At 49.2% G+C, this 286739-nt stretch overlaps 4 protein-coding genes, 1 long non-coding RNA gene and 1 pseudogene across 9 annotated transcripts; 1 reads left to right on the forward strand and 5 right to left on the reverse strand.

Moving 5' to 3' along the window:
• Nucleotides 1–8624: 8624 nt before the first annotated feature.
• SDHA (succinate dehydrogenase complex flavoprotein subunit A) lies at nt 8625–46017 on the reverse strand. Its single transcript, XM_031003503.3, has 15 exons — nt 45830–46017; nt 40659–40745; nt 39706–39867; nt 38661–38804; nt 38176–38340; nt 35886–36034; nt 33107–33231; nt 30452–30620; nt 28760–28955; nt 27496–27667; nt 23648–23766; nt 13051–13162; nt 12686–12816; nt 10736–10849; nt 8625–8971 (listed from the first exon to the last, which is right to left on the reverse strand). Exons 1-15 carry the CDS (start codon nt 45890–45892, stop codon nt 8885–8887), a joined length of 1995 nt encoding a protein of 664 aa, XP_030859363.1. The 5' UTR covers nt 45893–46017; the 3' UTR covers nt 8625–8884.
• Nucleotides 46018–46030: 13 nt separating this feature from the next.
• CCDC127 (coiled-coil domain containing 127) lies at nt 46031–59560 on the forward strand. 2 transcript variants are annotated; one of them, XR_008673305.2, is made up of 4 exons: nt 46031–46153; nt 47384–47514; nt 55035–57560; nt 57610–59560. XR_008673305.2 is itself a non-coding variant. In XM_004059104.4 (3 exons), exons 2-3 carry the CDS (start codon nt 47394–47396, stop codon nt 55694–55696), a joined length of 783 nt encoding a protein of 260 aa, XP_004059152.1. In that variant the 5' UTR covers nt 46031–46153; nt 47384–47393; the 3' UTR covers nt 55697–59560. The 2 variants fall into 2 exon arrangements, 1 of the variants encoding a protein (XP_004059152.1); XM_004059104.4 differs by having other exon boundaries at nt 55035–59560.
• A 4377-nt stretch (nt 59561–63937) lies between these two features.
• LRRC14B (leucine rich repeat containing 14B) lies at nt 63938–69531 on the reverse strand. Its single transcript, XM_004059103.5, has 2 exons — nt 68283–69531; nt 63938–65968 (listed from the first exon to the last, which is right to left on the reverse strand). Exons 1-2 carry the CDS (start codon nt 69179–69181, stop codon nt 65323–65325), a joined length of 1545 nt encoding a protein of 514 aa, XP_004059151.1. The 5' UTR covers nt 69182–69531; the 3' UTR covers nt 63938–65322.
• A 4402-nt stretch (nt 69532–73933) lies between these two features.
• PLEKHG4B (pleckstrin homology and RhoGEF domain containing G4B) lies at nt 73934–168035 on the reverse strand. 4 transcript variants are annotated; one of them, XM_055367952.2, is made up of 20 exons: nt 167384–168035; nt 146922–147119; nt 118637–119747; nt 115981–116190; nt 115734–115857; nt 114314–114407; nt 107621–107707; nt 104219–104335; nt 103767–103865; nt 102999–103138; nt 102297–102435; nt 97195–97356; nt 95527–96353; nt 91415–91667; nt 89874–89963; nt 89562–89792; nt 87939–88109; nt 86901–87081; nt 79229–79390; nt 73934–78900 (listed from the first exon to the last, which is right to left on the reverse strand). In XM_055367952.2, exons 1-20 carry the CDS (start codon nt 167426–167428, stop codon nt 78581–78583), a joined length of 4761 nt encoding a protein of 1586 aa, XP_055223927.2. In that variant the 5' UTR covers nt 167429–168035; the 3' UTR covers nt 73934–78580. The 4 variants fall into 4 exon arrangements, with proteins under 4 accessions (XP_055223927.2, XP_018868812.2, XP_055223926.2 ...); XM_019013267.3 differs by having other exon boundaries at nt 91415–91664; nt 118637–119870; nt 167384–168034; XM_055367951.2 differs by having other exon boundaries at nt 118637–119870; nt 167384–168034.
• A 31251-nt stretch (nt 168036–199286) lies between these two features.
• Nucleotides 199287–204380, reverse strand: LOC129528149 (transcription factor Spi-C-like; annotated as a pseudogene).
• Nucleotides 204381–231666: 27286 nt separating this feature from the next.
• On the reverse strand, nt 231667–246098 carry LOC134757643 (uncharacterized). Its single transcript, XR_010131865.1, has 4 exons — nt 245972–246098; nt 244642–244745; nt 243854–243997; nt 231667–231975 (listed from the first exon to the last, which is right to left on the reverse strand). It is a non-coding gene; the product is annotated as an uncharacterized lncRNA (long non-coding RNA).
• Nucleotides 246099–286739: the final 40641 nt, after the last annotated feature.

A 286739-nucleotide genomic window follows, 5' to 3' on the forward strand; every position in this document is an offset into this window, starting at 1 on the left:
GTACCACAGCCATCATCACCCATGGCACCCAGGAGTGCTCCGTGATGCTTTCCCTTTAGTTCTAGGGGTAGAAAATGCCTTCATTCAAGAGAGGACACACTTAATGAATGCAACCAGCTAGAATCCACCCTTTTAATATTTAAATATAATCTACCCTTATAATATTTAAATATGTGGCTTTGTTTAATCCTCCCCATGCCAAGGCACCATATCCACATTTTACTGAAGAGAAAACTAGAGTTGAGAGAAGGTAACTTGCCTAAAGCCAAGCAGGCAGTAAGAGGAGATTCAAGCCCAGATCCTTTTGTGCTTTTTCTGCGTCATCTCAGGGGCAGCAAGGCTGACTCTTGAAAGGGAGGTTAATTACTATGAAATTAAGGTTTAAAGAAAAAACACCCTGGCCAGGCACGGTGGCTCACAGCTGTAATTCCAGCACTTTGGGAGGCTGAGGCGGGTGGATCAAGACCATCCTGGCTAACATGGTGAAACCCCGTCTCTACTAAAAATACAAAAAATTAGCCGGATGTGGTGGCAGGTGCCTGTAATCCCAGCTACTTGGGAGGCTGAGGCAGGAGAATGGCGTGAACCCGGGAGGCGGAGCTTGCAGTGAGCCGAGATTGCACCAGGCACTCCAGCCTGGGCAACAGAGTGAGAATCCGTCTCAAAAAAAAAAAAGAAAGAAAGAAAGAAAAAATACCCTGCGTGCATACTCATATGAATGTACAAATGGATGAGTCTAGAACAAGAGATACTAGCCTGTTACATACACAAACTATGCAGCTGCAGTCCCTGCTTCTTCCACAACCCTGACCTCTAAGAAAGCTCTAGCTCTGAATCCTGTCAGTACCTGGGGCTGTGCTGCTCGGGACAACATTGTCTTCACAAGTCCTCTCCACATTCTCAGAGGTGGGGGTATTGCCATTGATGGGGGATGCTGCCTGAGTCCTGTCACCAGGGGACAAAGCTACGGCGGAGACCACCATCTGCCAACAAAAAGAGAGATCATCTCCCACCCCTGGTTCTGCTGACCCAGTCACTGGAAGCATCGAGGCACCACTATGTCCTCACCTGCCTCGGATTCAATTTCCTCCTAGCCAGGTCTGTTCTAAGCTTTCCAGAAGTTGAGAAATTAACTGAAAGATAACACTTTCCTCCCTGCATTAAGGTTCATCACATAATGTATCCAAATACTGGGTCAGTCTTTCCTTTGGTCTCGTTTCTCTCAGCTAATTTGAAAATGCCTTTTCTGTTTTCCTTAGAATTTTTCTAAATGTTTCTGGGCACTTGTGTTCCTGAGGCTTTCCATAGTGCACCCGCTTGTGCATCTGATGTCTTTGGCACATATAGGCCCTCAACAAGTATTTGTTAAATGAACAAGTATTTGTTAAATGAACAGATAACCATCCTGTCCTTTGTGTGAACAAGCATATGCAAGTGTACATTGTATCTGTACATGTATCCAACAGCATCCATCTGAAGCCACTTTGTTCACTTATTTTCTCAGGATGACTGATGGCTGCATCACGACATTTGCACAGAGAATCTTTTCTTCTCCGGTCACTTTTCCTTTTTCCAGATTCCCGCCATAGAATTCCAGGGACAGAGCCAACCATGCCTGGCACCCCCTCCTGTCTTGGGACAATGATACTTTCTCCCGTGACTCCCATCTTCCTTCCAACATTCTTCTGCTAGAATTCAGTAAGGAAGACAATGACACCACTTTTAATTTTTTCCCCTTTTTTGCTTTTCTACCAAATACTGCTTTTAACACAGGCTTTTCACTGAGTAGTGGACAATCTATCAACTAGGTGCTATTCAGTGTGAGGGGCATTTGCAAAGGTCTGCATCAGTGCTGGCTGATGGAATTTTCTAGTGATAGCATCGTTCTGTAGCTGCACTGTCCAGTGCAGAGGCTACTTGCCACTGTGACTACTGCTCAGGATGGTGCAGGTCTGAATATCTTAGACACAGCGGCCACCGTGTCTACTGCACGGAACTGCGTGGGTCTGAATATCTTACACGCAGAGGCCACTGTGTCTACTGCACGGGACTGCGCGGGTCTGAATATCTTACAGGCAGCGGCCACTGTGTCTACTGCACGGGACGGCGCGGGTCTGAATATCTTAGACACAGCTCACCTTTGATCCGTGTTAGGAATTATCCACATCTCCTCTCTGGGCAATATTCTACTTTCTTTTTATATTGACCCAATTATTTTACTTCTTTGGTGTGTCCTTTCTCCTAACACACATGGGTTCACTTTAAAACCTTGAAACCCACATTTACAAAACATTTTCAATAGGAAACATCGTTCCATGACTCATATAGTACTCCATGGAGTATATAAACATTTACATTTCCAGACCACCCACTGCCCAGTGGTTTTCTTGGTCTCAGTACTCATGAAAATGGTCTGAAGGTTTGTTTTGTTTTCCTAAGCAGTAGACACACACACAACACTGCCTGTCAGTTATTTCTTGGAAACTAAATCAGCCCTTCTGTTGCCATCCTATCATGCTTCATGGGTGCCTGTGCTAGTTTTTAATTCTTTGTCCTAACACTTAAATGTTTGCTCAAACGCCCATATTAATACTTCCTCTTAGTTTACAAAAGGATTTACTTTCTTACTGGTTGGGATGAAGCTGCCTGAGGTTGCCACCTGTTACTTTTCCTTCATTTATTGGACCAAGTCATCCCATTACATGTCAGCCATGGAGGTTTTCAAACTGTGGTCCCTGGACATGTTAGAAATGCAAATTCTCAGGCCGAACCAGGACTGAATCGGAAGATCTGGGGTAGGGTCCCTCCAGGACTGAATCGGAAGGTCCGGGGTGGGGCTCCCCCAGGACTGAATCGGAAGATCTGGGGTAGGGTCCCCCCAGGACTGAATCGGAAGGTCTGGGGTAGGGTCCCTCCAGGTGATCCTGTTACACAGGTTAGAGAACCACAGCATTAGGGGTGGCAATTTGACAACTCTTTTTTTTTTTTTTTGAGACAGAATCTCGCTCTTGTTGCCCAGGCTGGAGTGCAATGGCACACTCTTGGCTCACTGCAACCTCCGCCTCCTGGGTTCAAGCAACTCTCCTGCCTCAGCCTCCTGAGTAACTGGGATTACATGCACCCACCATCATGCCTGGCTAATGTTTTGTATTTTTAGAGATGGGGTTTCACTATGTTGGCCAGGCTGGGACAATTCTTAAACTGTCATTCTTTACTCACTTATTTGCAGGAATTCTTCTGTAAAGAACTTTTCCTAATCAACAAGGTTTCCCTGATTGCAATTTGTAGACAGAAGGTGGGATAATCGCTGATCTTCCCTCAAGTGTCCACTCCCAGTGTTAGGAGTTAGTGCCCTAGGTACCTCCAAGAGTGACCAATTACATGTGTTTGTTTGGTTGGTTTTGGCTTTGAAACCATCACTATGAATTCATGGTTTTCATGTATTAGAGACCAAGTCTAGGTGCTTCATGTGCCTACTGCTCCTGGGGCAGAGTTAGGAAATGTGTCTATGTGAAAGGAACAACAGAGTTCATGCTTATATTTCTATTTCAAATTTAGTATATGGTTTTACACCTTTTTCTCAGAAAAATCTTTTTTTATTTTTTGAGATGGAGTTTTGTTCCTGTTGCCCAGGCTAGAGTGCAGTGGCACAATCTAGGCTCACTGCAACCTCCGCCTCCTGGTTCAAGCGATTCTCCTGCCTCAGCCTCCTGAATAGCTGGGATTACAGGCAACTGCCACCATGGCCAGCTAATTTTTGAATTTTAGTAGAGATGGGGTTTCACCATGTTGGCAAGGCTGGTCTTAAACTCCTGGCCTCAGGTGATCTGCCCACGTCGGCCTCCCAAAGTGCTGGGATTACAGGTGTGAGCCACCGCACCTGGCCAGAAAAATCTTAGTTTTAGCGTTAACATAATTAGTTATAGTTTTAACTCCCACCCCAGATCATTTCAAAGGCTTAATACCAATAAGACAAGTAACAAGGAGATGATTGATTGAAATTTAGGATTTCAGTGGCTCTATTTGTCTTTAAACTATGGCTCACTAAATCTGCATACTTGAAGTGCTGCGTTCTGGCGATGCTCTGATGACACATGAAGTAATAGGCTGTGTGACTGTCACCAGCCTGATGTGCAGTTGGGCTGCAGAACCCTGTGATGCTGCCCAGCCCAGCCAGCCCCAGGTCACTCCTCAGACTCAAACTTGATTCTGACACCACCAGCACCCGGGACGCTGCCTAGGGGCTTTCTCTGGTGGCAGGAGCACGTCCTGGATTAGGCCGGGTGTGCCCAGAATTGACCATCCTGACCCTGTGGAGCATGGGCTGGTGAAGGAATGCACCAGCTCCCACAATGAGCACGGGCCCAGCTGCCCACGTGGGACCCGGCTCCCAGACACCCCGTGCCCTCGCCTCTTTCCTGTCTCACCTCCCGCTTCCCTTCAGCTGCTGCTCAGGGCCACCTTCCAAATTTTGGTCTCAGGGTTGGCGCCTGCAGAACGCAATCCAAGGAATTTAGATTCATTCATTTCAAATACTATTCTTTCAATTTTAGGGACTATCTTAAAACTTAGTTTGGTAATATGTAAAACACTTATAATTTCAAAGTCCAGATATTACTTCAGAGTCTATTTCAGTCTCACTTCCACCACTGACCCCTGTCCTCCACAGCAACCACTTTAGTTTATCTTTGTACTGTTTTAAGAAAAAGCAAATATATATTTGCATTATATGATATGTACTCTGCCCCTTATCAATAGGTCTTCCTCATTCCTCCTTCTGGTATTGAGTTCCCCACTGTACGAATTAACGTTCCCAATCCCCTACTGATGGACATTTTGATTGTTTCCAGTTTTACAAATGCCACAGTGAAGAACTTGGTTGCAAACATATTTAGGCGTGAAAAGAACTCTGTGAGTAAAGTCCTTTCATTTTTTTGCCAGAGTTTTTTATGAGGCAGAGTCTAGAATTGCTGAGTCAAAGGGCAAATGCCACATACTTTTGTTAGATGCTGCCAAATCCTCTTCCATGAGGCTGCAATGTTCTGCATTCCACAGTGACGTATGAGAGTCCTTGTATCCCACCGCTTCATAAACAAAGCATGATGGCAAACCTGCACATTTACCAATCACACAGGTGAGAAATTTTATCCTAGTTTCACCTTTGTTTTTGGTTCACATTTTTATGACCAGCTTTTTTGTGGTGTAATGCACAGAAGGTAATGAACACACTCTACCCACAAGCTTCTTCCTGTGCCTTTGGAATCTGCTTCTGCCAGTCTGCAGGCAACCACGGATCTGCTTTCCGTCACGTAGGAGGCATTCTCGACACCCTCTGTACACAGCATGAGCTTTATTTGGCTTCTCTTACGCAGCGTAGTGACTTTCGGATTTATTCAAGCTGCTGCGTGTGCCAATAGTCCACTCCTTCCTAGTGCTGAGGCCCCCATCACATGAGCACAACTGTTTCCTGTGTGTGATGTGGTGTTCTCTGGCTGTGCACTGCCAAAAAAGACATCATTAAAAAAAAATCTAAATATAATGTAAACCCTGCCTTGTCTTAGGAAAAGTTTTTCTGGCAGTGGCTCACACCTATAATCCCAATACTCTGGGAGGCTGAGGCAGGAGGACTGCTTGAGCCCAGGAGTTTGAGACCAGCCTGGGCAAGATGGTGAAACCCTGTCTCTGTAAAAAATATAAAAATTAGCCAGGCATGGTGGCTCACGCCTGTAGTCTCAGCTCCTTGGGAGGCTGAGGTGGGAGGATTGCTGGAGCCCGGGAGGTGGAGGTTGCAGTGAGCCGAGATCACAGCACTGCACTCCAGCCTGGGCAGCATGGCAAGACTCTGTCTCTACCAAGAAAAAAACAAAAAATTAATATAAGGAAAAACAAAAGGTTTTTCTTACCAAAAATACACTTTAAGGAACAAATTTATCATATTAAGTTGGTGCAAAAGTAATCGTGGCTTTTACCATTGAAAGTAATGGCAAAAACTGCAATTACTTTTGCACCAACCTAATATTACTTTCTAATGACAAACTTGGAAATAATTGTCATTGTTCTCTAAAAAGAACAGTCTAAAAATAAAGCAGCAGCCCATTTACTTCTATGCCAGTTCTTTTAGTATTTGGTTATTTAAACTGGTGGTCCCTAACCTTGTTGGCACCAGGGACTGGTTTCATGGAAGACACTTTTTCCACGGACAAGTGTGGGGATAGTGGGGATGGTTTGGACATGAAACGGTTCCACCTCAGATCAGCAGCATTAGATTTTCATAAGCGGCGCATAACCTAGATCCTTTGCATGCACAGTTCACAACAGGGTTCCACTCCTATGAGAATCTAATGCCACCACTGATCTGACAGGAGGCGGAGCTCGCCCAGTAATGCTCTGACAGGAGGCGGAGCTCACACAGTAATGCTCTGACAGGAGGCGGAGCTCACACAGTAATGATCTGACAGGAGGCGGAGCTCACAGTAATGCTCTGACAGGGGGCGGAGCTCACACGGTAATGCTCTCGCAGGGGGTGGAGCTCACCCAGTAATGCTCTGGCAGGGGGCGGAGCTCACAGTAATGCTCTAACAGGGGGCGAAGCTCACACGGTAATGCTCTGGCAGGGGGCGGAGCTCACACGGTAATGCTCTGACAGGGGGCGGAGCTCACACAGTAATACTCTGGCAGGAGGCGGAGCTCACACAGTAATGCTCTGGCCAGGGGTGGAGCTCACCCAGTCAATGCTCTGGCAGGGGGTGGAGCTCACACAGTAATGCTCTGGTAGGGGGTGGAGCTCACACAGTAATGCTCTGGCAGGGGGCGGAGCTCACACAGTAATGCTCTGGTAGGGGGCGGAGCTCACACAGTAATGCTCTGGCAGGAGGCGGAGCCCACAGAGTAATGCTGTGACAGGAGGCGGAGCTCACACAGTAATGCTCTGGGGGGAGGCGGAGCTCACACAGTAATGCTCTGGCGGGGGGTGGAGCTCACACAGTAATGCTCTGGCGGGAGGTGGAGCTCACACAGTAATGCTCTGGCAGGGGGTGGAGCTCACACAGTAATGCTCTGGCAGGGGGTGGAGCTCACCCAGTAATGCTCTGGCAGGGGGCGGAGCTCACAAGGTAATGCTCTGGCAGGGGGCAGAGCTCACACGGTAATGCTCTCGCAGGGGGTGGAGCTCACCCGGTAATACTCTGGCAGGGGGCGGAGCTCACACAGTAATGCTCTGGCAGGGGGCGGAGCTCACACGGTAATGCTCTCGCAGGGGGTGGAGCTCACCCAGTAATGCTCTGGCAGGGGGCGGAGCTCACACAGTAATGCTCTGACAGGGGGCGGAGCTCACACAGTAATGCTCTGGCCAGGGGTGGAGCTCACCCAGTAATGCTCTGGCAGGGGGCGGAGCTCACACAGTAATGCTCTGACAGGGGGCGGAGCTCACACTGTAATGCTCTGGCCAGGGGTGGAGCTCACCCAGTCAATGCTCTGGCAGGGGGCGGAGCTCACACAGTAATGCTCTGGTAGGGGGCGGAGCTCACACAGTAATGCTCTGGCAGGAGGCGGAGCTCACACAGTAATGCTGTGACGGGAGGCGGAGCTCACACAGTAATGCTCTGGGGGGAGGCGGAGCTCACACAGTAATGCTCTGGCGGGGGGTGGAGCTCACAGTAATGCTCTGGCAGGGGGTGGAGCTCACACAGTAATGCTCTGGCAGGGGGTGGAGCTCACACAGTAATACTCTGGCAGGGGGTGGAGCTCACACAGTAATTCTCTGGCAGGGGGTGGAGCTCACACAGTAATGCTCTGGCAGGGGGTGGAGCTCACACAGTAATGCTCTGGCAGGGGGTGGAGCTCACACAGTAATGCTCTGGCAGGGGGTGGAGCTCACACAGTAATGCTCTGGCAGGGGGTGGAGCTCACAGTAATGCTCTGGCAGGGGTGGAGCTCACACAGTAATACTCTGGCAGGGGGTGGAGCTCACTCAGTAGCTTCACTGGCCCACTGCTCACCTCCTACTGTGCGACCTGGTTCCTAACAGGCCATGGACTGCTAACAACCTGTGGCCTGGGAATTGGGGACCCCTGATTTGAATAATTGAGGACACACCTAGTAAACCGTCTGCCAAGAAAAAGGAGGAAATGTTAGTTTTCTCCATTCGCTCTCAGGCACCAACATTAATTTGAACTTAGAAATAAACTACAACAAAGCCAGGCATGGTGGTTCACACCTATAATTCCAGCACCTTGGGAGGCCAAGGAGGGAGGATCACTTGAGCCCAGGAGTCTGAGACCAGCCTAGGCAACACAGTGAGACCCTGTCCCTACAATTACAAAATAAATGAGCTGGGCGTGGTGGTGCACACCTGTAGCCCCAACTACTCAGAAGGCTGAGTCAGGAAGATCACCTGAGCTGCCCAGGAGTTTGAGGCTGCAGTGAGCTGTGATTGTACCACTGCACCAATCCTGTCTCAAAAAAAAAAAAAAAAAAAAAAAAAGAAAAAGAAAAAAGAAACTATAACAAAATATCTGGATTTTGATGTAACACAATACAAAGATTACATTTGATTTTTAGGTCAACAAATATGACTAAAGTCACAACAGTAAAATATTTCAAATGGATTTGGAAATAAAAGAAAGTTTGTTCATTTATATTTTATTTAAAAGCTGTGCCCAGTTTTATCATCTCACAAGAATGAAGCAAGGGACAAAAGTAAGTGCCACGCTCCCTGGCCACTGGGTTCCTGGCAAGCTCCCAGCCTGGGTGCCAATCTCCCTTCAATGTACTTCTTCTTCCCCGGAGTGCAGAAGCGTATGAAGACAGTTATGACATGGACACGTGCAGGAGCTATTATATGTAATTACAAAAGCTGATTCTGTCATCACTGCATCTTGTCTCATCAGTAGGAACGAATGGCTGGGGGGACGGTGGCACAGTCAGCCTCGTTCAAAGTTTTGTCGATTACGGGTCTATATCCCAGGGTGACCTTGAAAAGAAGAGTCAGTGGTAAGTTAAGCACAAAAATGTACAAAAAGCCATCTCTTGTGTTCCTTTTGAAAAATTTTAACTATAAAAGTAGATTTATGGCATGTGAACTTTAAGATTCTCAGTGCTTTACAAAAATGCTCCCGTCATGAGAAGCGGGAGAACCCTCGTCTATACCAAGACACTTTATGTTTAAACCATCTACTTTCAGTTTTTCTACTTCAAAGTTTAGTATTTATATAGGTTGAACATCCCTAATCCAAAAATCTCAAATTCTCTAAAATCTGAAACTTCCTGAGCAGCAGCATGACATTCAAAAGAAATGTGCTATGGAGTCAGATCTTCCGATTAGGGATGCTCAGACAGTAAGTGTAATGCAAATATTCCAAAGTCTGAACAAGCCTGAAATCCAAAATGCTTCTGGTCCCAAGGGTTTCAGAGAAGGAATACTCAAGCTGTGTATTAAATATGCACACACAGGAAAAGGTAGGCAGGCACATATACAAAGAAATTTAAACCATAATGGGTCGTCTCTGGTTAGTGAGCTCTTATTTCAATCTCTTTGTACTTTCTAAAATGAGTATGTATTTCTTGAAAAATCACTGAAACTGGCTGGGCCTGTTGGTTCATGCCTGTTGGGAGGCCAAGACAGGTGGATCACTTGAGCTCAGGAGTTCAAGACTAGCCTGGGCAATGTGGAGAAACCCCGTCTCTACAAAACATATGAAAATTAGCCAGGCATGCTGGCATGTGCCCGGGAGGCTGAGGTGGGAGGATCACCTGAGTCCGAGGGAGGTTGAGGCTGCAGTGAGACGAGATCAAGCCAACACATTTCAGCCTGGGCAACAGAGATGAGACTCTATCTCAGAAAAACAAAAACAAAACAAAAAACCCGAACCCGGAAACATTAAAAATAGACTTGTGCTAAGCGAGTGAAGTGTGATTTCTATACACTATCAGGAAATGGCCTTCATGATAAATCCTGAAAATGACCTACTGCCTGAATCACAGACACACTAGATGATAGTGAGAGTTCAAAGGTAACTTCCACAGACACAGCTAAGTGATTATATGACTCTTACAAGCTATGAAAAGTTTAAGGGTAAAAGCTTTCTATCTTCATTATTTCTGAATCTTAATGCCCAGCGGAAATGCCACACGGGTGAACTGTGCTTGTGTGGAACAAGGCTGCAACTCCCTACCACACCCTTGGCTGGCTGTTCCCAGGACGCGGCTCACCCCAACCCCACCTCCATTTCTGCCCTTCTCTGCTTGCTCAGTGCCCAGGGGATGCTAAAGGCTGCACCACATCCCCTCAGCTCCCCTGCAGACGCTTCCAGTTGGCCCAGCCCATGGGAGGAGAGGGGAGGTGTCTCTTCTGGGCTCCCTTGACGTGGGACTGGTTTCTGGTAATGGCTGTGTGTCCCCATCCCACAGATGCTTTCTCGCTACGTCCACAATCATCATCTCCTCCCCTGCCACCAGGCCCTGGACACTTGCTCCTGCCCAGTGACTTCCATCTGGCCCACACCACGGAGCAACCCTTCCTTAAGGCTCCTCTGAACCACCTGCAGGCACTGGATTCTGTTTCCAGCCCGAAGCCCGACTGCTGTCGGAGTGCCTTTTTCAGCGGTGCCTCAAATCTGTCGGGAGTTGATTTAAATCTGGCCTGCTCCTCCCCGTTCACCATCAGCAAGGCCAGCCCGCAGGCCTGGGCGGGGCCGTGTGGGTGCTGGGCTGTGGTGAGAACGAGCTCCACACTGACCTTCCCAGTGCCAACGTCCACATAGGACAGGGTGTGCTTCCTCCAGTGCTCCTCAAAGGGCTTCTTCTGTTGCCCCTGGATGGGCTTGGAGTAATCGTACTCATCAATCCGCACCTGAGGCCAGAAACACCATCACATTTCTTATTACTCTAACAGAGCAATACAGAAAAAACACAGCAAACATTAACATGATCTAAGAGACAGATGCCCTAGAACTCATTCCATTTCCACTTCAGCCCAGGAGATTGGCACCATCAACATGTTCAGAACCCACGGAGGCCACATGGCTGGCCAGGGGGTGTGCAACCAGCAGTGAGTCCACAGTAATCCATGTCCGCATGTTCCCTTAAGCATCCTTTATGTACCTAAGAGTTTATCAAATATTTTGTCTTTTTGCTCCATGTGCTGGGAGACTACCTCAATCTTTTCTTTCAGCCTGTTTTTATTTAAAAAAAAATTTTTTTTTTGAGACAGGGTCTGGCTATGTCACCTGGGCTGGAGTGCAGTGGTGTGATCACAACTCGCCGGAGCCTTGACTTCCCAGGCTCAATCAATCCTCCTGCCTCAGCCTCCTGTGCTACCACCACGCCTGGCTCATTTTGTATGTTTCTGTAGAGACACGTTATGCCATGTTGCCCAGGCTGGTCTAGAACTCTGGGGCTCAAGTGATCAGCCTGCCTCAGCCTCCCAAATGCTTGGATTACAGGTGTGAGGCACTGCACCTGGCTTCTATTCTAATTAAAACTGACTGTGACCAACTAAATTTATGCACTGGCCAGGCACAGTGGCTCATGCCTGTAACCCTAGCACTTTGGGAGGCTGAGGTGGGTGGTTCACTTGAGGTCAGGAGTTCGAGACCAGCCCGGCCAATATGGTGAAACCCCATCTCTACTGAAAATACAAAATTAGGCATGGTGGCATGTGTCTGTAATCCCAGCTGCCTGGGAGGCTGAGGCAGGAGAATCACTTGAACCTGGGAGGCAGAGGTTGCAGTGAGCTGAGATTGCGCCACTGCACTCCAGCCTGGGGGACAGTGAGATTCCATCTCAAAAAAATAAAAATAAAAATAATAAATTTACTATTATTCTGTATTCTGGCAAACACAGATTCATATACTTTGCAGGAAACTCTTAATATGTACAAGGAGACAAGAGCAAGTTCTGAGCAGTGATCACAGCCATCAGCATATTCTAGTGGAGAGTAAATCAGTAAAAATTTCATGGTGAATAAAAATCACTTTCCCATTCACCATGTTCAGCTGACTGGAAAGGCTGCCACTAGCTGCCTACACACGTTCCTGAACCAGCCTGTGTGCCTGCCTTGTGGAGCCTTTGTCCTTTTGCTGATGTGGTTTATCCTGAACTTGCATTTGCACCCCAAGCTTCCCTTTCTGTTGTTTTTTGCTATCATATGTGAAAAATTCTTACCAGGCAGAATCCAACACATGTGCTCTGCACAAAAATCAGTTCATCTGAAGAACAAGTGACCACAGGGCAGGCTCTATAATCAAACCACAGGGCAGGCTCTATGATACCTTTTCCAAACCACAGGGCAGGTCTGAAACGGTGGCTTACTCGTTAATAAACTGGCATTTCCTCCACAGGGCAGGCTTGAAATGGTGGCTTACTCGTTATTTAATAAACTGGCATTTACTTCCTGGTCATGCCACTCTAGCTGCACTTCTAACCTTGGCCTTCTAACAGCAAAGCACATTGGCTTGGAGATGCCACTGCTGGCATCAGTGGATGCCGACCCAAAGCAAGGAAAAGGTCACAGTGATCCAGAAGATGGCGAGAACCCAGGGAACAAAGTTACCAGGGGGAAAAAGGGATTTTTTGGATTTACTTTTGGGGCAACGAAATAAAATGCAGAGAAAATGCAGGGGTGGGGCTGAGTCCCACCAGGCGGGAGGAAAAGGCAGGTGCAGGTGGGCGTGGTGAGAAGGCCCACCTTGTAGTCTTCCCTGGCGTGCGCGCCCCGTGACTCCTTCCGCGCCTCTGCTCCGTAGATGGTCTGCAGCGCACACAGCATCAGGTTCTGCAGCTCCAGGGTCTCCACCAGGTCCGTGTTCCAGACCATTCCTGGGGACACAGAAAGTTCCATCAGGGTCAGGCGGGACCCAGTCACATGGGCCCTCCGAGCTGTCAGCCTGGGCCTGCTAGTCCATGGAGTCACTGGTTGTGGCTTTATAGCTGTGGGCCAGGACCCATCCAGACAGCAAGCACGGAACTAAGTCAGCACTGACGGGACAGACACCAGCCCACCCTGCAGAAGGAAGGGCCCAACAGTGTGCACAGAGCCCTCTGTCTGCTCACCCCGGTCGAACGTCTTCAGGTGCTTTAGGTCTCCATAGAGCTTGCTGATTTTCCCACAACCTTCTTGCAACACGCTTCCCACACGGAACACGGCAGCATGATTTTGCATTGACTGTGGCACAAAATATTATTTGTAAATTTTTAATCCATAGAAGCAGCCATACTAAGAACTGCTTAACTTTTAGACCTGTTGTTTTGCATTTCACTTAAAAGTTACATAAATTAAACAGAAAAATTAGGAAATTCAGACTATGAGTTTATTACTCCAAACTTAAAAATGAAGTTTTGACTAACGCTTCTGAATAAATGTTTCTATTACATACACATCTCAGACCCACACACATCCTTTCCAGCGGGATACAGCCAGGGTCCAGGACTCCAAGCAGACTGCCTGTGAGGCACCATGTTCCATACAGCTCCACGGCCAACCAGGCAGCGCTGCCTCCCCACACCCCTGGCGGGACTCCTGACGCGGGGTCTGGTGGTGAACGTGACACAAGCCAGCAGCCCTGTGGTGATACACACTAGGAGGAGCTGAGCAGAGCCCTGCTGATGGTGGGGTTGGAGCCGCAGGTCTTCAAGGAGAGGGAGGGGCGTGGGTGGCTGGGGCCCTTGGCCCATCTGGCTACTGTCTTCTGCCTATCTTGTAGAAGCTCCTTGTACACTGAGTTCCTTCACAGTTTTACTGTGATGAGACATGTGCTATGCAGCGGACCTGGAGTTTACTGTAGGTATGCTGGGAACTAGGCATCAGCTTTTGCTTCCTGTGGGACAGACAGGCACCACCTCAGTGATCCCTCCTCCTCCTTGCTTCTCCCTCTAACTGTGCTCTGCTCCACTGACCCTAATTGTCTCTTCCTCTACCAATGCACCTTCATGGTTTAATTTGGACATTTCATCCGATTTTCCTTAGACTCATTCATAATCGTAACACTGTAATGCACATCAACCTACTGGTTTTTCAGGAAGAACAAATGAAAAACATTGCATCTCAGAATCTAGTATCACATTCTTTCATGTCCATTAGCAGCCACATGTTTTCATATCCTTTTTTTTTTGTATTTCTGGTTACATTATTTCAGGGCATTTTTAATTTTTTGTTTAAAATATGAATGAGGTATTTACTGATGTCTGAGCAGATTACTGCTGGCACATTGCAAAGCTACTGATTTTTAGATACAAATCTCTTATCCAGACACCTTACTACATTCTTGTTTTGTTTCTGTTAGTTTTTCAGTTTATTCCCTGGGAATTGTTTGGAAATTCTATCTGTAAATAATGGCAATTGTATCTATTCCTTTTCAATATTTACTGCCGAGACCAACTCGGTTGTGGAGACCCTAACCCAGCGGTGCTGGAGGAATTAAAGACACACACACAGAAATACAGCATGTGAAGTGGGAAATCAGGGGTCTCACAGCCTTCAGAGCTGAGAGCCTGGAACAGAGATTTACCCACATGTTCATTGACAGCAAGCCAGTGATAAGACTTACTAAAAGTATTCCTTATGGGAAACAAAGGGACAGGCTCTGGCTAGTTATCTGCAGCAGGAGCATGTCCTTAAGGCACAGATGGCTCATGCTATTGTTTGTGGTTTAAGAATGCCTTAAACGGTTTTCCACCCTGGGTGGGCCAGGTGTCCCTTGCCCTCATTCCAGTAAATCGACAACCTTCCAGCGTGGGCATCATGCCCATCAAGAGCATGTCAGAGTGCTACAGAGATTTTGTTTATGGCCAGTTTTGGGGACATTTATGGCCACATTGGGGGCCCTGTTCCCAACGTGTCCCCTTTATTTGTTTTGCAAAGCGATAAAAGCAAAGGCAGCTTTGTTATGGTGAGCTACTTCTTGCAGAGTCAGGATCCACATCTGCAGACTATACAAAGACAACACAGATTAAAAGCACAATCTTCACTGAAATCACAGAGCTTCCAAGTGTTTTTATCCATTTTAATGGGTTACCAGCTGCTAATCTGTCTGCAGCTCCTTCAAGCACTCCAGTTCCTGGCATTAAGGTCAGGTGTGCCGGGATGCTTCAAATATCTGTTCTTTCAATTTTGCAATATCCAAAGACAAGTTTGTACGGTGTCCTTCTAGATGCTTTTTTATTCTTTCCCAAATGTTGATCTTATTAAGAGCTATTAACAGTTTCCACAAATCCTTATGTTTAGCTCCTACAAAGGGCCATACCATTTGAGGTTGAGGTGCCACTACACCGCCATGGTTCCAGATAATAGGAACTCTTGCCATATTTCTTATCATTTCTACCATCTGACCATTTTGTTCAGACCAGCTGAACATAGTGTGGCCGTGGCACGCAGACAGAGAGGTGCAATTCAAGCTAAACATCCCCGTAGGGGATCAATCAATAATGATTCCATAGGAATCGTTGCCAGCACCCCTGCCTGTTCTGCAATGCAATCTTCCCAAACATGTATGTTCATTTTCTCTGACTGGGTCCAATCCTGTTTACAGATAGGTTTTTGAGGGCGGTATGCCTCAATTATAGGAGCAGATTTATCATGGTAAATACCGAGATCAGAAAGCATGTGTAACTGCATCATAGAGTGATTACATCCAGGCATTCTTGCCAGCCAAGATTGATAAATATGCCCAATAAGTATAACTGTTCTCTGTGTCAGCCCTTGTTGAAGGAATGCTCATGGCAATGGTGATCACTGCTATCACAGCTACCATTAAATTACTCATTGTGACTGGTTGTCCTGCTTTCCTCAGGTTTTCTTCCGCCATCTGTGACAGCTTCTTGATCTGACCTCAGGTGGGTGGCTGTGTTCGACGGGTGTTGCTCGTGACAGTTGGGGTCCTCCTCAGCATCAGTCTTGACATGGCTGCAACTGGGGGGTCCTCGGGATCCTCCCAGAATCTCTTCCTCAGTGTCAGCTCATAAGGTTTCAGGTGTCTTGATGGTTCGGTCCTGGAGAAACATAAGCATAACCTCTACCCCAAGTTATTATTTTACCTATTTCCCAACTTTCTGTTATCAGGTCTCTCCACCAAACCAGTTGTTCTGCTTCTGTCTTTGCAGCTGGTTTCTGTAGATGCTGTTCAGCTGCTGATAAGATCTGGCCTTTAGGCAGGCTCAAAAAATTTAAAGTTAATAATGCGATTCAATTGCATATGGGGTGTCCTGTAGTCCCTGTTTTCCCCCTTTTGCTTTTGCAGCTGCTGTTTCAGGGAAAGATTCATTCTTTCCACTATGGTTTGTCCTTGAGAATTATATGGGATACCAGTAATGTGTTTAATATTCCGTATAGAGAAAAATGTAGCTAGAGCTTGGCTAGTATAGCCTGGGGCATTATCTGTTTTAATAGAAGCTAGAATGCCAATTACCACAAAACACTGCAAAAGGCGACGTTTAACGTAGGCAGAAGACTCTCCTGATTGGCATGTAGCCCAAAGTGGAAAGGTGTCCACACATGCATGTACATAAGCTAGTCTCCCAAACAAGGGAACATGTGTGACATCCATTTCCCAAAGAGAATTAGGTTCCAATCTTCGAGGATTAACTCCTCCTGTAAAAGATGAGGAATGTACCATTTGGCAAGTTGGGCATCGCTGGATAATAGCTTTAGCTTCTTTCCGGGTACTGCTGTATCTGCGTTTGAGACCAGAGGCATTAACACGGGTTAAATTGTGAAAGTGTCCAGCATTAGATACTGCAGTAGCAATTAGGCGATCAGCCATTTGATTCTCTGCAGTCAAAGGTCCTGGAAGAGGTGTATGAGCCCTAATGTGAGTGATGTAAAAAGGGTACATTCTACTCCTAACTGCTGTTTGCAATTGGATAAATAAAGTCATCAGTTGTTCATCTGTATGAAATAATAACTCAGCATTTTCAATTAATTGTGTGGAATGAACCATGTATGAAGAATCAGAAATCACATTAATAGGCATATTAAAAGCAGTCAATACCTCAATTACAGCTACAAGCTCCGCTTTTTGAGCTGAAGCACAGGGTGTCTGAAAACTTTACCTTTCGAGCCAGAGTAAGAAGCTTTACCATTACTAGACCCGTCTGTAAAAACATTCTCTGCACCTTCAATTGGTTTAGTTATTTTAGGGAGAATACAATTAGTTAATTTCAAAAATTGAAACAGTTTCATTTTAGGAAAATGATTATCAAGAATACCCACAAAGTCAGCTAAATGGGTTTTCCAAGTAAGACTATTTAAAAAAATCTTGCTGTATTTGTGCCTTTGTGAGAGGGACAATTTTTTCAGGATCATATCCATGTAATTTAACAATCCGAGTTCTCCCATTTCCTATCATAGTAGCAATTTGATCCAAATAAGGAGTTAGAGTCCATGAATTAGTATGTGGAAGAAAAAGCCATTCTACAAGATCTTGCTCTTGAACAGTAACACCAGTAGCTGAATGTGGAGTTGGAAAAATTAGCAAATCTAGAGCCTTCTCTAGAGTCCATGAATTAGTATGTGAAAGAAAAAGCCATTCTACAAAATCTTGCTCTTGAACAATAACACCAGTAGGTGAATGTGGAGTTGGAAAAATTAGCAAATCTAGAGCCTTCTCTGGAACTATTCTATTTACTTGGGCTTTATGGCATTGCTTTTCGATCAGCTGCAGCTCGAGTCTTCTCTGGATCTATTCTATTGATTTGAGCTTTACGGCCTTGCTTTTCGATCAGCTGCAGTTCGAGTCTTCTCTGGATCGATTCTATTGATTTGGGCTTTACGGCCTTGCGTTTTGATCAGCTGCAGCTCGAGTCTTCTCTGGATCGATTCTATTTACTTGGGCTTTATGGCCTTGCTTTTCGATCAGCTGCAGCTTGAGTCTTCTCTGCATCGATTCTGTTTATTTGGGCTTTATGGCCTTGCTTTTCGATCGGCTGCAGCTCGAGTCTTTTCTGGATCTGTTCCATTTATTTGGGCTTTATGGCCTTGCTTTTTGATCAGCTGCAGCTCGAGTCTTCTCTGGATCTGTTCTATTTATTTGGGCTTTATGGACTTGCTTTTTGATCAGCTGAGGCGCTCCCTTAGTTTCTTTTGTTAATTGCTGAGGGCTAGTGAGACCAGGATCTCCTCTAAGGATAGAAAATAGATTACTCATGGCATAGGTAGGAAGCCAAGGGCTAGTGAGACTAGGATCTCCTCTAAGGATAGAAAATAGATTACTCATGGCATAGGTAGGAATGCCTAGAGCAGGTTGTATCCAGTTAATGTCCCTAGTAATTTTTGAAAGTCTCATTTAATGTTTTCAATTGATCCCTACGTATGGCTTTCTGTGGCACAATGGTAGTGTCATTTACTAAGGTTCCCAAGTAGGAGTAAGGAGTAGTAATCTGAATTTTGTCAGGAGCTATAATTTAACCAGCACCAGAAATTGAATTTTGCAAGTGATCATAACACTGGAGTAATATTTCTTGAGTAGGGGCAGCACAAAGTATATCATTCATATAATGAATAATGTAACACAGTGAAAATGTTTTACGAGGAGGTTCAATTGCTTGCCCTACACAAGTCTGGCAAATCGTTGGACTGTTTAACATGCCTTGTCGCAACACTTTCCAATGAAAACGCTTAGCAGGCTGCAGGTTTACTGCAGGAATTGTAAATGCAAACCGTTCAGTCTTGCTCAGCTAAGGGGATAGTAAAGAAACAGTCTTTTAAATCTATGACTATTAAAGGCCAATTTTTTGGAATCATAGCAGGAGAAGGCAATCCTGGCTGTAATGTCCCCGTAGGTTGTATAACTGAATTAATGGCTCTTAAGTCAGTTAACATTCTCCATTTACCTGATTTTTTCTTAATTACGAAAACTGAAGAATTACAAGGGGAAAATGTTGGAGCTATGTGTCCCTTTTCTAATTGTTCATTAACTAAGTCCTCTAAAGCCTCCAGTTTCTCTTTACTCAGCGGCCATTGTTCTAGCCAGATTGGCTTATATGTTAACCATTTTAAAGGTATAGGTTCTGGAAGCTTAACAATGGCCGCCATCAAAAATAATATCCTAAACCTTGGCAGGAACTTTTGTCTTTCCACTTGAAGCAGTTCTTTCAAACCCTGCAAATTTTTTCCTAGTCCCAAACCAGGGACATACCCCATTTCATGCATATGTTGACTTTGAGGGCTATGTAATTGCTCTGGAATTAGAACTTGTGCTCCCCATCATTGTAATAAATCTCTTCCCCATAAATTTATAGGTACAGAAATTATCATTGAATAGTCCCAGGTTGTCCATTGGGCCCTTCACAATGGAAATATAACTACTTTGATATACTTCAGGGGCTTTACCAACTCCAATTATGTTAAATTGAGCAGGTTGAATTGGCCACGCGGATGGCCAGTGCTGTAGAGAAATGATTGAAACGTCTGCTCCTGCATCTACCAAACCTTTAAATTTCTTTCCCTGAATAGTTATTTCACAGGTAGGACGTTTACCAGTAATTTGATTCACCCAATAAGCTGCTTTGCTTTGTATATTTGTACTTCCAAATCCTCCTGTTCGTTTAGTTTCACTTTTCCCCATTTCCACATATGGCACAATCAGGAGCTGTGCTATATGCTCTCCTGGCTCTGCTTTCCAGGGAACAGAAGTAGATATAACAATCTGAATTTCCCCATTGTAATCTGAATCAATGACTCCTCTATGTCTTTGTACCCTTTTTAAATTTAAACTAGACCTGCCTAGGAGTAATCCTATCGTCCCTGCTTGCAAGGGTCCACAGACTCCTGTTGGGACCTTTTGCGGGGGTTCTCCAAGCAGAAGTCTCACAGCTACTGTGCAGCATAAATCTACTGCAGCTCTACCGGCTGTGGCGGGGAACACACATTGTACAGGGGTGAGGGAATGGCCTGAGCCAGAAATGCCCCGGTTTGGAACGGGACCCAGGACGGGCCCCTCATGGCATCTCCCAAAATTGGGTTCCCATCTTTATCAAACTTAGAGTGACACTGATTATCCCAAAGTTTTCCTTTTTTACATTTTGGACATATTTCAGGCTCAGCAGTTTTCTTTCTTCCCCCATCTGGCGGCCTCACTCGCTGATTTTTTCTACGTTCTTGTTTAGTATGACCATGCTTCCCACAGTTAAAACAAGCTCCAGGGAACAAATGATTTCCTTTATCCACTCTCAGTCCCGCCATTGCCTGTACCAACAAAGTAGCTTTATGCATATTACCTCCGATACCGTCACAGGCCTTGATATAATCAACTAAGTGTGCTTTCCCTCTAATAGGTCGCAGAGCAGCCTGGCAATCGGGATTAGCATTGTCGAAAGCTGATAACTGCAGCACTATACCCTGAGCAGCCAAATCTGCGATCACCTTTTTAAGAGACTCCTGTAACCGAGCTATAAAATCTGTGTACGTTTCTTTTGGTCCCTGTTTTACTGCACTAAAGGAAGGGTATTGTTCTCCACCTGAAGTGATTTTTTCCCGAGCTCTAATGCACACTCCTCTAAGCTGTTCTATGGCATCATCCTGCACGACCACTTGTGCATCTAAACCAGCCCAGCCGCCGACCCCCAAAAGCTGGTCTGCAGTTATATTAATTTGAGGTTGGGCCTGGGCGCTGCAAGTAGGCCGAATGGAAGCTACAACTGCCCACCAAGTTTTAAATTGTAAGAACTGAGCAGGAGTTAAACAAGCTCAAGTAAGAGCGTCCAAGTCAGTAGGAATCATCCGACTGGAAACAACAACATTCTTTAACAGTCCCATTACAAAATGAGAACCTGGTCCATATTGATTGATAGCCTGTTTAAACTCCTTAAGTAATTTAAAGGGAAAAGGCTCAAATGTAGCTGTAATATTTCCCTGTTGATCTGTGGGGTGTATTCTAATAGGGAACTGCCAAGCCTCTAAATCACCCTCTCATCTAGCTTGCTGAATTCCTACCTGAATAGAACTGAGAGGGGTCGCTCAAGGTGCTGCTCGGACAGTCACTGGAGCAACTACTTTTCACCCACTGTCCTCTGGAAATGAAAGATCTGGAGGGTCAGGCCACTCTTTTTCTTCAAAATAAGGAGGGGGTGCAGAAGGGTAGGGATGAACCTCTCCCTCCTTTGCCGCTTTAGCTTTAGTTGGCAAACAAACCTGCTCTGTAATTTCTTCTGTTACTTTGTTATACTCTCCTTCCCCCTTATTATTAGCGTGAAAAGGTTCCAAGGTGGAACGAACCAGAGCCCACACGTGTCCCATTGTTACCCTGATGCTTCCGAGCTCCCCTTCTTACTCACCACGGGGACTGTGTAAGAGTACTCAGGTGTCCCCCAGCTTAGAACCAGAGCCCACACGTGTCCCATTGTTACCCTGATGCTTCCGAGCTCCCCTTCTTACTCACCATGGGGACTGCGTAAGAGTACTCGGTGTCCTCCAGCTTAGTTCCAAGTTTTCTGTCGCTCCGGTGACCCTTCGACCTGGATTCGAGCCCCCATATATGGGCACCATTTGCCGAGACCAGCTCGGTCATGGAGACCCTAACCCAGTGGCGCTAGAGGAATTAAAGACACACACACACAGAAATATAGCGTGTGGAGTGGGAAATCAGGGGTCTCACAGCCTTCAGAGTTGAGAGCCTTGAACAGAGATTTACCCACATATTTATTGAGAGCAAGCCAGTCATAAGATTTACTAAAAGTATTCCTTACGGGAAACAAAGGGATGGGCTCTGGCTAGTTATCTGCAGCAGGAACATGTCCTTAAGGCACAGATCGCTCATGCTATTGTTTGTGGTTTAAGAATGCCTTAAGCGGTTTTCCACCCTGGGTGGGCCAGGTGTCCCTTGCCCTCATTCTGGTAAACCAACAGCCTTCTAGCATGGGCGTCATGGCCATCAAGAGCACGTCACAGTGCTGCAGAGACTTTGTTTATGGTCAGTTTTGGGCCACATTTGGGGGCCTGTTCCCAAAAATTTACCTCATTTCTTTTTTTTGCTTCTTACTATTAATAGCCAGAGTCAGCAGAAAAATCCCTTCCCCAACGGAACGCATTTCCACGAGCAGAGGAAGCTCTGTTTGTTCAGTGCTGACTCCAGCATCTCATGGAGCCTGGGATACAGCAGGCACCAAGACACACCATGTTTGGTGGGAATGCTTCTAGTATTCTCACTTTAAACTATCTCATGGATTTGCCATTTCTATATCCGAAGGCATGTTCCCATTCTCTAATGCAATGGTTCCTTCTTTCCCAGCTGGCCTCCAACCCTACAATAGTACTGTAGGGCATCACTCAGCCTTCTGTGCCTTAGTCACGCTGTTCTTCTCACCATTCCACAAAGCCTCCCTGAAGCCCAGCTTCACTTGAAGACTGAAGGGCACAGGCCTCTGAAAATGTCAGCCGGGAACCTGTTCTCCTGTGTCTAACACCAAATAGGTGTTAGACACCTATTTCAGAATAGGACTAAAGCAATGGACTTTTTAGAAAATACACAGAAATTCTTGCAAATAGTAGGCAAGAGATCTCATTCATGGACAAGAATCCTTGTTATTAGAGGAATTCAGTTTCTTAGACTGACCATGTATCAGGTTCTCCACGGCCCCATGGCTAATGGCTGCCATACTGGATGGCAAACACTCGGAACATTTCCATCATCACAGATGGTCCTACTGGACCGACTCCCAGCAGCACAGGCCACAGATCAGTTTCCACCTGCCGCCCACTCTCCCTCTCTTCCGAGTATATTTAGGGCCAGCAACAGGTCCAGCTTAAAGACATTTCCGAGCTGCTGGAAGCCAGGCATGATGACATGATCAATATCCGGGCCTGAGATGTAAGCACCAGTGTTGTGTTGAACTCCAGGAAACCTGCTAAGAGAAAGCTGCCCTGCTGGGGACTGAGCTTCTCTGGCGGTCCTGCAGTTCCCTCTCCTCCACGCTGTGACTCATCCATGACAGCCAGCAATGGTCAGGTCATGGAGGTCACACCCAAGCACACACGAGTGAACCACAGAAGGCTGTCCTGGATGCTAAGCAGTCACTAATTCTGCCCTAGTCTGCTGACCTTCTATGTGGAAAAGAAGTGCACCTCTGTATAGTTCAGGCCTCCTGGTCTCTTTCATATTCTTGATACAGTGAGGAGTACGTCCTACCGCTGTTTACCTCCAGATACTGGTGCAGCCTTGTGTATTTATCGCAGCACTAGTCACAACAGCAAAGTCATGGAATCAACCTAAGTGCCCATCAACGGATGACCGGATGAAGAAAATGTGGTACCGTGAAATACTACTCGGCCATAAAAAAAGAACGCAATCATGTCTTCTGCAGCCACACGGATGGAACAGGAGGTCACTATCCTAAGTGAAGTGACTCAGAAGGTCAAGTGTCACACATTCTCACTTGGAAGTGGAAGCTGAACGGTGAGTACACATGGACACATGGAGTGGAGTAGCAGAGACTGGGAGCTCCAAAAAGCGGGAGGGTTGGGGCTGAACAATTACCTACTGGGTACAACACACACGACTTGGGTGACGGGTACATGAAAAGCCCAGACTCCACCACCTCCCAGTACATCCACACAAAACTGCACCTGCATCCCCCTAGATCTAGTTTTAAAAAAACAAAACCAGTGCAGGGCCAGGTATGCAGCCCTCCTGCTCACTCCAGAGCGAGTCCAGGCTCTTACCTTCTGCATGCTGAGTCGCAGTTCCGATGTTCTTATGCTTCCATCAGCAAATCTCAATTTGTCAAGATTCATGACAGATTCTTCCCCAGCGTTTGGTTTAATTGGAGGGACTTTATCTCCTAAAACAAAAAAAAAAGCTAGAATTTAACTTTTGAAAACCGTTTTAAAAAACCAAATGGATTTAGAATGACACACAAACATGTAGCACAGCCACTCAAGGAGCTTGGAAACTGTGTAAGTCTCCTGAGCTAACACACTGCCAGCCCACCCTACAGCTGAGGCCATCTGTTGAGTTGGGGCTAATTTTAAAGAACATAAAGGCAAAATTGTTGGCACACAGTAGATATCCATTAAGTGATCTTAGAGTGAATAAACTAGAAATCATCTCTAAAATTAAAAAATTAAATGTAGGCCGGGTGCGGTGGCTCACGCCTGTAATCCCAGCACTTTACGAGGCCAAGGTAGGTGGATCACTTGAGGTCAGGAATTCAAGAGCAGCCTGGCCAACGTGGCAAAACCTCATTTCTACTAAAAACACAAAAATTATCTGGGTATGGTGGCACGCGTCTATAATCCCAGCTACTTGGGAGGCTGAGGCATGAGAACTGCTTGAACCCTAAAGGTGGAGGTTGCAGTGAGCCGAGATCGCGCCACTGCACTCCAGCCTGGGCAACAGAGTGAGACCCTGTCTTAAAAAAAAAAAAATTAAATGTATACAAATTTATATATATTAAGTGTATATAAATGTCACTCCACTAAGGGAAAAAAGAGACACCTTCCAGATGGTGGTCCCAAGGGGCTGGCCACCCTTCACATCAGCGGGGGGAAGGTGGCTGCTGTGTGCTTGAAAGTCACCTGTTGATTTGGACTCTTATGTGCTCTCACCTATACTTCAAGATTAGCAATTTTTTTTTTTTTTGAGATGGAATTTTGCTCTGTAGCCCAGGTTGGAGTGCAGTCAGTGGCACCATCTCGGCTCACTGCAACCTCCATCTCCTGGTTCAAGCAATCCTCCTGCCTCAGCCTCCAGAGTAGCTGGGACTACAGGAGTATGCCACCATACCTGGCTAATTTTTGTATTTTCAGTAGAGATGGGTTTCACCACGTTGGCCAGTCTCGAACTCCTGACCTCAGGTGAGCCACCTGCCTTGGCTTCCCAAAGTGCTGGGATCACATGTGTGAGCCACTGCGCACAGCCAAGATTTGCAACTCTTGTGTTTCTATGATGTCTTGAAAAAAGTTTTAAAGTTTTTTTTTATAACATTATATATATTTTCTTCAACAGGTAATACATGCAGGAGGTAGGATGTATGAAATGCAGGAGTCAAACAGGCCCCACCCCGCCCACCACCTCTCCACAGGACCAAGCTGTGGATCTCTTGAGGGTAATGCTTCTAGGCTCGCTGGTGTTTCTTTTCCTTCTGATAATAATGCTTTAAAAATTGATCATTCAGTAAAATTGACTTTTTTCTTTAGGTGGACAGTTCTACAATTTACTTTTTCTTTTTTTTGAGACAGTGTCTCCTCCCTCTCTTGCCCAGGCTGGAGTGCAGTGGTGTGATCTCGGCTCACTGCAACCTCTGCCTTCCAGGCTCCAGCAATCCTCCAACCTCAGCCTCCCAAGTAGCTGGGACTACATAGGTGTGAGCCACCATGCACAGCTAATTTTTGTATTTTTGGTAGAGATGGGGTTTCACCACGTTGCCCAAGCTGGTCTCAAACTCCTGAGCTCAAGCAATCTGCCTGCCTCGGCCTCCCAAAGCGGTGGGATTACAGGTGTGAGCCACCGCACCCAGCCTCAGTTCTACCAATTTTAACACATGCATAGGTGCATGTACCCACTTCGGGAGGCTGAGACAGGAGGAACACTTGAGGCCAGGAGTTCAAGCCCATCCTGGGCAACACAGGGAGACCCTGTCCCTACAAAACATTTTTAAAAATTAGCCAGGTGTGGTGGCGTGCACCTGATCGTACCACTGCACTCCAGCCTGGGCGACAGAGGGAGATTATCTCTAAAAAAAAAAAAAAATATGTGTATATATATGTATTTTTTTTTGCGGGGGGTTTGGGGGAGAATAGTGACGCTACAAGCATTTTTTCTTTCCTTTTCATTTTTAAAAATTAAAGCATAAAGATACAGTAAAATAAACTCATCATTTTTAGTGTAGGGTTTTTCAAATTTTGACACACACAGAGCTGTGTCTGTAAGTCTCGGCACAATCAGGAAACAGCCTCTGGCAACCAGCAATCCCTTGTCTTCCCTAGGTGTGCCTTTTCCAGAATGTCGTATCAACAGGACCACAGGTGTGCAGCCTCTTGAGTGACCTCACAGCATTCTGCCTGAGATGCCGCATGCGTGAGCGGTTTCTCAGATGTAAAGTATAGGGTATTCTCACAAAATGTTCTTTTCTGCATTTTCAAAGAAAGAGCACCTCAAAATTTCTACACTGCTCTGAGAGAAGTGGTATCAGTCCTCACTGTGACAAAGTGCAGGGCTACGGAGTGAGACAAGCACTACCTGTGGCGTCAGGAACGATGCACCTGAACTCCGCCTTCACCGATGATCAGCAACGGCTGGGGATGAGACGCCAGCTCTGCGTGTGCTGGCCTCCTGAGCGGTGGTCAGATCCAGAGACAGAGTGTCTGAAGTAAGCTACCCTTTTAATACTATCTGTACCTTTCTAACTACAGATATAAAAGGGGGCACGTTTATAAGTTACGGCAGTGCTAGTTTTTATTTCACTTGAATCCATATAAAAAGCACCTGTTTTATAAAAACAGCAGAAATGATGCTAACAGTTACCACCAGAGAAAGGTAACGGGAAGAACATGGGCCTGGGGTCCCACCATCCTTGCCACACAAACATCCACCAGTGCCTCATCCACCTCACACTGTTCTGAGCACACGAGACTGCATAACCACCGTGAAGATCTCTGGAGGTGGGAGCGATGCTAACTGCCCCGTTCTTAGTGCACGTAAGACTCACACTCCCACATGTGGTATTTCCTTTCCTGCACATTATTTGACGCTATCATGAAAAGAAAACCAGCAAGTGAAATCCAATCTGTCCGTAAAGGGTGGGAATCCTGTTCACTGTAAGTCATCCCTTCTCCTCTAATAGAGGCTAGCTGTACTTTGTTTTTAGAATGGCCTAAATTACTTTTCTAAGTACCAAGAAGTCACATATTCATTCATGCCAACTATTTAAAATATTTCATTGCAAATCAGTGATTTTTATCAGGCAAGTAAAAATAACAACTTCCTAATAGTGCTTTTTCTAAGCAGAACATAATGACTGCAAAATAATTTTTTAAAAAAACGTAACCCCAAAAATGTCACCTTAACTGTTAAGATCCCCAACCAGCCTCTATCTAGTCTCAACATTACCACCATATAATTTCTGGATTTCTCAGTTTAATCACTTCTGGGGGAAAAACCCAGACTACCTCTATATGATCACTAAGCAAATTTCCAGTAACAAGTCAAGGCTTTGTAACCTGGCTGGGTGCAGTGGCTCATGCCTGTAATCCCGATACTTTGGGAAGCTGAGGCAGGACTGTTTGAGTCTAGGAGTTCAAGACCAGCCTGGGCAATATTGTGAGACCCTGTCTCTACAAAATACATTTTTTTTAAAATTAGCCAGGTGTGGTGGTGCACATCTGTAGTCCCAGCTACTTGGGACTCTGAAGGTTGAGGTGTTGAGGACTGCTTGAGCCCGGGAGGTTGAGGCTGCTATGACTGTGCCACTGCACTCCAGCCTGGGCTGACCCTTTCTCAAAAAAAAGAAAAAAGACTTTCTACTTCCTGCACCTTCTCAAATAGTCTGGCTCCTGAAGAAAACACTTACCAGGCCTGCACGACTCTGCGATGCTCAGGGCACATGCCCGACCAAAGACAACCAGGTCCAAGAGCGAGTTTGCCCCGAGGCGGTTGGCACCATGTACCGAGGCACAGGCGGCCTCCCCACAGGCGTACAGGCCGGGCACAATCTGATCCTGGCCATTCACGTGCCTCAGGACCTGTGGAAAGGAAGATTTCAGGTGAAATGTCAAGGTGCCCATGCCTCCACCAGCCCACCTTCCCCAACAGGGTGTCTGTGCTGCAGGTCAGAGAAAGAGAGGGAAGTAGGCCAGGCGTGGTGGCTCACACCTGTAATCTTAGCACTTTGGGAGGCTGAGGCGGGTGATCACCTGAGGTCAGGGGTTCAAGTCCTGTCTGGCTAACATGGTGAAACCCCATCTCTACTAAAAATACAAAAATTAGCGGGGCATAATTGCGGGTGCCTGTAATCCCAGCTACTAGGGAGGCTGAGGCGGAAAAATCACTTGAACTTGGGAGGCAGAGGTTGCAGTGAGCCAAGATCACACCACTGCTCTCCAGCCGAAGCAACAGAGTGAGACTGCATCTCCAAGAAAAAAAAAGAGAGGGAAGTAAAGACCGCATCTAAGAGGGAAGTAAGGACCATAGCTACTCTTCTTCAGAGGGAAGCTTCCGAAGGTATCCCCCAGTTTCCCCTCTGCCCCTGAGCACCTGCTGTTACAAGCAGGTCAGAGGACCTCCAATGTCAGCATCTGCGACTGTCCCCCGTGTCCCATGTTCCCGGGGCCCTCACCACCTGTGCTCCGGCTCAGACCCAGGAGCACGGCAGGTGGAGAAACATCAGCAGGGGAGACTGATGTTCCAGACTGTTCTACCCCGTTCACCTCTTTGTCTACGCAGGGAGAGCAACAGCTTCCACCCACCTCGCCCAACAAGGAGCCTAAGTGACTGACAAGCTCTGTGTGAACCACAAACCACTCAAAGGAATGAATTATAAAGATCCCTCGATGTGTAAGATCATTATAAATAACACAAGATCATATAGGAAAGTAATTACAAAATGGAAAAAGCTGCAAATGATGTATCTATAACAGTTTGCTAAGGAGGAATAAATTATTAAGCCCCCTCCATCCTCCAGTAATAGAAATTTAAAGTGTGATCTAGAAAACAATACAGTACTTTCTTGAAGGAAAGATCTGTCTTTTCCTGTAAGATCTAAAGAGACAACTGCGAGGTGGGCCCCGTCGTCCCAGCCTTCTTTCCAGCTGTGGGGGAGGAGCCAGCACCATCACCTGCCCCTTGTAGTTGGTGGGAATGCCGCCCATGTTATAATGCACGGTGGGGAGGACAGGGATCGGCTCCTTCGTGACGTCCACGCCAGCGAAGATCATGGCTGTCTCTGAAATGCCAGGCAGGCGCGTGGCCAGCTGCTCTGGAGGTAGGTGGTGCAGCTGCAGGTAGACGTGATCTTTCTCAGGGCCACAGCCTCTGGTAAGACAGAACACCATCACATACGGCAGAGAACAGCAACGGCAGGAGACCTGAGAATACGTCATCTTGGAAGTGTGTGAGTTTCAACATGTTTCGATACTGAGGAAAATTTCCCCTCATGTATGGTCACCCTCTCATCAAATCTTCTCTAAGCATCTACTGTGTGCCAGGGACAATCCCAGGTGCTGGGACACAGCTGAGAACCAGAACAAAAACTCTGCCCTCACTAAACTCACGCTCGTCTCAGGGATCACAGCCTGCTGCGGCTGTCCTTGGTAAAAGCATTAGGCCTCTACGTCAAATACAGTCGTCCCTGCGTATCCTTGGCAGGTGGGGTCCAGGACCCCCACGGATACCAAAATCCGTGGATGCTCAAGTCCCTAATATCAAATGGGAGAGTATTTGCATATAACCTATGCACATCCTCCTCTATACTTTAAATCATCCTCATTTAAAGTTTTACATTTAAGTTTTACAGCAACTCCAGGATTACTCATAGTACCTAATATAATGTAAATGCTACGTAAATAGCTGTTACACTGTATTGTTAAGGGAACAATGACAAGGAAAAAAAGTCTGCATATTTGTAAGGATGCAATTTTATTTTCAATACATAGTTGGTTGAAACCACACATGTGGAACCGATGGGTACGGAGGGCCACCATATTCCAAAAAACCATTTGATTTCTCTGTTTTGTTTTTTGTTTTTGTTTTTTTTTTGAGACAAGAGTGTTGCTCTGTCGCCCAGGCTGGGGTGCAGTGGTGTGATCTCAGCTCACTGCAAGCTCCGCCTCCCGGGTTCACACCATTCTCCTGCCTCAGCCTCCCGAGTAGCTGGGACTACAGGCACTTCCCACCATGCCCGGCTAATTTTTTGTATTTTTAGTTGAGACGGGGTTTCACCGTGTTAGCCAGGATGGTCTCGATCTCCTGACCTCCTGATCCGCCCGCTTCAGCCTCCCAAAGTGCTGGGATTACAGGCGTGAGCCACCGCGCCCCGCCTGACTTCTCTGTTTTTTTAAATTTAAAAATGTAAAACCTCTAAAGGCCATACCAGCAGATATTTAGCAAGCGTCATTACATTAAAGAATAGGGTCAGGCAATGAAAGAGCTGCAAATTGTTTTACTGAAAGCCAAATAACCCACACACTTTGAAAGCTGCCAAAAAACATCTGTGGGTATCAGACACAACACCCAAGGCTCACGTGCCGACTTCAGGTTGGGTGTGTGTCTCTCTCTCCCATACTCCATCACGTACTCACACACACTAAGAGAAACTCTGTTCCACAGATTTGAGAAAGAAACTGGCTAAAATTTTCAAAATGTAGGTCTTTAGAAAAATATCACAGACTAACAGACGCCTACCGGCAGCTAAGAGAGGTGGCTGTGCACATGGGCCTGCACACGAAGGTGAGGGCGAGCAGTGCTAACTCACAGAAGCAACCCCGGCCCGTGTGCCCGCTCAGACAGTGCTGGTGGTAAATCACACGCACCTTCCTTCTCGGATCTCCAGAGTCATCGACCGAGACACCACATCTCTAGACGCCAGGTCCTTCGCGACAGGGGCGTATCGCTCCATAAACCTTTCGCCTTGACTGTTAATGAGAATGCCTCCCTCTCCACGACATCCTTCCGTAATGAGACAACCAGCACCATATATGCCTGCAAAAAACCACACATATTTATTACCTAACAACTGCTAGGTCTCTATTTCAAATGCATTATTTTTTTCAAGATATTTTTTGGGGGAAAGAGGAAAAAGATAAGCAGAAGGCATTATATGCAAAACTGCACAGCAAGACAGTTAAGATACAGTAGAAAGTCTGGATAACAAAAAGCACTGACAAGGCTGACAGCTGCAGCAGAGGCTGGGGCAGAGCGGCGTCCCCAGTGAGGAGAAAGGCCGGCCCACAGACCTCTGGCCAATATTCTGATTACAGCCCAGTGTACATTGGATGCCTCAAATTTTGTTTTAATTTTTGAACATTCTTTTGCACTATGATACTGTGGTGACCAGTTAAGAATACTAGCTTGAAGAATTCATATCTAAATTATCCAAACAGTGGCAAGGACAGTAATAATGATTATTTTAGATAATATTTACACTGCACTTGCTATGGGCAGTTCTAGCTGCTTTCCACATATTAACTCCTTTAAGTCTTACAACAGCTCTGGGTAGTATGACCCCCTTTCTCAGTGACAAGCAAATTAACGCTTGGTAACATCCAGTCATGCAGCTGAGGACAGAGCTCAAACCCAAACCTGGGCAGTCCGGCGGTCTGTGCTCCAAACAGCGGCTCTGTGACTCCTCAGTGCGATGAGAAACAGGGCGTGCCAAGCTCTCGAATTTTAACAAAGGAGATCAAAAACCCTAAACTAAATGTATTTCGAAAGCTACAATTTTTATTAGTATACAAAAAGGGCAATCTTGCTTTCAAAAAAAGAATGTGATTCTTGCATCTCACCTGCCTTTTGATTTTCTAAGTTTCAATGCTCTTTTTTCAGTGGTTACTTCTCACATATTGAAGACAAAGCATGAGAAGTGGAGCTCCAAGCAACTTACAGAGGGAATTCAGGGGCTCAGTGACATTTTACTGATTAAAAACAGTAATACAAAATCCAACAGGCCGGGTGCAGTGGCTCATGGCTATAATGCCAGCACCCTGAGGGGCCGAGGCAGGAGGATCGCCTAAGCCCTGGAGTTTGAGACCAGCCTGGGCAAAACGGTGACATCCTGTCTCTACCAAAAACGAAAAAACCCTCAAAACTTATCTGGGCATGGTAACACATGCCTGTAGTCCCAGCTGTTTGGCAGGCTGAGGTGGAAGGATCGTTTGAGCCTGGGAGACAAAGGCTGCAGTGAGTCAAGATTGCTCCACTGCACTCCAGCCTGAGCAACAGAGCAAGACCCCATCTCTAAACAAATAAAAAAAAAAAACCTACAACAAATTCATTTCTTATTTTCATCCCTTCCAGGGATCAGAAAGCTGACACTGACAGAGAAAGAGAAGACACAGGTCTGGTTCTTTGGCACCACTTCAGGGGTCTCCATCGTCCACAGGTCAGAAAAGCAACCCAGAAAAGTCCAGGACGAGTCACCTCAAACAAGAGGCAGATGTGTGTGTCTCTCTCTCTGACTCATTTTGAAGAACCTCCTCCAAACTCAAGACTTCAACTGTCATTTCTGAGTTAATGTCTCCAAATTGCACGTTCGTAACCTCAACCGTCAGACGTCCCCAAGACGAGCTCATCTTCCCCACGACAAGCTCCCTCAGTGGTCACGTGGGCTGAGCCCAACGCCCAACGTCACATGGGGTTCTGTCATGGCTGTGTCCTAACTTTACATCCCATTGTCACGGAAGCTCCGTGTTCTCCTACAAAGCTGAAGTCTGCCTGTGCTGCTTCTTGGTTCCATGGCATTCTCCCAGCTCTCAGAATGTTCACTCAGTAAACCCTGATGGAGACCCTACCATGTGCTGGGCATGGAGCACCACAGCTAATGAGAAGACCTGCCTGCCCGAGGAGCTGACGACCCTGTTGCGAAGAGGGACACTGAGCAATCCCTGCTTTACTTTTTTTTTTTTTTTTTGAGACAGAGTCTTACTCTGTTGCCCAGGCTGGAGTGCAGTGGCGCGACCTCAGCTCACTGCAACCTCTGCCTCCCAGGTTCAAGCATTCCTCCCACCTCAGCCTCCCAAGTACCTGGGATTACAGGTACACGCCATCACGCCCAGCTGATTTTTGTATTTTTAGTAGAGACGAGGTGTCACCATGTTGGTCAGGCTGGTCTCGAACTCCTGACCTCAGGTGATCCGCCCGCCTTGGCCTCCTAAAGTGCTGGGATTACAGGAGTGAGCCACTGTGCTCGGCCTCAATCCCTGCTTTACTGCTGGCTTAAGTATCACCAAGGCAGGGTTCAGGGCTCTTGAGAAATGCATAAGATGGTGGCCCAAACTGCCTTAGGGGAAGGGGAGTGTGGGAAAAGTCTCCTTAAGTAAATGACATTGAAGTTAGGACCTGAGAGCTGAGGAAGCTGATCTTCAAAACCATGTTATTACATAAAACTATGGAAGAGCAATGAGCAGGCATCACATGCTTACAAGACACACACGAGCCAAACGCCTGCCGGGCAAGACGTCCTGCCCTACCTGTGGGGTGGAACTGAACAAACTCTAGGTCCTGGCAAGGAAGGCCTGCCCTGGTGATCATGGCCGTGCCGTCGCCAGTGCTGGTGTGGGCAGACGTGCAGCTGAAGTAGGTGCGCCCGTAGCCTCTGGAAACAACAGAGAGCAGTGACTGCACACAGCGGCCCACATCTGGACCTCCTATCTGGTGAGATCACAGAATGGACAAGGCAGCCCCCAGCACTGTCTTCTCAGTGCTGTGCACACACAACCCTCTACTCACACACACTCCACACACATCACTAGGGGCCACGCCAGTGGTACTGCTACTCTGCACAGGTAGGATAGAAGCCTGGGATCAGAGAAAGGACTTCCATTTGTATTTTATTTTATTTATTTATTTTGAGATAGGATCTAACTCTGTTGCCCAGGCTGGAGTACAGTGGTGTGATCTCGGCTCACAGCAACCTCCAGCTCCCAGGTTCAAGTGATTCTTCCATCTCAGCCTCCCGAGTAGCTGGGATTACAGTGTGCACCACCACGCCCAGTTAATTTTTGTATTTTTAGTAGAGACGGGGTTTCACCATGTTGGCCAGGCTGGTCTCGAACTCCTGACCTCAAGTGATCCTCCCACTTCGGCCTCCCAAAGTGCTGGGATTACAGGCATGAGCCACTGCGCACCTGGCCCTATTTGTATTTTAGCTTTGTGCTGTTCAAAAGGTTTCCCCAATAAGCATATACTACTTTTATAATGAAAATTTTAAAATTTTTATGGATTTTTTCTCCCCCAGATTTACTGAGGTATGATTGATGAATTAAAAAAAAAACTGTATATATTTATGGTGTACAGCGTGATGATTTGATATATTTTGTGAAATGATGACACAATCAAGTTAATACACATCACCTCATACAATTATCCTTTTTTTGGAGATACAGACGCCTAATGTCTACTATCTTCGCAAATTTCAAGTTATAATATTAATGATAGCCACCATGCTGTATAATATTAACTCTAGCCGCCATGCTGTATAATGTTAACTCTAGCCACCATGCTGTATAATGTTAACTCTGGGCACCATGCTGTATAATGTTAACTCTAGCCACCATGCTGTATATTAACTCTGGCCACCATGCTGTATAATGTTAACTCTAGCCACCATGCTGTATATTAACTCTGGCCACCATGCTGTATAATGTTAACTCTGGCCACCATGCTGTATAATGTTAACTCTAGCCACCATGCTGTATAATGTTAACTATAGCCACCATGCTGTATATTAACTCTGGCCACCATGCTGTATAATGTTAACTCTAGCCACCATGCTGTATAATGTTAACTATAGCCACCATGCTGTATATTAACTCTGGCCACCATGCTGTATAATGTTAACTCTGGCCACCATGCTGTATAATGTTAACTCTGGCCACCATGCTGTATAATGTTAACTATAGCCACCATGTTGTATATTAGACCTTCAGAACTTCACCTTGTAACGGGAAGTTACACCTTTAATCAGCATCGCCACAGTCTGCATTCCCCCAGCCCCTGGCAACCACTGTCCTACTCTGTTTCTGTGAGTTGTGACTGTTTTAGATCCACGTATGAGTGACATGCAGTATCTGTCTTTCTGTGCCTGGCTCGTTTCACTTAACATAATGACTTTGGGTTCATCCACGTTGTCACACACGACAGGATTTCCTTCGTTTTCATAGCTGAATAATATTCAGTTGTGTATACACACCACATTGTCATTAAACACCAACACATATTTAGGTTGTTTCCATATCTCAGGTATTGTGACTAATGCTGCAATGAACATAGGGTCCAGGTGTCTCTTTGAGCTTCTGATTTCATGCCCTTTGGATATACACCCAGAAATGAGGTTGCTGGAGCACATGGTAGTCCTGTGAATTTTGAGGAACCTCCAGAGTTCTCCGTAATAGTTGTACTAATTTACATTCCCACCAACAGCACACAGGGTTCCCTTTTCTCCACATCCTCACCAACACTTGCTCTCTTTTGTCCTCTTGGTAACAGTCATTCTAACTGGAGCAAGATGAGATGATATCTCATTGGGGTTTTAATTTGCATTTCTCTGGTGCTTAGTGACGTTGAGCATTTTTTCATACATCAGTTGGCCATTTGTATGTCTTCTCTAGAAAAACATCTATTCAAGTCCTTTGCCCATTTTTAGTAGGGTTGTTTTTTAGTAGGGTTTAGTAGGTTGTTTTTAGTAGGGTTTTTTTTTTGCTGTTTTAGATAGTAAGATATTATTACACATACGGTTTGGAAAATATTTTTTCCCAACCTGTAGTTTTGCTGATTTTTTGTTTGGCTGTACTGACACTTTTTAACTTTTAAAATGGTTAAAGTAACTGACAGTGTATAAAATTAAACTTACTTATTTTCATTATGTGGAGAAGAAGGACTTATCCACCCGAGGAATCAGTATCAATACAGTACCCACTAAAACAAGAAAGATTTTGCCAGAAAACCCCATGTGACTCTTTGGGCCACAGTTCCCGCATCTAAAATTGGGAGAGGTAAGCTGTGAACCTGATGGCAGCCACTACCGTCTACTGAGGACCATGCTTTCTCACCCTGAGGCAGGTGCTCCTGTCCTCACCCTTTACAGGTGAGGAACCACAGCTGGGAAAGGCCATCACCGTCACACGGTTATATCAAGGCCTGTGTCTAAACCGTTATTCTACAATGCCTCTATTTTCATTAAAATAAAGAAACTCTAAATGAAATTTATTCATTTTTATAAACAAAATAAAGTAGAAATGAGATTCCTACCCTGTGGCAACAACAGTGTTCTTTGCTCTTATGCGATGGATGGACCCGTCCTCTATGCACAGTGCGATGACACCACGGCACTCCCCGTTCTCCATCAGGAGATCCAAGGCAAAATACTCCACAAAATAGCTGGTATCATATCGCAGAGACTAAAAGAAAGGAAAAAAAAGGGCAAGAAGTGTTAAGCCAAACTTTAAGGTTTTAAGGTGGTATCTGCTCATGTGAACAGGTGAAAGAACTTGATCCAAATGGACCAGGTAAATCCAAGGAGATCAGCAACAGTGTCAGTGACACTGTCAGAGCCCGAGAGGCATTCCACGCCGAGCAGTACAGACAAGGCAGGTGTGCTAGAGAACGCAGCAGCAACACCTCCTATGTTGGTGACACATTTCCTACTTCTACACAACCCGAAGAGGCACTCCACACTGTCTGGTGGCCGCATGCAGCTCCACTCGGAGTCTGGTGCCAGAGTGAGGTCCGCAGACCATGCAGTCACAGCCCAGATGGGAGCTACTGGCAACACATAACCACTTAATTAATTAAAATAAATCAAAACGTTCAGCTCTTCAGCTACACCAGCCACATTAGCAACAGCCCCATGTGGCTGGCAGCTACCAAAGCGGACGGTTGCAGACAAGCAGATTCTGGCGCCACAGAAAGGTAGGCACCGGACAGCGCTGCCCGCCTGGACCTGCTGTTCCCTCAGCCAGTGCAAGTCGCTCTCGTAAGCCTGGGCCAGCTCCCCACATGACAGCTCCTGCTCCGGACGGAGCCGCTGTCTCCTCCCACCACACACTTGTCAATGCACTCAGCCACAGAGAAGTCACTGGTGTTCTAACAACCTGCAAATTAATGATCCGTCCCCATGCATCAGAAAACAACAAAGTTCAGAATATTGATTACTCTGAATCAATACCGTTCAGAATATTATTTGGCCATGCCAAAGTTGACCCTGATTACCCAGTAACTATTGTCACCTCAAGTCTTTTTTCAGTGTTAACAGTTAATATTAAAACAATCCATGGCTGGGTGCAGTGGCTCACGCCTGCAATCCCAGCACTTTGGGAGGCCAAGGCAGGTGGACTGCCTGAGCTCAGGAGTTCGGGACCAGCCTGGGCAACATGGGAAACCCTGTCTCTACTAAAATACAAAAAATTAGCCAGGCATGGCAGCGTGCGCCTGTAGTCCCAGCTACTCGGGAGGCTGAGGCAGGAGAATCACTTGAATCCAGGAGGTGGAAGTAGCAGTGAGCTGAGATCGTGCTACTGCACTCCAGCCTGGGTGACAGAGTGAGACTCCGTCTCAAAAACAAAACAAAACAAACAAAACCAATCCATTCAGGAACTCAGAGGTGGTAAAAGAGACTTAAAATACTTGTTCTTTTTCTTTCTTTTTTTTTTTTTTTTTTGAGATGGAGTCTCGTTCTGTTGCCCAGGCTGGAGTGCAGGGGTGCGATCTCGGCTCACTCCAAGTTCCACCTCCTGGGTTCACGCCACTCTCCTGCCTCAGCCTCCCAAGCAGCTGGGACTACAGGTGCCTGCCACCATGCCTGGCTAATTTTTTTGTATTTTTAGTAGAGACGGGGTTTCACAGTGTTAGGCAAGATGGCCTCAAACTCCTGACCTTGTGATCTGCCCGCCTCGGCCTCACAAAGTGCTGGGATTACAGGCGTGAGCCACCGCACCCAGCCTGTTCTTTTTCTTTTTTTGAGACAGGGTCTCCTGTTGCCCAGGCTGGAGTGCAGTGGTACGAACATGGCTCACTGTAGCCTCAACCTCCCGGTCTCAAGTGATCCAGGAGCCTCAGCCTCCTGAGTAACTGGGATTACAAGCATGTACCACCATGCCCAGCTAATTTTTAAACTTTTTGTAGAGACAGGGTCTCGCTATGTTGTCCAGGCTGGTCTCAAACTTCTGGTCTCAAGTGATCCTCCTGCCTTGGCCTCCTAAAGTGCTGGGATTACAGACCTGAGCCACTGTGCCTGGCCTGCTTGCTCTGTTCTTGTATGTTGAGTGTCACATATCCCAAGTTAAAACCTGGTATATAAGATTATCAATTCAACTTTCCGACATAGATGCAAGAAGTCATGCACTGCCTTAGGGACAGCTCCTCAAGGCACACGTCTGGTCCTGTCACATCCACAGTCGCTGCATGCGCCCCACGCCGCTGTTCTCTGTTGCTTTTTACGCAATCTCTGGCTGACTCACTGGGCACGCTAACCCATTCCCCGCTGTCACCATAAGCCCCAGCACTACGTGTCCTGTCTCAGGTGGACGGGGGGCGGCCTTACCCTTCCATATAAGGTGTGCAATAGCGAGTGGCCAGTCCGATCAGCCACACAGCAGCACCGATGGGCCTGCCCGCCCTTTCCAAACTTGAGGCTCTGTCCACCAAATGCACGCTGATAAATCTTCCCATCTTCAGTTCTGCTAAACGGCATGCCATAATTTTCTAGCTGTGAAAGATAAAAACAAACAAAAACCTTAATACCTTAAAGGAGTCAAGATATTCACAGCTAATCTACACTAAACAAGTTTAACACAAATCTGCAAACCCAAAGTAACCTATTTTATAAAAATGTCAACACTTCATCAAAGAGAAGTTTTCTTGTTACATATAATGCATAGTTCATAATGGAAAAAGACTCTTCTTATGAGCTTTGCTCATCACCATTCTTTCGGCTTCCACATCCGCCTCAATTGCTTACATTTTTTTCCAGGACTCTTTTGTACTAGAAACAGACCACGAGAACACCCAGAGCCTCCCGCCCATCACCTCGACCACGGCGGCGGGGGCCTGCTCCGTCATGTAGTGGATGGCATCCTGGTCCCCCAGCCAGTCGGAGCCCTTCACGGTGTCGTAGAAATGCCACCTCCAGTTGTCCTCCTCCATGTTCCCCAGAGCAGCATTGATTCCTCCCTGGAAACACCAACCACTCCTTACAAGCCACAAACAGGAGCCCCAACTTTGTCTTCCAGGCCCAAATCCACCCGCTGGGGGATTCAGAGAAAGCCAACTACTCACACAGTGACTCCCAGTGAGGGCTGATCTCAGCAGAGGAGCAGCGAGACCCGACAGATTCCAGATCACAACCCCTCCCCGACTCGCCCAGTGATTCCATCCCTTAGCCTCAGTCTCCTCATCTGTGTGGTGGAGACACAGGGAACTCCAGGAAGGGCTGACTGGAGCAGTGAGTGAAAGGCTACCTGTAATATGCTTATAACCTAACCTATCTGGCACAGAAAAGGTACTCAACAAATCTTTCCACATAATTTTATTAACAAATCTTCCCAATGGCATTTACGGGCATGTGTTAAAGACTAGAAGTGCTTCCTGCCAAGTAATAAACTCCACATTCAGAGTTGCACTCCCCTGTACCCCGGCTTCCTTTGGCTGTGTGTGCCCACCACCATCTTACCCCTCAGAGAGTCCCAGAAAACAGAAGCACAGGGACAAATGAAACCCTTGCCCTTTTCTTCCCCAACCTAAATTCTGATTCCTCCTCTTTAGGTGATCTCCTTTTCTTAAGGTGTTGGGGTGGCGGGGGTGGGTGGGGAGGGTAGTAGGCAAGATGGTCAGAGAAAACCCAAGTGTGACTGGAGTCTGAATTAGGAGTGACAACAAGTCTCCCGCCCTTCAAAGTCCCCAGGGAAGAGGCTCCAGGGAGATACCCCTGAGAGGGTGAGCTGAGTGAGTAAGGCACAGCAAGAGGCCATGTGGCTGGAGCAGGGGGAGGAGGCAGGGGGCTGCCCAGGTAGAAAGTGCGAGGCTGCACGGGACCTGCACGGTGTGGGAGCACAGTGGGGCACCTTTCTCTTACCTGCGCTGCAACAGTGTGTGACCTGGTAGGAAACAGCTTGGTAACACATGCTGTATTAAACCCTGCTTCAGAAAGGCCAAATGCAGCTCGCAAGCCTGCCCCTCCAGCGCCTACCACCACTGCATCAAATTCATGATCCACTACTGGATACTGAGCAGAAATCTGGAAGAGAAAAATTCACCTGTCAATCACATGTTCCACTATGCCAAACATGAAGACTCTTGTGACAGTGAAAGAGCTTGACAAAGATAAAAGGAGCAACTCCTGGGCACACAGGGCCTCCATCCTGTCCTGGGGCTGAGCCCTGAACAGTTCGGGGAGAGGTGGGCACATTCGCACCTGGAGAAGGGACTGACAATCAGATTCTATGAATGGTAGAGGGTCTATCCCATGGGATCAGACTGAGGACCACAACTCTACTTCAGGGCCATGCCTATGCTAATGCCTGAGAAGGTGCCAAGGAGTATTCAGTCGCTATTGTGGGCTTATAAGAAAACAACTTCTCAGCAAGTTTCAGTTTTTCAACAGAGAATAGGCACACTAAATACAAAGCAACCCACACCCGAGGGGCCCCACCGTCCTATTTTCAGTAGGATTTTATCATCTATCACAGCAGATACTGTTCACTGGCCCCACCGTCCTATTTTCAGTAGGAATTTTATCATCTATCACAGCAGACACTGTTCATTTTATTTTAATTTATTGCTCTACTTGATCTAAATTTAAATCTAGTTTATAGATACATAAGAGATACAAGTAAAAATGTAAACATCTATGTTTATATTTGTACTTGCAATTAAGTATTATTACAATGAAAATAATTTCAGCATGTACTGGATACCTATGAGAAATTTTTCCCTTATGTCTATGACTCATATGAAAACCAACTGGTATAGATCCTTACCCCCAAGCCAAAAAAATCATTTATAATGGAACAAAAAGCATGAACTTACGGAATCTGAAACTTTAGCAGATGCCCTCTTGTTCCCATCAACAGTGAACTGAAAACCTCGGGTTCCTGTTTGCAACACTGTTGGCCACTGGAGACACAGAAGACACAGATCCAGAGGGTTAGTGTCCTGAAGGAACAAATGCTGTGGGGGATAGTAATTTCCCCTTGCAAACTGTTCACCTTCTTATGTACCCAGGTGCTCCTGTGCATCCAGAGAGCTCAGCTGGGACCCTCTACTTAACCCTGAAGGCAGCCCAAGGGGCAAGGAACGACTGAGCCCCCAGGTCCTCGTTTCCACCCTGACTTGGCACTCTAGAAAACCAGGATGAAGCTTGTTTCCAAACAGGATACTCACTGACTGAGATACGAAATGAAAAAGGCACACTTCCTCTGTGAAGTCTTAATGTATGCTACTCAGTGGAGAAGGGGAAAGAAATGTATATTGTATTACTGTATGTGGTATTTTGCAAATAATGAAGCATTTTAACTGGCTCCATCATAGCCCCTTCCACATTACAGTTCCAATTGTCCAGGAGGGCTTGTGGTGAGTTCAAAAGGCACTGGACACTGAATCAGGAGATCTGTATCCTGGAACAGTAAAGGCTGACAGCCCAGACGGACGAGGTGTCATCCCTTCATCACACAGGAGGATGTCGGATGCACACTCTCCCCTGCCTGGCTGCTGCTGGCTTTTTCCTGGCCAACATCTACAACTTGACACATCTTGCTGCTTAAATTTTCCATCTTAGAAACCTTTACCCAAGAAAACTGGTTTTGGTGTTTAGTTTTTAGCGGCTCTGTGTGAGAGAGGTGACACTGTCCATATGCTAAGGTTGGCCAGCCATTTAGGGGATACGTTTTCCATTCTGCTGGCTACATTTGAGAAGACCACTGAATAGTCTCAGAAATATCATAAAGAATAGTTTTAGGGGCTGGGCACGGTGGCTTATGCCTGTAATCCCAGCATTTTGGGAGGCCAAGGTGGCTGGATCACCTGAAGTCAGGAGTTCAAGACCAGTCTGGCCAACATGGCAAAACCCCATCTCTACTAACAATTAGCTGGTCGTCGTGTCGGGCACCTGTAATCCCAGCTACTTGGGAGGCTGAGGCAGGAGAATCGCTTGAACCCAGGAGGCAGAGGCTGCAGTGAGCCTAGACTGTGCCACTGCACTCCGGCCTCGGCAACAGAGCGAGACAACGTCTCCAAAAAAAGAAAAGAAAAGAAAAGAAAAAAAAAGCTTTAGGAAATAAATGCAATCAGAAGAGGGGATGTGAGGGACGTCTTCAGGTATTTAGAAATACTTGCAATTCACAAATTACTTATTATGTGGGATAAAAAATTATTCTTCATTTCTCCAATTTCTAGTCTCTGTTTTTATTGGTATAAGCTAATTCAGCTTTTTTCTTTTTTCAGAAAATGAATGAGAAAGAACAAATATTCTTCTACCTTAGTATAATTTTTTGCATGGTAAAATCATATTTTAAGAAAGAAGTCTTTGAAATAATTTTAATACAAATGTTCTTGAAAATGTTGTAAAGTGCCCTATTAACATAGTAATAGCACCAATAAGAACAGTATATTATACCAAATGTAAGTAGAAACAGTGAGATCACTCAATGTTTATTTGTTCTTTCTAGGATGTTGATGTGGAAGACCCACTGTCCACCCCCCACCACACACACACACAGCGGGCTTAAAAGGGGCAGCTACTATAACACAATCTTCAACAAATTATCACACCATCCCCCTGGCAAAAAGGACACTAACCCTCTGAATCTAAATCTAATCTGGGGCAGATTTTTGAATTTGGAAAGCCCAACTTTAAGCCAATTTCAGTCTTTAGATAAAACTCAAAACTAGTTTTGACACAAAACTAGTCTTTTGTTTGTGCCAATTATTAATTTTTTTAGGAGAAACTATCAAACATTTCCTCTAAGAAAAAAAATGGGGAACATATAACTAAAAGGAATACTTAGACCTTGCTTAACAATACAGAATTTCAGATGACTGAATTAGGAGGTGGAGGGGAAAAGTAAGAAGTGCAGAGACTTTAATATCCGAAACCTAGCAAAGTAAGGGGTCCTCATCTAATAAAACGCACCTATAAATCATGAGCAAGAAACTAATCTGCATGTACAACCTACACAATTACAAAAGCAGCCAAAGAAGAACCTAAAAACGCACGACTGTATCAGGAAGAAGCGGAAGCAGGGTAGCTTAAGTGAACTAAATCCCCTCTCTAGGCAAGAAGTCTAAAACTGATAAAAATGCACCTGCATATCCGCTAAAGAAACAGAGGTATTACAAATGCCAGGAGTCAGTATCAGAAACAGGAATTGCTTTCATGGAAAATGAACTGGGTGAGGGAGGGTATACTCACTGATTCTTTTACAACTGCGTGTAATTATTCTCACTAGAATTTTAGTGTTTATTATTTTAAAAACAGGGATACTTAAAATACAGTTCGGCCGGGCGTGGTGGCTCACACCTGTAATACCAGCCCTTTGGGAGACCGAGGCGGGCGGATCACGAGGTCAGGAGATGGAGACCATTCTGGCTAACATGGTGAAACCCCGTCTCTATTAAAAATACAAAAAAATTAGCCGGGCATGATGGCAGGTGCCTGTAGTCCCAGCTACTCAGGAGGCTGAGGCAGGAGAATGGCGTGAACCCGGGAGGCAGAGCTTGCAGTGAGCCGAGATTGCGCCACTGCACTCCAGCCTGGGGGACAGAGTGAGACTCTGTCTCAAAAAAAAAAAAAAAAAAAAAAAAAATTCAGTTCACACATGGTTACTGTGCATAGGCTGTGAGCCCTGGTTCTCAAGAGCATCACCAAAGGTTTCAAACATTACCCACAGAATCCTCACTAACCCCACGGAAAGACGGAAGCTCAGAGAGGATTCAAGTCGGCCGGCCTGGCTCTGGATCCTGGACTTGCCCCCTATCTAAAGACCCTTGGGAAAAATCTCTGAGACTCCCAACTAATATTAATATCGAGGTTTCATATCAAAAACAAGTCACAATTTTTCAAATAAATCAGGAAAAACATCATGAAGAATGCAGAATGGAATGCCATTGTTGTTACAATTATCCCAAGAAGCAAAGCAAAAGTTTACTACTATAAATGGCCTAAATAATGTATTTCTAGAACACCATTAAACATATTCAGAACAATCCATTCAAAGAAAAGAAATCAATTTGTCCTAGAACAATATATTGGATGTTCATGTTAAGGGATTTGAAAAACTTCACCTAAAGTAAGCAGTTAACCCAGTAACTATTGAAGTTTCTTTGTTTTCTTTTTCCTCTGATTAAACTGCTTTCGAACAGTTTGCAAGCTGTGTCAGTGCACTGGCCCATAAAAAGAAACCAAAAGCAAAATAAGCCTGATAAGTTCGTTACTTGAAAGCAGTTGTAAATACAGAATGATCGAAACACCACAGAACTGGCCAAAATGAGATTAAAAAATTCTCTCTGGACTTTACTGAAATTATCCTCAGCATCTATTTTTCAAGCACATTTCTCAGTTGGCTACCACGAATTTTTCTTTTTTCTGCTAATTTTTTGATTATGCTGTTCCTTTGTAAACTCCAATTCTTCAGGAAAAAAAGCCTATCTGAAATGCCGATAAATATGCTGCTTGCAGGCGGAATTTCTGTAGGAAAAGCTAACTTCATCAAGATAAAAAGACTTTTACAAAACCCAAGACTAAATTTTGGTTCAATTTTGCTATCTTGCCATCCTGTCTGAGGTGCCTCCGCCGCCGGCAGGGTCTTAGTCTGCAGAAGGAACACCGGGCACCATCTGGGTTAAGGACAAAGGCACTAGCTCTAGCTTTTCTGCAATCACAAGCTCCCATTTCCCCTGAAAAGCCCCACTGACCATGGGCTTTCCTTCCTGCTTGTGGACGCCCTCCTAGCAGCTCTTAAAAGCCCAAGATGCGGCAGGGGTCTCTGCTCAGTCAGCACCAACCACAGCAACACACTAGAACGTTTACATGCTTTCTGATGTTGACAGGATGGCTGTATGACTAATCCTCACATTTAACTCAACGAGATTTTTAATAACTATCTCAAAAAGGAGAAAATTGCACAATTACAGGCATAATTCAAATCAATATTGCTGAATGCCTTGGTTCCTATTGAGATTTTTACTCTGCAATTTAAAATTACTTTGTAATTAAGGAGGTGGGTGGGTAAGTTCATTTAAAAGAACCAAACAACTAAACCTATCCCATTTAGCTTGATTAAATAAAATCCTAGAAGGCCGATTCTTAAGATGCAATCGTACAGGGCACATTCAGACAAACTCAGAGAGCAAGGGCTCAGGGAAGTATAACCCTGACCACCATCCTGGACTAAGCCGAGCCCGGCCCTCGAGGCACTCAGCGCACAGGCAAGCACAGGTCCCGGCGTCCTCGCCCGGTCAGTGCGCTGAGCTCTCCGCCTGAGTTTTAAAAAACTGGCACAGCTGCTTTTAAACACTGGCACATTTTTGGTGGCATAAGGACCACCAAACACGACCCAAAGTAGAAGCCCTTAACTTACAAGGTCTCGAAGTGGACACGCACAGATTTGCGCTTTCTGGAAAGGCGAACTGCAAGCCCAAGCTCGGGCGCGCCACGCTTCCCACCGGACGCCCACCGGGCTGAGCCCGGCCACTCCTCGCACCCACCCGGGCGGTTTCACCGCCCCGCCGGCCCCACCCACGGGCTGCGGGCTGCCCCTCAGGACAACCCGCACAGACGGCGGCAGAGGCCCAGCCCAGCCAGAGCGGCCACCGGCCGCTATCCGCCCGGGTGACCTTGGGCAGACACGACTCCTCACCGAGTCCACCTGCCAGGCACTGAGGCGAGGGGCTACCTCAGCCCGCGCGGTCCCCGGACCCCAGGCCCGGACCAAGGCGGCGGAGGGGACGCCCAGCAAGCCCGCGGGGTTGTGACCTTCACCGGGACGCGGACTACCTACTAAGGACCGCGCTCCCCGGGCCCCCGAGTCCGCCCCGCGGCTTCCCCTCGCACCGGCCCAGGGCTCTCTTAGCCCCTTCCCGATCCCGGGACAGAGGGCGCGGGGACCCGGCGCCCGCTCCGCTCGGACCCGCTGGGGACCGTCCCGCTCCTACCGCCGCCTCGGCCCCCGCCTGCCCTGCCCCGGTCCGCGGCACGGACTCACCGCCTTGGCCAGCGCCAGGCGCCGAGCGGTCAGCAGCCGCGACAGGCCCCGGACCCCCGACATGTCTCCTGTTGCCGCCGCGCAGTCCCGCCAGTCCCTGCGCAGACTGCGCCTGCGCACCACACCGGGGTCGAGCTGGCGGGGGAGGGGGGATACCGCGCCTGCGCACGCCGGGGTCGAGCGGGGCTGCAGTGGGGGACATCGCGCCTGCGCACCATGCCACGCCCGGGGCGGGGGCTGAGTGGGGGCGCCGCGCCTGCGCAAAGCGGACCCGCGGACTGTGGCGTTAGGGGGAACACTGAGGTCCCGCGCTCCCCGACCGAGGTAGAGCGGGCCCTGTTCCGGGGAGGTGTTGGGCTCCAACATTTTTAAAGCCCCGTGGGTGGTTCTCCGGGATCGCCCAGACCGAAGGGCCAGAACGTCGAGACCGCAGGGAATGGGGTCGGAGGGGGGCGCTCGTCCGCGGAGGTGGGCGGGAGCGGCCCGGGGCCTCCGGCCTCTTGTTTATTATACATCCCTTGATTAACTAAACTATTTTGTAATCGTGTGTGTTTGTGGAGGTCACATGTAAACAAACTTAAAGTGACTCTACTTTGTGAAAACGTGCAACCTCGTGTAGGTACTCAATTAGTAAATTCTTATTAACGTTAGCCCCCAGCCTAGTTATGGAGGGTGCATGCTGAGCCCGAAGCAGAGAGCTCTGTAATCTCCGCATTCATCACCACCACGAGGAGGCCTGAGAAGCTTCTAGCACTGTTTGCACCTTCCCCACATCACCCCTCCCTGCCTTCCTCACAGTCTTCCTTCTGATTGGAAGACCCTTTCCTTCTTTCTCTTCCTGTCAAAATGCTGCTCAGTCTTCAAACCCTGGCTCATATGAAAATGTCCCGTGTGAGCCCACTTTATCGAGTTGATTCTGTATCTTCGATACAACTGTATGAGGGTTCTCCAGAGACACAACCAATAGAAGGGAGACATGTGAGGAATTGGTTTAAAGGTTCAATTGCTAATCTCATCCAAAAACACCCTTACAGACACGCGCAGAAATAATGCTTAACCACGTATCTGAGCACCTCATGGTGCCGTCAAGTTGACATACAAAATTAACCATCGCGGCAGCCATACATTTAAACATATTTGTACCAGAGAACTTACCTGATTCTACCTGCACTTCAGATGCTTAAGACATGTCTGTTTTCTCCACTTTCCCCAGCCAGATTGTGAGTCGCTTTCACCTAAGGTCTTGTTTTTTTTTTCCTTTTTTTTTTTTTTTTTTTTTTTTTTGAGACGGAGTCTCGTTCTGTCACCAGGCTGGAGTGCAGTGGCGCGACCTCGACTCACTGCAACCTCCACCTCCCAGGTTCAAGCGATTCTCCTGCCTCAGCCTCCTGAGTAGCTGGGACTGCAGGTGCGCGCCACCACGCCCGGCCCTGGTCTAGTTTTTTTCTTCTTTGAATCCCGTAGGGCCTCAGTGCTCTGCAGCAAGCACATAGTTAAAACTGAAGAAAAATTTCTTGAATAAAAGTAGTTAACGTTTTTATTCTTTACTTCAAGGTATATCTCCATGAATAACCTAAATGATCCCCCAAATTGGAATATCCGGCCTAATTCCAGGGCGGATGGTGGTGATGGAAGCAGGTGGAATTATGCCCTGTTGGTTCCAATGCTGGGATTGGCTGCTTTTCGTAAGTCATGGTTTTCTTAAAATTCGTGTTTTCCAGGCTGAGAGTGTGGAGCCCCGGTGAGGGAGGCAGCATGGTGTGGGAGCCTGAAGGCCGTGACTTTGGGACCTGCCAGGGACAGCCGAGTTTTATCCCCTGCAGTGAACCGTGGGCAAATCACTTAACCTCTGAGCCTCAGTCTTCCTGTTCACAGGAGATAGATAATCATACTTAACCTCAGCACATTGCAAGGATTAAGTCAGCCAAGGCGTTTAGAAGCATTTTGTGTGGGGTGGGTTTTAATAACTTAGTTCCCTCTCAAGGCTTTGCTGCTCTCAAGTCGGGGAGGAGGTTCCTTATTTCAGGTGCCCTCATAAGGACTGCTGGGGGAACAAAACGGGTGTAAAGGAAACCAGTGGGCTGGGCGTGGTGGCTCACACCTGTAACCCCAGCACTCTGCAAGGCCCAGGTGGGCAGATCGAGTGACCAGCCTGAGCAACACAGCAAAACCCCATCTCTACAAAAAATACAAAAATTAGCGAGTCGTGGCGGTGCACACCTGTAGTCCCAGCTACTCAGGAGGCTGAGGTGGGAAGATCAGTGGAGCCTGGGAGGTCGAGGCTGCAGTGAGTGGAGATGGCACCACTTGCCCTCCAGCCTGAGCAACAGGGTTAAAAAAAAAAAAAAAAAGAAAACCAGTTTTGGAAAACCAGTGATGTTTAATGTTTAGGAAATCAGTCTTTGGGAGACTTCATCCATGAAATCTCTGCTTGGCCTGGCCAGAAATTCTCTCTAGTTTAGATTGACTTGGCACCACTTTGGGGACCTGCCGGTCATATGCAGACTTACATCCCCACCACACAATCAATTCACTGATGCAGAGGAGTGAGTTTTGTGTTTCTTCACATTCCATGGTTCTGGGCTGGCACTTAGGAACATGAGAAACTGAATAATTGAATGGAAGAAAGGCAAAACTGCCCTCTAGTTGTAGCGATACATTTTGTGTAGTGGCTTTTTATCTGCTTCGATGTCTCAGGTCAGAAGTTTTGCTGTAGAGGAAGAGGAGGCTGGTAAGAGCAGGTGGTTTTTATGATTCAGTGATCTGCGCAGTGCTTGCTTCTTGGTGAAAGACAGGGCAGGTCCACATCCAATCCTAAGGGGCTGCCATGTAAAAAGCTCATCCGCCTGCAGGCTTGGGAAAAAAACCCTTAACACTTGGAGAGGCTACTGCTGCCTGTGGCTAGGGTGAGTGGATTGGAAGCCTTAAAATTACTCTGACTAATGTAATAATTAATTGGCTTTGAGGCTGGGAGAGGCCCTGAAGTGACTCATTTTCCATTTGTTTTTCAGACTCATCTCCAGCTTTTATAGCCTTTCACGATAACTTTCACTTCTGAAATTCTTACCTTCCCTTCTTGGACTTTTGAAATGATGCTTTCTGTCCCTGAAAAGGGTTGAAGAATATTTTTTCTTCCTGGTTTTTTGCTGAGGTAGTGTGGTCAGAGATAACTGTTAACTTGGTGTTCTTGTAAGGATTCTCCAAAGGTGTGTTATGAGGTGTTTGAGGTTCTATTGCACATAAGAGCGTTAACCAGCCCCTAGTGTAGTCTAGAAGAAGAGGCAGACGTATGAATACTTGATAAGCGCTATTGATTGATTGATTGACGAGAGGCTAGTTTTATCCTGATCAGTCGCCTCATTTATTAGTGTTTTTTTTTGTTTTTTTTTTTTTTTTGAGACAGAGTCTTGCCCTGTCGCAAGGCTGGAGTGCAGTGGCGCGATCTCGGCTTGCTGCAACCTCTGACTCCCCGGTTCAAGTGATTCTTCTGCCTCAGCCTCCCGAGTAGCTGGGATTACAGGCACCCCTCACCATGTCCAGCTAATTTTTGTATTTTTAGTAGAGACGGGGTTTCACCATGTTGGCCAGGATGGTCTCGATCTCCTGACCTCATGATCTGCCCGCCTCGGCCTCCCAAAGTGCTGGGATTACAGGTGTGAGCCACCATGCCCAGCCCATTTACTAGATTTTTACTTAACATAACATAGAAATGTGTGTAATTGTGCTTGCCTGAAAGAGCAGTCCCTGGAGAAATTCTTACCCTGAGTAGCTCCCGGGGGAGAATATTCAGTATTTCAGCGCTCCAGCGGGCTTCTCTCTCTTCACACCTCCTCTGTCATTCTGCTTCCCCCCTTTTCTCTCGGTCTTCCTGATTGCCCTTTCCCCGTCTCTCTCTCCGTGCTTTTCCCATCTCTCCGTGCTTTCTCCCCTCTAGCGTTCCTGTACCTCCTGTTTCCTCCCCTGACCCAGAAAACATAGTTTTAGAGCTGAAAGGGACTGGTTGAGTTCACTGGGCCCAACTCAGTTTCTTTTAATTAAACATTTTATTTTGGGGTCATGTAAATCACATGCAGTTGTCATCAGTAATGCAGAGAGCCCATGTACCCTCTACCCAGCTTTCCCCAGTGGAAGCATCTGCAAAATGATAGTGCAGTGTCACAGCCAAGACATCTGCCAGGATGCAGTCAAGATACCCCAATCCCTGGGGCCTCACGTGCTGCCCTGTGTACCGCCCCTCCCTCCACAGCCCCCGGCAGCTACTGATCTGTTCTTCATCTCCAGAACTTTGTCATTTCAAGAATGTTATGTAAATGGAATCAAACAGTATATAACCTTTCGGGCTGACTTTTTTCATTCAGCATAACCCCCTGAGGTCCGTGCAGATTGTTGCTGTATCAGTAGTTCATGGACAGTTTCATTGCTGAGTCGTGTTTTATGACACGGACGCACCACAGTGTATTTAACCACTGAAAGACATCTGGGTCCTTTCCGGTTTTCAGCTGTTGTGAATAAAGCTCTCATAAACATTCTTGTGTAGGTTTTTGTGTCGATGTAAGTTTTCATTTCTCTCGGATAAAGGGCCAGAAGTGAAATTACTGGGTTTTATGGAGATTGCACGTTTAGTTTTTTAAGAAAGGGCTGAAATGTTTCCCGAGTTGCTGCACCGTTTTAGGTTCTCACCAGCAATGCAGAGCCGATCGGTTTCTCCACCTGGTCAGTATTTGGTGTTTCACTGCTGTCCCGTCTGCCCCATCCTGATGGGTGTGTGGTGCCGTCTCCCTGTGGCTGCAGTGTGCGATGTCGAGCATCAGCGTGCTCACACTGCTGTCCCGTCTGCCCCATCCTGATGGGTGTGTGGTGCCGTCTCCCTGTGGCTCTCCTGTGCAGTGTTGAGCATCTTTTCTCATCATGGCTCGAGGGTGTGATGTCGAGCGCCTCTTCACGTGCTCATTGCCATCAGCGTGTCCTCCTGATGAAATGAGTATTCTTGCCTTTCAGCCATTTCCTAATAGGACTGTTTGTTTTTTAATGTTGAGTTTTGAGAGTTGTTAATATGTCTTAGATTCTAGTCCTTAGTTGCATATGTGGCTTGCAAGTATCCTCTCCCAGTCTGTAGCCTGTCTTTTCATTCTCTTCATGGGGGCATTTGCAGTGTAAAACTTGTAATTTTGATGAAGGGCAGCTTATCATCGTTTCCTTTTATGAACCATGCTTTTTGTGGAAAGTCTAAGAATTCTGCCTAGCTCTAGATCCTGAAGGTTTTTTCTTCCTAAAGTTTTAGTTTTACATTTTACATTTAAGCCCTTACCCATCTGAGTTAATTTTGTTAATAAGGAGTAAGACTTTAGTTGTATTTCTTCTTTCCAGCCTGTTTGCCTTTGATTTCTTGTCTTGCCTTCCGGCACTAGCTGGAGCTTCTGGGACTCTGTTGGACGGTCCCTGACCTGACAGAGAACACACTCAGCCTCTCCCAGCTAAGTACAGTGTCAGCTGCAGGTTTTCCGTAGATGCTGTTTATCACGTCAAGGAAGCTCCCCTGTATTCCTGTTTTTCATGAATAGGTGTTGAATTTGGTCCATTTTTTTTGGTTTAAATTGATGGAATCGTGATTTTTCTTCATCAGCTTAGTAATGTGTTAGATTGCCTTGATTTTTGAATATTGAACCCGTCTTTTGTCTCTGGAGCAATCCCCACGTGGCCGTGCTGTAGAATTAGTTTTATGTATTGTGGAATGATGTTTGTGACCAGGCTGCAAAGGATTGTTTCTGTGTTTGTGGGGGAGTCCTGTGTGTTGTGGAATGATGTGTGTGGCCAGGCTGCGAAGGGTTGTTTCTGTGTTTGTGGGGGAGTCCTATGTGTTGTGGAATGATGTGTGTGGCCAGGCTGCGAAGGATTGTTTCTGTGTTTGTGGGGGAGTCCTGTGTGTTGTGGAATGATGTTTGTGGGGCAGCCCTATGTGTTGTGGAATGATGTGTGTGACCAGGCTGCAAAGGATTGTTTCTGTGTTTGTGGGGGAGTCCTGATTCCGTCATTCCAGTTTTTCTTCGAGTTGTTCTGTTTTTCAGTTCCAGAATTTTCATTTGGTTCTTCTTTACGTCTTCTGTTTATTTTCTTAGACTCTCTGTCATGGCAGCTGCTCTAAAGTCCTTGTCAGATGATACTGCCATCTCTCATCCAGGTATTGGCATCTGTTGATCATCTTTGTTCATTTAGTGTGACCCGTCCTGGCCCTTGGTACTAGGAGTGATTTTCTGTTTGAACCTGGGCATTTGGGGCATTACGTGATGAAACACTGGTTTTTATTTAAACCTTCGGTCTTAGCTGGCTTTCTCGAATGGCGCCCTGGCAGGGGAAGGGCCACGCAGCCTCCTTACTGCCAGGTGGGGATGGAAGTCCAGGCTCCCCACTCAGCCTCTGGCCCCCATGGGCCCCCGAGGAAAGGATGGGAGTTCCAGCCCCCTGGCCTGTACTGGTGCCCCCTGGCTGGGAAGGCCTCAGCACTGCTCCCCATGTGGCTCCCCCCGACCCCACCCTGTGTTTGCTGCTGGGTGGGAGTGGGAGCCTCAGCTCCATCCAGCCTTTGCCCATGTGGGTGGGGGTGGGGCTGCAGTTTTTTCTGTGTTATTTGGCTGATGTAGAGTGATTACTGTCGGAACGTTTTCTCTCTTGCCAGGCCTCTATCGTGGTCCTTTGGGCAGAGACAGCAGGCTTTGTTGGAGTTTCTTTTTTTGTCTGCGCCCGTTGAGATTTCCAATTGACTGTCTTCAGCTCCAAGTATGGGATCTATGAGGCAAAATGAAAATCTAGAGGACTTGCCCCCGTGTTGTTCCTGGGGTCCCAAGGACCCAAGCCAGTCTGCCTTCTCTCCATCTTTCAGAGTCATCTTGTTTTACAGATGATGTCCAGGATTTTTAGTTTACTTAGAAGAAGAATAGGGAGGACGTCTACTCCGTCTTCCCAGAGGCAGGAGTCTCACCGGAAACTGAGGCTTTGAAAAGTTGTGTGTGCCCAAAGTCTGTCAGGTCAGACTCGGAATTCAGGTTTTCCTGACACCCAGCCTGTCCTGCCACACTTTCCTCTGCAAAGCTGCCTGTAGCCTCCCCTGCCTGGCTCCCCGTCCAGCCAAAAACTTCCCAGTAACCACAGCCTGTATGGTGGGGTCTGACGTTTAACCGTGTGCGTCATTGTCTGTGTTAGTTTTCCAGTGGTTTGATGTGTCAATGATGTGACTCGACTGAGATCGTCCCCAGATTGTATCAGGGAGCAGCTCCCTGTCTCCTCTTGATTCGGCGCCACCCCTCGCAGACCCATCCCTCCCAGCCCCACCTCCAGCCCTCCACGCCTCCAGCCCCCCACGCCTCCTGGATGCTCTTAAGTCACATTAATTCCTTTGACTCCTCGTGGCTGCAGAACATATCCCGTGCTCCTTGTCCGGGTCTCCTGGGGGCCCCTCTCATTTGGCACCTGTGACTTTCCAGAGGCAGCTCCAGCTTGTCCTTGACATAAGCCCCATCCCCAGGCACATCTGGCTCCTGGAAGCTCTCACTCTCCGATGCTCTCGCCTGCCTTGCTCGTTTAATTTCGGGTGACTTTTCCTTGCAGCTTCTGCTCAGCCTTCAGCCTTCTAGACTTTGTTCATTCACCTTTTTAGGAAGCTGTTCTTGACTTCACCAAAACCAGACGAGCCTTCCCTTCTCTCTCCTCACATACCTTTGCAAACCCCTCAGTGCTATCAAGTGACGTTGTAACAGCTTCTTTCCTGGTCAGGCCTCTGCCTGTGAGCTCTCGTCAAAGGGAGGAGATAAAGGTGACGTGAGTTTGAGTTGTCATCTGAAGTAGGACTAGCAGCTATTTTTGGTTGTGAAAGGATGAGTTTGGTTTTGTGCTTAGGCAGTGAAGTGTCAACAGCATATCCAAGGGGGACTGGCTTTCAGGCTAATGGAAATCTTGCTGTTATGGAATTGCTCCCACAAAGGTCATTCATGACCCGGGAGAAAAACAAAGGTGACCATTAATGACCTGGAAGAAAAAGGTGACCTTAATGACCCGGGAGAAAATAATTGAATGCCAAGGACACCACCTGGGTTGGGGGAGGCAGCAGAAGGAGGAAGAGAACCATTAAAGTTGATAGAAACTCCAGTGGTTCTAGAAGGGGCTGCAGACGAGGGAGTCCCACAGTTAGTAGGGGAGGGGTTACAGGATAGAAGCGCACGAGGGAACCCAGACTGCTGCTCTCAGTGGCTTTTGGGGCCTTGGGCTTTGAAAATTTGCCAAACAATCCTGTTTTCCAGAAGACTCAACTCCGTGCTGCTTTTAGAATGTACAAGCAGAACACGTCGCTGTTTGGAAAAACTAAGACTTAGCATGTAGTTGCTCCAACATGTATGATATTATTGAGCAGTAGCATTAGTTCAGAATGTGGATGGAACTGTTATCACACTGTCTTTTTTTATTGTTGAAACACATCCAACTCTTACTTGTGGGATGGACAAAGGGTTGGTGGCTCCATCCGGAGCCAGGTGCCTGCTGGCCAGCAGGCTGTGTGAGTCATCAGGTCTTAGAGGCGCTGGATTTCTCTGCAGCGCAGGCCAGCCCTGCTGCTCCTTGGTGTGGGGGGCAGAGCCGGGCAGTGCCCTCTCCAGCCTCCCAGCAATCCCCGTCCCGTTTTCGTGAGATTCCAGCAGTCTCCAGTTTGAGGAAAGAGGCCCACTGTGTCTTGAGGCTGAACTTCTTAACCCACTTTATTTTTATGTGTCCTTATCAGAACATAAGCAGTGTCTCAAACTCAGGCCGTTTACTAGTCGCCACCGGGCAAAGCTAAATACAACTTTTATAAGAACCTGGCCAACGGTAGTTGAAGTCGACCCAAACATTTTAAACTTTGCCAATTGTACTAGAGCCAGAGCAGGCAAATGGTGGTGGGTTTGTGAGGAGGAGAAAAGCAGTGGTAGATCTTCTTAGCAACAAACAGTTAGAAGACGGAAAGGGTTAGGGTTAGGGTCTTTTGCTCACCCAGGCCTTACCTGGTTTTCAGATAAGAACTTGGCCTGTTACACATTTTCACATAGAAGTGATCTTCTTGGTACAGCCGAGGTCTTAAGCTTTTACTGAAACACTATCCTTAGCTGCCTTATGATTTAAGTGAGGATTATAGAACTTCAGCCCGAACTTTTTCATTATGTGTATTTTTCTTCATTCATGTCAGGTTGGATTTGGTCTAGGGAGTCCCAGAAAGAAGTAGAAAAAGAGAGAGAAGCCTACCGTCGGAGAACTGCTGCTTTTCAACAGGATCTGGAAGCCAAGTACCACGCCATGATCTCAGAAAATCGGCGTGCTGTCGCTCAGTTGTCCTTGGAACTCGAAAAGGAACAAAACAGAACTGCTAGTTACAGAGAAGCCCTTATCTCTCAGGGACGCAAGTTGGTAGAAGAAAAGAAGCTTCTGGAACAGGAACGGGCCCAGGTGATGCAAGAAAAAAGACAGGTGCAGCCTTTGAGAAGTACGTATTTGAGCTGCCTGCAAAGGGAGGAAAACTGGCAAAGGAGAGCCAGGCTTTTGCTGAAAGAATTTGAAGCTGTTCTCACAGAAAGACAGAATATCTACTGCAGTCTGTTTCTTCCTCGCAGCAAGCGGCTGGAGATAGAGAAGAGCTTACTGGTGCGAGCGTCTGTCGACCCCGTCGCCGCTGACCTAGAGATGGCAGCCGGTCTCACCGACATATTTCAGCACGATACATACTGTGGTGATGTCTGGAACACCAACAAACGTCAGAATGGCAGACTCATGTGGCTCTATCTCAAATACTGGGAACTTGTTGTCGAACTGAAGAAGTTTAAGAGAGTAGAGGAAGCCATACTAGAAAAGTAAGACAAGAGTGAAATCAAACTGCTTCTAGTGACTCGAGGCCAGGCAGTCATGCGCCTTCTGGGTCTCCGGCGTCTTCCGTTCCCGTGCTGCCCGTGTCATGGCCACACTGTCACCCTTCAGCAGCGACCTCCACTCCTGCCACCCTCTGAGCAGAAGTGCACCGAAGCCTCAGAGACAGAGGGTCCCCTCCCGATGCTCTGCCGCTGTTGGGGATATGGTTTCTTGAAGCATTTTTAGGCTGCCAGTATTGTATTAAACAGAACAGTGTAACCTCGTATTTTAGCTCCAGGGTAAAAATGGTTTTTTAAAAAGTCAAATACAATACTGGTCCTTACCACAAGTAATTTTCTGTCTGTTTCATCACTCCCTAAATACCTTCTCCTCAAATTATTTTTCTCTGTCACCAGATTATATTAAGAATTTGTCAGATAATGTGTAGAACTGCATAACAGGTAATAGAAAGTAGTAATATTATATTATCAAGGGTTTATATTTTAAAGATCTCTCTCACTCCATAAAGGGGAAATACCAAGTGTTTCTTGTATCCAGTTGTTACCTAATGTGTGTTTGTTGTATGCAGTTGTTACCTAATGTGTGTTTGTTGTATGCAGTTGTTACCTAATGTGTGTTTGTTATATCCAGTTGTTACCTAATGTGTGTTTGGAATTTGGCTTGTGTCTGTATTCAGCAAGCAGATACTTATTAGCAATGATATATACTCAAAATACTTGCCATTTATGAGTAATAATGCCACTTTTTATTTGTGTAATTCTTCACTCTTTACAAAATATTTTTATATGTATTATCTCATTGTTTACCACAGCCAACAAGGTAGACGACAGGCACTTATCACCCCGTGTCACACATAGCTACTGGGAATTGAGCCTGTATACCTGTTCACTCATGGAATCCTCAGTCGAATCCTGTGAAGTGAGTATTACTGTTACTCTTTGCGGAGGTGCCCCAAGGCCAGCCCCCAGGTGCGTGACCTGCTGGGAGATCTCACAGGACTCAGCACAGAGCAGAATCAGCAAAGGGAGAGGGTGTGTGGGTGGCGCTCAGAGGAGCCACGTGTGGACACCCCAGGATCCACTCCCTGGAATCATACAGGACACACCTAACTGTTAAGAATAAGCTCACTGGAGACTCAGCACCCGGGGCTTTTGCTAAGGGCTGGTCATGTGGTACCCCCTGCCTGGCCTGTGTGGGAATTCCCGACTTGTCCAGAAGGAGGGTGGGTTTGGTGTGGTCTGTGCCGTGAGCACGAGTACTGTGGCCACAGAGCCACTCATAGGAGTTAATGGTGCTGGGAAGTCTCCCAGAATCCGAGTTCCCAGATGTCAGGCAAGGGCCAGCCTTGCACACAGGCCCTGGTAGGACACAGCCTTGGGCCTGCTGTGTGAATTTGTCACCACGCACCTCGCTTTACGGAGATGTGGAAGAGCTAACCTGCCTGAGGTCACGCAGGTAGTAGTGTTGGAGCCAGTCTGAGCCCAGGCACCTTTTCTCCAGAACCGCGAGTAACCTGTGTGCAGTGATTTGATAGTGTGCGGCCAGGCAGGAGCGGGAGCAGGTTGTCCATCTGCTTTCAAGGGCCGTGTTCTCCCCTCCTGCCCGTCTGTACGGGGATAGGAGAAACTGTTAAAAATCCTAAGCTTATAGAGCCCACGTGGCAGTATGAGAGCCACTATGCATGGAGTGCATGTTCCACCCTGAGCTGTACACGCTTTACACGCATGCGTTGTTTGAAATCCTTGGAACCCCTTGAGTGCGGCGGAGGCGGGCTCAGAGCCAACATGCACTGCCTGCAACAGACACGGGCCCCCTGCCACGCTCTGCTCTCGGCACCCACGCCCTGCTAAGGGTGCTCGGATGCTTCACCCAGGCAGGAGTGCAGTGGTGTGATCGCTAAGGGTGCTCAGATGCTTCTCTTCTTCAGTGGCTGCTAGCGTGCCTCTCTGCTCTACCACCATCGCTTTATCTGAGAAAAAGTCACTTTTATTTTCATTTTTTATTTTTTTGAGAGGGAATCTCTGTCACCCAGGCAGGAGTGCAGTGGTGTGATCTCAGCTCACTACAGCCTCCGCCTCCTGGGTTCAAGCGATTCTCCTGCCTCAGCCTCCTGGGTAGCTGGGATTACAGGCGTGCACTACCACACCCAGCTAATTTTTGTTTTGTTAGTAGAGACGGGGTTTCACCATGTTGGCCAGGCTGGTCTCGAACTCCTGACCTCAGGTGATCTGCCGCCCCCGCCTTGGCCTCCCACAGTGCTGGGATTACAGGTGTGGGCCACGGCACCCGGCCCCTAAAAAGTCATTTTTTCGGTAAATCTGGACGAAACTCTTCCTCTGGTTTGTACTTCCTGATGCGTCAGACCCCTGCCTAAAGAGCGGTGTGGGCTCCATTCCTGCGGCAGTCCGGTCTGCTGGGTGTCCCTGTGTGAACCACTCCGCGTTTGTCTTTAAATGAAGAAAACACAGTCAGCTGCTTTGTAGGTGAATGATTTTCGAGGCAAATTGTTAATCCTCATCCTGTTTCTAATGTCCAGTGTGCTGTCAGCCTAGCTTCCTTCTATAGTGAGATAGATATGTTCAGAGCCTTCAAGCTGGTGTCGACACTGACCCGCTGACCCGGTCCTGCAGAGTTAGGAAGACGAGCATTTTTTTTTGAGACAGTCTCATTCTGTCGCCAGGCGGGAGTGCAGTGGCACAATCTCGCCTCACTGCAAGCTCTGCCTCCCGGGTTCGAGTAATTTGCCTGCCTCAGCCTCCCGAGTAGCTGGGACTACAGGTGCCTGCCACCATGCCTGGCTAATTTTTGTATGTTTAGTAGAGACAGGGTTTCACCATGTTGGCCAGGATGGCCTCAAACTTCTGATCTCAGGTGATCCACCTGCCTCAGCCTCCCAAAGTGCTGGGATTAGGGGCGTGAGCCGCCGTGCCTGGCCGGAAGATGCTCTTTCCACAGGGTTGATATTAGGTCATGTTTGTGTGGCGTGGCTGCCTTCCATCAGCAAGTTTGAGTGTTGATGTGAGGCCACCCTCTTTTGAAATGGATTGTGGTCGGTTTGGAATAGTTACACAGTGCTGTGCCATTTGGTAACTCCACACATGTACCGAAAGGTGAGCCCACAGTGGAATGCTCCTCAACCAAAGTGGTTTAAAGTTGCAAAGAAGGGTAATTGTGCTGGTTGGTGTGTGTGCTGAATTTGTAGCGACATCAGAGTCAAGCATTATTTGTCCTGCTGCTTTCTTGGAGGTCACAGTAACTATAAAACCGTGAGCCAGCAAGGCAGAGAGGACCCTTTGGGTTAAGGAGTGGAGCTCTGGGAGATCCTAGGTTTTGGAAGCAGGTCCAGTTTCCTTGGGGAGAGGAGGGCTTGCTGCAGGGCGGAGGAGGGGCAGCCACTGTAATCCTTGTCTGGAGTGAACACTGTATATGAGGTTGCAGTGGCTTAAAAAGGAAGGACTTTTGCGGGGAGGCGTTGAGATTGTACTTTCTAATTTCGCTTGCTTCAGACTTGACTTTGGAATGGAGTTCGAAGGCATCACAATTGACCTGGACATTCCAAAAACAAAACTGAAGAGGCAGCATTTCTCTTCCGTAGTCCAGTCAGCTCATTTGGTAGATGTGCTTTTTCCTCCTTTGTTACCATTCATCCATAAAGATATATAATTTGCATATATATTTCATATGCGTGCATATGTGTGTGTATGTGTGAACTGGCAGGTGTTGATTTCATAAGGACAAAATTGTTCTGCAAACCTTGCACCAATTATGGGGTGTTTCAGCGGAAAAACTTCACCAAATGATCTGTGTGTTCGTTCAAAGAAAAGTTATGTCTAATTAAAATGTGTAACGGACTATTTCTGTGTTGGATTGTTTAAAAAGTGATTGCTTCATAGTGTACTAAGATCATCTCTTTAAGCAGAAGGGAGAAAACAGCTTTCTAGTTACTTTCACATATTAGGTTTGCTACATAAAAGCAAGTCTGAAGACTACACCTGTGACATTGCAGAGACCAAACTGCAATGTATGCAGCCATGAGTGGCAGCTGCTTCCTCCTCGAGGTGTCTTGTTCCAGCATGAGGACAGCCCGTACGATGTTGGGAGGAGCCAGGGTGTTTGGGGGGGCAGCTGCCCTAGACACTGGCTGGCTGTGATGGGGGGCAGCCTGCTGTGTAGACACTGGCTGGCTGTGATGGGGGCAGCCTGCTGTGTAGACACTGGCTGGCTGTGATGGGGGCAGCCTGCTGTGTAGACGCTGGCTAGCTCTGATGGGGGCAGCCTGCTGTGTAGACGCTGGCTGGCTGTGATGGGGGCAGCCTGCTGTGTAGAAAGTGCTGGGCTTGCTCCGTCTGCCTTGACTTGTGTGAGTAACTGCGCTGGGTTTTATAGGTTGAGGCTGAAAAGGCTCCTCTTTTTATGCTGGGTTTGACAAAACAGTTGCTGCATTTCTCTATTAATTTAGGATTCTGTTTGCAAGCAGCAGAGATGGATTCGTGCTAGCCTAGAAAGTTAAAGAGGGATTTAAGGCTGTCTCGTGAAACTTCAGGTCAAGAATGGAGAACACAGGTTAGATGTCAGAGAAGAACCAGAAAGACAAATAAGGGACTCTCAGGGGCCTCGGAGTACTTGTCACTGTGTGTCATATCTCTGCATAGCCGCGCCAATCCCCAAACCAGCTTCTCTGGCCACACGGTGGGACAGGGCGGTTCCCACAGCTCCTGAGCCTACCCCCTGCCTGGCCTGCTCCAGTGGGCGGCCGAGTTAGGGAAGCGCTGGGCTCCACCATACCGCCGTGTTCTAAAGGAGTGGGAACAGTGAAGATCAGGGTTGCAGAGCCTGTGGCCTTTGCTAGCTTCATGGGAAATCTTGAAAAGAGAAAACGAAGGGCTTCAGTAAGCCACCCATGGACAGCAGGCATGCGGTGGAAGGCGGAGGGCTTCTGTGGCAGCTTCGCAGGTCTCTCATCTGCTGCGGACCCCCTGACAGGCTGAGGGTCTCGCTGTCGGGTAGCGGGACCAGATGAGCCTGAATGTGGCTCTGCGGCTCACAGGACAAGTGTACCTTGAGAGCTGCTGCCGCCGCCTGGATGTTTGCTGGGTGAGCTCCAGATTCACGGGAGCCCTTTGTGCCAGCATGGCCACCCCAACCCCATGGGGAAAGCAGATCTCCCTCACCTGGGAATCTGGCAGAGACCTCAGGCAGTGCCCCATCTTTCATGACCTGCCTGGTCCAGGTAGAGGAGTCAAGTCCTGCTCCAGGAGCAGGTGCAGGGCCTGGCCTGGGTGCCGAGAGTGGGGTGAGGAGGGAGGAGTAACGAAGAAAGGCAGATGGGCAGAAAGTGCCACATTGGGGCACTCAGGTGGCTCTGTTTAATATTCCAGCAGGGACACTGAGACCGAGCCCATCCCTGCTGGGAGAGCTTCTCAAAGCTGGTTGGTGGCTGACAGGCAGGGAGTGGGGTGCTGGGGCCTCCTCGGGAGGTGGGGGTGCTGGGGCCCTGCTCTTGACAGCACTGTGCCATAGCTCCGAGGTGGCTGCTCCCCATGGGCCAGGGCTGGTGGTGCCAGAAAATGGGATCTGGGCTGAGGGGCTCTGGGCTGGCAGAGGTGGGGCGGGGGGTGACTGGCAGGCATCAAGATGGGGGGGGGACAAGCACGGTGCCCCCACCCATGGGGCCGTGTGGGGCTGATGGATAGTGGGACTCCAGCATGCAGCAGATGATGGAGCCTTGCTCAACTCAGAAGAGGAAGAGCAGGAGAGCGCTGGTGGACGAGAGCAACCCTGATGTTCCAGGGCCCTTGGCCACGTCCACCACACAGAGGGGCCACGTCCACACAGAGGGGCCACGTCCACCACACAGAGGGGCCACGTCCACCACACAGGGGCCACTGGGCCTGCGCATATCTCCTTGGCCTGCGAGGGTATCATCATTTCCTGACCTGTGGAACAAGTCATTAAGCCAGGAAGAACTTGAGTTGGAGCCCCTAAAACGGCCCCCACTCCTTGCCAGGATGGTGGACAGGAAGCAGTGCCATGTTCTGAAGGAGCTGCACCAGCCCATGCTGCTGTGGAAGACCCAAGGGAGGCAAAGACGGTGGCTCCAGATGGCGGCCCCCATTGGGACCCTGCTCACTTCACCCACTGGCCCTGGAAAGCCGGGGTGGGCCCGGGCAGGTGAACCCTGAGGCTCCGTCAGGAGCAGCCCCAGCTACAGCCGCCATGGATGTTTGCTGGGTTGGATCAACACTCTCACCTGCTGAATGGTTTTGCCTGATTCCCACTAGCTTGCCTTGTGTGGGAGGCCGTGTTTTCTGCGGTAGAGAAGTGCTCTCCATAAAAACCCAGCAGGCGTGCTCCTGGGCCCGGCAGACGCCGGATGTGCGGCCACAGACGCCATGCGACCCAGGACTGGAGTCACGAGATTGGGCGAGGACAAAGACCCAGCGAATGGTGAACGGCCATGCAGGATGGGGCCAATCAGTTCAGTGGGAGCAAGTGCGAGACCTGCACAGGACGGGCGAGGGAGGTGTTGGTCCCCAGCCTCTGCTGGCCTTATGAGAATGGGCTGTTCTTTGGGAAGCCCCTGGGCGTCTGTGGAGCTGGAGATGTTGGGAGCTTGTGCCCTCAGCACCGCCCACTGACACCAGTGGGCTCCTGTGTGCCCCGCCCAATCCCAGGCCTCAGGACACCCAGCACCCTGGGCCCTTCTCCACTGCCACAGGCCTTAAGGTTGGTCATCATGCCGCCTAGCGGCTGAGTCTTACAATAAAAATTCAGACACAAAGCAGTGGCAGCCACTCTGTGCTTTAGAGTTAGAAGTAAGTCATTAAAAATGTTGGCCCAGCACCTTCCCTGCCTGTTTCCAAAAGCTGGCCGCAATATCAAGTTCATGTCCCTGGACGAGGCTCCACTAAGGCACTGCCTGCAGTGTGCAGAGAGCACTTAGGTGGTTGCAGAGCAGGCAGAGACGAATGTGGGGAGTGGAAGTCACCATATCTGCCCACTCGGCAGGAGGCCGTCCATTCCTGAGACGCCCCCGGGAGGCAGGCTCCTGTATGGCACTCGTGCTGGGTACCCAACCCCTACAACCCAGGCAAACCCCTACCCTGGGCAGAGAAGGGCCTGGACACACCAGGGGCAGAAGGAGAAAGGGGATGGAGACAAACCTGGGTGGGGGTGACCTGGGGGCAGCTGGGGTGGGGACACACTCCGGGAGGGGGTGACACGGGGCAGCAGGGGTGGGGGCACACCTGGAGTGGGGTGACATGGGGGCCCCTGGGGTGGGGACACACTCCGGGAGGGGGTGATACGGGGCAGCGGTGTAGGGAAAAGAAAGAGAGATCAGACTGTCACTGTGTCTATGTAGAAAGGGAAGACATAAGAGACTCCATTTTGAAAAAGACCTGTACTTTGAATAATTGCTTTGCTGAGATGTTGTTAATGTGTAGCTTTGCCGCAGCCACTTTGACCCAACATGGAGCTCACAAAAACATGTGTTGTATGAAATCAAGGTTTAAGGGATCTAGGGCTGTGCAGGACGTGCCTTGTTAACAAAATGTTTACAAACAGTATGCTCAGTAAAAGTCATCGCTATTCTCTAGTCTCAATAAACCAGAGGCACAATGCACTGCACAAAGCCGCAGGGACCTCTGCCCTGGAAAGCGGGGTGTTGTCCAAGGTTTCTCCCCATGTGGTAGTCTGAAATATGGCCTCGTGGGATGAGAAAGACCTGACCGTCCCCCAGCCCGACACCCGTAAAGGGTCTGTGCTGACATGGGTTAGTAAAAGACGAAAGCCTCTTGCAGTTGAGAGAGAGAAGTCCACTGTCTCCTGCTTGCCCCTGGGAACTGAACGTCTCGGTGTAAAACCCGATTGTACATTTGTTCAACTCTGAGACAGGAGAAAAGCTGCCTTGTGGCAGGAGGCGAGACATGTTTGCAGTAATGCTGCCTTGTTATTCTTTACTCCACTGAGGTGTTTGGGTGGAGAGAAACATAAATCTGGCCTACGTGCACATCCAGGCATAGTACCTTCCCTTGAACTTAATTATGACATAGATTCTTTTGCTCACATGTTTTTGCTGACCTTCTCCTTATTATCACCCTGCTCTCCTACTATATTCCTTTTTGCTGAAATAATGAAAATAATAATAAAAACTGAGGGAACTCAGAGGCCAGTGCCAGTGCAGGTCCTTGGTATGCTGAGCGCTGGTCCCCTGGGCCCACTATTGTTTCTCTATACTTTGTCTGTTTGTCTTACTTTTTTCTCAGTCTCTCGTCCCACCCAACTAGAAATACCCATAGGTGTGGAGGGGCAGGCCACCCCTTCACAGCGGGGGTAGGGACACACCTGGAGTGGGGTGACATGGGGGCCCCTGGGGTGGGGACACACTCCGGGAGGGGGTGACACAGGGCAGCAGGGGTGGGGGCACACCTGGGGAGGGGGTGACACGGGGGCCCCTGGGGTGGGGACACACTCGGGGTGACATGGGGGCCCCTGGGGTGGAGACACACCCATGGTGGGCGCTGTCATGGGGTGTGACTTTTGAGTGGAGCCATGGACACACAGTGACTCAGATCCCTGGTTTTGGGTCTGAGAACGACTTAACCACACCAAGTACTCACCTGTCTGAACTGCACTGAAAGACGCATTTTATTTGCATGTAGTTATTCTAGTGCTCAGCCATTTCTTTGCACAAAGTCACTCTTGGTGGACACCAAGTCCAAATGTGTCTTAGGTGGTTGTCAGCTTCTCCAGGGGCTGGTCAGGTGCTAGACCTTCAATTAAACACCCAGAATAGCTCCCGTCAGTCTAAGCCTCAAGCCCCGCAGGACACAGTGAATGTTGGTGAGAAACAGTGGAGCGGTCGGGCAAAGGCCTCCCCACAGCGCTGACCGCCCTGGTCCAGGCGGCTCTTCAGCGGACGCCTGTGCTCACCCACTCGGATGCCCCTCACGGTTCTGGGGGCTACACTAAGTGAGAAGAAAAGCCGCCACTAACAGCAACCAAAAGCCCCGCGTTCCCTGCACGCCCACCTCATCCCATAAGCGGCAGGTCCAGACAGCGGGTTGTGACCAGCAGTGGGTGGGAGCCTCCTGCTGGAGGAAGCAGGGTCCGGTTTGCTGTTCACTTTTCGCCTCTTTTTCTCAGTTGTTTTTCATGGGCTGCTTATTTTGTGCAGTTTCTGTGATGTGTTCTCTCTTCCCCTCCCCCTCCCTGCTGTGGAGCCCAGTCACATTTGCCCCCTGAAGCTTCATCTTGCGCCCAGTGCCCAGATGCGCCGAGGCCAGGTCGGCCACTCCTCACACCTCCTGGGCTTCTCTGCTCTTTGCCATGTGGTGTCTGCCCCCGCTGACCCTCAGTCACTGTCTCTTGGTGGCTTCCCCCGCCTCCAGAACCTTGCCGTGCTGCCACTAAAGGGCACCGCATGGCACCTCTCCTGGAAGGCTTCCTCTTCTACAGCGCTTAACAGGCTCGCCTACAATTTTCACTAAGAACTGCTTTTGGTGGTGGTGGTGGTGGGGATGAATGCCGGGCCCAAGCCTCAGATCCAGGACTAAAGCCCGGGGCACCTGCAGGCTGAAATGCAAGACCTGTCACTGGTGCGAGTGGAGGAACTACTCTATTTGTTTGAGTGCTCTGGAGAAGTTTTCTAGAGCAGTTTTGAAAGCTTGCAGCAAGAAAGCGCCAAGCTCATTGCTTGTTTCTTGAATGTCTGGGTCGAAACTTCCAAAGAGAGGTGTGGAGACCTGGATGTCCTCTCGATCGGCCCGCAGCAGCACGGCACGCAGCTCCTCGGCGATCTCGTCGTATTTCTGCTGGTCGAACTTGGACATGGCCAGCTCGTCCTGGGGGTAGGCGGCACCCTCGGGGTAGCAGTCCTTGGGCACCGGGAACTCAATGCAGCGCAGCTCGGGGAGCTCACAGAGTGCGGTGAAGAGGCGCCGGAGGGCGCGGGCCGACAGCGGGTTCCCAAGGAACTTGAGCTGGCGCAGCCGGTGGCAGGGGCTCAGGCCCAGGATCAGCATGCCAACGTGGCTGTCTACGATGCCACACTCCTCCAGTGTCAGGATCCTCAGCGTCCGGGAAGCCTGGCTGAGCAGCCTGAAGAAGGTCGAGGGGTACAGGCTGACCAGATTGTGTCCACTGAGGTCCAGCACCTCCAGGTGGGCAGCGTGGGCACAGTCTGCCAAGAAGGCCATGTCGGTGTGGTTCAGGGCACAGTTGGCCAGGTCCAGCACTCGCAGCGGGGTCTGTAGGGGGCTGCAGGACACGGGGGAAAGAGCACAGGTGAGAGGAGGGTCCCAGGAAGGAGCCGAGGGCTCAGGCGAATGGGAACAACCCATTTGTCCATCATGGGGTCAACACACAGTCACGTCCAACCACCGCCTAATTTCATACAGCCTATGAGCTAGGAGTGGTTGTTATATTTATATAATAGTTTGTGAAACGTGAAAAGTTACATGATATTCAAACTCGGTGTCCATAAATAACATTTTACCAGAGCACAACCATGTGCATTCGCTTAGTGTTGGCCATGACTGCCGGCCGCCACGTGGTGAAGTCAGCTATACCCAGAGGTCTGGCTTTTGTCCTCAGCACCTAAATGGTAAGTTTGTTTTGTCAACAGCTGCTTTTGTGTTGTCTGAGAAAAGTGATGCATGTGGCCATGAGAACGTCCACTCAGAAAGTGGACGGGGTGGAGCAGTGAGACCACAGGACAGAATGTCTGCTCAGAAAGCAGACGGTGGGAGGCAGTGAGACCACAGAACAGAATGTCTGCTCAGAAAGCAGACGGCGGGGGGCAGTGAGACCACAGGACAGAATGTCTGCTCAGAAAGCAGACGGCGGGGGGCAGTGAGACCACAGGACAGTGCCGCTCCACTCTGACAAAGATGAATCCCACATGGTTTCAGAGCTGGGAAGGGCCATGGAGGCTTCCAGTACAGTCTTTGACTCACCTGGGAACCCTAAAGACCCCCCAACTTGCCCCACATCCCATATTCTGACTTGGTTGGTGTAGGGCAGCCTAGCTCTAATACAGGGGCAGTTGGAGTGAGACCTACTCTGGTCCTGAGCTCTCTAAGGGAGATCTCCAGAGCAGAACTGCATCGGGACATGGCCTCACTGTCCTCGCTGAGCCGGGGGACACAGCTGGGGTCTGCCCCATCCCCACCTTCTCCTTAGGAGGCTGCCTCACTCTCCACCCACCTGCACCTGCACCCACCTGCATGTCCCGCCCAGGACATGTCCCTCCCCACCCAGGACTGGGACCACTGCCAGGTGCCCCTGTACCACCTGAGAAACCACCGCCAGGCACGCCCCCTGCCCGAGGTCCCACTGCAGGGCACCTCTATCCCTCAGGACCCACCGCAGGGCACCCCCATCCCTCAGGACCCACCGCCAGGCATCCCCCACCAGGATCTACTGCCTGGTGCCACCCCAGGACCCACAGCCAGCCACCCCCCACCCCAGGACTCACCACCAGGTGCCCCCACTTCAGGACCCACCACCAGGCACCCCCACCACTGCCAGGCACTTCCCCCCAAAACCCACTGCCAAGCGCCCTACCAGGACCCACCGCCAGGCACCCCCCAGCACCTGAGGACCCACCTCTAGGTGCTTCTCCAGTACCTACCAGGCACCCCTTCCCCCTAGACCCACTGCCAGGTCCCACCCCCAGGACCCAAAACTGGGTGCCCCCCGGACCCACCGCTAGGTTGCCCCACCAGGACCCATCACCCGGTGACCCTAATACCCACCGCCAGCTGCCCCTCCTTCAGGACCCACCACCAGGCTCCCTCCCAGCACCCATTGCCAGGCACCCCGTTCCCCAGGACCTATCACTGGGCACCCCCTTGGACCCACCGCTAGGCACTCCCCCTCCAGGATCCACTGCTGGGCACCCTCCTTGGACCCACCGCCGGGCATCCCCCTCACCACTGCCTGAGGCTGCCTTGGCCTGGCCCCTTCCTAGCTGCTGCCTTCTCTGCCTCCTTCACGCAGATCTGCTGAGAGGATCCTGCATGAGCCTCCTGTCCCACCGTGGGGAGGTCCATGCAGCATGGAGCCCAGGCCTCCCTCGAGGGAGACTGAGAGGATCCCGCCCTGTCAGGCCTTCGGATGAGATGGCACCCTTGGCCAACAGCAGCCCTGAGCCAAAGGCACCGACAGGCTCAGATTTCTGAGCTGAAATCGTGTTTGCTGTTTGAAGCCCCCAAGTGTTGGGGTGACTCGTTCATCAACAATAGACAACTCCCCACACCATGTAGGCACTTCTGTTTCGTCTGTTTGGTAATTTCCGTATTCTCTTTTTTTAACTGGCATTCTCTCCACATCCCTAAGTCACACACGGCAGCCCGCTTCTTTCCTGGTGGCTCTGACTTTCGGTGCTCTTGCCCCTTGGCGGGGCCGCTGTCCTGTGGCTGTGGCCACTGTCCTGTGACTGTGGCCACACCCGGAGTGAGAGGCTGGAGGCCGTGTAGCCTCATGGCCTTGGACGTGAGCAGGCCCCTGGACTATCTCTCCTTGCCTCTGCAGCCACCAGCCCGCCCTCAGTCCCCTCCCCAAGACTCACCCAAGCAGCGTCGGGATCTTCCCGGTCAGCGTGGAGAAGGCCACACTGAGCTCAGTGAGCTGCGCCATCTTGCTGAGCTCCCGGGCGATGGAGGCGAGGAGGGGGTGCTCGCCGTCGGGAGTGGAGGCGTAGGTGGGGGGTGCATCAAAGGCTTTGGTGGGCAGGGTGAGCGAGGCCAGCCGGGGGAAGCCCACCTGAGCCAGAAGCTGCTGCACGTGGCCCGCATGCAGCCGCACGTTGTGCACCACCTCCAGCTTGCGCAGGGCACCCGGGCCAGCCAGACGCAGCACGTGCAGGAGCTGGCTGGGGCTCAGGCTGTCCGCCCGGAACGAGGGGCAGTGCACCCGCAGAGGGGCCGGGCCCGCTGGCCTCAGAGCCTGCACCACCGCCTCGAAGTTGCCCTCAGTGACGAAGAGGTCGGCGAGGACCTCGACGGGGCGCCCGGCTGCGAGGGGCTCTGCCTGCAGCTCACAGCAGGTCCTGGCCAGCAGCTGGGTGCGGCCCCACCTGCCCAGCGCCCTCCCGCATGGGCACCGCTGCACCTGCACATCTCGGATGCCCGTGAGGTCAGCCACCCGCAGCCGCCGGCGGCTCCGGTCCTGCAGCACGTGGTCCGCGAGGCCGCGCACCAGCGCCTCCAGGCAGGCCCTGCAGGTTCTGTCGCGCAGGTCCTGGGGGTGGTCGGCACTAGGACCCAGCAGCGCTCCCAGCCGGAACTCCTCCAGGGGCCAGCGCCCCAGCACCGCGCGCGTCACCTCCGCCTGCTCCAGCAGGTAGCTGGCTTTGAACAGGAGTGGGTAGAGGTTGTGGGCCACGCTGTCCAGGCTCTGCCGGGCCACCTGGGGGTGGGACACCAGAGCTTCTGCAGAAATGAAGCGGAGTGACCTCATTGTGTCCATGGCCCGAGACAGGACCGCTCCCCACGACTTTCCCCAAGGCGTGTGCCCTTCACGCCTATCTTTAGCTGCAGCAGCTGTGAGCAGCCTGCCCTGGGGGCCCTGCCACTGGGCCTTGTGATCATCTGACTGCTATTTTGGTCCTGGGACGCCTGCGTCTGCCCGGCCTCGGGGCACCCAGCCGTTGGGAGTTGCTTGGCTCAGGCACCCAGCCGACACAGAAGGGCAGCCCGTGCCCATGGCAGGGCTGGGCAGAGAAGCCTGTGCTCCATGCTGCAGAAAGCCAGTCTTGGCAGGCGTTCGTGCTGGCGGCCGGTGAGGCCAGCGGGCAGGTCCTGTTTACCATCCAAGCGGGGCTACTGCCCAGCTCTGGGCACCTCCCCCGCCAGTCAACGGGGCAGAGAACAGGCCAGGCCCCTGCGCCTCACTCGGTAACCAGTTCCCTTTCCACAGTGGCCTCTGGGGCCGCTCCCACACTTCGCCTCGCATCTGGGGTGAGACGAGTGGCCAGGAATGGAGCTGCTGTTTTGCCCCTTCCCTGTGCCTTTCCTTCTCCCCAAGGACCCGGCGGGGGTGGCTTCCCTACTTTCCATGGGAGAGAGTGGCTGGGAGAGGTGGAGCCTCCCTGATGGCCTTGGATGAGCCCCCAGCTCTCTCTGAGCTGCAGTGTCGTGTCTGCAACCCTGCCGCCTGTGCGGCAGGGAAAGCTGCAGGGAATGGGATACACCTGTGTTGTGGGGCGGTGCCTGATGGTTCACTCCCAGCACTGACCGTGTTGGACAGCTGATGGGTGCTGCACTCACCTCTCCCCGTGACACTGCCACTCAGGGCAGGGTCAGCACACATCGCTGCACACATCACTGCACACATCACTACAGGGCACCACGTGTCCATGGGCTTTGGAGGGTCATGGCCATGAGACAGAGGCTGAGGGAGACTGAGAGAAGTGAGTGACAGAGACTGAGACAGAGACAGAGGGACAGAAACTAAGAGGGAGAGAGACAGAGACTGAGGGAGAGAGAAAGGGAAACAGAGACAGACTGAGAGAGAGACAGAAAGGGAGAGACAGAGACTAAGAGAGAGAGAGACTGATAGGCAGAGACAGAGACTGAGAAAGACAGACAGGGGGAGACAGAAAGAGAAACAGCAGTGGGAGGGGGAAGGCTGCTGAGCAAGCTTGGAGGGTGCTGGTCATGGGTGCCCCACCAGCCTCCCTGTCTGACCCTCCCCAGTTTGTTCCCTGAGCCTGAGCAATGCCTCTCCCCGGGAGGCAACCCATGCAGAAGGGACTGTGCTCCGTTTTGGGGCCCAGGCACTGTCCAGAAGGCGGAGGTGTGTGTCAAGAGGTGGGTGGGCCCCGACCCCACCCTTCAGGGGTGGCTGCCCTCGGCCAGCCGATGTGGGCCCCCAGGCTCCCCTCATGAGGTGCACAAGAGGTTTCCCCAGACACACGGCCCCTTTCCAGGACCAGATAAGAGATCTCGAAGGACACAGTAGAAAAACATGTTCCATTGATTTTTATGATTAAAATTTTTAACAATTCAGTATTGATACAAAGTAAACACTTTACAACAGTGGCAGGTAACGCCATTTCCCAGACACCTTTTGGATTCTGAAAAGTGGTTTCCAGAACCTTCCTTTACCTACTCGGGCTCTGTGTGGCCCAACACCCTGCTGTCACTGCGGGGCCCCTGGGTCTCGGAGGCTGGAGACCATGGCTGGAGACCATGGCTGGGAAGGTCGGCCAAGGTCTGGGCCCCTGCAGCCTCCCTCTCTCTTACTGTTTTCCCTTCTTTTGGAGAGGGGTGGTCCTCTTGGGGTTCCCATTCCAGCAGGACCACTCAGCACAGGTTGGGTCAGATTCAGGCTCAGCTCTGGCGCCGCCGTCCCAACCTGGGGCCACGGCTCTGGGCTCCTTACAGGAAATGCCATGACAAACGGGCGTTCTTTCTCAGACCTAACTCAAGTGCTGTCCTGCTAACTACATGGGACCTGCTGAAACCGAAATGAACCGAGATTCCAGTTCTGTGCAGAGACGGCCGGACCTGCGTTGGGGACATGCCTGGACCACCCAGCCCACTGGCCTTCACTGGTCTGAAAGGTTGTGAGGTACACTGGTCCTAGAATGGCTCACCACGGCTCTGAGACACTGTGAGCCCGGCCATGGGCGGTGGACACGGGGTGAGGGGGTCTGGTGTTCCCACCCTGGGTCACCCCATGACCTTTGGAGGGCAGGACAGTTCCAGGCTGCAGGAGCATGGGGGTCTGCAGCTGGCAGGCATTGCTGAGTCCCTGCTGGACCAGGGGTAGAGGAACCATCCAGGAGGAAAGCAAAAGAGGCCAGGCCTAGGGGGCAGGGCCCATTATGGGCGACCGCAGGCCCCGAACGGCAATGCTGACCACTGGTGTGCACAGCCCCTGCCTGAGACCTTCATTTCCAGGCCCGTGCACAAGTCTGGCTCTCGAGGACTGACCTCCATCCCAGCTGTCAGAAGAAAAACCGCTGTTACTCACGTCGCACGGGCCTCTCCCTAGGACCCGCTGGCCCCTCAAAGCTGTGACAGCACAGACGTGGCCTGGCACCCAGCAAGGCCTGACACCTGATACACACGGTGGGGCCAGGCCGGACGGAGAGCGTTGCTGAGCCCTGCCTCCGGTTCCAAAGCTCGGGAGGCTCCTCTGCGAGACCACCTTGTGGTGCAGAGTGGATCTGCAGCTTGAGGGGAGCTCCAGGTCCCAGCCAGACGGGGCGTGGACTCGGCGGCAGCTCCACCCAGCTGGTGTCATGGGCGTTCTGTGGGCAACAGGGTTTGGACCCTGAAAGTGCCAGTTCTGTCTGCTGCTCTGATCCGGAACAAGAGCGTCTGTCTCGTAGCAGCTACACGTGTGACACAAAAGCTCTCATTTCACACGCGGTGTGGAAAACATTCTCTATGTCACAGGCACACAGAACCCACATTCACCCATCGTTTTGTAATTAAATCTTGGACCTACGCCCCAGGTGGTCAGTTCGGGCTCAGCCAAGGTGCTGATCCCCCAGGGATGGTGGGAGCAGCCTGGACCCTGGCCGTTTTCTTCTCCTGGGTCTCAGGGTGGGTCAGCATCTCCCTGCAGGGTTGGTCCTCTGTGAGCCCCCCCAGGACATCAGGCAGGTGTGAAAACTCTGACACAGCACGCAGCCTGGGAAGCATGAGTAACAAAGCCCCCACGTGGGTGACCTTGGGAGAGGCGTGTCCCCAGGACAGAGCCTTGTCTGAACGGGAGGCTGGAGCTTTCTCCTCATGGGGGCTGCTGAAGGCCCAGGGCAGGCACGCCAGCGCCGCCAGCCCCAGGACCTCTGGTTGGCAGCAGAATCCGTCCTCTGGCAGTGGCCCTGAGGGCTTGTGTTTCCTGTGGTCAGAGCACCTGGCAGGGGGCTCCTGAAAGCAGGGCGGGGGCAAAGGGGGGCCAGGGATGCCTGGATCCTGGGGGAGCTGCTCCTGACAAAGGAATGCTCGAGGGAACCCGGGGAGGTGGGGTGGCCTCCTGCTGCCCTCTGACCTGACAGGCGGACCTCCTGGGAAGACGACCACCCTGGGGCCAAGGGTCCCCTGCCTCCATGTGACCCTGCCAGCCCTCTGGGTGCACTTGGTTACCAGGATGTTGAGGCTTGAGACCTTTGGGAGCTACAGGCGGGCCGGGGAGTGAGGCTGCCCAGCAGATGCTTGATGGGGGTGGGGCCAGGCGAGCTGTTGCTTCAGAAGCATCTAGAACAAGGCGGTGAGCTGGTCAGGCAGCCTGGTGGTGGCGGCAGGCCAGGCGATGTGAGCTCCCCTTGGCTACTTTAGGGTCAGCCAAGGAAAGGTCTTTCCTTATGTAAGGAGCATTTTGCCTGTCAGAAAACCAGCCTGAGGCCTGAGGCTTGGGGGTTTTGTTCTGACCACAGGGAAGAAACTGCTGGCTGGAATGGTGTTGGCATGAGGGGTCTGGGGACGTGGACTCTCCAGGGCGTGCCGTGCTCCATCTAAGTCTCTCAGGTTCTCAGGGCTCCCTCAAAACCCAAACCTCCACTGCTGCTGCCATCCAGGAGGGGCCCGGGCATCTCCCCAGAACCGGGGATGGACGCAGGCCCAGCTAAGCCACAGCCCTCATGACACCTGGCAAAAGAAGTGGTCTCTCTGGAAGGTGATGGGGATGCGGCGCCCGTCTGATCAGCCTCTCCTGAGTCGCCTCCCTGCTGTCCTCAAGGGGATGACATCTGTACCTGCCCAGTTGTGTCTGGGGCAGATGCTGGCACCCCTTCCTCACCTCTGAATGTAAAAACACTCTTGCTGGGCACTGGGGAGCCTTGTAGACTCATCCACGAATGGGGTCAATCTGAAGGCCGGCACCCTGGGGCCGTGGGAGGGTCCTGGGGAGGGCTAGAGCTCACTGCGGGAGCCCCAACCTTGTCCAGGCACAGTCCCAGGATGGCTCCTCCCAGGGCTTGGTTTAGAAACCACCTCGCTGACCACCAGCCCTGAGCATTCAGGATGGTGGGGCCACACACCCTTCCTGGGGGTCCCAGTACTGAGGTGGGGGAGGAAATCACACACCTTCCCAGCTCCCAGTGCTGAGGCATGGACGGGGGGGCAGGAATCCCCACACCGTCCCTGGGGGTCCCAGTGCTGAGGCATGGACGGGGGGGCAGGAATCCCCACACCGTCCCTGGGGGTCCCAGTGCTGAGGCATGGACGGGGGGGCAGGAATCCCCACACCGTCCCTGGGGGTCCCAGTGCTGAGGCATGGACGGGGGGGCAGGAATCCCCACACCATCTCTGGGGGGTCCCAGTGCTGAGCCGTGGACGGAGGGGTGGGCGGGCAGGGAGGATCCACACCCTCCCTGGGGGGGGGGTCCCAGTGCTGAGGCGTGGGTGGGAGCGGTGGAGCTCACCACCCAGGATTGCTCAGGCAGCTTGGAAGGAGGCACTGGTGGTCGAGGCGAGGGGGCCGCTGTGGGGCTGTGGCCGCAAACCCTTCCTGGGCAGGGCTGGGGAGGCATCAGGAAGTGACTCTGGGAGATGCTGGGCCAGGCCAGGGCTCCAGGGCTGTCCCTCCACGTGCTTGGCGATGACTCCGGGCTAGCGTCACTGCGGATGGGGATGCATCGGGGCTGTCTCCCATGTCCCCTGTGGGCCCCTCAGCTCCCAGCACCCCCAGTGCTGGGCGGAAGTGGCCTCACGTGGCGGGGCGAGTGACCCTGAGGGACACAGTGGCCGCCTCTCCCACTTCTCAGCACCTGCTTCAGCTCATGGGCCCGGAACCCTGGAGAAATGAGAACACGTGTTCTCCATCTAAATGAAACCTTCGTGTCTGCTGGTGAAGCCCATGAGGCCTGATTCAGACAGAAGCATTACTCTGCCTGGAAACAGGTGTTTCCTAACCCTGCCTTCTGGAAATCAGAGCCAAATCCCAGTGTGGACAGAAGGCCAGAGTGAGAGGTGCCCAGGGCCAGCTGGTGTGGACGTAACTCGGCGGGCCTCTTCTGCCAGCAGGAAGCCTGTTTCACACCAGGGCTGGCTCCAGGACAGTTTGGACGTGCACAAGAAACTCAAAAAACAGAAAATGAGGCCAAAGAGCCCCATGGGTTAAATAAAAAGCAGGAGCAAGATGGCCTCCCAGGGCTGGGCACCTCCTTCCCCACAGACACCTCAGCCCTGCAGGGTAGCCTTTGCATCTGCCCAGACCAAGTCGCAGGCTGAGGGGTCCCGGCCGTGGGGATGCATCCCACAGCCCGATGGGTTGCGGGGCTCCCGTGGGGCTGGTGTGGCTCCATTTCCACATCCCGGCTCCATGCTGTCAGGAGAGAGACCCAGGCTGGTGTGGCTCCATTCCCACATCCCGGCTCCATGCTGTCAGGAGAGAGAGACCCAGGCTGGTGTGGCTCCATTCCCACATCCAGGCTCCATGCTGTCAGGAGAGAGAGACCCATCTTTTGACTGGAGGCTTGTGCCAGCCCAGATGGAAGGCACCAAGGTCCTGGGAGGCCCAAGGACGTGTTCAGGATGGCGCAGTCACTCCTGCTGGCCCTGCTGGCCTGGGCATATCCCCAGCCTTGCTCCCCACTGGGTTGGCCACAGGCATAAGCTGTGCCCCTGCACCTGGCCCTGCCCCCTGCACACCTGGACCCCCAGCAGCCTCCTCTTCCACAGGCGTAGATGCCTTCTGATTTGAAGCAACACGCTTGAAGTGGCTTTCACGGGGGCAGTGGCATTTGGGTTCCTGAGGGCACCTGTCCCAGGCAGTGCCAGAGTGTGGCTAGAGCCTGGGCGGCCTCTGGGGCTGTGTGATGGTGGCTGTCCATATTCAGGATGCAGAGGTAACGACTTCTGTGGGCACAGCCCCTGCCTCCCAGGGGAAGTGCTGTGTGCATGATTGTACTTTAAAAAAATACTGCTTTGTTGGGATTTAAGCGACATACGATCCACTGCACATCTTTAAAGCATGCAGTTTGACAACTCTGGACATAGAACAGACCCGTGAAGTTACTCATGTGGTCACCAATTCAGAGAGCAGGCCTGTCTGTGGCTTGCCGGCATCCTGCGCCCCGCTCGTGTTTGCCGTGATGGCCGGTGGCTGCTTCAGTCTCTCTCCACTTGTTTTCTGTGTCGCCCCCAAGTCCATTCTTCCCTTTCCCTCTTTCTCTACGTATTTTTGGACTGGACTTTTAAAAATTCCATTTTATCTCCTCTGTTGGTCTATTAGCTGTAATTCTTTGTTAGTGGGTGTTTCAAGGGTTTATAAGTACATCTTTAGCTTACCACAATCTACCTTCAAGTGATACACCTCACTTCACGTATCACATCCAACGTCTCCCAGCCATCACGCTGCTGTGGTCACACAGTTCACCTATGCGTATAGTACAAACCGCAGATACGTTAATACTTTTGTTTAAACAGTCAGTTAACTTTTATTTATTTTTAATAGAGATGCGGTCTTGCCATGTTTCCCAGGATGACCCCCAATTCCTGGGCTCAAGTGATCCTCTGGCCTCAGCCTCCCAAAGTGCTGGGATTAGAGACATGAGCCACCGCACCCGGCCAAGCCACTCATCTTTTAACCCATTTCCCGTTTAGAAAAAAAAAAGTGCAGCTCACTGCCGGCACTCATTTCTTGGGGCAAACGGGAGACGGGCTAAAGGGATTTAAATAACGAGGAAAATCTTGAATGGTGCACATGCTCTTCATTTTTCTTTTCCCTGAAGCACATCATTTAACATTTCTTGTAGTGCAGGTCTGCTGGGGATGAAACTGTTAGTTTCTGCGTGTATGAAAATGTCTTTATGTCACCATTGCTTCGGAAAGATTTTGTCAGGTACAGAATGTGAATTTGGCAGTTTTCTCCTTAGCACATTCCACTGCCTCTCACCCATGCTGCTCCTGAGGAGTCAGCCATCCTCATCAGCTTTGTGCCTCCCAACAGAACATGCCCTTGTCCTCTGACTGGTTTTAGGATTTTCTGTTTATCACTGGTTATATGCAATTTGATTATGATGTGCACTCATATCTCTTGTGTTTGGAGTTCACTGGGTCTATGGACTCCAGACTTATACCAGTGGCCCCCAGGTTCTCAGGCCTTTGGCCTCTGAGAATTACACCACTGGCTTCCCTGGCTCTGAGGCTTTAGGACTCGGACTGGGCACACTAGCAGCTTCCTTGGGTCTCCAGCTTGTGGATGGCCTATTGTGGGGCTCTTGACCTGCCAAAATTGTGTTAGCCAATGCCCCTAAGGCCCCTCTCATCTGTCTGTCAGTCTATCTATCATCTATCTATCTATCTATCTATCTATCTATCTATCTATCTATCTATCTATCTGTCTGTATATATATCTAGCTATCTCCTATTGGTTCTGTCTCTCTGGAGGCCCAACAAATGCAAATAGTTTCCACTGATGTGTCTTCAAGGTGCCTCATGGTCTCTTCTGTGAAATCCAATCTGTTACCCCATCCAGGATAGTTTTCACTGTCAATATTGTAGTTTCTCACCCTGTAAGGTTGGTCTGGGTCTTCTGAATCTCTTCCATTAAGTCATTTCTTAACCTTTTTTTTGAGACAGAGTCTTGCTCTGTTGCCCAGGCTGGAGTGCAGTGGCGTGATCTCAGCTCACTGCAAACTCCGCCTCCCGGGTTCACGCCATTCTCCTGCCTCAGCCTCCCAAGTAGCTGGGACTACAGGCGGCCAACACCATGCCCGGCTAATTTTTTTGTATTTTTAGTAGACGGGGTTTCACCATGTTAGCCAGGATGGTCTTGATCTCCTGACCTCGTGATCCGCCTGCCTCGGCCTCCCAAAGTGCTGGGATTATAGGTTCTTAACTTTAACTTTATGGACGCCTGGGCTGCAATTTCAGCCACAGTTTGAATTCTGTGATTCTAGCACAGACGCCGGCTCTGGGTGGTTGGCTTTGCCAGGTGACTCTCCTTGGAGTGTTTGCCCTTGGCTGCTCCTCTGCACGCCTGGCACTCCGAGGTCAGGCACTGTGAGTTTACCTTGCAGGGTGCGGACACTTTGGTAACCCCTAGATCATCTGGAGCTTTGTTCTGGGATAGAGGGAATTATCTGGGAATGGTCTGATCATTTTAGGTCTTCGTTTTATGATTTTGTAGGTGAGTCAGGAGCAGGGCTCAGTCTAGGGCTAATTATCCCCACTCCTGAGGCAAGATTTTCTGAGAACTCTACCTAATGCTCACAGACTGGGAGTTTTCCTAGTCTGGCTGGTGGGAGTGGGTCCTGTCCCCAGCCCACATGAGTACCAGGAATTGATCTTTGGTCTTTCAAAGGTTGCTCCCAGCCTTGGTAGCCTCCCTGTTTGAGTGTGCGAATGGGTAGCACCCCACTAGGTGCTGGAGGGGCTGATCTGGTGAGTCTTTCCCCATGCAGGCATCTCTCTCTGGCACTCTGACCTGCCAACTCCTGCTGACTTGGTCTCTTCAACTCATGGAGGCTGCTGGGCTCTTCCTGGGCCCCTCCCTGCACTGAGGCCTGCAAACTCTCAAGGCGGAGGGAGGTCTGAGGCCATCACCGGGCTCACCTCCCGTTTTCCTGTCTCAGGGATCGTGGTCCTTTGTTGCCAAATGTCTTGTGTCTTGACATCTTTCGTTTCATGTTTAGCCTTTTTTTGTTTTGTTTTAGGTCTGTTTCCTATGCTGTTGTCTTGGGTGGAAGTGGAAGGTTTGTTTTTTAAATAAGACAAAATTATAAATTTGTTTGAAAATGTTAGGGAATGTCTAAAATCCTGGGAAATACCTGGACACCTGCTGTGCTATTCCCTCTGGATCGTTCCAGCCACGCGATGGGCACCGCCACCCCCAGAGTCATCAGGCCTGGCGTGCTGCTCCCTATGTATCATTCTAGCCACATGACGGGCACTGCCACCCTGACAGTCATCAGGCCTGGCGTGTGCGGCTCAGCAGCACAGCAGGAGCCCCCTCACGCACTGCAGCCTGGATGCCCGTCTCCAGTTCTGGCTCTGGCTCCTCTTCCTTGACGCAGGCTCTGATGTCAGATGACCAGGGGCTGTGGGCAGGGCTCCATAGGCCCAGGTGGGCTGGGCTGGAGGACACAAGCAGGCCCAGCGACCCCAGGATGGAGGAGGACTGGCTGCTAGAAGAGGAGGTGCTGCTGTCTGAGATGGTGGAGTGTGGTCGCTTGAAGGGGGCGGCACGGTCAGAGGAGGACACCGCTGTGGACCCTCTCATTTGTGACTCTGGAAAGGGACAGAAAGCACGTCGGGCTGGCTTCCGCTCCAGAAGTGCAGCCCAGGTTCGGGAATGGGATCAGAGCCGTCCGAAAGGCCGACCAGGCTTTGCCACTGCAGTCATGCCCATCCAACCCACCATGTTGGCCACTGGCCCAGTGCCCTCTGCAGGACGAGTGAGGGCGGGGCCGAGGCCACCGTACCCGTGCCCTTGACGACAGGCCTGGTGCACTCTGTGGGCGAGTGAGGGTGGGGCCGACGCCACCGTACCCATGCCCTTGATGACAGGCCCAGTGCCCTCTGCAGGGTGAGTGAGGGCGGGACCGAGCCACCGTACCTGTGCCCTTGATGATGCTGTCGGGGACCCGGTCGCTCATCACTGCACATTTGGGAGCCCGGTTGCTTATCACTGCACAGTCAGGGGCCCGGTCTCTGGGCTTGACATCCATGAATGGCTGGTTGCCTATCCCCATGGACGCCATTTCTTGGATTCTGAGTTCTAAGACAGAAGAAAGTATGACAGTTTCCAAAGCAACTCGGGGGCTAATGCCACCCCAAAGACGCCCGGTACCCCTAATGCCCTCAGCCCAAACCAGGAGGGTGTACAGGGTATACCCACCCTGCCCCACGAGGGGCATGGGGGGCCAGGGTACTGAGGCTTCCCGTTCCGGTTTTCAGCACCAAAGAGATCTCTCCCAGGGAGCCCAAGGCAGTAACCAAGGAAAAGGAAGCCATGAGGCCTTGGAAACGGCGTGTCCAACCTGGGGGTGAGGAAGGGTTCCTGTCAGCTGGTAAGCAAGGGAGGGCCACACAGCAGGTCCCAATTAGAGCAGGGCTCAGAGGCCTGGGAGCCGTGTCCATGGGAAAGACAAAACAACAGGTTTCTAGGAGTTTGAATATTGAGAGGAGAGCTAAGCATAAGGTGAAAGTTTGGGAATGAACTTATTCTTGGTCAAATTAAGCAAAGAAAAAAGATATTAATTGTAAGGAAAATGTATGAGGATAGAAAACATAATTGCATGTATGTAGTCCTAATGCCTATGCTGAAGAATATTATCGTAAGAATTGTTTTCCAGAGGTCTTGGGAGAACGGGAAGAAGTGCAGTGTGTGTGTGCTACAGTCACAGAGTTACTGATCATCTTCACCAGTAGTAACGTGCAAAGCTGGTTTACCAAGAGCGAGTGTCCCCTCTTGCAGGGAAAGGGCTGAGTGTGGCTGCCCGCGACACAGGGCTTGGAGTTGGGCAGTGAACAGGACATTGCTCTTCCCCTAACTCCGAAGCACTATTTTAGGGTTAGAGCTGTGCACGTGGACGCGGGACAGCTTCCTCCTCTGGCTGCAGTGGGTTTGCTCGTGTACCTTACATCCAAGCCCACGGCCAAGAACAACCAGAAAAGCTGGACACACTTTTTGAAGGTTTTTTGGAGGTGACAAGGCAATCTAGCCTCAAAGGGCCAATGTCCTGGGCAGATGTGGAGCTCACAGGCCACTGGACACTTGACACCTTTCTGCCCCTCAGGGCACTGCTGGTGGCCGATGAGCAGAGAGCTCATCTTGGAGCTTGGAGGCTGAGAGCTTCTGAAAAAGCATAGGGTGGGGAGATAAAATCTGGAATTCAAGGACCACTGGGAGGAAGGGCCTGGGAAACTCCCGGACATTCAGTGGGGACCTGAAAAGGGAGCATGGACTTTGCCAGGAGTGGGACAAACGGAAGCTGGATCAGCTGCCCAAAGGTCTGAGGCGGACTTCATGCAGTCCCTCCCCGGAGTGCGTTCAGATGAACCACCCCTGCTCTTCCCACAAAAATAAATCCTTTGGAGATGAAGACACCAGCCCAGGCCTCAAATGATCCTTACACATTTCCTACATCATATCTACTACTTAATAAAAAAATTATCAGGCACACCCGGAGAAAGGACAAAATGAGGAAAGGCTGAGGAAAACCCCAGATAATTAAACATCCACGAGATAAAGGTTTGGACGTCTCAGACAAGCCGTGGAGGTAACCAGGATTAATGTGGCAGGAAGTAGATCACAGGATAGAGAGTCTCAAAAGGAAACCGAAATCCATCAAATAAAAGGAATCAAACACAAACCTACATATCAAAAATAAACCAATAATGAAATAAGTGAGTTTAATAGCAAAGCAGATCAATGAACTTTAAGATGAGTGGAAAACACACAGAAGCAGGGAAGACGTGATCGAAACACAGAAATCACACGAGAAACATAGGAACATGTAAAAAGGTCATACGTGTAATCGGGAGTTCCAGGTGGAGTGCAGAGAGTGGAGCAGGAGAAGTGATCAAATGTTCCAGAACTAACCCCACGCTCGGACACAGGCAAGGACCACCATGCTTGGCCGTCAGAGCATAGCTGGCCTGGGGGCAGCCAGAGAGCTCTCATTCATGGCGGTGGCTGCCCAGGTCTCTCTGCCTGGGGGGTGTTCCCCACCTTCCTGTGGATGGGACAGAAGCATCAGGTGGTTCACACACCAGGAGGAGCCTCAACAATGAGGGACAGGAGTTGGCAGAAAAACACCCAGGTCCTTCAGTATGTGGGGGTCCCTCAGCATGTGGGACAGTGCCTCAGTGTGCCTGTCTTCCAGAGGGTGTGTGCAAGGACCTGCCCATCAGTCACCCTCCATGGCCTTCCCCTCCTCTCTCACTCCCCTGTTCTCACCAAATAGGTAGAAAAGAAAGAGTAAGATACTCGATTTATACCCAAATTACATTAAATGTAAACACACTACTCCAATTTAAAGACAAGGTTAGTCAAACTAGATAAAAAGATAAAAGTGAAATCAAACATACGCCTTTTACAAGAGATGTATCTCAAATATAAGAACACCAAAAGTTCCAAGTAAGAAGATGGAGAAGTATGTGTCGTGTAAACACTAACTTTGCAAAAGGAAACTGGAATAGCTATATTAATAGGAAGCACAGTTGGCCTTCTGTATCTGTGGGTTCCATATCCACAGGTTCCACCAAGGATCAAAAATATTTGAACAAAAAGCAATTAACAATAAAAGTTAAAAATACAAATAAAAAACCAATATAACAGCTATTTATAAGCATTTTCATTGTATTATGGATTATAAGTAATCTACAGATGATTTAAAGTATATAGGAGCATGTGTGTAGGTTCTATGCAACTACTGTTCCATTTCATATCAGCGACTTGAACAACTGCAGATTTGGGTATCCGTGGGGGAGTCCTGGACCGCATCCCCATGGACATAGAGGGACAACTGTAGATCTAAGGCAAAAGGCACTGCTAAAAATAAAGAGATGCATTTCATTATGATCAAAGAGGCTCTGTTTCTAGGAAGATACAGCAATTCTATATTACTATGCACCTACTAATTTAGCTTCAAAACATAGGAAGCAAAAATTGACAGAGCAAAAAGAAAAATAGACAAATTCAAATTTACAACATCATGGAAGATTTTCACATAATTTTCCTAGTAAGTGATAAGCAGCCAAAAAGCCAATAAGGATATAAAAAATCTGAAAAACACAATTTTCAAAACATGATCAGAACTCTGCAATAACAACTACAAAGCACACTTTCTCTTCATGTGCACATGGAAAATTTACCAAAATGCTAGGATATACATTTCAAATAATCGAAGCTGTTACAGGTAGTTAGACAGGCATGAGCGGGGCAGGAGAGGCTCCCCCACCCATCGGGAATGTCGGGTGATGGCTTGGCATATTTGCACTGTCTCTCTAAAAGTGGTACCTTGGGAGCCAGTGCCAGGGAGAGGGTGTTTCCTGATGGTCCACACCTGCTGCACTAAAGTGTTAATTGAAGGCAGGTGCCAGGAGAAGCAACTTTGTGCATTAAGAGACAAAATGGTAGAATGTGACCTTTAGGGGGAACCCCACCAGAAAAGGGAAGAAAGCCTCAGATGGGGATGCATACAACTTCCTAAGCACACAGGGCATCCTCACGTTCCCCCAACAGAAAAGGGAAGAAAGCCTCAGATGGGGATGCATACAACTTCCTAAGCACACAGGGCATCCTCACGTCCCCCCCACAGAAAAGGGAGGAAAGCCTCAGATGGGGATGCCTGCAACTTCCTAAGCGCACACGGTGCATCCTCACGTCCCCCCACAGACAAGGGAAGAAAGCCTCAGATGGGGATGCCTACAACTTCCTAAGCACACACGGTGCATCCTCACGTCCCCCCACAGACAAGGGAAGAAAGCCTCAGATGGGGATGCCTGCAACTTCCTAAGCGCACACGGTGCATCCTCACGTCCCCCCACAGACAAGGGAAGAAAGCCTCAGATGGGGATGCCTGCAACTTCCTAAGCACACACGGTGCATCCTCACGTCCCAAGGGAAAGGTGTGCACTGTGCACACGGGCAGCCCAGCCTAAGGGGAGAATCATGGGAAAGGGGCCGGCCCAGAAAGTCTTAGGATCAAGGATAAATGGGGCACTCGATCTCGGTGCCCGCTTGGGTCTCTTCCAAGTGTGCTTTCGTTTCTTTCCCGCTCTAAAAGCCTTTTTAAATAAACTTCCACTCCTGCTCTGAAACTTGCCTGGGTCTCTTTTTCTGCCTTACATCCCTCAGTCAAATTCTTTCTTCGGAGGAGGTAAGAACTGAGGTTGCTGCAGACCTGTACAGATTTGCCGCCGGTCACTCGGATACCTTCCACAGACAACAAACTCTAGTGTATATTATTTGACCAAAGTGGTCTCAAACTCAAAACTGGTATCACAAAGTTAACTAGAAAATCTTGGAAATTAGGTAATACATTTCTAATAACCCATGATGAGTCCAAGAAGAAATTAAAGTGGAAGTTAGAAAATATACTGAACTGACTGTGAACAGACACATGACATATACAGACTTGTGGGATGCAGCTAAAGCCAGGCTTAGGGGAAAGCCTGCAGTCCTAAATACGGCACAAAAACTAGAACAAAACAGAGGCTCAAATCAATGACCTAAGCATCCACCTCAAGAAATTAGGTAGAAAGGAAAAGCAAATGAAACACTGAAAAAGGTAGACACAAGAAAATAACAAAGAGTAGAAATTAAATAGAAAATAAGTGTGTAGATAATCAATTAAACCAAAATTCTGTTTTCTGAGAAGACTAATTTGGCAAATCCCTGGCAAAACTGGAGAAGTCAAGAGGCCTTAAGTGACCAATGAGGCAATGGGGAGGGGGTGCCAGGTCCTAGACACACCTGAAAAGCATTAGGCTCCGCTTTCCAGGTGACCCAGCTGTACCTGCAGAGGTTGGTCAGCTCTGTGGCCCAGGCCCCACAGCCCCAGGCCCAGGCAGAGTCCTGTGTGCCTACCCTGTGCTCAGCTGCCCACCTGACCCTGTTTGAGGAAGGCTGTGAAACTAAATAATTTGAACTCAACGCTGTGGGAACTGTAAGTTATTCTGAACCCTGAGAGGAACCCAGCAATGCCGAGTCTCTGAGCATCAGCTGCACCTTCTGCTTTTTCTGGTAAATGGTCAGCGATGACCGGGAAGCACCAGAGATAAGAATCTCTCAGAACAAGCCTCCGCCTCCTCACAGAATGTTAAAGCAATCTTCCTTGGAATGCAGCAACCTGTACTAATCAAGTTGCTGTCAAGTTGGCTGCAACCGTTTCTGTCTCTGTAAGTGAAGCCTCAGCTTCCCCACTTGGGAGCACAGACCCCGTCCCTTTGGAGGCTGCATTCTGGGGTGGCCATTCTCATGCTTTGCGCTTGAATCAACTTAGTTCTATTTTCTGAATCTGATTATTCAAGGCTGGCAGGGCCTACTTCCTGCAGGCTCCAGGTGCTTGGAACACAGGAGGGGTTGAAATGGACAGATCGACCCCAGGGAGACTTTGTGCACTACAGTCAGGCAGACCCCAAACAGGAAGCAGGACCGTGGGTTACAAAGGAAGGAAAAAGGCCAGGAAGGCTCTTCAGGATGGTGGCATCGCGGAGGTGAGGCCTCTGGCCAAGTAACTGCTGTTGGGGGCTGCACAGGGGTGAAGCCCACGGGGGTGTGGAGTAGCCAGGAAGCTGGGGGCCAGAGGGGGAGCCTGTGGCGACGCCATGGGGCCCCCTGTGCCTGACAGAGCTGGCTCCGGAGTGTTTCAGGGGCCGGTGGGGAGGTGGTGGCTTCACCTGGAGGGGGTCAGGGCTCAGGCGGGGTGCAGCCGTGCAGGAGCCCTGGTCGTGTCTGCCTGGAGGGGTCAGGGCTCAGGCGGGGTGCAGCCGTGCAGGAGCCCTGGTCGTGTCTGCCTGGAGGGGTCAGGGCTCAGGCGGGGTGCAGCCGTGCAGGAGCCCTGGTCGTGTCTGCCTGGAGGGGTCAGGGCTCAGGCGGGGTGCAGCCGTGCAGGAGCCCTGGTCGTGTCTGCCTGGAGGGGTCAGGGCTCAGGCGGGGTGCAGCCGTGCAGGAGCCCTGGTCGTGTCTGCCTGGAGGGGTCAGGGCTCAGGCGGGGTGCAGCCGTGCAGGAGCCCTGGTCGTGTCTGTAGCTTGGGTGCCTGGGTTTTAGGTCTGAGAGGCCAGAGCTGCCGGGGTGGGCTTGTAGGGTAGAGAGGGACAGCTGGGTTTACAGTGGCTTTGGCTATTAGTGAGGTGCTGGGGCAGGACCTGCAGTTGGAGCTCAGTGTGGGAGAAGGTCTGGGGTGGGGGGTGGTTGCTGGGAAGGTGGTGTTCGCAGCCGCCAGGCTGGAGGAATAAGCACAGAGAGTCACCCTCAGTGAAGAAGTCGGTGGGGGGAGCAAACGAGGGTGGACATTGAGGGAGGAGGCCTGGGGAAGGGGATCCTAGGGTGGGGAATGAGTGCTCTGGGGAGGGCCCTCTCACCTGCAGGAAGACTGAGGGCTGACCATGAGCTCAGCCTCCCAGGGCCACGGGGGCCAGACCAGCAGGGCAGGGGCAGGAAGTCAACCAGAGGGTTAAACATGGAACCAGACCTGCGGGGGACTCTCGGGTGGCCGCAGTGCCTTATGCTCGCTTGTGGACATGAGAGACACGTGTGTGAGTGCTGTCGGGGCCAATCCAAGAACTTTCTTGTCAAGTGCTGACCGAGGAGCCCCCAGGTGCCCCAGACCGGGTGGGCCTCTTGGGTGCCCATGAGGAAGAAAATGGACAGTCCGGCTACTGGAGGCTCCTCAGAGTGATTAGGCCCTTAGAGAGACTGACTTTGGAGATCGAGTCACGGAGCTCAGCCCCTTCATTTCTGACCTTTTGTTAGAGATTTCCTTGCCTCCTTGCCTCCCTGTTCCTGGCTCAGACCAGAGAGCCATGAGCCAGAAGACCCTTGGCTATTCTGTCCCTAACGTGGAATGCGAAATATACCCCTCACCCTTACCAAAAAAGAAACGCTGACTGCAGCCAACCAAACTGCTATAACTGTGCACCAACCCTGTATAGAAAATGATGTGATCCTGTTGTTTCCCCAGACCGTGCCTATACAAATGGCCCTTAAACCTCCCCACTTTGGGGCAATGACCCCATCCCTTTGAAGTCTGTGTCCTCCCAGTTGGCCATCCTCAGACTTTGTGCTCAAGTGAACTCAATATTTAATCATACCGCCTGAATCTCAGCATTAAGGTTGATAGCCCAGCTCCCAACCCACGCCTCCACCCCAGCCCCACTCCTAGCCTTGGCCCCTGACCCCTGGACTCAGTCTCTAGCCTCCACCCCAGCCCCACTCCTAGCCTTGGCCCCCAGCCCCTGGACTCAGTCTCCAGTCCCCACCCCAGCCCCACTCCTAGCCTTGGCCCCCGGCCCCTGGACTCAGTCTCCAGCCCCCACCCCGGCCCTACTGGCCCCCCGGCCCCTGGATTCAGTCTCCAGCCCCCACCCCAGCCCCAGCCCCCATTCCCCAGCCCCTGGACTCAGTCCCCGACCACAGCTCCAGCCCCAGCTCTAGCCCTGGTCCCCAGCCCCCTGGCCCCTGGACTCAGCCCCTGGCTCTCACCCCAGTCCCAGCCCCGACCCCCACCCCTAGCTGTGCCCCTGAGCCTGGCAGGCCCTGCGGCCCCCATCTTCCCACCTCTGCTCTTTAGTGCCTGCCGCCACAGGATCCTCCCTATGACATCGGTCCATGCACTCTTGACCTCTGCCGAGCTTGCTTGGAGAATGTAGGTGTCCTGAGATTTCCGCCGCCTGCGAAACCAAATCTCAAACCTCAAGCCACTGTCCCCGACGTTCTCTGTCATCCCGATCTCGGCCGTCTGCAGTCAGCAAACACCCGTTGCAGCACCATCAGGAACACAGATCTCTGAACAACTGGCTACCCAAATTCCTCAGTGCTGGAGGTCACTTCACCCAGACACCAAATGACAAATGTGTGGGATGGGTCAGGGTGAGCGAGACCACACTGCTCACGAGTGTGTGAGGCTGCTTGTGACCGTGCCAGGGAGAGTGCCTGTGTGCAGGATAGCTGTCCGTGTGTGCGAGGCTGCTCGTGAGTGACTGCTTGTGAGCGTGCAAAGGAGAGTGTACAGGACTGTCCCTGTGTGCAATGCTGCTCATGGGTGTGTGAGGCTGCTTATGAGTGTGCAAGGGAGAGTGCTTGAATGTGAAGGAGATTGCACACTGTCCATGAGTGTGCAAGGCTATGCACGAGTCTGTGAGGCTGCTTGTGTCTGAGCCCATGCACCCTCATGGCCTCTGTCAAGAAGGGAGAGACCTCCCCTCCCTCAGCACAGCCGAGTCACAAGCGGGAACCTGCCCACCGTGGCGCATCAGCAAAGCCCTCCCTGTGCACCTCCGAGAGCCAGGGGAAGGTCTGTCCCTGTGTTCACCTCTGCACAGGATCCAAAATGCAGTTACTGACTGAGTAGGCACTTGTTTCTCAGCCCCTGGACTGGACATGGGACTGGAGAAGACACACTTCTCCTTGCAGCTTTTGGAAGGCTAACGTTTTCAAGAATTTACCCAAGAACCGCAGAAAACAAACATCGCGGTGCGGCTCCTCCCAGCTTCACTCCCTCCCAGTTCCTCTGCTCGCCTCAGGTGAGACAAGGGTCCGAGACCCCCTTGGAGGGCCTGGCTCGGCCTGCACCCGATCGGACCGGGCGGGCGCTACCTTGAAGGACTGCTTGTACAGGTAGACGTCGTGGCTGCCCTCCACCTTCTGGGTCTTGCTAAACAGGATGAGGTCTTCAAAGAGGAACACATGCCTCAGATACTTCTTCCTCCCGCAGCAAACGATAAACTCATCCCGGCATCTCAGCTGCCCCTGTTCCTTCAAATTCACCTGCAGAGGAACACACAGGTGGATTTCATCCAAGAAAATCCGGCATCTGTGGTGGCACAAGTCACTGTCTCCGTCTAAATGTGTTAGCTTCGTGACAAGACAGAACAGCAGCCAAACTGCCATAAAATCTGGCAAATCCGCCTTAATGTTAGCTGTTAAAGGTTTCAAAGAGCATCAGGATAGAAACTGCAGCATCACATCTAAAAGCTCAGGAACTCACCCAGTTCCCCCCAACCCTCCTGTTTGACTCTCTGGGCCCACACACAGGGGAGGAGCCCTGCTCAGGGGGTGAGCGTCCCACACCCACACCCCGGCCCCTGTTCCCAGGTCATATGTGCAGAGATCCCAGGGTAAACCTTGTTGCGATTTATGGAACTTTCTACTTCAAAGCCCTTGCGTCCATTTTGATGGAACCCCCTGCTGAGGTGGTGCTAGAGTCCCCCTCACTAAATAGCCCCTGGGAATCCGACAGCCCCTCCCTCGTCCCCACAGAAATCCCTTCAAGCTGGGTCAGGGGAGACAGCAGCCCCCAGAGATGGAGCCGCCATGCCCACCAGGCTGTCCCTCCCCTAGTGGAATTTACCCGCATGACAGGCACGGTTGGCAGAGCCTCTCCCATGACCTCCATCCCACGGACGCCCCTGGGGCTCCTTGGCTGAGGATGCTGGGACAGCCTGAGGCGCCTTCACACAAGTGACCAGGAAGACTGACTATACCACTTCCCAGAAGCAGCCCCAATTCCATCGGTGTTGGGGGCCCGAGATGGGCCTGCCTTTTCCAGCTCATGTGGGGTCCCACCCTCCACGGCCCTGCTCTGCCATTGGGGTGTCACCCATCCCAGGCCACAGTGGAGCCAGCGCCCCCACGCACCGGCCATTTCTCAGCTCACCCGTGGCCTTTTGGGCATCTGGGGTTTGGGGCAGCCAGGGCAGCCTTCACTACACTGAGCTGCACAACCCCCGTAGAGGGGCCTGATAAGACCCATGCGGCCGGTCGCGGGCAGCAGCATATGGGTGAGCTGCCGCAGGCCCGTATGAACGAGCCAAGGTCAGCCCCACGCCTTGGCCCTAGTGCCTTCTCACAGAGGGCTGGGGTGCAGCGCCCACGTCCACCTGTTTTAAATACAGCCCAGGTAAGCAGACTTCCAGTTATTCAGAGCCAGCCTGCTTTGCATGTCCTGTAGAACGGCAGCCAACATCTGCCAGCCATTGTCAAACCCCGGGGCTCCAGGGGCCTCGAGCCTGGCTGCTCCCTGACATTGCCCAGACAGGTAAGACCCTCCTCCCGGTGGCCCCCGCTGCGGCCTTCAGAAGGCTGTGCTTTGAGGGACTTCTCTGGGGCAAATCTGCCAGCACATCACCAAGAAAACTGTGCTGCTGGGGCCAAGACTTTCTCACCAGCAGCCTCAAATTCCCCCAGCTTGCCTGAGCTGCCAGCGTCTGGGGCACTTACGTCACAGCCGCGGATGGCGTCCATGGCCAGCAGGTCATTGCCGTGACGCAGCTGGAAGCAGACCACGACCTCGGCGGCTCGGAGCTCGCCCAGCTCCTGCCCCTGGGCCAGGCCACAGCTGGCCTCCTTGAGCAGGTCCTGGAGTAGCAGTGCGTACTTGGCCACGCGCTGCACGGGCCGCAGCAGGTAGGAGGCCAGGTCCATCTTGTCACCCAGCTCCCGCTGCTTGTCCTGCAAGGGCCGGGTGAGAGGGTCAGCTCCGGCCTGGCTGAGGGCCGGGCAGGCTGTGGGGGGCGGGCCGAGGGGGATGACCTTGAAGAAGGCGTTGCCGTGGCTGCTGAGCAGGGCATCCGACTGCGGCTTGTTTTTGCTGTAGATCACGTACATCCCAAACTGCTCTTCCTGGAAAAGCGGAGGCGACTGCTTGGCTGTGGGAGTGACAGGCCCAGAGACGGCAGGCTCCTGCAGCCCGGGTCAGACTTGGAACTGCTCCCATCCCAAGACCCCCCAGGTGCAGTCTGTACCATGATCAGGTGAAAGGGAGACTCGGCCCTTCATTAAAGACTATCAGAGTATCCCCAACACGGGGGCTCCAGGGGTGACCAGTTTACCAGCTTCAGCCTCAATGCTGAGAATTCTGTAATTTGTCTTTAAAACACAGACTCCAGGGGGTTGAGGGGGGAAGAGGATGCAGCTGGCAGTGGGCCTGGGAGGGCGTGGGGGGCATTGGAATGATTTGGTCCATGGCCAAGAGCTAAAGCTGTCAAGACATTTAAAATTGCCACAATCACGGTCAATATGAATCTTCACTTTATGTCTAAAAGCACCTTTTAAGAAAACGCTGAGGCCAGGCACGGTGGCTCACACCTGTAATCCCAGCACTTTGGGAGGCTGAAGTGGGCGGATCAGGATGTTGGGAGTTCGAGACCAGCCTGGCCAGCATGGTGAAACCCCGTCTCTACTAAAAATACAAAAATTAGCCGGGCGTGGTGGCGGCGCCTGTAGTCCCAGCTACTCAAGAGGCTGAGGCAGGAGAATCACTTGAACTCGGGAGGCGGAGTCTGCTGTGAGCTGTGATTGTGCCACTGCACTCCAGTCTGGGCAACAGAGCGAGACTTCATCTCAAAGAAAAAAAAAAAAGGAAACACTGAAAAGATGTAACATGCGCTTCTTTTGTCCACGGCTGTTTTCGTTGTGAAAATCTGTGCTCAGTGGTCTGGGACACACATCCCATCTGCCCACAGCACTCAGTGAACACCTGTTGAAAGCCTGTCAGTTTCTTTCCAGAGTAAATTAAAAACTTTATTAAAGACTCTCAAACAGAGAGATTCCACATTCATCACTGAGAAGCAACTTATGAGGAGAGACCACTGGGTCTGTACATTCAACGTGCTTCCAGTTGAAAGCCTCACAGGGAATTCTCAGAACGGGACAGGCTGGTCCCTCTGGCAGGTAATGGGGCACCCAGGGGCAGGGGGCGTGTGAAGAGGTGAGGCCTGGCCTCTCCCTGGAAGGTGATTCTGGGAACTGCTTCTGGCCTATCAGCTGGAAGTGGTAAAGGAGAAGGGCTGCTGGCAGAACGGGTGTGATGGTGTCCGTGAGCCTCTGCCTCCAGGGGCAGCAGGGACACAGTCGGTCACACCACGCGCAAAGCACCGGGCACTGGAGACCCACAGGTTATCCGTGTGGGGCATCTGTTTTTCGGCTGGTCTTAATATCCTGTCAGGACCAGCTCCTAGATCTGGACTGAAGCTATTCCAACCGCCTGACACGTGGGCCCTGTAGGCCCCGCCTCTCTGACACCAGCTTCACGCACCACGTTGCCCGGCGCCCATGCCATGGCTTGCACTTACGTGTCTCAGGAAACTGCGGCCCACGGCCAAGGGGCAGTGCCGGCAGCGCTCCAGCTCCCGGAGGAAGTGCTGCTGGTGGAAGTCGTGGAGCTTCTCCAAGTTGCCGAAAATAACGTGGTGCTTCCCTCGAAGGCCCTGGGGCAAGTCCATTCTTTCCATTTCTGGAAAATAGTTGTCAATGACGTATCCTAAGCAGCGAACGTACTCCCTCTCTGTGGCGATCATCTCGGCCATGATGTGCCTCAGTCGGCTGCTGGAAGACACAGAGATCCCGGGGGGCACACGGCCCCCCACGGACACTTTATTAAAAGCAATTCATGCCTGAGACAGAAACACATGAAAACCCGGAGGGATGAGCAGGGTCACATGTGGACTGGAGGCACATGGGCACATGTGGGATGCACGATAAAAAAGCTTCCAGCCAGGCGTGGGGGCTCATGCCTGTAATCCCAGGACTTTGGGAGGCTGAGGCAGGTAGATCACGAGGTCAAGAGATCGAGACCAGCCTGGCCAACATGGTGAAACCTCGTCTCTACTCAAAATACAAAAATTAGCTGGGGGTAGTGGCGGGCACCTATAGTCCCAGCCACTTGGGAAGCTGAGGCAGGAGAATCACTTGAACCTGGGAGGCGGATGCTGCAGTGAGGCGAGATCACGCCACTGCACTCCAGCCTGGTGACAGAGTGAGACTCCGTCTCAAAAAAAAAAAAAAAAGAAGAATCTTCCAGTCTACTGCACGTCCTCAGCAAGGAGCGACTCACCTGCACCTCCACTCATTCTCTCCCTGTTACCTGGAGCTGCTCTCTTGATACACAGTAACTTGAAAAGATAAGGACTATATTTCAAAAAGAAACTTGTCAGGTGAAACATTTCCACATTATTGATCATGGCCTTTTCAGAGGAAAGATCCCTTTGGAAACCAAGACAGACAGATTCCCAGGCTTCCTAACTGAAACTCTGAACGTAAGGTTTCTCGTTCCCAGCTGGTTTCATTCTAGCGGCGAGATGACTCAAACACTTCCAGCAGCGACGCTTCTGCTAAGGAAGGCTGTGGTGGAAATTTCGTGAGAAAACGGCTTTCGGATCCTTGCCCACTGCTGACTGACCAGGAGGTTTTCTCGAGGGTCAGCTTCCATGGTAGTTACTCCTGACCCAAGGGGCTCAGCACGTTAAGGAGCAGCTTCAGGGGGACTCGGGGGCTGCAGTGGCCGGAGAGCAAGGCCGGGGGTGCAGGACGGCCCAGAGGTGGACAACAGCAGGCTAGGCCCCAGGGATGGCCCTCCACGGAACCCTCAGCCCCACCCTTGGCTGGGGTCTCCCTGCCTTGAATGAGGGTCCTGAGGAGGGGGCTGCCAAGCAGGGTTTGTAGGAGCACTGTTCCCGTGAGGGGTGAGCCTCTGAAGCACTTCTGAGTCTTTGAAGAGCCCTTCCTGACAACACACACATCTGCAGGAGATGTGGGCTCCTCTGTGGCTGCCCGAAGTCTCACTACCTCCGTATCCCCAGGGCAGGGCAGGACCCAGAGGATCCACTCGTGTTGCCCTGAGAGAGTGGAGAGGTGGGCTGGCCAGTGTGGTCAGCTTGGCCAGATGGTACCTCCCGTGCAAAACTGCGATGCTGTGATCACAGAGGCCCAAACTGGGCTTCCCAAATCAGGTGGTATTTTTAAAATTTTTTATTACCATTAAAAAACATGCTAAGCATCCAAAAGTACTTTTACACCATAAACAAATGCAGGACGCTTAGGCTGGTGGCTCGGTTTCATGAGCTGGCTGGAGTGGGGCCACCTGGTCACTCTCAGCAACTGAGCAGTGGCCAGCATGTGAGCCTGGAGGGCAGGGCCCACACTCCGGCAGCATGAATGCCAAAGCCTGGCCTGGGCGGCAGGACTCCCTGGGAGAAGGTTCTCTGGGTTCTGCTGGGGTGGGATCTGGGCGTGTCCCACAGCTCTGCACCTCAGACAGCACCATCCACTGCACTTTCAAAGGAGATTTCCCAGGGCCATGGTGACCCGGGGGCCCTGCCCTAATGAACAGTGAGGTGCGTTGCTTTTCTCCTCTACTTGATGGCATCTTACCCCCAACCTCCTTAAATAACTCGATCCTAATGATACCAATGGCAGTTGGCAGATTTTTTTTCTACCATTATTTGTATTTACTTGTTTTTTAAGTTGGAAAAACTAAAAAGCAGCTAATGATGGGAAAAGCACAGCTGTGGGCAGAAATGCTGCTGAACGCACATGCCATTCACAGCAGAGCTGCAGAACTTGTCCCCTTCACTCCTGCATAACAGATTTGACAGATTCTCACTGTTTCTGAGAACACAGCACCTCCTGGCTGGTCAGGAACTGGCCCTCACAGCACTGGCGGGAAGGCCGAGGCCCAATATCACGACCCACACAAAAGCCTCCTCAGTAAATATCCAGAAACAAAATCAGAACGAGGACAGTCTTAATTTGGTCTTGATCAAAGTAAATGGACAATGTACTCACTAGGAAGCAAAGGCTGGAAATCACACAGGGGTCGGCAGGAGTCCCCCCTTCCTGTGTTCTGCTGCCCCCCAAACCTGAAACATGGGCTCAGTGGAGACAGAAACATCAGTGCAGCCACTTGCTGAGACTCAGGGACAGCGCTTGGCATTCCTCTTACAGATTCGGAAGGGCTCAGCTGGCAGATACACCCTGGATCACTCACACCAGTGGTAAAAACCAGAACTTAATGTTCTACCTGGAGCTTTGCCTTTAACAAGGTAAACACTGAGGTTTGGCAACCTAAAGGTGTGTTTCAGAAGACTGTTCTGGGGCCTTCTCCGTTCAGATTAAACCTATCATCAGGGTGTGAGGAGGAAACCCCTTCTATGGAGCTTAAGGCAGAGGCCTCCAACCCCCAGGGCCACCGACTGGTACCCATCTGTGGCCTATTAGGAACCAGGCCGCCCAGCAGGAGGTGAGTGGCAGGCGAGGGAGTGTTACCACCTGAGCTCCGCCTCCTGCCAGAGCATTACTGTGTGAGCTCCGCCCCGTCAGAGCATTACTGTGTGAGCTCCGCCCTGTCACAGCATTACTGGGAGCCCCGCCCCCTGTCACAGCATTGCTGGGTGAACTCCGCCCCCAGTCACATCATTACTGTGTGAGCTCCGTCTCCTGTCAGATCAGTGGCAGCATTAGAGTCTCGGAGAAGCACGAACACTACTGCACATGTGAGGGATCTAGGTTTCGTGCTCCTTATGAGAATCTAACTAATGCCTGGTGAGCTGAAGTGGAGCAGTTTCATCCCAAAACCATACCCCAACCCCTGCGGTCTGTGGAAAAATTGTCTTCCATGAATCCTGTCCCTGGTGGCAAAAAGGTTGGGGATTGCTGGCCCAAGACACAGAAGCCAACCAAATGAGCAAAGCATCTCACGAAATTCTCCACCTCTAGAGCCCTCACGACCAGTACCACATGGGTGGAAGATGGAGGTTCAGACGGCATCCGGCCTAGGCAGGGGCCGAGTGCGCCCACCCTTACCAATGAGTGAGGGGCCGAGTGCGCCCACCCTTACCAATGAGTGAGGGGCCGAGTGCGCCCACCCTTACCAATGAGTGAGGGGCCCAGTGCGCCCACCCTTACCAATGAGTGAGGGGCCGAGTGCGCCCACCCTTACCAATGAGTGGACGCATCCTTTGCAGCCTCGACAAGTGAGAAGGGGCCTCTTCAGTGGGGCAATGGACGCATGGGTGTGCCTTCTAACCCCTAACACTTAGAGACTTTTTAAAAGTTATTTTTAAGGTAACTCTTCTTGGTATCGGGGGTTGATCTGCTGCTTGTAATTTTCTGTAAGTGGGCTGAAAATAACTAGAGTTGGTCACACAGTTACTTAACCGTCAGAGTGAGTGTGTGCAGGTTACCACATACCATCCAGGCAGTTTTCAGTGGTCCCTTCTGGACATGGGGGCAGGTAACTCATATCTAGTTTAAAATTGTGTTTCTTCTTGGACCGGACAGGTGGACCCAGAGGGATGTCTGTGGATTTACTTTCTACTTTGCAGAAGAGAGTTTACTGCCTAAATGGCTTTGGGTTTCTAGATCCCCAAGGACTGCTAGGATGAGAGGAGGGGGACGTCCACCTCACCTGCCCACCTGCTGCCTCCCATCCTCCTCAGCAGGGTGGAGCCCCGAGGGGGAGGACAGACTCTGGCTCCGAGTGACCAGGGGGCTCCTGGCACGCTGCCGCAGCGGGAGCTTCTTCTCTGTGGCTACAGTGCTGGTTACCTCCAGGCCCTTGCTGAAGACACTAGTATGGTCTGGCTGGCAGGAGTCCCTGGGGCCACTGTCGGGCTGAGGTATCTCGAAACTTTGCGTTTTCTTTATCATTTTCTTCTGGGGATGTTTCCTGGGGCGGCTGGCCAGGGTCTGGGTGGGCTCAGAGGAACAGGCAGAGCTGTCCTCCAGGTGGGCCGTGGTGGCCCCTGCCCCTGGAAGGCCCCTGAGGAGGGACAGTGGGTCCCATGGAGCACACAGCCCTGGGCCCAGGGGCTCCCCATCCTGTCCACACAGAAGCGCTCGTCCAGGGAGGCCGGACAGTGGTTGGGCAGGTTCCCAGGCACCACCCTCACTGTCCGTGCTGGGGACTGAGGGTGGCTTATGGTGCCTCCTCATGGCCTCCTGGGCATGCTCATGCTTTGGGGGCCTCTGGGCAAGTTGCGGTAAGCTGGGGTCTGGGGCAGCCTCAGAAAGGGCCTCTTCCAGACGGAGCCGGGTCTGGGGGTACTGCAGCCACAGGTCTTGCTGTGATGCCCACGGTTTCCCCAGGGCACGAGGCTTCAGCACTGCCACACCTGCGCCGGGGAAGGCCTCTGCAGCCACCGAGGTAGCCTCCTGGTGACAGCTCCTCAAACACTCAGCCACGGGTGAGGAGGGACAAGCCTCCGGGTCCAGGGGCCCCATCCAGCTGCTCACCTGTGGGACAAGGAGGGCTCTGCTCAGTGCAGTGGAGGAGGGGCTGCCCTGGAGCCAGCTCAGGCCCTGCTGTTCCCTAGGTCAGCCTAGTCAGGGACCAGGGGACCAGAAAGCAGAGCGAGAGGCAGTCCCGCCACCCAGTGGGGGCTGTGGCCAGGTTCAACGGAAGGGCAGGTGGGCTGTGTCTGACCCCATGGGGTCTGTTCGCCATGCCAGAGGGCACCATGGGGGATGTCCTAGGACCACGTGAAGACATTGTGTAGATCAGTTATGCCACATCCTGTGAGCTGAGAGAGGCGTGATGGGGCAGACGGCTCTACCCTGCTCTGGCCAGCCCGTGACCCCTCAAATGCTGTCCTGACAGGTGAGCTCCAAGGCCTCTGGCCTGGGCTTCTAATGGCAGGCAGTCCCCGGCGCGGGGGAGCTCGCAGGCCTGCGGTCCGGGGCGCGGGGGAGCTCGCAGGCCTGCGGTCCGGGGCGCGGGGGAGCTCGCAGGCGTGCGGTCCGGGGCGCGGGGGAGCTCGCAGGCGAGCAGTCTGCTGCAGCACTTGTTTCGGGTTTTGGACAATCAGTGGAATTTTCTAACTGAGCCAGTAAACACACAGAGAAATGTGTGTGTTCGTTTGGCTGGTCTGTTTGGTACAATATCAAATGCTTCGCAGGTCGGCTCAGAGCCTTCTCCAGAGAGCCGTGGGCGCAGTGGCCAGGGGGGCTCCATCGCAGGTGCCCGGCCTCTGTCCCACAGCCTGGCCCACTCCAGCTTGTGAGGGGAGGCACTTGCTAGATGTCCACAGCCTAAGGAGCTGGGATCCCTGGGACGCACACCCACTGGGTCTCTTACCGTCTCGCACAACTCGGATGAGCGGGTCCACCTGGCCAGCTCTCCCTCCCTGCACTCAGCCTGGCTGACCACGGCGCTCAGGCCCCTTCTGAAATCCTGGACCATTTCCTCTGTACGTTGCGGGTTCTCCTTCGCCAGCTGTAGTCCTTTCTGGCAGGATTGCTGTACCCAAGGAACAAAGCATCAGTACAAGCCCGGTGCTTCCACGTTCGTGTCTCCAGGTGTGGGCTGGGTCTGCGTGTAGCCACTGACACCAAGGCTCGGACGGCCCACAGTGCTGCCTGCTGCTGCCTCTCATTCTCGAGAGCAGGCACCAAAGGGCCGAGGAATTTCTCTAGTTCTTTTCCGAACTATGATTTGATCTACACAGGGGAAGAACATTTTATATTTAAACATGCGAAGAAGTCACACTCTAGGATTTAGCAGGACCGAGGGAGGGATGCGTCTTGGTCATGTCCTGAGTACACGCTGCACAGGGCTGACAGCCTGGCTGCGTAACCACCCGTGAATGAGCACGACTGATGAGAGGTGGCGCGGGCCTCTGAGGCTCAAGCTCCAAACCATTTTCATTGTTTGGAAAAGGACGTTAAAATCATTGAATAGATCCAGGACTTTCCATTTTGAAACTGGTTAATATGGTAAGCATATTCCAGAAATATTCTTCAGGCCAGTGGCTGCTTGGCCCCTTGAGGCTGCCTGGGAAAGATGGGGGAGCCCCTGGCTGAGCCCTGCTGGATGGAGCGCCCGTGGCTACGTGCCCTGGTGACAAGACCGAGGTTCTTATTTCGAAGGCATTTACTGCGGATTCAGTGGAAATGTCAGAGGCAAGCCCTTCATGTTGTCATCAAACAGCAACACCAGGGGCGACTAGGGCTCAGATGCCCAGAGATGAGAGGCCTGTCGTGAAGAAGAGAGCAGCTGGCTGGATCCATGACCCTCAGAAGGTACCCAATGACCCCAGACATGCAGCAGAGGAGAGACAGACCAGCACATAAGCTGTCTGTAAACAGAGCCAGACTCAAGAAGAAAATCACAGCATCTTGATTCTTAGGAGCACGGGCAGAGTCTTGGAACTGCCAGGCAAGGGGCAGGTGCGGCTTCGGCTGAGCAGAGTGGGGGTGGCGCAGAGCTGGAGCCTGGCCTCCAACTTTGTGGAAAAATTGGCTGTCATTGGTTTCAAGATTTAAATACAAAAATTCAAGTCATAAAGGTTCTATGATGAAATACACTAATAATTTTATAACTTAAGGTAGAAAGGGCTGTTTAAAAGATAAGCAAAGCTAGAGGGCAAATGACAAACTAGGAAAACAAGCAGAACATGAAGGATCCATATAACATAGACAGAAGTGATGATCAACCCTAGAAAAACTAAAGCATGAACAAGTAATTCACTACAGAAATAAAAATAATAATAAATGTGTGAAGAGAATGTCCAGCTGTCACATAGAAAATCTGAGGGCAGGCCGGGCGCGGTGGCTCACGCCTGTAATCCCAGCACTTTGGGAGGCCGAGGCGGGCGGATCATGAGGTCAGGAGATCGAGACCATCCTGGCTAACATGGTGAAACCCCGTCTCTACTAAAAATACAAAAAATTAGCCGGGCGTGGTGGCGGGCGCCTGTAGTCCCAGCTGCTCGGGAGGCTGAGGCAGGAGAATGGTGTGAACCTGGGAGGCAGAGCTTGCAGTGAGCTGAGATTGCGCCACTGCACTCCATCCTGGGCGACAGAGCCAGACTCCGTCTCAAAAAAAAAAAAAAAAAAAAGAAAATCTGAGGGCACACTGTTTAGGGGCTCCATTTCCCCACGGGGCAGCCGGCGGGAGGCAGGCGCGGCTGGAGTGCCACGGCTTATGCGTGGAAACCTCCAAAAACGAATGGTCTGACCCCAGCCATCCGAGCCTAGGAATGTATCCAGAGTCAACACCCACAGGCTGTGAAGGAAGCAGAGACACGGAGATGTCCAACATGGGGAGTTTCTAACAGCAGAGAGGGGAGGAGCCCAGGGCCTTCAGTGTGGGAGCCGTGTGAACACGGCTCGGGGACTGAGCTTGCAGCGCACGCCCACACACAGGGTGCCGAGGCCGCCACACGCGGCATCCCTTGTGTAAAAATCTATTTGTTTCTAATTTTCCCACAGCGTGCATGCACTTTTTAGGTTAAATATACAGAGAAAGACGTGCACCTATACATAGCAGGATCGCCTGTCCGGTCACAACGTGGAGTTTCTGGGTGAAGACTGCAGAGTGAGACGTGTCCTCTTGAGACACCACTAAAGCCCTGCAAGCATCTTCCAAGGAGTAACACTCAGCACGGTGGGCAGAGAGCAGCCAAGGCACAAACCTGGAGGCTGGGAAGGAAGCGGGAGTGGCAGGGCCTGAGGAGAGCAGAGGCCAAGTCCCGAGACTCCACAGGACAGGGTGAGGGAGTGTCAGAGGGAAGGAGCTGGGCACCCTGCTCCACAGGGCCCGGGGTCTGTTCCCTGGCAGGTGAACACTGAGCTACGGCCAGGCTCTCCTTTCAGGCCGGGATTAGAGGAAAAGAATCAGACCGCCAGGGAGAAAATGCTAAAGATGCGTGGGCCACAGGCTTCCTAACCAGGGGTCGCCAGGAAAGCCTCTGGCGCCAGAACAAACCCGCAGAAGCCACAGACTGTGCAGACTCATCATGATTAGTATGGAGAGGGGACCGTTCAGAAAATAAGCCCATGGAGTTAAAAAGCAAGAGCAGAAACAAAAAACTCAATGATAGAGTTAGAGGGTAAAGCTGAGAAAAATCTACCTTACAAGGACAGCACACAGCCAGGGGTGGGGAAAATTGAGGCAACAGGACAGAAAACTCCAGAACCAGATGGAAGTGTGGAGCTGTGGGAAATGCGAGCGCCACGAAGGATGTCACAGAATTCCCAGAACAGAGGGGCGCAGTGCAGACACAAAGAGCACACCTGCCCTCGGTGCACCTGGGCGACCCTCAGGCACACCTGCCCTCAGTGCACCTGGGCGACCCTCAGGCCCACCTGGGCCACCCTCAGGCACACCTGCTCTCAGTGCACCTGGGTGACCCTCGGGCACACCTGCCCTCAGCGCACCTGGGCAACCCTCAGATTCCAGAGCCTCGAGGACGACAGGAAAGTCTGTGGCTTCCACCGAGAAGCAGGGCACAGGCGGAAGGCTGGGAGTGGGATGGAAGCTAAGCACAGGCGCAGGGCCTTCCAGCTGGCGAAGGGAAACTAAAGTGACTGCTGGCCATGAAGGTGGAGTAGAGATGCTTTTAGATACCACGGCCTCAAAAATGCTCACCCCAAGATCCCTTTCTCTGGGAAGTCCTGGAAGTTATTCTGCATAAAACGCCAAAGTAAATGAAAAAAGAGGAAGACTTGGATACAGGAAATAGGAGACCACAGGACGGGGCAGAGTGGGGAGGGAGATGGAGGAGACCCCAGGAAGAGCCGAGGGAGGAGGGGAGATGGGGGAGACACCCCAGGAAGGAGTAGAACGAGGAAGGGAAGACGAAGGAGACCCCCCAGGACAGGCAGAAGGAGGAAGGGGAGATGGGGGAGATCCCCCAGGATGGGCAGAGGGAGGAGGGGAGATGGGGGAGACCCCCCCAGGACGGAGTAGAACGAGGAGGGGAAGATGAAGGAGACTCCCAGGACGGGCAGAGGGAGGAGAGGAGAAGGAGGAGACCCCCAGGACGGGCAGAGGGAGGAGAGGAGAAGGAGGAGACCCCCAGGATGGGCAGAGGGAGGACAGGAGATGGAGAAGACCCCCAGGATGGGCAGGGGGAGGAGGGGAAGATGGGGGAGACCCCCAGGATGGGCAGAGGGAGGAGGGGAGATGGAGCCAGGATAGAGCAGAGGGAGGAGGGGAGATGGAGGAGACCCCCAGGACAGAGGGCACAGACTGGAGACAACCCGGACTGGCTGGTGGCTGCAGCTTGGCCTGGACTCCACTTGCCTGGTGTGGGGTTCCTGCTCCTGCCCCAGGGATTGGACCAGCTGGGCCCCTGGCCAATATTTGGGAGCTGGGGTCAGTCGTGGGGAGGCCAGGAGCGTGCACAGTGCCTCTCGTCCCTGCTGCACGTCTTTGTCTGGAGGCCCCCGTGAGGGCACGCGCATGGACCTGAAGGCCGGGGGAGCTTTGCCAGCAGACAGGAGGGCTGGGGATGCCTCCACCCCACTGCTGCCTCTCCATGCTGCTGGCTCTTTCACCCGCACATTCATCGCAGCAATAGTTGTTGATAAAATAATAAGGATTTATATAAAAATGTGCAAGTTTTGAAGAGTTTATATGTGAGAAAAGAAACTTTTTATCTGAGTGTGCACCCCTTAAACTGTCAGGCCCAGAGGGGCATCAAAATGAGGCAGCAGCATCATCTGTGCCCCTGAGCTAAGCAATCATTTCGCTGGTGCCCCCCGAGCTAAGCAATCATTTCAGAGCCACTGCTATATGGACACCAGATTCTGCAGTGTCCACCAAGGGCCATCAATAACCCCAGCCACACCACACACTGTGCACAACTCACACCCTGTAGTCCAGCAGCGTGTGGCCAACCCCCACCAATGCCATTTCTGTGACCCAGAGAATTCATGAAAAGCCACTTCCGTCATCACCCCCTCCCGATTCGTCCTCTTTTCTTTAAAACCCTGAGCCTCTCCCTGGGCTCCAGAGCCACTTCTTGAGGTCATCTGGAGGTGTTTCCCAGGCTGCCGTCCTCAGCCTTGGCCCAGACTCTCTCTACCTGTGTCGGTTTCACCTCGGCTTCTCAGTCACCGTGTACGCATGCACATGGAGAAAGCGTCCAGAAGATACACCCAGCTATTCACACCGGTAGCATCAGAAGGCACAGTGTGAAATTATTTTTCTCCCTGGCCTCCTCTGGATTAAACAAATTTTTTTTCTCCACTGATCCAGTATCTCTCATGTAAAAAATAAAATTTATTTCTTTTTACACAAGCAGCAAGGCATGCCCTATCCTGACATAATTTCATTCCAAATGGAAATCAGGTCAAGGCCCTAAAGACACAGTGTGAAGGTGAGAGGGTTGCCTTGGCCAGCCTGGCCTGGAGGGGATGCTGACCGGGCCGCCTTCCTCCTGCAGCTCTGACCTGGTCATTCCCTTCCAGGAGTGACGCCAGCTCCCGGAGGTGCTCCAGCTGCTGGAGACGATTGTTTGAGGTGAGGACCAGCCTGTGCACCTCCTCATCCACTCGGTCGTACAGGCTTGTGGCGGCCTCCAGGGTGTCCCTGAGGAAGAGAAGGCAGTCCTCAGGCTTCCAGGCGGCCCCTTGAGGAATCTGCTCTTGGTGACAACCCCATATAAAAACCCTGCTCTTTCCATTCCCTCATGCCACAAGGCAACGGGAGCCCCAGGAGGAGGCCCACAGCCGAGGCGGGACACACATGTGCTGCATGCGTTCTGCCAACATCCTGGCCGGCCTGGGTTGCAGGTGCCTGGAGGGGACCCAGGTGGGGCAGCTTAGGCGGGACTGGCTATGTGCAGCTGAGATGGACAGGGACTGCTGGGGGTTGGCACAGCTCCCCAGGCAGCACTGGTCAAGAATGAGCTCATTCTGATGCACTCTGACCACCTCCTGCCGAGCGTCCCCAGAAGCTGGCTCCTTGATCTTTGGAGCCTGTAAATGTGGAAAAGCTCTGACCCAGGCAAAGCGTGGCTGTCAGAATGGAGGTCTGGACCAAGCACAGAGGGGGCTCTCCTTGGAGCACAGTGCTACGCCTCCTGGCTGCAAACTCCCCCGAGCAGCTCCCTCGATGGGCCAGGGCCCAGCATGACCCCTGTGAGCGCTCACCGGCTGTCTTCTGTGCCAAGCTCTTCTCTCCTCAGCCGCGCCAGGACGGTGCCCCCCTCCAGCCTGAGAGACACAAGCAGTGGGTCTTCCAGGACAAGCTTCATCATCGTCTCATGCTGGTCAATTAACTCGGCGACTTCCTGCACGGGGTGGGGAGGAATACGCCTTTAACTCCCTCCTCCAAGGGGCAGGTCCTCCCAAGTGTGACAGTGGCAGGAATGTCCTGTTTCCATAAATCAAGCTGCAGGCCTGGTGGCATGACAGTGCCCACTCCTCAAGCTGATGGTCCGGACTGTCCCAGGGAGGGTGGGCCCCAGGATAAGATCCCTGGGAGGGAGAAGAAGGGGGCTCAAAGCTCAGCTGTAGGAGGTGAACCTGCCATTTAGACCAGGGACAGACATGCAGACCTCACTCACAGACTCTGGGCCCCTAGACCTGGCGGCTGGGCTGTCAAGAGCCCTGTGGCCAGTTCGCCTCTGTGTCTTGTTGGAATGACTCGTTCCGAGCAGCAGTTGCCGCTCACACCTGTTGCATACCATCAAATGCTGTGGCACGGTTTTCCTTCTGGGTAGGGTGGGATGTTTTTGGTGACAAAGGGGAGGAAATGGCCTTTTCTGAATTAAGAGGGATCTACAAATGAAAAAGGATTTGAAAATCTCTGCTACAGATGATAGTGAACCAAATATTTATTTTCAAGTTTGGCTAAACCTTTATGCCCCCACCTACCTGTCACATGAAATGAACTTACCTGCAAGTCTGAGGACTCACCTGGGCTGTTCTTGGGGTTCTGTGGGTGTTCAGGGAGCAGAATGAATTCTGTAGGAAAATGATGGCTTCTTCGCAGTTTGCAGCGAAGTGTTCCAGCCTCTGTTGTGAGTTGAGAGGCAGGAGATTATAAGGACACAGTCTGTTAAATGCTAAAGTAAGCAGCTGTGAGTTCCAGTTTCTGCATTTAAACCGATCTCGGGTTGGGAAGCTTCCATATGTGAAGATCCCTGAGATCTACAGACACTTCCGGGGCAGCAGTGCCCTTCCCACCCGGGCTCGGCATTTTCAGATGCACCACGGCGTGGTTGTGTAGACACGAAGACCTGAACGGCGACTGTAACAAGCATCAGATCAGGGACGGTGATGCCCTTTTCAAATTCGAGTAAAAACATCCACATAACAGAAAGTCCCCAGAGACTGTCGCATGTGCAGCAGCTGCAGGCTGAACCTACCTGACGGAAGCAGATCCAGTCACCATGGCTGTAGGGAAAGGAGCCGTCGAGGTCTGCGGTCAGCTGGCAGCTGTCAACAAATTTGTGCACGGCCTTCAGGGAGCTCACGACCTCACACTGCCAAGAAGAGGCACTCGTTGGTCATGGCTCCAGATGCATCTCTTGGGGGCAAACACTGTAAATGGCTCATTCCTGGGTTCAGAGGATGGAGAGGCGGGCTCAAGGAGTATCGCCCCTGCTTTGCTGGAAGCACTGATAACAGCACGGGTCTGGGTGCAGTAATGAAAGTGAGAAGATGGGAAAGAAGGGAGCTAAGAGAAATGAAGGAAAGGCCTCAGTGAAGAAAAACCAAAAAAAAAAAAAAAAAAAAAGGGGAGAAAGAGGAGGAAGGAAAAGGGAAAGAATGAGCCAAGGCTGTTCTCCTTCTGGTGTGGCAGAGGTGGCCCTTCTCAGATAAAACCCACAAACTCTGGACAAAATATAAGGAGAGTTTCCTGAAAGCCCTGGCAGCCGAGCCAAGTCAGGCTCATTGTTGGGGCACCTGATGCATGCGGGGCCGACAGGGGCGAGTTCCCACGGTGGCTCCGTCCTCAGGGCCGCTGCCCGCGTGTGGGAGTGGCTGAGCTCCAACAGAAAACAGGCATCCTTTTGACAGCAGGTGGCTTTGTAAAAAAAAAGAAAAAGAAAAAGAAAAAGAAAGGAAAGGGGCTGGGCGCGGTGGCTCATGCCTGTAATCCAAGCACTTTGGGAGGCCGAGGCAGGCGGATAATGAGGTCAGGAGATCGAGGGTATCCTGGCCAACACGGTAAAACCCCGTCTCTACTAAAAATGCAAAAATTAGCTGGGCATGGTGGCGTGCACCTGTGGTCCCAGCTACTCAGGAGGCTGAGGCAGGAGAACTGCTTGAACCCAGGAGGTGGAGGTTGCTGTGGGCCGAGATCATGCCACTGCACTCCAGCCTGGCGACATAGAACGAGACTCTGTCTCAAAAAAAAAAATAAAGGAAACGAGAGGGGCATCTGGCCGGCGTGGTGGCTGACACCTGTGATCCCAGCACTTTGGGAGGCCAAGGCAGGTGGATCACTTGAGCCCAAGAGTTCAAGACCAGCCTGTGCAATAGGACAAAACCCCCATCTGTACAAAACAAAATACAAAAATTAGTGGAGCGTGCTAGCGCATACCTGTAGATCCAGCTACTGAGGAGGCTGAGGTGTGAGGATCACCTAAGCCTGGGGAGGTCAAGGCTGCAAGCAGCCGTGATCACACCACTGCACTCCAGTCTCAGCAATACAGCTTGATCTTGTCTCAAAAAATAAAAACATAAATAAAATATAAAAACAATAAGAAAATGGGCATCTTTCTCGCCTGAAGAAAGAAGAAACAGAGGATGGGGTGGGGTGGCCACACCACTGGAAAGTGAAAGTGGATTCCCAGAAGGGGGCAGCTGTGGAAGAAGCCCCGCGGTGTGTAAACTCTGCCCAGGTCTCTGGCTGACCCTGAACCGTGCATACATGGGGGAAGACTCAGAATTAAACTGAACCCACTGTGGGTGACACAGAGCTTCCGGTTGGAGTCTAACCACGTTACATGCACACTAGAACAACACGGTGAGTCTATACCAGAATCCAGTCTCCCCAGCAGAATATTCACAATGTCCAGGATTATGTGACACATCAAGAATCAGAAAATGGGACCTATTCTCCAGGGAAAGACAATCAGCAGAGGCCAACCCAGAGATGACCCAGATGTTGGAATTATTAGACAAGGACTTCAAAGCAGCCATTAAAACTGTGCTCAATGAGGTAAAGGAAAAACGCTCGCAATTTATGAAAGGAGAGGAAAACTCAGGAGAGATGTAGAAAATATATTTTAAAACCCATTGGAAATCTTATAGCTGAAAAATACAATATTTGAACTAAAACATTCACTGGGTGAATGTATTAGTCTGTTTTCACACTGCTGTAAAGATACTACCTGAGACTGGGTAATTTATAAAGGAAAGAGGTTTAATTGACTCACAGTTTTGCATGGCTGGGGAGGCCTTAGGAAACTTACAATCATGGCAGAAGGCAAAGGAGAAGCAAGACACTTCTTACATGGTACAGGCAAGAGACAGAGTAAGGAAGGGCCACACTTTAAAACCATCAGCTGTCATGAGAACTCACTCACTATCAGAAGAACAGCATCTGCCCCCATGATCTGGTCACCTCCCACCAGGTCTCTCCCTCCACATGTGGGGATTAAAATTTGAGAGGAGATTTGTGTGGGGACACAGAGCCAAGCCACATTAGTGAGTTTAACAGCTGAAGAGGTGACAGAGTAAAGAGCCAGTGACCCTAAGGACAGGATCAATGGGAACAACCTGATATGAAGACTAGAGAGGAAAAAAGTTAAAAAAGACAGATTCTTAGAGATCTGCGGGACAACACTGGTATATGCAACTGAAGTACTAGAAAGAGAGAGAGAATAAAGCAGGAAAAAAGTTTTTAAGAACTAGGCCAGGTACTGTGGCTCAGGCCTACAATCCCAGAGCTTTGGGAGGCCAAGGTGGGAGGACTGCCTAAGGCCGGGACTTCGATTCCAGCCTAGGCAACATAGCAAGACCCTGTCTCTTAAAAAAAAAAAAGTAGCTTGGCATGGGGGTGCACACCTTCAGTCCCAGTTACTCAGGAGGCTGAGGTGGGAGAATCTCTTGAGCCCAGGAGTTTGAGATTACAGTAAGCTCTGATTGCACAACCACACTCCAGCCTGGGTGACAGAGCTAGATGCTGTCTCAGGAAAGGAAAAAAAGAAAGAAAGAAAGAAAGAATGGCTGAAAAGGTCCTAAATGTGGTGATAGACATGAATTCACAAATTTAACAGTTCAAGCCTAAACTGGATAATGAAGAAAACCAAGCCCGTTCACACTGCAATTTGCTCAAAAGAAACGAAGTACCTTGGAAACAGCCAAAGGAAAATTAACACACTTCATAGAGACGAACAATGATCTGAACTGTGATGAACTTTTCTTCTAAAATTATGGAGGCCAGAAGGCAACAGAGCAGTATCTTTAAAGTGCTGAGGGGAAAAGCAGAACTCCTCTCAAACCAGAATTCTAGATGTAACAAAAATACCCTTTCAGAATGAGGCCAAATGAAGATGTTTTCAGATAAAAGAGGAAGATACAAAGAAAGAGAAGGAAAGAAACCATATGGGGTGGAGAAGAAAGGTCACATTTTTAAGTTTTTCATGGCATACTCTGCAGGACTCCTGCAAGAACTTACGGGGTAGGAAGTAGGTTTCCAGGCTCCCACATGGATGCAATTAGAACTTATCTAAATTCCTTCATGTGTTTCATCTCATCTAGGTGCCTTAATGTTTAATTTTATCCATCACTCAGGATCCCACAGTCTAAACCATTACCTGAATTATTGCATCCTTGTCAGGCCTAAATGCAGATTCTTTATCTACCAACAGCAAGATACTATGAATTATAGGAGATGTGTTGTTCTGAAATAAATAAGAAATAAATATTACTGATTAGCTTTCTAATTTTTAACTTCATTAATAGAATTGCCCAATTTTGAGTGGTACTACTTCTGTCATAGTTTCCCAGAGTGCCTACAGTGCATAAAACATAGTTGACTTTGCCCTGAAATGTAAATTATTTGTCCTTATGAATTTTTAATGTAATCAGGTTTATCGAGGTATAATTTACATACAATAAAATTCACCCTTTTTAGTGAATAGTTCTATAAGTTTTGACGAAAGCATAGTCATGTAACCATCACCACCATCAAGACAAAGAACTGTTAAGCAACCCCAAAATTCTCTTGTGCCTCTTCGTAGCCAAGCCCTCTCCTATGCCCAGCCCCTGGCAACCACTGACCTGCTTTCGTCTCCACCGACTTGCCTTTTCTAGACATAAAGAGACTCAGGCAGGAGTGGCCTCTCTCACTTAGCATTGTGCATTAGGAACTCGTCCCTGTTGTGGAGATCAACGGTTTGTTCCTCTGTTTTGCTGAGCAGTATTCCATGGTATGCCTCACCACAATCTGTTCATCCATTCACCAGCTGAAGGATAACTCGGTTGTTTCCAGTTTTTGGCAATCATGGGTAAAGTCACTATAAATATTGTGTGAACACAAGTTTTCATTTCTCTTGGATAAATATCTAGGAGTGGGATTTCTGGCTCATGTGATAAGTAAGTATTTTCCAGAGTGGCTGTACCACTTTGCATTTCCATCAGCAATACCAAGCATTTGTTACTGTCAAGCTTTGTTACTGTTTTTGTGTGTTTCATTTTGGTTTTCAGTTGCATTTCCCCAGTGATTAATGACGTTGGGCATATTTTTATGTGCTTATTTGCCATCTGTATATCATCTTCAGTGAAGAGTACTCAAATCCTGTCCCGTATTTTATTGGGTTGTTTTCTTATTACTGAGTTTTGAGACCGTATATATTCTATATACAAGTCCTTTATCAGATGTGCATTTTCAATTGTTTCATTGTGGTGAAACACTATCATCATCATTTTTGAGTGTACAGTTCAGCAGTCTTAGGTACATTCATAACGTAGTGCAGCCACCACCACCATTCGTCTCCATAACTCTTTTCATCTTGTAAGAGCAAAACCCTGCACCCGTAAAAGAAAAACTCTCCATTACCCCCTGCTCCTGGCGCCAGGCAACCATAATTCTACTTTCTGTCTCTGGGATCTGGGCTACTCTGAGTACTCATAGAAGTGGAATGTTTGTCTTTTTGTGATTGGCTTATTTCACTCAGCATGTTCTCAAGATTCATACATGCTGTGGCATATGTCAGAATTTCTTTCCTTTTTAAGGCTGGATAATATTCCATCGTAAAGATAGGCCACATTTTGCTTATCCATTCATCTGTTGATGGGCACTAAGGTTGCTTCTGTGTTTTAGCTTGCTTCTGTGTTTTAGCTGTTATGGATAATGCTGCTATGAACACAGCTGTATAAATTTCTGAAACTCTGCTTTCAATTTCTTGGGTATATACCCAGACACAGTACTGCTGGATCATATGGTAATCCTATATTTACTTTTTTGAGGAACTGCCAAATTGTTTTCCACAATGAGTCACTATTTACTGTTCCCATCAACTGTGCACAAGGGTTCCAGTTTCTCCGTATCTTTGCCAACACTTGTTGTTTTTTTACAATAGCCACCCTAATGGATGGGGAAGTGGTATTTAATTGAGGTTTTGATTTGAATTTCTCTAATCATTAATGACATTGAGCATCTTTTCATGTGCTCATTAGCCACATATATATCTTCTTTGGAGAAATGTCTATTCAAGTCTTTTGTTCATTTTTGAATTGGGCAGTTTGGTTTTTGTTGTTGTTGAATTTTAGGAGTTCTCTATATATTCTGGATATTAACCTCCTATCAGATACATAATTTGCCAAAATTTCCCCCCATTCTGTGGGCTGCCTTTTTACTCTGTTGATAGCGTCTTCTTATTTACTTTTTTTGAGACGGGGTCTCTCTCTGTCATCCATACTGGAGTGCAGTGGCATGATCATGGCTCACTGCAGCCTTGACCTCCTGGGCTCAAGCGATCCTCCCACCTCAGACCCTTAAGTAGCTAGGACTACAAACATGCACCACCATGCTCAGCTAATTTTTTTTTTTTCATAGAGACAGAGTCTTACTATATTGCCCAGGCTGGTCCTGAACTCCCGGGCTCAAGCAATACTCCTGCCTCAGCCTCCCAAAGTGCTGGGATTACAGGAATGAGCTACCACATCTGTCTGGTAGTGTCTTTTGATGCACATTTTTTAATTTTTGAAAAGTCTGATTTGTCTACTTTTTCTTTTGTTGCTGGTGCCTCTGATGTTATATCTAATAAATCATTGCCAAATCCAATGTTAGAAAGCTTTTGCCCTATGTTGTCTTCTAAACGTTTTATAGTTTTAGGTCTTACAATTAGGTTTTTGATCCATTTGAGTTAATTTTTTATATGGTGTTTAGGTAAGAATCTAAGTTCATTCTTTTGCATGTGAATATCTAGTTTTTTAAGCACCATTTGTTAAAAAAGACTGTCCTTTCTCTATTGAATGGTCTTGGTACCCTTTTCAAAAATCATTTATGTATATGATTGTTAGTTTCATGGCTTTCTATTCTATTCCATTGTTCTATATGTCTGTTTTTATGCCAGTGCCATACTTTTTTGATTACTGTTGCTTTGTTAAGTTTTGAAATCAGGAACTGTGAGTCCTCCAGCTTTGTTTTTATTTTTTACAATTGTTTTGGCTATTTGGAGTCCTTTGAGATTCCCTATGAATTTCAGGATAGGTTTTCCTATTTCGGCAAGAAACAACAGTTTAATTTTGATAGGGATTGCACTGAATCTATACATCACTTTGTGTAGTATTGATATTTCAATACAATATTAAGTCTTCCAATCCTTGAACATGAGATATCTTTCTATTTATGTTTTCTTTAATTTCTTTCAGTTGTCTTGTAGTTTTCAGTGAAAAAGTCTTTCACTTCTTTGGTTAATTCCTAAGTACTTTATTCTTTTTGATGCTATTGTAAATGAACTGTTTTCTTAATTTCCTTTTCAGATTGCTCACTGTTAGCATATAGAAGTGTGACTGATATTTGTGTGTTGACTTTGCATCCTGCTACTTTGCTGAATTAACTTATTGATTCTGTTTTTTTTTTTTGTGGAACTGTTAGGGTTTTCTGCATATAAGATCACATCATCTGGGAATAGAGATAATTTTACTTCTTCCTTTCCAGTCTGGATGCCTCTTCTCCCCCACCCCCCACTTTTTCTTGTCCAATTGCTCTAGCTAGAACTTCCAGTAATATGTTGAATAGAAGTGGGCATTATTGCCTTGTCCCTGATTTTAGATGAGACGATTTCAGTTTTTTTGCCATTGAGTATATTTGCTGTAGATTTTTCATATAACTTTTATTATGTTGAGGTAGTTTCCTTCTATTTCTAGTATATTGAGTGCTTTCATCATGAAAGATGTTGAATTTTGTCAAATGCTTTTTTTTTTGGCATCAATTGAGATGATCATGTGTTTTTCCCCCTTCATTCTGTTTACACTGATCAGTTTTCATGTGTCGAACCATCCTTGCATTCCAGGAACAAACTGTACTTGGTCAGGTTGTATAATCCTTTCAACCTGCTACTGAATTTGATTTGCTAGTATTTTGTTGATGATTTTGGCATCAACCTTCATAAGGGATATTGCTCTACAGTTTTCTTTACTTTTAGTGTCTTTGGCTGGCTTTAGTACCAGGGTAATGCTGGCATCATAGAATGAGTTAGGATGCATTTCCTACATGAATTTCTTTTGAAAAAGTCAATAAGGAACTTACATGCTTGTAAAAAGTTTTATGGAAACTGAGTTTTGGCACTTCACACTGTACCTACCTTGTGTTAGAGAAGCTAACTGAGCTTTAGAGCAACGCACTGTGAACCTTTTTTGGTGAACACTAACAATAAGCATATGTATTCTTTTTTCCACCCTGACGTCACTACCTTAGGTTTGCTCAGCAGGTGTGGGCTCTTCCAGATTCCTCTTGTGCCCAGGTAACCTCTGGTCAGCTCTGTTTCCTCCCCTAGCATCTGTTCCTTGACTGTCATTTCTTTGTCTAGGTGAAGCACAGACCACTGCCCAGGTGCCCAACCAGGGACAGCTCATGCTCATGCTGTGGTGCAGGGCCTCATGTTCCTTTCTTGGAGGCCTTGAGAATCTCTCAGAACCTCTCTGATCAGTGCCTCCCCTGGCTCCAGGCCTCCCTGAGGCTTTCCTGACAGTGTCTGTGCACTGGGGACTCCTGTCTAGCCTAGCTGGTGCAACCCAACTCATGGCACTTCTTCTCTGGACCTCGGCCTGTGCTCTCTCCTCCCGGTGACTCCTTCCTGACCTCAGGGAGTCACCTCAGCCCCTTGTCCAGCCCAAGGTCCCTGTCACTTGCTCCCAGGCCAGCCAATTTCTGCTGGCCCAGCCACCCTGTCAGGCAGTTCTGGAGGATGCCACTGCAGGGCTCAATGTGAGTGGATCCCACTCTGTAAGGGGGGTAATGACTGAGCCTGTCTCCTCCAAGTCTCAGGTAGGACACTGAGATTTTCTAAGAAGAGCCACGTACTGTGAAAGTAAGAAGAAACCACAGGCGGGACTGACAGCGAGGAGGGGGACAAGAGGCAGGTTCACTCTAAGGCAAGGGGAGGCAGGCTCGATGCAAGGGGGAAAGTGTGGGGGAGAGAAGTGGTGGCAGCAGGGTGGAGAGAGAGGAGGGAGGACTGTGGGGTCAGGGGAGAGGAAGGGAGGGCCGCAGGGTGAGGGGAGAGAAGGGAGGACTGTGGGGGAGGAGAGGAGGGGGGAGATGAGGGAGGACTCCAGAGTTAGGGAAGAGGAAGGAGAACTGCAGGGTTGGGGGAGAGGAGGGAGGACTCTGGGGGAGGAGAGGAGGGAGGACTGCAGGGGAAAGAGGAGGGAGGACTTTAGGTTGGGGAAGAGGAAGGAGGGCCACAGTGGGGACAGGAGGGAGGATTGTGTGGAGGGGAGGAGAGAGGATTGCAGGGGTGAAGAGGAGGGATGGCTGCAGGGTTAGGGAAGAGGAGGGAGAACCATAGTGGGGAGAGGAGGGAGGGCTACAGCTTGTGAGAGAGGAGGAACCACCGTAGGGGTGGAGAGGAGGGAGGACCATGGAGGAGGAGAGGATGGAGGACCATGGGGGGGAGGAGGGAGGGTCACAGGGTGTGGGAGAGGAGGGAGGGGGGCAGGGTGGGAGAAGAGGAACGACTGTGGGGGTGGAAAGGAGGGAGGACAGTGGAGGGGGAGAAAAAGAAGTATCATGGAAAGGAAGAGGAGGGAGGGCTGCAGAATGGGGGAGAGGAGGGAGGACCACAGGTTGGGAGAGAGGAGGGAGGACTGCAAGTAGGGAGAGGAGGGAGGACTCCAAGTGGGGAGAGGAGTGAGGACCATGGAGGGGGAGAGGAGGGAGGACCATGGAAGGGGAGTGGAAGGAGGACTCCATGGTGGGGTGAGCTCTGCCAGTGCTGTCCCTGACTGACGTCTTTCCTGGCACAACCTGCCACCTGGTGTCCCTAAACTTGAGATTCCTCAGTGAGTATAGGAGCCTCTGCCTCCGTCTTCAGCAGGGACAGCAAGGGCAAAATGGGTTTAGCTTCATGGAGTGCAGGTGGGGCATGGGAGAGGGCACCCTGGGTCTGTCCCCGTCCCCTCCCTGTCCCTGTCCCTGGACCCCCCGTCCCTGGTCTCTCCCCATCTCTGAGCTTCCATCTGCCCCTGCTCAGGCAGCAGCATCTTCCCATCCCCAGTGCTTCCCATCTCTGGATGTTACTTATGGTTCAGTGCAGGGCCCCTAGGCCACACACAGTGGCTCATGCCTGTGAGCCCAGCACTCTGGGAGGCTGAGGTGGGTGCGCTTGAGTCCAGGAGTTCAAGACCAGCCTAGGTAATGTGGCGAAACCCCATCTCTAGTAAACATATAAAAAATTAGCCGGGCATGGTGGCATGCGCCTGTAGTCCTAGCTACTCTGGAGGCTGAGGCAGTAGCATGGCTTGAGCCTGGGAATTCGAAGCTGCAGGGTCCTGTGGCAATGGCATTGACCCTGTCTGGGGCTGCCAGGTTCGTCCCCACCCTGGTTCGTCCTTGCAGTGAGCTATGGCTGCCCCTTCCTGCCTCTGTCCTTTGTCTGAAGGGTGATGCTGTGCCCTCCATCCTGACAGGGGCATAGCGGGGGCAGCTGCACTGGGCAGGGATGGGGCTGCGCTGCCTTCCTGGGACAGGTGCCCACCACCCGGGCCTGGCTGGCTTTGCATTTTAGGTTTGCAGTTGCCCTTAGCATGAAGCTTCCCCAAGTCCCCAGCGGATGGGCCAAGCCCACCTTCCCCAGTGTCTGTGCCTGGCCCCGGAGAGCAAGAGCTGGACTCACTGGGAAGACCCCAAGAAGGAGGTGGCTCTGCACAGGGGCCCCCATCTCGAATCTTCACACTAAGCCTGTGGACTGGCTACTCCAGAACCACGATGCGGGCAGCCCCAGCAACACACGGCCCTACGATGCTCTGCACACCCAAGGGACATGACAACCTTGCCGTACCTGCAATCCTGAGAGGGCCTGGGAGACGGCAGGGGCAGCTGGACTCCTGCGTGCATCCACCAGGACAACCAGCCCCAGGTCCCGGACCTCCTTCCTGGGGAAGGAAAGACAGCCCATCTTAACCACTGAAGGTTAAATCTCTTACAAGAACAAGTTTCTCCACCTCTGAGGCTAGTTGTTACTGGTTTCCTTTCAGCTCTAGAAGTTAGGGGTTCTCTATACACATCAACCTTCCACTTCCCGAAGGTGCAGGCCTATCGGCTGGAGGCACTGACGTTGTTCCTCTCGTGGAACCTGCTACTGATGTCAGACAGTGTCTCTGGGCACATGGGGCTGGTGCGACTTTCCCCTAAACACCCACCAATGCTCCTGGATGGACGAAATGGGCCCTGCTCCATCAAGGGAGCAAGGACTTCAGGGCCTTCTTGCCCTCATTTATTTGGGCTTTAACGTAAGCACAGAAGGTGATTCTGATGGGATGTGGATGGCCTGTTCCCAAGATGGAAGCTTGAGATCAGTCAGGAGGGTCCTTACTTATCCAGAGCCAAGCTAAGACTGTTAGAACATCTTTTAAAACTAAAAATACCATCATGTGGTTTTGAAAACTCCAATTTAAAAGCTTTGTCTCTGTGATTGTGATTAGAAACTTCAGTTCAAAATTTAATAGGAGAGAATGGTAGGTGGGGTGAGTTGATATATTCATTTTACAAAATTTTAGTGTTCGGCTGGTCTGAAGGTAGTGAGTTATCTCATTTGATTGTTCACACATATTACAGATCAAACACCTTATTCTATTCTTTCCCCCTTCTCACTACTACACTTGACTAGTCTTAAAAAATATATAGCCTGGCGAGGCTGAGGCGAGAGGAGGATCGCTTTAGCCCAGGAGACTGAGGCTACAGTGAGCTGTGATTGCACCACTGTGTTCTAGCCTGGGCGACAGAGCAAGACCCTGTCTCAAAAAAAAAAAAAAAATTTGTGTGTGTGTGTTCTTTGAGAAACTTCTTTAGCTCTAACTCTAGGATTAACTGACATTCTAATTAAGTTGTGTATCTGGACACTGATCTTACAGCACTCTTGTGAGCCAAGGATATAAGAGAACCCTGACTCAAAGCCGGCAGAAGCTGCACATCACATGGATGGCTGAATCCTGGTCCAAAGAGTGAGTGTGCCCTGTCTGCCCCACAGCCAGGTGTGTTTAATTGTGGGTGTCACTGGGAAGGATGTGTACAGAAGGCAAGAAATGGTGTGTAGAAATCAAGGCTGGAAGCACATGGGTGCTGACTGCTCTGAAAGATGAGGTTAGGAGAGGCAGAGTCTGGCCATGGAAGCTGGCACCTCCCCGTGCCCCCCACTTTGCCACACACATGCAGCTGGGGTCCCATGGGTCTGCAGGGTGGGGCCTTGCCCCCCATCCCACCTGGGGATGCTATGGAAGTACAGCAGCAGGCGGGTCAGCTCAGCACAGGACGAGTGTTCCCTGGTCCAGAGCAGGCTCCTGGTGCGGACCTGCACCACTGCTCTGCCATGACGGTCTCGGGTCCCTGCAGAGACAGAGACAGGGCAGCTGCCAAGGGCTTCACTCCTACAAGGTGGTGAGCTGGGTCTGTGCTGTCGGCTTAGATGTCAGATCCGCCCTGACAGGAGAGCCTGGCATGTGCTCTCACCTGGGAGGGTGACGATCCCGGACTGCAGCAGCTCCTGACTGACGTCTAGCACCTGCTTGGGCACCTGGCTGGGGAAGTCTCCTGTGCCGGGTGGCCACCCTTCTTGCGCTGGGTGTGGCTGCCGGGCAGGCACATCAGAAGGCCCGCTGGGGTTGTGGCAATGGAGGCTGCCGCCGTCTGTGCTGACACAGGCTGAGGATGCAAGAACGTCTGGACAAAGGAAAGAGGCCGTGTCAAAGATGAAGGTTTTCCTGCGCGTCGAAAGCAGCTGCTATGCTCAGCTTGCTATGAACCATGGGACAAAAACATGCATGAAAGTAGGGGGTTCCATGAAAACCTGTCCCAGTTCACATGGGAAGTGAAAGCATGTCCCACTGCACAGGGCATGCGGCGTCATCACGGACACGCGGTGTCATCACGGAGACGGAGTCTCCAGCTCACAGACATGCTCACTACCTGCAGACGCCTCAGGAGAAACAAGTCATCTCATCCCTACTCATCTGCTCAAAGTGCAGCATGCGTGACTGCATGTGGTGTGTGATTGCACGTGCATGTGTGGTATGTGTAACTCTGGCACGTGTGATTGTGTGAGGCATGTGACTGGTGTGTTACTGTGTTTGTGTGATTGTGTGTGTGGTATGTGAAACTCCGGAGTGTGATTGTGTGAGACATGTGACTGCGTGTGGTGTGTGACTGTGTGGGTAAATCTGGAGAGTGTGATCACGTGAGGCATATGACTGTGTGTGTGGTATTTGGAACTCTGGAGTGTGATTGTGGGAGGCATGTGTCTGCGTGTGGTGTGACTGTGTGTGTGATATGTGTAACTCTGGAGCATGTGATCGTGTGAAGCATGTGACTGGTGTATGACTGTGTGCGCGTGTATCGTGTGAGGCACGTCACTGTGTGTTGTGTGATTCTTTGTGCATGTGTGTCGTATGTGGAACTCGAGCATGTGATCATGTGAGGCATGTGACTGTGTGTGGTTGTTATGGCGTGTGTGTGACCGCAAGGGGTGCTGCAAGATTGTGTGTGTCTTTTCTGCCCAGTACAACAGGGAAGAAAATCAATACAAGGGAAAGGTGAGGGGCTGGAAACCACGGGGAGGGGTTAGGACTTCTTCTCACTTTAGCTGAATTGCAGTGAGGCGACAGAATACTCTCAGGAAGTGTTACCCCCAAGTGAGTACTTCTGTTACAAAGCTCTTTCTGCGGTAGGTCCCGTGTGTGTGCGGCACTCTCTGGGACCTGTCAGAAGTTCCAGGCACAGCAGCCTAACTTTGAAGGCGAAAGGCTCTCGTGAGGTGGCTGGAATGGGCTGGGCCACACTTCTGTTTCCAAGGGCTGTGGTGCCATTGCCTCCGAGCGCCTGGTCAGGCCAGGCGGGTAGGAGGGGTTGGCAGGCCAGGCGTGGCTGTCTCCAGGCACCTCGGGGGGGGGGCGCCCACGGAGAGGAGGGCTCAGCCCGTCACTTTCCTGAGGTTGGGTGGCCCTACTTGCTGGAGCCTACATCAGTATGTTCACATTTTTTCCTTCTTTCCAAAATCATTGGTTGTGTTACTCACAGGATATTTCTTTACTCAAAAAAAAAAAAAAAAAAAAAAATTGAAATATTTAAGAAATATGTTGTCATTATTTTCTTACTTTATATCCTGCAAACTTAGTCTTTTAAATCATCACATTTTCTCTCCTAACCCTTGGAAACTGTGAATGTGGCCTCCAGTTGGAAACTGAGTCTACGGATCTGGATGTGAGGTCGTCCTGGGTTTAGAGGGGCCCCGAATCCAGCGATGGGTGCCCAAGAGCAAGGAGAGGGAGATTCGAGTCAGAGAAGCACTGGGGAGGAGGCCACGGAGGACGGTCAGGGGGCTGCAGCCACAGCCCGGGACACCTGGAGCCCCAGAAGCTGGAAGAGGCGGGATGGGTGCCCCCGGTCCTCGGAGGGGAACACACTCTGCCCACAGCTTGATGTTGGACTTGTGGTCTCCAGAACGTGAGCGCCAATATGAACGTGGAGACAGGCTTCTTGTGGATCAAGTGACCAAACAAAACTGTGACAGGGTGGGAGGGGGACAGTGCAGGGGGAGGTTGTGGGGTGTGCAGGGAAGGGGGTGGGGTGTGCAGGGGAGGGGATGGGGGTGTGCAGGGGAGGAGGTGGGGGTGTGTGGGGAGGGGGCGGGGGTGTGTGGGGAGGAGTAGGGGTGTGCAGGGGAGGGGGTCGGGTGTGCAGGGGAGGGGGTGGGGTGTGCAGGGGAGATTGTGGGGTGTGCAGGGGAGGGGGTGAGGGTGTGCAGGGAAGGGGTGGGGTGTGCAGGGGAGGTTGTGGGTGTGCAGGGGAGGGGGTGGGGGTGTGCAGGGGAGGGGGTGAGGGTGTGCAGGAGAGGGGGTGAGGGTGTGCAGGGGAGGGGGTGGGGTGTGCAGCGGAAGGGGTGGGGGTGTGCGGGGGTGGGGGTGGGGGTGTACAGGGGAGGTTGTGGGGTGTGCAGGGGAGATTGTGGGGTGTGCAGGGGAGGGGGTGGGGGTGTGCAGGGGAGGGGGTGGGGGTGTGCAGGGGAGGGGGTGGGGTGTGCAGGGAAGGGGGTGGGGGTGTGCAGGGAAGGGGTGGGGGTGTGCAGGGGAGGTTGTGGGGGTGCGCGGGGGAGGGCGTGGGGAGCATTTACCTTCCTCTTTGGTGCAGCCGGGACCCTCTACTGGGACACAGTTTGGGGTCCCCACAGCTTGTCCTCCTAGGTGGCCCCCAGGCCTGGAACCTGCTGAGTGGTGGGAGGTATGGCAGGCTGCAGCCTGGGCCCCTCCGGAGCTTCTGGGTGCCCTTTCCCAGGACCGAGACCTCCTGGGAGGGGTCCGCCCTGCAGCTCCTGGACCTGTCCGGCTGGGTGTGTGCCTCTCCTTCTCTAGACTTGGGGTCTGTTGGGGGTCTCCCCGGGGGCCGGAGGTTTCCTCCTGGGTCCCACTGGCTGCTGCCCCAGTCCCCAGGTCCCTGCTGGCTCCAGCCAGGGAGCTGCAGGCCAGGTCCCCGAGGGCCTCCTCAGAGCTGCCCAGGGGCATGGGGTTCCGCAAGGCCTCCATGTACGACTCCCTGAACCAGCGTCTAGGCTGCACACAAGTGGGGTCCCCCGGCGGCCGCCTCCTGCTGCTCGGGATGCCCAGGTCTGTGTGGAAGGTGAGGGCCTTGGGTCTGTCCTCCTGGTCCATGGGGTCTGGTCTCTCCCCCGACCCCCCACAGTTCTCAGGGGGCATCCGTGGGCCCTGCTCTGAGGGGCTGACCTTTTCGAAGTCCCTGTCTGAGCTTCCAGACAGGGTCCTGGGGCTTCCCAGCTCGGCTCTTTCTGGATAAGGAAGGTGCCTGAGCTGGTCGCTGCCCGTACGCCCTCGGCGGCAGGGTGAGGTCAGGGTGTCGGGGCAAGAGGTGCTTCCCTGGAAATGGGGGCCTGCTGTGGCTTGGGTGGGGACTGGGGCCTCTGAGGGGCTGCTGGGCAGCCGCTCAGGACCTGTGCAGCTGGAGTAGCTCTGCAGGATGGCTCCAGGGCTGGGGACAAAGACAGGGTCAGTGACGTCGCTCCATGGGGCTCGGTGGACGGCCAAGCCTGAGGTCAGCAAGCAGGTTTGCAGGGGGACATGGCGCCGCTCCCGGTTCACCCACTCCAGGAATGCCCCCGTGAAGACACAGCCATACATGGCCTCAGGGATGGTGACTTCCTCTGTGCCTCTTCCCAGCCGGGACAGGCATTTCAAGACCAGTCTAGCTGACTGCTTCCCTGCCGACGTGACCTGCAGGTAGAAGTCCCCGGGCTGGAGCCTGACTCCGTGCAGGGACGCCAGCTGCACCACCACCTTCTCATGGGTGCACAGCGGCCAGCCTGGGTGCAGGAAGACCAGACCCCTGTACCTGGCCTGAGACAAGAAGGAAGGAGGTTAGTGGTGGGCACGGCCATGGCCTGGGCCCCTCCGTGCCCTGGGTCTCCACCCTTCAGTGGAAGGTCAGTGACTTGAGCTCCCACAAGGAAGGGGTCTCACGGGGGCTGGGGTGTCCTGTCCCTTGGAACATAAAGCAGGTCATTAGGACTAGAAAACACGGGCTTCTCTTTGGTTCAGGGGTCAGTTAAAAAAGCAATTGTATAGCTCTTCCTGGAGGCTGGGGGTAGGTGGGCAGGACAGGGGAGAGGAGGCCGCTCGAGGGCCACAGCCCACCAGGTGCTCCGAAGGGTGAGTTGTCCCTCAGAGTGGTCCCAGCCTGGGCAAGGGGCCGGGCGTCCACACTTGCCCCTGCCAGCCCTGGTCAGGGCCACCCTATGGGGGGGGCTCCTTCCTCTGCACTCCCGGTGCTCCCCGTGGCTCCCGGCTGCTGCAGGCGCTACCTCGGCCTCCTCAGCGAGGGGTGAGGGTGCCAGGATGCTGGTGAATTTCACTTCAGTATTTTCTCTGTTCCCTTTAAATAGTTGAGATCCCACTCCACTTACAAATTGTGTACTTTAACTATTTTCACCCAATGTGATTTCATTAGCATTTCCTGTGCTATTAGAAACTGCACACAGATCACTTAACTGTTGAGTGTTTATTTTCCCCAAATGTTGCTCTGACAAACTAAAATACAGTAAACATCTTGGGGCCTAGAGCCCCGCCTGGGTTTCAGTTGCTTCTGCAGAATCTTACACCAAGTTCAAGTTCAACCCACCCACCAATCATGTTTTGCACTGGTAACAAACATGCCTTAGGTGTTGGTGCCTTTTCTCAAGCATGAGGCCCATTCTCAGCTCAGCTTTACTATGCTGGCCTCAGGGACTCAGATGGAAGTCACAACCCCAGCTTTCCAGAATGGCAATAAAAATGCGCTGAAAACTTAAAAGGGCATTTGCCACTGAAAGAGACACATATACAGATGGTGAAAGGTTATTCTCAAAAGCCTTTTTCTGATCATTTTCATCTTACTGGGCTTGAACTCTTGGAATGTAAAATCGAGTATAAGCATCCTAGGTGGCTGAGGGAAGTGAAAACAAGTTCCTCAACTTTTATTAGAATTTAAGCTCGAACTTCACGCAAGGGGAGGCATATACTGAACAGGAGGCATAAAACGGAACTATCATTGATATGGCAAATTTGACTTAAAGAATGTAAAGTTACACCCTCATTTCAGAAAATAACCTGAACAGATGAAAGTAATGTAATGCAGAAAACTAGAAAATATTCATCTATTTCAGAGGGAAGAAATTAGCTGCCGGTGGGGGGCGGGTCCCAGGGTCTTCTGTGGGCCACTGGCAAATCCAAGTGGTCATTTAATCGTCTGATGTCAGGGTGGGCCCTGGAGCTGCTCCACTCCAGACCCACAGTCCATGCAGACATTGGCCCACCCAGTTTTCAGAAACGTCTGCGCGTGTTCCTCACACCGGTGAGCAAGCCGTTCAAGAAGCGGCTCCTTGACACCCTCCCCAGACGCTGCGAGGCAGCCTGAGGAGCTGTGTCCTGGGCTGGATGCCTGGTGGGGCCACCTCCATCCCCTCCACAGGTTTCACCCCAGAAGAGACAGGTACCTGCCAGTCCATAAGGGCCTCCCCGAGCCTGGCCCCCCGAGTCCGTCCCCGATCCTATTGCCCAGCACAGCCATATTGGTGCCCAGGGCATGTTCCTCTGAAGTGGTGATTTGACGTAAAATGCACAAGTGACTGTTGAAAAAATCGTTGTGACTTGTCCTTGTAATTGCACCACCAGACTTTTTCCAGAAAACAGAAATGGGAGGGTGTTGGAGCCTTTCATGCCTTTTGCCCTCCCACAGGGGTCTACAGGTCTCTACATATCAAATATTTGATGAGACAAAACCTATTTCCAAACCCTATTTCCAATATGCATAGGGTTTCTTCACTGTAGAAGGGAACTGGTCCGGGTTAAGGCAGTGGCACAGCCCAGAGCAGGAGGGAAGTCAGAGACTGTGGGGAGGAGGGTGTGTGTGTGTGTGTGTGTGTGTGTGTGTGTAAACAGATATAATGTGAAGTTCACCAGCATAACTATGTTTACAGGGTACAGTTCAGTGGCATTAAGAACATTCACACGGTTATGTAACCATCACCACCATCTCCAGAACTTTCCATCTTCCCAAACTGAAACGGTGAACCCATTAAACACCAGCTCACCACTCCCCTGCCCCTGAGCCCCTGGTACCCACCATTGCACTTCCTGTCTTGACGAATTTGACTACTTCATACAAGCAGAATCATCCAACCTTTGTCCTTCCAGTACTGGCTCCTATCCATTGGCACAGTATCCTCAAGGTCTATCCATGCCACATGTGGCACGTGTTGGAACTGCACTCCTTCTGAGGGTTGCATAGTATTCCATTGCGTGTACATACTATATTTTGTTATCCATTCATCCATCCACAGGGTTGCATAATATTCCATTATGTGTATAGACTACATTTTGTTCATCCATCCATGAACACTGGGGTTGTTTCCACCTTTTGTCTGCTGTGAATAATGCTGCTATCAACACGGGTATACAAATATCTATTTAAATCCCTGATTTCAATTCTTTTGGGTAGGTGCCCAGAAGTGGAACTGCTGGATCATAGGGTGATTCTGTGTTCACTCTTTTGAAGAACTGTTTCCACAGCAGCTGCACCATTTTACGTCATCACCAACCACGCACGAGGACCCCAATTTCTCCACACCGTTGCAAGCACTTGTTTCCCAGTGGTGTTTTTCCTTTAATAGCAGCTATCACAATGGGTGGGAGATGGTATCTAATTGAGGTTTTGATTTCTGTTTCCCTCCTGATTAATGATGTTGAGCATCTCTTCATGTGCTTATTGGCACTTGTATATTTTCTTTGGAGAAATACCTGTTCAGTCTTCTATCCATTTTTGATTTGCGTTATTTTTGTTGTTGAGCTTTTGGAGTTTTTCATTCATTCTGGATATTAATCCCTTATGAGATACACAATGTGCAAATATTTCCCTCATTTTGAGGGCTGCTTTTATACTGTATCAATAAGGCCCTTTTTATGCATTAGTACCCTTTTAAAACATTGGATGAAGCCTATTTTTTCACTTTTGATGGTTGTGCTTTTGGTGTCATATCTAAAAAACCTTTGCCAAATTGGATGTCATGAAGCTTTTCGTCTATGTTTTATTCTAAGAGTTTTATAATTTTAGTTTTGACATTTAGGTCTTTGATCCATTTTGAGTGAGTTTTTGTAAATGGGGTTTAGGTAAGGGTCCTACTTCATTCTTTTGCATGTGGATATCCAGTTTTCTAAGCACCATTGATTGAAAAGACTGTCTTTTCCCCAGTGAATAGTCTTGGCACCCCTGTAGAACATCACTTAGCCATATACGTGAGGGTTTATTACTGGGCTCTCTATTCCACTCCACTGGTCTGTGTGTCTGGTTTTATGCCAGTGTCACACTGCTTTGATTACTGTAGTTTTGTACTAAGTTTTAAAATCAGGAAGTGTGAGTCCTCCAACTTTTTAGCTCTTCTTCAAGATTGTTTTGGCTATTTGGGGGTCTCCTGAGATTCCACTTGAGTTTTAAGATGGGCTTTTCTATTTCTGCAAAAAACACCATTGAGACTTTAATAGGATTGACCTGAATCTGTACATCACTTTGGGTAGTACTGACATATATATATATATATATGTCATATGTGTGTGTGTATATATATATATACACACACACATATATATACATATATATATATATAATTTTTTTTTTTTTTTTGAGATGGAGTCTCGCTTTGTTGCCCAGGCTGGAGTGCAGTGACGTAATCTTGGCTCACCGCAAGCTCTGCCTCCAGGGTTCATGCCATTCTCCTGCCTCAGCCTCCCCAGTAGCTGGGCCTACAGGTACCTGCCACCACGCCAGACTAATTTTTTTGGATTTTCAGTAGAGACAGGGTTTCACTGTGTTAGCCAGGATGGTCTTGATCTGCTGACCTCATGATCTGCCACCTCGGCCTCCCAAAGTACTGGGATTGCAGGCGTGAGCCACCATACTCGGCCCTTTTTACAATATTGTCTTCCAATCCATGAACATGAGATGTGTTTACAATTATTTACATCTTCTTTAATTTCTTTCAGCAATGTTTTGTATTTTCAGTGAACAAGTCTTTTACCTTTTTAGTTAAATTTATTCCTAGGTATTTCATTCTTTTTAATACTATTATAAATCAAACTGTTTTCTTTTTTTTTTTTGAGATGGAGTCTCGCTCCGTCGCCCAGGCTGGAGTGCAGTGGTGTGATCTCGGCTCACTGCAAGCTCCACCTCCTGGGTTCACGCCATTCTCCTGCCTCAGCCTCCCAGTAGCTGGGACTACAGGCGCCGGCCACCATGCCCAGCTAAGTTTTTGTAGCTTTAGTAGAGATGGGGTTTCACCATGTTAGCCAGGATGGTCTCGATCTCCTGACCTGGTGATCCGCCTGCCTTGGCCTCCCAAAGTGCTGGGATTACAGGCGTGAGCCACCGCGCCCGGCCACAAATTGTTATCTTAATCTTTGGGTTGCTCATTGTTAGTGTATAGAAATGCAACTGATTTTTGTGTGTTGATTTTGTATCCTCCAACTTTGATGAATTATTATTTCTAACAGGTTTTACTTTTCTTTTCTTTTCTTTTTTTTTTTTTTGAGACAGAGTCTCACTCTGTTGCCCAGGCTGGAGTGCAGTGGCACGATCTCAGCTGACTGCCACCTCCGCCTCCCAGGGTCGAGTGATTCTCATGTCTCAGCCATCCGAGTAGCTCAGATTACAGGCACATGCCACCATACCCGGCTAATTTTTGTATTTTTAGTAGAGAGAAGGTTTCACCATGTCGGCTAGGCTGGTCTTGAACTCCTGACCTCAAGTGATCCACCTGCCTCAGCCTCCCAAAATGCTGGGATCACAGGCATGACCCACCATGCCTGGCCTTCATTTTTTAAAATTTCAATAGGTGTTTCGGAGAACAGGTGGTGTTTAGTTACATGAATAAGTTCTTTAGTGGTGATTTCTGAGATTTTGGCGCATCCATCACAGTGGAGGGTGCACCCAGTGTGTAGTCTTTTATCGCTCACCTGCCTCCCACCCTTTCCCATGAATCCCCAAAGTCTATTGTATTATTCTTATGCCTTTGCATTCTCATAGCTTAGCTGCCACTTATGAATGAGAACATACAATGTCTGGTTTTCCATTCTTGGTTATTTCACTTAAAATAATGGTCTCTACTTCCATCCAGGTTGCTGCAAATGCCATTACTTTGTTCATTTTTATGGCTGAGTAGTATTCCATCACATATATATATATATATTCTATCATATATATATTCTATCTATATATATTCCATCATATATATAGTCCATCTCATATATATATTCCATCATATATAGTCCATCTCATATATATATTCCATCATATATATATATTCCATCATATATATATATTCCATCATATATATATTCCATCATATACATATATATTCCATCATATACATATATATTCCATCATATATATATATTCCATCATATATATATATTCCATCATATATATATTCCATCATATATATATATTCCATCATATATATATTCCATCATATATATATATTCCATCATATATATATTCCATCATATATATATTCCATCATATATATATTCCATCATATATATATATTCCATCATATATATATTCCATCATATATATATATTCCATCATATATATATATATTCCATCATATATATATATATATCACATTTTCTTTATCCACTCGTTGATTGGTGGGCATTTGAGCTGGGTTCATATTTTTGCAGTTGGAAATTGTAGTGCTATAAACATGTGTGTGCAAGTGTCTTTTTTTGTATAATGACTTCTTTTACTCTGGGTAGATACCCAAGAGTAGGATTTGCTGGATTAAATGGTAGATCTACTTTTAGTTCTTTAAGGAATCTCCACACTGTTTTCCATGGTGGTTGTATTAGTTTACATTCCCACCAACTGTAAAAGTGTTCCCTCTTTACCACATCCATGCCAACATCTATTTTTTTTTATTTTTTCATTATGGCCATTCCTGCATGAGTAAGGTGGTATCACATTGTGGTTCTGATGTGCATTTCCCTGATAATTAGTGATGTTGAACATTTTTCATATATTTGTTGGTCATCTGTATATCTTCTTTTGAGAATTGTCTATTCATGTCCTTAGCCCACTTTTTGATGGGATTTTTTTTTCTTGCTGATTTGTTTGAGTTTCTTGTAAATTCTGGATATTAGTCAGATGAGAAAAAAATAAAGGGCATCCAAATCAGTACAGAGGAAGTCGAACTGTCGTTTTTGGTTGATGATATGGTCATATACCTAGAAAACTCTAAAGATTCCTCCAAAAAGCTCCATGAACTGGCAAATGAATTCGGCAAAGTTTCAGGATACAAAATTAATGTACACAAATCAGTAGCTCTACTACACACTAACAATGACAAAGCTGAGAATCGAATTAAGAACTCAACCCCTTTTATAATAGCTGCAAAAAATTAAAATAATTAGGAATATACCTAACCAAGGAGGTGAAAGACCTCTACAAGGAAAACTAGAAAATACCGCTGAAAGAAATCACAGATGACACAAACAAATGGAAACACATCCCATGTTCACGAATGGGTAGAATCAATACTGTGAAATGACCAAACTGCCAAAAGCAATTTACAAATTCAATGCAATTCCCATCAAAATACCACCATCATTACTGACAGAAGTAGAAAAAACAATCCTACATTCATATGGAACCAAAAAAGACCCCACAAAGCCAAAGCAAGACTAAGCAAAAAGAACAAATCTGGAGGCATCACATCACCCGACTTCAAACTATAAGGCCAGAGTCACCAAAACAGCATGGTGCTGGTATAAAAATAGGTGTATAAACCAATGGAACAGAATAGAGAACCCAGAAATACACCCAAATATTTACAGCCAACTGATCTTCCTCAAAGCAAACAAAAACATAAAGTGGGGAAAGGACACCCTATTCAACAGATGGTGCTGGGATAATTGGCTAGCCACATGTAGAAGAATAAAACCGGATCCTCATCTCTCACCTTATACAAAAATCAACTCAAGATGGATTAAAGACTTAAATCTAAGACCAGAAATCATAAACATTCTAAAAGATAATATCAGAAAAAACCCTTTTAGACATTGGCTTAGGCAAAAACTTCATGACCAAGAACCCAAAAGCAAATGCAACAAAAACAAAGATAAATAGATGGGACTTTATTAAAGTAAAAAGCCTCTGCACAACAAAAGAAATAATCAGCAAACGGATGACCCACAGAGTGGGAGAAAATCTTTGCAATCTATACATCCAACAAAGGACTAACAGCTAAAGTTTTTATAAAATCTTTTGGGTTTTCCACATACAAGATCATGTCATCTACAAATGGATAATTTTGCTTCTTACTTTCCAGTTTTGATGCCTTTCGCTTTTTTTTTTCCTTGCGTAACTCCTCTAGGAAGAACTTCAAATACCATGTTGAACAGAAGTGGTGAAAGTGCGTATCCTTGTCTTGTTCCTGGTATCAGAGGAAAAGCTTTCAGTCTCCCACCGAGGACAATATTGTTTGTGGGTTTTACATATATGGTTTTTATTATGTTGAGATAGTTACCTTTTATTCCTAGGGTATTTTGTTTTTATCATGAAAGAGTATTAATTTTGTCAAGTGCTTTTTTCTGCATCAATTGAGATGATCAGAAGAAGCTTCTTCCATTTATGCAGCCAACAGACACATGAAACTATGCTCATCATCACTGGTCATCAGAGAAATGCAAATCAAAACCACAATGAGATACCATCTCACACCAGTTAGAATGGCAATCATTAAAAAGTCAGGAAACAACAGGTGCTGGAGAAGATGTGGAGAAATAGGAACACTTCTACACTGTTGGTGGGAGTGTAAATTAGTTCAACCATTGTGGAAGACAGTGTGGCAATTCCTCAAGGATCTAGAACTACAAATACCATTTGACCCAGTGATCCCATTACTGGGTATATACTCAAAGGATTATAAATCATGCTACTATAAAGACACATGCACACGTATGTTTACTGTGGCACTATTCACAACAGCAAATACTTGGAACCAACCCAAATGTCTGTCAATGATAGACTGGATTAAGAAAATGTGGCACATATACACCATAGAATACTATGTAGCCATAAAAAAAGCATGAGTTCATGTCCTTTGCAGGGATATGGATGAAGCTGGAAACCATCATTCTCAGCAAACTATCACAAAGACAGAAAACCAAACACCGCATGTTCCCTGTCATAGGTGGGAATTGAACAATGAGAACACTTGGACACAGGGTGGAGAACATCACACACCAGGGCCTGCCGGGGGCTGGGGTTCTGGGGGAGGGATAGCATTAGGAGAAATACTTAATGTAAATGATGAGTTGATGGGTGCAGCAAACTAACATGGCACATGTATACCTATGTAACAAACCTGCACGTTGTGCACATGTACCCTAGAATTTAAAGTAAAAAAAAAAAAAAAAAAAAAAAAAAAGGAAGCAGCTTCTTCAAGGGGAACTTGCAGAGGGATGGGGCATCAGCTGTGATTTCATAATAATGTACATGACACGAACAGCTGAACTATGACAAGACTATTCCAAGTGGAATGTACATCAAGGCTTTGAAAAGGAAACAAATAGAGAAAGAACACCACTCTTCTTTGCCTCAATACAATTCACAATTCTGTGATTCTCCTTGGCCAAACTAGCCATGGTTTAGATTGTAAATCTTTTGGCTACCCTGGGATTGCTACCAAATTAGACCAGATGCTATAAATCTTGTAGTCATGTTCTGAATAGTTCCAGTCCTGAGAAAGCTGCAGATCACACAGGGTAAATCTTTCTCTCATTTTGACGTCTTCTCTAAGCGGTGCACTCAAGTTGTTTCAACACAGTGTCAAGGAGAGTGTCAGAACCAGAGTTTTCTTATTTAAAATGAGGGCACTCGACTTCACTGTTTAAGTGCTGCAGCTCAGCTGCTAAAAATAAGCAGAGTCCCGCTTTATAATGAGCTTTCACAAAGCTGTCCAGGAGCCTGAAATTCCTGAGACAATTAACAGGTTTTGATCATAACAAAGGCATATCACGCCATGAATGTCAATATTCCTAAAAGTTCAGCTTCATTCCGGGCAATGGGACAGGTGACCTCCCAGGGCATGAGGGGGCGTTAAGGGATGAGCTTCCCTCTACTGTGGTATGAAACAAATTTACACTCCTTTTTTGGCTTAATATTAGTTATTACCATTTCCTTATGTATTTTTTAAATGCTAAATTGTAACATCTCTTCTGTAAATTATCTCTTCAAGTCTGCCAATTTTTCTATTGGCTCTTAGTGTTTCACTTATTTTTATAAGCCCTCAGCAAAGACAATGTAAAGAATAGCTTTTATTTTGTGTGTTTTTTCTGCTGATGTTTTTGGATTGTCAATTTTCTAGATGTTTCTGCCATCAATTTCCTTCTCTTTGTGGTGTCACTCTTTGCTTCAGCCAAGTAAGTCTGTCTTTTTCTGATGAGAAAGCATGTTCCTTTCTCTCTCTCTCTCTCACTCTCTTCATATTCACTCTGACTCATCTGGATTTAATGTGGTCTTGGGTGGGAAAACCCACACAGACATTTTCCTGAGTGACCTATGAGCATGTGTGACTCTTAAGCACATTCTGGGTGAAGCCTGTCCTCTTGCCCACTGATTTTACTGCCTACTTTGCAACATTCTAAGTTGTACATTCCTTTGATGCCTCCAGCTGTGAGTGGTCAGGACTGGCAATTAGCTTGCTAAGGAAGGCAATGACAAAAAAAAAAAAGGTCATACATACCCTAAATATTTTATTTTAGCTTTAAATACATTAATGCACATTCACCCACCACAATCTTGATGGGGGCTAGGGAAGGCTTATTTCCTCTTTGGGAGCTCTCCCTCAGTCCTAGGGAATACTTCGTAGCTCTCATTGACCCTTGTTGATGAAGAAAGCCAAGCTCTATGAAATATTTAAAGAGGCTTACTCTGAGCAAAACGTAAGTGACCACCACCTGGGGTACACCCTCAAGAGATCCTGAGAATGTGTGCCTGAGTTGGTCTAGTTACAGTTTGGTTTTATACATTTTAGGGAGATTGAAGTTACAGGCAAAGACATACATCAATACATGTAAGGTATATACTGGATTCGCCCAGAAAGGCAGGACATCTCAAATTTGGAGGGCAGGGGTGATGGACTCAGAATTTTTCTGATTGGCAGTTGGTTGGAAGAGGTAAGCTCTGCCTAAAGAACTGACGTCAGCAGAAAGAAACACTCCAGTTAAGATAAAGGGGGATAAAGCCAAGGTTCTTGTTCTGTAGATGAAGCTTCTAAGCAGCAGGCTTCAGTGAGAATGATGCCAAATGTCTCCTTTTGTACCTTAAAAGGTGTCAGACTCTTGGTTAAACCCCTCTCCTGGGTCAGGAGAAGACCTAGAAAGGGAAGGAGATTCTCTACAGAATGCAAATGTCCCCCACAAGAGACAATTTTGCAAGGCTGCTTCAGAATATGGCAAAGAAATCTATTTTGGAGTAAAATAATTTCATTTCCTCAGGGCCTGTTGTCATGTGACGCCACAGGTTCAGATTTGGTATCTTATTGCTACAGAATCTGTTTCGTCCGTCTTTTGGTCTCTATTTTAATACTAATGCTGGTCAGTTGTGCCTAAACTCCAAAGGCCTGTCCGACCCCTCCCTGTCACGGCCTGAACTCGTTCTTCCAGTTTCTTTGGGATCTCCTTGGCCAAGGGAGAGGGGTCTGTTCAGTTGGTGGGGGACTTAGAATTTCATTTCTGGTTTACACCCTTTATGGTTGATCCTGTTACTAGATAACAGCTCTCCGTATGAAGCAGTCCTGATTAAATTTCTGTGTGGTTTCTGTCTTCCGATAAGACCCTGATGAGTACAGGAGGCCCCAAACATTATCTGCTGAATCAAAGAGCTCTACCATCTTTCTTGGGTTAACCACACCTATACGGTTTTGTCTTACAGTATCTTGAAAGTGCAGTAAGAATTTAAAACCCTTAAGGAAGAAATACGAATGTAGAACTTGTCTAGATTTTTTTTTTTCCCCAAAATATCCCAGTTGTGAGGAGGATTCTGGGAAGATGGTGGAGTAGGAGGCACCAGCAGTCTGTCTCCCCATCTGGACAACACCTGCACTGGCAGAATCTGTCTGCCATAACTATTTTGGAATTCTGGAGTCTACCAAAAGCATGAAGGGCAAATTGTGGTTGATTGTGGTCAATTTCAGCTCTTGGCCCCGCCGGCAGCCCCACCTCCAGCCCCGCAGGCAGCTGTGCCTGTGTTCCTGGAGCGGCTTGCAAGAACCAAAGTGGCCAAAAAACCCCAAGAAACAAAAAAGAAAACCCCTGTCATCCAAATACAGTGGATCAGTGCTGAGGACTAAGCTCTGATTTTTTTAATCTTGCCTAAATGCCTATCTGAGGGGTCTGGGGAGTTCATGCCCTACAAACCATAAATTCTCATCATGTGGTTTTTATTTAGCCCTACAGATCATGACTTTCCAATCTGACTCTGGCATAACATCATGTGACAAAGAAGAAAGTTAAAATATTTTACCGCAAAATACATTTCTTTGCCATATTTTGAAATGGCCCTGCAAAGCTGTCCTTGGTGGGGGAAAATTTGTATCTGTAAAGACTCTCTATTAACATAGCTAGATCTTTTTCTTCCGGGCCCTCCCAATCCTGAAGAGATTAACTAAAATCTAGTACCTTTTAAAGGTCTGAATAGGAAACATTCGTCATCTATTGTCCCTAAGGGCAGCCACCATAAAATTCAAAAGAAACTTTGTCTCCACAATCTTTTATCTTTACCTGAACACTCCCTTTCTATTGATCCCAGGTCTTTAGAAGAACTCAACCAATTGTCAGCCAGAAAATGTTTAAATTCACCAAATCCCCTAGTTGTCCTGCCTTTCTGGACCAAACCAATATATTTCTTAAATTTATTTGATTGATGTCTCAATATCCCTAAAATGTATAAAACCAAGCTGTACCCTGACCACCTCAGGCACATGTTCCCAGGACCTCCTGAGGGCTGTATCAGGGGCCATAGTCACTCATGTTTGGCTCAGAATAAATCCCTTCAAACATTTTACAGAGTTTGACTCTTTTCGTTAACAGTGCTCTAATCACTGTGGCTGGTGACCACAGAGGTGCAGACAAAGAGGTGCAAGTTCAATACTGTTGCACCTTTCTCACTGTTCGGCCGCCACCTACCACTGCCACTGAAGTGACTTCCAGGGGATTTAAAGAGGTGGTGCCCTTTTGCCACCCCTTTCATTTTTTTTGTCTTTTCCCCTTTTGTGAGCCAGACATTAAACACTAGGACATTTTAAAAAAATGTATACAAGGAAAATTAGAAAATGACCATGTATGCTCAAAGAAAGGACCAGGCTCAGAAGGAACTGAAATGACCTTACGGTTACACCTCAGGCTGGGCCTTGGCACAGAGGCAGCCTATAATAATAATAATAAAAACCAACAATAAGCAGAAACAATGATATAGGAGTTAAGAAGAAATTAGGCAGATAGTGAGGGAAAGAAAGTCTGTAGTAACGTTTCCTTTTAATGAAAATCAGCCCCCAAATCATTTTCTTTTCTAACAAAGAGCAGCCTTTAAAATCGAGCTGCAGACATAGACAAGCAAGCTGGAAGCTCATACAGGTGAATGCTGGCAGTTGCGCCAATAAGAAAAGGCTACCTGGGACTAGGCATGTTCAAAATGGCAGCTCTGTCTTCCCTTCTTTTGCCAGCCACGTGTATAGTAAGGAGCAGGCAAGATGGCGCTGGCCAAGTGGAAAGGACATTTGCATAAGATTAGGGTGGGGTGGCCAGCCTCCCCGACCCACACACTATGTAAATGTCACACCTGGTCCAACCAATCTGTGGGCCCCATGTAAATGGGATACCACCTCCTCAAGCCTGCCTATAAAATCTGGTGCTCTCTGCCACAGGCCAGATTTCCCTTTTGGGCACCCCTCTCTGTCTTGAGAGTAAGAGCTCTTCTCCTTTCTCTTTCTTTTGCCTATTAAACCTCCACTCCTAAACTCACTCCTCATGTGTGTCCATGTCCTTAATCTTCTTGGTGTGAGATGATGAACCCTGGGTATTTACCCCAGAAAACAGTGCCGCTTCAACAACATAAAAAGCAAACCCCAAGGGAGGGGGAAAGTCTGCTTTGCAGAGTTGTCACATAATTAGATTCAAATGTCCAATTTTCAACAAAATGTCATGAGGCCTTCAAAGAAACAGGAAAGTATGTTCCATTCAATGGAAAAAATAATTAGAAACTGTCCCTGGAAAAGACTTGATAGTAGACCTACTAGGAAAAGACTTTTTAAAACAACAGTCTTAAAGATGCTCAAAAAACTAAAGAAAGATGTGAAGAAAATAAAGTGATGTATGAAAAAGTGAAAATATCAACAAAGATATTAAAAATCATAAAAAGAAGCCAAACAAATTCTGGAGCTGAAAAGTATAATAACTGAAATGAAAAATTCACTAAAGGGGTTCAAAGGTGGATTTGAGCAGGCAGAAGAAAGAAAAGTGAACAAAGCCTAAAAGACCTGTGGGATACCATCAAGCAGCCAGCATATGTAAAATGGGAGTTCCAGAAGGAGAGTAAAAAGGCATAGAATATTTGAAGAAATAATGTGTGAAAACTTCCCAAATTTGAGGAAAGACATCAATACAAACATCCAAGAAGCCTGATAAGCTCCAAGTAAGAGGAACTCAAAGAGACCCACACCAAAACACATTATAATCCAACTTTTTAATGACAAAGACAAAGAATCCTGAAAGCAGCAAGAGAGAAGTGACTCATCACATACAAGAATCCCTAATAAGATTGTAGTCATATTTTGCATCAGAATCTTTCAAGTCCAGAAGGCAGTGGGACAAAACATTCAAAATGATAAAAGAAAAAAATCCTGTTGACAAGGACTCTTATATCTAGCAAAACTATGCTTCAAAAGTGAGAGTGAAATTAAGACATTCCCAGATAAACAAAAGCTGGGGGGATTTGTTACCACTAGACCCACCCTGCAGAAACAACGGAGTCCAGCAGGGTGAACTCAAAGGACATTAGACAGTAACTTGAAGGACTATGAAGAAATAAAGATTTCAAAACAGGTAAATATATGCAAATTATGAAAGCTAGTATTACTGTAACAATGGCTTGTAACTGCCTTTTTGTTTTCTACATGATTTAAGACATTAATATATTTATAAGAATTATTAGTTCATGTTTAACTAATACTTCATACTACTAGTAATAATTAGTAATACTTCATACTAATAAAGTATAAAGATGTAATTTTCTGACATCAGCAACCAAAAGGGGTGAGACAGAGCTGTAAAGGAACAGAATTTTTTTATGTTATTAATGTTAAGCTTGTATAAATTCAAATTAGTGTTATAACTTTAGGATAATAAGTGTAATCCCCATGGTAATCAAAAGGAAAATAGCTATAGAATGTACACAAAAGGAAACAAGGAAAGAATTTAAGCCTTTTACTACAAAAAATCAACTAAACACTGAAGAAGACAGTAATGCAGGAAATAGACAAAAAAGCTATACAGCACATACACAGAAAACAAATGGACAAATGACAGGAGCCCCTGTTTATCAGTAACTACTTTAAACATAAATGTGTTACCCAATCAAGAGACAGAAACTGGCAAAATTGATTTTTTTTTAAGTCTCGCTCTGTCACTCAGGCTGGAGTTGAGTGGTGTGATCTCAGCTCACTGCAACCTCTGCCTCCTGGGTTCAAGTGATTCTCGTGCCTCAGCCTCCCAAGTAGCTGGGATTACAGTCACACACCACCACACCCAGCTAATTTTTGTATTTTTAGTAGAGACAGGGTTTCACCATGTTGGCCAGGCTGGTCTCAAACTCCTGACCTCAGGTGATCCACCCACCTTGGCCTCCCAAACTGCTGGGATTACAGGTGTGAGCCACCACACCCAGCCTGCAAAATGGATTTTTGAAAAAATCCCACATGATCCAACTATATGGTGTCCACAAAAGACTCACTTGAGATTCAAAGACATGAACAGATCCAAACTGAAAAGATGGAAAAATATATCCACACAAATAGTAACCAAGAGACAGCAGGAATGACTATACTAATATCAGATAAAATAGACATTAAATCATAAAATGTTACAAGATACCATGAAGAACCTTATATATTAAGAAAAGGTTAAATATAGCAAGAAGATATAACAATTATAGACATTTACAGACCAAATGACAGACCATCAAAATGTATGCAGCAAAAACTAACAGAATTGAAGACAGACACAGACAGCTCTACAATAATTGCTGGAGACTTCAATACCTCACTGTTTCACTGTCAATGGACAGAAGAACCAGACAGAAGATGTATTTTTAAAAATGGAGGACTTTAACAATACCATAAATCAACTCCATCTAACAGACATATGCAGAACACTCTAGCCAGCAGTGTCATTATTCTGCCTTCATGTTTGAAAGGTATTTTTGCTGGACATACACATGCTTCTCAAGTGCACACGTGAGACAACTTCCAGGGTAGAACATATGTTAGGCCACAAATTAAGTCTCGGTAAACTTAAAAAGATAGATATCATACAAATTATCTTCGCCGATCACAAAGGGATGAAGTTAGAAGTCAATAACAGAAATAAGACTGAAAAATTCACAAAATTGTGGAAATTAATCAACAATGGATCAAAAAGGAAATCACAAGAAAAATGAGAAGATGTTTGAAATGAAATGAAAACAAAAACACAACATATTACAACTTACAGGAGGCAGCAAAAGCAGTGTTAAGAGGGAAATTTATAGCTATAAATGCTTACATTTTTAAAAAGTAAAGATCGCAAATCAACAACTTAACTTTACAACTTAAGGAACTAGAAAAAGAAAAAAAAACTAAACCCAAAGCTAGCAGATGAAAGGAAACAATAAAGATTAGAACAGAGATACATGAAAGAATAGAAAAACGAGAGACAAAATGGATGAAACCAACAATTGGTTCTTTGGAAAGATAAAAAAAGTTGACAAACCTTTAGCTAAGTGGACTGAAAAAAGAAGATTCATGTTACTAAAATCAGATTAAAGAGGGGATATTACTTACTACTGATTCTACAGAAATAAAAAGGATTATGAAAAATTATTATTAGCTGTACATCAATAAATTGGATAATCTAGATTAATTCCTAGAGACACAAAGCCTACCAAGATTAAATCAGGAAGAAATTTAAAATGTGCATATACCTATGACTGCTAAGTAGATTGAATCAGTAATTTAAAAATCTTTTAACAAAGAAAAGCCTGGAACTCATGGTTGCATGGTGAATTTTACCAAACATTTAAAGAAGAATACCACCCCTTCTCTAATTTTTCCAAAAAATTAAAGAGGAGGGAATACTTCCTAACTCATTCTAAGAAGCATTACCAAGATATCAGACAAAAGAAAAATATAGACCAATATCCCTTATGGACATTGTAATCTTTTCTATCCATGGATTATTTAGAAGTACATAATTTCCAAGTATTTTGTGAGTTTCTAGTTATCTCTTTTATGTTACTGAGCTTTGGTTTAATAACACTGTAGTCAGAAAAAAAAAAAAACTCTGATCTCTGTCCTTAGAAAATTATTGATACTTTGAAAAAAATCATCTACAGTATGTAGTTTATTTTGTGAAGTGGTTCAATGTGACCTTCAAAAGAATGTGTATTCTGCATTTGTTGTGTGCAATGTTCTATAAATGTCAAATAGGTCAAGTTTATTATTAACGCTGTTCAGGTTTTTGATATTCTTAACGATTTTTTTTCCAATTGTTCTATGAATTGCTGAGAGGAGAGGGTAAAAAATCTACATTTACTGCTGACAATTGTTTGGTTTTATGTATTTTGAAGCTCTATTATTAGGCACTGTGTTGATAAATTGAGCCTTTTGTTGCTACAAATTGTCCCTATTTGTCTCTGGTGATACTCATTGTCTTGAAATCTTACTTATCTGATATTAATCCACCACATACTTTTTTACGCTTAGTGGTATTTTCCCATTCTTTTAGGTTCCATTTTTGTGTGTCTTTGTATTTAAAGGGCATTTTGGCCAGGTGCAGTGGCTCATGTCTGTAATCCCAGCACTTTGGGAGGCCGAGGCAGGTGGATCACCTGATGTCAGGAGATCTGACCAGCCTGGTCAACATGGTGAAACCCCATCTCTACTAAAAATACAAAAAATTAGCTGGGCGTGGTGGTGGATGCCTGTAATCCCAGCTATTCGGGAGGCTGAGGCAGGAGAATTGCTTGAACCTGGGAGGCAGAGGTTGCAGGGAGCTAAGATCGCACCACCGCACTCCAGCCCAGGCAACAGTGCAAGACTCCATCTAAAAATAAATAAATAAATAAATAAAAATAAAGGGCATTTTATACAACGAACGTTTAGTTGCTCTTGCCTTTTTTTGAGTCTGTCCATTTCTGCCTTTTACATGGAGTGTTTGGTTTACATTTAAAATAATTATTGGTATGGTTGAATCAAATCTATCATCTTGTTATATAATTTCTATTTGTCCAATCTATTCTTTGTTCTTTTGTTCTTCCTTTCATCCTCTATTTTTTGGATTCCATTTTATCTCTTGAATATTTAGTTGATCTCTTTGTGTTATTTTTGATCTCAAGATTACAATATGCATCTTTAACTCACTACAGCCTAACTTCAATTAATATTTTAAAATTCGAAACAATGTAATAACCTTTCAGTAGTATAATTTCATTTACTTTCCCCAACACTTTGTGCTTTTGTTGTCATATATTTTACTTTTACATTGATTAAAAACCCCATGATACACTGATCTAAGTAGTTAATAATCTTTTTTTTTTTTTTTTTTTTTTTTTTTTTTTTTTTTTTTTTTTGAGGCAGAGTCTCGGTCTGTCGCCCAGGCTGGAGTGCAGTGGCGCGATCTCGGCTCACTGCAAGCTCCGCCTCCTGGGTTCACGCCATTCTCCTGCCTCAGCCTCCCGAGTAGCTGGGACTACAGGCGCCCGCCACCACGCCCGGCTAATTTTTAGTATTTTTAGTAGAGACGGGGTTTCACCGTGTTAGCCAGGATGGTCTCGATCTCCTGACCTCGTGATCCACCCGCCTCGGCCTCCCAAAGTGCTGGGATTACAGGCGTGAGCCACCGCGCCCGGCCGTTAATAATCTTTTAAAGACATTCATATTTACTCACGTATTTAGCCTTTCTTGTACCCTTCACCTATCTAGTATCATTTCCCTTCAACCTAAAGACCACCCTTTGGCATTTCTTTTATTGCACCTCTGCTGGTCTACTCTTTTATTAACCTAAAACTGTCATTATTTTGCCTTCATGCTTGAAAGATATTTTTGCTGGATGTAGACATTTATTTTTGATGGATATAGAATTCTTTTCTTTCAACATTTAAAAGATGTTTTTCCATTGTCTTCTGAAGCCCAGTGCTTCTGAGGAAGTCATTGGTCATTCTTACTGTTCCCTGATGCATGCAGTTTGCCTCCTTCCTCTGTCAGGTGATGATGAGCTTCCTGGATCCAGGTGTTTCTGGTTTTAAACAAATTGAAAAAAATTCTAACAATACTTCTTTATTTGTCCTGCCCTTTTCTCACTTTCCTCCCCTTCTGTGAATGCAATTATACACATTTCGACTGCTTGATAATGACACCAGTTACTGAGGTTTTGTTCATTCTTTCCTCATTCTCCTTTCTCTCTGTGCTTCCATTTGGATGACTTTCTTTGGCAAGTCTTCAAATTCATGTATCCTTTCTTTGTTGTGTCCAATCTGCATTAATCCCATTCACTAAGCATTTTAATTACAGATCTTGTATTTTTTAGTTTGGAGATTTCCATTTTCTTTCTTTTTTCTTTTTTAGACGGAGTCTCACTCTGTCACCCAGGCTGGAGTGCAGTGGCGCGATCTCTGCTCACTGCAAGCTCCGCCTCCCGGGTTCACGCCATTCTCCTGCCTCAGCCTCCCGAGTAGCTGGGACTACAGGCACCCGCCACCATGACTGGCTAATTTTTTTGTATTTTTAGTAGAGATGGGGTTTCACCGTGTTAGCCAAGATGGTCTTGATCTCCTGACCTTGTGATCCGCCTGCCTCAGCCTCCCAAAGTGCTGGGATTACAGGCGTGAGCCACCACACCTGGCCCATTTTCTTCTTTTAAAATACTTTCCAAATCTGAAACTCTTCACCTCTTCATCTACTTCATCTGCCATATTACTTATAGGTTATTTAATATATTTATTATAGTTTTTAAGAAGTCTCTGATAATTCCAACACCTGGGTGGTCTGTTTCTATTGAGAATTTTGCTGTTATTTATGAACTGATAAAATCTGGTACCTTTGCAAATCACCAATTCTTAAATTTTATCTCAGAGATTTTGTCTAATGCAGGCATGTTTCCTTTCAAGAGGAAATGTTCTTTCTTCTGTTAGGCAGTTAGGTGAGGGGCTTATCAGTGTAATGCATTTGGAAACAGAGCCAATTTGGGGCAGGGTTGTGGCTTTAATTCCTCTATGAAAGCCTTGGAATTAAAGCTACAAGAGTGCAATGAGATCTCTCTCCACCTTTCAGCCCAGCCTCAGACTTCACTGGCCACCAGGACCTTCTTATCAGATTTTAATTGGGTGGAGTTTGGTTTTAAGGTTGATTAATTTCAGCCTATCTCTAGTTTCAAATCCTTTGATGGTGAGTCCATCTCTCTCTCTCCAGGGGGAGCCTGGAATAAGAACTGAGAGATGTTGAAACTGTGGGACTGAAATTTTAAGACTGTTAGACGACGAGATTTTGAGACCATGAGACTGTAAGAGTTGGAGATTACAACTCTTTGGAACTGTATGACTATAATTTAGCTTTTGAGGCAGGGTCTTGCTATGTTGCCCAGGCCAGGTGCAGTGGTACTATCAGAGCTCACTGCAGCCTCGATCTCCCAGGCTCAAGTAATCCTCTTACCTCGGCCTCCCAAGTAGCTGGGACCACAGGCATGCACCACCCACCATGATTGGTTAAGTTTTAGAAAAATTCTTGTAGAGCTGTGCTCTCACATGTTGCCCAGGATGCTACTGAACTCCTGGGCTCAAGCGATTCTCCCCCTCAGCCTTGCAAAGTGCTGGGATTACAGGCGTGATAATGCCAGTGCACCCAGCCCATGTGACTATGAGATTCTGAGATTTCTTTTTGCTTTCTAGTCCCACCCTTCCATTTCCACTTACTCAGCAAAATTCCCTATAAGAGAATTATTTGGTAGAGAAGATCCACCTGCATTCAAGGCTCCTTCAGATTCTAATCTGTCAGCCCAGAGGTTTCCTAAATTTTGCTGATTTCTCCTTGTCTCAGCAAAGAAGGTCCTTCTCTAGTGGGCTTGCTCCCCTCTCCATCCTCCTCCAGCCTCAGTGACTGGCCCCAGGCATGACAGTGGCTTCTGTTACTTACTCATTTAGGACGGCACTGTCTCTCCACAGTTTGGTCCTTTTAGGTGTCTTCCATATCCATACCTCTTGGGTGGCTTTGAAGGACGATGCAATTGTGTAGGCTTCTCTAGGGGTTTCTTATTGTTTTGGTGGTAAAGGTCTTCATGTTCCTCCACATTGTAACTGGACACATCTGTTCTTTGGCTCTAAATATTTTGACAATTTCCTTGGTGGTTTTGTCATCCTTTATTTAGCAGTACATTAACCCATTTATGCTGGAGGTTGTAAATTTTTTGTGTGTGAAAAATCAGACCTTGGCGATGACATTCAGCAGTAGGATATAAATAACTCCCACAAGCTTAGTGTTCCAATAATGGAACAGTAGACATAAATGGGTAAAAACATTTTCCAAATATAAGGGTTTCTTGTTGTTGTTTTCTAGTTTTATTGCACTGTGGCCTTTAGATATAAATTCTTTGGTATTTGTTGACACTTTACGGACAATGGTCAATCCTAGTAAGCTACATGTACACTTAAGAAGGCTGGGCATGGTGGCGCACACCTGTAATCCCAGTGGTTTGGGAGGCTGAGGCAGGAGGATCACTTAAGCCCAGGAGTTTGAGACCAGCCTGGGAAACATAGTGAAAGCCCATCTCTACAAAAAATTTTAAAAATAAAATAATTAGCCAGGTGTGGTGGCACACACCTGTAGTCCTAGCTAGTTCGGAAGCTGAGGTGGGAGGATCGCTTGAGCCCAGGAGGTCAAGGCTGCAGTGAGCCATGATCGCGCCACTGCACTCCAGCCTGGGTGACAGAGTGAGACCCTGTCTCACAAAAAAAAGAGGAGGAGGAGGAGAAGAATGTGGGCTCTCCAATATCCTCTAATCATATATATATATAATATATGACAACAAAAGCACAAAGTGTTGGGGAGCAAATGAAATTATACTACTGAGAGGTACTATTACCCTAGATCTGGGCAAAGTACATTGTAAACCTCTGGAAAGGATTCACCATTCTGGATGCTATTATGAACATTTAAGATTCATGAGAGGAAGTCAAAATACCAACATGAAGGGGAGTTTAGAAGAGGTTGACTCCAACCCTCATGAACTTTAAAATATTAATTGAAGTTAGGCTGTAGTGAGTTAAAGATGCATATTGTAATCTTGAGAGCAAAAATAACACAAAGAGATCATACACCCTTGAGATAAATGTTTCTAAATGGACAAGAATTTTATCAGATTTTGGTTATCTTTGGAAAGTGATCCATGCGTACTTGGGAAGGATATGGATTCTAAAGTTGCTGGGCTCAGCACTCTACGTACGCCCCATAAGGGAAGAGAGTCAGTGTGTTTAATGTGTATCCCAAGCAGTGTGTGGTCTGCTTACCCCGTCTGCTTTTGAGAGAGGTGAAATCTCCTACGGTAATTCTGGATTTCTCCTGGCAATTCTGTCCGTTTATATTTCACACATTTTTGGACCATGTTATTAGGGGTTCACAGATTATGTCTTCCTGGCTTTCTGTTACTAGTATTATTACTGAATGATCTTCTTTAGACCCAACAATGCACTTTGCCTTTTATGATATTTAGTTTGTTATGAACATTGCTACACCAGTAATCCTTTGAATGTTGCTGGTCTATTATTTTTTGGACTCGTGTCACAGACATTGTGCTTTTTACTTCCCATGGCTTTATTCTGTTAACTCCCTCCTCCTTTTCTGATTTCTATTTGATTGATTTCATTTATTTTATTCTAATTCCCAGCTCACTTCTGTCTCTCTTTTATGGAAATATCCTGTTTCTATATTTTTCTGATTACTTTTCCCTAAACGTTTTTTGTTCCTTTTGAGACAGTCTCACTCTGTTGCCCAGGATGGAGTGCAGTGGCACAATCTTAGCTCACTGCAACTTCTATCTCCTGGGTTCAAGAGATTCTCCTGCCTCAGCCTCCTGAGTAGCTGGGACTACAGGCACCTGCCACCATGCCTGGCTAACTTTTGTGTTTTTAGTAGAGATGCGGTTTTGCCATGTTGGCCAGGCTGGTCTCGAATTCCTGACCTCAGGTGATCCACCCTCCTCGGCCTCCCAAAGTGCTGGGATTACAGGTGTGAGCCACCACACCGGGCCCTTTTCTCTAAACCTCTCCAGACACATTTCTGGATATGTGTCTTCTCCATCACATTTCTCAAACTGTGATGAAACAAAGTGACAACTTGATAAGTGATCAAGCATGTCATTTATTGGCTGAGGGTTGGGGGACAGGCAACAGTAATCACTGAAGTCTTAGCTTCACATGACCATTTATCTCAATATTAATATTATTAATAATGATTTCCCAACCACATATTTTGACAACAGTGGATAAATGAATAAAAACAGAATTGAATTTATATCAACTGTTTATATTCATCTATTCATAGCAGTCAAGGTAAATGCATTTTTCTCCTGTTATAGAGATGAACAAATTTTATTTTTTTCAAAAGCAAAAATTAATATAAAATCAAGTAGACTGTCCCTAAGTTTTGTGTTGTGCTTATTAAGTACTAGTAAATATGCATCCATATTAAAGTACCATAATTCACATGACGTTTCCAGAAGACAAGCAATTTCGTAGGTTGGGAGAGGGATGGTTTTTGATTAAAATGAGAGGAAAAAGAAACTTCACAGAAAGAAGGTGAAACAGGCAGGCCTTTGAAAGCAGCCAGGCGTTTTCAGACGCAGCGAAAGCAGCGGGGCTCCAGCAGGCACCTCTCTGTTTCTTCCCCACATCAGTCAACATCCTTGCAATATGCAAAAGGTACATCCTCACAAAGGAAAACGTCTTCTGAACAGATCACCCCACATAAGGAATCAAATCTAGGCTGTGCCTGGCCCCTCCCCTAGCCCTGTCATTCTAACCAAAAGACATTCAACGAGTCTAACAAACCAAAGTGGCCCAGTGGTAGTTTCAAAACAACGCCCTAATTCAACTTCAGCGGAGTGCTAAGTGGTGCTGGTTAAGAAAGGCTGTGCTTTTTAGGACCTAGCCAGGTGCCTTCCAGCAGTTCGCTGCAACACACCCACAACCCGGCTATCACCACAGTTTTACCCCGGCCTCAAGAACAACCTACAGCATAAATATCCCAAGAAACAGACTAAATATACAATAAATTCATTAAGCGGGACTTATCTGTATGTACAGACATGTCTTGTTTTACTGTGTTCCAGCTGATTGAACTCTGCAGATAATGCATTTTTCACGTACTGAAGATTTGTGGCAACCCTGTGTCTCTGTGTCACATTTTGGTAATTCTCACAATATTTCAAACTCCCTCATTATTACTATATCTGTTATGATGATCTATAATCAGAGTCCTTTGATGTTACTATTGTAATTGTTTTGGTGTGCCATGAACCATGCCAATATAAGACAGCAAACTTAATCAATAAACATTGTGTGTGTTCCGAAGTCTGCTCCACTGACTTGGCCATTCCTCCATCTCTCTCCCTTTCCTTGGGCCTCCCTATTCCCTAAGACACAATAATATTGAAATTAGGCTAAGTAACAACCCTGCAATGGCATCTAAGCATTCAAGTCAAAGGAAGAGTTGGACATCTCTCACATTAAATCAAAAGCTAAAAATGATTAAGTTTTGTGAGAAAGGCATGCTGAATGCCCCAGCCAGGCCAAAAGCTAGGCCTCCTGCACCTAGAAGTCAGCTAAGCTGTAAACACTAAAGAAAAGCTACTGAAGGAAATTAAAAGTCCACTCTAAGGAACACACAAATGATATGAAAGAGAAACAGCCTTATTGCTGATATGGAGAAAGTCTTTGTGGTCTGGATAGAAGAGCAAACCCTAGATACAACATTCCCTTAAGCCAAAGCCTAACCCAGATGAAGCCCCTAACTTTCTTCAGTTCTATGAAGGCTGAGAGAGGTGAGGAAGCTGCAGAAGAAAAGCTTGAAGCTAACAGAGGTGAGTTCATGAGGTTTAAGGAATGAAGCCATCTCCTTAACATAAAAACGCAAGGTGAAGCAGCAGGTGCTGATGGAGAAGCTGCAGCAAGTAATCCAGAAGATCTGGCTAAGACCATTGATGAAGGTGGCTGTGCTTAACAACAGATTTTCAATGTAGACAAAACAGCCTTCTATTGGAAGAAGATGCTGTCTAGGACTTTCCTAGCTAGAGAGGCAAAGTCAATGCCTGCCTTCAAAGCTTCAAAGGACAGGCTGACTCTCTTGTTAGGAGCTGGTGCAGCTGGGGACTTTCAGTTGAAGCTGATGCTTATGGACCATTCTGAACCTCCCAGGGCCCCTAAGAATCATGCTCAGTCTACTTGGCCTTGCTCTATAAATAGAACAACAAAGCCTGGATGACAGCACGTCTGTTTACAGCATGGTTTACTCGATATTTTAAGCCCACTGTTGAGACCCACTGCTCAGAAAAAAAGATGCCTTTCAAAATATTACTGCTCACCGACAGTACATGTGGTCACCCAAGAGCTCTGATGAAGATGTACAAGCAGATAAATGTTTCCATCTGTGGTAACACAAAATCCATTCTGCAGCCTATGGCTCAAGAGTAATTTTGACTTTCAAGTCTTTTTAAGAAATACATCTTGTAAGACTATAGCTGCCACAGAGAGTGATTCCTCTGATGGATCTCGGCAAAGCACATTGTAAACCTCTGGAAAGGATTCACCATTCTGGATGCTATTATGAATATTTAAGATTCATGAGAGGAGGTCAAAATATCAACATGAAGGGGGAGTTTAGAAGAGGTTGATTCCAACCCTCATGGATGACATTCAGGGGTTCAAGCCTCCCATGGAGGAAGGAACTGCAGATGTGGCGAAAATACCAAGAGAACTAGGATTAGAAGTGGAGCCTGAAGATGTAACTGAACTGCTGCAATCTCAGGATAAAACTTGAATGGATGAGGAATTGCTTCTTATGGATGAGCAAAGAACATGGTTTATTAAGATGGAATCTGTTGGGAGGCTGGGGTGGGTGGATCACCTGAGGTCAGGAGTTTAAGACCAGCCTGGCCAACATGGTGAAACCCACCTCTACCAAAAACACAAAAATCAGCCAGGCATGGTGGTGCGTGCCTGTAATCCCAGCTACTCAGGAGGCTGAGGCAGGAGAATTGCTTGAACCTGGGTGGCGGAGGTCGCAGTGAGCTGAGATTGCACCACTGTACTCCAGCCTGCGTGACAGAGCAAGACTCCATCTCGAAAAAACAAACAAACACCAGAAGATGGAATCTGCTCCTGATGAAGATGCTGTGAACACTGTTGAAATGACAACAAAGGATTTCGAGTATTCCATAAACTCAGTTGATAAACAGAAGGATGGGAGAGGATCGACTCCAATTCTGAAAGAAGTTCTATGGTGGGTAAAATGCTGTCAAACAGTATTGCCTGTTGGAGTAATCGTTCGTAAAAGGAAGAGTCAATGTGGAAAACTTCATTGTGGTCTCATTTTAAGAAGCTGCCACAGCCACCCCAACCTTCCACAACCACTTCCATGATCAGTCAGCAGCCATCAACACTAAGGCAAGACCTTCCACCAATAAAGAGATTATGACTCACCAAAGGCTCAGATAATCATTAGCATTTTTAATTAATATTGTAAAATTAAGGTATGTATGCTGTTTTTAGACCTAATGCTACTGCACACTTAGACTATAGTGTAAACATAACTTGTATATGTGCTGGGAAACCAAAAACTTCGTGTGTCTGGCATTAGCGTGGTATCGGCCTTACTTTGCTGGTCTGGAACTGAGACCACAATCCCTTCCAGGTGGGCCTGCACAGTGACTGCTGCAGTGACCTAGCTCTGAGGTGCTCACTACAATCCTTTCCAGGTGGGCCTGCATCGTGACTGCTGCAGTGACTTAGCTCTGGGTGCTCACTACAATCCCTTCCACGTGGGCCTGCACAGTGACTGCTCCAGTGACCTAGCTCTGAGGTGCTCACTACAATCCTTTCCAGGTGGGCCTGCATCGTGACTGCTGCACTGACTTAGCTCTGAGGTTCTCACTACTACCCCTTCCAGGTGGGCCTTCATTGTTACTGCTGCAGTAACTTAGCTCTGAAGTGCTCAGTACAGTCCCTTCCAGGTGGGCCGGCATTGTGACTGCTGTAGTAACTTAGTTCTGAGATGCCTGCTCTGAAGAATGACTTATTTACTTCCTTCAAAGAGTGCAGTGCAAGTTTATTGGGGGTGGGGGACAAAGAGGGCTCCACACTCCTGGGAAGCCTGAGAAATCCTTGTTGCTGGGACATGCAGCCTTGTTTGACCCTTCATTTGGGATGAGGGTGGGAGGAGCCAGAAGCCAGAGGAAAGAACTGAGCCAGTGCCCTGATGGGCCCAATTCCTGCCCTGCCCAGGGAAAGGGCAGGTTCCTCCAGGTTGGCCACGGTCTCAGAGCTACAGGGGAGGTACTCACACAGGCTTCCTGCTGCAGGTGCTGCAGGGCCTTCTTGGCTGGGAGGAGGAAGCTGGTGAGGCAGTGCAGCCCGTCCCCACCGTGGCACCTCTCGGCCACGCTGAACAGCTGCCAGAGCACCGTGGCTGCCGTGGCTTCAAACGGTGGGTACAAGGCAGAGAGCGTCCTCTGGATACAGGCATCAAGAGATTCCAGATCCTGAAATGAAAGAGAGAATTCAGAAACTTTAGGGACATAACTCAAGACAGGTGCACACCACAGTCCAAGGCTGGCACTGAAGGATCCACACAGAAGTCCCTTGTCCTGTGTCTGGCATGATGTGAGTTAACTGAGAAAGACAAAATGTGCAGGTGAATCCATGGTGCAGGGCAAGCTCCTGGTGGTTCTCCTCGTGCTGTCACACAGAAGAGGGGCAGGTGCATTAGGCAGACCCGTGGCCCTGTCCTGGGGCAGGGGCTCTATATACCACCTCTATAAATGTGGGCTGCCATTCCTATAACACTCGCACTGAGGCACAACCAAGCCTAGATTTAGGGTAAGTTTCATCCCCTGCACCTGAACAGCATAGGGTCTTTGGGGTGGGGCTGTGAGTCCTGCAGGAGCTGCTCCTCCCGGCTCTCCTGGGTTTGTACAGGGAGGAGGGGACAACCACTTGTGGGGAGGACAGAGCTGGCCCACGCGCCACTTTGTTCTCAGAAAACAAGCTCATCCACAGCAAATACATTTTAATTGTGTCGATGATTTTGTTTTCATTTAAACAGTACTGATGGTGAAAACCTTAGGGTGCCCTCCCCAAGGTTGCTGAATTGTGCCCATTTGGCACCCTAAAAACAGGATCATTGGCCACTGATTTCTGCTTGGCATTTTGGTGCAACATGCTTTTATGAAGAGGCAATGATTCTTGTTTAAAAATTTGTAATGCTGTTTTTAGAGTAACAATCCCTGAGGAAATACCACAAGGCTCACGTGTGTAGAAAAGAACTGCAAGGCAGTGAAAGCCAAAGAAGCTAAAAATTGTGAAGTCAGTTTTTATAATGGCACAACAGTTACATGAGAAACACCTTTGAATAGCTAATCACTCAGATAATTTCCTAAGGAAATTGAAAATAAAACAGGGACTCCTCTGGCCTGCAGTGGGAGAAGGGTCTGTCTTGTCAGCTGGGCCTGTGACTGGAGGTACCTGTAGCAGAGCTCAGCTTCTGGAAACCGCGTGACTCAGGGAAGCTCAGGGCTGGGTTCCTGAGTCCTGTGTCCCACAGTAGAGCCTCCTGCCGGCCCTGCCACCCCATGGGTCAGCTCCCTTCCCTGCACACACTGGCTCATTCTCACCCACCCGACACGGCCACTCACTTGTTGACAGGAATGATCTAAATACAGTCTGAGTTCATGCAGAAATGCTATGTGATCTAATTTCCAAAAACTCAAATCACACCTGAGCCACACAGCAAACACATAGTCCATGAGAATGAGTGGGCCCGTCTCAGGCCAGGGTCACACAGTCCATGAGAATGAGTGGGCCTGTCTCAGGCCGGGGACAGAATCACCCACATCGGGCACCAGGATGGCTGTGCTTTGGGATTTGGGGCAAATGCTCAATTGACACAGGAGAAATGGGCAGGAAGGAAGAGGAACACGATCCAGGAGAGGCATCTCGAATGGCCTGTTCTGCAGGAGCTGAAATGCCGACACTGGGCCATCCCCGGAAGAGGCCTGTTCTGCAGGAGCTCAAATGCCAACACTGGACCATCCCCGGGAGAGATGTGTTCTGCAGGAGATGAAATGCCGACACTGGGCCATCCCCAGGAGAGGCCTGTTCCGCAGGAGATGAAATGCCAACACTGGGCCATCCCCGGGAGAGGCCTGTTCTGCAGGAGCTCAAATGCCAACACTGGACCATCCCCGGAAGAGGCCTGTTCTGCAGGAGCTGAAATGCCGACACTGGGCCATCCCCAGGAGAGGCCTGTTCCGCAGGAGATGAAATGCCAACACTGGGCCATCCCCGGGAGAGGCCTGTTCTGCAGGAGCTGAAATGCCAACACTGGGCCATCCCCGGGAGAGACGTATTCTGCAGGAGATGAAATGCCGACACTGGGCCATCCCCGGAAGAGGCCTGTTCTGCAGGAGATGAAATGCCAACACTGGGCCATCCCCGGGAGAGGCCTGTTCTGCAGGAGCTGAAATGCCAACACTGGGCCATCCCCGGGAGAGACGTATTCTGCAGGAGATGAAATGCCGACACTGGGCCATCCCCGGGAGAGACGTATTCTGCAGGAGATGAAATGCCGACACTGGGCCGTCCCCGGGAGAGACGTATTCTGCAGGAGATGAAATGCCAACACTGGGCCGTCCCCGGGAGAGGCCTGTGCTGCAGGAGATGAAATGCCAACACTGGGCCATCCCCGGGAGAGGCCTGTTCTGCAGGAGCTGAAATGCCAACACTGGGCCATCCCCGGGAGAGACGTATTCTGCAGGAGATGAAATGCCGACACTGGGCCGTCCCCGGGAGAGACGTCCTCCTACTTCTCTGATTCCCAAATCCAGGCCCATTCCTCCCCCACCCTCAAGACCAGATGTGGTCAGCAACCCAGAGCTCTGTCCAGGGCCACCTTCTCCAGGGCCACCGTCTCAACTGCCCGACATAAGGAAGGAGATGGCTGGTGCACTGCGCTGTCAAGCCCTGGCCCTACCTCTGCCTGATTCCATGGTGACTGGGGCAGGCCCCATGCTCCACTCAGTGGGTCCCACCTGCACCACCTCCCCAGGATGGCTCCCACTGGGGCCACTCAGGGCCTGGGCCAGGCCAGAGCTGCCCCAGGGAAGCTGCCTGCAGACCGAGAATCGGGTAGGTTGAGGTGCTGAGTAACCCAAGTGAGCCATGAACCAGGTTTATTCATAGCAGCCTTCGATGGCTCCTGAGTCCTGTGTCCTTTGAGGGCGGAGTGTGTGCTGTCTCCTGGCCTGATGTGTCTGCAGCACCCCGATTCTGGGGAGCACCTTTGGGGGTGCCACTAGGTGACTGCTCGTGATGAGGGAGCTGCAGTGTGTGTGCAGGACTCTGAAGGAGTGTAAGCCTGGCCAGGCGCAGCGTATGGACAGAGGAACCCCTGCCAGCTGTGTCCAGGCCTCAGGGCCAGGAGAGGGAGCAGACACAGGGCAGGGGACCTGCAAGCACAGGTCCACCAGCTCAGCCCAATTTCTTGTCTTTGTAGAACTCAGGATTCTTGTTTCTGCCAAATGTACAAACGTGTGCTGACTTCAAACCCGAGGGCCTTTCAGTTTACGAGATCATGAGCCTCACTGAGGGACAGACGGTGCGGGTGTCTGCACATGTGTTGCAGATAGTGTGGATGTGTGCACGTTTGTTGCACAGTGGCTGGTGTGTGCACACGTGTTGCATTTTGTATGTGTGCACGTGTGTTGCAGATTGTATGGCTGTGTGCACGTGTGTTGCAGAGTGGCCAGTGTGTGCACACGTGTTGTAGATTGTGTGGCTGTGTGCACGTGTGTTGCAGAGTGGCAGTGTGTGCACGTGTTGCAGATTGTGTGGATGTGTGCACGTGTGTTGCAGATTGTGTGGGTGTGTGCACGTGTGTTGCAGAGTGGCCAGTGTGTGCACACGTGTTGTAGATTGTGTGGATGTGTGCACGTGTGTTGCAGAGTGGCCAGTGTGTGCACATGTGTTGCAGATTGTGTGGATGTGTGCACGTGTGTTGCAGATTGTGTGGGTGTGTGCACGTGTGTTGCAGATTGTGTGGATGTGTGCATGTATGTTGCAGAGTGGCCGGTGTGTGCATGTGTTGCAGACTGTGGGTGCGTGCACGTGTGTTGCAGATTATGTGGGTGTGTGCATGTGTGTTGCAGATTGTGTGGATGTGTGCATGTGTGTTGCAGAGTGGCCAGTGTGTGCCTGTGTTGCCGATTGTATGGATGTGTGCATGTGTGCTGCAGAGTGGCCAGTGTGTACACGTGTTGCAGACTGTGTGGATGTGTGCACGTGTGTTGCAGACTGTGTGGGTGCGTGCACGTGTGTTGCAGATTGTGTGTGTGTGTGCATGTGTGTTGCAGATTGTGTGGGTGTGTGCACGTGTCTTGCAGATTGGGTGTGTGCACGTGTTACAGATTTTGTGGGTGTGTGCATGTGTGTTGCAGAGCAACCGGTGTGTGCACGTGTGTTGCAGATTGGGTGTGTGCACATGTGTTGCAGATTGTGTGGATGTGTGCATGTGTGTTGCAGAGCAACCAGTGTGTGCACGTGTGCTGCAGAGCAGCTGGTACAGTTCCGGTGCCCGCCAGTCCCTTGGCACTTCGCTGAGCTTTGCCCTGAACTCTGTGCAATCACTTAGCCAATGGGGCGGTGGCGGTAGAGCAGGAATGGAAGACGGTGTCCGAAAACCCATTTTAAAGCTTCACTCTTCAATGAAGGATTTATTTTCCCAATTAACTTTAAAATTTTATTGAAACGAGGGTAACATTTAAAAGTTAAGATGCTTGTTTCTCACCCAATCTGCACTCCCTGGCTCGCAGCTCCACGCCCACAGGGGACACAGCCCAGCTCAGCCCAGCTTCTGTGTCACCCGTGGGTTAGCGTGTCCCTCTGGCACCAACACATGGTGATACCCACAATGCTGTAGCCCAGGGTGTGGCACCTGGAGGCGGGTATGGGAGGTACTTTTAATTCACTGCTGTGGCCTTTGCCTCTGGCCGGATTTTTTTTTTTTTTTTTTTTTTGGAGACAGAGTCTTGCCCTGTCACCCAGGCTGGAGTGCAGTGGTGTGATCTAGGCTTACTGCAACCTCCACCTCCCGGGTTCAAGTGATTCTCCTCTCTCAGCCTTCCGAGTAGCTGGGACTACAGGTGTGTATCACCACTAACCGCACCTGGCTAATTTTGCTATTTTCAGTAGAGATGGGGTTTCACCATGTTGGCCAGGCTGGTCTCAAACTCCTGACCTCCTGATCTCCCCGCAAAAAGCAGGACATCTGTGGGCAGCAGACGCTCGTGACTCCTTCAAGCAGGGCCCTGGGGACAGCGGGGGCACCCACACTGCCCCTGCTCTGCCCCAGTTCCCATCAATGGCCACTTTCTTAGCACAGCAGGGTGGTGAATGAGAAGGCCAGGGTGAAACCCACACCCCCAGGAGGCTCGCTCTGGGCTGCCACCTGGTCACAGCCACTCAGGCCCATCAGGACCCAGTGATGGCTCCTGGCGTCTGGCCCAGGTACCCGTGCCCATCTCTGGTTTCCTGTCTGTGCAGTCAGAAACCACCATTGAATCAAAACCTGTCTAGGAAGCCTCGTCCCAAACAGGGCTTGGTGTGCAGGTCGGTCTGTCTACACCCAGCCATCTGCACCCAGTCTGTCTACACCAGCCCTGCTTTCCACTCAGGCTTCTGTGTATTTTGGATTCTTGACCCTCTCTGCTGGAGATGCTGAAGACGCTTCTAAGGCTAAAAGTTCCGCTGGCCCAAAGTTGGTACAACAGGGTGCCAGGAAGGAAGGATGGCAAGGGGGAAGGAAGGGAGCATGCCTTGCCTCTCTGGGTTTCTGTTCTACATTCTTTGAAGAGTTCAGCAATCACCAAAAGCCACATCATCCCTGGTTCCTAATGCACTGACTTTATCACCTGAGTAGATTTAGAAAGATTCCCAGGTCCTGGTGAAAAGCTTCACCCAGCAAATGTCTTACTCCCCTGAAATGGTTTTCCGATTCCCATAACCAACCCAATCCACAAGGGAAGCCCATTGGAGATACAGGCCCTGGTGGCAGGGGATGGCTGAGTACTCCAGAGTCTGGGGTCAAGCTGGTAGTCTCTGTTTCGAGGCCTCTTCTCTTCTAATTCCCTGAGCCTATGTGGTTACTGTGCCAGAAAGGTGCTGCTCCACTCCACCACACTCTAATTCCTATATCCCTGAATCCCAGGTATACACACCTGGCACACCTGGACCCAAGCTGGTGCCCCAGCCCCACCCGGATCACTGGATTGGGAGCTACTGGGCCAGGTGGTGATGCTAGCTGCTCTCTGATGAGCCCCACCGAGGTCCAGCCAGAGCTCCTGGCCACACCAGGGCAAGTGCAGAGAAAGCCTTGGCTCAGTTCCCCTCCTCACTGACACATGCCTACCAAGCCCTGGCCCAGGGCAACCCCTGTCCTCCAGGGACTCACAGTTCAGGGTGAGGCCAGACCCAGGGCGGGGATGGGCAGGTGGGATACCAGAGTGAGCCCTCAGCGGTGCCCGGAGTCTAGGCCAGCTTCCTGGAAGAAGGGGCATCTGAGCAGGGCCTGAGGGTAAGAAGGTCTCGCTGCATGAGCAGATGGGTAAGGGAGCACCCAAGACTCTCCCAGGTGAACCTTCAGGCCTGGCAGCCCCTTCTTCCTCCTAGGAAGGCCAGGGCTGTCCAGCCTTGTTGGAGGCCTCAGGGGCAACGCCGCGCGACTTACAATGGCAGGACAGGGTGGAGCCAGGGCCTGGGTGCCCCGGATGGGGCCCAGAGCAGAGGAGAGCAGTGGATCCCAGAAGGGCCAAGCATGGGGTCTCTGGGGTCCAGGGTCCCTGACAGCAAACATCAAGTAGGCCCTGTCCAGTGAGCCCCAGGGGCTGTGCCTGATGGGTACATGTGGTCGCCTCAGCAGGGCTGGCACCCTCCTCCAGCAGGCAGAGATGGGCAGGACCTGGAGCAGCTTTACAGTTGGCTGAGCATTAATAATGAGCCATTATGCCTAACCCTAAAGCCCGAGAGAGGTGGGTCTACATCCACAAGTCCTGCTGGGGCAGCCCCTGAAGCTGCACATTCCAGCCTCTTCCCATGTCTGCACTGAGCAGGCCTTGCCAGGAAAAGAATCGGATAAGAACTGCATCCTGCATATGAGTCTCCACATGTGGGCACACATACAGTACCTACACACCTGCGCACGTGCACACACACGTTCATACACGAGAACTGTGCCCTGCACCTCATCTCTCACCACACACACGTGCACACACACACACAGAAGCTGCACATGGCACCTCAATATCCCTGTGGGCACCAATGTGCACACACACACAGGAGCTGCACATGGCACCTCGGTATCCCTGTGGACACAAACATGCACACACACACACACTCCAGGAGCTGCACACGGCACCTCAATATCCCTGTAGACACAAACGTGCACATACTCACAGAAGCTGTACGCGGCACCTCGGTCTCCCTGTGGGCACACACGTGCACACAGAACTCAGAAACTGCAGCTACACTCCTCCTGTCCCTGCCTGTGCAGCCACCCTGGGCTCCGGCTCTTACGTCAACACCTACATCTGCTCTCAGCCCTCACCCTGCTGCAGGGGGAGCCACTCGTGAATTCAGCAATGCACGGAGCTTGCACAGTGGGGTCCTGACAAAAACCTCTAACTTAAATTTGTTTCAGGTTTTGAAATGTGAGCACGCTGTGGACAATTACAAAGTGCAGTTCTACATGTTCATTAAATCGGCCACCAAGGACTGTTGGCAGATTTTTCTGCCAAACTAAGAACAAAATACCTTGAAATAAATAAACATGCAAGTATTTTAATATAACTCTGCATTTAGGAAGGTAATTTCTATCATGAAATCTAAACAGTAAAATTTTAATCCGAGGACTGGAACCTTCTTCTGCAAAACAAAAGGCTGGATGGGGGAGCTGTCAGGCCCCCGGAGACAGACCCCAACCTGCCCAGATGCCTTTCCTGGAGCAGCAGTACTCGTGCTTTCCTCAAGGAACTGAAAATAACTAGGAGGAGAACCACAATATGCTATGCCCAGTTCTTTCACACTCAAAACAAGGGCCCTCAGAATTTTTACAGTGGTGAAGGCCCTCAACAAAAAGTGTGCAAGACTGATGTTAACCACAATCAGTCCTGAGCTGGGTTCTTTATGCTGAATATGACCTTAGCTGGAAGGAAGGGTTTGTTCATTCCAAACCATGGCTAGGCAGAAAAGATTACACCAATCTAAAAGAAAATTTCCTATAGTCTTAATTATACCAAATCTAACTTTTCTACCATTGCGTCCAATTAGGGAAATTGCTGCCTTCCATCAATACCTGGTCCCACGACAGAGCAGGACAGAGAGGCGGCGGGTGCGTGCTCGGCTCCTGGGCCCCCCCAACTTCTACAGCTGCCGTATGTTACAGTTCTGCAGGAGAGCACTTGATAACAACCATTCTTTCCTGCTTACGTCGTCTTGAAAACCATTAGGTAGAAAAAAAAAAGTCCCCAAAATGTGTCGGCCTAATTAGATGTACAGCTTCTCAGGTCTCAAAGGGAAAAATGCATTCTTGTTCCTCCAAGGGTCTGCTGGCTTTGCTGCTAGCAGCACGGCTGAATGAAACCAGAACAAACCAACTTCAAAAGAAAAGCGAATTCCCTTTTGTCTGAGGCCAGCTGCTTTGCCAGGTCTGTCTGGGATCCTGTTTTAAACAGCACACCCGGCCTCCCCAAACCACTGCCATGCATGTTTCCAAAGAGAAATAACTAATTCTGGATGATACCATTGACAAGATGATTGAAACTAATTTTTCTAAATTGTAGATCTGACAGCAGATTCCACGTAAATCATCAATATGGTTTCTTTCGAACACCTTCAGATTCCATTTAACAATATAAATAGGAGTAGGTACAAAAGTGGTAAGTGGAGCTATACTGTGTATTTGCATAACTGGATTTGAAATTTCACCTAACACCCTTCCAAAGCAGCTTCTGAGCAGGACCCCCAGCCACAGCTGTGAATCCACAGCCGTGACGGGAATCAGCCTCATGGAGAAGTCTTCAAGACAGTAGCATGAGAGCCCAGAACAGCCCTCACCCGCTGTGCACTGTTTTTCCACCTTCAGGACGGGAACACCAGAACCCAGAACAGCCCTCACCCGCTGTGCACTGTTTTTCCACCTTCAGGACGGGAACACCAGAACCAGAACAGCCCTCACCCACTGTGCACTGTTTTTCCACCTTCAGGACAGGAACACGAGAACCCAGAACACCCCTCACCCGCTGTGGAGTGTTTCTCCACCTTCAGGACGGGAACACCAGAACCCAGAACAGCCCTCACCCACTGTGCAGTGTTTCTCCACCATGGAGGGAGCTGGCACCTTGTTCTGATTTGATTTGAAGTCTTACAGCAGGAAGGTTGTAATTTATGGTGTTAGTGAAAAACCACAGATATGATTTAAATTACGCATGATTGTTGTGCTTTTCCTAAAGCATCTTTCACCTTTTAATCTGAGTTGAGCGGCAATGGTGGTTGAAATGCAGCTCAAAGGATGTCAAACAACTTATCAGAGACTCTGCCTGAGGCGAGGCAAGGCTGCCATGGGGCCTTGTTCACCAGAAAAATGATTATCATAATTACCTTGTATACTGTACGGTGATTAATACAGCCCTCTTCCTCTTTTCAAAATTGTGTAAAAAAAATCAGCTTTATTATCTATTGCGATGAAGAAAATTATTTTAATACCACTTTAAATTGGGTTACTGGTTGTCAATTAATATTGGAACATTTATACCCCTTTATAATAATTTTCTTCCTTGAAGGATCCGTATTTTAGAAATGTTTATTATATGCTGGATATGGTGGACACTGCATGTTAAGAGCTGGATTTTGTCGTCTTAAGAGTGTTGAGTTTTTTCTGGCAATTAAGTTACTGGCATATGCACATCTGTGAGTGAATCAGTGCTGGGACTGGGCTGAGGTTGTTTAGGAATCAGTGCTGGGACTAGGCTGTGGTTTGGTAAAATAAGCCAGGCACAGAAACACAAACTTCTAAGTTTTCACTCATACGCGGGAGCTAAAAAATGGATCTCATGAAGGTAGAGAGTAGACTAGTGGTTACCAGAGGCTGGGAAAGAAAGGAAGACAGGAAAGAAGTTAGTTAAGAGGTACAAAAATACAGTCAGATAGAAGGATTACGTTCTAGTAGGTCTACAACACAGTAGGCAAATTACAGTTAATAACTTGTTGTATAGATTACTGTATATAGCTAGAAGAGAATCATTATGTTCCCAACACAAAAGAAAAATGTTTGAGGTGATGAATATCCCAACTACCCTGATCTGATCACAGCACTTTGTATACATGTATCAAAATATCACATGTACCCCAAAATATGTACAACTACTACACATCAATTTTTAAGAAGAAATAGAAAAGGATCTGGCAGGAATTCTGCAAAGTGGCAGTATATCCAGAAAATGGCAGTATATCCAGAGTTGAGGGTGGGGCAATGTACACAGCTGTGTAAAGACAAATGCAGGGAAAACTGGGGAAACCGCTGCGTGCGGTGCATTCTCTGATCATTGCTGGGTTGAATCCCCTCTTCTCCCAGAGTGGGGGTCGCTATACTCCCTCCTCAATTGCTCAGCGTTTGAATCCAAGCAGAAAGAAAAAAAAAATGAGCCCTGAAAAATGTGTCAGCCCATGAACAAAGATGGGAAAGGAAAAATGAGAATAAAGCACCCGGGAAAACCCACTCACAACAGCACTGAACTTCACAGGATGCACCTGGTGGGAGCGATGGGACCTGGGTGGGAACATCTGACTTCACACACAGCAAGTGTTGTCTGTCCCCACCCCATGCACTGGCTGCAAGTTCACAAGGTTGAAGACAGACAACACTGCAGCCATCCCAGGGCAAGGCTCCTGTCCTGGGCCAGGGAAGGATCGGGCCCAGGGAGGGAACAGAGCGGTAACTCTGCAATGGAGGGGTGCAAACTTCCTGATGCCTCACCCGGAGCCTCAGCCAGATGTGCTAGCAAGAAGCCTCTACCAGATTTGCTTACCATAACCACCTGCTCCAAGACCCAAGGGTCAGACACAGCCAGCATCAGCCTCAGCAGAAAAAAGCCACGTGTCACACAGATGTCGCCCAGGCAGGGCCCCAAATCCGTGAGCACCCTAGGAGTTCCAACGGGGCCCAAGCCATTGGTGGAGTGTTAGTGCTAGTGTTAGTGTTGGTGCTGTCTGTATTAGTCTGTTCTCACACTGCTATAAAGAGATACTCGAGACTAGGTAATTTATAAAGAAAAGATGTTTAATTGGCTCAGCGTTCTGCAGGCCCTACAGGAAGCATGGCAGCCTCTGCCTCTGGGGAGGCCTCAGGGAGTTTGGACTCATGGAAGAAGGCAAAAGGGAGCCCGTGTCTTACAGGCGGGAGCACGGGCAGAGACGGGGCAGGTGCCACACACTTCTAACCCATTTGCCCTGAGAATACTCACCCACAGCACTGGCGGTTACAGTGTTTACCCTGAGATAACTTTCGCACCAAAATATCTTGCTTTTATTATTATTTTTATTTACATTGCTCTAGTAGGTCAACTTTGGAAACAAAAGACATCATTCTATTTATAGCATTCTGGTTTTGGTAGCGGTATTTCCATTTACAAAATATAGTCAAATCATAAAAAAAAGCTTAATTATACTCATAACAATAATAAAATGACAGAAACTGATGTGAGTTCTAGTATATGTCAGGCACTACTAGAGGGTTTTATATGGATTAATCTCACAACAGTCTTTCCCCACTACTTTTTCCAGGGCTTTATATGTATTAACCTCACAACAGTCTGTCCCTACAGACTTTTTCCAGGGTTTTATATGGATTAACCTCACAACAGTCTCTCCCCTACAGACTTTTTCCAGGGCTTTATATGGATTAACCTCACAACAGTCTCTCCCCTACAGACCTTCTCCAGGGTTTTATATGGATTTACCTCACAACAGTCTCTCCCTACAGACTTTTTCCAGGGTTTTGTATGGATTAACCTCACAACAGTCTGTCCCTACAGACTTTTTCCAGGGCTTTGTATGGATTTACCTCACAACAGTCTCTCCCCTACAGACTTTTTCCGGGGTTTTATATGGATTAACCTCACAACAGTCTCTCCCTACAGACTTTTTCCAGGGCTTTATATCGATTAACCTCACAACAGTCTCTCCCTACAGACTTTTTCCCGGGTTTTATATGGATTAACCTCACAACAGTCTCTCCCTACAGACTTTTTCCAGGGTTTTATATGGATTAACCTCACAACAGTCTCTCCCTACAGACTTTTTCCAGGGTTTTATATGGATTAACCTCACAACAGTCTCTCCCTACAGACTTTTTCCAGGGCTTTATATGGGTTAACCTCACAACAGTCTCTCCCTACAGACTTTTTCCAGGGCTTTATATGGATTAACCTCACAACAGTCTTTCCCCTACAGACTTTTTTCCAGTTACCTACATTTTGAAGTCTTATGCATTAGTTTTACTAACTTCTGCAGACTTTCTAGTAATTTTAAATTTTGGCCTTTGGCACAAACTTGTTTCTCAAAGAGGTCATTTCTTATTTCAAAATTTACATTTTTAAGATATATTTTCATATAACATAATGAGATTTAAGAGCAGAGTCAAAAAATTAGTTCTAAATCTTCCACAAAACACTAGTAAACCAAATCTAACAGCATATTAAAAGGATTATTCACTGTGACCAAGTGGCAATTATTCCTGGAACGCAAGCGTTCCTCAACGTAAGAAAACCAATCAATGTAATACACCACATTAACAGAACAAAGGAAAAAGCTCCGATGATCATCTCAAGTGACACAGAACAGGCATCTGACAAACTCCAACATCCTTCCATGATAACAGACCCAGAAAACCAAGAATAGAAACTTCCTCCATATGATAAAAGGTATTTATGAAAAACACACAGCTAATATACTCAATGGTGAAAAACTCAAAGTTTTCCCCAAGATCAAGAACAAAATAGGGATGCCTGCTTTCTACACCTCTATGCAACATTGTCCTGAAAGTTTTAGTCTGAGTAATCAAACAAGAAAAAGAAATAAAAGGCATCCAAATTGGAAAGGAAGAAGGAAAACCATTTCTGTGTTCAGATGACACAATCCTCAATATAAAACATCCACAAAAAGCTAGATGGCTAATAAATAAATTCTGTCAAGTTGCAGGGTACAAGAACAACACACAAAAATTAGTTATGTTTCTATACACCAGCAATGAATACTTTGAAAAGGAAATTAAGAAAATGATTCCATTCACAATAGCATCTAAAAGAATTAAATACCTAGGAATAAATTTAAACGTAAAGGTAAAAGACTTGCTTGCTGAAAACTACAAAACATTGCTGAAGAAATTAAAGAAAACACAAGTAAATGGAAGACATTGTGTGTTCAGGAATTGGGAGGCTTAACATGTAAGACGTCCACACTACCTAAAGTGATCTATAAATTCAGTGCAATCCCTATCAAAACTGCAACGGTCTTTCTTGCAGAAATGAAAAAGATGATCCTCAAATTCGCATAGAATTGCAAGGACCCCAAAATCGCAAATATATACATTTTTCTTTTTTTTTTTGAGACAGACTCTTGCACTGTCGCCTGGGCTAGAGGGCAATGGCGTGATCTCGGCTCACTGCAACCTCCGCCTCCCAGATTCATGCAATTCTCCTGCCTCAGCCTCCCGAGTAGCTGGGATTACCGGTGCACAGCACCACACCCAGCTAATTTTTTGTATTTTTAGTAGAGATGGGGTTTCACTATGTTGGCCAGGCTGGTCTCAAACTCCTGACCTCATGATCCACCCGCCTCAGCCTCCCAAAGTGCTGGGATTACAAGCATGAGACACCCACCACACCCGGTCCCCAAAAAATTTTTTTTGAAAAAAAAAAAAAAAAGGAAGAATCAAGTTGGAATACTCAGACTTCCTGATTTCAAAACTTATTATAAAGCTACAGTAATCGGCCGGGCGGGGTGGCTCACGCCTGTAATCCCAGCACTTTGGGAGGCTGAGGCGGGTGGATCATGAGGGTCAGGAGATCGAGACCATCCTGGCTAACACGGTGAAACCCCTTCTCTACTAAAACTAACACACACACACACAAATTACCCAGGCATGGTGGCACATGCCTGTAGTCCCAGCTACTTGGGAGGCTGAGCCAGGAGAATCGCTTGAACCTGGGAGGCAGAATTTGCAGTGAGCCAAGATCGTGCCACTGCACTCCAGCCTGGCGACAGAGTGAGACTCCATCTCAAAAAAAAAAAAAAAAAAAAAAAAAAAAAAAAAGCTACAGTAAACAACCTGGTACTGACAAAAGAAGAATTGACATTGAGGGTATAGAACTGAGGTCTGGAAACAAACCCAGGGTTCAAAGACCCTGGCTGAAAATGGGGAAAAAATAATTCATTCAACGAATGAATGCTGACACAACTGAATAGCCACATACAGAAGAATGAAGTTAGAACCCTACCCCACACCACATACAAAAGTTAACTAAAAATGGATCAGCAACCTAAACACAAGACCTAAAACCATAAAATTCTTAGAAGAAAACATTGGGGTAAACCTTCATGCCTTTGCATGTGGCAATGGATTCTTAAATATGTCACTGAAAGCATGAGCAACAAAAGAAAATATAGATAAACTGAATAATAATAGATAATGGATCAAAAGATATATAGATATAATGAAAATTAAAACTACACTGAGATAATGGTTCAGACCTACCAGGATGGCCATAATAATAATGTAAAAAATATAAAAGAACAAGTGTTGGTGCGGATGTGGGGAAATTGCACCTGTGCACTTGCTGGTGGGAATGGAAATGGTGCAGCTGCTGTGGAGCGAGTCTGGTGGTCTGTCAAAAAGTTACACAGAACTGTGACAGAATCTTGAAATTCCACTCTGAGGTATATCTGCAAGAGAAATGCAAATATACATACACACAAAACTTGTAAACACATGTTCACAGCAGCACTATCCACAAAAGCCAAAAGAAAAAGTCCAAATGTCCATCAACAGATGAATGGACAAGCTGTGGTCTATCCACACAGCGGAGAGTTATACAGCCATGAAAAGATATGAAATACTGACACATGCTGCAACAGATGAGGTTCACAAACGTCGTGCTAAGTGAAAGAAATCAGACACACAACCCTACATATTGTGCGATTCCGTTGATATGAAATGTCCGGAATAGATAAATCCATAGAGACAGAAAGCAGATGAGTTGCCTGGGGCTGGGGAGGATGGAATGTGGACAAACAGCTTGATAGGTAAGGGGTTTTTACTTCGGAATGACGAAAATGATCTGGAGCCTGAATGGCAGGTAAGGGGTTTTGACTTTGGAATGAGGAAAACGATCTGGAGCCTGAATGACAGGTAAGGGGTTTTGACTTTGGAATGAGGAAAATCATCTGGAGCCTGAATGACAGGTAAGGGGTTTGACTTTGGAATAAGGAAAATGGTCTGGAGCTAGAAAGAGGTGGTGGTTGCCTAACATTGTGAATGTACTGACCGCCACTGAACTGTTTACTTTAAAATGGTTGATTTTACGTTATGTAAATTTCACTTTGCTAAATTCTTTTCATAATGTTAGTCCTAGTACCTTGTGGAAATTGTGCTAATTTTTTTTTCTCATTTGTTGGAACTGTTGCTCTCCTTGTATTTATTACTCCCACCCTAGCTGTAATCTTTCCCAAACAACCCCCTTCCCTATGCTTTTCTTTTCAAATACTGTCTTTTAGGGAGAAGGTATCTTTGTCTTGGAGGCATGAGTGGTCACTGTGATTCTCTGGGTTGCTGCCATGGAATGCTCCAGCCTCCAGACACATGAATATTCACTCCTACGCCCAATGTGGTCCTACATGCTGACTAAATGCTTGTTCCAGTGAGGTCTTCTTTAATCTTTCTCAACAATCCATAAAGAAAACTCAGGAACCCTTGAACTCAGAAGGGTTCACTGCCTAATAATTTGGGCACTTCTACAAAACACTTCTTTAAAATATTACATGATTGTTTTGCTAAAATCCTACATATTATAGTTGTAATTCCTATTTCTTGGTGATATCTTTGAGTATAAACAACTTGAAAATAATTTCATTGAATATTTTTCCCTAAGAAATTTGACAAAAAATTGGAACTCATTCTTTTTTCCTTACTTCTAGAAAAATCTCCATCTCTCTCATTTCAGAATCATAGAATGATAGCTAACATTTATTGAGCAATTCCTGTGCTGCACACACTGCAAAGCACACTGCAAAGCTATTATCACTCAAGACTAAAGATGATTAAGGTGAGGACCAGGGCCTTCCCCTCCCTCTCACTGGGAAAACCAAAAGTTGACCTGGGCCACTGTGTGTGCACAGCCTGAATCCCAAACCACTGTAACACCACCACCCACACCAAATGTCCTTTGTCTCAGTCTATTATACCAAGAGTTAGGGATCAAGAGCTTTCAGAAACTCATTCCAATCCCCCGATGTCCCAGTGAATGCAGGGAAGTATGTCACTACCTGAAGGCAAGTGAGAACTTCAGGGAAAAGTTTCCACCAAACTATACCTCCTGCACTAGACCTTGAGGAGTGGGGTCATCACCACCAGCAGACACTGAAGAGGTGGGTGGTCTCCTCCAATGGACACTAGAGAGGTGGGTCATCCCCCTCCAGCAGACACCAGAGGGGTTGGTGGTCCCCTCCACTAGACACTAGAAGGGTTGGTGGTCCCCTCCATTGGACACTAGAGGTGGGTCATCCCCTCCACTAGACACTGGAGAGGAGGGTCATTTTTATTCTTGACAGTCTCAGGAATGATGTTCAGGTGGCAAGCCCGGAAGGAGAGTCCCACAGGGCAGGCTCTGCCCATCTGCGTAGCCACCAAAGGCAAATCCGTCTTAGGATAAGGCTGGGAAGGGAGGGAATCTGGGCTTTACCAGAGGAGGGACAGATTGCTGAGCACTACAGAAGACGGGGAATGAAGCAACTGGCAGTGCTGCCCGGGGAAACGAGATCTGGCAAGAGACAGGGCATGGCGAAGTCGGCTCTGATCATCGTATGCAGACCCTCCCCAGGGCTGGAGGGGCTTTGGGCTGATGATGAAGGCAGGGTGACCCAGAAAGCCCTCTCTAGGTGAGGCGTACCAGAGTTGAGGGGCACAGGGTGGATGTGGGCGGGCACAGGGTGGATGTCGGCAGGCTCAGCTTCTCCAGGGTACGCATATTCTTGTTACCTGGCTGACTGTAGCGACTCCAGTGCAGAACCCATGTCCAGGCTGTGTCAGCCTCAGAAAGGTAAGCAGTTTTAACATGTAAAAGAAATTCAAATTCACCACAAAGTATCTCTTTTGCACAACGTGATTTTCTGTCAGGGGAAATTTTGTAAGATCAATCTAAAAAAATTCAAAAGCTTTGTCTTTGAGAACCTGGGCCCAGGTGTGAACTGTGGCCCAGAAAAGTGTCCCAGACATCACAACGACATAGGCAGCTTTCAATTTAGGAACATTCTGTTAAAGGACAGTAACATAAGTGAAGAGTGCAACTGTGTTTCCTTGTTAAAAGCTTGTGTACATCTCTTTTCAAGTTTGACTCTAGGGTACTCGGAGAGGTAGGTGGGGCACAGATGATTCCTGCAAACAATGAACAGACTGAAGCTCAGAGAGGCTGGGCTACTGGCCCGAAGGACAACAGCTCATGGAGGGTGGATGTGCTGGTTTCCAAGATTCCAGGCCTGTTCTTTGGACAAAAGATCCGGGTCTGGAGCCTGTTACCCACTTCACAGACACCTCCCCGAGAGCCCCCCATAAGGTAAAGGGAAATGTTGGGTGCCTTCTGCTTACCAGAGTCCAGATTCCCAGGCCCAGGACCAACATCTTCAGGATGGAACCTGCCACCTCTCAACCCCCTCCAGCCCCGCCACCCACTCATTCCAGCCTACCCCTCTTCACTCTCCCCCTGCCCAGATTCCCAGGCCCAGAACCAACACCTTCAGGATGGAACCTGCTACCTCTCAACCCCCTCCACCTGCCACCCACTCATTCCAGCCTACTGCTCTTCACTCTCCCCCTGCCCAGATTCCCAGGCCCAGGACCAACACCTTCAGGATGGAACCTGCCACCTCTCAACCCCCTCCAGCCCTGCCACCCACTCATCCCAGCCTACCCCTCTTCACTCTCCCCCTGCTCAGAAGCACGTTGGGGTCTCGGGTCAGACAAAGTCTGAGGCTCTGTCTTCAACAGCATGGTGGAAGAAGGGAGCCCCTCACCACACATGTGGCACCTGAGGTCTTGGCTGGACCCAACAGCACTGGCCTGTCCACAGGGAGCACCTGCCCTGCCAGGTGTGGGGCGACCCAGGTGGGGAACAGAACCGCTGCCCCAGGGCACAGAAGCACTGATGCTGTATCAGCCAGGAGAGGCACCAAAATTTCAGGGCCCTTCAGGGGAGAAGGAGAACCAGGGCCTTCAGTTTGGCTCAAACCTAGCTTTGCTGCTTCTTGGCAGTGAGATGCTGGGCAGGTGTTGAAGCCTCAATTTCCACTATCTATAGAATGAGTAGTCCCACCTTGGAGGTCTGAGGTGAGGGTTAGGAGGCTCTAGATGGCCTGACTTTTGTTCAAACGCAAAGAGAGGACAAACTCATTCTGTTTGGAAGGAGGGAGGCAGTGGTGTCTGAGCTGGACTCAAATGATTTCCCACAAAAATCTCTGAGATCTGGGGATCTGGGGCCTCCTGTGTTTGGTTGGATGATACAACCTGTGAATACAGGTCTCAGGGAGCCTTGGGGCAAATTACTTCCTCAGCCCAGCATTTCTGGGCTACTTTACAAGTAACGAAGAATTCCTGTGAGACCACCGGCCAGCTTGAGAGCTAGCCAGTGCCACAGATCCCACAAAGGCGATTTCAGACTAGACCCACCCCCCAGAAAGGCCAGCAGCGCCCCTCTACCAGGATAAAAGATGAGAAGGCTCCGGCTAACACAGGGGACCTGACACCCTGGCCTACCGGCTGCCTGCGGGGTCAAGCCTGTGTGCTCCCAGCCCAGGCCACACCTGCATTCGCACACCGGATGCCGCACAGTGAAATAAAAAACTGGTATCTCCTCAGAAGCAGGAATATGAACCCACTTCTCGGTGGGGGGGTCACCAAGCACTGCTGCCCAGTGGGTTGTGATCCCATAGGGAATGGAAATGCTGAATATATCACAGAATCTCGGAAACGGCGGCCTCCTCAAGATCTCCGAAGTTCCTTCTGACCCAGAGAGCCTGGAATTTTGTGAATTCGAGGCAGGCTCAGGGAAATTGAAAGCTAAAACTCACCTTTGTCCACATTACACGAAGATTTACAGTAAATCTCTTCGGGAAACTGAGAAACCTACCTTCCCAGGAATCTTGATTCAGGACCCACCCAGCTGCCTAAGGCTCAGCCAAAAGTATCAATTATGCACCGTTTCAATGACATTTAACTTAATTTTTTAATTATATGTTTCAATTCTTAATTAGACACCTAGACGTACCAACTAAACTTTTTAGGCAAAAATGCTGTTGGGTAACAGGAGTAGAGTGTAATTACCTCACCTCAACCACTCTTTAGTTTCACACGAAACAGGGAAAGGCAAACCCAATATACTTTTTGCAACTCACATGAAAAACCTGAAAACAGCTTTATCACTCTTTCACCAAAGCTGAAATAACTGTCTTGTTTTACTAGCAAATGTTTCTTACTTAAATCAACTAGCACTCCAACACAAAAGTCAATCTTGGTATTTTTAAGTAAAAATTCTCTTTGTTCCGGGCCACCACAGATCACTGTTCTGTCCCACCGGTTTGAGCTAAAGAGTAACTTAGCAACTCTCAGTTTTGGCGATGAGATTTCAGACTCCCCTCCCCTGGCTCCCCTTCAGGCACCGAGAGTGCAAATCTGTCCAGAAAGCGTTATTTCTTCTCCCGAGTATTCATGAGGTTACAAGGAAAAGGGTGCCTGAAGAAGCTCCCTCCCGTTCCCGCAGCAGCTGCCGGCAGGTCCCAGGACCCACGCCAGGACCCCCAGCACGTCTGGGTACCGGCGCCCCCTCCCACCCCAGTCCCCGCGCCCGCCCGCCTTGATGCTCGCGCCTTCACCCCGCCCCTACCCTGGCGCCCCCACCCCGCCCCTATTCCGGCGCCCCCACCCCGCCCCTACCCCCGCGCCCCCACCCCGCCCCTACCCTCGCGCCCCCACCCCGCCCCTATTCCGGCGCCCCCACCCCGCCCCTATTCCGGCGCCCCCACCCCGCCCCTACCCCCGCGCCCCCACCCCGCCCCTATTCCGGCGCCCCCACCCCGCCCCTACCCCCGCGCCCCCACCCCGCCCCTATTCCGGCGCCCCCACCCCGCCCCTACCCCCGCGCCCCCACCCCGCCCCTATTCCGGCGCCCCCACCCCGCCCCTACCCCGGCGCCCCCACCCCGCCCCTACCCCCGCGCCCCCACCCCGCCCCTATTCCGGCGCCCCCACCCCGCCCCTACCCCCGCGCCCCCACCCCGCCCCTACCCCCGCGCCCCCACCCCGCCCCTACCCCCGCGCCCCCACCCCGCCCCTACCCCGGCGCCCCCACCCCGCCCCTACCCCGGCGCCCCCACCCACCCCTACTCCGGCGCCAGCTTGCGCCCCTACCCGCCCCGGTCCCCGTGCCCCCTCTTACCCGGGCGCCCGGGCCGCCCCCGCCGTCTGCTGTGCTGAAACCCATGCTGGCCCCGGGTCTCCCGAACTCCGACGCTTTCCCCGAACTCTGCCTGGTCCCGCTGTGCACTGGGCCGAGGCCGCCTTCGCCGCGCGCGTTCCTGGGGCCCCGCCCGATCCGGGCGAGAGAGGGGCGGGGCCGGGGTCTCCCCAAGGAGGCTCCGAGGGTCCGGCCTGGGCGGGGCGTCTCCCCTGGACCCGGCTGCGCAGCTCCCGCCTAGCCCCGGACGCGCCCACCTGGGCGGCTCCTCCCCGAGCGCGGGCGGCAGTGGCTTCTGCTTTTGTTCTCTCGGAGCCCGGAGCTCGGGGACCTGCCATTTTGTGGATGCCACGCTGCACCCGGACGGGCCCCTGGTTTCCATAACGTAGAGGCACAAATCTGAATGCTCCAGGGCAGAGGATCTGATCCCTGAGTTCTGCCAGTGTACCCGGACGGGACCCCGATTTCCCCTGGTCTAGGCGGACCAGCTCCAGATTTCTGCAGGTGTGGACGGCCCAGGCCCTCTCCTCCATCCAGGGGCCGCTGTGGGAACTACGTGCCACCCCGCGCCTGGCTTGGATAATGAAGGGCTTCAGCGAGGGCCCCAAATTCCATCACCCTCCTCCCCCCAACTCAGGGTGCCTCGGGGTGTCTGGTGCTCTGGAACACGCTTTGCCCAAAGGTGCAATTTTAATGCCTTGATCTACAAAGAGCCTCCCAAAACAAAGTCCCTCTCCCGCCCGTTAGTCCAGGGTGCTCTGGGCACCAGCTTCCTGCTGGGAATTCAGCTAGGGAGTGTCTCATAAGGTCCACTCCGTCCAGGAGGGCCTCACAGGGACCCCACCTCAACCTGTCCCCTCAACTTATCCCTCACCCCTACCCTGGCACCACCCCAAAAACTGCGGCACAGATGTGCTAATGTACAGATAATGCTCCGTTTTGTCACAGGTTACAGAGTGGATGAAGGTCAGGGACACAGCTGGGAGCCTCCCTCCTATGCAGCAGGCAGTCTCCCTGGGATCTCCGTCGAGGCCTCCTTGAGTCTCTGTCTACTCCTTCCTAGAATCCCTGTCCACACCTCCCTGGGATCCCCTCGAGGCCTCCCTCCCTTGAGTTTCTGTCTACTCCTCCCTGGAATCCCTGGCTGTGCCCCGCCTTGATCCTCCATCTACACCTGTGTTCTCACTGTTCCCTCTCCTGCTTACTTGCTCTGCTTCCTAGAACCTCCAGCCCCATCCCTGAGCCCAGGCAGGGAGCTGACCTGTTCCTGCCCTCTGTGCTGGGCATCTGGGTGTCCCTCTGTGCTGGCCCCTACCTGAGGCCCCCAACACCCCTGCCACACCCTCCTCCCAGCCCGTCCCCGTGACAGTACTGCCCACGGTGCTGTCCAGGATGGGAGCCACCTTTCTAAGCCTGTGTGGCCCCACAGCTCCTGCCAGAGCAGGACCCAAGAATGCTGGCATGCCTCCAGAATAAACGGCTTCATCCCTGTTCAGCACCTCCAGGACGGTCAGCAGTGACCCAGTGGCGCCTGGTCAGGGTGCAGCCCGGAATCTCACTCTTACTGGAGACTTTGGGGCCCGTGGTAGGAGCTCAGCCCTGCCACACCTCCACTATACAGAAAGAAAGTGGGACGGTGTGGGGCCTTCTCAGCCCAGGAGTCCTTTGTGAGCTTCTCCAGCCCCAGTTTCTACAGATCTGGTTCCTTCTTTGCCATGGATCCGTGGAATTAGGGATGTTTTCTAGGGGGTTTTTCCAAAACATGGACTATTAACATAGCTTGGTTTATTCAAAAAGTACTTACTGATCAACTACTACTGGTCAGTCACAGCACAGCCCCCATCTTTGGGAAGCTGACATTCCAGTGGAGGGAAATAAACCAGTGGACAGAACACAAATCCGGTCAAGGAAGGCCTCTCTGATGGGGCAGGCTGAGCAGACACTGAGAGGAAGCTACCTGGGACTTCTAGGCAAAGGAGCCACCTGTGCAAAGGCCCTATGGGGGGGGGGGCAGATCTGGTGAGCTCACAAACACAGCGAAAGTGGGGACACTCAGAAGGGATGGAGTTAGAAAGGAAGCGACCTGTTCTGACTTACATTTCAGAGAGCTCAGCAGGCGGAGGCAGGAGATCAGGAAGTGGATGCCTGATCTTGGTGAAAGTGATGAGGCTGGGTTCCAGGGGAGTGACAGAGGTCGTGGGAAATGGTCAACGCAGGATCTGTAAAGGCAGAGGGGGCAGGACTGCTGAAAATCTGGCTGCGGAGACAGAACCCAAAGAGCACAGAGGCAGACACTGAATTAGTGACCCTGCCACCGCCCCCCCCCCCGCCCCCGCTGGTGTGCCCTCCAGTGTGCAGAAGCTGGAGGCCATAATGCCACGCTCCGGGATCCCTTGCAGCTGGTGTGCAGATGTGCCCGGTTTTGCCAGGAGATGCACCACATGAGATGTGGAAGGAACACAGGAATCGGGCTGGACACAGCAGATGGGTGTTGAGGTGTTTGGTTCTTCTGGGTCCTGTCCCTGGCATTGTTGGTGCTGAGCAGCAGGGGACGGGAAGCGGGGTTTCCCTAACACAGTCCTACAGCGTGGCTGGGCGTTTCTCCAGGGTTGTGGTTGTTTCTTGCTGTTCTGGTTTCCTGACTCTCCCATGGATGCTATGATCTACCCAATGGCTTCACACATATCCTCACTGCTTAAATTAGCTATAGCAGATTCTGCTGTCTGCAGTCAAGAGTCAGCACCAACACAGCAATTCAAGGATTTGGGGCCTGACCAGCAGGTGGAAGGTGTTTCCACTGACTGAGATGGGAGAGACTGGAGAAGCATGTCTGGGGGGAAATGCCATATTAAGATTGAGATGCCTATTGAACATACTGAGTGGACTGACTGCTGTATGAGTTTGGTGCTTGGAGTAGCGGTTGGGTTAGAGATGTGGTTCTAGAACCATCTACCACACAGTTGTGTCTAGACAGGTGGAACTAAGTGTGTGGACAGAGGGGAGGAGGAACCAGGACTGGGCCAGGAAATGTGTCCATGCTTAGAAGTCACAAGAGTAGATAGATCTCTTTCACAAACTCTTTTTAAAAACTGGAATGGAGGGAACACTTCCTAACATATGGTAGGAGGCCAGCCCTTCTCAGATACCAAAGCCAGATGAAGACATTGCGAGTAAAGAAAACTACACACCAATATCCCTTATGACTACAGATGCAAAAAACCTCAAAAAAAAGTCAGGGAATAGTATGTTAAAAGGACTATTCACCATGACCGAGTGGGATTTATCCCAATAACACAGGGGTGGTTCAATATAAGAAAATCAGTCAATGTCATGCACTGCAGTAGCAGAACAAAGGGAGAAAACCCACACGATCATCTCAATCGATGCAGAAAGGGCTTCTGAAAATGCAATACCCTTTCAGAAAAAAAGTTCTTGGAAAACAAGGATGGGAGAAAATTCCTCAAGTAATACAAAGTATTTATGAAAAACCCATAGCTAACATCATACTCAATGGCAAGACTGAACATTTTCCCCAAGATCAGGAAGAAGACAAGTGCCCACTGCTGCCATGTCCACTCAACACTCTGCTGCAAGTTCCAGCGACAGCAACAGAGACAACCAACAAAAATATAAATAAATGAAAGACTTTCAAATTGAAAAGGATGAGGTAAAACTCTATTCACAGGTAACATGTTCCTATATAGAGAAAATTCCAAAGAATACACAAAAAGCTACTAGAGCTAATACAAAAATTCAACAGTTACAGGGTACAAGATTAACATGTGAAAATCGGTATTTGTATTTCTATACAACAGCAATGAACAATATGAAAAGGAAATTAAGAAAGCAATTCTATTTACAATAGCATCCAAAAGAATTAAATACCTAGAAATAAGTTTAACCAAGGAGGTGAAAGATTTGTATGCTAAAAACTACAAAATATTGAGGAAGAAGTTCAAGAAACAAATATATGGAAAGCCAATGTCATGTTCATAGATAGACAACATTGCTAGGATGTAAATACTCATCAAAATGATCTACAGATTCAATGCAATCTCTGTCAACATTGCAATGGCTTTTTTTGCAGAAATGAAAAAGCAGGTCCCCAAGTTCACGTGGAATTGCAAGGGGCCCCAAATAGCAAAAACAATCTTGGAAAAAGAATAACAAAATTAGAAGACTCATACATACTTCCTGAATTTGAAATTTACCCCAAAGCTACAGTAATTAAAACAGTACAGTACTACCATCAGGACAGACCAACAGAATAGAAAAGAGAGCCTGGAAATAAATGCTTAACATAGACAGTCAAATGATTTTTGGCAAGGATGCCAAGAACATTCACTGTGTAAAGGACAGTCTTTTCATCAAATGGCACTGGGAAAACTGGATATCCATATGCAGAAGAATGAAGTTAAAGCTCACCTTACACCTGTAAAAAATTAACTCAAAATGAATCAAAGACCTAAACTTAAGAGCTAAAACTATAAAACTCTCAAAGAAAACACTGAAGTAAATCTTCATGGCATTGGATTTGGCAACAATTTCATGGATATTAAAGCAAAAGCATTGGAAATGAAGTTAGATAATGAGTTTCATCAAAATAAGACCTTTTTTTACATTGAAGCACACTCTCAAGAAAGCAAAAAGACAATCTGCCAAGTGGAGAAAATATCTGCAAATCACATATCTGATAAGGGCCTAATTTCCAGAATATATGAAGAACTAAAACTCAACAACAAAACAACCCAATTTAAAAATGGGCAAGTAAGTTGAATAGACATTTCTGCAAAGAAGATAGACAAATGAAATGATGCTCAACATTAGTTATTACAGAACTACAAATCAAAGCCATAATGATACTACTTCATGCCTACTAGAATGGCTCTAATAATATACTTTTTTCATGCAAAGTGAGTGTTGGCTAGGATGTGGAGAAGTTGGTACCCACAGGTTAGGGGGAATGTAAGATTGTGTAGCCACTGCAGAAAAGGCTGGTGGTGCCTCAAAGAGTGAAACATAGATGTACCATAGGACCCAGGCATTCCACTCCTAGTTGGCAGATCCGAAAGAACTGAAAGTAGGGACTTGAACAGATATCTGTACACCAACATTCATGGCATTAATCACTACTGCCAAAAGATAGAAACAAACCAAGTGTCCATGCAGACATGAAAGGACCGATACTGTATGATCCCACTTCTATAAGGGAACTTGAACAGGCAGATTCATAAGGAGAAAATGTAGACATTAGCACAGCCTGAGGAAGAGAGAAATGGGGAGTTCTCACCCGGGTACAGAGTTGATGTCTGGGATAGGGAAAGTGTTGGGTATAGATAGTGACGATAGTTATACAAATTGTGAACATATTTAAATGCCACTAGAAGCTACACTCAACAAATGGTTAGAATTGTAATTATTGCATATACTCTACCACAATACAAAATAATAGCAGTACTATAACCACTCAATCATGAATTATAACTGATTATAAAAAATAATGTGTTATTATGACAGATTTCTAGATAAAAACTTTTGGTTGCAAAAGTCCAAAATATGGATGAACCAACAAAGGCTGTTGCAAAGGAGCAGCCAGTGAGGTAGGAAGAAAGGTTTCATGTCCCAGGTCCAAGGAAGAAAGTGTTTTAAAAGGGGGAAAATGACAAATCTTGGCTAAATGCTATTGGTCCATCAGGATGGGAACTGAGAACTGATCATTAGATTTAGCAACAGATAGATCACTGGTGACCTCAGAGCAGCATCCACAGAGTGGTGGGGACAGCGGCTCAATGTGAAGGGGACAGAGTCAATCAGAAAGGGGAGGTGAGAAGGGGATGGAGGGGAGAGGGGGAGGGGGGAGGAGTAGGGAGGGGAGAGGGAGGGGGAGAGAGTGTGGGGGAGAGAGGGGGGATCATGGGAGAGGGGGCGAGAGGGGGAGGGGGAGGAAAGTGGGGAGACGGGCAGACAGAGAAAGACAGGAAGAGACTTTCTACAAAGGGAGTAAACATTGCAACATCTGGAGAAGGAAGTGGGGGTATCAAACGCCCCCTTCTTGAGCCATCAGGAGTGGGAAGTCTGTTTGTCCTATACTGAGGAATTGTTAGTTATACTTTTCTTGAATATGTGTGGACTAGATCTTTTAAAATTTTTAATTTCATGAAAAAGAGCAAAAACATCTTTCTGAGTTTGCATAAACATTCTGGCAGACCGGCTCTTGCAGCACTGGTCCATCCCAGGATGCTGTGGCCATCCACATGATGCCTGAGCTCAGAGACCTCCACGCTCCCGTGGAGTCAGCACAGCCTTGGAAATGGCTGTGTGTTGAGCCCTCACATTGCACGTGTGGCACCTGCCCCGGCCTGGCCCTCAGTGACAGATGGCAGCACCCTCACAGACACTGCAGGTGTGCTCGCCAGCATCAGCCATGGAAGAAAAAGGAGTGTTTCAGGGCTAGCCTGTTTTTCTCTGGGTACAAACAGAACCAGGGCCCCAGGGTGTGGACTCTGCAGTGTCTTGAATGCCACTGCATCCATAACCCAGGGACGGTGGTTGGAGCAGGAGGTGTGTGTGTGTGTGAGAGGCGGGGCCAGGCCCCAATGCCTCTCCTCCAGCCACAGGCCTCCCCACAAGCCAGGCACACCTCAGACACAGAACTTCACCCACAGTTCCCTCTGCCCCACATACACTCCCCGATCTCTGCCTGGCCCGACCCCTCCCTCCTGCGTATGTCTGCTTGCTGCCTCTCATCGAGCCTTCCCCAACCACCCAGCCTTTCATCGAAGTTTCCCTGACCACCAGGCCTCTCATCGAGCCTTCCCTGACCACCCGGCCTCTCATGGAGGCTTCCCCGACCACCCGGCCTCTCATCGAGCCTTCCCTGACCACCCTCCCTCTCATCGAGGCTTCCCCAACCACCCGGCCTCTCATCAAGGCTTCCCTGACCACCCGGCCTCTCATCGAGGCTTCCCCAACCACCCGGCCTCTCATCAAGGCTTCCCTGACCACCCTGCCTCTCATCGAAGCTTCCCCAACCACCTGGCCTCTCATGGAGGCTTCCCCGACCACCCTCCCTCTCATCAAGGCTTCCCTGACCACCCTGCCTCTCATCGAAGCTTCGCCAACCACCTGGCCTCTCATGGAGGCTTCCCCGACCACCCTCCCTCTCATCAAGGCTTCCCTGACCACCCTGCCTCTCATCGAAGCTTCGCCAACCACCCTGCCTCTCATCAAGGCTTCCCCGACCACCCGGCCTCTCATCGAAGCTTCCCCGACCACCCTGCCTCTCATCAAGGCTTCCCCGACCACCCGGCCTCTCATCGAGGCTTCTCTGACCACCCGGCCTCTCATCAAGGCTTCCCTGACCACCCGGCCTCTCATCAAAGCTTCCCCAACCACCTGGCCTCTCATGGAGGCTTCCCTGACCACCCGGCCTCTCATCAAGGCTTCCCCGACTACCCGGCCTCTCATCGAAGCTTCGCCAACCACCCGGCCTCTCATCGAGGCTTCCCCAACCACCTGGCCTCTCATGGAGGCTTCCCTGACCACCCGGCCTCTCATCAAGGCTTCCCCGACCACCCGGCCTCTCATCGAAGCTTCGCCAACCACCTGGCCTCTCATGGAGGCTTCCCCGACCACCCTGCCTCTCATCAAGGCTTCCCCGACCACCCGGCCTCTCATCGAGGCTTCTCTGACCACCCGGCCTCTCATCAAAGCTTCCCCAACCACCTGGCCTCTCATCGAAGCTTCCCTGACCACCCGGCCTCTCATCAAAGCTTCCCCAACCACCTGGCCTCTCATGGAGGCTTCCCCGACCACCCTCCCTCTCATCAAGGCTTCTCTGACTACCTGGCTTCTCATCGAGGCTTCCCTGACCACCCTCCCTCTGATCGAGGCTTCCCTGACCACCCGGCCTCTTGTCGAGGCTTCCCAGTAACATACCCTGTGAATAACTTATGCTGATACCCAGTTTATAGTTTCATGTTTAGCATCTCTCTCCCACTGGAATATTAGCCCCTAGAATGGTGCCCAGCACACAATGGACACTGTGCATTACTAAATAATTCATATAATGCTTAAGAATGACACTTAGTATTCGGCAAATCCCCTCCAGCAACACCGGAGAGGGGAACTCACATGCAACGCACAAGGACCCTCATTAACCTGGGCGAGGACCGGATCACTGACCTGCTTGTGCGAGGCAGCTCAAAGCCTCACTAAAGACAGACAGGAAAACAGCAGCATCTGCTGAAGTTCTGCTTCCAGGCTTAACGTGTTTTTCCTCAAACCATTGGCATTTCCAATTTAAACAAACATGAAAACTGCAAGAGCAGTAAGATAAAAAAAATTAAACATATTAAAAGTTTCTAAGGTGAATTTCCCACCTCTTCTGAGATACACAAAGGAACAAACCCCTTGATCACTAGCCCCATAATCACGAAGCACGTGAATTGAAGTTTTTTCTCAGGCGAAAACAGTTAAAACCACAGTGCCAGCAAAAATCTACCTGTTCTTATCCTGCAGACCCATCACCCCTCCAGGGAGCTCAGTGGGAGCCTGGGGCACAGTCTGCTCATATTCATTTCATTATGCACAGGGTTGCAGCCCAGCACAAAGCAAGACGCAGACCCCCACAGGGAGGCAAACATTCCACCCTGCCCTGGAATGTGAGTTATTTCGGGGGCAGCCTCTCTGTGGCTCCACACATTAAGCCGGCCAGTGACAGACGGGGAGGGTCAGACACTGCAGTGCACAACAACCCTGCACTCAGCCTGGCAGATGCTGTGTGGTTTGGGCTTCAACACGCCTGAAGACTCAAAAACCAGAAAGAGGCCCCGTAAGCCATCTCTCACTTCCACACACGTTTCCTCGCCATCCTAAAGTCCAAGCCACCAGCCCTGCCTTCAGTGGAGTGCAAGGGAAAGACGCACTGGATGGACATGAATGAAGGGCCATGCTCCCCGTTCTGCAGGTCAAGGAACTGGGAGACCAGCCTCACCCTGGGCACTGGCTGTTCCCTCTTGCCCCATCCAGCTCCGGCTCCCTGCAGAACTCAGCCAGAGCCTTCCCCGGGAAGCCTCCCCTGGGCTCTGTGACCAGGCACCTGCTGCAACAGGCTGTAGGTGGGGAGCACTTGTCACGGTGTAAGTGCATGTGAATACTGTGGTTGTCTGGGTAGCATCTGGCTTCTCCACTAGGGCTTAAGCTCCGGAGGGCAGGACGCTGCTGTGTCCGCAGTGCTGACAGTGCAGTCAGTGGAGGTGCAAACAGAGCTGCTTCACGGTGACCCATGACCAATACAGTGTGCGGCTGCGCTCAGCGGGGAAGCCAGTTGACCATCTTCTGAGAGAGCGAGCCATGGTCCAAGGGACCTGCTGGGGGTTAACGAGGTAAAAGGAGGCCCTGGTGGGGAAAGCCGCAGTGCCACGTCCCAGGTGGACAGCCAGCTGTGGTCAGCAGTGGCCCACGAAGCCCGGAATGAGGGGTACGGGCTGCCCTACGTGTTACCCTGGTGTGGCCGCGGATGCAGGCCTGGGCACCCGCCACATTTGTTCTCGCATCTGTGCAGCTGGGCATGACCAGCTTTTTCCAGGAAGATGGGCTTGGCCAAGAGCAGAAAGGGGGGATAGGAAGGCATCTGAGGAGTGGGATGCAAGAAAGGGAGGCTGGAGGCGGGAGGTGCTAAGTCCTGAAAGAAAACAGAGTGGATGTGTAGGTCTCTGGGGGAAGAGCATGCCAACACCGAGGGTCTGTGGGGTCTTCAGCACTCACCAAGACCCAGTGCCCCTCCTCCCTGGGCACACATATCAGTGGGAGCATGTGACAGGGAAAGATTGGACATGACATAAAACAAGGTCCCTGGAGAATACGGGGAACCTGCAGCTGCCTTCACACACAGTGACAGAAACTTCACTGCAACACACTGGAGACGGGAGTCGGATACACAGGACACAGGGGCCCTCCTTGGGACCCATGAGCTGAGAACCCAGGAAAGGAATAGAAAGTAAAGCATCCTGTATGTTCTTCCACAAGAACAAAACGGTTGTTAGTGGATTTGGGATGCCTCTACAGAGGTTCCCTAGTGGGCAAAGGTGGTGGCAGGCGAAAAATGGAGGAAGCAAAATGAGGCAAATGATGGGGAGGAAAGATGGATGAGGAATGGGGACAAGGGGCTGGAGGGAGAAGAAAGGCAGACATATTGGAATTGACTTGCACATTGACCTGGCAGCTGTCACCACAGAAAGAAGCTCAATGGAGCATGAGGAGATCCACAGGACCCAGGTACGCCATCCCACAACACAGCCACGGTGTAATTTTGTTGTATGGACAAATGTGAATTATTTATCAAGTTGAAAAAAACCCTCCAGGAATAGAGCCACTGGGATGCAGGAGGTACGGAGGGTCCACTGAATCCAGCGAATGTCCCCTCATACACACTGCAGGGAGGGGTGAAAGCCCAGTGCCCCCCATATCCTATTAGAAAACGGGGTAAAAGCCCAGTGCCCCCCATATCCTCTTAGAGAACGGGGTGAAAGCCCAGTGCCCCCCATATCCTCTTAGAGAATGGGGTGAAAGCCCAGTGCCCCCCATATCCTATTAGAAAACGGGGTAAAAGCCCAGTGCCCTCATACCCTCTTAGAGAACGGGGTGAAAGCCCAGTGCCCCCCATACCCTCTTAGAGAACGGGGTGAAAGCCCAGTGCCCCCCATATCCTCTTAGAGAATGGGGTGAAAGCCCAGTGCCCCCCATATCCTATTAGAAAACGGGGTAAAAGCCCAGTGCCCTCATACCCTCTTAGAGAACGGGGTGAAAGCCCAGTGCCCCCCATACCCTCTTAGAGAACGGGGTGAAAGCCCAGTGCCCCCCATATCCTCTTAGAGAATGGGGTGAAAGCCCAGTGCCCCCCATATCCTATTAGAAAACGGGGTAAAAGCCCAGTGCCCTCATACCCTCTTAGAGAACGGGGTGAAAGCCCAGTGCCCCCCATATTCTCTTAGAGAACGGGGTGAAAGCCCAGTGCCCCCCATATCCTCTTAGAGAATGGGGTGAAAGCCCAGTGCCCTCATATCCTCTTAGAGAACGGGGTGAAAGCCCAGTGCCCCCCATATCCTCTACTACAGGACGTGGTGGCCCAGTGTTCACTATTACAGGATGGGGTCGGGGAGCCCAGTGTTCACTTATTTTCTGCTGCAGGGGTCCAGGCTGTGGTGGGTCATGGGTGTTAGGGCCAGGATGGCACCCCCAGGTCACATCCTGTAGGGTTCTTCCTGGGCCGCCCCCGCGGATGTCTCCAGCTTTGTATAAGGAGCAGTAAAGCTGTCCTGTGTGCACAAAGCATCCAAGTCGCCACTGGAATCAACCTAGCTCCAAGCACACAATCTGGACTGATTGGCCAGGGCAGCCCGTTCCCCCAAGAGCGTGGGTCTAGATAGAGAATCCAAAGCACCTCACTGAAAGTTTCTATCAGCCTCATCTTAAAAAAATAAACAGAGGCAAACATAAATCGGTTAAATTAACTTGAAAAATATATTTTATGTAACCCAACATAACGAAAATACTGTCATATCAACACCTGATCGATACATAAATTATTGAGCTATTTTGCACTCTTTCATGCTGATCTTGGAAGTGTTGTCTGTCCGTTACACTCCTGGTGCATCTCACCATAGAGCGGCCACACTGCTCAACAGACTCATCCTAGATGCTGCAGGCTGACAGCTCGTCCACTGCCTTCGGCCCAGAAGGCAGGAGCCACAGAGGGGCCCTCAGGCCAGATTCCTCCAGCCTTTCCCACTCTGTGGTCTGCTGGGGTGGTCAGGATCCCACCCTGAACCCTGACCTGGGGACAAGTCCAGCCCCAACTACCCTCCTTTCCCAGCCACGTCCCAGCCCCTCCGCTGCCAGCCTCCTGGATCCCAGGCAGGCACTGATGAGCCAGGCTCACAGGCAGCTGCACACTGTGAACCTGTCAGAGAAAGGAGCTCCCGTCCCCCACTCAGAACCAAAGCACAGTTTAACAGCCACACAGGTCAGAGTGAGCATTTCTACCCTAGGGAGTTTTATTTGCAAGATGATCTAATTAATTTCATGAAAACCAGTAGTGTTCGGTAATTGCATCCCATGCTACCTACGATAACGCTCCTTCCTCTGCCATTGCTTCCTTCCAAAATGGCCCCTCCAACTTCTCGAAGGTTTCTATTTTGGAAATATAAAAAGACACAAAGGAACCACCGTTCCTCAGGATTACTGAGCACAAATGGAAGCGGCAGGGTGCCCTGCACCATGGCCCTCGTGGGAAGGACACATGGGGCTCCTGCGGGCCAGGCTCTCTGATCTGGAATCATCACCATGTCCTAAATGTCAGAAGGGTTGGGCAGGGGCAGGCTCTGGCAGCCACCCAACTGGTTCTTCTCCTCAGGCATCCCTTTCATGGGGCTGAAGACTCACCAGATGCAGCAGCCAGGGCTGTGCGGCCTTGAAAGGAAAGGGCCTTCTGCACTGTGAGGCCGGCTGCACCTACACTCACGGCTGCACCTACACTCACGGCTGTACCTACACTCAGAAGGAAGCAGCCTTGAAAGGAAAGGGCCTTCTGCACTGTGAGGCCGGCTGCACCTACACTCACGGCTGCACCTACACTCACGGCTGCACCTACACTCAGAAGGATCTAGACACTGGGCAAAGAACACACACGGTGCACAGCATTACGGGAGAGATGGTCACCCAGAAACCAGGGCTCTCCCTCCCCTTAATCCTGCTCAGCACGGCTCCCTGCCCACCCCTGTGGGCACATCTGAGACTACAAGGGCCTGCTGTTCTCTTGTTGGGGTGGCAGGACCCCAGGTTTGCTGCTGGTCTTGGTCATAGGCTGCTGCATTTCCTTCTTTCTTTACTAATCCAAGGCCAGTCCATCCAGGTTTACCCTCACTCTTTTCACACCTAATCCACACTCTCCTCTCTGCCATAAACCATCTCATCTTCATTATTTGGATGGACCAACCTTTTGATACATTAGGCATCTCCTACACTGTCATCTTTTAAAAAATGGCATGTATTCAACACCTAACTGCAACCCCCTGTAACCTATTCCAGATATACTAGGAAAAATTGCACCCAAAACTTTAGAACTGCTTTAGAATATAAATTCAATCCCTAATTAATGCAAGTCATGGAGGAGAAGAGAGGTGCTGAGCAGGCAGACGTGAGGCAGGGCCTCCACACTGGCATTTGAGTTGGGAACCCTGATTCCTAACAGGAACCTGCTGGGACTGGCATCACAGCTTTGCCACCTTTTGCCCTGTAAGAAATGGTGATCAGCAGAGGAGGGTCAAGGAGGGCAGCCTAAGGAGGGCAGCTAGGGGTAAAGCAGTCAGTGGAAGGCAGCCTGGAGATGGCATCCTTTCAGCCCCCATGCACCCCCTAGTGGGCAGCACCCAAGGCTGCTGGCTTCACACAAAGCCCCAAGCATTGGCCTCCTCCAGGGTGAACAGAGCCACCTCAAGGCAGCCCTAGATGCAGAGGGACAGGATGCCAATTCCCAGCACATGTGAGGTGGGTCCACTCACAGAACCTGAGGGCAGCCAACAGGACAAGAGGAAATGGGTTGGCAGAGGAGGCTCCCAGGCCACCTGAGCTGCCGTGGAAGATGTGTCTGGAGTTTACCGATCTGATGCGTCTTACACAAGCAAAACTCTGCCAAGAGACCAGAGACGCACAGATGTTGTCCTTCTTCCTCCCTTAGGTTGGAGGGGCTTCTCTGAGGCGCCCAGAGTTGCGGGGCCTGGCCGACGACACCAGGGACTCTGTCCCCACTTCAGGCTGCATAATGGTGGTGGTGGCAGGGAGGCACTTGGAACCTCCCGGGGAGGGGCCTCCTGCCTCCATGGGGCCATGGGAGGCTTGGCAGTTTCCGCCTCTTTGCCTCTGGACAAAAGTGCCTGGACCCAGCCTGGAATCAGCCTTTAGAAAACCATGACAGGGGTGAGAAACCCCTGTGGTGTTCTGGGAATGTCAGGCATTTTTAATAGAGCAATGGCAAAGAAGTCCTGGGGCCAGCAGTCTCCACACCCCCAGACACAGAGACACAGTGACGCAGATCCCAGCACCCCACAGCAACACAAATGAGACAGGAACGCTAATGTGTAATGCAAAATACCAGGTTAGATTTCTACTTTTGACCAAAAACATCTTTCTAATCTACTGATAGTTAAATAGTAGACAAGCAAAGATTATTAACTAAAGTCACATTTAAGTACAGAACATTATTCTGCACTTTTGATGAACGGCTTTCAGATTTGGGAACTTCACAGCAAGGCAGCTGGGCAGCAACGGCGAGTTGTCCAGCCAGGCCTGCGGCCTCCCCTGCTGTCATGCGGCTGTGGGACGCAGGTCTCTCCTGTGGGAGGCCCAGGTGTGCCTCCTCCATGCCCTCTTCCCCTTTTCACCTGGACACAGAAGCCATGGCTCTGGGGAAGGCAGAGCCACAGGCGGGAAGAGACCTGGGTCTCTAAATGGCCCACAGGAAAGAGCCACCTGCAGGCCGCACACCTGCCACGACTGTGTGAGCAAGAAATGAATAACTGTGTCATGCTATTACCTTAATTCATTGGCATTTTAATGCTGCTGAATCCACCACAAGTCACTCTAATGAACTTCCACCCTTCAGAGTAAAGCAAGTTATGCTGACACCTGTCTGTGTGCATCCTCCTTAAAGTTGGTCACTGGATTGCGGCCGCTTCCTTATGAACAAGAAGTTCCCTCAGTGTCTGTCCCCACTGGACAAAAAGGAAAAGCCCTCCTCGGACTCTCATCTTTCCTGCCTGCACAGCCTCATCCCAAGCCAGCCAGGGAGGTCTGCAGATGGCAGTTTCAAAGGGGCTGTTATTCTTTCCAGCTGTTACTGCTCCCCCGAGCCAGACCCAACCTGCTGGGGCCACACACTTGTGTCCGTAACACCAACAGCCTCTGACCCTCTCTCCTGCCCTCTTCCTCCCCTCTGCATCCCCAGGGGCTGCGGTATGCTGGGACAGTGATGAATGGTCCTGGCCCTAATTAGATCAGCCCTGTCCCCTCTTGTCCAGACACCTGCGGGAGGCTCTGCCAGTCAACTCACCCTGCAGCACATGAGGCTGACCTACCCAGCATCGTCATGCACATGGGGCATCCACTCCGGGTCATACAGGACGCTAAGCACAGGGGAACAGATACAGAAGGACGGTGTCGACTCTGCATCTGGGGCAACCCTCCACAGCTCCTCGCTGCACCCCCAGTTAACTGGGGCTTTAAGACATTGCCCAGTGCATCCTCCATCCGCCACCTCTCCGTGTGGCACCCTGCCACTTCTGGTGTAGGCTAATTCCCCCACTGCCAGCAGGCTCTGCTGAGGAGACCTCCTGACCCCTGTCCCTCCTAGGCCTCCTCTCCCATGGAGTCTCCCAGCCAGCCCCCACCTCTTCCTCCTCCTATTTCTGTCCCTAGCACAGAGGTTTCCACAGCAGCACTGGGTGCGATGCCTGCACCCAGGACAGAGGAGCTGCTCAATGGCTGAGTTCAGTGGGTCGCAGCCGATACTCGGAAAGCCAGCGGGGACCCCGTGTCTTCTGACTCACTGCCATGGCCGACACCAGACCTCCTTACTCCCAGCAGCCCTCTGTGGTCAAACAGTAAGGGCAGGGCACCTTTTGGGGTGAGGACACCATTTAATCTCCACCCCTTTGATGAGAATGAAAACTCTTAAAAATACTGTTGAAGGCGGCATGGCAGAGAATGAAGCCTGGAGACTGCAGATGAGCGTGACAGGTGGGCTCACACCCAGACCCGCCCCTGACCTCCACCTCTCAGCAGAGTTGGCTTTTAGGCTTTATCTTCAACTTCTGTTAATACTTAAGGTCCACATGCCGCAGCGTGAAACACACCTGTAATTATGGGAGGCCGCCACTTACCTCGGGGTTTCTCCACTGGTTCTTGTTTGAATGAAAGCCATAAGAGCAGCAGAGAGCGTGGGTATGTTGTCAATGTTCCTGTGGGCTGAATACTCATTATGCATCCCCGTGGTGCAAAATGAGGCCACGCTGGGTTACAAAGACAGAGGAGCAAGCAAAGGCTGGAAATGAGAAAATCAAGCTTCAATGACAGAGGAGCAAGCAAAGGCTGGAAATGAGAAAATCAAGATTCGCCTACGCTGCAGAAAGCCCTTCTATGGATAATCATGAGTTGGAAGCAGGATGTGCCAAGTGCCCCCTCTGGGCTCCTAGAGGTGCCTGCGTGCCACGTAACAGATGTCCTAACAGTGAAACTGATCCAGGTTTCAGGTTGACACCAGCTTAAATGGCCACTACGCCGCTGTCCACTGCCCAGAGAACAGTTTGCCACCCCAGGGTTTCAGTCGTTTGCAAGCACTAGAGTTCTCCCTTGCCCAAAATGTGCTCCTTTTCCCGGGCCCTTTATCTCCGTGTGAGGTCTGGCCAACATCCACCCGGTGTTTTCACAGCAAACCCTGTGAGGTTTGTCTCTCTCCCGGGAGGGCGGAATGCAGGCTAAGAAGCCACAGAGAAGGCTCAGCACCAGGAAGATGCCTTCACCCTCTGCCGCCTCCCATCTCACGCTCTGCCGCCCCCCGCCTCGCGCTCTGCCGCCCCCCGCCTCGCGCTCCGCCGCCCCCCGCCTCGCCCTCTGCCGCCCCCCGCCTCGCCCTCTGCCGCCCCCCGCCTCGCCCTCTGCAGCCAGGGTTTTTCTGCAGACCCCAGTGCACCTGAGGATGAGGTGGAAGAGGAGGAGGCCCTGTGCAGGTCTGAAGGAGGGGACAGATGGGCCCAGGACCCCCCAGTGCAGCAGGATGGTGTGACCACCACTGTCCACCAGTCCTGTCCCCAGATTTTCGGAAGATCAAACGAGGAAGCACTTGTGGAAGTTTTTACTACCAATATGGTGGTGCTAGTGTTGCCATGAAGGAAGAGGGCACAGGGGCTAGGGTAGAGGAAAAAGAACTCGTCTTGGGAACTGGAACACTGGGCAGGGCCATCCTCGGAAAACCTATGTGGTATTTTACAAATAGGTATTCTTATTATAAAAGGAGACAAACATGAGAGAGACTAAATCGTTAAAATGATGGGGAAGAAGATAGGAAAAGTAAAAAAGAAGGAAAAAAATGGGGCCAAAGGAAAAAGAAAGAACAAAAACCTGCCAGGAGACTTTCTGCAGTTTGAGGGCTGAGGCTGCAGCCATGCAGCGGGACAGGTGGGATGGGAACTGGATCTGTTTCCCGACTCCCCAGGCCTGCCCTGCCCCCACAGACAGTGTGTGCACACACCCACAAACACAACACCTGTGCACACAAGCAAGACACAAACACGCGTATACACACACACTCTGCCTTCTGCCTGGGGTGGCTTGGAACGTGGGGGGCAGACTCCACAAACCACCCTCCCGACCTCTGGATGCACATCCTGGGGCCCCTGCTTTGCATCTCTTCTCACCTTGTGTCCTGGAGGCGTCTTTTCTGCTCCCCGCAGTGGAAACATGGATTTTCCCTGATGACAGCCATAACGTTATCAAGGGCTCCTCCATGGAGGTCCTATGTTGAGCTCCTCTCCCGCATCACCTCAGTTAACTCTCAGAACAGCACTCAAGAGAACTGACTCTCAGCACCGCACGTTACACAGGTGAGGCCCAAGAAGGAGCGGGTGGTGGAGCTGGGATCAGGTCAGGTCAAGCTGTTCCTGGGGCCTGTGCTCAGCCTCTCCCTGCACCAGCTCTCCCCAGCCCAGCCTCCTCTCTTCACAGCTCCTCACCTTCCCCCAGCTCCTCACCTTCCCACAGCTCCCCAGTTCCCCAGCAAAGACCCTGGCCTGGGAAAGCACTGAGGGACATTGGGGCTGGAATGACTTAGAGACTTTGTCATCAATCCCTCTTCTGAGAGATGAGGACACTGAGGCCCCACTATGAGAATGCCTCACGGTCATCTGTCCGTGTGTGGAGGGAGCCCCGGTGTCCCCCACTCCACGTCTCACACTCCTTCTGAAATGCCGAGCTGCCTCAGGTCCAACCTCAGCAGCCCTTGGCACTACCCAGAGACACTGGACCACAAAAGGACAAGCCTAAAGGGCCTCTGCCCCGGGGAAGACCCAGGGAAGGTAAGGAGTCCGTGACAAGCCATTTAGGAAGGGATGGGCAGGCTGTGGCCCTGACCCTGCAGGTCTCCTGGGGCGGGGCCAGGCAGGTTGATCTGTGGGTGAGGTGAGGCCTCACTCTGGGCTCTGGCCCTGAAAGCAGAGGATCGAGGGAGTTGAGACCCGGCTTGCTGTGTTCCAGGGCCACCGGGAGTGGACAGTGAGTGAGACCTGGCCTGCTGTGTTTCAGGGCCTCCGGGGAGTGGACAGTGAGTGAGACCCGGCTGCCTGTGCTTCAGGGCCTCCAGGTAGTGGACAGTGAGTGGGACCCAGCTGCTTATGTTTCAGGGCCTCCTGGGGAATGGGGGTTGGGACTCAACTTGATGGAGACATGGGATTCACACCAGCCCCTCATGCTGGAGCCGCACCACCAGACAGCAGCTGTGGGGTGGGAAGAGACTCGAGAGCTGCACTGAGCAGCTTCATAGCCCGCGTCTCACCACCTTCCCTCTCTGCTGCACATGGCACTGAAGGAATCTGCTCAGTTGGGGGGAGAACTAGGCCATGCAGGCAGGCAGCGCAGCAGCCTCACGGCAGGTTTTCTGCAATGCCTGGTGGAGAGGCAAAGGTGGACTCCACTTGGACTTGCTGGGTGCACCCTATTTTCCCCAGCCTCGGAGCACAGAGACACTGGGTGTCCGGACACGGTCGGCTGCTGTGAAGACGGCTGCACTGCAATCAAAGGGGTGATTCGCCTCAGCAGCACATCACTGTGGCTCCCAGTTATAGCTTAAGTAGATGTGAAAATGTTTCTATTCGTTTTTTTCATGGTGCTTCATATTTACCAATTCAGAAAGTCCCTTGAAGGTGGGAACTTAATATTCTGGACAAGGAGTGGCTTCTATGTCCCAGGCCCATCTCTGTTCCCAAGCATCAGAGCCCCCCAAGTCAGTCTGACATAAGAGTAAGTCTGAAGCCGGGTGCATCTGGCCATCCCCACCCACTGCGGAAAAGATTAAGGCAAATACAGTTTGCTAATGGCACCTGGTGTTGTCTAAAAATAATGCTGTGTCCTTCACCACGTTGAAATAGCCAGATGAAATTACCTGCCTCCAGCGAGTGTTTCTGTAAACCATCCTAAGAACAACATTCCCAGAGAATCAGGAACTCTGCCTCTTGCTTTATGACGTTCAGACCCTGGTGGTTCTTTATGGCACAAATTACACAAAAAATACAAAACATTTCACCTCTGCAGTCTTGAGGCTCCTCCAGGCCTGAATACATAGGTGATGTTACCAGGACAGAGTGGGTTTTAAAAGCCTGTGCTGAGTATCTCAAAGCTGAGCCTGAATCCATCCCTGAGCTCACAACACTTGCTCCAAAAGGGACATGGTCATCACTGTCACACCACAGGACACAGGGCAGGAGAAGGGCCTGGAAAGGCCAATGTGACCAGGGGGAAGGGCCTCCTGCCCTTGACTCAGAGGGGTCCAAAACAGCCACTAAAATCCACATAGGACCAGTCCTGTCTGGATAGAGAAGGGCCAGTTAGCTGTGGTTCCCCTGGTTGTGGGAAAAAATACTGACTTTCTGAGCAATCCTTATTTCAGAGGCCCAGAATTTCCAACATTTCCACTTCCCAGGCATATATGCCAAGCTCTCTTTTGCATCTGAAATAAACCAAACACAAGTAAAACCCTGTTTGGTCACAGAATATACAGGCAGAGGCATGCGTCAAACAAGAGGTGTCACTGAGTGGCCTCTGGAGAAATCACTCGAGAGGCTGGAACTCTGAAAGGAGCCAGGCCCTGGGAAGGAAAGAAAAAGCCGCCTATCTGAAGTCCTCGGAACACTCAATTCATATAATTGCTGGATGTTTCTACTACTTTTGTGACTTGGTTTTATGCCTTTTTACCTCTTTGCAACTGTGATCTTTGTCCTTTTGTTATTTTTTTAATTTAAAAAACGGTGTAAATGTATGAGGTGTAAAATGATGTTGTAATTTATGAATACAATGTGACATAATTAAATCAAGCTGGTTAACATATCCAGCACCTCAAATACTTAACATTTTTTGTGTTAAGCACACTTGAAATTTACTTTCTTAGCAATTTTTAAATGTGTAATACTGTTATTAACTAGATTCACCACACTATGCAATCTAAATCAAAAAAGAAAAACATATGTATTCTTTCTGAGATTTTGTACTTTGACAATCATCTTCCCATCCCCCAAACCGTTGTAACCATCAGTCTGCTCTTTGCCTCTATAAGTCCAATTGTTTCAGATTCCACATGTAAGTGAGAACATGTGGTATTTCTCTTTCCGTTCCTGGCTTATTTCATTTGACATAATGTTCTCCAGTTACATCCGTGTCATCATAAATGTAAGAATTTTCTTCTTTTTTAAAGGAGAAAAGTCTTCAATGATGTATATGCACATTTTCATTATCCATTTAATCTGCTGCTATTTTTGATTCTATGACTTGGCTATTTTGAATAGTGCTTCAGTAAACACTGGAGTGCAGACATCTGTTTGACAAACTGATTTCACATCTTTTGGGTAAATAACCAGAAGTGGGACTGCTGGATCATAGGGTAATTCTGTTTTTAGGTTTTGTTGTTGTTGAGATGAGGTCTCTCTCTGTTGCCCAGGCTGGAGTGCAATGGCTTATTTTTAGTTTTTTGAGGAACCTCCATACTATTTTCCATAATGGCTGTACTAAGTTATATTTCCACCAAATGTGTAAGAGTTCCCTTTTCTCCACATCCTTGCCAACACTTGTCTTTCATCTTCTTGATAAAAGGCATTCTGACAGGTGACATATGATATCTCATTGCAGTCTGAATTTGCATTTTCTAATGACAGTCGTGTCAAGCATTTTCTTCTTATATCTGTTGGCCATTTTTATGTCTTCTTTTGAGAAATGTCTTTATCCTTGGGATGCAAGGATGGTTCAACATATGCAAATCAGCAAATATGATATATTACACCAATAGAATGAAAAACAAAAATCATATGATTACCCCATCAGACACAGAAAAGGCATTTGATAAAGCTGAACATTCCCTCCTGTTAAAAACTCACCAAATTAAAAAAAGAAAGAATGTACCTCAACACAATAAAGACCATTTATAAGAAGTCCAGAGCCAACATTATATTCAGTGTTGAAAAACCAAAAGCCTTTCCTCAAAGATCTGAAACAAGACAAGGATGCCCACTCTTGCTACATCCATGCAATATATTAATATAAATGGAAGTCCTTGCTGGGGTAATCAGGCATGGAAAAAACCAAAAGACATCCACATGAGAAAAGAGTGAGTGAAACTGCCACTGTTTACTGACAAAGTGATCCTATATGTGGAAAACTCAGACTCCACCTGTATTAGTCTGTTCTCATACTGCTAATAAAGACATACCCGAGACTGGGTAATTTGTAAAAGACAGTGGTTTAACTGACTTACAGTTCAGCATGGCTGGGGAGGCCTCAGGAAGCTTATAATCATGGTGGAAGGGGAAGCAAACGCGTCTTTCTTCACTTGGTGGCAGCAAGGAGAAGTGCAGAGCAAAAGGGGGAAAAGCCCCTTATAAAACCATCAGATCTCATGAGAACTGACTCATTATCATGAGAACAGCATAAGGGTAACTGCCCCCACAATTAAATTACCTCCCACTGGGTCCCTCCCAAGACACATGGGGATTATGGGAACTACAATTCCAGATGAGATGTGGGTGGGGACACATTCCACCCCTGGCCCCTCTCAAATCTCATGTCCTCACATTTCAAAACACAATCATGCCCTTCCAACAGTCCTCCAAAGTCTTAGCTCATTCCAGCATTAACTCAAAAGTCCAAGTCCAAAGTCTCATCTAAGACAAGGGAAGTCCCTTCTGCCTGTGAGCCTGTAAAATCAAAAGCAAGTTAGTTAGTTCCTAGATACAATGGGGGTACAGGCATTGGCTAAATACACCTGTTCCAAATGGTAGAAATTGGCCAAAACCAAGGGGCTACAGGCCCCATGCAAGTCCAAAATCCAATCGGGCAGTCATTAAACCTTAAAGTTCCAAAATGATCTCCTTTGACTCCATTTCTCACATCCAGGGCATGCTGATGCAAGAGGTGGGCTCCCATGGCCTTGGGCAGCTCCACCCCTGTGTCTTTGCAGGGTACAGCCCCCCTCCTGGCTGTTTTCATGGGCTGGCATTGAATGTCTGCAGCTTTTCCAGGTGCATGGTGCAAGCTGTCAGGGATCTACCATTCTGGGGTCTGGAGGATGGTGACCCTCTTCTCACAGTTCCACCAAGCAGTGCCCCAGTGGGGACTCTGTATGGGGCTTCCAACCCCACATGTCTCTTCCACATGGCCCTAGCAAAGGTTCTCCATGAGGGCTCTGCCCCTGCAGCAAGCTTCTGCTTGGACACCCAGGTGTTTCCATACATCCTCTGAAATCTAGGCAGAGGTTCCCAAACTTCACTTCTTGGCTTGGGTCTTGCACCCTCTGAAGCTGTACCTTGGTCCCTTTTAGCCATGGCTGGAGTGACTGGGACACAAAGCACCAAGTCCCTAGGCTGCACATAGCAGGTGGGCCTTGGGCCCAGCCAGTGAAACCATTTTTCCCTCCTAGGCCTCCATGACTGTGATAGGAGGAGCTGCTGTGAAAGTCTCTGACATGCCTTGGAGACATTTTCCCCATTGTTTTGGTGATTAACATTTGGCTCCTTGTTACTTGTGCAAATGTCCGAAGCTGGCTTGAATTTCTCCCCAGAAAATGGGGTTTTCTTTTCTATCACATCTTCCGGCTGCAAATTTTCTAAACTTTTATATTCTGCTTCCTCTTGAATGGTTTGCCATTTAGAAATTTCTTCTGCCAGATACCCTAAATCATCTCTCTCAAGTTCGAAGTTTCACAGATCTCTAGGGCAGGGGAAAAATGCCACCAGCCTCTTTGCATAGCAAGAGTGACCTTTACTGCAGTTCCCAAAAAGCTCCTCATCTCCATCTAAGACCACCTCAGCCTGGACTTCATTGTCCATATCGCTATCAGCATTTTGGCCAAAGCCATTCAACAAGTCTCTAGGAAGTTCCTAACTTGCCCACACTTTCCTGTCCTCTTCTGAGTTCTCCAAACAGTTCCAATCTCTGCCTGTTACCCAGTTCCAAAGTTGCTTCCACATTTTTGGGTATCTTTACAGCAGTGCCCCACTCTCTGTGGTACCAACTTACTGTATTAGTCCATTCTCACCCTGCTAATAAAGATATACCTGAGACTGGGTAATTTATAAAGGAAAGAGATTTAATTGACTCACAGTTCAGCATGGCTGGGGAGGCCTCAGGAAGCTTACAATCAGTTGGAAGGGGAAGTAAACACATCCTTCTTGACATGGCAGCAGCAAGGAAAAGTGCAGAGCAAAAGGGGGAAAAGCTCCTTATAAAACCATCAGATCTCAGGGCCGAGTGTGCTGGCTCATGCCTGTAATCACAGCACTTTGGGAGGCCAAGGCAATATAATCCCAGCTACTGGGGAGGCTGAGGCAGGAGAATCACTTGAACCCATGAGGCGGAGGTTGCAGTGAGTCGAGACTGCACCACTGCACTCCAGCCTTGGCGTCAGAGCAAGACTCTGTCTCAAAAACAAACAAACAAACAAACAAACATCAGATCTCATGAGAACTTACTATCTCAAGAACAGCATGAGGGTAATCACCCCCATGATTAAATTACCTCCCAGCAGGTCCCTCCCAAGACACATGAGGATTATGGGAACTATAATTCAAGATGAGATTTGGGTGGGGACATAGCCACACTATATCATCACAAAAACACTCTCAGAACTTATAAACAAGTACAGTAAAGCAGAAGGACTCAAAATCAACACACAAAAATCAGTAGTCTCTCTATATACTGACAATGAACTATCTGAAAAAGAAATCAAGAGAACAATCCCACTCATAATAGCTTTAACAAATTACCTAGGAATAAATTTAACCCAGGAGGTGAAAGACCTGCCAATGAAAACTATAAAACATTGGGGAAATAAATTGAAGATGACACAAATAAATAGAAAGATATCCCATATTCATGGATTGGATAATTAATATGGTTAAGAAGTCCATAGTACCCAAAGCAACCAACAGTTTCAATGTAATCCTTAACAAGATCCCAATGTCTGTTTCATAGAAATAAAAAATAGTAATCAAAAAATTCATATAGAACCTCATAAAACCATGAATAGCCAGGACAACCATGAGCAATAAGAAGAAAGCTGTTAAGTATCACATCACCTGACCTCAAAGTACACTCCAAAGCCATAGTAATTAAAATAGCATAAAATTGACCAAAAAAAAAGAAGAAAAAACAGACACGTTAACCAGTGGAACTGAACAGAGAGCCTAGAAATGAACCCATGCATGTACAATTAACTGATTTCAACAACGGTGCCAAGAAGACAATGACAGTCTCTTCAATAAATGATGCCAGGAAAACATGCAGAAGAATGAAAGTGGACCCCTATCTCACACTGTATTCAAAAATCAACTTAAAATGGACCAAAGACTGTAACATAACACTAGAAACTCTAAAACGGGTGTCCACTTGTTTGGCTTCTCTGAGCCACATTGGAAGAAGAAGAATTGTCTTGGGCCACACATAAAATATACTAACAGGCTGAGCACGGTGGCTCATGCCTGTAATCCCAGCATTTTGGGAGGCCAAGGCAGGCAGATCATGAGGTCAGGAGTTTGAGACCAGTCTGGCCAACATAATGAAACTCCTTCTCGAGGCAGAGATCCAAGACAACCGAATATGAACAGCTCCAGTCTATGGCTCCCAGCATGAACGATGCAGAAGATGGATGATTTCTGCATTTCCAACTGAGGTACTGGGTTCATCTCACTGGGACTTGTTGGACAGTGGGTGCAGCCACGGAGTGTGAGCCGAAGCAGGGTGGGGCATCCTCTCACCCGAGAAGTGCAAGGGGTCGGGGAATTCCCTTTCCTAGCCAAGGGAAGCCGTGACAGACAGTACCTGGAAAATCGGGACACTCCCACCCTTATACTGTGCTTTTCCAATGGTCTTAGCAAACGGCACACCAGGAGATTATATCCCGCCCCTGGCCGGGAGGGTCCCACGCCCACGGAGCCTTGCTCACTGCTAGCACAGCAGTCTGAGATCAAACTGCAAGGCAGCAGCGAGGCTGGGAGAGGGGCACCTGCCATTGCTGAGGCTTGAGTAGGTAAACAAAGTGGCTGGGAAGCTCGAACTGGGTGAGGCCCACCACAGCTCAAGGAGGCCTGCCTGCCTCTGTAGACTCCACCTCTGGGGGCAGGGCATAGCTGAACAAAAGGCAGCAGAAACTTCTGCAGACTTAAATGTCCCTGTCTGACAGCTTTGAAGAAAGGAGTGGTTCTCCCAGCATGGAGTTTGAGATCTGAGAACGGACAGACTGCCTCCTCAAGTGGGTCCCTCACCCCTGAGTAGCCTAACTGGGAGACATCTCCTAGTAGGGGCCGACTGACACCTCATACAGCTGGGTGCCCCTCTGAGACGAAGCTTCCAGAGGAAGGATCAGGCAGCAACATTTTCTGTTCTGCAATATTTGCTGTTCTGCAGCCTCCGCTGGTGACACAAACAGGGTCTGCAGTGGACCTCCAGCAAACTCCAACAGACCTGCAGCTGAGGGTTCTGACTGTTACAAGGAAAACTAACAATCAGAAAGGAATAGCATCAACATCAACAAAAAGGACATCCACACCAAAGCCTCATCTGTAGGTCACCATCATCAAAGACCAAAGGTAGATAAAACCACAAAGATGGGGAGAAACCAGAGCAGAAAAGCTGAAAATTCTAAAATCAGAGCACCTCTTCTCCTCCAAAGGAACGCAGCTCCTCACCAGCAATGGAACAAAGGTGGACAGAGAATGACTTTGACGAGTTGACAGAAGTAGGCTTCAGAAGATCAGTAATAACAAACTTCTCCAAGCTAAAGGAGGATGTTCGAACCTATCACAAAGAAGCTAAAAACCTTGAAAAAAGATTAGACGAATGGCTAATGAGAATAAACAGTGTAGAGAAGACCTTAAATGACCTGATGGAGCTGAAAACCATGGCACAAGAACTATGTGACGTGTGCACAAGCTTCAGTAGCCAATTTGATCAAGTGGAAGAAAGGGTATCAGTGATTGAAGATCAAATGAATGAAATGACGCAAGAAGAGAAGTTTAGAGAAAAAAGAGTAAAAAGAAATGAACAAAGTCTCCAAGAAATATGGGACTATGTGAAAAGACCAAATTTACATCTGATTGGTGTACCTGAAAGTGATGGGGAGAATGGAACCAAGTTGGAAAATACTCTTCAGGATATTATCCAGGAGAACTTCCCCAACATGGCAAGGCAGGCCAACATTCAAATTCAGGAAATACAGAGAATGCCACAAAGATACTCCTCGAGAAGAGCAACCCCAAGACACATAATTGTCAGATTTACCAAGGTTGAAATGAAGGAAAAAACGTTAAGGACAGCCAGAGAGAAAGGTCGGGTTACCCACAAAGGGAAGCCCATCAGACTAACAGCGGATCTCTCGGCAGAAACTCTACAAGCCAGAAGAGAGTGGGGGCCAATATTCAACATTCTTAAAGGAAAGAATTTTCAACCCAGAATTTCATATCCAGCCAAACTAAGCTTCATAAGTGAAGGAGGAATAAAATACTTTACAGACAAGCAAATGCTGAGAGATTTTGTCACCACCAGGCCTGCCTTACAAGAGCTCCTGAAGGAAGCACTAAACATGGAAAAGAACAACCAGTACCAGCCACTGCAAAAACATGCCAAATTGTAAAGACCATCAATGCTAGGAAGAAACTGCATCAAGCAACTGCTTCAACTAATGAGCAAAATAACCAGCTAACATCATAATGACAGGATCAAATTCACACATAACAATATTAACCTTACATGTAAATGGGCTAAATGCCCCAATTAAAAGACACAGACTGGCAAATTGGATAAAGAGTCAAGACCCATCAGTGTGTTGTATTCAGGAGACCCATTCACATGCAGAGGCACACATAGGCTCAAAATAAAGGGATGGAGAAAGATCTACCAAGCAAATGGAAAACAAAAACAAGCAGGGGTTGCAATCCTAATCTCTAATAAAACAGACTTTAAACCAACAAAGATCAAAAGAGACAAAGAAGGCCATTACATAATGGTAAAGGGATCAATTCAACAAGAAGAGCTAACTCTCCTAAATATATATGCACCCAATACAGGAGCACACAGATTCATAAAGAAAGTCCTTAGACACCTAAAAAGAGACTTAGACTCCCACACAATAATAATGGGAGACTTTAACACCCCACTGTCAACATTAGACAGATCAATGAGACAGAAAGTTAACAAGGATATCCAGGACTTGAACTCAGCTCTGCACCAAGTGGACCTAATAGACATCTACAGAACTCTCCATCCCAAATCAACAGAATATACATTCTCCTCAGCACCACATCGCATTTATTCCAAAATTGACCACATAGTTGCAAGTAAAGCACTCCTCAGCAATGTAAAAGAACAGAAATTATAACAAACTGTCTCTCAGACCACAGTGCAATCAAATTAGAACTCAGGATTAAGAAACTCACTCAAAACCGCACAACTACACGGAAACTGAACAACCTGCTCCTGAATGACTACTGGGTAAATAACAAAATGAAGGCAGAAATAAAGATGTTCTTTGAGACCAATGAGAACAAAGACACATATCTAGAGATTTAGGACACATTTAAAGCAGTGTGTAGAGGGAAATTTATAGCGCTACATGCCCACAAGAGAAACCAGGAAAGATCTAAAATCGACACCCTAACATCACAATTAAAAGTAGAGAAGCAAGAGCAAACACAGTCAAAAGCTAGCAGGAGGCAAGAAATAACTAAGATCAGAGCAAAACTGAAGGAGATAGAGACACAAAAACCCTTCAAAAAATAAATGAATCCAGGAGCTGGTTTTGTGAAAACATTAACAAACTTGGTAGACTGCTAGCAAGACTAATAAAGAAAAGAGAGAAGAATCAAATAGAAGCAATAAAAAATGATAAAGGGGATATCATCACCAATCCCACAGAAATATAAATGACCATCAGAGAATACTATAAACACCTCTATGCAAATAAACTAGAAAATCTAGAAGAAATGGATAAATTCCTGGACACATACACTCTCCTAAGACTAAACCAGGAAGAAGTTGAATCCCTGAATAGACCAATAACAGGCTCTGAAATTGAGGCAATAATTAATAGCTTACCAACCAAAAAAAGCCCAGGACCAGACGGATTCACAGCTGAATTCTACCAGAGGTATAAAGAAGAGCTAGTATCATTCCTTCTGAAACTATTCCAATCAACAGAAAAAGAGGGAATCCTTCATAACTCATTTTATGAGGCCAGCATCATCCTGATACCGAAGCCTGGCAGAGACACAACAACAAAAAAAGAATTTTAGACCAATATCCCTGATGAACATCGAAGTAAAAATCCTCAATAAAATACTGGCAAACCGAATCCAGCAGCATATCAAAAAGCTTATCTACCACGATCAAGTTGACTTCATCCCTGGGATGCAAGGCTGATTCAACACACACAAATCAATAAATGTAATCCATCATATAAACAGAACCAAAGACAAAAACCACATGATTATCTCAATAGATGCAGAAAAGGCCTTAGACAAAATTCAACAGCTCTTCGTGCTAAAAACTCTCAATAAACTAGGTATTGATGGGATGTATCTCAAAATAATAAGAGCAATTCATGACAAACCCACAGCTAATATCATAATGAATGGGCAAAAACTGGAAGCGTTCCGTTTGAAAACTGGCACAAGACAGGGATGCCCTCTCTCACCACTCCTATTCAACATAGTATTGGAAGTTCTGGCCAGGGCAATCAGGCAGGAGAAAGAAAGAAAGGGTATTCAATTAGGAAAAGAGGAAGTCAAACAGTCCCTGTTTGCAGATGACATGATTGTATATTTAGAAAACCCCATTGTCTCAGCCCAAAATCTCCTTAAGCTGATAAGCAACTTCAGCAAAGACTCAGGATACAAAATCAATGTGCAAAAATCCCAAGTATTCTTATACACCAATAACAGACAAACAGAGAGCCAAATCATGAGTGAATTCCCATTCACAATTGCTTCAAAGAGAATAAAATACCTAGGAATCCAACTTACAAGGGATGTGAAGGACCTCTTCAAGGAGAACTACAAACCACTGCTCAATGAAATAAAAGAGGATACAAACAAATGGAAGAACATTCCATGCTCATGGATAGGAAGAATCAATATTGTGAAAATGGCCATACTGCCCAAGGTAATTTATAGATTCAATGCCATCCCCATCAAGCTACCAATGCCTTTCTTCACAGAATTGGAAAAAACTACTTTAAAGTTCATATGGAACCAAAGAAGAGCCCGCATTGCCAAGACAATCCTAAGCAAAAAGAACAAAGCTGGAGGCATCACACTACCTGACTTCAAACTATACTACAAGGCTACAGTAACCAAAACAGCATGGTACTGGTACCAACACAGAGATACAGATGAATGGAACAGATCAGAGCCCTCAGAAATAATACCACACATCTACAACAATCTGATCTTTGACAAACCTGACAACAACAAACAATGGGGAAAGGATTCCCTATTTAATAAACGGTGCTGGGAAAACTGGCCAGCCATATGTAGAAAGCTGAAACTGGATCCCTTCCTTACACCTTATACAAAAATTAACTCAAGATGGATTAAAGACTTAAATGTTAGATCTAAAACCATAAAAACCCTTGAAGAAAACCTGGGCAATACCATTCACGACATACGCATGGGCAAGGACTTCATAACTAAAACACCAAAAGCAATGGCAACAGAAGCCAAAATTGACAAATGGGATCTAATTAAACTAAAGAGCTTCTGCACAGCAAAAGAAACTATCATCAGAGTGAACAGGCAACCTACAGGATGGGAGAAAATTTTTGCGATCTACCCATCTTACAAAGGGCTAATATCAAGAATCTACAAAGAACTTAAACAAATTTATAAGAAAAAGTCAAACAACCCCATCAAAAAGTGGGTGAAAGATATGAACAGACACTTCTCAAAAAAAGACATTTATGCAGCCAACAGACACATGAAAAAATGTTCATCATCACTGGTCATCAGAGAAATGCAAATCAAAACCACAATGAGATACCATCTCACACCAGTTAGAATGGTGATCATTAAAAAGTCAGGAAACAACAGGTGCTGGAGAGGATGTGGAGAAATAGGAATGCTTTTACACTGTTGGTGGGAGTGTAATCTAGTTTAACCATTGTGGAAGACAGTGTGGCGATTCCTCAAGGATCTAGAACTAGAAATACCATTTGACCCAGCCATCCCATTACTGGGTATATACCCAAAGGATTATAAATCATGCTGCTATAAAGACACATGCACACGTATGTTTACTGTGGCACTATTCACAATAGCAAAGACTTGGAATCAACCCAAATGTCCATCAATGATAGACTGGATTAAGAAAATGTGGCACATACACACCATGGAATACTATGCAGCCATAAAAAAGGATGAGTTCATGTCCTTTGCAGGGACATGGATGAAGCTGGAAACCATCATTCTCAGCAAACTATCAGAAGGACACAAAACCAACCACATGTTCTCACTCATAGGTGGGAGTTGAACAATGAGAACACTTGGGCACACAGCGGGGAACATCACACACTGGGGCCTGTAGCTGGGGGAAGGATGGTATTAAGAGAAATACCTAATGTAAATGATGAGTTAATGGGTGCAGCAAACCAATATGGCACATGCATACATATGTAACAAACCTGCACATTGTGCAGATGTACCCTAGAATTTAAAGTATATTAAAAAAAAGCCCCTTCTCTACTAAAAATACAAAAATTAGCCATGTGTGGTGGCACGGGCCTGTAATCCCAGCTACTTGGGAGGCTGAGACAGGAGAATCGCTGGAACCGGGAGGCAGCGGTTGCAGTGAGCCAAGATCACACCACTGCACTCCAGCCTGGGCAACAGACCAAGGATCTGTCTCAAAAAAAAAAAAAAAAAGTACACACACACACACACACACACACACACACACATACACTAATAGCTGATAAGCTAAAAAAAAATCACCAAAAAAATCTCATAATGTTTAAGAAAGTTTACATATTTGTGTTGAGCCACATTCAAAGCTGTCCTGGGCTGCATGCAGCCCACAGACCACAGGTTGGATAAACTTGCTCTAAAACTACCAGAAGAAAACAGAGAGTAAAAATTACACGACATTGGTGTTTGCAATTTTCTTTTGGACTTAACACCAAAAGTGCAAGCAACAAAAGTAAAACTAAACAAATAGGATTACATCAAACCAAAAAACTTCTACCCAGCAAAGGAAACAACAGTGTGCAGAGATGACCTAAATACTGGGAAAAGCACCGGCCATACATCCACAAGGGGTCAATATCCAACATCTATAAGGGGTCAATATCCATCATCTATAAGCAGCTCAAACTTAGCAAGAAAACAGAAACCAATTTAACAATGGGCTAGGGACCTGAATAGACATTTCCACTGAAGTTTTTAAAGCCATGAATACATTTTGGCACAAACACTGTATCATATGCAATTATTTTCTGTAAATGATTTCTTGTGAAGCCATCAATACATGTTAGAGTGATTTTTCATCTATGAGAGAAAATGTTTAAATCAATAAATAAAGTATCCATATGTATAGCATATTTAAATATCTATTTATATACCTATGTATTTAAATCAACGTATTCAGTATCTGTATTGGCACTTTAGTGCAGAAGAAAGTGACTGCATAGAGAACAGTTAAGAGCAAGGCCATTGAGCCTATACTCTCAAATGGGGCTTCATCACTCAAAACAATAAAGTTGTTCATTGGCAGAATTTCTAATCAAGTTAGTATAGATTTTATGCCATTGGATACAAGATAGCAACAATGAAATTAATTGGTTTCTTATCTTCCGTATTTGCTTTAAGGGAAAAAATCTCAGGCTCGTAGGGATTTCTGATACCAGGAAACCATGAAATGTGAGACTATATTTTGGAATCAGGGTGGCTTAGCTTCTGGTAATTGGCATTTGTATAGTTATAATCTGCATCACAGTTATAGAAACCAATATATTCTTAATCAGGTTGATCATATTGTAAGTAGAAGAACTCTTTCCCCAAGAAGTAAGATGGAGAGAGTTTTTGGAGAATGGCCTCACTGAAATGGTACTGGGTTTCGGTGATTTCCCCAGTTCTTCCACAGCTCCTCAGTGCCCTGGCCATTTCTGGAAAGTCATGGTACTCTGGTTGCTTTTTCTCTTCCCCCAAAGTTCAGAAGTTTCCTGGTTTTTTGTTACAAACTGAAAGGTGTCTTTGGTTTTATCTTCCCAGTGAATACAAGATGCCATCTCAGAATTACACAGGGATTTGTGAAGGTATTCAATAGCCAGAGCTTCTTCCTGCCTTTTCTTCCTCTTGCTGGAGAAGAGCAGGTTGTACCAGCTGGTTTTCAGTTATGCTCTGCAGAGGTTGATGAATATTTCCTTCAAAATAGAAGTCCACAGTCCTGCTATTACAGTTCTCCAATTGTAGACAGCTTCCTCTGTAGGCAACACTCATAGCAGCTGGAATTTCCTCTGATATGAAGACATCAGTTAATGAAAGACAGGTAATTTTTGTCATCAGGGGAGTTCTGAGGATCTAAAGTTGGATGTCGCCTCAGTACCTCAAAAGCGTCTTCAAATGCTTGACCCAGCTTATCTTGTTCAATCCAAGTCATGCTTCATGAATAAACTGATGATTAGTACAATTAGTTATGGAGGCTGAGAAGTCCAACGTTGAGGGACCAAATCTGGTGAGGGCCTTCTTCTTGGTGGAGACTCCCTGCAGAGTCCTGAGGCTGTGCAGGACATCAAACAACCAGGGGGCTGAGTGTGCTCTGTTCTTTACTGTAAAGATATTTTTATATACCGTCAAGGGAACTGGGGCAGGTAGGGATGAGGGTATTTCAGGGACCACTTGTAGAAGATGGAGCTGCCTTCTCTCCAAGGGACTCTCAGACACGGACAGGAAAGAGTTACTAGGGAGACAGAGATGGGGAGCAAGTCCAGAGAGAGATGGACCAAGCTGAACAAGAAGAGATATGGAGAGGGCAACAGGTAAGAACAGCAGGACCAAGTGGGATGAAGGCTGTGGGGGTTTCTGGGAGGAGGCAGGGCTCTCCTACCTGGCAGGCACCACCTTCCTTGTTCAAAAGACATGAAGGTGCCGGCGCTTGCCCCTCCTGGCTCCACCATCTGGCTAGCAGTTTATATAACTTAGTTATGTTTTACAGATTCTTATCCAATGGTATTGGAATCATCATTTTATTTTTAATAAGTTATTCACAAAATTGTCCATTTCCTACCTATTTCAAACCATGTCATAATTTAGTTTTTCATGATGCCCTTACATGCACAAATGTTGCATCTATCCATCTGTTTTGAAACAGCTTCAGGGCTCCTACATGGGAGAAATATCAATATGGATGCCATAAATATCAAACCCTATTGGAGTCTGAGGCATTGAGATTATCCATGGGGATCCCAAAGTCCTGCCATATACTTACACGTTCTGGGCCTACCATCTTTTCACGACTCCTGAAACTAAGCTCCTTGTGACCTCTACCTTAGGTAAAAGTATCGAATTTCAGGCTCAGTCAAAAAAGAGGGCAAAGCTGATCTGAGAAAGACCTTTAAGCCACTGGAGTCCTGAGCAGAGAGAGTTCCCATCTTGAGGACTGGAGCTCTCCAAGGTCCTGATGTGGGCAGATCCTCCAGCCTAGTCCTTGCCTCACCTGTCCATCTGATATTTACAGGACAGTTTTTGTGTGCTGGATTCTGTGAGGGTGTTGCGTATACAGAGAGAAACAGCTCAGACCCAGCCCCCACCTCTGTTCTGCTTACAGTCTGGGGGAAGCCCTATTCAGTCTGGGTCTTCTTCTGAATCTGCCCATGCCAGTGGTGAGTCAGAGGTCATGCTGAAACATGATGTTAGTTATCTAGGGCCACCATAACAAAATATCGCTTTCCCCTGAGGTTGCATGAAGCCTTGTGCCTTTTCCCAGCTTCCCAGAACCACTGGAGAACAGGGTTGCTGCTGCTTTGAATTTCTACCTGATCTACTTGTCTGTTGCTTGCCCAAAAGAGCAGCATGACCTCAAGCAGCCTTGACGCTGACCTTCCTTGGCAGTCTGCCACCGATACTCTCCTGTTTCTGACAACAGCTGGCCATGGACTTTTCCACACTCTCCCCCAAATCAAGTCAGCTCTCCTGGTGGCTTGTCCTCCCCTCTAGTGCTACCATGCCATGGACCTGGGGAGACAGGAGCAGTCCCCGCTGAAATGCCAGGGGCTCCCACTGTTCTTGCCAAGGGTTTCAATGCCTCTCAGTTTCTTGCAAGCCTTTAGCCCATTTCCAGAATTCTGAAATGACTGTTTTTGAAAATTCTGTTCAGCTTTGTGGTTGCTTTTGGGGAAGAGAATTTGCCAAGTTCCTCACTCAGTCATCCTGGAAGTCCCAGGCCCTCTTGTAGTTTATTGTTTCTAAGGGGACCTGTTTTCCATGGGGAAGTGTGTGTGTCTCTGTGTATGTGTGTCGAGTCTAACTGGAATTTGTCTGGGCAATACAGAGTGGTTGGTCCCCTTTTGCTTGTCAACTGTCACTTCAGTACATTTTATTGTAATAATTAAATCACTGCAAATTCTCTCCTTTTATAATATTTAGAATTAAGGGTGAAATGCACAGTCTTTGCTTCTAACACTTACATAGAGGAACTGAACCAGAGACAATCTGTCATCCTGTTGGCTTTTGGACTGCCTGTTATCACTTGTCCTAAAATTATTTATATCTTTTCTTTATAAGATATACTAATATTCCTTAGAAATTCCATTGAATGTAAAACACCCTAAAATTCCACCAACAGAGGGAAGTAGGTGTTAATCATTTTTAGTAAATACCCAAATTCGTCTATGTAAACATGAAAAACAACAACGTATATCTACATTTACTGTCATGGAAATCACACCCCTGACGCGCCGTTTCCGGAGAGAGGCAGGGCGCAGAGCGGCAGGTGCCATTTCCCCCATGTGACATCACTCACAAATACACAGTGTCATCAGGAGATTATCTTTCGGTGATAAAATTGTTAGCTCTGGGTTGAGAGAAGGTCTCAAGATTCAAAAGCGTCACCCCCAACCCCCTCTGACCTCACTCACCTCACACTGCAACACCCCCTCTGACCTCACTCACCTCACACTGCAACACACCCCATAAGATACACTGCCCCACAAGCACACTCTCACGCAACCCACACGAACACTGGCAGTCCCCAGGGTCAAGAGCTCCACACCCCACGCTCTGACCCTGGCCCTCCTCACAGATCTCTCCTGATCTGCATGCCCTGTGGGCACCTTGCCTCAGACGCAATCCACACAAAACCTCTCACCCCCATCTCCTTCTGCAGAAAGCACCAGTGTGCAAAAAGCATGCAGAATTAGAAAGAACAGAAAACGAATGCAGGTAAAGCAAAAACAAACAACAAAAACTCAGGATACACAGCTCAGAAGAAAGCAAATACAAGAAGAAAGATTGAGTCCACGTGGGCGGGCTAGGAATGCCCAACTGTGCCTGGCAGATGACCAGGCCACTTGCTGCTCCGGAGCCACAGGGAGCTCCTGGAGAGCCTCTGCCCCGACTCCAGGCCCCCAGCGTGCCAAGCCTCCAAAACGCCCTTGCGTTTCCAATCCCCAGGCAACCTTAGGCAGCCCCAACCAACAGCCAGTGCGGACGCAGGTCCTCGGGCTGACGTGGCCGTCCTGGGAACAGCGGGCGCAATGCCGGGGTTGCAGTGAACGACCCTTCCCCGGTAACACCGGCGTGGACGCCCGGCTTTTCGCGCAGTACATGCTGGAAACTGTTCACGGTACTTACATTTCCTTACACGGCACTGCAAGATGCCTACGTTTTGTGATTCAGTCACATCTCCTACAGAAGCCATAGGGAGGCGGGGGAGGCCAGACAAGCCGCAGTCCAGCCTTCCCTGGGGCCCCCGGCAACTGAAACTCGCCATAAATGCTCAAACACGTCTGACTTTGTTCAAAGTGTTAATTTTCCAGGCCTTTGCAAAGGAGTTCATGTGGCCCAGGAGCCTCATTTCCACAGAAGCACGGCTTCGGGTTTGAAGCACAGGCCTAGGGGACGGTCGTCTGTCCACTCCCACCCCAGTTGCAAGGAAAAGGAAATCTCCCAGAAGCCGGAAGTGGCCGGGAGGCGACCCTGGTCCTGGCCAGAGCGGTGGTCTCTTCCAGAGTTGATGCCCCCCACCTCCCAGCGACCCCCGCACAAGTTGCCCCTCCTACCTGAGAGGCTTAGGTGTTAGGTGTGGGCAGAGACTTCCCCACAAATGTCAGGCTATGAAGGACTGCATATGAGGGGCGTGCCTGTGAACACGAGGGGCTGCCTATGAATATGAGGGGTTGCATATGAGGGGCTGCCCGTGGGCCCGGCGGTGGGAGGGCGCTGCCTGGCCCTTCACGTTCCGCAATATTCCTATGGACCTGACTTCCATTACCCGGAGGGTGCCCGGGCCACGGCGGCCCCTTCCTCTTCCTCCTCCTGGGTGGGGTCTGCAGTCTGACCAGGCCCCTCTCGCACACAGGAGCGTGGGGGCTGAAGCAAGTGGAAACAGAATAAGGCAATTGGGGTTTGGGGGGCTGGGGCGGTTTTTGGTTGTTCGTCCTGGACGTAGCCACAAAGGAATTGCTTTGTAGGGGACTCACCAACTTTAGGGGCTTCCCTAGAAGGCGCGGGAGCGTAGGACCCACGGGGCGCTCAGCAGTCGGGCCAGGGCTCCAGGGCTCCCGGTTCCGCGCTCTCCTCCCGCAGCGCCGGGCAGCAGGTGAGTGTCCCGGGGAGCAGCGGATCTCCGGCGTCCCCAGGCGCCGCCCCCGGTCTCAGCAGCTCAAATCCTCCCTCTGGAAACTTCGCGCTCCGCCCCCTCGGCCCCGCCCCTCTGCCCCTTTCTCTTCCCCAGCCTCCTCCCCGGTTCCGGCGCTCGCAGGAACGAACCGCCCCGCTCGTCTGCGCGACCGCAGCGTGGACTCCCCGCACCCCCTCGCGGAGTCCAGGACTGGCGCGACTACCCCCCATCTGCTCGCCGGGCGCAGCGCGGTTACCTGGGCAGCAGCTCCGGGCACCGAGGTCCCCTTCACGTTTCAGTTCCTGGAGCTGCTCGGGAACCGCGCGGGGCCACACAGCCGGGAATGAAAGCCGGGGCGGAGACTCGGAAACCTGGGGGACCTCCCCGCCCTGTCTCCTCGTCACCCTCCGCCCCCGCCCTTCTCCTCTTTAACACCCGCCTCCCCCTAATTCCCCGCCCCCGCCCCCGCCCCTCCTCCCGCCGCAGCTGCCGCTGGCCCTCGGAACCCCGCAGGGGTAGGAAGAGCCTGGGCTGGGCCCGCCCGCCCCGAGCGCTCCGAGGTTCTCATTCTCTTTGCGGCGCCCGCTTGGGCTCGCGAAGCCCAATCCCAACCCCCACAGCCTGCCTGAGAAGGGGACTCGGGGGCGGCAGCGAGGCGGGGGTGGGGGGCGTTTTGCGCAGCCCCGGCCGCAGGGATTCTGACCTTGGGGACACAACAGCGAGCGGAGGCGGAAAAGACCCTCGGGCCCTCCCGCGGCCCAGAGGTCAGCCGAGGTCTGAGGCAGGTGGACGGTTTCGTGCCCGTCCCCGGTGCGAGGGACGCCCGGCAGGACCCGAACCCGCCGCCCTGAGCCCAGCGCGGGTGGGATCCAGGACCGGGTCAGCGCGGCGTCCCCGCCCTTGCCCCCTCTCGCAGCAACACCCCCGAACACACACATACGTTTTGTTTCCGCGTCCTTGTCTCCACCCGGCGGTCCCGAACAAGTTCTGACCTCAGGTTAGGGGCGAGCCCTTCCCTCCGCCAGGTGCGGAGGCTGGAGATGAAGAAGCCGGACCCCAGGAACCTTTCCGGAGCACCCTCACCTGTGCGGGTGGAGTGGGGGCTGAGGTGGAGGCGCAGTAGTGCTAGGGCCAGGCTTCCTGGTGTTTAGGTAAACGCCATTTCCTTAAAAATAAACTTCCAGCCTGGGCAACATAGTGAGACCCCCTTCTCTACAAAAAGTAAAAATAAAATTAGCCTAGCGCACCTGTGGTCCCAGCTACTCCGGAGGCTGAGGCAGGAGGATTGCTTGAGCCCAGGAGGCAGAGGCTGCAGTGAGCCGAGATCGCGCCGCTGCCCTCGAGCCTGGGCGACAGGGCGAGACCCTGTCTCTAAAAAAGAAAGGAGAACAAACTTGAAACTCTGCTCCTCTGGGCAGTGAGCTTCGGGAAGCCCCTGTCGCCCTGACTCTCCCCCGCCACGCATAAAGGTCTGTTTCTTGCGGAGGAAGCGTTTCAACTGCCTGCTTTTTTTTTTTTTTTTTTTTTTTTTTTTTTTTTTTTTTTTTTTTGAGACGGAGTCTCATTCTGTTGCCCAGGCTGGAGTGCGGTGGCGCCGTCTCCACTCACTGCAACCTGTGCCTCCTGGTTCAAGCGATGCGCCTGCCTCAGCCTCCTGAGTAACTGGGATTACAGGCGTGTGCCACCAAGTCCAGCTAATTTTTGTATTCTTAGTAGAGACGGGGTTTCACTATGTTGGTCGGGCTGGTCTTGAACTCCTGACCTCAGGTGATCCGCCCACCTCGGCCTCCCAAAGTGCTGGGATTACAGGTGTGAGCCACCGTGCCCGGCCTCAACTGCTCTTTACGGACCTAAAGTCTCTCCATTGCGGTAGGAACTTAAGATTTGTTGAAAATAACATAGTTTACCTGATAACATAGTCCTGTTTGAGGTTTAAAGACGTTTATTAAGGCCATTCTTAATGCTTTTTTTTCATTCTTGTTAGCAAAACACAGTGAAGAAGTAGAGACACTTAAATTTTCCAAACTCTTTGTCCTCACAAGTGGCTCCAAAACGAGCACATTTTCAGAAAGGAACTGAAAAAACATTTTTGGTTTTATACCTTCTCTTATTTCCAAAAAGGATTGGTCAGTTTCAAAACTGCCAAAGGCAACGTAAAATAAAATGTAACAGAAGGTCAGTGACCCGCCATGGAGTAGAGCGGGCCGTTTCCCCCTTGTCCTTTCAGAATCCACCCAGGGACAACTTGAATGGTAATAGCGGAGACTCGGCTGCAGCGAAAGGAAGGGCTGCCCACACCGCGGGTCTACACCCAGACGTGGGAGACGCAGCCGGGACCTGCTCCGGAGTCTGGGCTAGAGAGGAGGCGAAGAGGGAGAAACAGCGTGTGGACCAGGCGCCTCTGCGGGAACCCGGCAGGACAGAGGCGCGCAGGGGCCATGGGTGCGATGAGCGCTCACACGCCTCGCAGGAGCAGGGCGCACACCTGGAGCCCGCTCAGCACCACCCACCCCGAAACATGGAAGATTTAGACAAGCCAGAATGAACCGCTCACTCATACCTAGAAAGAGTGAACGAGGAACCAGCCCAGGAAGAAAAGAAAAAGAACAAGGAACCAAATACACAACAAAAATGGAAGTCAGAACAACACGTGATAAAACGTTGCCATTGAGTAGATGGAAATGATGACTTAACATTAACGCATTGCGCATGGTTTAAGAGCCATTTTGAAAACGGGAGATGATAAAAAGGAATGAAGGATGAAAAAACAGACTTTCAGGAAAAGGGGGGAAGATATAAGATCAGTGGGGTGCTTACCATGGAGCCACAAAAAAACAACCAGGACTGCAGACCAGGGAGATGCCCCACCCAGGCCAGCCCCTCCGAGCCTCCTCGGGGATACTACGGCCCCGCCGGGACGGAGAGGGCGAGGCCCGAGGAGACTGCGTCCTGCAGCGCCGCGCCGCCACCGCCCATCTCTCGCCGCGGGGGCCCTGGGTCGGGCAGGTCCCCGGGAACCGGGCAGCTGAGGTCGCCGGGTCAGCTTCCCCGGCCCAGTGCCCAGCGGGATGAAGATGCCGGGCCCCAGGCATCCCCAGGTTTGGGATTAGGATTAGGTGTTGGAGTTAGCCGGACTCCGCGGAGTTCCGGGGACCCGGAGACAGCGTGGGTCTCAGCACGCAGTCAGCAGAGGCGGTCCTGGCACCAGGGTGGGTGAGGGCACAAGCACCGAAGCGGGTGGGGCAGCAGCCGGGCGCTGGAGTGAGCGGGGGCACCGACGAGGGACAAGGTGGATAGAGGCGAGACCCGGCACCGGAGTGGGTGTGGAAATGAGCACCCGGGCGAGTTAGGGTTTGAGGTTAGCGTTAAAGTTAGGGTTAGGGTAAGGCTTAGGGTTGAAGTTAGGGTCACGGGTAAGTGTTAGGGTTACAGTTATGGTTGGGGTTGGAATTGGGGTTAGGGTTAGGGTTTAGGGGCAGGGGTATGGGGTTAGGGTTAAAGTTAGAGTTAGGGAAGGGGTTAGGGTAGGGGTTCGGGTTAGGGTTAAGGGTTAGGGGTTAGGGTTATGGCTGGCGCTAGGCTTGGGGTTGGGGTTGTGGTTTGGGCGGGGTCGGGGTTAAGGGTTAGGTTCATGGATTAGGGATTAGGGTTAAAGTTGGGGTTAGGGGTTAGGTTTTAGGTTTAGGGTTAGGGTTGGGATTTATGGTTAGGGTGAGGTTCGGTTTGGGATTTTTTTGGGGTTTGTGGGGTTTTAGGGTTTGGTTTATGGGTTAGAGTTAGTTGGGTCGGGGTTGGGTTTAGGGTTAGGGGTTAGGGTTTTGCTGTTAGAGTTAGGGTTGGGGTTATGATTAGTGTAGTGTTGGTATTGGGGTTTGGGTTGGGGTTAGGGTTAGGGTTCAGGACTAGGGTTTGGTTTAGGGGTTTGGGATTAGGGTTAGGTGTTAGAGTTAGCATTAGGGTTAGAGGCTAGTGGTAGCATTAGGGTTAGTGGTAGGGTTAGGGTTAGCTTTTGGGTTAGGCTTAGATTAGCAGTGTATTTTCAGAAAGAGTGGAATAATTTGTACGTTTTGAAAACTATTATTTCGTTTATTTTCCTTTAAATATACAGCAGAAGTTTACTACAACTAAATTATGTGGGTTCTCTGGCCACTTATTTTACCTCGATTAATATGTGGTTTATTTCAACTTGATGTTTTTAAAGACAAGCTTGTGGTTTGTGAGGGTTAGAACATGCACCATAAGCAAGGAGGCCGCTGGCAGCGCTGGAAATGCTGTACCCTGACCCTGACCCTGACCCTGACCCTGACCCTAACCCTGACCCTAACCCAGAAATGCTGTACCCCAGGGTCTGCTCAGGGCCTGCTGCTCTGAACCTTCACGCTTCTGAAATGGCTGGACGTCTCTGTACGAGCTGCTTTTACCCAATTCCATTTATTCTTATATTTTACAAGCATTTAGTAAATTCTTGAGCTAGGCCCTGGGGACTACCAAAGGAATAAGATATCTGCTATTTTTATTTTATTTTATTTCAATAGTTTTGGGGAACAGGTGGTTTTTGGTTACATGTGTAAGTTCTTTAGTGATGGTTTCTGAGATTTTGATTCACCCATAACCCAAGCAGTGTATGCTGTACTCAATGTGTAGTGTCTTATCCCTCACCTCCCTCTCACCTTTCCCCTAAGTCCCCAAAGTCCATTTTGTCATTCTTATGCCTTTGAATTCTCATAGCTTAGGTCCCACTGATAAGTGAGAACATACAGTATTTGTTTTTCCATTTCTGAGTTAATTCACTTAGAATAGTGGTCTCCAACTCCTTCCAGGTTGCTGTGAATGCCATTATTTTTTAACCTTTTATGGCTGAGTAGAATTCGATGGTGTGTGTATATATATAATATTTGATTTATCCACTCATTGGTTGATGGGCATTTAGGCTGGTTCCATATTTTTGTAATTGTGAATTTTACTGCTATAAACGTGTGTGCAAGAAGACATCTGCTCTTAAATTGCTCACAGTTTAGTTAGGAATACTTAAAATAGCTGCAGTGCAGGATAGAAAGTGTGCACAAATGATCACCTTTTAAATAGATGCATGAGAAGAAAGAACTCTGAAATGCAGTGGTAAGTATGGTTCAGTGGAGCCCTCAGGACCTATCTCAGTGTATTCCTCTAGCATCTCTTCTAGTTTCCTCGTGTGCTCTACTTTCTAGCTGCACCTGCATTAAGCTTAGCACCTGTCCTATTCCCTCCTTCACTCTGTGCCCCAGGTTCCCTTGTGTTTTCGTTAGCACCTGTTGTATTCCCTCCTGGACTCTGCTTTCCAGCTGCACCTGTGTTCTCCTTAGCCCCTGTCCTATTCCCTCCTTCACTCTGTCCCTCAGCTGCCCTGTGTTCTCCCTAGCACCTGTCCCAGTTCCCTCCTGCACCGTGCTCTCCAGCCGCACCTGCATGTTTCTTAACACCTGTTCTAGTTCCCGCCTTCATTCTGTTCTCCAGCTGCACCTGCATGTTCCTTAGCACCTGGCCTATTCCCTCCTGCACTCTGCTCTCCAGCTGCACCTGTGTTCTCCTTAACACCTGTCCTATTTCCTCCTTCACTCTGCTCCCCAGCAGCACTTGTGGACCCACAGGTGGCTTTTCAGCTGTGCCTCCTGCCTATGCCCTGAGGAGCCCAGCACCCAAGAGTGAATGGATCAAAGTACTGACTCCATTTTTGGGTCGATCGTCATTCTAGGCTCTTCATACACAACGTACAAGGCAACACATCAAGTAGATATTGTTATTTTTATTTAACTAGAAGGAAATTAAAGTTCATAAAAGTTGTACCCCGAGATCTAGTGCATGGAAAAGGGGTTTGTGTGATTCTTTCCACTGCTGCTCTGTACACTCAGAGCCCTATTCCTCCCTGAAAGAAATTCTGTTCCTAAACACTGCAGTCACTGAGATTCTTCACTTTCTTACTGTCTCTTACTTTTATTTTTTTATTTTGTAGGCAGTGCAGTGGCTCTATCTTGGCTCACTGTAACCTCCATCTCCCAGGTTCAAGCAATTCTTCTGCCTCAGCCTCCCAAGTAGCTGGTACTGCAGGCACACACCACCATGCCCAGCTAATTTTTGTATTTTTGGTAGAGACAGGGTTTCACTGTGTTTCCCAGGCTGCTCTCGAACTCCTGATGTCAAGTGATCCACCCGCCTCGACCTCCCAAAGTGCTGGGATTACAGGCGTGAGCCACCACGCCCAGCCTTCACTTTCTTCTCTGAGTCAGAGATCTCTAGCAAGATAGCCTTTTCACAACTTTTATTGCAATGGAAATATTTCAGACCTTTGTCAGGTTAAACTGTTAAAGGTATGTCTGTTTGTCTATGATACGCTGAATTTAGGAATGTATGACTCAGTAATGAAAAGTTGATCTGGCATCACCCTAGGCATTTGAGCTCCCAGATGGAGAAGGATCTGTTTTTCCAATCACTGACAAAGCCTGGCATGATCATGGCTTGCAGGAATGCAGCACCCCAAGAGGACCCTAGCAATTGGGAGAATTTTGTTTACATGACACTAAGCCCCAAATGACCTTAAATTCTAAATAAAAGTTTGAAGGGTGATTTGTATAAGGGCCTTGTTTTTTGTTTTTTGTTTTGAGATGGAGTGTCACTCTGTCGCTTAGGCTGGAGTGCAGTGGGGCGATCTCGGCTCACTGCAACCTCCACTTCCCAAGTTCAAGTGATTCTCGGGCCTCAGCCTCCCAAGTAGCTGAAATTACAGGTGCTCGCCACTATGCCCAGCTAATTTTTTGTATTTTTAGTAGAGACGGGGTTTCACCATGTTGGCCAGGCTGGTCTTGAACTCCTGGCCTTGTGATTTGCCTGCCTCAGCCTCCCAAAGTGCTGGGATTACAGACGTGAGCCACCTGCCCAGCCAGGGCCTTGTTTTTTTTTAGAAAAAAAAATTATATATATATATAAAATATACTGGTGAACATTTTACTCAATATTTAAAAATCTTTAAGACCTTTCAGTACATAAAGCTTACATAACAAAATCTAGCAAAAGTCTATAAAATCTAAACACATTTCTAAAAGAAAGGGTGGTGCCACGAAAGTTTACATGCTGAGGCTTTCAGGGTGGCTGTGCTGTGTTGGATGTGGGCAGTGTTCTCTGTCTCGTGGTTTTGCATATATGACAGTTCTGGCTCACAAGAGCCCTGGGAGCCCATCTGTCAGCCTGCATCTTGTGGCATTTGGCAAGTAAGATCTGTTTAATATAAGGTGTCAGTAAAGCCAAGGTTATGATATCTAAAAATAATCAACACTAATTCCCTAGAAATTTTGTCTTTTTTGACCAAACCACTGGTGCAATGTGGAGTCACTGCATTATATGCAAGAAGAATAACACCCTCACTCCAGCATCTGAACCAGAACTGACACTCGGTGGTGATTCCCCCTTTATTCTAGGATGTATTAATGTTAGCTACGGCAATGTAAAACCAATGTTTTTGGAGGCAGTAGGGGCAGAGAATGGAAAGTCCTCTACAGCCGTCAACATGGGGAGTGAGACAATGCCGGTGTTGACTCACGGAACTGGACAAGAATCTGCTGCTCCTTCTCTACTTAGAGTCTCTATCATTTGCATAGAAGGCTTAAATGCAGGGAAGGCATGAGGATTCCGTGTAAACTTCAGTAAGCTGCATAAACAGAGGCGGTGATGTTTTATGTCTCTGATCTTTTCTGAGGACATCTGGCCCTCGGGTTGCAGTGCAATGCTCGCTAACAGAAGCTGACTCAATTGTGTTATGTCTCTGATCTTTTCCGAGGACATCTGGCCCTCGGGTTGCAGCGCAATGCTCGCTAACAGAAGCTGACTCAGTTGTGTTTTCTGGTTTTGGGGAATATCTTTAATCTCCACATGAATGTTTATAAACTGTTGGGGCTAAACATGAAAGTCGCTCTTCAGGTGCCGTCTCCACCTAGCCACCGTGTACATTTTCTTTCTCTCTCTTGCAGCTGTTCTCTTCCTACAGACTGAATGAAAATGAAAAGGAAGTCATTTCTGCATGTGTCCCAGAGGCATCCTTTGGTTCTAAAGTGAGCTGAGTTGGATTCCACAAGCGCGTGGTCCTTGTAGCATGTGAATAGGATTCAGTCACGGACGAGAAGGAAGGGTTTCGGGGGAGACTGTAATTGCCCTGTCCAGGCTAACCCTCCAGCTGTGCAGGTGACAGGCTTGCCTGAGTTTGTGTTGTGTGTGTGTGGCACAGCTGCTAATGTAGTGTCCAGAAACATCTTACAAAGTCAGCCTTTCCCTACATGTAGTTTTATGTGGGTATAAATTCATTTCAGTTCTTGACATGAACATTTGTACAGTGCTTCCAATTGAGGGTCTGACTGCCTCATATCTGGAATCCTTGAGGTTTATCCTTCTGGGAGTCAGTCTCATGAATATTTTCCCCCTAGGTCAAGAGTCTGCTGTCAACGTGATGTTCTCTAATTACACGGCTTCGTACAACTCCCAACTCTGTGGACATATGTTTTTGTATTTAAAGGCATTCCTTCTTTTACCTCTGTTTATAGATCATCCTTGACTCTGCTCTTTTCCCACTGCCTTTATCTCAGGTCCTTCCCAAGGTTTCGTCCTGGCTGACTTCTTTTAAGTACTGGAAGTAGAGGTTGTGGGGTCAGTCAGCCGGGCTTCCGATCCCTTCTCCTCCCATTACTTGGCAAAATAAAGCTGTGTTTAGGCCTTATTTATGTCATCCTGGATTTCTCAAGAGTTACAATTTTTAGATATATTAATTACAATTATAGGATTGTTTAAAGATCAAACAAGACAATGTATATTGTTGTTTTGTAATTTTGTTGTTGTTGTTGTTTGTTTGTTTCAGACGGAGTCTTGCTCTGTCACCCAGGCTGTAGTTCAGTGGCACGATCTTGGCTCACTGCAACCTCCGTCTCCCGGGTTCAAGTGATTCTCCCGCCTCAGCCTCCCGAGTAGCTGGGGCTACAGGTGCCTGCCACCATGCCCGGCTAATTTTTGTATTTTTAGTAGAGACAGGGTTTCACCATATTGACCAGGCTGGTCTTGAACTCCCAACCTTGTGATCCGCCCGACTCGGCCTCCCAAAGTGCTGGGATTACAGGCGTGAGCCACCGCACCTGGCCTGTAATCTTTAAAGCTCAATAGAAATGTAAGATCTTGCTATTATGATGCGATTATAAAATCTTTCATTCTTTGCTTTTTCCTTGGTTGCTGGCCTAGAAATTGAATCAATTCTGTTCTCTTTATTTTTTAAAAATAATCTTGATCATGTGAAATTGCTGATATTTTAATATATTGCTGATGTTTGATCTATTCGAATGGTAGCTTCCTATGATTTCTTCTAATAGTTAAAACTCTATCAGGCTGGGCACGGTGGCTCAAGCATATAATCCCAGCACTTTGGGAGGTCAAGGTGGGCAGATCATCTGAGGTCAGGAGTTTGAGACCAGCCTGGCCAACATGGCGAAACCCTGTCTCTACTTAAAATACAAAAATTGGTAGGAGAACCACTTGAACCTGGGAGACGGAGGTTTCAGTGAGCCGAGACTGCACCACTCTACTCCAGTCTGGGCAACACAGCGAGACTGTGCCAAAAAAAAAAAAAAGTACATCCAAGTGATATATTTGTATACTGAAATGCCAGACAGTGCCACTAAGTGAATGATGATATAAAACTCTTATTTCTTATTTTGCTACGATGTTAGGTTCTCAACAATCATTCCGCCTGCCAGTTTACCTTGGTCTTTTTTCCCATTGAGATTGGTTTCCCTTCAATGTCTGGTGATTCTTCATTGTTCACATTTAATAGTGATGTGAAGAAGGAGAATGAGTCTGTGTTATCATTAGTGAAAGGCTCATCTAGAGGTTTTACTTCAGGGAGTTGATGGGGTTTCCACATGTTAGTAAGTGAGGCCGTTGGTCTGGATGGTTTCCTTTCTCTGGAGAAAAACTTCTCCTCTCCTCTTGGGAAGGCAGGTGCTTGCTTGTTGGTTGTTGGTGTTCTACTCACTGGTTACCCGAGGGGTGGGGTGCAGGCTTCGGTGAGGGAGGATAATGAGGGTTGACTGTCAATGTATAGATTTTAATTGACCCTCCTGTTTTCTGATGCCTGCCTCACTTCTCCACCCCTCACCCCCAGGAAGGACCACAGATGATGCTCCTTCTCGTGGAGTCGAGGCCGTCAAATCACTTTTTGTCTTTGAGAGAGAATGAGTGTCGGCTCTCACATGCTAAGCACACATTAATTTCTCTTATCATTTATTCCCACCTAGTGTGTGAGTGGTTTTGAGAGAATCCTGTATGGCATGGTCCTCAGGCGCTTGACAAAATTGGTCCACCCTCTCCCAGGTAATCCTGGCTCTAGGCCCTCTTCCATGTCCTGGCCTTCCCCAGCAGTCCCCTGGAGCCCTCTGCTGACCAAAACTCTACACCGAAGCGCCACCCAGAATGGTGGCCCGTGAAGGGTTCCCAGTTCGGGACACGTTATTCCTCTTCTGTAAAAATTGCACCACTTTCAGATAGACTCTCAGGCAAAGGCACAGAAAATTATCTGATTAGTTTCGTAATCTTTTAGAGGTTTCATCTGAGCCAGTAGTTTTCAAAATGAGTTGAGGGTTTCATATCCTAAAATGTTGCATTTAAATTCTAGTTAAAAATAGTTTAACTACTGTATTTTTCCATTCTAAGACAGATGTTTTTTCCCATGCTTTACTTTTTGTGGCGTTAGCATGTATCTTACAATTGATCCACTGCATTTAATATGATGAGATTGCTTCTGTTCTTCTAAAAAATTATGAATACTTTTGTGACAGGTATTGATTTAATAGCATGTCAGAATGTAAAACATCCAGGTTACCATCATTACCTCTTCTACAATATTTAGATGCAAGAAGGTCATATTTCTTTCTTTTTATAAGTCAAATTATATCTAGCAGAAATTCCCATGTATCAAGATATGAAAGATTCCAGGTCACAGAGGTTCCTCATCATATTCTGTGCCAGACACAGGAGGCTGGTATGGTGGGACTTCATGCTCCTCACCTTCCTATCTCACTACTTTTCCTGTGACTGCCAATTGCTGGCCCTTTACTCTGAAGGGGGTGAGAGGACCACTGCCCCTGGCACTGGGGAGGGATGCTCCTCACAGCACACGAAGTGCCAAGAAGGCAGCCGTCAAATGCTGGAACCTTGGCCACACCAACCACATCTGGGGAACTGCATGTGACTAGGGCCTAGCCCATTAGGAATGCTCCTCTTCTGGGAACATCTCTTCAGTATCTTCGTTTTGATTTCCCATTGGCTAGTCCAGCTTACCCCCTTAGATGATTCTAGATCTCCCCAGAAAATACCTAGGTGAGAGTTATCCATGCATATTCTCTTTCCCTCCTTTAAACTCCTAAAGGCTATATTGCATGTGTGTGTGTGTGCATGTGTGTGTACGTGTGTGTGTGTGTGTGTGTGTGTGTTAACAGAAAGGCCTAATCTGCAAAAACACAGCTTGGTCTTCAGGAAATAGATGGGAAAAGGGAAAAGGGCTGCTTTATTATTTCCTGGTGCTTCCAAAGCACACACAAAGAAGATATAAGTTAGTACTTTCTCTAATAATTCCATCTGTAACAATGAGCACTTAAAAGTTGTACTAATACATTTAAATACCATGCCCATACAAGTGCATTATAAAATGTAGCATTAATGAAACAATTAAATGTCCCAACTTAACCTGCCTTCTTGTAAGCCATGAAATAAATTTCTCCCATGATCTCTATGTATATGTTTACCATTTGTGCAAATATACCACTGAATAGAGCTTGTAGACAATTTTTATTTTGACAGCAGTCCACTCATGTAAAATTACACACAAAAATACTACTATAACCTATGTGCATTGCTAGATCCAATTCAATGTAAACCAAGGCCCATTTGTTCATGCATGTGTTTTTATGATTTTGTCTGTTCCTTTTCTGATTTCCATATTTATAATACAGAATGTGAGAAGAGTGAGCTCTTTGTAGTTATTTAGCTTTAAGATACAGAAAACTGTTCTAGAATCTTTAAAAAGCAATTGCAGGAATTTTTTAAAAGTCTCTTGAAATTAAAGTCAAGTTTTTTTTAAATTATTCTTTAAAACTACTTTTCTGTGTACATCAGGATTTATCAATAGCATATGAACAAAATAAAACAGGAAAGGATGGTAATGGCCACCTCATATTGCTTATTTCTTTTATAATAACTAAGTCATATAAATTGAGTTCACAAAAATATTTATATTAATAAAATTATAATTTATCATTGGTAATGTTTGAGTTTTTCTTGTGCATTTTTATGTAGCAAGAAAAAAAGCGTTTGCTATTAAAAATAGTTTTTAAAAAATCGGAGCAAGCCTAAGCCCCTTCATTTTACGAACACAATAACCTGAGGCTCATCAGGGCTGGTGACTCACACAGGCGCACACTCAGCATTGCTGGATGTTGGCTCAGGATCCAGAATGCATTTGAACAACCCATGCTACATTAATAAATGCACTTTAAAATAGGCCCATGTTAATCCCAAAGTAACTAAACCTGTTGAATTTGTAAAAGAAGATGTTTATGAATGAGGACATGGCATTTTGACATTAGTTCTGATTCCCCCTTCTAAAAGCAGAATCTGCAGTCCATTTTCCCATTGCGAGATTTCAGAGAGCCTGGTGGCACTTAACAGCAGACATCACAGATGCCTCAGCGTTTCAGATGAGGGCGGTAAAGACCTTCTTTGTTACATAAAAACCTTTGTTTTCCAGGGGAGAAAACACAGGTTGAGTCTAAACTCAATCCTCCTATTGATATATTTTAATGACGCTGAAAGAGGTTGTTGGGTTTGGCAAATGCATGTGGAGCTGTGCAGTCCCGCACTGAAGCCCTGCAGTCCTGACTTCTGAGTGGAGCTAGAGGAGAATTATATTAATGTGTTTGCACTACTTGCCCAGTCGTGAAAAATAGCAAATTTTTTAAGACATGTTTTTAATGAGAATAAAATAGTCTAACAATGTTTACACACCTATTTTAGTTATTATATTCTCTAAGCTATTTTTATCCTCACAACCTTGGAAGCACTCCACCATCTCCATTTCAGAAAGTAGGCAGTAACTGAACAGAACGGTCTACTTTTTTAAAACAGGATTTATTTCATTAAGAAAGTTTATAGTTTATGTAATTAATACTGTTTCGTGGTCTGCATTCAATGGGTGTTGGCATCTGCACACTGTCGTGGGTCTACCGTTGTGGTGAAATCACACACGGTGGTCTCACTGCCCTAAACATCCAGGGCTCTCTGCCCATCCATCCTTTCCTCTCCCCAATCCCTGTCAACCACTGATTATTTTACTATCTATGTAATTTTCCCGTTTCCAGAATGTCACATAATTACATAGATATTTTACTATCTATGTTATTTTCCCTTTTCCAAAATGTCACATAATGCCCACAGCAATGAATGCGAGTTCCTGTTGCTCCACATCCTCAACAGCATTTGGTGTTTTTGGTCTTGTGGATTTTGGCCATTCTAATAGGTGCGTAGTGGTATCTTACTCTTGTCTTAATTGGCAATTCCTAATAACATATTATGCAGAGCATCTTTTCATATACTTAATTTCCATCTGCATATCTGTTCAGCTTTTGCCCATTTTTAATTGGGTCATTTGTTTTCTTATTGTTGAGTTTTAAGAGTTCTTTGCATATTTCATATATGAATCCTTAGATGTATTTTGCAAATATTTTCTCACTGTCTGTGGTTTGTCTTTTTATTCTCTTAACAGTATCTTTCACAAAACAAAAGTTTTTTTATGTTAAAGTTGAACTTCCCAATTTTTTTCTTCGTGGATCATGCTTTGATGTTGTATCTAAAAAAAGTCACCAAATCCGAGGTTATCTAGAGTTTTTCCTTATGTTATCCTCTAGGAGTTTGAAAATTTTGCGTTTCATATATTGATCTAATATCTACTTTGCATTAACTTTTGTAAAAGGTGTAAGGTCCATTTATAGATCCATTTTTTTTTTGTACGTGGATGTCCAGTTGTTCCAGCACCATTTGTTAAAAAGACTCTCCTCTGTCCATTGAATTGCCTTTGCTCCTTTGTCAGAGATCAGTTGGCTGTATTTCAGTCTGTTTCTGGTCTCTCTGTTCTGTTTCACTGATGTATGTGTATGTGTCTTCTGTTTTGCCTTCAATTAAAAAAAATCTAATTGCTACCTCAATTTGCTTATAAATTCTCATTTGTAAACAGAAAAGCATAAATTTATGCCTGGGTATCTTTTAGGGTAGATGTTGCATTGAATACAATGAGCAGAATGAGGTATAATCTTAAAATAAATATAAAAATTTGACCATAGTGGTAACAGATTTGTACACTAGTGACATCAATGACAGAGTCCATTGCAATATTGGTTCCTCCCATAGCCTCAGCTCTGCTTCACACCAGGTAACTACCAATCCCTTCTGTGCTTCATTCAAGGATTTCTGTGGGGTGGAAAGCAGAAATATCATGATATCAGTGGAGAGAGAGAAGGCAGTTTCCCAGGCTGGAAGCAGTCGGATCACCAGTGGGTCCCAACAGTGGTCTGTAGCAATGCCTACAGGGTGATAGAAACAGAGACAGGGTGCAAATGAGGTGGGTGCTGGCCCTGGGGTTCCAGTGTTTCCTGGTTCCCATGGTCTATAAGATGCCAAGAAATGAGACCTTCTGGGCTTTTGGGGGCTCCTGTGGAATTGGAAAACGAGAAAGTGAGCAGTGACAATCTAGACTGATTATTAGAGGTACTTCTCCCTCTTTTCAGAAACCGAGGAGCCTTTGATTAGTAGTGAAATTGTGGCACCCCATCAACAGTGGAGTGGAATGTCCTGCCATTCTGGAGGGGTGATGGCTCAGGGTCAAGACTGAACTAATTAGAAAAAAAAATGCACTCCAGGAATATCAAGTCCGAAACAGCTCATTTCTCATGTGCGCTCCAGGAGTATCAAGTCCAAAACGAAGCTCTTCAAACCATCTAGGAAGAGAAAACAGCATGACAAGGAAAGGTATATTTGTCTGATCCCAGGAATCAATATAAACATCCATGATAACTGCACCTATTTTTTTAAATATATGATTTGGATGAGACAAGAGAAAGAGATTGATTGTTGCTGAGTCCCTGCTGCAGTCCTGACACAGCTCTCCTTATTTTGTTGATGCTCATGAGGACCCTGATGTCTGAGGAAGAAGGTTCCCGTCCAGCTCTGCCCCTGGTGTGTCACATGCTGGCCTTGTCAACGCACATGAGAACCTGACAGGATGAGTGTTATAACCCAATTATAGAAAAGGAAACTGGCTCTAAAGTGTTTAGCATCTTGCCCAAGTTCTGACACTCAGCAGAGGCCTGAGTTTAAATACAGCCTCATCTTGCTCTTTGACAGCCTCAGCACCACATGCTCTGGGTGACCCACGCAGTGAGTCACTGACAGCCCTTGTGGTTGGCCCGTGGCACAGCATGGAGCAAAATGGCCCACTGACCTTTTCAGACACTCGGGCAATGCGTGATATGGGGTATGTGGTCACTCCCAGTGAGTTCTATTGTTCAGGTTAATAGAATAGCTAATTCTATGTTTATTGTGAATAAAGGGAGATTTCTTGTGGTTTTTAAGAATAGGAAGCTTATCTATTTTGCCTACAAGTTGGAAGTTCCGATACTATAGGAAGCATAAGTGCAGGTTATAATGATGGGTCTTTTATAAGACTGAATTCACATCAAACTGAATCAGTAACTCCAGCTGCATGAACAGGGTGAAACATTAAACATTTAATGAAAATAATTCCTTTCTCAGGTCACAGCAAGGACTAAATATGTCCAATTATCATGCCCACTAAGAAGATGTATTGTGATATTTGCAGTTAATCACTAATTCAGTTCAAAGGATATTTATTAATTGTCTGCTCTGGGCATAACATCAATTGGAAGCAGTGTGTTCACATGGAAACAAAACTTACCTGAGACTCTAAGTCACAACTTTCCATGACCACCACACATATTTTTTTTTTTTTTTTGAGACGGAGTTTGGCTTTTGTTCCCCAGGCTGGAGTGCAATGGTGCGATTTCGGCTTACCGCAACCTCCACCTCCTGGGTTCAAGCGATTCTCCTGCCTCAGCCTCCCGAGTAGCTGGGATTACAGGCATGCACCACCATGCCCGGCTTATTTTGTATTTTTAGTAGAGGCAGGGGTTTCTCCATGTGGGTCAGGCTGGTCTTGAACTCCTGGCCTCAGGTGATCTGCCTGCCTCAGCCTCCCAAAGTGCTGGGATTACAGGCATGAGCCACTGCCCCCGGCCGACCAGCACACATTTCTAATTTGAAATACATATCTAAAGCTTCAAATGCATAAATAGATATCTCAATCTAGAACTAAGTCAATAGTTGCTTTGAATTAATTGTTTAAATTATCCTGGGAATCGGAAAGATATGTGTACAGGAAACAATAAAGGCTATATTAGAATTAGTAAACTTTAGAAGGCCATTTTAATCCTAATATATAAACATACTACCTAGGCACACTGTTTAAATACATCTGCAACCTACTATTTTTAGATTTAGGTAAACCATTAAACCTTAAATTTGGAAAAGATTCCAGTGTTAGAGCTCTAGACTATGAAACTTGAATGTTTTTCTAAACTTTTTGAGTTTTATCCAGAAATACAGATTTTCCTGGCACTGAGAACTGCAAGAAATTTCACTTGGAGTCTCCACATAGTCAACCATGTGATGGCAACATCAGTGTAATAGATACTATCACAAACATCCTGTGACTTTTATATTTTTTTTTATACTTTAAATTCTGGGATACAGGAGCAGAACCTGCAGGCTTGTTACACAGGTATACACATGCCATGGTGGTTTGCTGCACCCATCAACCTGTCATCTACATTAGGTATTTCTCCTAACCCTAACCCTCCCCTAGACCCTCACCCTGCAACAGGCCCTGGTGTATGATGTTCCCCTCCCTGTGTCCATGTGTTCTCATTGTTCAGCTCCCACTTATGAGTGAGAACATGGAAGTGAGGTTTTCTGTTCCTGTGTTAGTTTGCAGAGAATGATGCTTTCCAGCTTCATCCATGTCCCTGCAAAGGACATGAACTCATCCTTTTTATGGCTGCATAGTATTCCATGGTGTATATGTGCCATATTTTCTTAATTCAGTCTATCATTGATGGGCATTTGGGTTGGTTCCAAGTCTTTGCTATTGTGAATAGTGCTGCAATGAACATACGTGTGCAGGTGTCTTTATAGTAGAATGATTTATAATCCTTTGGGTATATACCCAGTAATGGGATTGCTGGGTCAAATGGTATTTCTGGTTCTAGATCCTTGAGGAATTGCCACACGGTCTTCCACAATGGCTGAACTAATTTACACTCTAACCAACAGTGTTAAAGTGTTCCTATTTCTCCACATCCTCTCCAGCATCAGTTGTTTCCTGACTTTTTAATGATCACCATTCTAACTGGCATGAGTTGGTATCTCATTGTGGTTTTGATTTGCATTTCTCTAATGACCAGTGATGGTGAGCTTTTCTTCATATGTTTTTTGGCCACATAAATGTCTTCTTTTGAGAAATGTCTGTTCATATCCTTCGCCCACTTCTTGATGGGGTCTTTTTCGTTTTTTTTTTTTTTTTTTTTTTTTGTAAATTTGTTTAAGTTCCTTGTAGATTCTGGATGTTGGACCCTTGTCAGGTGGATAGATTGCAAAAATTTTCTCCCATTCTTTAGGTTGTCTGTTCACTCTGATGATATTTTCTTTTGCTGTGCAGAAGCTCTTTAGTTTAATTAGATCCCATTTGTCAATTTTGGCTTTCGTTGCTTTTGGTGTTTTAGTCATGAAGTCTTTGCCCATGCCTATGTCCTGAATGGTATTGCCTGGGTTTTCTTCAAGGGTTTTTGTGGTTTTAGGTCTTACATTTAAGTCTTTAATCCATCTTGAGTTAATTTTTGTATAAGGTGTAAGAAAGTAGTCCAGTTTCAGTTTTCTGCATATGGCTAGCCAGTTTTCCCAACACCATTTATTAAATAGGGAATCCTTTCCCCATCGCTTGTTTTTGTCAGATTTGTCAGACATCCTAAACCTTTAAAGTTAAGAATTTACATTTTTTAAAGTAACTGACAATCATTTAAAAATCCATAAGTTAAAAAATAATAATTCCTCCTATGTTTTCAACCAAGAGAAGTGAAAATCTGTTTACATAAAGGCCTGAATATAAGTATTCATAACAACTTTCTTCTTAATAGCCAAATATTTTTAAAATAGCCTATCACTGAAGAATAGATAAACAAGCTGTAATGTATTCCTACAATGGTTACTGCCAACGTAAGAAGAACGACATATATACTGGAAACCACATGGACATATCTCAAAGGCATTAAAATATATGAAAGAAACTAGATATAAAAGAATATTCTATATGATTCCATTTATATCAAATTCTTTTTTTTTTTGAGACAATATCTCACTCTATCACCAAGGCTGGAGTGCAGTGATGTGATCACAGATCACCACAGCCTTGACCTCCCAGGCTCAGGTGATTCTTCAGCCTCCTGAGTAGCTGGGACCACAGGTGTGTGCCACCACACATGGCTAATTTTTGCGTTTGTGTATTTTTTTTTAAATTTTTTTTAGAGATGGGGTTTTGCCATGTTGCCCAGACTGGTCTCAAACTCCTGGGCTCAAGTGATCCTTCCTTCTCAGTCTAGTGCTAGGATCACAAACATGAGTCACCACACGTGGCCTGTATCAAATTCTAAGACAGACAAAACTAGAGTGAAAGAAAGCAATCGCCAGGAGCTGTGGTGTGTGTGTGTGGCGGGGAGCACTGACTACAGCAGCATGAAAGGGAATTTTGGGGGTAATGAAATATATTTTAATGGTAGTGTTGTGTACATGACTATATTTGTCAAAATGCATTGATTTCTTCACTTAAAATTACTAAATTTTATTATATGTAAATGAAACTCAACTAGACAATAAAAAATAAACTTTTGATCCTGAAAAATACCTACATATATACAAACTACCTCTGAATCAAACTACTTTTTCAGAATTTCTAATTTAAATATTCAGAAATATGAATGATGATGATGAATTTTAACAAGGCTTGCATAATTCAAATCTGTTTTGGATGATGCCCGAGAGGCATATTAGCTGCTGGACTTATGTGGGCTTCCTTACCTCCTTTGCCTATGAATAAATAGGAGGTTGAGGCAGAAACAAGATATGTAATTTATGTACAATGAAACTTTCTACTGCCCAGGAAATGAAGTTTTATATTGCCCAATGAATTGTGCCTGGCAGCATAATTCACTGCTTCACAATTGATCATTCTTCTTACCCTTAAAGCATCCTTGAAATGATTGACTCAACCATGAGAGAAACTCTGTAAATATTCTCAGATACAAACTCATAGTACCAGCGTCACAGAACACCTGCAGGTGCAAGTAACTAAAAATCCAGCTCAATTTGACTTTAATAAGAAGGCAATTTATTGACTCAGATGGGTAGTTCAGAAGCAGGCCAGGCTTCAGGGTGAATCTGAGCACAGAAGTTCATGGATGCTACCCAGGACTCAGTCTCTTCCCAATTTTCTGCTCTGCCTTCAGTGAAGTCAGAATCAGTCTTAGCATGGCAAAATCTCCAGGAATAATTTCTGAGGCTGCATTCTTCATCAAAGAGGGAGCATGAACAAGCACACTCTTAGTACAACTTGTATTTGACTCTAATTGGAACAACTCAGGCCCTTGCCCATCCCTAAGTCCATTAGGGGGACCAAGGGAGTGCTGTGTGGCACCTGGCATGAGCCTCAGTTGTGCGCCCACCTTGGAACCAATAACTGTGACATAGGGTGAGACAGTGCTGGTTAGGTTAAGTCAACCAGCACCCACCCCATGTTTCAAACCATGTGACTGAATAACTCAGGGCTCTGTTAGGAAGGAGAAAAGGGGATGGTCCTTGAATAGTATCCAACATTCAACTACAATTTGATTTGACAGGAACCCGGAGGCCTTGCCCATAGAAATCTCTCACAGTTGCTTGGAGAGAGCACTCAGTACAAAAATCTTATGGCAGCAACCCTGTGGCCTCAAGGGCACCATGGACCTGGTGTGGGGGGTGGGGAAGGGAGGGTGGGGAAGGGCTCAGTGTCTTCTGAAGATGAAGAGGAAGAATAGATGGCACTGCCTTAGGAGAGTGGAAAATGTTTAACCCCAAGAGATGCCTACAGGGGTAGCTGAGCCACACCACAGACTCCTAGAAGGGCTTGTGTTAGGGTTTCCACGTGTCTAGGTAAGCAGAGGAGATGGTGAGGCAGACACAGAGGGTCGGTTCAAAGCACATTGGGAAGAGTGTGATCCCAAGACCCCTCAGTCCACACTGGCAGTCAAATACTCCTCCCTGACACTGGAAAAAGAAACAATTTATTTTCTTCAGACATTGAAACAGGACTTTTCTAAGCTCCAGGACACTGGGTAATGCTGCTTATGCAAAGAGAGTATTTAGTCAAAGCCAATTTACTGAGCAGGGAGATCCGCAGACTCTTTCTGCCTCTTGGCTCCCAGAATGCTGGGATCAGTCTTGCAGTCTTAGGAGACTGGTGACCTCTTTTTGGAGAAGATCTGCAGCTACCAACATTTTCAGGGTTTCCTCAGGCCCAGGAGTGCCAGGCTCCTGTGCACTCTTCCTTTGGGGAAGCAAAGGAAGTCTCCATCTGTGCGTACAGAATGCATTAATTATTTTTTTTATTTTCTATTTTCCTGATGCTCTAGCATCTGGTGTTTACTGGGAAAAGATTGCCTTTCCCAGGGCCAGCCAATTAAACGATCAATCCAAAACCCGCACTCTTAACCACCTACTTTATCTGGCTCTGATACTGTAAGAGACAATACCGCCCTTCCCTAATCACCCCAGGGCCAGGTACTAGGCAATTAGAGATGGCCCCTATGCCCCAGAGCCTGCTGAAGCTATTCAGGCTGGCCAGCCTAAGCCTGCCTGCCCTGCCTGGCCTTGGTGTCCCACAGAGATCACAGCAGAGGCTCCTGTCCATGCCTTCCCCTCTCCTGCCTGTGCCTGGGGCTTCCCTGTGCCTCCTATTTCTAGGGATCTGTGAGTATGAACATATTTCCACAGGACAGTCACTTCCATGTCTGCAGGTCTTAACATCCTCGATTAAAACAAATTCTGAGTACATTTTAAAACATAAGTCTTCCAATGGAATTTTTAAAACCTTTATATGGAGATTTAAAAACATATATGTAAATAAACAATGAATATAACAAACCCCTATATATCTATAACCCTTCAGAGCAACCAGAAACACATGGACAATTCTGTTCTGTCTATATTCCCAAATAAAATTCATACATTGTGATTAGCTGATGTGTTTTTAAGTCTATATAATTTATACATTTCCCCTGTATCTCCTATATATCATTTTCTGGTAATTTAGTTTTTGAAGAAGCTGCGTTGATTTTCCTGATTCATCTTCAAAGTTTAAAATCGAATTTCACAAAAAGAAAAAAAAAGCAGACGGAAGGAATAAAAATGTCAGAAAACATATCAGTGGGATTGAAATGGTACAGGTGCTTTGGAAAACAGTCTGGCAGTTTCTCAAAAAGTAAGACATAGAATTACTCTTTGACCCATCAGTTCTACTCAAGTCTTCATACTGAGGAGAATTAAAAACATATGTCCACACACAAACTTGTACAGCAACATTATCCATAGTAGCCAAAAAGAAGAAACAACCCAAATGTCCACCAACTGATGAGCGGATAAGTAACATGAAGTATTTCCACACAATGGAATATTATTCAGCCTCAAAAACGAATGGTTGCCAGAGGTTGGAGGAGGGAAAAAATGGGAAATACAGTGTTCCTTTCTGGGGTGCTGAAAACGTTTTAGAATTAAATAGTGGTGAAGTCTGTGCTACTTCTAGAAAGTACTAAATTGTACACTTTAAGTGAATAAATTATAGTATGTGAATTATATCTCAACTTAAAAATCAAGACCATTTTCCAGAAATAAAGTTTAGGAATTTCCAGATTTAAAAGATCTATTGAGTTCCCCTCAAATTGAATTTCAAAGTTCTTCTACACTGAAGCACATTATTGTGAAATTTGATAACATCAGAGATAAAGAGCTGAAAAGCTTCCAGAGAGGTGGAAGAAAAAGATCACCTACAAAGAATCAAGAACCAAAATGGCACTGAAGTTTTCCATTGAAATTCTAGATATAATAAGAAAATGAAATTTGGCCTTCACATTCTGAGAGAAATATATATATTTTAAACCCAACTAAACCATCAACCCAGTGTGAAAATAGTGCTCAGGCATTTTGGGACATGCACAGCATCAAAGCTTTACCTTAGATCAGGAAGCTACAGTAAAGTGGCAACCTAAGAAATGGGAGAATGAATTTCGGGAGCAGGTGATCCATGCAGGAGAGAGGAGCAGCACTGCCGAGAGCCAGGGGTGAAGCAATTCAAGCTGGAGACACTGAGACAAACACAGGGGCGCCTGGCATTCTCTGAGAGGCCGTACAGTTGTTCTCACAACTCAGTAAATGTGGCAATTACCTCTTATTGGTTACAATGCATCTTCCCAGGCCTGCCAGCAGGGATTCTAAATCCTGATGCAAATGATATAGCAGCACTTGTGGTTATAGACATGAGTGTTTGAATCACAGATCCAGGTCCAAGCCCAAATCCCCTCAGTAATTAACTGTATACTGTCATTTAATTGCTTAATCTCTCCAGCACGCCACTTCCTCAGGCCAATTCATATGGGAATATAAATCCATAGGAGTGTTATAAAGGGTAGTTTGTACAATGAGCTTGTGACTATGAAATGCTTAGCATGGCATCCAAAAAGTCCTCAATAAGTGGTGCAACAATACCTTTTTATTACAGAAAACACACCCAACCTAGAAAACAGTGTTCATAGAGGAATAAGAGAGGTAAGTACAGTTGAGTGAGTAGAAGGAGTCAGCGTGGTGAGGGCCTTTCCTAGATGAGGTATCCACCACACTTGAAAGTGGAATGAAGGGCCAGAGCTGAACATCAACCAGGACAGGCAGGAACGAAGTAAACAACTCACACCTGTTCCTTCATGGGTCAGTTCCTTTCATTTTCACTTTCGACTCTGATGCAAAATTAGAACTGTTCTCTGCTCAAATGTCATTATTCTTAATAAAGTAAAGTAAATAAGGAGGATCCAAAAACTTCAGCTGCGTAAAATACATGCTCTTATTATTGCAAGGCAAATGGGAAATATGTTGCAGTTGGTCATTGCCATCACAATAACACAAATTCTAAAACTTACATTGTTTACAACTGAACCACACCCTCAAATAATCAAAAAATGGTCCCTCCCTAACCTCTCTCTTCAGCAAGAGAAGGTCTTTGGCCACCCCAACCTGGGCAGGAGAGCAGGTGGAGAGTGGGAGCCCACAGCTGCAGCAGCAAGAAGCATGAGGACTGATGGCTTTGACCAAATAATAGGGAATTGGGTTGAGTTGTTTGAATCATTTTCTAATAACTGATTTATAAAATAGATCAGACTCATTGAACGAGCTGGGGAATGGGAGCCCACCCCTCAGTCTCCAGCCTCCCCAAACTACGTGTTTCTCCAGAGTAACCTTGAGCCTCTCCCAGCACGGATTAAAACCCATGGCTCTTCCGGATCTAAAATCTGAGGCTCTACAATTTAAGTCATAGTTAGGCACTTCCACACCTGTGATGGTAACATGCTTACATACTCAGTCTATCATTGTTTAATATTGAATGAAAGACACACATTTTGTTTACTTATTATGCAGCAGCTAGTCTGTGTTTACTTGAGTTGGCTCAGGGTCAGCTCTTTATTTCCAAGAATCCTGTCCCATTTCCTGGAGCCTATTGACCGGGGGAGAGATGTGGTCAAAAGTTAAAGGTATGTCGGGGGAAGGCTTAGAAACGCAGCTTTTCTGACAAGCAATGGGGAAAAGACTCCCTATTCAATAAATGGTGCTGGGATAGCTGGTTAGCCATGTGCTGAAGATTGAGGCCAGACCCCTTTCTTACACCATACACAAAAATGAACTCAGGATGGATTAAAGACTTAAATGTAAAACCCAAAAATATAACAACCCTGGAAGACAAGCTAGGCAATACCATCCTGGACATAAGAACACACAAAGATTTCGTGACAAAGATACACAATAACAATGAAAAGCAAAACAACGAAAGCAAATATTGACAAGTGGGATCAAATTAAACTAAAGAGCTTCTGCACAGCAAAAGAAACTGTAAACAAAGTAAGCAGGTAACTTACGGAATGGGAGGAAATATTTACAAACTATGCATCTGACAAAGGTCTAATAACCAGCATCTATAAGGAACTTAAACAAATTTACAAGAGAAAAACACCACCACTAAAAAGTGGGCCAAGGAGATGAAAAGACACTTCTCAAAAGAAGACAAACATGTGGGCCAGGCATGGTGGCTCACGCCTGTAATCCCAGCACTTTGGGAGGCCAAGGCAGGCGGATCATGAGGACAGGAGATCGAGACCAACCTGGCTAACACGGTGAAACCCCATCTCTACTAAAAATGCAAAAATTTAGCGAGGTGTGGTGGTGGGTGCCTGTAGTTCCAGCTACTTGGGAGGCTAAGGCAGAAGAATGGCATGAACCCGGGAGGCATAGCTTGCAGTGAGTGGAGATCGTGCTGCTGTACTCCAGCCTGGATGACAAAGCAAGACTCCATCTCAAAAAAAAAAAAAAGACAAATGTGGCAAACAAGCATATGGAAAAAAAGCTCTAGATCATTGATCACTAGAGAAATGCCCATCAAAACCACAGTGAGGCAGCATCTCACACTAGTCAGAATGGCTATTACTAAAAAGTAAAAGACTAACAGATGTTGCAAGGTTACAGAGAAAAGTGAACACTTATACACTGTTGGTGGGAGTGTAAGTTAGTTCAACCATGGTGGAAAACAGTATGGTTTTCTGGGGACCTGCCCCCAAAATCACGTAGGTTCTTTTCTATTTTCCTAAGCATTGGCTGGCTTGAGAAATAAAGGGACAGACTACAAAAGAGAGAAATTTTAAAGCTGGGCATCCAGGGGAGACATCACACATTGGTAGGATCCGTGATGCCCCACAAACCACAAAAACCAGCAAGTTTTTATTAGGGATTTTCAAGAGGGGAGGGAGTGTGTGAATAGGTGTGGGTGACAGACATCAAGCACATAACAGGGTAATAGAATATCACAAGGCAAGTGGAGGCAGGGTGAGATCACAGGACCACAGGACTGAGGTGAAATTAAAATTGCTAATGAAGTTTCGGGCACCATTGTCATTGATAACATCTTATCAGGAGACAGGGTTTTGAGATCAACTGGTCTGAGCAAAATTTATTAGGCAGGAATTTCCTCTTCCTAATAAGCCTGGGAGTGCTATGGGAGACTGAAGTCTATCTCACCTCTGCAATCTCGACCATAAGAGACAGGTACGCCCTGGGGGGCCCAGTTCAGAGATGTACCCCTAGGTGCACATTCTCTTTCTCAGGGACGTTCCATGCTGAGAAAAAGAATTCAGTGATATTTCTCCCATTTGCTTTTGAAAGAAGAGAAATATGGCTCTGTTCTGCCTGGCTCACTGGTGGTCAGAGTTTAAGGTTATCTCTTATTCCTTGAACAATTGCTGTTATCCTGTTCTTTTTTCAAGGTGCTCAGATTTCATATTGCACAAACACACATGCTGTACAATTTGTGCAGTTAATGCAATTATCACATAGTCCTGAGGTGACATACATCCTCCTCGGTTGATAGGATTAAGAGATTAAAGACAGGCATAGGAACTCACAAGGGTATTGACTGGGAAAGTGATAAGAGTCCATGAAATCTTTACAATTTATGTTTAGAGATTGCAGTAAAGACAGGCATAAGAAATTATGAAAGTATTAATTTGGGGAACTAATAAATGTCCATAAAATCTTCACAATCCACATTCTTCTGTCATGGCTTCAGCCGGTCCCTCCGTTTGGGGTCCCTGACTTCCCGCAACATATGGTGATTCCTCAAAGAGCTAAAAGCAGAACTAAAACATTTGACCTAGCAATCCCATTACTGGGTATATACCCAGATGAATATAAGTCATTCTACCATGAAGATACATGCATGCAAATGTTCATTGCAGCACTATTCACAATAGCAAAGACACAGAATCAACCCAAATGCCCATCAATCACGGATTGGATAAAAAAAAAGTGTTACATATACACCATGGAATACCATGTGGCCATAAAAAATAACAAGATTATGTCTTTTTCATTCGTATGAATGAAGCTGAAGGGTATCATCCTTAGCAAACTAATGCAGGAGCAGAAAACCAAATACCGCATGTTCTCACTTATAAGTGGGAGCTAAATGATAAGAACTTGTGAACACAAGGAAGGAAACAACAGACACTGGGGTCTACTTGAGGGGGGAGGGTGGGAGGAGGGAGAGGAGCAGAAAAGACAACTATTGGATACTGGGCTTAATACCTGGATGATGAAATAACATGTACAACAGACTCCTGTGACACGTGTTTACCTATATAACAAACCCTCCCATGTACCCCCAAACCTAAAATAAAAGTTAAAAAAAAAGCAACACAGCTTTTTATTTTTTTCTTTTTAACCATAAAGGTCATGGGCCATTTGCCACCTGAACAGTCAGTAACGCATGAGTGGAAAGAAACTGAACACCCAGGGACACCAGAGACTGTTCACTGTAGAGGAAGGAGGCAGGCATACGGCATAAGGTGAACTTCCTCCAGTCCCAAAGTGGTTCCTCTCTCCTCTTAAATGCAGGTCCCATGGAATTCAGACAAGGAAGTAAAGCAAATGAGAATGGCCCACAGGGGAGCAGTTCAAATGTGCAGAAAAAGATAGAGCAGCCCCAGTGAGGAAGGAAGGCTGGATGAGAAATGGATTTGTAGGGACGACAATATGCACCCATCAGAGCTCTGATTCCTTTACTTTCACTACCCTCCCCTGCCCACTAACATCGAAAAAGTATCAGTGGCAAGTGTTGGGCCATAAGACATCTCCTTGCTTTATTATCTGGATTTGGGGGGTTAAATTTCAAAGATAATGAAAACGTCCTCCTTTAGTTAACTTTGAATTTCATAATTGTAACTTTTTTTTTTACAGATTTGTGAACATGGCATATGGCATACGAACACCCTGAGAGTAGGATCGTGGGGCATCTGATGGTGATTGTCCTTAGAGTTGGTGGGGGCCCAGCTTCCCGCTGTCTGTGAACTGGTGCGTGCAGAATCGGTGTCTTCTTTAACTTCACAACGATGCCACAAGGCAAATAGCATTGTCTTCACTTTCTGTGTAAGAAAACTAAGGCTGGGTGAGAGTATGCAGAGCTGGATCATGGATTTGTTTGGCTCCTTCTAGTTTCAAAACCTGTGAGTATTTTCCTGTCTCTAATGTTAATCTTAGCACTGTATTTGGAATAAGCATATAAACATATAACCACAGTCCACTCAGGTAATAGGCAATTAAATTGTAAATAAATGCTCAACAAGATTATGAATGATTGAATGAGCTATATATAAGAATAATAACTGGTGGAAGTGTTATTCATAGGATAAAGTAGAAATCATTTAAATGGCTAACAGTATAAGGAAGGTTAAATCAAGCACCCAGGTGTGGAAATAGCTGATTTACATATATAGTTTATGCCATGTAAAACGTTTATGATCTAATATTCGATGAAAAAACAGAAACAACATTTTATGTACAGTATAATCTAAAATGTCCACATTTCATTAAAAATGCAAGAATATAATTATCTAAATTTGAGTGATAAAATTATGAATAATTTTTCTTTGTCTTATAACTCATTTTGTATTTACCAAAGCTCCTCCAAAGAGAATATACACTTTTGTAATTAGAAAAAACGTTATTTGTTAAAGAGATCCTAAATGACATAATATTTTACAGAAGTTAAAAGCTGAGATTGTGAGGATTTCCAGGGACTCCTGCCACCAGCCCATCTCACATCATCATTTACATGGAAATATTGGGACTGAGGTGACCTCATGCCTCTCAATTCCCAGCCAGCCTTCTCTCCCTCTCCTAGCCAGCCTGTTAAACAGAAAAAAATCAGTGAGACAAATAAAAAACACCCTAGTGTTCTAACAAGTTACCCATAATTGCTTGCTTACCAATTGTCTACCTCAGAACTTTGTTTTCCTCTTAGAGTCAAAATAATCATTAAATTCAGCTTTTGCCATTTTACAGTCTGAGATGCAGGACTTTGCACAGGGCATGGATGGGTTTCCACAGTCCACACGAGGATGGGAGGAGAGCAGGGCAGATCCAGCCACACTCAGTGAGAGTTCTGGCTGGAGTTACTCGGCTGGACATCACTCCAGAGAGAGGAGACCTTCTTCTGGACCAGCTACCAAGACAGCCCCTAGTTGGAAAATCTTTTCTTCTAAGGTGAGATGCAGCCCCCACTGGAGAGGAAAACACCAGAGAGTTTTTAAAAAGGAAAAACCAAGGTAAGCTGAGGAGCTTCTTGACAGGAGACACAGCGGAGTCCACCCAACTGGGGTGAATCTGCAGTTCCCCAACAGGACGGCGGGAGGGAGCCCCAAGTCACTGGCCCCTGCAGTGTGGGAGCAGTGTGAGCCATCTGCAGTGACATTGTCTCCTCTGGCAGCAGCCTCCATCCAGAAATCCATCTCAGGGTCTGTCCTCACAGGAACATGATGCCAGAGCTGTGCGCTCAAAGTATTTGGACACAGGTATTCTGTGTAACTGAGCATTTTCCATGCCTTGCTGGAGGTCATTCTGCATGAACTTCATGGAGCTCTTTCCCATGGGCTTTTTTTTCCACTCTTTTTTTTTTATTATTATTATACTTTAAGTTCTAGGGTGCATGTGCACAACGTGCAGGTTTGTTACATATGTATACATGTGCCATGTTGGTGTGCTGCACCCATTACCTCAACATTTACATTAGGTATGTCTCCTAATGCTTTCCCTCCCCCCTCCCCCCACCCAACAACAGGTCCCGGTGTGTGATGTTCCCCTTCCTGTGTCCAGCTGTTCTCGTTGTTCAATTCCCACCTATGAGAGAGAACATGCGGTGTTTGGTTTTTTGTTCTTGCGATAGTTTGCTGAGAATGATGGTTTCCAGCTTCATCCATGTCCCTACAAGCGACACAAACTCATCCTTTTTTATGGCTACATAGTATTCCATGATGTATATGTGTACCACATTTTCCTAATCCAGTCTATCATTGTTGGACATTTGTGTTGGTTCCAAGTTTTTGCTATTGTGAATAGTGCTGCAATAAACATACGTGTCCATGTGTCTTTATAGCAGCATGATTTATAATCCTTTGGGTATATACCCAGTAATGGGATGGCTGGGTCAAGTGGTATTTCTAGTTCTAGATCCTTGAGGAATCGCCACACTGTCTTCCACAATGGCTAAACTAGTTTACAGTCCCACCAACAGTGTAAAAGCGTTCCTATTTCTCCACATCCTCTCCAGCACCTGTTGTTTCCTGACTTTTTAATGATCACCATTCTAACTGGTGTGAGATGGTATCTCATTGTGGTTTTGATTTGCATTTCTCTGATGGCCAGTGATGATGAACATTTTTTCATGTGTCTGTTGGCTGCATAAATGTCTTCTTTTGAGAAGTGTCTGTTCATATCTTTCACCCACTTGTTGATGGGGTTGTTTGTTTTTTTCTTGTAAATTTGTTTGAGTTCTTTATAGATTCTGGGTATTAGCCCTTTGTCAGATGAGTAGATTGCAAAAATTTTCTCCCATTCTGTAGGTTGCCTGTTCACTCTGATGATAGTTTCTTTTGCTGTGCGGAAGCTCTTTAGTTTAATGAGATCCCATTTGTCAATTTTGGCTTCTGTTGCCATTGCTTTTGGTGTTTTAGGCATGTAGTCCTTGCCTATGCCTATGTCCTGAATGGTACTGCCTAGGTTTTCTTCTAGGGTTTTTATGGTTTTAGGTCTAACATTTAAGTCTTTAATCCATCTTGAATTAATTTTTGTATAAGGTGTAAGGAAGGGATCCAGTTTCAGCTTTCTACATATGGCTAGCCAGTTTTCCAAACAGCATTTATTAAATAGGGAATCCTTTCCCCATTGTTTGTTGTTGTCAGGTTTGTCAAAGATCAGATGGTTGTAGATGTGTGGTATTATTTCTGAGGGGTCTGTTCTGTTCCGTTGGTTTATATCTCTGTTTTGGTACCAGTACCATTCTGTTTTGGTTACTGTAGCCTTGTAGTATAGTTTGAAGTCAGGTCGTGTGATACCTCCACCTTTGTTTGGCTTAGGATTGTCTTGGCAATGTGTGCTCTTTTTTGGTTCCATATGAACTTTAAAGTAGTTTTTTTCCAATTCTGTGAAGAAAGTCATTGGTAGCTTGATGGGGATGGCATCAAATCTATAAATTACCTTGGGCAGTATGGCCATTTTCACAATATTGATTCTTCCTATCCATGAGCATGGAATGTTCTTCCATTTGTTTGTATCCTCTTTTATTTCCTTGAGTAGTGGTTTGTAGTTCTCCTTGAAGAGGTCCTTCACATCCCTTGTAAGTTGGATTCCTAGGTATTTTATTCTCTTTGAAGCAATTGTGAAGGGGAGTTCACTCATGATTTGGCTCTCAGTTTGTCTGTTATTGGTGTATAAGAATGCTTGTGATTTTTGCACATTGATTTTTTATCCTGAGACTTTGCTGAAGTTGCTTATCAGCTTAAGGAGATTTTGGGCTGAGATGATGGGGTTTTCTAAATATACAATCATGTCATCTACAAATCATGGGCTTCTTTTCTAAGTGTGGGAGGGCATGGCCTGCATGACTGCTGGCTTCCAGCACGTGGCGTGCAAACCCATGCCAGGGTGTGTAATTCACTGTAGCCCTTGACAGAATATCAGGGGATAAAGGTCGTTTTTTAATCTTCTGTTTATTACCCTCAGCCAATTAACTTATATCTATAGTAGAAGATATTTTGCCAAATTTTTTTCAAAATGGAGAAATACCGTGCTCCTTAAAAAGTCTTTTAGAGGCACAGAGTTCTCAATTTCATTACATTAAAATCACTAAAAGATAGAAAAAAGTGAAATTCACATATCTAAGAAATAGTTTTCTTTTGGCAAAATACTCTGCTTTGGTTAGAAATGTTTGTGAATTTTCCATGCATGTGTCCAGATGCATAGGGAGTTTATTCAGTCAAGTTAAAACATTAGATAACATGGTAAATTCAAAAAGTAGTGAGGACACATTTTTTTCTGTCTCTTAACTGAGAAAACTGGCTGATGCCTCCTGTGTATGAGCACCGTGTAGCTGATGCAGATACAGAAACCATGGTTTTCTTACTTGCTGCCGCTGGCCCCGGCACTGGAGGTTGGCTCCGGGAGGGCAGGGTGTCTGTTTTTATTACCACTCAGCAAGTGCCACACAAATATACACGGGTGTCTCTGCCCTCTAGTGGATCCTGGCAGGAACTGGGAGCAAATGTGACTATAAAAACCATGAAAGATTTAAAAAATACTCATTATCTCCAGAGGGGATTTAATTCTAACAGGAGGTTTTTTTTTTCTTTTTCAAATGGGCTGATGCGTAAAAATAATACAAGACTGGAGATGTTGGAAAAAAGCACACTGCATTTGCCTTTTGGCATCTGTGATGACTGAGTCCTTCCTCAGCGCTGCCACAGGGAGCACATTCACACGTGTGTCACATAAATACCAGGGTTATGTCAGAAAACCAAGTGTTACCTGGAGGAAGCCACAAAGGCTATGAGACCAAGACCTCACCTGGAAGACACTTGATAGTTCAGAAGCCGAGATCCTGTGAGGTGTCTCGGAGAGCTCAGCTGTGACCCCGCACTGTATGGAAGGGCAGGCAGTGGGGCCCAGGCAGGTGAAGATAATTGTCCACTGTTGAGCATCATCAGCCCAAAATCCACATGCAATGCTATTGCTGCAAAACTGCTGACTGCTGAAGCCAAAAACCACAGAAACAGACTCCCTTTATGGTCCTCACTGTGTAACTGGTGACTTTTCAGAAGATGAAGATTAAACATATTAATCATAAATTCAAAGTATCACAAGAAATACTAGGAGATTTTCTAACCTCTGCTACCACGACTTTTTTTTTTGCAAGATTCGTGAATTGTTGTAAATAAGCTCACAGAGGCCAAAGTGCTCCCCTGAAGTCATCCAGAAAGAGGCAGGCTGCTAATCCCCACATCTGGGACATCTGTGTTTTTTATGATAATACAAAAATTAAAGATAAGGGAGAGGGAGAAGGACAGAAAGAGACAGAGAGACAGAGAATTGGAGCTAAGAGGAAACATTGTCGTGTTTTGCCCCCCAAAATTCCCAGTGAACATTCCCATTGCCAGCGGGTGAAATCCAAGGCCCTGGCTCCAGGATCCTGCTCTTTCCTTTGGTGACTCCTGTGCAGATTTAGCATCGAAACAATATGAAATTGTTACACTTCTCTGGACAAGTCATTTTGCTTTCGGCTCACAGGCCCCACTTCCCTGGACACCCCTTCACCCTAAGCTTCAAGTAATTCAGCTTCACCCTTCAGAGAAGAGCTCAGCTGTTACTTCCTCTAAGGACCTCCCCAGCCACCTCTCCAGCAGAAGGGCCCCCACCTTGCTCTTTGCACCTCTGTCCCTCGAGGTGCTGCTGTCCTTTGTGGAGGGTGGGACCCTGGGAACTACAGCCCTTCTCATGCTGGAGACACTCGGCACTCAGAAAGTGTGTGCTGAGTGGATACAAGTGCAGCAAGCTTGCACAGCCTTACAATGTGTACTCTCATGTCTGGAATAGATCCCCATTTTCATTCTTGGTAAAATGAGTAAGTGGGGCTGGGTGATCCATACTCTCTTTTCAACTCAGAAGTCCACATTGAGCCTGACATCAAATAGCTTCCCAGCCAGCACCAGGCCAGGACCCAGGTTGTTCAATGTGCCGGTGTCCCCCACAGAGTGGGGAAAGCATGGAGAAATGGGACCAGCTCTGCTGCCTGCTGCCCAGTGCCAGCCAGCAACTCCAGGCTCACAAAGCCAAGGCAAAAGCACCTGCAGGAGAGCTTGGTTATTCATTAGCTGTGATTGGGCTGTGAGGGGAGTGTGTTCACTTCTAATTTTCCAGGGACTAGCATGAGACAGTAAAGTTTGAAATGTGGTGTTTTTTGGTCTTGGCCAAAAACAAACAAACAAACAAAAAAAAAACGGCTTTTTACTTTCTCATCCTTGGAGCCACTGGCATTAGCTATGGGCCTGATAGTTTAAGAAAACTTGAAAATGAACTATGTGAACCAGTAATCTCCAAAGTAATATTTTGATAAATAGTGTAATTCTTTATTACAGCAAAACCATTTCAACTAAAAATACAAAAGTAGCCGGGCATAGTGGCGCATGCCTGTAATCCCAGCTACTCGGGAGGCTGAGGGAGGAGAATTGCTTGAACCCAGGAGGCAGAGGTTGTGGTGAGCCAAGAGCACAGCACTGCACTCCACCCTGCGCAACAGGGCAAGACTCCGTCTCAAAAAAAAAAAAAAAAAAGTGAAAAGACAACCCACAGAAAGGAAGAAAATATTTGCTTGCATGTTATATATCTAGCAGTCTGTTAACCACAATAAACAAAGAATTTGTATAACTCAACAACAAAAACGAAATTAAAAAAGGAGAAAGAGTTGAACACACACTTTGCCAAAAAACATGCAAATGGAAAACAAGCACATGAGAAGGTGATCAATATCATTATCATTATGGCCATCAAAACTGAAACCACAACCACATACTCCTTCACACACACTAGAAAGGCTATAATCCAACAAATGTAAAATAACAAGTGTTGGCAAGGTCAGAGGGAAATCACAACCCTTAAATACTGTATGTGGAATATAAACAGTACAGACTATTTGTAACATAGTTTGGTATTTCCTCAAAAAGTTAAAAATAGGCCAGGCATGGTGGCTTATGCCTGTAATCCCAGCACTTTGGGAGGCAGAGGCAGGTGGATCCCTTGAATCCGGGAGCTCAAGACCAGCAAGAACGACATAGAAACACCCCATCTCTACTAAAAATACAAAAAACAGCCAAGCATGGTGTCACACACCTGTAGTCCCAGCTACTAGGGAGGCTGAGGCAGGAGGACTGCTTGAGCCCAGAATGTGGAGGCTGCAGTAAGCTGAGGTTGCACCACTGCACTCCAGCCTGGGCAACAGTGCAAGACCCTGTCTCAAAGCAAACAAACAAAAAAGACCTGCCATGGTGGCTCACGCCTGTAATCCCAGCACTTTCGGAGGCCGAAGCAGGTGGATCACTAGAGTCCAGGAGTTCAAGACCAGCCAAGATGACATAGCAAAACCACGTATCTACTAAAAATACAAAAATTAGCCGGGTATGGTGCCACACACCTGTAGTCCCAGCTACTAGGAAGGCTGAGACGCGAGGACTGCTTGAGCCCAGAATGTGGAGGTTGCAGTAAGCCAAGATGGCACCACTGCACTCCAGCCAGGGCAACAGCGCAAGACCCTGTCTCAAAAAGAAAAAAATAAATAAATAATGGCCAGGCGTGGTGGCTCAATCCTGTAATCACAACACTTTGGGAGGCAGAGGCGGGTGGATCATCTGAGATGGGGAGTTTGAGACCAGTGTGACCAACATGGAGAAACCCCGTCTCCACTAAAAATATAAAAAATTAGCCAGGCATGGTGGCCCATGCCTGTAATCGCTGCTGCTCAGGAGGCTGAGGCAGGAAAATCACATGAACCCGGGAGGTGGAGGTTGCAGTGAGCCAAGACTGCACCACTGCACTCCAGCCTGGGCAAAAGAGCAAGACTCGGTCTCCAAAGAAAAAAAGAGAGGCTGAAAAGACAACCCACAGAAAAGAAGAAAATATTTGTGCATTATATATCCAACAACAGTCTGTTAACTACAATATATAAAAAATTTGTATAACTCAACAACACCAACCAAATTACAAATGGAGAAAGAGCTGAACACACACTTTGCCAAAAAGACATGCAAATGGAAAACAAGCACATGAAAAGATGATCAATATCATTATCATTATGGCCATCAAAACTGAAACCACAACCACATACTCCTTCACACACACTAGAAAGGCTATAATCCAACAAATGTAAAATAACAAGTGTTGGCAAGGTCAGAGAGAAATCACAACCCTTAAATACTGTATGCGGAATATAAAATGGTGCAGCTTATTTGTAACATAGTTTGGTATTTCCTCAAAAAGTTAAAAGTAAGCTGGGCAAGGTGGCTCACGCCTGTAATCCCAGCACTTTAGGAGGCTGAATCAGGCAGATCACTTGAGCCCAGGAGTTCAAGACCAGCCAGTACGACACAGCCAAACCCCATGTCTACTAATACAAAAATTAGCCAGACATGGTGGCACACAGCTGCAGTCCCAGCTACTTGGGAGGCTGAGGAAGAAGGACTGCTTGACCCCATAATGTGGAGGTTGCAGTAAGCTGAGATCTCACTATTACATTCCAGCCTGGGCAACAGTGCAACACCCTGTCTCAAAAATAAAAATAAAAATAAAAAGGGCCAGGTAAGATGGCTCACGCCTGTAATCCCAGCACTGTGGGTGGCTGAGGCAGATGGATCACTTGAGGTCAGGAGCTGGAGACCAGCCTGGCCAACATGGTGAAACCTTTTCTCTAGGAAATAATAAAACAATTAGGGCCAGGCTCTGTGGCTCACACCTGTAATCCCAGCACTTTGGGTGGCTGAGGCAGGCGGATCACCTGAGGTTGGGAGTTCGAGACTAGCCTGACCAACATGGACAAACTCCATCTCTACTAAAAATACAAAATTGGCTGGGCGTGGTGGCACATGCCTGTAATCTCAGCTACTCAGGAGGCCTAGGCAGGAGAATCGCTTGAACCTGGGAAGCAGAGGTTGTGGTGAGCCGAGATCGCGCCATCATACTCTAGCCTTAACAACAAAAGCGAAACTCCGCCTAAAAGGAAAAAAAAAATTAGCCAGTGTGGTCGTGCAGACCTGTAATCCCAGCTACTCAGGAGGCTGAGGAAGGAAAATTGCCTGAACCTGGGCGATGGAGGTTGCAGTGAGCCGATACCAGGCCACTTCACTCCAGCCTGGGCGAAAGAGCAAGACTTGTCTCCAAAAAACAGAACAAGAAAAAGGAAATGCATGGGACAAAGTGGTATATCCTGAAATGAGGACTTTCCTTCTGGACTAGGGTTTCCGATGAAGGTGACAGTTTATCTTTCAGTCTCCACAGGTCACGAATTTGTCATCCAGCAAGAAGCAACAGAGGGAGCCCCCCCAAGTCCCATGCCAGAACTATGACATAATTACATTCCCTCACTCATTTCAGTACCTAAATATTAATAATTCATCAACTTAAATATCTACACTTACTTTACCAATTTTCCATTGCATAGATGAAGAGGTTTCCAAATTTTATATAGGTTGTCATGATGTGGACAGGACTTTTTGATAGTTAACTATACCGAATGACTAAAATATAAGTGTTTAAACCTAAAATACCTTGTAACTGCTAACACAGGGCTAGAGAATACAGCAAGGTAACAGTCTGTCCAGTAAATTCTTCTCAAATTTCCTTTTTTTTTTCTTTTTTTTATACACGGAGTCTCACTCTGTCACACAGGCTGGAGTGCAGCAGCACGATCTCGGCTCAATGCAGCCTCCACCTCCTGGGTTCAAGCGATTCTCCTGCCTCAGCCTCCCGAGCAGCTGGGACTACAGGTGCGTGCCACCACACCAGGCTAATTTTTGTATTTTTAGTACAGATGGGATTTCACCATCTTATCCAGGCTGGTCTCGAACTCCTGACCTCAGGTGATCTGCCTGCCTCAGCCTCCCGAAGTGCTGGGATTACAAGAGTGAGCCACTGCACCCAGCCCTCTTCTGCAATTTCAATAATCAATTGTGCTATTTGCCTTTCTTTCAGCAATGAGATTTTATTTTTCTTTCCTAATTATTTCAAACATGAACTTTGGTTCCAGAGAACTAGTATTTCCTTGATTTATTAATTGAGGGCAGCTGGGCACGGTGGCTCACGCCTGTAATCCCAGCACTTTGGGAGGCCAAGGCAGGCAGATCACTGGAGGTCAGGGGATCAAGACCAGCCTGGCAAACATGGTGAAACCCCACCTCCACTAAAACTACAAAAAATAGCCAGCCATGGTGGCAGGTGCCTGTAGTCCCAGCTACTCAGGAGACTGAGACAGGAGAATTGCTTGAACCCGAGAGGTGGAGACTGTGGTGAGCCAAGGTCGTGCCACTGCACTCCAGCCTGGGTAACATAGGGAGACTCTATCCTCAAAAAAAAAATAAAAAAATTGAGGGTCGTCTCACAGACGATCTAATAATGAATTATTTTTTTGTCTTTAGAAAATCAACATTAACTTTTCTACTTTTAGATATCATAACTGCTGTGACTTGAAGGACTTATCTAGAAAAAGCCTTAAAAAAGTACGGTCAGCACTGGGTGAATGGGTTGGGGGAACCCACATAAAATCCCCAAGACACCTGGGAGTCCATGTCCCCATGAGTGGGACTGCAGGCAGCTGTAGCAGACTGGATGGGAGAGGACAGCAGGCAGGAGAACTCGGGGTCCGGAGTCCATGGTTCTAAGGCCAGGGAAAACCATTCGCAAAGTGAAATGCGGAGCTTGACAGGATGAAATTTGTGATTGTAAATGAATATTTGCCATTTCCAAGTGAGATCGCCAGTGGTGGTGGGATGGATGGGTGCTCCTCCAAGTGGGCTACAGTGAGGAGAGCGCAGCACCAGGGCAGGATGTTCCTGCCAGGAACACAGGATCTGCACACGTTTAGGAGGAAACGCTGGGCAGACCCAGCTGGAGTCATCTCTGCTCTTTACATCTGTTAAGGCTGTGAAAACTGAGAGTCGGCGGGATGCAGTGGCTCATGCCTGTAATCCCGGCACTCTGGGATGCTGAAGCTAATGGATCACCTGAGGTCAGGAGTTCAAGACTAGCCTGGCCAACATGGTGAAACCCCATCTCTACTAAAAATACAGAAAATTAGCCGGGTGTGGTGGTAGGTGCCTGTAATTACAGCTAATCGGGAAGCTGACGCAGAAGAATATCTTGAACATGGGAGGCAGAGGTTGCAATGAGCAGAGATGGCGCCATTGCACTCCAGCCTGGGTGACAGAGGGAGACTCCGTCAAAAACAAAAACAAAAACAAAAACAAAAAAAACCAGAAAACTGAGTCTCAGGAACAGTTCCCGAAAAGGAAAATTGGGCCCGCATGGAAATAGACATTTTTCTCCCACCTAGGGCAGGGAGTGAAGTGAAATAGGTCTGTAGACTGGACTTTCACATAGAAACTGTGTATTTCCTAAATTGGGGGTTATTTGGGGATCACCTGGAGGAGTATTCCTGCTTTTGGTGAAACACAAGGGGGTATTTTTTGTGAAGCTGCAAATCTGGCACAGCAATAACAGCTGGGGAATTGGAGATAAAGGAGAAGGCATACTAAGTGCTGTTGCAAGTTTCCCAGAAGTATGACATTATTGGGAAGTAAACTACTTTTTAAAACAACCGTGGCAATACTACGTCAGTAAGGCAGAGACAACAACATGAAGTTTCATGACAGAGGCCAAATGCAGCCCAAACCCAGGCCAGCAGAGGCTGTCAACTCAGCGCCCCAGCGAGAGCCGGAAGGTTCCATCCTCAGAGCTGCAGACCCTCTCGTGTGGGCTGCAAAGGCCATGTCTGCATCCCGGGCGGTATGTACGCTCTGAGAGATACATGCGTGTTCCGGGGGTTATATGAGTGTGACGGGTGTGGCGTGAGTCCGACTGTGTCACGGGCGTTCCAGGGGTTACGTGTGTGCTCTGAGGGACACATGCGTGTTCCGGGGATTATATGAGTGTGACGGGTGTAGCGTTAGGTGACGATGTCACCTCCGCGTTCCAAGCGTTATGTGCGCACTGAGGGACACATCCATGTTCCCGGGGTTGGATGTGGACGGCAGCTTCCGAGTTACCCCGACGGGTGTGCCTCTCTGTATACAACGGGTGCTAACACTAGCATCACAGATGCAGTGTTATTAGTACTACGGAGGTTATTATCAGTGTGGCGGGTGTTCTAGTTGCTTTCCTGATGCTACATTTCTGTTCCAAGACTGCAGCTTGGCCCTGTGGCTGCCTCACCTTGGGTGTGGAGAATGAACCTCGAGTGCGCTGGATTCACAGGGGATTTTGGTTTCTAATTTTCCACATGAAGGGCCAAGGCGGGTGGATCACTTGAGATCAGGAGTTCAAGACCAGCTTGGGCAAATAGCAAGACCCTTATGTCTACAAAAAAAAAAAAAAAAATTAGATGGCATGCTTGCACGTACCTGTAGTCCCAGCTACCCAGGAGGCTGAAGTGGGAGGATTGCTTGAGTCCAGAAGTTTGAGGCTGCAATGAGCCAGCCATGACCGCACCACTGCATTCCAGCCTGGGCGACAGAGTGAGACCCTGTCTCCCTCTCTCTCTCTCTCTCTCTGTCTCACACACACACACGTTAAATTTGTTGGATTATATATTTAGGGGGTTGAGCACTTTTGGTTATAAAATATTTATGATTGTGGGAACAAGTTAATAAAGACACGAAGCTTATTTAAATGTCCCAGAACTTTAAGAACAAAAAGCATTATTAGTTTAAAAATAAGTTTTACTTTAAAGGTAATAGTACACACATAAGTTGTTGTTAAAATCGACAGTAACAAAGAGAAGTAACAATACTAATAGCCTGTCACAAACTGATTCTTAATAACCTATATAAACAAACATTAAGCCCGGGCGCCGGGTGGCTCATGCCTGTTATCCCAGCACTTTGGGAAGCCGAGGCAGGCAGACCGCTTGAGGCCAGGAGTTCCAGACCAGCCTGACGAACATGGTGAAGCCCAGTCTGTACCAAAAATACAAAAAATTAGCCAGGTATATTGGCACGCACCTGTAATCCCAGCTACTTGGGAGGCTGAGGCAGGAGAATCCTTGAACCCAGGAAGCAGAGGTCGCAGTAAGCCAAGATCATGCCATTGTGACAGGAGAGAAACTCTGTCTCAAAAAAAAGTTATACGTTTACAACAGGTGCATTCCTCCTCTTGCTTTCTGAAGACGCCCTGCTATGTAGCTGAGTAGTCGCTAATAAACTATCTTAACTTCACTATACTCTGTGACTTGCCAAAAGGTCTTTCCCATGTGAAATCCAAAAACCCGTTCTTGGTGTCTAGGACAAGACCCATTTTATAATGACAAAACTATACAAATTCTAGAGGAAAACACGGAAAGAAAGCTATGTGACCTTGGGTTTGGCCATGAGTTTTAACACGACACTATCAGAGGCATCTGAACCCCTCCTCTATATGAACTCCAGGGTGGTTTATGTTCCACTGGCTAAGAGAAAGTTTTCTTCAAAAATGTGACATGATTTGAGGTCAAACATTAATATCAAGTAAACTCAAAAGATTGAGAAGCTAGCATTAGTTCTGGGAAAACCAGAAGTGTGCCTTTTTTGGAAATAATCATTGGTAGCACAAACTTAAGAATCTCCAAAGGAAATAAAAATGAGTTATTAACTTACAGTTTTCACCAACTAAGATATAAATGAAGCTAATGAAATCCGGAAATACAATTTCACTGTTTTCAATGTTCATTAAAAAAAAAAAATCCTTATCAAATAGCCCCAGTAAGTCACCAATTAAGTCTTTACTACTTAAAAGCAAAATCCACCTATGTCCTGAACACTATCCACTTTACAAGCCTCATTATATGTACTGGAGACAAAATTCAGAAATAAATAAATATATATGTACATATATACAAATATATTTCAAATTAAAAAATACTTTTAGAGAGTGGTATGTATTACATGTAGAAATTAATATCGAAGTAAATTATGGGATGTCATCCACGCCTGTCCCAAAGGTACCGAATTTATAAATCATCTCAGGTGCGGAGCAGGACAGGTTGAAAATAGGAATGACATGAACCCGCGCGGAACAGCTGCCTGCGCGGTGTCCAGGGCAGCACCCCGCCCGGTCCCGGCCCCTCCAGCCCTGGGCCCGACCCCTACCACGCCTCTGCCTCGACGCGAACGCGGAGCCCGAGCGCGCGTCACGCCGTGTGGGGCCGAAGAGGCTGCCACCCAGAGGCGGAGTGCGGGCTCGCGAGGGTCCCCACCCCACTCTCGCTCCCGCCAGCACCTACCGACTCGCGTCCCCGCCGCGCGCCGACTCGGGAGCAGCACCGCCCCCGGCACAGGAGCCTCACGCGCCTCTTACCTCACAGGAAGTTGGGTGGAAGCAGCGCGGACCCACGGCGGCGCACCGAACGCACTCCAACGGAACCCGACGCAGACACGCGCTTTCAACCGGCGAAGACACCGGCAGGGCCAGAAACGCGCGCAGCAGGCGCGGGAGGTCAGTAAGCTCCCCGCCCCGGCCCCGGCCCCGGCCCGGCCCCCCGGCCAGAAACGCGCGCAGCGGGCGCGGGAGGTCAGTAAGCTCCCGCCCCGGCCCCGGCCCCGGCCCCCCGGCCAGAAACGCGCGCAGCGGGCGCAGGAGGTCAGTAAGCTCCCCGCCCCGGCCCCGGCCCCGGCCCCTCCAGCCCTGGGCCCGACCCCTACTACGCCTCTGCCTCGACGCGAAAGCGGAGCCCGAGCGCGCGTCACGCCGTGTGGGGCCGAAGAGGCTGCCACCCAGAAGCGGAGTGCGGGCTCGCGAGGGTCCCCACCCCACTCTCGCTCCCGCCAGCACCTACCGACTCGCGTCCCCGCCGCGCGCCGACTCGGGAGCAGCACCGCCCCCGGCACAGGAGCCTCACGCGCCTCTTACCTCACAGGAAGTTGGGTGGAAGCAGCGCGGACCCACGTCGCACCGAACGCACTCCAACGGAACCCGACGCAGACACGCGCTTTCAACCGGCGGAGACACCGGCAGGGCCAGAAACGCGCGCAGCGGGCGCGGGAGGTCAGTAAGCCCCCCGACCCCGGCCCCGGCCCACCGGCCCGGCCCCCCAGCCCCCGACCCCGGCCCCCCGGCCCCGACCCCGGCCCCACGGTCCCGGCCGCGGCCCCCCGACCCCGGCCCCCCGGCCCGGCCCGGTCCCCCGACCCCGGCCCCGCGGCCCCGCGGCCCCCCGACCCCGGCCCCACGGCCCCGCGGCCCCCCGGCCCCGGCCCGGCCCCCCGACCCCGGTCCCCCGACCCCGGCTCGGCCCCCCGGCCCCGACCCCGGCCCCGGCCCCGACCCGGCCCCGACCCGGCCCCCCGGCCCCCTGACCCCGGCCCCGGCCCCCCGGCCCGGCCCCCCAGCCCCCCGACCCCGGCCCCACGGTCCCGGTCCCGACCCCGGCCCCCCGGCCCCAGCCCCCCGGCCCGGCCCCCCGACCCCGGTCCCCCGACCCCGGCCCGGCCCCCCGGCCCCGACCCCGGCCCCGACCCGGCCCCCCGGCCCCGACCCCGGCCCCGACCCGGCCCCCCGGCCCCCTGACCCCGGCCCCGGCCCCCCGGCCCGGCCCCCCAGCCCCCCGACCCCGGCCCCACGGTCCCGGTCCCGGCCCCGGCCCCCCGGCCCCGGCCCCGCGGCCCCCCGGCCCCGGCCCCGCGGCCCCGCGGCCCCGCGGCCCCACGGCCCCCCCGCCCCGGCCCCGGCCCCCCGGCCCCGCGGCCCCCGGCCCCGACCCCGGCCCCCCGACCCCGGTACCCCGACCCCGGCCCGGCCCCCCGGCCCCGGCCCCCCGGCCCCCCGGCCCCCCGACCCCGGCCCCGGCCCCCCGGCCCCCCGGCCCCGACCCCGACCCCCCGGCCCCGACCCCGGCCCCGGCCCCGACCCCGGCCCCGACCCCGGCCCCCCGGCCCCGACCCCGGCCCCGGCCGGGCCGCCCGACCCCGGCCCCGACCCCGGCCCCCCGACCCCGGCCCCGACCCCGGCCCCGACCCGGCCCCCCGGCCCCCTGACCCCGGCCCCGGCCCCCCGGCCCGGCCCCCCAGCCCCCCGACCCCGGCCCCACGGTCCCGGTCCCGGCCCCGGCCCCCCGGCCCCGGCCCCGCGGCCCCCCGGCCCCGGCCCCGCGGCCCCGCGGCCCCGCGGCCCCACGGCCCCCCCGCCCCGGCCCCGGCCCCCCGGCCCCGCGGCCCCCGGCCCCGACCCCGGCCCCCCGACCCCGGTACCCCGACCCCGGCCCGGCCCCCCGGCCCCGGCCCCCCGGCCCCCCGGCCCCCCGACCCCGGCCCCGGCCCCCCGGCCCCCCGGCCCCGACCCCGACCCCCCGGCCCCGACCCCGGCCCCGGCCCCGACCCCGGCCCCGACCCCGGCCCCCCGGCCCCGACCCCGGCCCCGGCCGGGCCGCCCGACCCCGGCCCCGACCCCGGCCCCCCGACCCCGGCCCCGACCCCGGCCGCCCGACCCCGGCCCCGACCCCGGCCCCCCGACCCCGGCCCCACGGCCCCGGCCCCCCCGGCCCGGGACCCCGGCCCCCCCGGCCCCGGCCCCTGGCCCCGACCCCGGCCCCCCCCCCGGGCCCTGGCCCCCCGGCCCCGGCCCCCCGGCCCCGGCCCCCCGGCCCCGGCCCCCCGGCCCCGGCCCCCCGGCCCCGGCCCCGCCTTTTTCTCTGCCTCCCCTCCCTGCACGTACGGGCCCCGCCCCTCGCGCGACGTGTTTTGTTGACCGGGAAACGGGTTCTCCGGAGCCAAGGTCCGCTCGGGTGAGTGCCCTCCGCTTTTTGTGGCCAAACCCAGCCACGCAGTCCCCTTCCTGCGGCATCCTCCACACCCGGGGCCTGCTGGTCTCCGCGGATGTCACAGGCTCGGCAACCGCCCTCCAGTCGGCGGGGAGTCCCGCGACGCCCGGAAATGCTCCGGAGCCTGTCGCTCAGCTGCCAGATCTGCGTCTGTGTCCGGTTCCGTCACTGAGGTCGCCCCTGTCCGGCCCTTCCACCCTAGTTCTCTTCACCGTCCGCCCATCCTGTCACGCGCCGCGTCAGGTCCCCATTCGGCATGTGGCTTGTCTTCCATCGTCCCCACCCTCGCCCCTCTTGGCCCCTCAGGGCAGCCCTGGGATTCGGCAGACGCCAGTCCTCCCTGAGATGCTTCCCCATCCTTCCCTCCGCCAGGCCCTACGTCTCCGCAAACCCCACGCTTGGGGGTGACCGCCTAAGACAGGACCCTGAGCCCGAGACTGGGGTAGGGGACCTGCCCGATCCTGTAACAACCCTCGTGCTTCTGCACAGTCGCCTCCCACTAGCGGTGAGTGTTGGGTGTTTACCTTCCCGGTGTCCCACTGAGAAGTGGGCTCTTCCTTGGCGGGGGCGTCTTCATTGCCTCGCTGTGGATGTCGAGGTGGGGCAGGAGAGTGAGGAGAAAACGGAGAGGAGGGAGGTAGAGCCAACGAGCGAGAAAAGGGGAGGGAAGTTTAGATGGGAAGTGGATGGGTCTGAGGAATTTGAACAAACACTGACAATGAAGGAGAGTGACCTGAGCAAGTAGTAGTGGGGTAAATGGAAATAGACAAAATGGGAATCAGCAGAGATATGGAGGACAGAATACAGTGAGGAGGCCTTGACCGTCAGTAGCAGAGAGGGCAACAGAAGCCTAAATCCCAAATTCCTTAGATGATTTTCTGATTTCCAAATTAGTTTCCCTTTTAAATTTATTGTGTCGGGTTCAGCTTATGAGGCCTCAATACTTTTCAGTCTTAATTGTATATTGAAAATACTTTTTACATTAATTCAGTGTGCAGTTCGTAAGGATATTGATGATTTGAGTTAGTTTAGTATTCAACAGCTTCCTCTATTCCTTTATATGATCTCTGTATTTAATGGCTGTGGCATAAAGTTTCCAACTAAGTGTAAGTATCAAGTTTTCTTTGTGCTGTTTTCTGCAAATATTGAAGGATGACCTGGATTGTCCTAGAACTTTGTTCCAACAGATTACATGTGTTCATAATGAATAAATTGCTCAAGGATATTTCCAAAGCTCACCTTTTATGTTTTTCAGTTCCAATAATTACATCTTTTTAAGGTTTATATTTTTTGATGACTTAATGTGATGTTCTGGAGAAGACAAATGCTTTTAATCAATATGATTGAAACCGTGAAAGACAAATCGCTGTTACTTAAGAGTGTGACATATGATCTGAAATCTTTAGGGGGCAGGGATGTTAAGGGAAAACTGCCGCTATCGTATCAAGGTCATGTCACTCCTGTGAAGCTGGTGCTGGTTACTCCCTACTGGCTTCTGTTCACCTTTCCACCGGCCCCAAGACACACACATACTGACACAAGGCAGTGGATAGGGAAAGAGCAAGACTTTATAAAGTAAGCACAGAACAAAGGTATCTTTCTAATGAGGAGGAGGTGTTGGTTCTGGGAAGGAAGCTTGGGATTTGGATATTCAGGATCCAGAAGTGAGAGAGCCTGGGAAGTTCAGGAACCAGAGAAAGAAAAAGACTTGCCCATTCTCACCCATGACCCTGTGCTCAGCAGGTGCTAGAAGAGACTTCAGGCTCCGTGACTAAAAGGCGTCAGACCAGTTGATATACCCACAGCTGCCATGTAAGTATGTGTGTGGACTTCACTAGGGAAGAACGGTGTTATGAAAGAAGGGGCAGAAAAACTCACCTGTTGGTCTCCATGTAGACGTTTATTGTCCTGAATTCCTGGAGGTTCAGTGAAAGGCAGAAGATTGTCTTTTACACATGTTGAGTTATGCCCCCATATATGTGGTTGTGGTAAAGAAAGAGGATGTGTTGATGAGAGGTCCTGAAATGCATTTTCCTAATACTCAGCAGGGGCTTCTCAAGAAGGATCTTCCCTAAGAAAGAAGCTCAGAGAACAAAAATGGAAAAGGATTAGATATGGCACTTTCACTGGAAAAAGTCATGTTATTCATTGACTGTTTTGTCATCTCCCTCCTTAAGTGTTGTTTTTAGGATGTGGTAATCTCTGACCCTGCCTAACACATTTCCCAACTCACCCATAGCCTTCCCTTAACGTCCTCCCATCTTCACACTATCACACTGTGACCCAGTGAATTCGAACTTGTGAAGTTCCATTCGGGGGATCATATGGGAAGGGCTTCACACTCAGACATAGATTATAGATGGGAAGTGGGCCACATGGTGTCAGTGAGGCAAGTATGGATCGTTTAGGGACAATGCACTGTCAGATCTTTGTTGACCATGATTAGAGAAACTGTGCATATTAGTAGTGAATTAATGTCAGGAATACCTGACAAATCCTGGAAAAGAAGACTGATGAGAGGAAATGTGTTCTGCCCAACTGTATAATGCATTTGAAGCTTAAAACAATGAATCAGTATTGATCTGGTCACAAAATATTAATGATTTGAATTAAAAAGAAAAGTTTAGAAAATGATAGCTTTGACAAATTAAGGTAGCATTTCATCCACACGATGGAGTGTGTTTTATTCAGTAATTGATTTAAAAATGGAATCAACCTAAGTGTCTAACAGGAGGGAGTTTTATAAATTGTTCACAGAGCATCTGTTCCAAGGAGACCTTGATGTTCATAGATTTGTAAAGAATGCTGCTTACTAGCACACTGACTCCTCTGCAAATGTCTGAGGGTTCGTCCACTTGGGGCAAGTTGGGGGTTTGATCGCAGAGTAAATAAATGGTGCATTTTGTAATGTAATATATTCTAGCAAGATGCAGCCCACAAACTGTATAGATACTCTTATGTACCACGTAAAGTTCATCTACTACTTTAACCAGAACTTGATACTGTATGTATGTTTTTTTTTAGATTTGGATAAAATGACAACTCATTGTTATTTCCAGTTCACAAAGTAATTGTGAGGCTGAATAAATTTTATTATTTTATAGACATATATGTAAAATGAATTTTTCTATGGAACTCATTTTTGATGTATATTAGATACTATTTTATATTCTGTAGTTTAATTATATGTACGCACACACAAACACACACTTCGGTGTCTTATTATGTTTCTGCAGTGAAACCAAAATCCTTCCTTCACGCCCTTTGATTTTATGTTTTCCTCAGGAAGGCAGGAGCTATGGTATATGATAAAATATTATGTTTTATTCAGTCCACTTATGAAATTGTTTAATATTGTTATAAATATTTATATAACTTATTTTAATTTTCCAAATAACATAGGTCACATGAAATTTGACAACTTTTTTTCTTCTCACAACTATTTTGACTGTATACTCAACAAAAATCAAAATTTAGACAAAATTGACTTTTAGACTAATTCTCATTTTTTACATGTAAAAGACGACATGGGACTTTTAAGTCTAGGTTGCCCTGAGTCTACAGTCACTGAGGTTTTATGTCACTATGTCCTCCATTCAAATAATATGATTTTCGGGCTTTATTCATGTCATTTTTATATCCTCATTAAGATTTAAAATTTATTTACATGGGTCTACAAATTTATTTCAAATCGTAGTCATAATATTTGGCTGTTGTAAATAGACACTGATTTTGTGTGTTTGCTTTTTTTAAGGACTAATGTTGCTGGACAGGCAGGTATTAGAGACAGGGTGGATCTGCTGGCCAGGCAGGTAGTGTAGACAGGGTGGATCTGGTGGGGAGGCAGGTACTGTAGACAGGGTGGATGTGCTGGGGAGGCAGGTAGTGTAGATAGCGTGGATCTACTGGCCAGGCAGGTAGTGTAGACAGGCTGCATCTGCTGGGGAGGCAGGTACTGTAGACAGGGTGGATGTGCTGGGGAGGCAGGTAGTGTAGATAGCGTGGATCTACTGGCCAGGCAGGTAGTGTAGACAGGCTGGATCTGCTGGGGAGGCAGGTACTGTAGACAGGGTGGATCTGCTGGGCAGGCAGGTAGTGTAGACAGGGTGGACATGCTGGACAAGCAGGCAGTGTAGACAGGGTGGATCTGCCAGCCAGGCAGGTAGTGTAGATACCGTGGATCTACTGGCCAGGCCGGTATTGTAGACAGGGTGGATCTGCTGGGCAGGCAGGTAGTGTAGACAGGATGGATCTGCTGGACAGGCAGGTAGTGTAGATAGCGTGGATCTGCTGGACAGGCAGGTATTAGAGACAGGGTGGATCTCCTGGACAGGCAGGCAGCGTAGATAGGGTGGACATGCTGGACAGGCAGCTAGTGTAGACAGGGTGGATCTGCTGGACAAGCAGGTAGTGTAGACAGGGCGGATCTTCTGGGCAGGCAGGTAGTGTAGACAGGGTGGATCTGCGGGCCAGGCAGGTAGTACACACAGGGTGGATCTGCTGCCCAGGCAGGTAGTATAGACAGGGTGGATCTGCTGGCCAGGGAGGTAGTGTAGACAGGGTGGATCTGCTGGGAAGGCAGGTGCTGTAGACAGGGTGGATATGCTGGACAGGCAGGTAGTACAGACAGGGTGGACCTGCTGGACAAGCAGGTAGTGTAGACAGGGTGGATCTGCTGGCGAGGCAGGTAGTGTAGATTGCGTGGATCTGCTGGACAGGCAGGTAGTGTAGACAGGGCGGATCTGCTGGCCAGGCAGGTAGTGTAGACAGGGTGGATCTGCTGGCCAGGCAGGTAGTATAGACAGGGTGGCTCTGCTGGCCAGGGAGGTAGTATAGACAGGGTGGATCTATTGGACCGGCAGGTAGTATAGACAGGGTGGATCTGCTGGCCAGGCAGGTAGTGTAGACAGGGTGGATCTGCTGGGGAGGCAGGTAGTGTAGACAGGATGGATCTGCTGGGAGGCAGGTACTGTAGACAGGTAGGATCTGCGGAGCAGGCAAGTAGTGTAGACAGGGTGGACTTGTTGGAAAAGCAGGTAGTGTAGACAGGGTGGATCTGCTGGCCAGGCAGGTAGTATAGACAGGTTGAATCAGCTGGCCAGGGAGGTAGTATACACAGGGTGGATCTGCCGGAGAGGCAGGTAGTATAGACAGGGTGTATCTGCTGGCCAGGCAGGTAGTGTAGATAGCGTGGAGCTAATGGCCAGGCAGGTAGTATAGACAGGGTGGATCTGCTGGGAAGGCAGGTAGTGTATACAGGGTGGACCTGCTGGAGAAGCAGGTAGTGATGACAGGGTGGATCTCCTGGCCAGGCAGGTAGTGTAGATAGCGTGGATCTACTGGACAGGCAGGTTGTGTAGACAGGGTGGATCTGCTGGGCAGGGTGGTAGTGTAGACAGGGTGGACCTGCTGGATAGGCAGGTAGTATAGACAGGGTGGATCTGCTCAACAGGCAGGTAGTATAGACACGGTGGACCTGCTGGACAAGCAGGTAGTGTAGACAGGGTGGATCTGCTTTCCAGGCAGGCAGTGTAGATACCGTGGATCTACTGTCCAGGCAGGTAGTGTAGACAGCGTGGATCTGCTGAGCAAGCAGGTAGTGTAGACAGGGTGGACTTGCTGGATAGGCAGGTAGTTTAGGCAGGGTGGATCTGCTGGAAAGGCAGTTAGTATAGACAGAGTGGATGTGCTGGACAGGCAGGGAGTGTAGATAGCGTGGATCTACTGGCCAGGCAGGGAGTGTAGACAGGGTGGATATGCTGGGTAGGCAGGTAGTGTAGACAGGTTGGACCTGCTGGACAAGCAAGTAGTGTAGACAGGGTGGATCTGCTGGCCAGGTAGGTAGTATAGATAGCATGGATCTATTGGCCTGGCTGGTAGTATGGACAGGGTGGATCTGCTGGACAAGCAGGTAGCGTAGATAGGGTGGACATGCTGGACAGGCAGCTAGTGTAGACAGGGTGGATCTGCTGGAGAAGCAGGTAGTGTAGACAGGGCGGATCTTCTGGGCAGGCAGGTAGTGTAGACAGGGTGGATCTGCTGGGCAGGGTGGTAGTGTACACAGGGTGGACCTGCTGGATAGGTGGGTAGTATAGACAGGGTGGATCTGTTCAACGGGCAGGTAGTATACACACGGTGGATGTGCTGGACAGGCAGGTAGTGTAGATAGGGTGCACCTGCTGGACAGGCAGGTAGTGTATACAGGGTGGACCTGCTGGACAAGCAGGTAGTGTAGACAGGGTGGATCTGCTGGCCAGGCAGGTAGTGTGGATAGCATGGATCTATTGGCCAGGCAGGCAGTGTAGACAGGGCGGATCTGCTGGTCAGGTAGGTAGTGCAGACAGGGCGGATCTGCTGGCCAGGCATGTAGTGTAGACAGGGTGGATCTACTGGCCAGGCAGGTAGTGTAGACAGGGCTGAACTGCTGGAGAGGCAGGTAGTATAGACAGGGTGGATGTGCTGGAGAGGCAGGTTGTATACACAGGGCGGATCTGATGTACAGGCAGGTAGTGTAGACAGAGTGGATCTGCTGGACAGGCAAGAAGTATAGACAGGGCGTGTCTGCTGGTCAGGCAGGTAGTGGAGATAGCATGGAACTACTGACCAGGCAGGTAGTGGACATAGCATGGAACTACTGACCAGGCAGGTAGTATGGACAGGGTGGATCTGCTCGGAAGGCAGGTAGTGTATACAGGGTGGACCTGCTGGAGAAGCAGATAGTGATGACAGGGTGCATCTCCTGGCCAGGCAGGTAGTGTAGATAGCGTGGATCTACTGGACAGGCAGGTTGTGTAGACAGTGTGGATCTGCTGGACAGGCAGGCAGTGTAGATAGCGTGGATCTACTGTCCAGGCAGGTACTGCAGACAGCGTGGATCGGCTGCGCAAGCACGTAGTGTAGACAGGGTGGACATGCTGGATAGGCAGGTAGTGTAGACAGGGTTGACCTGCTGGACAAGCAGGTAGTGTAGACAGGGTGGATCTGCTGGCCAGGCAGGCAGTGTAGATAGCTTGGATCTACTTGCCAGGCAGGTAGTATAGACAGGGTGGACCTCCTGGACAAGTAGGTAGTGTAGACAGGGTGGATCTGCTGGGCAGGCAGGCAGTGTAGATAGCGTGGATCTACTGGCCAGGCAGGTAGTATAGACAGGGTGGATCTGCTGGTCAGGCAGGTAGTGTAGATAGGGTGGATGTGCTGGCGAGGAAGGCAGTGTAGATAGCGTGGATCTACTGGCCAGGCAGGTAGTGTAGACAGGGTGGATCTGCTGGGAAGTCAGGGAATGTAGACAGGGTGGATCTGCTGGCTAGGCAGGTAGTGTAGATTGCGTGGATCTTCTGGACAGGCAGGTAGTATAGAGAGGGCAGATATGCTGGCCAGGCAGGTAGTGTAGACAGGGTGGATCTGCTGGCCAGGCAGGTAGTGTAGACAGGGGGGATCTGCTGGCCAGGGAGGTAGTATAGACGGGGTGTATCTATTCGACAGGCAGGTAGTATAGACAGGGTGGGTCTGCTGGCCAGGCAGACAGTGTACACAGGGTGGATCTGCTGGGGAGGCAGGTAGTGTAGACAGGATGGATCTGCTGGAAGGCAGGTAGTGTAGACAGGTAGGATCTGCGGGGCAGGCAAGTAGTGTAGACAGGGTGGACTTGCTGGAGAAGCAGGTAGTGTAGACAGGGTGGATCTGCTGGCCAGGCAGGTAGTGTAGTTTGCGTTGATCTGCTGGCCAGGGAGGTAGTATAGACAGGGTGGATCTGCTGGCCAGGGAGGTAGTATAGACAGGGTGGATCTACTGGACATGCAGGTAGTATTGACAGGGTGGATCTGCTGGCCAGGCAGGTAGTGTAGACAGGTTGGACCTGCTGGACAAGCAAGTAATGTAGAGAGGGTGGATCTGCTGGCCAGGAAGGTAGTGTAGATAGTGTCGATCTATTGACCTGGCAGCTAGTATAGACAGGGTGGATCTGCTGGGCAGGCAGGTAGTGTAGACAGGGTGGATCTGCTGTACAAGCAGGTAGTGTAGACGTCGGATCTGCTGGGCAGGCAGGTAGTATAGACAGGGTGGATCTGCTGCAGAGGCACGTAGTATAGACAGGGCGGGTCCGCTGGACAGGCAGGTATTGGAGATAGCGTGGAACTACTGGCCAGGCAGGTAGTGTAGACAGGGTAGATCTGCTGGGCAGGCAGGTAGTGTAGATAGCATGGATCTACTGGTCAGGTAGGTAGTGTAGACAGGGAGGATCTTCTGGGCAGGCAGGTAGTTTAGACAGGGTGGACCTGCTGGAGAAGCAGGTAGTGTAGACAGGGTGGATCTGCTGTCCACGCTGGTAGTGTAGATAGTGTGGATCTACTGGCCAGGCAGGTAGTGTAGACACGGTGGATATGGTGGGCAGGCAGGTAGTGTAGACAGGGAGGACCTCCTGGACAAGAAGGTAGTGTAGACAGGGTGGATCTGCTGGCCAGGCAGGTAGTGTAGACTGGGTGGATCTGCTGGGCAGGCAGGTAGTGTAGACTGGGTGGATCTGCTGGGCAGGCAGGTAGTGTAGACAGGGTGGATCTGCTGGCCAGGCAGGTAGTGTAGACAGGGTGGATCTTCTGGACAGGCAGGTAATTTAGACAGGGTGGATCTGCTGGCCAGGAAGGTCGTGTAGATAGCGTGGATCTACTGGCCAGGCAGATAGTATAGACATGGTGGATCTGCTGGGGAGTCACGTACTGTAGACACGGTGGATTTGCTGGGTAGGCAGGTAGTGTAGACAGGGTGGACCTGCTGGACAAGCAGGTAGTGTAGACAGGGTGGATCTGCTGGCTACGCAGGTAGTGTAGATTGCGTGGATGGGCTGGACAGGCAGGTAGTGTAGACAGGGCAGATCTGCTGGCCAGGCAGGTAGTGTAGACAGGGTGGATCTGCTGGCCCGGCAGGTAGTATAGACATGATTGATCTGCTGGCCAGGGAGGCAGTATAGACAGGGTGGATCTATTGGACAGGCAGGTAGTATACACAGGGTCGATCTGCTGGCCAGGCAGGTAGTGTAGACAGGGTGGATCTGCTGGGGAGGCAGGTAGTGTAGACAGGGTGGATCTGCTGGCCAGGTAGGTAGTGTAGAAAGGGTGGATCTGCTGGCCAGGCAGCTAGTGTAGACAGGGTGGATCTGCTGGCCAGGCAGGTAGTATAGACAGGGTGGATCTGCTGGACAGGCACGTAGTGTATAGAGGGTGGACCTGCTGGACAAGCAGGTAGTGTAGACAGGGTGGATCTGCTGGTGAGGCACGTAGTGTAGATAGCATAGATCTGCTGGCCAGGCAGGTAGTATAGACAGGGTGGATCTGCTGGGCAGGCAGGTAGTGTAGACAGGGTAGATCTGCTGGACAGGCAGTTAGTATAGACAGGACGGATCTGCTGGACAGGCAGGTAGTGTGGACATGGCGGATGTGCTGGCCAGGCAAGTAGTACAGAAAGGGCGGATTTGCTGGGCAGGCAGGTAGTATAGACAGGGCGGATCTGCTGGACAGGCAGGTAGTGTAGACAGGGTGGTTCTACTGGAAAGGCAGGTAGTGTACACAGGGTGGTTCTACTGGAAAGGCAGGTAGTGTAGACAGGGTGGACCTGCTTGAAAGGCAGGTACTGTACACAGGGTGGATCTGCTGGATAGGCAGGTAGTGTAGACAGGGTGGATCTGCTGGCCAGGCAGGTAGTACAGACAGGGTGGATCTACTGGACAGGCAGATAGTATAGACAGGGTGTATCTGCTGGCCCGTCAGGTAGTATAGACAGGGTGGATCTGCTGGCCAGGGAGGTAGTATAGACAGGGTGGATCTGCTGTATATGAAGGTAGTGTAGACAGGGTGGATCTGCTGGCCAGGCAGGTAGTGTAGACAGGGAGGACCTGTTGGACAGGCAGGTAGTGTAGACAGGGTGGATCTGCTGGCCAGGCACCGAGTGTAGATAGCGTGGATCTGCTGGCCAGGCAGGTAGTGTAGATAGCGTGTATCTACTGGCCAGGCAGGTTGTGTAGACAGAGTGGACCTGCTGGACAGGCAGGTACTGTAGACAGGGTAGATATGCTGGACAGGCAGTTAATGTAGACGGGGTGGATCTGCTAGACAGGCAGGTAGTGTAGACAGGTTGGATCTGCTGGACAGGCAGGTAGTGTAGACAGGGTGGATCTGCTGGCAAGGCAGCTAGTATAGACAGGGTGTATCTGCTGGCCAGGCAGGTAGTATACACAGGGTGGGTCGGCTGGCCAGGCAGGTAGTATAGACAGGGTGGATCTAGTGGACAGGCAGGTAGTGTAGACAGGGTGGATCTGCTGGGCAGGCAGGTAGTGCAGACAGGGTAAATCTGCTGGACATGCAGGTAGTGTAGACAGGGTGGATCTGCTGGACAGGCAGGTAGTGTAGACAGGGTGGATCTGCTGGGCAGGGAGGTAGTGTGGACAGGGTGGACCTGCTGGATAGGCAGGTATTGTAGAAAGGGTGGATCTGCTTGACAGGCAGGTAGTATAGACACGGTGGATCTCCTCCACAGGCAGGTGGTGTAGATAGCGTGGATCTACTGACCAGCCAGGTAGTGTAGACAGGGTGGATCTACTGGCCAGCCAGGTATTGTAGACAGGGTGGATCAGCTGGGCAGGCACGTAGTGTAGACATGGTGGATCTGCAGGAGAAGCAGGTAGTGTACACAGGGTGGATCTGCTGCCCAGGCAGGTAGTATAGATAGCTTGGATCTACTGGCCAGGCAGGTAGTGTAGAGAGGGTCGATCTGCTGGACAGGCAGGTAGTGGAGACAGCGTGGATCTACTGGCGTGGCAGGTAGTGTAGACGGGGTGAATCTGCTGGCAGGCACGTAGTGTAGACAGGGTGGATCTGCTGGACAAGCAGGTAGTGTAGACAGGGTGGATCTGCTGCCCAGGCAGGTAGTGTAGATAGCGTGGATCTACTGGCCAGGCAGGTAGTGTAGACAGTGTGGATCTGCTGGGCAAGCAGATAGTGTAGACAGGGTGGACCTGCTGGACAGGCAGGTAGTATAGACAGGGTGGATCTGCTCGAAAGGCAGGTAGTATAGACAGGGTGAATCTGCTGGACAGGCAGGGAGTGTAGATAGCCTGGATCTAATGGCCAGGCATGTAGTGTAGACAGGGTGGATCTGCAGGGTAGGCAGGTAGTGTAGACAGGGTAGACCTGCTGGACAAGCAAGTAGTGTAGACAAGGCGGATCTGCTGCCCAGGCAGGTAGTGTAGATAGGCTGGATCTACTGTACAGGGAGGTAGTATAGACAGGGTGGATCTGTTGGGTAGGCAGGTAGTGTAGACAGGGTGGATCTACTGGACAAGCAGGTAGTGTAGACAGGGCGGATCTGCTGGGCTGGCAGTTAGCGTAGACAGGGCCGACCTGCTGAGCAGGCAGGTAGTGTAAACAGGTTGGTCTGCTGGACAGGCAGGTAGTATGGACAGGGTGGATCTGCTGGTCCGGCAGGTAGTATAGACAGGGTGGATCAGCTGGCCAGGGAGGTAGTATAGACAGAGTGGATCTGCTGGACAGGCAGATAGTATAGACAGGGTGTATCTTCTGGCCAGGCAGGTAGTGTAGATAGTGTGGAGATAATGGCCAGGCAGGTAGTGTAGACATGGTGAATCTGCTGGCCAGGCAGGTAGTGTAGATAGCGTGGATCTACTCGACAGGCAGGTAATGTAGACAGGGTGGATCTGCTGGGCAGGCAGGTAGTGTAGACAGAGTGGATCTGCTGGCAAGGCAGGTAGTATAGACAGGGTGGATCTCCTGGCCAGGGAGGTAGTATAGACAGGGTGGATCTTCTGGACAGGCAGGTAGTATAGACAGGGTGGATCTGCTCGCCAGGCAGGTAGTTTAGATAGCGTGGATCTACTGGCCAGGCAGGTAGTGTAGACAGGGTGGACCTTCTGGGCAGGCAGGTAGTGTAGACAGGGTGGATCTGCTGGCCAGGCAGGTTGTACAGACAGGGTGGATGTGCTGGCCAGGCAGTTAGTATAGATAGGGCAGATCTGCTGGACAGGAAGGTAGTGTAGACACAGAGGAACTGCAGGACAGGCAAGTAGTATAGACAGGGCGGGTCTCCTGAACAGGCAGGTAGTGGAGATAGCGTGGAACTACTGGCCAGGTAGGTAGTGTAGACAGGGTGGATCTGCTGGGTAGGCAGGTAGTGTAGACTGGGTGGACCTGCTGGACAAGCAGGTAGTGTAGACAGGGTGGATCTGCTGGCCAGGCAGGCAGTGTAGATAGCATGGATCTACTGTCCGGGCAGGTAGTGTAGACAGCGTGGATATGCTGGGCAAGCAGGTAGTGTAGAGAGAGTGTACTTGCTGGATAGGCAGGTAGTATAGACAGGGAGGATCTGCTGGACAGGCAGGGAGTGTAGACAGGGTGGATATGCTGGGCAGGCAGGTAGTGTAGACAGGTTGGACCTGCTGGACAAGCAAGTAATGTAGAGAGGGTGGATCTGCTGGCCAGGAAGGTAGTGTAGATAGTGTCGATCTATTGACCTGGCAGCTAGTATAGACAGGGTGGATCTGCTGGGCAGGCAGGTAGTGTAGACAGGGTGGATCTGCTGTACAAGCAGGTAGTGTAGACATGTCGGATCTGCCGGGCAGGCAGGTAGTATAGACAGGGTGGATCTGCTGCAGAGGCACGTAGTATAGACAGGGCGGGTCCGCTGGACAGGCAGGTATTGGAGATAGCGTGGAACTACTGGCCAGGCAGGTAGTGTAGACAGGGTGGATCTGCTGGGCAGGCAGGTAGTGTAGATAGCGTGGATCTACTGGCCAGGCAGGTAGTGTAGACAGGGTAGATCTGCTGGGCAGGCAGGTAGTGTAGATAGCATGGATCTACTGGCCAGGTAGGTAGTGTAGACAGGGAGGATCTTCTGGGCAGGCAGGTAGTTTAGACAGGGTGGACCTGCTGGAGAAGCAGGTAGTGTAGACAGGGTGGATCTGCTGTCCACGCTGGTAGTGTAGATAGTGTGGATCTACTGGCCAGGCAGGTAATGTAGACACAGTGGATATGCTGGGCAGGCAGGTAGTGTAGACAGGGAGGACCTCCTGGACAAGAAGGTAGTGTAGACAGGGTGGATCTGCTGGCCAGGCAGGTAGTGTAGACTGGGTGGATCTGCTGGGCAGGCAGGTAGTGTAGACTGGGTGGATCTGCTGGGCAGGCAGGTAGTGTAGACAGGGTGGATCTGCTGGCCAGGCAGGTAGTGTAGACAGGGTGGATCTTCTGGACAGGCAGGTAATTTAGACAGGGTGGATCTGCTGGCCAGGAAGGTCGTGTAGATAGCGTGGATCTACTGGCCAGGCAGATAGTATAGACATGGTGGATCTGCTGGGGAGTCACGTACTGTAGACACGGTGGATTTGCTGGGTAGGCAGGTAGTGTAGACAGGGTGGACTTGCTGTATAAGCAGGTAGTGTAGACAGGGTGGATCTGCTGGCCAGGCAGGTAGTGTAGAAAGGGTGGATCTGCTGGCCAGGCAGCTAGTGTAGACAGGGTGGATCTGCTGGCCAGGCAGGTAGTATAGACAGGGTGGATCTGCTGGTGAGGCACGTAGTGTAGATAGCATAGATCTGCGGGCCAGGCAGGTAGTATAGACAGGGTGGATCTGCTGGGCAGGCAGGTAGTGTAGACAGGGTAGATCTGCTGGACAGGCAGTTAGTATAGACAGGACGGATCTGCTGGACAGGAAGGTAGTGTGGACATGGCGGATGTGCTGGCCAGGCAAGTAGTACAGAAAGGGCGGATTTGCTGGGCAGGCAGGTAGTGTAGACAGGGTGGATCTGCTGGACAAGCAGGTAGAGTAGACAGGGTGGATCTGCTGGCCAGGTAGGTAGTGAAGACAGGGTAGATCTGCTGGGGAGGTAGGCAGTGTAGACAGGGTAGATATGCTGGATAGGCAGGTAGTATAGACAGCGTGGATCTGCTGGACAGGCAGGTAGTGTAGACAGGGTGGATCTTCTGGACTGGCAGGTATTGTAGAGAGGGTGGACCTGCTGGACAAGCATGTAGTGTAGACAAGGTGGATCTGCTTGTAAGGCAGGTAGTGTAGATAGCGTGGATCTGCTGTCCAGGCAGGTAGTGTAGAGAGGGTCAATGTGCTGGACAGGAAGGTAGTAAAGAGAGGGTGGATCTGCTGGAAAGGCAGGTAGTGGAGATAGCATGGATCTACTGTCCAGGCAGGTAGTGTAGAAAGCTTGGATCTGCTGGCAGGCACGTAGTTTAGACAGGGTGGACCTGCTGGACAAGCAGGTAGTGTAGACTGGGTGGATCTGCTGGCCAGGGAGGTAGTGTAGGTACCGTGGATCTACTGGCCAGGCAGGTATTGTAGACAGGGTGGACCTGCTGGATAGGCAGGTAGTATAGACAGGGTGGATCGGCTCGAAAGGCAGGTAGTATAGACAGGGTGGCTCTGCTGGACAGGTAGGGATTGTAGATAGCGTGGATCTACTGGCCAGGGAGGTAGTATCGAGAGGGTGGATCTGCTGAGCAGGCAGGTAGTGTAGAGAGGGTGGACCTGCTGGAAAAGCAAGTAGTGTAGACCTTGTGGATCTGCTGTACAGGCAGGTAGTGTAGATAGCGTGGATCTACTGGCCAGGTAGGGAGTATAGAGAGGGCAGATCTGCTGGGCAGGCAGGTAGTGTAGAGAGGGTGGACCTGCTGGAAAAGCAAGTAGTGTAGACCTTGTGGATCTGCTGTACAGGCAGGTAGTGTAGATAGCGTGGATCTACTGGCCAGATAGGGAGTATAGAGAGGGCAGATCTGCTGGGCAGGCAGGTAGTGTAGAGAGGGTGGACCTGTTGGAAAGGCAGGTAGTGTAGACCTTGTGGATCTCCTGGACAGGCAGGTAGTATAGATAGCGTGGATCTACTGGCCAGGTAGGGAGTATAGACAGTGTGGATCTGCTGGGCAGGCAGGTAGTGTAGACAGGGTGGACCTGCTGGATAGGCAGGTAGTATAGACAGGTTGTATCTGCTGGACATGAAGGTAGTGTAGATAGCGTGGGTCTACTGGCCAGTCAGGTAGTGTAGACAGGGTGGATCTGCTTTGCAGGCAGGTAGTGTAGACAGGGTGGACCTGCTGGATAAGCAGGTAGTGTAGAGAGGGTGGATCTGCTGGCCAGGCAGGCAGTGTAGATAGCGTGGATGTACTGGCCAGTCAGGTAATATAGACAGGGTGGACCTGCTGGACAAGCAGGTAGTGTAGACAGGGTGGTCTGCTGGGCAGGCAGGTAGTGTAGAGAGGGTGGATCTACTGGCCAGGTAGGTAGTGTAGACGGGGGATCTGCTGGATAGTCAGGTAGTATAGACAGGGTGGATGTGCTGTAGAGGCAGGTAGCATAGACAGGGCGGATCTGCTGGACAGGCAGGTAGTGTAGACAGGGTGGATCTGCTGGACAGGCAAGTAGTGTAGACAGGGCGGGCCTCGTGGACAGGCAGGTAGCGGAGATGGCGTCGGACTACTTCCCGGGCAGGTAGTGTAGACAGGGTGGATCTGCTGGGAAGGCAGGTAGTGTATACAGGGTGGACCTGCTAGAGAAGCAGGTAGTGTAGAGAGGGTGGATCTCCTGGGCAGGCAGGTAGTGTAGACGGCGTGGACCTGCTGGACAAGCAAGTAGTGTAGACAGTGCGGACCTGCTCGCCAGGCATGTAGTGTAGATTGCATGGATCTACTGGTCAGGCAGGTAGTATAGACAGTGTGGATCTGCTGAGCAGGCAGGTAGTGTAGACAGGCTGTATCTGCTGGACAAGCAGGTTGTGTATGCAGGGCGGATGTGCTGTGTAGGCAGGTAGTATAGACAGGGCGGATCTGCTGGGCAGGCAGGTAGTGTAGACAGGGTGGTCTGCTGGACAGGCAGGTAGCATAGACACGGTGGATTTGCTGGCCAGGCAGGTAGTATAGACAGATTGGGTCATCTGGCCAGTGAGGTAGTATAGACAGGGTGGATCTGCTGGAGAGGTAGGTAGTATAGACAGGGTGTATATCTTGGCCAGGCAGGTAGTGTAGATAGCGTGGAGCTAATGGCCAGGCAGGTAGTGTAGACATGGTGGATCTGCACGCCAGGCAGGTAGTGTAGATAGCGTGGATCTACTGGGCAAGCAGGTAGTGTAGAAAGGGTGGATCTGCTGGGCAGGCAGGTAGTGTAGACAGGGTGGATGTGCTGGCCAGTCAGGTAGTATAGATTGGGCGGATCTGCTGGACAGGCAGGAAGTGTAGACAGGGCAGATCTGCTGGACAGGCAGGTAGTGTAGACAGGGTGGACCTGCTGGACAGGCTGGTAGTGTAGACAGGGTGGACCTGCTGGATAAGCAGGTAGTGTAGAGAGGGTGGATCTGCTGGCCAGGCAGGCAGTGTAGATAGCGTGGATGTACCGGCCAGTCAGGTAGTATAGACAGGGTGGACCTGCTGGACAAGCAGGTAGTGTAGACAGGGTGGTCTGCTGGGCAGGCAGGTAGTGTAGACAGGGTGGATCTACTGGCCAGGTAGGTAGTGTAGACGGGGGATCTGCTGGATAGTCAGGTAGTTTAGACAGGGTGGATGTGCTGTAGAGGCAGGTAGCATAGACAGGGCGGATCTGCTGGACAGGCAGGTAGTGTAGACAGAGCGGATCTGCTGGACAGGCAGGTAGTGTAGACAGAGCGGATCTGCTGGACAGGCAAGTAGTGTAGACAGGGCGGGTCTCGTGGACAGGCAGGTAGCGGAGATGGCGTCGAACTACTTCCCGGGCAGGTAGTGTAGACAGGGTGGATCTGCTGGGAAGGCAGGTAGTGTATACAGGGTGTACCTGCTGGAGAAGCAGGTAGTGTAGAGAGGGTGGATCTCCTGGGCAGGCAGGTAGTGTAGACAGCGTGGACCTGCTGGACAAGCAAGTAGTGTAGACAGTACGGACCTGCTCGCCAGGCATGTAGTGTAGATTGCATGGATCTACTGGCCAGGCAGTTAGTATAGACAGTGTGGATCTGCTGAGCAGGCAGGTTGTGTAGACAGGGTGTATCTGCTGGACGGGCAGGTTGTGTATGCAGGGCGGATGTGCTGTGTAGGCAGGTAGTATTGACAGGGCGGATCTGCTGGGCAGGCAGGCAGTGTAGACAGGGTGGTCTGCTGGACAGGCAGGTAGCATAGACACGGTGGATCTGCTGGCCAGGCAGGTAGTATAGACAGATTGGGTCATCTGGCCAGTGAGGTAGTATAGACAGGGTGGATCTGCTGGAGAGGTAGGTAGTATAGACAGGGTGCATATCTTGGCCAGGCAGGTAGTGTAGATAGCGTGGAGCTAATGGCCAGGCAGGTAGTGTAGACATGGTGGATCTGCACGCCAGGCAGGTAGTGTAGATAGCGTGGATCTACTGGGCAAGCAGGTAGTGTAGAAAGGGTGGATCTGCTGGGCAGGCAGGTAGTGTAGACAGGGCGGACGTGCTGGACAGGCAGGTAGTGTAGACAGGGTGGACCTGCTGGACAGGCTGGTAGTGTAGACAGGGTGGACCTGCTTGAAAGGCATGTAGTGTAGACAGGGTAGACCTGCTTGAAAGGCAGGTAGTGTAGACAAGGTGGATCTGCTGGACAGGCAGGTAGTGTAGACAGGGTGGATCTGCAGGAAAGGCAGGTAGTGTAGACATGGCGGAACTGCTGGACAGGCAGGTAGTGTAGACAGGGCGGATATGCTGGCCAGGGAGGTAGTATAGACAGGGTGGATCTGCTGGACAGGCAGGTAGTGTGTAGAGGGTGGACCTGCTGGACAAGTAGGTAGTGTAGACAGGGTGGATCTGCTGGCCAGGCACGTAGTGTAGATAGCGTGGATCTACTGTCCAGGCAGGTAGTATAGACAGGGTGGATCTGCTGGGCAGGCAGGTAGTGTAGACAGGGTAGATCTGCTGGACAGGCAGGTAGTGTAGACAGGGTGGATCTGCAGGAAAGGCAGGTAGTGTAGACATGGCGGAACTGCTGGACAGGCAGGTAGTGTAGACAGGGCGGATCTGCTGGCCAGGGAGGTAGTATAGACAGGGCGGATCTGCTGGACAGGCAGGTAGTGTGTAGAGGGTGGACCTGCTGGACAAGTAGGTAGTGTAGACAGGGTGGATCTGCTGGCCAGGCACGTAGTGTAGATAGCGTGGATCTACTGTCCAGGCAGGTAGTATAGACAGGGTGGATCTGCTGGGCAGGCAGGTAGTGTAGACAGGGTAGATCTGCTGGACAGGCAGGTAGTGTAGACAGGGCGGATCTGCTGGACAGGCAGGTAGTGTAGAGAGGGCCGATCTGTTGGATAGGCAGGTAGTGTAGAGAGGGCGGATGTGCTGGTCAGGCAGGTAGTATAGAAATGGCGGATCTGCTGGACAGGCAGGTAGTGTAGACAGGGCGGATCTGCGGGACAGGCAGGTAGTGTAGACAGGGCGGACCTGCTTTAAAGGCAGGTACTGTAGACAGGGTGGATCTGCTGGACAGGCAGGTAGTGTAGACAGGGTGGACCTGCTGGCCAGGCAGGTAGTATAGACAGCGTAGATCCGCTGGACAGGCAGGTAGTGTAGATAGCGTGGATCTACTGGCCAGGCAGGTAGTGTAGACAGGGTGGACCTGCTGGGCAAGCAGGTAGTGTAGACAGGGTGGACCTGCTTGACAGGCAGGTAGTGTAGACAGGGTGGATCTGCTGGGCAGGCAGGTAGTGTAGACAGGGTGGACCTGCTAGCCAGGCAGGTAGTATAGACAGCGTGGATCCTCTGGACAGGTAGGTAGTGTAGATAGCGTGGATCTACTGGCCAGGTCGGTAGTATAGATAGGTTGGATCTGCTGGGCCGCCAGGTAGTGTAGACAGGGTTGATCTGCTGGATTGGCAGGTAGTGTAGACAGGGTGGATCTGCTGGACGGGCAGGTAGTGTATATAGGGTGGATCTGCTGTACGGGCAGCTGGTGTAGACAGGGTGGACCTGCTGGACAAACAGGTAGTGTAGACAGGGTGGTTCTGCTGGCCAGGCAGGTAATGTAGATAGCGTGGATGTATTGGCCAGGTAGATAGTGTAGACAGGGCGGATCTGCTGGTCAGGTAGGTAGTGCAGACAGGGCGGATCTGCTGGCCAGGCATATAGTGTAGATAGGGTGGATCTACTGGCCAGGCAGGTATTGTAGACAGAGTGGATGTGCTGGAGAGGCAGGTAGTAGAGACAGGGCGGATCTGCTGGACTGGCAGGGAGTGTAGATGGCATGGATGTAATGGGCAGGCAGGTAGTGTAGACATGGTGGATCTGCAGGGCAGGCAGGTAGTGTAGACGGGGTAGACCTGCTGGATAAGCAAGTAGTGTAGACAGGGCATATCTGCTGGTCAGGCAGGTAGTGTAAATAGCGTGGATCTACTGGCCAGGGAGGTAGTATAGACAGGGTGGATCTGCTGGGCAGGCAGGTAGTGTAGACAGGGTTGATCTGCTGGACAGGCAGGTAGTATTGACAGGGTGGATCTGCTGGACAGGCAGGGAGTGTAGATAGCATGGATGTAATGGCCAGGCAGGTAGTGTAGACAGGGTAAATCTGCAGGCCAGGCAGGTAGTTTAGACAGGGTGGATCTACTGGACAAGCAGGTAGTGTAGACAGGGCGGATCTGCTGGGTAGGCAGGTAGTGTAGACAGGGGCGACCTGCTAGGCAGGCAGGTAGTGTAGACAGGTTGGTCTGCTGGACAGGCAGGTAGTATAGACACGGTGGATCTGCTGGCCAGGCACGTAGTATAGACAGGGTGGATCAGCTGGCCAGGGAGGTAGTGTAGACAGGGTGGATCTGCTGGACAGGCAGATGGTATAGACAGGGTGTATCTGCTGGCCAGGCATGTAGTGCAGATAGCGTGGACATAATGGGCAGGCAGGTAGTGTAGACAGGGTGGATCTGCTGGTCAGGCAGGTAGTGTAGATAGCGTTGATCTACTGGACAGGCAGGTTGTGTAGACAGAGTGGATCTGCTGGGCAGGAAGGTAATGTAGACCGGATGGATCTGCTGGCCAGGCAGGTAGTGTAGACAGGTCGGATCTGCTGGCCAGGCAGGTAGTATAGACAGGGCGGATATGCTGGCCAAGGTGGTGGTGTAGACAGGGCGAACATGCTGGACAGGCAGGTGGTGTATACAGGGTGGATCTGCTGTCCAGGCACATAGTGTAGATAGCGTGGATCTACTGGCCTGGCAGGTAGTATAGACAGGTTGTATCTGCTGGGCAGGCAGGTAGTGTAGGCAGGGTAGATCTGCTGGATAGGCAGGTAGTATTGACAGGGTGGATCTGCTGGAGGGGCAGGTAGTGTAGACAGGGTGGATCTGCTGGACGGGCAGGTAGTGTAGATAGGGCGGACCTGCTGGACGGGCAGCTAGTGTAGACAGGGTGGACCTGTTGGACGGGCAGGTAGTGTAGAGAGGGTGGACCTGCTAGCCAGGCTGGTAGTGTAGATATCGTGTATGTATTGGCCAGGCAGTTAGTGTAGACAGGGCGGCGGATCTGCTGGTCAGGTAGGTAGTGTAGACAGGGCAAATCTGCTGGCCAGGCATGTAGTGTAGATAAGGTGGATCTACTAGCCAGGCAGGTCGTGTAGACAGGGCGAATCTGCTGGACAGGCAGGTAATATAGACACGGTGGACGTGCTGGAGCGGCAGGTAGTATACACAGGGCGGATCTGCTGGACAGGCAGGAAGTGTACACAGAGTTGATCTGCTGGACAGGCAGGTCGTGTAGATACGGTGCACGTGCTGGACAGGCTGGTAGTTTAGACAGGGTGGACCTGCTGGAGAAGCAGGTAGTGTAGACAGGGTGGATCTGCTGGCATGGCATGTAGTTGTAGATAGCTTGGATCTTCTGGCCAGGCAGGTAGTGAAGACAGGGACGATCTGCTGGACAGGCTGGTAGTATAGAGAGGGTGGATCTGCTGGACAGGTAGGTAGTGTAGATAGCGTGGATCTACCAGCCAGACAGGTAGTGTAGACAGGGTGGATCTGCTGGGTAGACAGGTAGTGTAGACAGGGTGGACCTGCTGGACAAGCAGCTAGTGTAGACAAGGTGGATCTGCTGGCTAGGCAGGTAGTGTTGATTGCTTGGATGGGCTGGACAGGCAGGTAGTGTAGACAGGGCGGATATGCTGGACAGGCAGGTAGTGTAGACAGGGTGGATCTGCTGGCCAGGTAGGTAGCATAGACAGGGTGGATTTACTGGCCAGGGAGGTAGTATAGAGATGGTGGATCTATTGGAAAGGCAGGCAGTGTAGAGAGGGTGGATCTGCTGGCCAGGCAGGTAGTGTAGACAGGGTGGATCTGCAGGGCAGGCAGGTAGTGTAGACAGGGTATTCCTGCTGCACAAGCAAGTAGTGTAGACAGGGCGGATCTGCTGGCCAGGCAGGTAGTGTAGATAGCGTGGATGTACTGGCCAGGGAGGTAGTATAGACAGGGTGGATCTGCTGGGCGGGCAGGTAGTGTAGACAGGGTGGATCTACTGGAGAAGCAGGTAGTGTAGACAGTGCGGATCTGCTGGGGAGGTAGGTAGTGTACACAGGTCGGACCTGCTGGGCAACCAGGTAGTGTGGACAGTTTGGTCTGCTGGACAGGCAGGTAGTATTGACACGGTGGATTTGCTGGCCAGGCAGGTAGTATAGACAGGGTGGATCAGCTGGCCAGGGAGGTAGTATAGACAGGGTGGATCTGCTGGACAGGCAGATAGTATAGACAGGGTGTATTTGTTGGCCACGAAGGTAGTGTAGATAGCGTGGAGATAATGGCCAGGCAGGTAGTGTAGACAGGGTGGATCTGCTGGGCAGGCAGGTAGTGTAGATAGCATGGAACTACTGGACAGGCAGGTAGTGTAGACTGGGTGGATCTGCTGGGCAGGCAGGTAGTGTAGACAGGGTGGATCTGCTGGCTAGGCAGGTAGTATACCCAGGACCAATCTGCTGGACAGGCAGGTAGTGTAGACAGTGTGGACCTGCTGTATAGGCAGGTAGTATAGAAAGGTTGGATCTGCTCGACAGGCAGGTAGTATAGACAGGGTGGATCTGCTGGCCAGGCAGGTAGTATAGACCGCGTGGATCAGCTGGACAGGCAGGTAGTGTAGATAGCGTGGATCTACTGGCCAGGCAGGTAGTGTAGACAGGGTGGACCTGCTGGGCAGGCAGGTAGTGTAGACAGGGTGGACCTGCTTGACAGGCAGGTAGTGTAGGCAGGGTGGATCTGCTGGGCAGGCAGGTAGTGTAGATAGGTTGGATCTGCTGGCCAGGTAGGTAGTATAGACAGGGTGGATCTTCTGGACAGGCAGGTAGTATAGACAGGGTGGATCTGCTGGCCTGGCAGGTAGTGTATATAGCGTGGATCGACTGGCCAGGCAGGGTGTGTAGACAGGGTGGATCTGCTGGGCAATGTGGTAGTGTCGACAGGGTGGACCTGCTGTATAGGCAGGTAGTATAGATAGGGTGCACCTGCTGGAACGGCAGGTAGTGTAGACAGGGTGGACCTGCTGGACAGGCAGGTAGTGTAAACAGGGTGGATCTGCTGGCAAGGCAGGTAGTGTAGATAGGTTGGATCTGCTGGCCAGGTAGGTAGTATAGACAGGGTGGATCTTCTGGACAGGCAGGTAGTATAGACAGGGTGGATCTGCTGGACTGGCAGGTAGTGTAGACAGAGTGGATCTGTTGCGCAGGCACGTAGTATAGACAGGGCGTGTCTGCTGGTCAGACAGGTAGTGCAGATAGCGTGGAACTACTGGCCAGGCAGGTAGTATAGACAGGGTGGATCTGCTGGTAAGGCAGGTATTGTGTACAGGGTGGACCTCCTGGAGAAGCAGGTTGTGATGACATGGTGGATCTGCTGGCCTGGCAGGTAGTGTATATAGCGTGGATCGACTGGCCAGGCAGGGTGTGTAGACAGGGTGGATCTGCTGGGCAATGTGGTAGTGTCGACAGGGTGGACCTGCTGTATAGGCAGGTAGTATAGATAGGGTGCACCTGCTGGAACGGCAGGTAGTGTAGACAGGGTGGACCTGCTGGACAGGCAGGTAGTGTAAACAGGGTGGATCTGCTGGCAAGGCAGGTAGTGTAGATAGCGTGGATCTACTGGCCAGGCAGGTAGTGTAGATAGGGTCAATCTGCTGGACAAACAGATAGTATAGACAGGGTGGATCTGCTGGACAGGGAGGTAGTGGAGATAGCGTGGATCTACTGGCGAGGCAGGTAGTGTAGACAGGTTGCATCTGCTGGCAGGCACGTAGTGTACACAGGGTGGACCTACTGCATAAGCAGGTAATATAGACAGGGTGGATCTGCTGTTCAGGCAGGCAGTGTAGAAAGCGTGGATCTGCTGTCCAGGCAGGTAGTGTAGACAGCATGGATCTGCTGGGCAAGCAGGTTGTGTAGACACGGTGGACTTGCTGGGTAGGCAGGTAGTATAGACAGGGTGAATCTGTTCGAAAGGCAGGTAGTATAGACAAGGTGGATCTGCTGGACAGGCAGGGAGTGTAGATAGTGTGGATCTACTGGCCAGGTAGGTCGTGTAGACAGGGTGGATCTGCTGGGCAGGGAGGTAGAGTAGACAGGGTTGATGTGTTGTCCACGCTGGTAGTGTAGATAGCATGGATCTACTGGCCAGGCAGGTAGTGTAGACACGGTGGATCTGCTGGGCAGGCAGGTAGTGTGGACAGGGTGGACCTCCTGGACAAGAAGGTAATGTAGACAGGGTGGATCTGCTGGCCAGGCAGGTAGTGTAGATAGCGTGGATCTGCTGGCCAGGCAGGTAGTGTAGAGTAGGTGGATCTGCTGGGCAGGCAGGTAGTGTAGACAGGTTGGATCTGGTGGCCAGGGAGGTAGTATAGACAGGGTGGATATTCTGGACAGGCAGGTAGTATACACAGGGTGGATCTGCTCGCCGGGCGAGTACTGTAGATAGCGTGGAACTACCGGCCAGAGAGGTAGTGTAGACAGGGTGGGTCTGCTGGGCAGACAGGTAGTGTAGACAGGGTGGACCTGCTGGACAGCAGCTAGTGTAGACAAGGTGGATCTGCTGGCTAGGCAGGTAGTGTTGATTGCGTGGATGGGCTGGACAGGCAGGTAGTGTAGACACGGCGGATATGCTGGACAGGCAGGTAGTGTAGACAGGGTGGATCTGCTGGCCAGGTAGGTAGTATAGACAGGGTGGATTTACTGGCCAGGGAGGTAGTATAGACATGGTGGATCTATTGGAAAGGCAGGCAGTGTAGAGAGGGTATTCCTGCTGCAGAAGCAAGTAGTGTAGACAGGGCGGATCTGCTGGCCAGGCAGGTAGTGTAGATAGCGTGGATGTACTGGCCAGGGAGGTAGTATAGACAGGGTGGATCTGCTGGGCATGCAGGTAGTGTAGACAGGGTGGATCTACTGGACAAGCAGATAGTGTAGACAGGGCGGATCTGTTGGGCAGGCAGGTAGTGTAGACAGGGCGGACCTGCTGGGCAGCCAAGTAGTGTGGACAGGTTGGTCTGCTGGACAGGCAGGTAGTATAGGCACGGTGGATCTGCTGGCCAGGCAGGTAGTATAGACAGGGTGGATTAGCTGGCCAGGGAGGTAGTATAGACAGGGTGGATCTGCTGGACAGGCAGATAGTATAGACAGGGTGTATTTGTTGGCCAGGAAGGTAGTGTAGATAGCGTGGAGATAATGGCCAGGCAGGCAGTGTAGACAGGGTGGATCTGCTGGGCAGGCAGGTAGTGTAGACAGGGTGGATCTGCTGGCCAGGCAGGTAGTATAGACAGCGTCGATCCGCTGGACAGGCAGGTAGTGTAGATAGCGTGGATCTACTGGCCAGGCAGGTAGTGTAGACAGGGTGGACCTGCTGGGCAAGCAGGTAGTGTAGACAGGGTGGACCTGCTTGACAGGCAGGTAGTGTAGACAGGGTGGATCTGCTGGGCAGGCAGGTAGTGTAGACAGGGTGGACCTGCTAGCCAGGCAGGTAGTATAGACAGCGTGGATCCTCTGGACAGGTAGGTAGTGTAGATAGCGTGGATCTACTGGCCAGGTCGGTAGTATAGATAGGTTGGATCTGCTGGGCCGCCAGGTAGTGTAGACAGGGTTGATCTGCTGGATTGGCAGGTAGTGTAGACAGGGTGGATCTGCTGGACGGGCAGGTAGTGTATATAGGGTGGATCTGCTGTACGGGCAGCTGGTGTAGACAGGGTGGACCTGCTGGACAAACAGGTAGTGTAGACAGGGTGGTTCTGCTGGCCAGGCAGGTAATGTAGATAGCGTGGATGTATTGGCCAGGTAGATAGTGTAGACAGGGCGGATCTGCTGGTCAGGTAGGTAGTGCAGACAGGGCGGATCTGCTGGCCAGGCATATAGTGTAGATAGGGTGGATCTACTGGCCAGGCAGGTATTGTAGACAGAGTGGATGTGCTGGAGAGGCAGGTAGTAGAGACAGGGCGGATCTGCTGGACTGGCAGGGAGTGTAGATGGCATGGATGTAATGGGCAGGCAGGTAGTGTAGACATGGTGGATCTGCAGGGCAGGCAGGTAGTGTAGACGGGGTAGACCTGCTGGATAAGCAAGTAGTGTAGACAGGGCGTATCTGCTGGTCAGGCAGGTAGTGTAAATAGCGTGGATCTACTGGCCAGGGAGGTAGTATAGACAGGGTGGATCTGCTGGGCAGGCAGGTAGTGTAGACAGGGTTGATCTGCTGGACAGGCAGGTAGTATTGACAGGGTGGATCTGCTGGACAGGCAGGGAGTGTAGATAGCATGGATGTAATGGCCAGGCAGGTAGTGTAGACAGGGTAAATCTGCAGGCCAGGCAGGTAGTTTAGACAGGGTGGATCTACTGGACAAGCAGGTAGTGTAGACAGGGCGGATCTGCTGGGTAGGCAGGTAGTGTAGACAGGGGCGACCTGCTAGGCAGGCAGGTAGTGTAGACAGGTTGGTCTGCTGGACAGGCAGGTAGTATAGACACGGTGGATCTGCTGGCCAGGCACGTAGTATAGACAGGGTGGATCAGCTGGCCAGGGAGGTAGTGTAGACAGGGTGGATCTGCTGGACAGGCAGATGGTATAGACAGGGTGTATCTGCTGGCCAGGCATGTAGTGCAGATAGCGTGGACATAATGGGCAGGCAGGTAGTGTAGACAGGGTGGATCTGCTGGTCAGGCAGGTAGTGTAGATAGCGTTGATCTACTGGACAGGCAGGTTGTGTAGACAGAGTGGATCTGCTGGGCAGGAAGGTAATGTAGACCAAATGGATCTGCTAGCCAGGCAGGTAGTGTAGACAGGTCGGATCTGCTGGCCAGGCAGGTAGTATAGACAGGGCGGATATGCTGGCCAAGGTGGTGGTGTAGACAGGGCGAACATGCTGGACAGGCAGGTGGTGTATACAGGGTGGATCTGCTGTCCAGGCACATAGTGTAGATAGCGTGGATCTACTGGCCTGGCAGGTAGTATAGACAGGTTGTATCTGCTGGGCAGGCAGGTAGTGTAGGCAGGGTAGATCTGCTGGATAGGCAGGTAGTATTGACAGGGTGGATCTGCTGGAGGGGCAGGTAGTGTAGACAGGGTGGATCTGCTGGACGGGCAGGTAGTGTAGATAGGGCGGACCTGCTGGACGGGCAGCTAGTGTAGACAGGGTGGACCTGTTGGACGGGCAGGTAGTGTAGAGAGGGTGGACCTGCTAGCCAGGCCGGTAGTGTAGATATCGTGTATGTATTGGCCAGGCAGTTAGTGTAGACAGGGCGGCGGATCTGCTGGTCAGGTAGGTAGTGTAGACAGGGCAAATCTGCTGGCCAGGCATGTAGTGTAGATAAGGTGGATCTACTAGCCAGGCAGGTCGTGTAGACAGGGCGAATCTGCTGGACAGGCAGGTAGTATAGACACGGTGGACGTGCTGGAGCGGCAGGTAGTATACACAGGGCGGATCTGCTGGACAGGCAGGAAGTGTACACAGAGTTGATCTGCTGGACAGGCAGGTCGTGTAGATACGGTGCACGTGCTGGACAGGCTGGTAGTTTAGACAGGGTGGACCTGCTGGAGAAGCAGGTAGTGTAGACAGGGTGGATCTGCTGGCATGGCATGTAGTTGTAGATAGCTTGGATCTTCTGGCCAGGCAGGTAGTGAAGACAGGGACGATCTGCTGGACAGGCTGGTAGTATAGAGAGGGTGGATCTGCTGGACAGGTAGGTAGTGTAGATAGCGTGGATCTACCAGCCAGACAGGTAGTGTAGACAGGGTGGATCTGCTGGGTAGACAGGTAGTGTAGACAGGGTGGACCTGCTGGACAAGCAGCTAGTGTAGACAAGGTGGATCTGCTGGCTAGGCAGGTAGTGTTGATTGCTTGGATGGGCTGGACAGGCAGGTAGTGTAGACAGGGCGGATATGCTGGACAGGCAGGTAGTGTAGACAGGGTGGATCTGCTGGCCAGGTAGGTAGCATAGACAGGGTGGATTTACTGGCCAGGGAGGTAGTATAGAGATGGTGGATCTATTGGAAAGGCAGGCAGTGTAGAGAGGGTGGATCTGCTGGCCAGGCAGGTAGTGTAGACAGGGTGGATCTGCAGGGCAGGCAGGTAGTGTAGACAGGGTATTCCTGCTGCACAAGCAAGTAGTGTAGACAGGGCGGATCTGCTGGCCAGGCAGGTAGTGTAGATAGCGTGGATGTACTGGCCAGGGAGGTAGTATAGACAGGGTGGATCTGCTGGGCGGGCAGGTAGTGTAGACAGGGTGGATCTACTGGAGAAGCAGGTAGTGTAGACAGTGCGGATCTGCTGGGGAGGTAGGTAGTGTACACAGGTCGGACCTGCTGGGCAACCAGGTAGTGTGGACAGTTTGGTCTGCTGGACAGGCAGGTAGTATTGACACGGTGGATTTGCTGGCCAGGCAGGTAGTATAGACAGGGTGGATCAGCTGGCCAGGGAGGTAGTATAGACAGGGTGGATCTGCTGGACAGGCAGATAGTATAGACAGGGTGTATTTGTTGGCCACGAAGGTAGTGTAGATAGCGTGGAGATAATGGCCAGGCAGGTAGTGTAGACAGGGTGGATCTGCTGGGCAGGCAGGTAGTGTAGATAGCATGGAACTACTGGACAGGCAGGTAGTGTAGACTGGGTGGATCTGCTGGGCAGGCAGGTAGTGTAGACAGGGTGGATCTGCTGGCTAGGCAGGTAGTATACCCAGGACCAATCTGCTGGACAGGCAGGTAGTGTAGACAGTGTGGACCTGCTGTATAGGCAGGTAGTATAGAAAGGTTGGATCTGCTCGACAGGCAGGTAGTATAGACAGGGTGGATCTGCTGGCCAGGCAGGTAGTATAGACCGCGTGGATCAGCTGGACAGGCAGGTAGTGTAGGTAGCGTGGATCTACTGGCCAGGCAGGTAGTGTAGACAGGGTGGACCTGCTGGGCAGGCAGGTAGTGTAGACAGGGTGGACCTGCTTGACAGGCAGGTAGTGTAGGCAGGGTGGATCTGCTGGGCAGGCAGGTAGTGTAGATAGGTTGGATCTGCTGGCCAGGTAGGTAGTATAGACAGGGTGGATCTTCTGGACAGGCAGGTAGTATAGACAGGGTGGATCTGCTGGACTGGCAGGTAGTGTAGACAGAGTGGATCTGTTGCGCAGGCACGTAGTATAGACAGGGCGTGTCTGCTGGTCAGACAGGTAGTGCAGATAGCGTGGAACTACTGGCCAGGCAGGTAGTATAGACAGGGTGGATCTGCTGGTAAGGCAGGTATTGTGTACAGGGTGGACCTCCTGGAGAAGCAGGTTGTGATGACATGGTGGATCTGCTGGCCTGGCAGGTAGTGTATATAGCGTGGATCGACTGGCCAGGCAGGGTGTGTAGACAGGGTGGATCTGCTGGGCAATGTGGTAGTGTCGACAGGGTGGACCTGCTGTATAGGCAGGTAGTATAGATAGGGTGCACCTGCTGGAACGGCAGGTAGTGTAGACAGGGTGGACCTGCTGGACAGGCAGGTAGTGTAAACAGGGTGGATCTGCTGGCAAGGCAGGTAGTGTAGATAGCGTGGATCTACTGGCCAGGCAGGTAGTGTAGATAGGGTCAATCTGCTGGACAAACAGATAGTATAGACAGGGTGGATCTGCTGGACAGGGAGGTAGTGGAGATAGCGTGGATCTACTGGCGAGGCAGGTAGTGTAGACAGGTTGCATCTGCTGGCAGGCACGTAGTGTACACAGGGTGGACCTACTGCATAAGCAGGTAATATAGACAGGGTGGATCTGCTGTTCAGGCAGGCAGTGTAGAAAGCGTGGATCTGCTGTCCAGGCAGGTAGTGTAGACAGCATGGATCTGCTGGGCAAGCAGGTTGTGTAGACACGGTGGACTTGCTGGGTAGGCAGGTAGTATAGACAGGGTGAATCTGTTCGAAAGGCAGGTAGTATAGACAAGGTGGATCTGCTGGACAGGCAGGGAGTGTAGATAGTGTGGATCTACTGGCCAGGTAGGTCGTGTAGACAGGGTGGATCTGCTGGGCAGGGAGGTAGAGTAGACAGGGTTGATGTGTTGTCCACGCTGGTAGTGTAGATAGCATGGATCTACTGGCCAGGCAGGTAGTGTAGACACGGTGGATCTGCTGGGCAGGCAGGTAGTGTGGACAGGGTGGACCTCCTGGACAAGAAGGTAATGTAGACAGGGTGGATCTGCTGGCCAGGCAGGTAGTGTAGATAGCGTGGATCTGCTGGCCAGGCAGGTAGTGTAGAGTAGGTGGATCTGCTGGGCAGGCAGGTAGTGTAGACAGGTTGGATCTGGTGGCCAGGGAGGTAGTATAGACAGGGTGGATATTCTGGACAGGCAGGTAGTATACACAGGGTGGATCTGCTCGCCGGGCGAGTACTGTAGATAGCGTGGAACTACCGGCCAGAGAGGTAGTGTAGACAGGGTGGGTCTGCTGGGCAGACAGGTAGTGTAGACAGGGTGGACCTGCTGGACAAGCAGCTAGTGTAGACAAGGTGGATCTGCTGGCTAGGCAGGTAGTGTTGATTGCGTGGATGGGCTGGACAGGCAGGTAGTGTAGACACGGCGGATATGCTGGACAGGCAGGTAGTGTAGACAGGGTGGATCTGCTGGCCAGGTAGGTAGTATAGACAGGGTGGATTTACTGGCCAGGGAGGTAGTATAGACATGGTGGATCTATTGGAAAGGCAGGCAGTGTAGAGAGGGTATTCCTGCTGCAGAAGCAAGTAGTGTAGACAGGGCGGATCTGCTGGCCAGGCAGGTAGTGTAGATAGCGTGGATGTACTGGCCAGGGAGGTAGTATAGACAGGGTGGATCTGCTGGGCATGCAGGTAGTGTAGACAGGGTGGATCTACTGGACAAGCAGATAGTGTAGACAGGGCGGATCTGTTGGGCAGGCAGGTAGTGTAGACAGGGCGGACCTGCTGGGCAGCCAAGTAGTGTGGACAGGTTGGTCTGCTGGACAGGCAGGTAGTATAGGCACGGTGGATCTGCTGGCCAGGCAGGTAGTATAGACAGGGTGGATTAGCTGGCCAGGGAGGTAGTATAGACAGGGTGGATCTGCTGGACAGGCAGATAGTATAGACAGGGTGTATTTGTTGGCCAGGAAGGTAGTGTAGATAGCGTGGAGATAATGGCCAGGCAGGTAGTGTAGACAGGGTGGATCTGCTGGGCAGGCAGGTAGTGTAGACAGGGTGGATCTGCTGGCCAGGCAGGTAGTATAGACAGCGTCGATCCGCTGGACAGGCAGGTAGTGTAGATAGCGTGGATCTACTGGCCAGGCAGGTAGTGTAGACAGGGTGGACCTGCTGGGCAAGCAGGTAGTGTAGACAGGGTGGACCTGCTTGACAGGCAGGTAGTGTAGACAGGGTGGATCTGTTCGAGAGGCAGGTAGTATAGACAGGTTGGATCTGCTGGCCAGGGAGGTAGTATAGACCGGGTGAATCTTCTGGACAGGCAGGTAGTATAGACAGGGTGGATCTGCTGGTTAGGCAAGTAGTGTGGATAGCGTGGATCTACTGGCCAGACAGGTAGTGTAGACAGGGTGGATCTGCTGGGTAGACAGGTAGTGTAGACAGAGTGGATCTGCTGGAGAAGCAGCTAGTGTAGAGAAGGTGGATCTGCTGGCTAGGCAGGTAGTGTTGATTGCGTGGATGGGCTGGACAGGCAGGTAGTGTAGACAGGGCGGATCTGCTGGCCAGGCAGGTAGTGTAGACAGGGTGGATCTGCTGGCCAGGTAGGTACTATAGACAGGGTGGATTTACTGGCCAGGGAGGTTGTATAGACATTGTGGATCTGTTGGAATGGCAGGTAGTGTAGAGAGGGTGGATCTGCTGGCCAGGCAGGTAGTGTACACCGGGTGGATCTGCAGTGCAGATAGGTAGTGTAGACAGGGTATTCCTGCTGCACAAGCAGGTAGTGTAGACAGGGCGGATCTGCTGGCCAGGCAGGTAGTGTAGATAGCGTGGATCTACTGGCCAGGGATGTATTATAGACAGGGTGGATCTGCTGGGCAGGCAGGTAGTGTAGATAGCGTGGATCTACTGTCCAGGGAGGTAGTATAGACAGGGTGGATCTGCTGGGCAGGCACGTAGTGTAGATAGCCTGGATCTACTTGACAGGCAGGTAGTGTAGACTGGGTGGATCTGCTGGGCAGGCAGGTAGTGTAGACAGGGTGGATCTGCTGGCTAGGCAGGTAGTATACACAGGACGGATCTGCTGGACAGGCAGGTAGTGTAGACAGGGTGAACCTGCTGTGTAGGCAGGTAGTGTAGAATGGGTGGATCTGCTCGACAGGCAGGTAGTATAGACAGGGTTGATCTGCTGGCCAGGCAGGTAGTATAGACAGCGTGGATCTGCTGGACAGGCAGGTAGTGTTGATAGCGTGGATCTACTGGCCAGGCAGGTAGTGTAGACAGGGTGGACCTGCTGGGCAGGCAGGTAGTGTAGACAGGGTGGACCTGCTGGGCAGGGAGGTAGTGTAGACAGGGTGGATCTGCTAGCCAGGCAGGTAGTGTAGATAGCGTGGATCTGCTGGCCAGGCAGGTAGTGTAGACAGGGTGGATCTGCTGGGCAGGCAGGTAGTGTAGACAGGGTGGACCTGCTGGACAATCAAGTAGTGTAGAGAGTTGGATCTGCTGGCCAGGCAGGTAGTGTAGATTGCGTGGATCTACTGGCCAGGCAGGTAGTATAGACAGTGTGGATCTGCTGAGTAGGCAGGTAGTGTAGACAGCATGTATCTTCTGGACAAGCAGGTTGTGTAGACAGGGCGGATGTGCTGTGTAGGCAGGTAGTATAGACAGGGCGGATCTGCTGGGCAGGCAGGTAGTGTAGACAGGGTGGACCTGCTGGACAGGCAGGTAGTGTAGACAGGGTGGACCTGCTTCAAAGGCATGTGGTGTAGACAGGGCGGATCTGCTGGCCAGGCAGGTAGTGTAGATAGCGTGGATCTACTGTCCAGGGAGGTAGTATAGACAGGGTGGATCTGCTGGGCAGGCACGTAGTGTAGACAGGGTAGATCTGCTGGATACGCAGGTAGTATAGACAGGGTGGATCTGCTGGATAGGCAGGGAGTGTAGATAGCATGGATGTAATGGCCAGGCAGGTAGTGTAGACAGGGTAGATCTGCAGGGCAGGCAGGTAGTGTAGACAGGGTGGATCTACTGCACAAGCAGGTAGTGTAGACAGGGCGGATCTGCTGGGCAGGCAGGTAGTGTAGACAGGGGCGACCTGCTGGGCAGGCAGGTAGTATAGACAGGTTGGTCTGCTGGACAGGCAGGTAGTATAGACACGGTGGATCTGCTGGCCAGGCAGGTTGTATAGACAGGGTGGTTCAGCTGGCCAGGGAGGTAGTATAGACAGGGTGGATCTGCTGGACAGGCAGATAGTATAGATAGGGTGTATCTGCTGGCCAGGCATGTAGTGCAGATAGCGTTGAGATAATGGCCAGGCAGGTAGTGTAGACAGGGTGGATCTGCTGGCCAGGCAGGTAGTGTAGATCGCGTGGATCTACTGGACAGGCAGGTAGTGTAGACAGGGTGGATCTGCTGGGCAGGCAGGTAGTGTAGACAGGGCGGATCTGCTGGCCAGGCAGGTAGTATAGACAGGGCAGATCTGCTGGACAGGCAGGTAGTATTGACAGGGTGGATCTGCTGGCCAGAGAGGTAGTATAGGCAGCGCGGACATGCTGGACAGGCAGGTAGTGTATACAGGGTGGACATGCTGGACAGGAAGGTATTGTAGACAGGGTGGATCTGCTGCCCAGGCAGGTAGTGTAGATAGCGTGGATCTACTGGCCAGGCAGGTAGTATAGACAGGTTGGATCTGCTGGGCAGGGAGGTGGTGTAGACAGGGTAGATCTGCTGGATAGGCAGGTAGTATAGACAGGGTGGATCTGCTGGACTGGCAGGTAGTGTAGACAGGGTGGATCTGCTGGAGGAGCAGGTAGTGTAGGTAGGGCGGACCTGCTGGACAGGCAGCTAGTGTAGACAGCGTGGACCTGCTGGACAGGCAGGTAGTGTAGACAGGGTGGATCTGCTGGCCAGGCCGGTAGTGTAGATAGCGTGGATCTATTGGCCTGGCAGGTAGTGTAGACAGGGCGGACCTGCTGGTCAGGTAGGTAGTGTAGACTGGGCGAATCTGCTGGCCAGGCATGTAGTGCAGATAGGGTGGATCTACTGGCCAGGCAGGTAGTGTAGACAGGGCGGATCTGCTGTTCAGGCAGGTAGTGTATACAGGGTGGATGTGCTGGTCAGGCAGGTAGTATAGACAGGGCAGATATGCTGGACAGGGAGGTAGTGTAGACAGAGTGAATCTGCTGGAAGGCAAGTAATATAGACAGGGCATGTCTGCTGGTCAGGCAGGTAGTGGAGATAGCGTGGAACTACTGGCCAGGCAGGTAGTATAGACAGGGTGGATCTGCTGGGAAGGCAGGTAGTGTAGATAGGGTGCACCTGCTGGATAGGGAGGTAGTGTATACAGGGTGGACCTGCTGGGCAAGCAGGTAGTGTAGACAGGGAGGATGTGCTGGCAAGGCAGATAGTGTCGATAGCGTGGATCTACTGGCCCGGCACGTAGTGTAGACAGGGTCGATCTGCTGGACAGGCAGGTAGTATGGACAGGGTGGATCTGCGGGACAGGCAGGTAGTATGGACAGGGTGGATCTGCTGGACAGGCAGGTAGTGGAGATAGCATGGAACTGCTGGCCAGGCAGGTAGTGTAGACAGGTTCGATCTGCTGGCAGGCACGTAGTGTAGACAGGGTGGACCTGCTGGACAAGCAGATAGTGTAGACAGGGTGGATCTGCTGGCCAGGCAGGTGGTGTAGATAGCGTGGATCTACTGGACAGGCGGGTTGTGTAGACAGGATGGATCTGCTGGGCAGGGAGGTTGTGTAGACAGGGTGGTCCTGCTGGGCAGGGAGGTAGTGTAGACAGGGTGGATCTGCTCGACAGGCAGGTAGTGTAGATAGCGTGGATCTGCTGGACAGGCAGGTAGTGTAGACAGGGTGGACCTGCTGGACAAGCAGGTAGAGTAGACAGGGTGGATCTGCTGGCCAAGTAGGTAGTGAAGACAGGGTAGATCTGCTGGGCAGGCAGGCAGTGTAGACAGGGTAGATATGCTGGATAGACAGGTAGTATAGACAGCGTGGATCTGCTGGACAGGCAGGTAGTGTAGACAGGGTGGATCTTCTGGACTGGCAGGTATTGTAGAGAGGGTGGACCTGCTGGACAAGCATGTAGTGTAGACAAGGTGGATCTGCTTGTAAGGCAGGTAGTGTAGATAGCGTGGATCTGCTGTCCAGGCAGGTAGTGTAGAGAGGGTCAATGTGCTGGACAGGAAGGTAGTAAAGAGAGGGTGGATCTGCTGGAAAGGCAGGTAGTGGAGATAGCATGGATCTACTGTCCAGGCAGGTAGTGTAGACAGCTTGGATCTGCTGGCAGGCACGTAGTTTAGACAGGGTGGACCTGCTGGACAAGCAGGTAGTGTAGACTGGGTGGATCTGCTGGCCAGGGAGGTAGTGTAGGTACCGTGGATCTACTGGCAGGCAGGTATTGTAGACAGGGTGGACCTGCTGGATAGGCAGGTAGTATAGACAGGGTGTATCTGCTCGAAAGGCAGGTAGTATAAACAGGGTGGCTCTGCTGGACAGGTAGGGATTGTAGATAGCGTGGATCTACTGGCCAGGGAGGTAGTATCGAGAGGGTGGATCTGCTGGGCAGGCAGGTAGTGTAGAGAGGGTGGACCTGCTGGAAAAGCAAGTAGTGTAGACCTTGTGGATCTGCTGTACAGGCAGGTAGTGTAGATAGCGTGGCCAGGTAGGGAGTATAGAGAGGGCGGATCTGCTGGGCAGGCAGGTAGTGTAGAGAGGGTGGACCTGCTGGAAAAGCAAGTAGTGTAGACCTTGTGGATCTGCTGTACAGGCAGGTAGTGTAGATAGCGTGGATCTACTGGCCAGGTAGGGAGTATAGACAGTGTGGATCTGCTGGGCAGGCAGGTTGTGTAGACAGGGTGGACCTGCTGGATAGGCAGGTAGTATAGACAGGGTGTATCTGCTCGACAGGCAGGTAGTATAGACAAGTTGGATCTGCCTGACATGAAGGTAGTGTAGATAGCGTGGGTCTACTGGCCAGTCAGGTAGTGTAGACAGGGTGGATCTGCTTTGCAGGCAGGTAGTGTAGACAGGGTGGACCTGCTGGATAAGCAGGTAGTGTAGAGAGGGTGGATCTGCTGGCCAGGCAGGCAGTGTAGATAGCGTGGATGTACTGGCCAGTCAGGTAGTATAGACAGGGTGGAGCTGCTTGACAAGCAGGTTGTGTAGACAGGGCGGATCTGCTGGCCAGGGAGGTAGTATAGACAGGGCGGATCTGCTGGACAGGCAGGTAGTGTGTAGAGGGTGGACCTGCTGGACAAGCAGGTAGTGTAGACAGGGTGGATCTGCTGGATAGGCAGGTAGTGTGTAGAGGGTGGACCTGCTGGAGAGGCAGGTAGTGTAGACAGGGTGGACCTGCTTTAAAGGCAGGTACTGTAGACAGGGTGGATCTGCTGGAGAGGCAGGTAGTGTAGACAGGGTGGACCTGCTGTATAGGCAGGTAGTATAGAAAGGGTGGATCCGCTCGACAGGCAGGTAGTATAGACAGGGTGGATCTGCTGGCCAGGCAGGTAGTATAGACAGCGTGGATCCGCTGGACAGGCAGGTAATGTAGATAGCGTGGATCTACTGGCCAGGCAGATAGTGTAGACAGGGTAGATCTGCTGGGCAGGCAGGTAGTGTAGACAGGGTGGACCTGCTGTTCAGGCAGGTAGTATAGACAGCGTGGATTCGCTGGACAGGCAGGTAGTGTAGATAGCGTGGATCTACTGGCCAGGCCGGTAGTATAGATAGGTTGAATCTGCTGGGCCGCCAGGTGGTGTAGACAGGGTAGATCTGCTGGATAGGCAGGTAGTATAGACAGGGTGGATCTGCTGGATGGGCAGGTAGTGTATATAGGGTGGATCTGCTGTACGGGCAGCTGGTGTAGGCAGGGTGGACCTGCTAGACAAACAGGTAGTGTAGACAGGGTGGTTCTGCTGGCCAGGCAGGTAATGTAGATAGCGTGGATGTATTGGCCAGGTAGATAGTGTAGACAGGGCGGATCTGCTGGTCAAGTAGGTAGTGTAGACAGGGCGGATCTGCTGGCCAGGGATACAGTGTAGATAGGGTGGATCTACTGGCCCGGCAGGTAGTGTAGACAGAGTGGATGTGCTGGAGAGGCAGGTAGTAGAGACAGGGCGGATCTGCTGGACTGGCAGGTAGTGTAGACAGAGTGGATCTGCTGCAGAGGCACCTAGTATAGACAGGGCGTGTCTGCTGGTCAGGCAGGTAGTGGAGATAGTGTGGAACTACTGGCCAGGCAGGTAGTATAGACAGGGTGGATCTGCTGGTAAGGCAGGTAGTGTGTACAGGGTGGACCTCCTGGAGAAGCAGGTTGTGATGACATGGTGGATCTGCTGGCCTGGCAGGTAGTGTATATAGCGTGGATCGACTGGCCAGGCAGGGTGTGTAGACAGGGTGGATCTCCTGGGCAGGCAGGTAGTGTAGACTGGGTGGATCTGCTGGCCAGGCCCGTAGTGTAGATAGCGTGGATGTACTGGCCAGGCAGGTAGTGTAGACAGGGTGGATCTCCTGGGCAGGCAGGTAGTGTAGACTGGGTGGATCTGCTGGACAGGCAGATATTATAGACAGGGTGGATCTCCTGGACAGGTAGGGAGTGGAGATAGCGTGGATCTACTGGCCAGGCAGGTAGTGCAGACAGGGTGCTTCTGCTGGGCAGGCAGATAGTGTTGGTAGGGTGGATCTGCTGGGCAGACCGGTAGTGTAGACAGGGTGGATCTGCTAGCCAGGCAGGTATTATAGACAGGGCGGATGTGCTGGGTAGGCAGGTAGTGTAGATAGGGTGGACCTGCTGGGCAAGCAGGTTGTGTTGAGAGGGTGGATCTGCTTGTAAGGCAGGTAGTGTAGATAGCGTGGATCTGCTGGCCAGGCAGGTAGTATAGACAGGGTGGATCTGCCGAGCAGGCCGGTAGTGTAGACAGGGTAGATCTGCTGGATAGGCAGGTAGTGTAAACAAGGGGGATCTGCTGGACAGGCAGGTATTAGAGATAGGGTGGTTCTGCTAGACAGGCAGGTAGCGTAGATAGGGTGGACATGCTGGACAGGCAGCTAGTGTCCACAGGGTGGATCTGCTGGCCAAGCAGGTAGTGTAGACAGGGTGGATCTGCAAGGCAGGCAGGTAGTGTAGACAGGGTATTCCTGCTGCACAAGCAAGTAGTGTAGACAGGGCGGATCTGCTGTCCAGGCAGGTAGTGTAGATAGCGTGGATCTACTGGCCAGGGAGGTAGTATAGACAGGGTGGATCTGCTGGGCAGGCAGGTAGTGTAGACAGGGTGGATCTACTGGACAAGCAGATAGTGTAGACAGGGTGGATCTGCTGGGCAGGCAGGTAGTGTAGACAGGGTGGTCTGCTGAACAGGCAGGTAGCATAGACACGGTGGATCTGCTGGCCAGGCAGGTAGTATAGACAGATTGGGTCAGCTGGCCAGTGAGGTAGTGTAGACTGGGTGGATCTGCTGGAGAGGTGGGTAGTATAGACAGGGTGTATATCCTGGCCAGGCAGGTAGTGTAGATAGCGTGGAGCTAATGGCCAGGCAGGTAGTGTAGACATGGTGGATCTGCACGCCAGGCAGGTAGTGTAGATAGCGTGGATCTACTGGGCAAGCAGGTAGTGTAGAAAGGGTGGATCTGCTGGGGAGGCAGGTAGTGTAGACAGGGCGGATGTGGTGGCCAGTCAGGTAGTATAGATTGGGCGGATCTGCTGGACAGGCAGGAAGTGTAGACAGGGTGGAC

The sequence above is a fragment of the Gorilla gorilla genome, chromosome 19 (genome assembly GCF_029281585.2).
Source record: "Gorilla gorilla gorilla isolate KB3781 chromosome 19, NHGRI_mGorGor1-v2.1_pri, whole genome shotgun sequence".
NCBI lineage: Eukaryota > Metazoa > Chordata > Mammalia > Primates > Hominidae > Gorilla > Gorilla gorilla.

Bases quoted from the DNA above. Each gene is read 5' to 3' on its own strand.
- CCDC127 (XM_004059104.4), top strand. From the start codon at position 47,394: ATGAATAACCTAAATGATCCCCCAAATTGGAATATCCGGCCTAATTCC. The intron at 47,515-55,034 runs GTAAGTCATGGT...CATTCATGTCAG, and splicing joins GCTGGGATTGGCTGCTTTTC to GTTGGATTTGGTCTAGGGAG.
- PLEKHG4B (XM_055367951.2), bottom strand. From the start codon at position 167,428: ATGGGTTTCAGCACAGCAGACGGCGGGGGCGGCCCGGGCGCCCGG. The intron at 147,120-167,383 runs GTAAGAGGGGGC...CTTTCATTTCAG, and splicing joins GGGGCGGCCCGGGCGCCCGG to GATCTGGAATCTCTTGATGC. The intron at 89,964-91,414 runs GTAAGTGCAAGC...CCGCTTTTCCAG, and splicing joins GCCGCAGTTTCCTGAGACAC to GAAGAGCAGTTTGGGATGTA.
- LRRC14B (XM_004059103.5), bottom strand. From the start codon at position 69,181: ATGGACACAATGAGGTCACTCCGCTTCATTTCTGCAGAAGCTCTGGTG. The intron at 65,969-68,282 runs GTGAGTCTTGGG...CGTGTCCTGCAG, and splicing joins AAGATCCCGACGCTGCTTGG to CCCCCTACAGACCCCGCTGC.
- SDHA (XM_031003503.3), bottom strand. From the start codon at position 45,892: ATGTCGGGGGTCCGGGGCCTGTCGCGGCTGCTGACCGCTCGGCGCCTG. The intron at 27,668-28,759 runs GTGATGGTGCTG...TCCTTTCCACAG, and splicing joins CCACCAACTACAAGGGGCAG to GTCCTGAGGCACGTGAATGG. The intron at 10,850-12,685 runs GTGGGCCTTCTC...TTCTGGCCTCAG, and splicing joins ACGCCAGGGAAGACTACAAG to GTGCGGATTGATGAGTACGA.